General features: G+C 43.0%; 3 protein-coding genes and 1 long non-coding RNA gene across 8 annotated transcripts in view; 1 reads left to right on the forward strand and 3 right to left on the reverse strand.

The window, feature by feature from the left end:
- The window catches only part of cblb (Cbl proto-oncogene B, E3 ubiquitin protein ligase), a 222,107-nt gene extending 216,612 nt beyond the window's left edge, over positions 1–5,495 (reverse strand). Inside the window, exons 1-3 of one of the 3 annotated variants that reach the window (XR_006769591.1) lie at positions 5,136–5,494; positions 3,821–3,998; positions 3,224–3,474 (exon numbers count right to left, since the gene is read on the reverse strand). Coding sequence is in view for 1 of the 3 variants with exons in the window: in XM_045716809.1 (XP_045572765.1) it covers positions 3,224–3,474; positions 3,821–3,988 (419 nt within the window). In the remaining 2 variants the exon portion in view is untranslated. Of the gene's footprint in view, positions 1–3,223; positions 3,475–3,820; positions 3,999–5,135 lie in introns of all 3 variants that reach the window. The other 2 variants (XR_006769592.1, XM_045716809.1) reach the window with 2 other exon arrangements.
- A 25,469-nt stretch (positions 5,496–30,964) lies between these two features.
- Positions 30,965–33,879, reverse strand: LOC123742574 (uncharacterized). Its single transcript, XR_006769731.1, has 2 exons — positions 32,662–33,879; positions 30,965–32,275 (listed from the first exon to the last, which is right to left on the reverse strand). It is a non-coding gene; the product is annotated as an uncharacterized lncRNA (long non-coding RNA).
- Positions 33,880–46,785: 12,906 nt separating this feature from the next.
- Positions 46,786–180,399, forward strand: cfap54 (cilia and flagella associated 54). 2 transcript variants are annotated; one of them, XM_014195735.2, is made up of 67 exons: positions 46,788–47,003; positions 47,378–47,483; positions 47,739–47,882; positions 48,057–48,225; positions 48,451–48,509; positions 48,593–48,850; positions 50,939–51,040; positions 54,135–54,327; positions 55,838–55,936; positions 60,382–60,497; positions 60,769–60,886; positions 60,993–61,081; positions 61,179–61,316; positions 65,579–65,729; positions 66,121–66,320; positions 80,390–80,555; positions 80,772–80,867; positions 81,326–81,447; positions 81,784–81,972; positions 82,288–82,380; positions 83,827–84,012; positions 84,271–84,395; positions 84,554–84,701; positions 84,953–85,108; positions 85,364–85,486; positions 88,424–88,549; positions 96,972–97,104; positions 97,283–97,378; positions 98,127–98,253; positions 104,340–104,439; positions 104,549–104,643; positions 104,823–105,023; positions 105,396–105,568; positions 105,777–105,979; positions 106,232–106,441; positions 113,194–113,387; positions 113,965–114,100; positions 114,352–114,475; positions 116,731–116,886; positions 123,936–124,142; positions 124,981–125,068; positions 125,203–125,379; positions 128,904–128,970; positions 129,163–129,348; positions 129,541–129,627; positions 129,726–129,845; positions 129,937–129,990; positions 139,372–139,516; positions 143,213–143,409; positions 143,797–143,954; positions 144,037–144,166; positions 144,502–144,667; positions 148,608–148,768; positions 162,543–162,689; positions 162,951–163,077; positions 163,224–163,400; positions 163,516–163,624; positions 163,727–163,853; positions 163,970–164,071; positions 164,163–164,289; positions 164,557–164,709; positions 164,818–164,987; positions 165,228–165,353; positions 165,512–165,618; positions 165,928–166,090; positions 178,821–178,904; positions 179,528–180,399. In XM_014195735.2, the coding sequence occupies exons 1-67, from the start codon at positions 46,855–46,857 to the stop codon at positions 179,645–179,647; spliced, it is 9,351 nt and encodes a 3,116-aa protein (XP_014051210.2). In that variant the 5' UTR covers positions 46,788–46,854; the 3' UTR covers positions 179,648–180,399. The 2 variants fall into 2 exon arrangements, with proteins under 2 accessions (XP_014051211.2, XP_014051210.2); XM_014195736.2 differs by lacking the exons at positions 178,821–178,904; positions 179,528–180,399 and having other exon boundaries at positions 46,786–47,003; positions 165,512–165,622.
- Positions 180,400–204,980: 24,581 nt separating this feature from the next.
- LOC106602830 (protein NipSnap homolog 2) lies at positions 204,981–226,176 on the reverse strand. Of its 2 annotated transcripts, XM_045716810.1 has the most exons (11): positions 225,899–226,045; positions 216,523–216,760; positions 211,225–211,364; positions 211,012–211,057; positions 210,762–210,856; positions 210,371–210,441; positions 209,988–210,128; positions 209,875–209,906; positions 209,192–209,286; positions 205,592–205,675; positions 204,981–205,469 (listed from the first exon to the last, which is right to left on the reverse strand). In XM_045716810.1, the coding sequence occupies exons 2-11, from the start codon at positions 216,735–216,737 to the stop codon at positions 205,405–205,407; spliced, it is 984 nt and encodes a 327-aa protein (XP_045572766.1). In that variant the 5' UTR covers positions 216,738–216,760; positions 225,899–226,045; the 3' UTR covers positions 204,981–205,404. The 2 variants fall into 2 exon arrangements, with proteins under 2 accessions (XP_045572766.1, XP_014051212.1); XM_014195737.2 differs by lacking the exon at positions 216,523–216,760 and having other exon boundaries at positions 225,899–226,176.
- Between the last annotated feature and the right edge of the window lie 22,598 nt (positions 226,177–248,774).

A 248,774-nucleotide genomic window follows, 5' to 3' on the forward strand; every position in this document is an offset into this window, starting at 1 on the left:
TTGCACACATGGGGAACATTTTTAGTAGTCTTTTTTAAACACATTTCATGCAATTCTATGTCATTTTACACAACTGGAGACCTTGGCAGAATCATATTTAATATCCCACATCGAAATGACAGACAACTTTGACACTAAGAAACTGAGATCAATGAAAACGACCTCGTCTTGAATCCATCAATAGCCCAGGCATAGGTGTGTGGAGACACATTGTAGGCTACAATATGAGGAGGAAATTATAGTCCTAAAAAAGCTTTCCAGTGATGCGCAGGTCACTCGCTGGTGATGGCCGATGCACTCGTAACAAAAGCCTCTCTCTCTCTACTGTTTTACTTTGTAAAACAATATTTGGAAGTTGATCAAATATTTTGATAGCCTACAGCACACTGATTAGAGTCTTCCCTTTTATCAGGAGCCATTTGCTTTCCAACCTTAGTTTTCCCGCGATTGTACTTGAAATATTGCGAAAGGCCTGTTTTGTCTGCATACAGATTTGCCGCCCAGTGGAATGGAACACTGGTGTTACAATTGCAAAGCAGAATTTGCGTGGCTCAACCAGTTGGAATGTTGTCAAGGAGGGCGGTCACGTGTGTTGCGAAACATAGGATCACTGGTTTGAGCCCAGTATGGGACAGTTAGCAGCACACTGACCCTGATACAAAATAATTGCTCCTGGTTTTTCCCCCAAAAAATTTAAAGACTATCAGGGTTGATATGATCAATAAAATCACACAGTTTGTATTCTTCCGCAAGACATTATATTGATACAAGTCTATTTGATGTAGAGACTGGTTGAAGGCATCGTAAAAGCCACTTGTTTTCTCAGTATTATCAATTGTGGTGTCACAAGGGGGGGGGTCTGACCAAAGATGGCCGCCTGCTGTGCTACAGGTCACCTGACCTAGTTATGGGCTAAGTTGGCAGCGTCTGTGCAGCACTGAGAGCTTGGCACCAGGACACTAGCATGGCCTGCTGAAGGCTCTCCACAGCTCAATTACCTTTAGTGTTCGAGTCAAGTGTTGATGATTAAGTCATTTTATAGCCAGACAGAGCTAGGCCTTTTTATTGGAAGTTTGATAATGTAAACTATATATACAAAAGTATGTGGACACCCCTTCAAATTAGTGGATTCGGCTATTTCAGCCACACCCGAGTACACAGCCATGCAATCTCCATAGACAAACAATGACAGTGGAATGGCCTTACTGAAAAGCTCAGTGACTTTCAACGTGGCACCGTCATAGGATGCAACCTTTCCAACAAGTCAGTTTGTCAAACTTCTGCCGTGCTGGAGCTGCCCCGGTCAACTGTAAATGCTGTTATTGTGAAGTGGAAACATCTAGGAGCAACAATGGCTCAGCCACGAAGTGGTAGGCCACACAAGCTCACAGAACCGGACCACCGAGTGCTGAAGCACGTAGAGCGTAAAAATCGTCTGTCCTTGGTTGCAACACTCACTACCGAGTTCCAATCTGCCTCTGGAAGCAATGTCAGCACAATAACTGTTTCAAGGGCTGAGCAACCACACCCAAGCCTAAGATCACCATGCGCAATGCCAAGCGTCGGCTGGAGTGATGAGTCACGCTTCAACATCTGGCAGTCCAACGGACTAATTTGTGTTTGGCGGATGCCAGGAGAACTCTACCTGCCCCAATGCGTAGTGCCAACTATAAAGTTTGGTGGAGGAGGAATAAATGGTCTGGGGCTGTTTTTCATGATTCGGGCCCCTTAGTTCCAGTGAAGGGAAATCTTAATGCTACAGTATTCAATGAAATTCTATATGCTGTGTTTCCAACTTTGTGGCAACAGTTTGGGGAAGGCCCTTTCCTGTTTCAGCATGACAATGCCCCCATGCACAAAGCGAGGTCCATACAGTTTGTCGAGATCGGTGTGGAAGAACTGGCCTGCACAGAGCCCTGACCTCAACCCCATTGAACACCTTTGGGATGAATAGGAAGGCCAACTGCGAGCCAGGCCTAATCGCCCAACATCAGCGCCCGACCTCACTAATGCTCTTGTGGCTGAATGGAAGCAAGTCCCCGCAGCAGTGTTCCAACATTTATTTTATTTATTTAACCTTTATTTAACTAGGCAAGTCAGTTAAGAACAAATTCTTATTGACATTGACGGCCTACCAAAAGGCAAAAAGGCCTCTTGTGGGGACGGGGGCTGGGATTTAAAAAAATATATATACATCACGACAAGAGAGACAACACAACACTACATAAAGAGAGACCTAAGACATCTCGTGGAAAGTCTTCCCATAAGAGGCTGTTAATAGCAGCAAAGGGGTACCAACTCCATATTAATGCCCATGATTTTGGAATTAGTTCGACGAGCGGGTGTCCACACACTTTTGATCATGTAGTGTATTTCTATGTTTTTAATTTAAAGCCTTTATTTTTACTGAAACCTGCCTCATGAGCATGGTGGTGGCTGTATCATGTTATGGGTATGCTTGTCATCGACAAGGACTATGGAGTTTTTTTATGATAAAAATAAATGGAATAGAGCTAAGCACAGGGAAAGTCCTAGAGGAAAACCTGATTCAGTCTGCTCTCCAACAGACACTGGGAGACAAATGTACCACTCAGCAGGACAATAACCTAAAACACAAGGCCAAATATAAACTGGAATTGCTTACCAAGACCTAATTGAATGTTCCTGAGTGGCCTAGTTACAGTTTTGAGTCAAATCAGCTTAGAAAATCTATGGCAAGACTTGAAAATGGCTGTCTAGCAATGATCAACAACCAAGTTGACAGAACTTTAAGAATTTTTGAAAGAATAATGTGCAAATATTGTACAATCCAGGTATGCAAAGCTCTTATAGACTTACCCAGAAAGACTCACAGCTGTAATCGCTGCCAAAGGTGATTCTAACATGTATTGACTCAGGAGGTTGAATACTTATCTAATCAAGATACTGTATATTTGTGTTTTATTTTTTTTTAAATAAATGTTAGAATTTCTTAGACTTTGATATTAGAGTATTGTGTAGATCGTTGACAAAAAATACAATTAAATCCATTCTAATCCCACCTTGTAACACAACAAAATGTGGAAAAAGTCAAGGTGTGTAAATACTTGTGAAGGCTCTGTATTTACATCATGTGCGCCTGCCTCAAGTGATGGAAACAACACCAATAGCAACATAGGATATTCACCAAACAGAGGCAAGGTAAACTTATACTCAAAACACACGTAGACCTTCTTTTCCTTACCTGTCCTGGGACTGCTCCTCATACATCCTCTCCTTGCCTTCTTTGAAAAGCCGGATAGCCCTTTTCGATTTCTTCATTAGGCTTTCAATGTAGACCTTAAAGTAATCATTCTCGCTGAGCTGAGTCAGTCTCTGGCTCTCCTCATATTTGCACTGTATTAGCCGCAGATGCTGGTATGTGTCGGGTAAGATATCCAAGATGTATGGGGGGCTGTTTTTCAGCTGTAGTCTAGGGTTCTGACAGAGACGAACCTGCAGAGAGAAGTTTGTAATACCATGAGTTATTAGGAGGATAGTTCAGACATGTTAAATATGTTTGTTGCATTCTGCCTATAACTACTGAGCTACAATTGCAATTTCTTTTGACTCAAGTTCATTCAATATATTAAATCTTAACTAAAATAACAACATTGTATTTTGACCAATGCTTAAAACCTAATGATTTAACAACCCCTAATTTGCCTGCACACATAGGCAATTTAGGTTTACGTTATTGAAACTGGAAAGCATTCAATCAAATAGGGAGGAAAATTCAGTCTACTGCAGGTATAAGCTCATTAGAAGCATAAATTATGCAATTGAATTGAAACAAACGTACCACTTTGTCCATAAGTTTCCAAGTTTTTTCAACTGTTCGGCGGTCAGCAGCAGCTTGTTTTGGTGGTCCGACTGCATCCTGAATGGCATCAATAATCCCTAAAATCCGACCTTTGCGTTGGTTTGGTCCGCGTCCACCTGGGTTATGGCCACTTAGAGCAGTTGCCATTGTCTATACACTGAGATAAATACAAATAATCTTAGGGTCTACAAGATGGTAACACTTTACTGCAGGTATTACGCATTATGATGTGGTTATAATCCTGTGTCTTGATACATAGATACATTACATATCATGAACCTTATTATAATTGGCTCATACTGCTTATAACAAATGATAAAGAATGGTTTTAAGAAAAGTGTTACCGCCTTGCAAGATGCCACCAATGCAAACGTACAACGAAAGTCAACCATGCATATTATAAGGTCAAGTAGGCTATGCATTAGTCTATGTGTAGTAGCCAAAGCTATTGTATAATCTCTGTCACAAAGTGGCATGCCTGACTAATGACATCCTGCTGAAAACTTCAATTTAATGCCGGCTCCTTAACTTGAAAAACAAAAACAGCAGCCCTGCCACTTGATTTGTCATAAAGCTGAGGGATAGAGCTGAAGAAATGTAAGCGATCTCAAATTCATAGATGGCTGTGAATGCAAGGACTGGCAGTCCATGAGGTAAACATGAACGTTTCAACCAGATTCTGAAACTACCCTCTGGGCACAGACGTCAATTCAACTTCTTTTCCACGTTGGTTCAACGTAATTTAATTGAAATGACGTTGAAACAACGTTGATTCAGCCAGTGTGAGTTAGTTTTTATTTTTTCTAAGCCATAATATTTTGCGTTATGATGGGCTGAACTAAGACCATGGGGAACGTATAATGGTGGGGTTAAACAGTTGAGCTAAAACCATCGAGCATTAACTAGTATGCTATTCAATAATCAAAATGGGTATATCATTAGGCTAATTTAAATGATCAAAAACGGCACAAGAGTAGGCCTACATTTTAAATCGTCAGCATATAGAAAGTGTAGACGGGTCTATTACACGAAATGAAAGTAGGCTAGCTCCCAATTCCGACAAAAGTGTGGCGACTGTCTTTATCATATGCAACCAATTCATGAGCGCATTTGACGTTCACAAATGCATAGCCTGTATCAAACTTTAACACTACAAAAGAGTCCTGTGCGGCTATTATAAATACAAATAGGCAACATAAGACAATGGTTTCCTAAAGCGTAGTGCTATGACTTGTATTGATGATCGTGATAATAATGTTTTTAAAAACTACAGAAAAATAAATGATTGACTTACTGCGCACCACGCAGGAGAATGTCGACGGAATGATCCTGTTTCGAGGCTTGTGGAATAAACAACCCGACTGAAATGACAAATGGAGAGGAAATGTACGTGGAAACGACCACAGATCGCGTGTGACGTTCATTGGTTATCAATCATCCCACTTTTTGCTTTTACAAAATCAATGTTTATAGATCAAATCAAATTTTCCCGAACTGAAGGGGCCAGTTGGCTCTACGTGGAAACGTAAAATGGTTGTGAGCGACATAAATGATTATAAGTCCCACTGCCCTGATATCCAGTAGGAGCTGTAACACTTAGCTGGATGTTACATCCAGTATAGCATCCAACTCACGAGTTACAACATTCAGCATCCGGCTCAGAGTTACATCCAGCTCAGAGTTACATACAACATCCAGCATCTGTCATATATTTACATCCAGCATCTGGCTGAGAGTTACATCCACCATTCTGCTGAGAGTTATATCCAGCATCCGGCTAAGACTTACATCCAGAATCCAGCTGAGAATTACATCCAGCATCCGGCTCAGACTTGCATCTAACATCTGGGATCTGGCACAAAGTTACATCCAGCATCTGGCATCCAGCTCAGAATTACATTCAGTATCCGGCACAAAGTGACATCCAGCTTCCAACGTCTGGCTCAGAGTTACATCCAGCATCTGGCACAGAGTTACATCCAGCATCTGGCACAGAGTTACATCCAGCATCTGGCACAGAGTTACATCCAGCATCCGGCACAGAGTTACATCCAGCATCCGGCACAGAGTTAGATCCAGCATCCGGCACAGAGTTACATCCAGCATCCGGCACAGAGTTACATCCAGCATCCGGCACAGAGTTACATCCAGCATCCGGCACAGAGTTACATCCAGCATCCGGCTGAGAGTTACATCCAGCATCTGGCACAGAGTTACATTCAGCATCCGGCTGAGAGTTACATCCAGCATCTGGCACAGAGTTACATTCAGCATCCGGTTGAGAGTTACATCCAGCATCCGGCACAGAGTTACATCCAGCATCCAGCACAGAGTTACATCCAGCATCTGGCACATAGTTACATCCAGCATCCGGCACAGAGTTACATCCAGCATCCGGAACAGAGTTACATCCAGCATCCGGCACAGAGTTACATCCAGCATCCGGCACAGAGTTACATCCAGCATCCGGCACAGAGTTACATCCAGCATCCGGCACAGAGTTACATCCAGCATCCGGCACAGAGTTACATCCAGCATCCGGCACAGAGTTACATCCAGCATCCGGCTAAGAGTTACATCCAACATCTGGCTGAGAGTTACATCCAACATCTGGCACAGAGTTACATTCAGCATCCGGCACAGAGTTACATCAAGCATCCGGCTGAGAGTTACATCTAGCATCCGGCTGAGAGTTACATCCAGCATCTGGCTGAGAGTTACATCCAGCATCTGGCATCCAGCTCAGACTTACATCCAGCATCCTGCTGAGAGTTACATCCAGCATCCGGCTGAGAGTTGCATCCAGCATCCGGCACAGAGTTACATTCAGCATCCGGCACAGAGTTATATCCAGCATCCGGCTGAGAGTTACATCTAGCATACGGCACAGAGTTACATCCAGCATCCAGCTGAGAGTTACATCCAGCATCCGGCACAGAGTTACATTCAGCACCCGGCACAGAGTTACACCCAGCATCCGGCTGAGAGTTACATCCAGCATCCGGCTGAGAGTTACATCCAGCATCCGGCACAGAGTTACTCCAGCATCCGGCTCAGCGTTACATCCAATATCCAGCTCAGAGTTACATCCAGCATCCGGCATACAGCTCAGACTTACATCCAGCATCCGGCACAGAGTTACATCCAGCATCCGGCACAGAGTTACATCCAGCATCCGGCTGAGAGTTACATCCGGCATCCAGCTCAGACTTACATCCAGCATCTGGCACAGAGTTACTCCAGCATCCGGCTGAGAGTTACGTCCAATATCCAGCTCAGAGTTACATCCAGCATCCGGCATCCAGCTCCGACTTACATCCGGCACAGAGTTACTCCAGCATCCAGCTCAGCAATTACGTTCAATATCCAGCTCAGAGTTACATCCAGTATCCGGCTCAGCGTTACATCCACCACCCGGTACAGAGTTTGTTAGCAGCTCAGAATTACATCCAGCATCCGGCTGAGAGTTACATCCATCATCCGGCTCCCAGATACATGCCACCTCAGCACAGCTCTACCAGACCAGGCCCGTCTCAGCACAGCTCAACAAGATCCGGCCCGCCTCAGCACAGCTCAACCAGACCCGGTTCACAACAGCACAGCTCAACCAGACCCAGCCAATCACAGCACAGCCAGACCCGGCCCATCACAGCACATCTCTATCCGACATGGCCCATCACAGCACAGCTCAACCAGACCCGGCCCACCTCAACACAGTTCTACCAGACCCGGGCCATCACAGCACAGCTCTACCCGACCAGGCACACCTCAACTCAGCCCAGCTCTACACAGCACTACCCTAGAGTCTGGCAAAACAATGTTGAGTGTAGTGCAACGCATGATGCAGTCCACACCATGTATCATTCACATCATCAGCCTACATATGCTGAGAGTTCGGAGCTTCGCCAGCCACACTGCCCTTCACACCAACCTCCTCAATTCCCCCCACAACCTCCTTCCCAGGCTAGTTTTGGTTACCCTCCCTACTCCCATCCCCAGGACAGGCCTGGGACACCCCTGCCCCCATGGTAGCCCCAACCCTGCAACTGAAGCCACACCAAGACCTCCTGTGCACAGCCTCACGGTCCGATGAGGGGGAGCTCTGAGGATCTGAACCTGAGGTAGAAGAGGGAGACAGAACAGAGGACGAAGGGGCAAGTACCTCCGGATCTGATCTTGAATTGGAAGCCCCCAGGGAAGAAGGCGCCGGAACCTCTGGGTCCAGGGTGGCAAAACTGTTTCTAGTCTGTGTCCGGTCCATGCTTACCCTCATTGCCAGAGGTCGATGTTTTCAACTTCCACGGTGAGTGACATATCTCCATGGCTGGTTGGTAGGGTTAAGAACAGGAACATCCACCAAGTCATCCAGGAGCATCCTATTAACTCCATTCTCCTGGGAAGGGGGAGACCCCTTTGGGGAGGGATCCCTGCAGAATACCGGCCAGTCGGCTGTGGAGAGCCGACATGGCGGCGACACTTCCACCAGTCCAGAGCGGTGTCCGGCTACTGGGGTAGAAGAGAAAGAAAAAGTAGGCGGGCGTGGATTCCCAGTAGCTTGTTTAAGTTCACAACATTTTGCTAAGAATAGCCACTTTGCCCCGTTAGTCCTCTGCAAGCAAACAGTTGCTACATTGAAAGTCTGGGCAGTCCACATTGTCCTGGAATAAAGCAAAATAAACACAGCTCCTGCAGCATTGAATACACTTGTTAGTATCCTCCATTTGAGACTACAGGCTAGCTAGGCTAGCTAAGCTTGCTGGGCTTCCGTGTCTCCTTGACAGGGAATTCTCAACTTGTCTGAGAGAGAATTACACAGCTATCAAAAACTTCAGGCCAAGGTAAGCCTACACCAAACACACAATTAATTTGAATTTTTGTCAAATTCACGATGTGAAAAATGAATGGTGGTGTAGAGTATTGTATCTCAGGCAAGTAAAACACATTTCGTCAATAATACACTCACATTTGAGGGCGTATCTGTCAGGCAAGAAAACTGAAACTGACGGAGGATAATCAGAATGTATTGTGTCAATGTAAAACTTGCACAAGATAATTCACAGAATTGTCAATTTAAAGAAATGTAGCCAATTTATGAATTACTACAATTAGCTAACATTAGATAGTTAATCCAGAGATTCTTTCCTTTGTGTTGATTCGGCAGTCTCGTCCAGATCATCATGGCATTTGTAGTTTTTTATGATAGCCACATTATTAGCAGCTAATTTGCATTTCATTTTTGATGAGTAAATACAGGTATATTGATAAAAGTCAGCTTGTCCTAGAGAGATTTACACGGCTATCAAAACGTCATGCCAGGGTAAGCCTACACAAAACACGGCCCTTATTTAAAGTCTTTCTAAAATCCCCTATGGGAAAAACGATTGGAACCATTTCCTTGTTTGACCATTAGGTTTTATGGGTATTGTGACTGATACTGTGATTGTATATCTGGGCATCTGGATAGATGAAAAGCTGTCTTTTAAAAAGTATATTGATGAGTTAGTTAATAAACTGAAAATAAAAATGGGCTTATTCTATAGAAATAGGTTCTGCCTCTCACTAAATAGTAGAAAGAAGATTATTCAGTCGATGTTCCTATTGGGTGCTAGACTGTGGCGACATCATCTATGAAAGCAGCTGCAACTTCATTAAAGCCGTTAGATGCAGTTTATCATAATACTCATCACTTCATTCTCTACCAGAAAGTTAGTTGGCCCTCTGATGTCACATAGGTTGATACATTGCTATGTTTTCATTTATAAAAGCTCTTTTACAAAAAGGTCCCACTGTACGTAACATCATTACTAAACTTTAGACAACTCTGGAAATTCCTTTGGTCTCTACTGAGTTAGGAAAATCAGGTTTTAGTTTTCTTGCACCTTATTTGTGAAACAATCTTCAAATGTTCTTACATGTGCTGTTCTGGTGCCTCTACGGCAATTCAGAAAGGTGATTGAGGACCTTATTACTGATGAATGTGATGTTCTGGTGCCTCTACGGCAATTCAAAAAGCTGATTGAGACCTTATTACTGATTAATGTGATGTTCTGGTGCCTCTACGGCAATTCAAAAAGAGGATTGAGACCTTATTACTGATTAATGTGATGTTCTGGTGTCTCTACGGCAATTCAAAAAGCTGATTGAGACCTTATTACTGATTAATGTGATGTTCTGGTGTCTCTACAGCAATTCAAAAAGCTGATTGAGACCTTATTACTGATTAATGTGATGTTCTGGTGCCTCTACGGCAATTCAGAAAGAGGGTGAGACCTTATTGCTGATTAATGTGTTTTTATGACTGTTTTTCTTTCTGCTTGCATTTTGTAATCATTTTTGTATGTATTTTCTGTAATTCAGGGCTCATCTGTAAAAGAGACCATGATCACTGTATGGCTCCCTGATAAAATAAAGGTTAATTAAACATCCAGCATCCAGCTCATACCACACTTCAAAATAACAGTGCCCGATATGTCACGCTAAAATAAAATATAAAACTGATTTAACAATAAGAGTCATGCATTTCCCATTTCAAAATAAGAGTCCGTCAATTTGTCACGCTAAAATAAAAGTCCTACGATTTCAGATTTCAAAGTAAGAGTCCCTCAGTTGGTCATGCAAAAAGAAATCCTCCAATTTCCCATTTCAAAATAAGAGTCCGTCAAATTGTCACGCTAAAATTAAAGCCCTACGATTTCAGATTTCAAAGTAAGAGTCCCTCACTTGGTCATGCAAAAATAAATCCTCCAATTTCCTATTTCAAAATAAGAGCCTCGATTGAGGCTGCTGGTTCACAATCATCTCAGTCATCGTACCTTGATTTATCATGCCAAAATAAAATGCTGGCATTTTACGATTTCAAAATAAGAGTGTCAATTTCATGACAAAATAAGTAGTGCATCTACAATTTCAAAATAAGAGTCCCACGATTTATCATGTGTTTTTTTTAATGTAGATTTAATTTAATTTAAATAGTAATATAAAACCCCAGGGGAATGTCAGAAAATGTGTGGTCAAGGCACAGATATACATTAAACACAATGTCATGCTGTTAACCCAACCTATTGTTTGTTAGCCCAACTTATGTAAGGCTGCGTTTTCAATGCATTCAGCTACTTTTATTTTATTTCACCTTTATTTAACCAGGTAGGCCGGTTGAGAACAAGTTCTCATTTACAACTGCGACCTGGCCAAGATAGAGCAAAGCAGTTCGACAAAAACAACACAGAGTTATACAAACAAACGTACAGTCAATAACACAATAGAAAAAAAATAGAAAAATCTATGTACAGTGTGTGCAAATGTAGAAGAGTAGGGAGGTAAGCAATAAATAGACCATAGAGGCAAAATATTTACAATTTAGCATAAAAACCTCTGGGGTTTTGAAGAGCAACCAGGCATCCTCTTCTGACGGGATGAGGTCAATATTCTTCCAGGATACCCGGGCCAGATTGATTAGAAAGGCTTGCTCGCTGAAGTGTTTTAGGGAGCGTTTGACAGTGATGAGGGGTGGTCATTTGACCACGGACCCATTACGCACGCAGGCAATGAGGCAGTGATCGCTGAGATCCTGGTTGAAGACAGCCGAGGTGTATTTAGAGGGCAAGTTGGTCAGGATGATATCTAAGAGGGTGCCCGTGGTTACGGATTTAGGGTTGTACCTGGTAGGTTCCTTGATAATTTGTGTGAGATTGAGGGCATCTAGCTTAGATTGTAGGATGGCCGGGGTGTTTAAGCATGTCCCAGTTTAGGTCACCTAACAGTACGATCTCTGAAGATAGATGGTGTCCAGAGCACAGCTGGGGGCTGAAGAGGGTCTATAACAAGTGGCAACGGTGAGAGACTTGTTTCTGGAAAGGTGGAGTTTTTTAAAGTAGAAGCTCGAATTGTTTGGGCACAGACCTGGATAGTATGACAGAACTCTGCAGGCTATCTCTGCAGTAGATTGCAACTCTGCCCCCTTTGGCAGTTCTATCTTGTCGGAAAATTTTATAGTTAGGGATGGAAATGTCAGGATATTTGGTGGCCTTCCTAAGCCAGGATTCAGACACAGCTAGGACATCCGGTTTGGCGGAGTGTGCTAAAGCAGTGAATACAACAAACTTAGGGAGGAGGCTTCTAATGTTAACATGCATGAAACCAAGGCTTTTACGGTTACAGAAGTCAACAAATGAGAGCGTCTGGGGAATGGGAGTGATGTTGGGGACTGCAGGGCTTGGGTTAACCTCTACATCACCAGAGGAACAGAGGAGGAGTAGGATAAAGGTACGGCTAAAGGCTATAAGAACTGGTCGTCTAGTGCGTTCGGAACAGAGTGTAAAAGGAGCAGATTTCTGGGCGCGGAAGAATAGATTCAAGGCATAATGTACAGACAAGGGTATGGTAGGATGTGAGTACAGTGGAGGTAAACCTAGGCATTGAGTGACTATGAGAGAGATTTTGTCTCTAGAGGCACCCTTTAAGCCAGGTGAGGTCACCGCATGTGTGGGGTGTGGAACAAAAGGGCTAGCTAAGGCATATTGAGCAGGGCTCGAGGCTCTACAGTGAAATAAGACAAAAATCACTAACCAAAACAGCAATAGACAAGGCATATTGACATTAGGGAGAGGCATGTGTAGCCGAGTGATCATAGGGTCTAGTGAGTAGCTAGGCGAGCTGGAGACACGGCGATTCAGACAGCTAGCAGGCCGGGGCTAGCAGGCTAGCAGATGGGCCTCATGGGGACGTCGCAACGGAAGAGCCTGTTGAAACCCCCTTGGATAGTTACGTCGGCAGACAAGTCGTGATGGATCGGCGGGGCTCCGTGTCAGCAGCAAAGGGTCCAGGCCAATTGGCAAAAGAGGTAGTGAAGCCCAGGAATTGTCTGATGGATCTCTTAGGCTAGCCGGGATATGGGCCTAGCTCGAGGATAGCTCCAGGCTAATTGGAGCTTGCTTCGGGACAGAGACGTTAGCCAGGAGTAGCCACTCGGATAGCAGCTTGCTAGCTGCGATGATCCAGTGTAAAGGTTCAGAGCTTGCGGTAGGAATCCGGAGATGTGGTAGAGAAAAAGCAGTCCGATATGCTCTGGGTTGATATCGCGCTGTGCAGACTGGCAGGAATTGACCGGGCTGAGGATGGCCGATGTCCGAGTTAACGGTGATGACCGCTAGCAGTGGCTAACTGACTACTAGCTAGTTAGCTGGCTAGCTTCTGATGGGGGTTCCGGTTCTAAAGTATAAAAAATAGCAGATCCATACCACATTGGGTGAGGCGGGTTGCAGGAGAGTATGTTCAGTCCGTAGATGGAAATTGAGATTAAAAATATAAAAAATATATACGGAGAAAAACGATATATACACGGGACGGGACAAGACAAACAAAACAGACGTTCGACTGCTACGCCATCTTGGACTTCCAAAAAGCTACAAGTGTTTGTGCCAAACAAGAATAACCTAGAGACAGCAGTGAGGATTTATAAAATCATATCAGGAAAGGGTAACAAAACATGTAGTCAATGTGTAATTAACCATTAGTTTATGATGAAAGTTTCAATCAAACAATCACTTTATTCACTGTTTTTAGTCTGTCTTGTAAGGGATAGTGTTGTGGTGTTTTCCGTTTGATTAACAACCTGTCAACTGACAGCCTCTTATGTAATTGTGCCATTTTAAGCATTTGGGTCAGGCAGGATCCTTCACAGCAGTGTGTGTTGTGGTGGCTAATTTCTGCATTACCAAATGAGGAGAGTTAAAGACACCAGTCCAAGTTAACTACATCTTTAATACTTAAGATACTTTTGCAAAAGCCTCTTTGACCTTCAATAATGCACTCTCTCGAATTAACCATTGAATAAGGTGATTACACAATGGCTGCAGAGATATTTTATAGCAAAGATACACCCCCTTCAACGTACATTGACAAACCACAGATACATAGAATGGGTCACAAAGGTTAAGTTTTGTATGACAGATATCCATAAAACACAGCAGGCAGTAACTGCTATGTCAACAGTGTTCATTATATTGACCGGTGTCTGGTCTCCCTAGAACCGTCCCTCCCTGGTACGGTATAGAACAAAACCATTAGCTCATGTCCTCTGGAATGCTTTTTAGGCGTTCTTATCAAAATACACCATAAATCTCCTTCGTCAGTGCTATCTCATAGTGGCCCATCCTCGGTAAAACACCTCTTGTTCCCACTCCTGGACAAGCTCACTGAGAGGGGAGTGACCTGCGCACAGACATTGTGGAGACAAATAATTGGTTCCCCATTAATCACGCCATCCCTTCACATGGTTTAAGAATAGGTAAAGACACATTTCCATGAAGACAAGTCTGACCTCTCCCCTCTCTGAGCCCCAAGTGACTGCGCCCCAGCTAAGGGAAACGTGCAACTGAAACATTACAGAGTCCAAAGGACACTTTCAAATGACAAGTATCTCACATAAGCATATTATACTAATACATCATCTTAATTATCTATGTTACCCAACTAATTCTGATTCATCCACGACAGTGTCTTTTCCTGTCAGTGTGGAGACAGTTGTAGACACAACATGGACCATAGCTGCAGCCACCTCTTCCAGTTCAGCTTGAATTAGTGGTGTGTGGCATTCATACAGCTCACCCATGCAAAGGAGTAATAGGTGTCTGTGCTGATGGGTGTCTGTGCTGTGGTATTGGGCAAGGTTTTAGTGTTCAACATAGGCACCCTTCAGCTCACCACTTAATAACAGTCAACCTTCAAATTATAACTACATCACCACTCCCGAGTATATTACTCGCTAATGTCCAGTCCCTAGATAACAAGGTCGACAAATTCAGGGCAAGGGTTGCTTTCCAGACAGACATCAGGGATTGTAACATACTCTGTTTCACGGAAACGTGGCTCTCTCGGGATATGCTGTCGGAGTCGGTACAGCCACCTGGCTTCTCAGGGCGTCGCGCCGACAGGAATAAACATCTACCTGGGAAGAAGAAGAGTGGTGTGTATGTTACATGATTAACGACTCATGGTGTAATTGTAACAACATACAGGAACTCAAGTCCTTTTGTTCACCTGACCTAGAATTCTTCACAATCAAATGCCGACCGTGTTATCTCCCAAGAGAATTCTCTTCGGTTATTGTCACAGCCGTGTATATCCCCCCTCAAGGCGATACCACGACGGCCATCAAGGAACTTCACTGGACTTTATGCACACTGGAAAACATATATGCTGAGGCTGCATTTATTGTAGCTGGGGATTTTAACCTCTCTCGGGTATGTGGGGACGAAATCGTCCCACCTAGTCAACAGCCAGTGGAATCGAGTGGCGCGAAATACAAAAACCTTAAAAATGCTATAACTTCAATTTCTCAAACATATGACTATTTTACACCATTTTAGTGACAAGACTCTCGTTAATATAACCACATTGTCCGATTTCAAAAAGGCTTTACAGCGAAAGCAAAATATTAGATTATGTCAGGAGAGTACCCAGCCAGAAATAATCACACAGTCATTTTTCAAGCTAGCATATATGTCACAAAAACCAAAACCACAGCTAAATGCAGCACTAACCTTTGACGATATTCATCAGATGACACTCCTAGGACATTATGTTATACAATACATGCATATTTTGTTCAATCAAGTTCATATTTATATCAAAAAACAGCTTTTTACATTAGCATGTGACGTTCAGAACTAGCAAACACACCGCAAACTTCCGGTGAATTTACTAAATTACTCTTGATAATCGTTTACAAAATACATAACAATTATTTAAAGAATTATAGATAATGAACTCCTTTATGCAATCGCAGTGTCAGATTTTAAAATAGCTTTTCGGCAAAAGCACATTTTGCAATATTCTGAGTAGATAGCTCGGCCATCAAGGCTAGCTAAACAGACACTCGCCAACATCGAGGCTCAGTAAACTCAGAATTACTAGTAGAAAAATTGGATTACCTTTGCTGTTCTTCGTCAGAATGCACTCCCAGGACTTCTACTTCTACCACAAATGTTGTTTTGGTTCAAAATAATCCATAGTTATGTTCAAATATCCTCCGTTTTGTTCGTGCGTTCAGGTCCATATCCGAAGGGTGACGCGCGGACGCATGTCGTGACAAAAAAATTCAAAATATTCCGTTACCGTACTTAGAAGCATGTCAAACGCTGTTTAAAATCAATTTTTATGCTATTTTTCTCGTAAAATAGCGATAATATTCCAACCGGGCGACGTTGTTTTCGTTCAAAGGCTGAAAGAAAAACATGGCCAATTCTCGGCGCCGCGCATCTCCTGTCTCTGAGCCACCAGCCTGACCATTCACAAACAGCGCTCCTGTACCTAGCCCAGAGACAGCAGAGATCTCATTCCACTTTCTGGCGCCTTCAGAGAGCCTATGGGAGCCTTACAAATTGTCACGTTACAGCAGAGATCCCGTATTTTCGACAGAGATGCCACAGAAGCACAAGAAATGGTCAGAGAGGGCACTTCCTGTATGGAATCTTCTCAGGTTTTGGCCTGCCATATGAGTTCTGTTATACTCACAGACACCATTCAAACAGTTTTATAAACTTTAGAGTGTTTTCTATCCAAATCTAACAATTATATGCATATTCTCGTTTCTGGAAAAGAGTAGTAACCAGTTTAAATCGGGTATGTTTTTTATCCGGCCGTGCAAATGCTGCCCCCTACCCTAGAGAGGTTAACAAAGCAAATCTGAGAACAAAGCTACCTAAATTCTATCAGCATATCGGCTGTAGCACTCACACTGGAAAAACACTGGATCATTGCTACTCTAACTTCCACGATGCTTACAAGGCCCTCCCCCACCACCTTTCGGCAAATCTGACCCTGACTCCACTTTGCTCCTCCCTTCCTATAGGCAGAAACTCAAACAGGAAGTACCCGTGCTAAGGACTATTCAACACTGGTCTGACCAATCGGAATCCACGCTTCAAGATTGTTTTGATCACGCGGACTGGGATATGTTCTGGGTAGCCTCAGAGAATAGTATCAACGTATACGCTGATTCGGTGAGTGAGTTTATAAGGAAGTGTATAGGAGATGTTGTACACACTGTGACTATTAAAACCTACCCTAACCAGAAACAGTGGATAGATGGCGGCATTCACGCAAAACTGAAAGCCTGAACTACCACATTTAACCATGGAAAGGTGACTGGCAATATGTGTAACGCCCTGGCCATAGAGAGGGTTTTTTTGTTCTCTATTTTGGTTAGGCCAGGGTGTTACATGGGTGGGCGTTCTATGTTTATTTTTCTATGTTGGTGTGTTTCTTTGGTTTGGCCGTGTGTGGCTCTCAATCAGGAACAGCTGTAGATTGTTGTTGCTGATTGAGAGTCATACATAGGCAGCCTGTTTTTCCTTTGGGGTTGTGGGTGATTATTTTCTGTCTAGGTTTGTGTTAATCCTGACATGACTGTTTGGCTGTCGTTTCTTTTCGTGTTTTGTTTGTAGTGTTCATTCGTTTATTAAAATCCTTTATGAGGAACACATCCTCCGGTGCACCTTGGTCTCATTACGACGACGGTCGTTACAATATGGCCGAATATAAACCGTGTAGTTACTCCCTCCACAAGGCAATCAAACAAGCGAAATGTCAGTATAGAGGCAAAGTGGAGTTGCAATTCAACGGCTCAGACACGAGACGTATATGTGGCAGGGTCTACAGACTTTCAAGGACTACAAAAGGAAAACCAACCACGTCACGGACACCGACATCTTGCTTCCAGAACAACTAAAAACCTTCTTTGCCCGCTTTGAGGATAATACAGTGCCACCGATGCGGCCCGCTACCAAGGACTGTGGGCTCTCCTTCTCTGTGGCCGATGTGAGTAAGATATTTAAACGTGTTAACCCTCGCAAGGCTGCCAGCCCAGACGGTATCCATAGCCAAGTCTTCAGAGCACGCGCAGACCAGCTGGCTGGTGTGTTTACAGACATATTCAATCTCTCCCTATCCCAGTCTGCTGTCTCCACATGCTTCAAGATGGCCACCATTGTTCCTGTACCCGAGAAAGCAAAGGTAACTGAACTAAATGACCATCGCCCTGTAGCACTCACTTCTGTCATCATGAATTGCTTTGAGAGACTAGTCAAGGATCCTATCACCTCCACCTTACCTGTCACCCTAGACCCACTACAATTTGCTTACCGCCCAAATAGGTCCACAGACGATGCAATCGCCATCACGCTGCCCTATCCTATCTGGACATGAGGAATACCTATGTAAGAATGCTGTTCATTGACTATAGCTCAGCATTCAACGCCATAGTACCCTCCAAACTCATCATTAAGCTTGAGGCCCTGGGTCTCAACCCCACCCTGTGCATTTGGGTCCTGGACTTCCTGACGGGCCGACTCCCAGGTGGTGATAGTAGAAAACAACATTTCCACTTCGCTGATCCTCAACACTGGGGACCCACAAGGGTGCGTGCTCAGCCCCCACCTATGACTGCGTGGCCATGCATGCCTCCAACTCATCAAGTTTGCAGACGACACAACAGTAGTAGGCTTGATTACCAACAAGGATAAGACAGGGAGGTGGTGAGGGCTCTCGGAGTGTGGTGTCAGGAAAATAACCTCTCACTCAACATCAACAAAACAAAGGAGGTGATCGTGGACTAGGAAACAGCAGAGGGAGCACCCCCTATCCACATCGACGGGACAGCAGTGGAGAAGGTGGAAAGTTCCTCAGCTTACACATCACTGACAAACTGAAATGGTCTACCCACACAGACAGTGTGGTGAAGAAGGCGCAACAACGCCTCTTCAACCTCAGGAGGCTGAATAAATTTGTCTTGTCACCTAAAAACCTAAAACTTTTACAGATGCACAATTGAGAGCATCCTGTCATCCTGTATCACCGCCTGATACGGCAACTGCACCGCCCACAATTGCAGGGCTCTTGAAATTATTGGCCACTTTAATAAATGGAACACTAGTCACTTTAATAAGGTTGAGAGGGGGTCAAATACAGGTGCGACCACGGCCGTTGTGGAATGGGTAAGGGTTGTAACTTACCTCTGGGCAGGTGTCTAGGAGCCTTGCACTGGGCGCACACTGAGCAGGAGGAAACATAAACCCTCACGTCCTTAGCTAAAGTGGGCCACCAGTACCTCCCACTAAGACAGCTCCCGGTCCCACACATAATAGTTTTGCTCCGCCGGGCTGAGCTTCTTAGAGAAGAAGGCATAGGGGCGGAGCTTCGGTGGCATACCCGAGCGCTGAGAGAGAACAGCTCCTATCCCAGCCTCGGACGCGTCCACCTCCACTATGAATGCCAAAGAGGGATCCGGATGGGCCAACACAGGAGCCGAGGAAAACAGAGCCTTCAGGTGCCTAAAAGCCCTGTCCGCCCCAGCCGACCACTGCAAGCGCACCGGGCCCCCCTTCAGCAGTGAGGTAATGGGAGCAGCTACCTGAACAAAACCCCAGATAAACCGCCGGTAGTAGTTGGCAAACCCTAAGAATCGCTGCACCTCCTTCACCGTGGTGGGAGTCGGCCAATTACGCAGGGCTGCAATGCGGTCACTCTCCATCTCCACACCTGACGTGGAAAGGCGATACCCTAAGAAGGAGACGGACTGTTGAAAGAACAGGCATTTCTCAGCCTTGACGTACAGGTCATGCTCCAACAGGCGACCAAGCACTCTGCGCACCAGGGACACATGCTCGGCACGTGTAGCGGAGTATATCAGAATGTCATCGATATACAACACTACATCCTGCCCGTGCAGGTCCCTGAAAACCTCGTCTACAGAGGAAGGAAGACTGATGGAGCATTCTTCAACCCGTACGGCATGACGAGGTACTCATAATGCCCTGAGGTGGTACTAAATGCCGTCTTCCACTCGTCTCCCTCTCGGATACGCACCAGGTTGTACGCACTCCTGAGATCCAGTTTAGTGAAGAAGCGTGCCCCGTGCATTGACTCAATCGCCGTGGCGATCAGAGGTAGCGGGTAACTGTACCCCACCATGATTTGATTGAGACCTCGATAATCAATGCACGGATGCAGACCTCCATCCTTCTTCTTCACAAAAAAGAAACTCGAGGAGACGGGTGAAGTAGAGGACCGAATGTACCCCTGACGCAGGGATTCGGAGACATATGTCTCCATTGCCACCGTCTCCGCTTGCAACAGGGGATGCACGTGACTCCTGGGAAGTGTAGTGTCTACCATGAGATTTATCGCACAATCCCCCTGTCGATGGGGTGGTAATTGAGTCGCCTTCTTTTTACAGAAGGCGAGAGACAAATCGGCATATTCGGGGGGAATGCGCACGGTGGAGACCTGGTCTGGGCTTTCCACCGTAGTAGCACCAACGGAAACCCCTAAACACCTACCTGAGCACTCTCGCAACCACCCCGTGAGAGCACTCTGTGGCCAAGAAAAGGTGGGGTTATGACAAGTTAACCAGGGTAGGCACAGCACCACGGGATACACAGGAGAGTCAATAAGGAAAATACTAATATTTTCCGTGTGACCCCCCTGCGTCACCATACTCAAAGGAGCGGTGGCCTCCCTGATAAACCCTGACCCTAATGGTCGACTATCTAAGGCGTGAACGGGGAAAGGCACATCCACGGGTACAATGGGGGTCCCTAAACTATGAGCAAACGCTTTTATCAATGAAATTCCCAGTCGCGCCTGAATCTACTAGCGCCTTATGCTGGGAACGCGGGGAAAATTCAGGAAAAGTGACAGACTTAAATATATATGCAACAGAGGGCTCTGGGTGAGAATGGTGCCAGCTCACCTGGTGTGACACCAGAGCGCCCTGCCTGCTGCCTCGATTCCCAGAGGAACCAACCCGGCACCGACCAGCAGTGTGACCTCTGCGGCCACAGATGGTGCATGAGCGGGAATCCCCTCCGGTCTCCCTGCGCAACGCCCCTCCCAGCTCCATGGGTATTGGAGAGGGGGTGCGGGAGGATGGAACCACTAGACCCCAATCTGGCCGCCCGCGAGCAGCCAGCAGGTTGTCCAGCCGGATGGACAGATCCACCAGCTGGTCGAAGGTGAGGGTGGTGTCTCTGCAGGCCAGCTCCCGACGGACGTCCTCACGCAGACTGCAGCGGTAATGGTCGATCAGCGCCCTGCGGTTCCATCCCGCGCCGGCTGCCAGGGTCCTAAACTCCAGGGCAAACTCCTGGACGCTCCTCGTCTCCTGCCTCAGATGGTAGAGGCACCCACCCACCGCTCTACCCTCGGGTGGGTGGTCGAAGACTGCCCGAAAACGACGTGTGAACTTCTCAAAATGGTCCAACACTGCATCTCCCTCTCCACACACGGCGCTGGCCCACTCCAGGGCTCTCCCGGTGAGGCACGAGACGAGGGCGAAACCCTTCTCACGGTCCGATGGAGCTGGGTGGACCGTGGCCAGATAAAGGTTTTATAGGAGGAGGAAACACTGGCAGTTGGCAGCACTTCCGTCGTACACCTGTAGCATGGAGAGACGGATCCCACTGGGTTCAGGCGGAAAAGGGGTGCTCAGGATAGACCCTGGTTGGGCTGGTGGAGGCACTGGAAGAACTCCCTGTCTCTCCCAGCGGTCCATATTCCGGACAACGCGATCCATGGCGGCGCACAGATGGTGAAGCTTCTCCGCATGCTCCTGGACGCGCTCCTCCACATCCATGTCCGGGGTACCTTCTCCTGCTGACTTAATATTTGGGTCAGTGATTCTGTCACGTCATGTGTGTAGGTGACAGGGAAGTCAGGCGCAGGAGAAACAAACGAGGTGTAACTGGAGTAGTTTAATAAAGTTAAAACAAACTCGAAAACCAAAGTACATAATAAAATAAACATGGGTACAATAACCCGTCGCGCACCAATCCAACAACACGAGCACATAACAACAAACAATTTCTGACAAGGACATGATGGGAAACAGAGGGTTAAATACAAAACATGTAATGAAATGGATTGGAACCAGGTGTGTAGGAAGACAAGACAAAACCAATGGAAAATTAAAAATGGATCATGATGGCTAGAAGACCGGCGACGTCGACCGTCGAGCACCGAGGGGCATCGAACAAGGAGGGGCATTGACTTCGGCAGTTCTGCCAATTGAGGCTTTCCTCAATTGGCAGAACCAGCCTGCGTGTAGCTGGTTTGAAAATTATTTAACGGACAGAATGCAGTGTGTATTTACTGATGTTCAATAAGGTTTTCTGGACAAAACAAAGTGATTGATACTTGGTCCAGTTCTTTTTTTTTTTTTTTTTTTTACATAAACCAATATTGTTAATCTGTAAAAAAAAAAAGATGACAGTTGTGTATGCTACTGTCCCCACGGCTGATCAGGCTAGTTCAGAGCTCTAATCTGCCCTTATTGCCTTGAGAAAAGCCTTTGATGAACTGAAATTGGTACTTACTGTAGATAAAACCAAGCATACGTTATTTTCCAAATCATGTAAAAATCTATCTGATGATTAGTGCATACAGTTGAAGTCGGAAGTTTACATACACTTAGGTTGGAGTCATTAAAACTCATTTTTCAACCACTCCACAAATTTCTTGTTAACAAACTATAGTTTTGGCAAATCGGTTAGGACATCTACTTTGTGCATGACACAAGTCATTTTTCCAACAACTGTTTACAGACAGATTATTTCACTTAGAATTCACTGTATCACACTTCCAGTGGGTCAGAAGTTTACATACACTAAGTTGACTGTGCCTTTAAACAGCTTGGAAAATTCCAGAAAATGATATCATGGCTTTAGAAGCTTCTGATAGGCAAATTGACATAATTTGAGTCAATTGGAGGTGTACCTGTGGATGTATTTCCAGGCCTACCTTCAAACTCAGTGCCTCTTTGCTTGACATCATGGGAAAATCAAAAGAAATCAGCCAAGACCTCAGAAAAAGTATTGTAGACCTCCACAAGTCTGGTTCATCCTTGGGAGCAATTTCCAAACGCCTGAAGGTACCACGTTCATCTGTACAAACAATAGTACGCAAGTTTAAACACCATGGGACCACGCAGCCATCATACCGCTCAGGAAGGAGTGTCACGTCCTGACCAGTAAAAGGGGTTGTTTGTTATTGTAGTTTGGTCAGGGCGTGGCAGGGGGTGTTTGTTTTATGTGTTTCGTTGTTTTTTGGTTAATGTTCTATGATAGTATATTTCTATGTTCTTTCAAGTCTTTCTATTTCTATGTTTAGTTTTTGGGTTGACCTTCAATTGGAGGCAGCTGTTCCTCGTTGCCTCTAATTGAAGGTCCTATTTAGTAGGGGTGTTTTTTCATGGGTTTTTGTGGGTAGTTGTTCCGTAAGTGTAGCTGTGTGCCTCACAGGACTGTTTCTTCTTCATCGTTGTTTTTGTTGAAGTGATTTGTTTTGGTTTTCGTCATTAATAAAAGAAGATGAGTTTACACATTCCCGCTGCGCTTTGGTCCCATCTTTACGACGAGCGTGACAAGGAGATGCGTTCTGTCTCCTAGAGATGAACGTACATTGGTGCGAAAAGTGCAAATCAGTCCAAAAACAACAGCAAAGGACCTTGTGAAGATGCTGGAGGAAACAGGTAAAAAAGTATCTATATCCACAGTAAAATGAGTCCTATATCGACATAACCTGAAAGGCTGCTCAGCAAGGAAGAGGCCACTGCTCCAAAACCGCTATTAAAAACGCCAGACTACGGTTTGCAACTGCACATGGGGACAAAGATTGTACTCTTTGGAGAAATGTCCCATGATCTGATGAAACAAAAATAGAACTGTTTGGCCATAATGACCATTGTTATGTTTGGAGGAAAAATGGGGAAGCTTGCAAGCCGAAGAACACCATCCCAACCATGCAGCATCGTGTTGTGGGGTGCATTTCTGCAAGAGGCACTTGTGCACTTCACAAAATAGATGGCATCATGAGGAATAAAAATTATGTGGATATATTGAAGCAACATCTCAAGACATCAGGGCCTTCCAAATGGACAATGACCCCAGGCATACTTCCAAAGTTGTGGCAAAATGGCTTAAGGACAACAAAGTCAAGGTATTGGAGTGGCCATCACAAAGACCTGACCTCAATCCTATAGAACATTTGTGGGCTTCCTGTGCTTGGCCCTCCTATGTTGAACATAATAAATGGCTCTCTATCCACCGGATGTGTACCAAGCTCACTAAAAGTGGCAGTAATAAAGCCTCTCTTGAAAAAGCCGAATCTTGACCCAGAAATTATAAAAAACTATCGGCCTATATGGAATCTTCCATTCCTCTCAAAAAATTTTGAAAAAGCTGTTGCACAGCAACTCACTGCCTTCCTGAAGACAAACAATGTATACGAAACGCTTCAGTCTGGTTTTAGACCCCATCATAGCACTGAGACTGCACTTGTGAAGGTGGTAAATTACCTTTTAATGACGTCAGACCGAGGTTCTGCATCTGTCCTCGTGCTCCTAGATCTTAGTGCCGCTTTTGATACCATCGATCACCACATTCTTTTGGAGAGATTGGAAACCCAAATTGGTCTACATGGACAAGTTCTGGCCTGGTTTAGATCTTATCTGTCGGAAAGATATCAGTTTGTCTCTGTGAATGGTTTGTCCTCTGACAAATCAATTGTAAATTTCGGTGTTCCTCAAGGTTCCGTTTTAGGACCACTATTGTTTTCACCCAAAATTTTACCTCTTGGGGATGTCATTCGAAAACAATAATGTTAAATTTCACTGCTATGCGGACGACACACAGCTGTACATTTCAATGAAACATGGTGAAGCCCCAAAATTGCCCTCGCTAGAAGCCTGTGTTTCAGACATAAAGAAGTGGCTGGCTGCAAACGTTCTACTTTTAAACTCGGACAAAACAGAGATGCTTGTTCTAGGTCCCAAGAAACAAAGAGATCTTCTGTTGAATCTGACAATGAATCTGGATGGTTGTACAGTCGTCTCAAATAAAACTGTGAAGGACCTCTGCGTTACTCTGGACCCTGATCTCTCTTTTGAAGAACATATCAAGACTGTTTCAAGGACAGCTTTTTTCCATCTACGTAACATTGCAAAAATCAGAAACTTTCTGTCCAAAAATGACGCAGAAAAATTAATCCATGCTTTTGTTACTTCTAGGCTGGACTACTGCAATGCTCTACTTTCCGGCTATCCGGATAAAGCACTAAACAAACTTCAGTTAGTGCTAAATACGGCTGCTAGAATCCTGACTAGAACCAAAACATTTGATCATATTACTCCAGTGCTAGCCTCCCTACACTGGCTTCCTGTTAAGGCAAGGGCTGATTTCAAGGTTTTACTGCTAACCTACAAAGCATTACATGGGCTTGCTCCTACCTATCTTTCCGATTTGGTCCTGCCGTACATACCTACACGTACGCTACGGTCACAAGACGCAGGCCTCCTAATTGTCCCTAGAATTTCTAAGCAAACGGCTGGAGGTAGGGCTTTCTCCTATAGAGCTCAATTTTTATGGAATGGTCTGCCTACCCATGTGAGAGACGCAGACTCAGTCTCAACCTTTAAGTCTTTACTGAAGACTTATCTCTTCAGTAGGTCCTATGATTAAGTATAGTCTGGCCCAGGAGTGTGAAGGTGAACGGAAAGGCTGGAGCAACGAACCGCCCTTGCTGTCTCTGCCTTGCCGGTTCCCCTCTTTCCACTGGGATTCTCTGCCTCTAACCCTATTACAGGGGCTGAGTCACTGGCTTACTGGTGTTCTTCCATGCCGTCCATGGGAGGGGTGCGTCCCTTGAGTGGGTTGAGTCACTGACGTGGTCTTCCTGTCTGGGTTGGCGCCCCCCCTTGGGTTGTGCCATGGCGGAGATCGTTGTGGGCTATACTCGGCCTTGTCTTAGGACGGTAAGTTGGTGGTTGGAGACATCCCTCTAGTGGTGTGGGGGCTGTGCTTTGGCAAAGTGGGTGGGGTTATATCCTGCCTGTTTGGCCCTGTCCGGGGGTATCATCGGATGGGGCCACAGTGTCTTCTGATCCCTCCTGTCTCAGCCTCCAGTATTTATGCTGCAGTAGTTTGTGTCGGGGGGCTAGGGTCAGTCTGTTACATCTGGAGTATTTCTCTTGTCTTATCCGGTGTTAATAAATATGCTCTCTCTAATTATCTCTTTCTCTCGGAGGACCTGAGCCCTAGGACCATGCCTCAGGACTACCTGGCATGATGACTCCTTGCTGTCCCCAGTGTACCTGGCCGTGCTGCTGCTCCAGTTTCAACTGTTCTGCCTGCGGCTATGGAACCCTGACCTGTTCACCGGACGTGCTTGTTGCACCCTCGACAACTACTATGATTATTATTATTTGACCATGCTGGTCATTTATGAACATTTGAACATCTAGGTCATGTGCTGTTATAATCTCCACCCTGCACAGCCAGAAGAGGACTGGCCACCCCTCATAGCCTGGTTCCTCTCTAGGTTTCTTCCTAGGTTTTTGGCCTTTCTAGGGAGTTTTTCCTAGGGAGTTTTTCCTAGCCACCGTGCTTCTTTCACATGCATTGCTTGCTGTTTGGGGTTTTAGGCTGGGTTTCTGTACAGCACTTTGAGATATCAGCTGATGTACGAAGGGCTATATAAATACATTTGATTTGATTTTGATTTGGGCAGAACTGAAAAGGTGTGTGTGAGCAAGGAGGCCTGCAAACCTGACTCAGTTACACCAGCTCTGTCAGGAGAAATGGGCCAGAATTCACCCAACTTATTGTGGGAAGCTTGTGGAAGGCTACCCGAAATGTTTGACGCAAGTTAAACAATTTAAAGGCAATGCTACCAAATACTAATTGAGTGTATGTAAACTTCTGACCCACTGGGAATGTGATGAAAGAAATAAAAGCTGAAATAAATAATTCTCTCTACTATTATTCTGACATTTCACATTCTTAAAATAAAGTGGTGATCCTAACTGACCTAAGACAGGGAATTTTTACAAGGATTAAATGTCAGGAATTGTGAAAAATGTATTTGAATAACTAATTGTATTGGCTAAGGTGTATGGAAACTTCCGACTTCAACTGTACATTGTATAAAGGATATCCTAACATGCATTCCAAATACAGATTTTTATTTACATTTTTAATTTTAGCAATTTGACATCAAAGTTTAGAAAAATGTTAGATTTCACACAGCAGCACATGGAGTAATAAACGTGATGAATACAATATCAAATGCATGTTTTGGAATAAACAGAATACAAAACAGAATGCATGTTTTGGAATATTATTTATTCTGTACAGTCTTCCTTCTTTTCACTCTGTCAATTAGGTTAGTATTGTGGAGTAACTACAATGTTGTTAATCCATCCTCAGTATTCTCCTATCACAGTCATTAAACTAAGTAACTCAGCGTTTCCCAAACGCGGTCCTGGGGACCCCAAGGGGCGCATTTTTTTTTGTTTCACTAAAATGGATATTCAATGTCTGCTTTTTTTAATCTACCAATAGGTGCCCTTCTTTGTGAGGCATTGGAAAACCTCCTTGGTCTTTGTGGTTGTAAGGGCTGTCTTCAGGAATGGACCAAAATGCGGCGGAGTTAGGGTTCGTCATATTTAATGTCACGAACACTATGCATTTACAAAAACAACAAAAACTGACAGCCAACACAGTCCTGTCAGGTGCAACCACATTGACAAGCACACTAAACAAGAAACAATTACCCACAAAACCCAAAGGAAAAACATGCTCCTTATGTGTGACTCCCAATCAACCACAACCCTCTACAGCTGTGCAATAAAAAACACACGCTCCCTTCTGCCACGTCCTGACCCAACTACACCCTCTACTGGTCAGGACGTGACAGTGGTTTAATCTGTGTTTGAAATTCACTTCTCAACTGTGGGATCTTACAGATAACTGTATGTGTGGGGTACAGAGATGAGTTAGTCATAAAAAAATTATGTTAAACACTATTATTCAGACATTTTTACTCCTGAACTTTTTTAGGCTTGCCATAACAGGAGGTTGAATACTTATTGACTCAAGACATTTTAGCTTTTCATTTTTTAAATTAATTACTAAAAATGTAGAGAAACATAATTCCACTTTGACATCATGGGGTATTGTGTTTAGGCCGGTGACAAAAAAAAATCTCAATTTAATTCATTTAATATTCAGGCTGTAATACAACAAACAACATTTGGAAAAAGTAAATTGGTGTGAATACTTTCTGAAGGCACTATGAGAAGGGGAAACACAAATAGAATATGACGTCCATCTAAACTGCTGAAGGAAATTATTGTCCAAAAACTAAGTGGCACTGACCCAACAATGATAAAGAGTGAATATGCACAGTGTGCACACTCATCGGGGATATGGCCGATGGCTCTCAACTGGTGCCAATAAGATATACTGTTATTCACTGAATTAAGATGAGCATTTTGATTACTAAAAGACATATAGTCTTTTCACGATTGTATTTTGAAATATTGCGATATGCCTGGCTAGGCCTCTACTTTTCACTGAAAATCTATTTGGTATTTGCAGTGCTCGCTGCCTTTCCCTTTGACTGTAGGCAATGTGATTTAAAACAACCCACAACTTATTTTAAAGCTAATGATCCTCTGTGGCCAAGTCATGCTTTAGTAACCTTAAACGATTTGATTTATTTCTGTATTGACAGATTAGGCTATATCATTTTGGCAATTTAATTCAATGTACTTTAGGGAAAGCCTCCCCCTATGACCCCAACCCTGCTGTATTCAATAAGGTAGGTAGGTATGTAGTATACCTGGCTCTGTAGCTGGCTGACTGACGGACAGGTTGATCACCAGCTGTGTGACGTCCTCCAGTTGGCCCTGCCACAACTGGATAGACTCTGTCTGTCTCTGGTCCTATAGGGAGACAGTTAACTAATGAGCTGGCCAATCACAAACTCTCTCACAAGCCACATTGGCAATCATCGCTTGCCTTCAATTGTGAGTGATTAACATCCCACCAGAGCCTTTCATAAGACAGCCTTGACATTCTTACTGTATTATTCAAAATGTAAAAACTATGTCAAACTGGTCTGAGACTCCATCATAAGATAGGCTACGTTGTATGTATGTAACATCCACTCCTCACTTGCTCCTCTGCTATCCTCGACGTGTTCTATAGTTTGATGGTTATGTTGAAATCCATCTGCATCTCTTTCATTTGCCTTTGGTACCTTCAATTCAATAACCAAAAGACAAAATATCACCATCTAAACATTCATCTGACTGTGTTCAAATTGCTGGGTGGCCATGGGGAAGATGGGAAGCTGCTGCGACAGGGTGGTGGTGGTTCCTGGGGCTGGGAGTGCCTCTGGCTCCCTCTCTTGGCTAGTGCAGTTCCTCTGAACGGAACATTGGTGGAGGTGATACTTCTGAAGGGAGGCTGAGCAGGATCAAGAAATGGAAGAAAGGCCACAGTAGTCAAGGCTTTCTTGGGAAATGGTCCATCTCTCTCCCTTCCTTTTCCTCCTCCAGCACGGTAACTATGGACTGGACCTTCCTCCTACTTATCCTCCTCTATAGTAGTGACTACCTGCTCCTGTGGTGGAAGGTTTCGTCTGGGTTCCTCTGTGGTGAGGGTGTCTGGAGTAGGGGTTTCTGCTTTGGGGGCTTGTGTGTTAGTGATATACACATGATAAGACACACACATACACATGGATGTTGTATTATAAATATGTGATAGTGGAGTAGTGGCCTGAGGGAACACACTAAATGTATTGGGTAAAGTGTTATGAAATGTAATGTAATATTTTTTATTGTATATAACTGCCCCAGGAAGAGTAGGGATCCTTGGGGAAAATGGGGATCCTTAATAAATACAAATATTAGGGTCTTCTGATACCTCACGCTGCTCCACCTCTACAGTGTCATGATTAAGTAATAAAGTAGACAAATAATTTGCCTTCATTATGCATAGCTGAGGAACGCTCAACTCCGTTCTCTTATACACTATATCTACAAAAGTTTGTGGACACCCCTTCAAATTTGTGGATTTGTTGCTGACAGGTGTATAAAGTTGAGCACACAGCCATGCAAGAAGAGCTCAGTGACTTTCAAAGTGGCACCGTCATAGGATGCCATCTTTCCAACCAGCCAGTTCGTTAGCCAGTTTCAACTGTTCTGCCTGCAGCTATGGAACCCTGACCTGTTCACCGGACGTGCTACCTGTCCCAGACCTGTTGTCCCAGACCTGCTGGAACCCTGACCTATTCACCGGACGTGCTACCTGTCCCAGACCTGCTGTTTTCAACTCTCTAGAGACAGCAGGAGCGGTAGAGATACTCTCAAAGATCGGCTATGAAAAAGCCAACTGACACTTACTCTTGTGTTACTGACTTGTTGCACCCTCGACAACTACTATGATTATTATAATATCCACCCTGCACAGCCAGAAGAGGACTGGCCACCCCTCATAGCCTGGTTCCTCTCTAGGTTTCTTCCTAGGTTTTGGCCTTTCTAGGGAGTTTTTCATAGCCACCATGCTTCTACACCTGCATTGCTTGCTGTTTGGGGTTTTTGGCTGGGTTTCTGTACAGCACTTTGTGATATCAGCTGATGTAAGAAGGGCTATATAAATACATTTGATTTGATTTGATTTGATTCTGGGTTTGGCGGATTCCAGGAGAACACTACCTGCCCCAATGCATAGTGCCAACTGTAAAGTTTGGTGGAGAGGAATAATGGTCTGGGGCTGTTTTTCATGGTTCGGGCTAGGCCCTTTTAGTTCCAGTGAAGGGAAATATTAAGGCTTCAGCATGAAATTACATTCTAGACGATTCTGTACTTCCAACTTTGTTGCAACAGTTTGGGGAAGGCATTTTCCTTTTTCAGCATGATATTGTCTCTGTGCACAAAGCGAGGTCCGTACAGAAATGGTTTGTCGAGATCGGTGTGGAAGAACTAGACTGGCCTGCTCAGAGCCCTGACCTTAACTCCATCTAACACCTTTGGGATGAATTGGAACGCCACTGAGAGCCAGGCCAAATCAGCCAACATCAGTTCCCAACCTTACTAATGCTCGTGGCTGAATTGAAGCAAGTCCCCGCAGCAATGTTCCAACATCTAGTGGAAAGCCTTCCCAGAAGAGTGGAGGCTGTTATAGCAGCAAAGGGGAGACCAACTCCATATTAATGCCCATGATTTTGGAATGGTCTTGCAATGACCTGGCTAGATCATAAAGGAACAATTGTCCAGACAGAGGATTGAGTTAACGAATTTACGGTTTATTAACCCAACTTCACACAGGCTACTGTTTGGCTGTAGCCCACGCCAAATAAATTAAGGATGCCCTATAAAACAACCGTGACCTTCTCTTGTGAAGGCCAGACATAAGTGAGAGAACAATGGCTAAACTTGGTCTTAACCTCCAATGCTCCATCCCCCTGCCCAACCCCCCTCCACGCCACTCCGCCAACCACCAGGATGCCCGGCATCAGAACATTCCAGGCATTCCCGTGATTGGCAGATATCAGGTTGATTGGCATGCCGGACCCCGTGAACACTGGGTACTGGTAAGTACAACACAACCAACTAATAGCCTAACACATAACACACAGCTGTTGTGCGGGTCGCTACAATATGTTCAAAGAGCAGGTGTCCATATACTTTTGGTCATTTAGTGTACCTCGATGTAAACAGTTGCAGCAATTAGATCGCCCAGCATGAATCGCTAACAAATTAAACATTATAGAAATTAACATTAGCATCCAGCCTGCAGAACATTAGCGCAACAAAGGCACAGCCAATTTCACATGGCACATTCAAGTTTCAAATGTCAAAGTGTAAGCATAACGTTTTCTACAAATCATTTCGTGCAAACACAGCCACTGAAATGTCTTCACATCGATGAACTACTACAGCATTCAATCAAATGAAACGTCCTCCAAAGTCCCTTCAGAACAAAAACAATGGCCATTTATATACCAAGGCTAAGGGTTGTTCTACACGACACAACGCGGAGTGCCTGCATACAGCCCTTATGCTTCGAACACACCGACTGTGTTGTTGCGTTTCGATACACCAGAAGTACATTCATTGCCAATGGAACGCTGCGTTTGCCTTGCAGCATCTTCTCATAAAGAGAGAGAGGGCAGGGCACTGGAGATCTGAGGGACAGAGAGGAGTGGAGAAGAGGTGTGTGTAGCCATAACACAGCTAAACAAACAAATGGCCCCTGGACGTCATGGACCAGTCGATGGAACATAACTTCACAAACAGTTTCAACACTTTTAAATGAAAGAAATATATTGACCTTTAGTCTTGTAAGAGACCAACAAGAGCATCTGAATTCTCCGGTGTATGAGTTTCAATTCTGTCAATTCAGAAATCTATGTAACACTAATAATGAATGCTATCCTAAGACTTTATAAACAAATTACTTTATGAATTGACTGAATTTAAATGGAACTGATGTGTGTGAAAAGAAAGGTACAATGAAGGAGGTCAAAACAACAACCAGACAACTCCTCTTCTCTGTCCTTCCTGTGAGCTGATCGGCTAAATTGATTCCATTTCTGAAAGGGAAGAGAAAAACAACATATACAAGCTTAACATGATATGACACCATAAAAGGTGAGATTTATGTTAACTAAATACTGCTTGTGTAGTTAAAGGCATAAATATAGGAACAGTGTGGTAAAGTTGGTAATACTCGCTGTTTACTCATGGAATTTGTATTTCAGATCAAAAGATTTATGTGACAGGCAAATATTTAGACAGCAAACTGTTGTTTTAGGATATTTTCTAACCCAGAAACAACAGCTATACATTTGCCTCATATTAATACTTTGATCTGAAATACCAATTAGCCTACATGACTATACTGTAAAAATGACCTACTTTACTTCACTGTTGCAACACTTATGACACTACCTGTGATGTGGAGAAGAAAAAAACGTACCCTTGAACTCGGCTTCGAAAAGCAGCTGATACATTTTAACCTTGACTGCTGCTTTTCTTTGCTCAGGCAGCCTCTTCAGTTTTGGCACCAGGCTCATGGCAAAGAGGGTCTCTTCATCCTCCTTCCTGTGAGCATCAAGTTGGGCTGCATCCCTCTCAACGGCTTGGAGGAGCCTCTGCTGAAAGTGGATCTGGGGGCTGGTACCTCCGATGACGCCTGGTGTGACGTTGTTCCTCTTCGTTTCTCTCTCTGTTTGTCTCCACGGCCACATCTTGTTCAACGAGGTCCTCAGTGGTCACTTCTGTGAGGTTCATAATAATCTCAGGTGGTCCTAGATCCAGAGGTGCTTCCTCCATTTCATCGTCTTCCATGGCTGCACCGGTGGTGGTCATACTCGTGGATGATGTAGACGTTGTAGAGGGTCTTGCTGCACCGGTGGTGGCGGTGGTCTCACTTGTAGGTGACATTGAGGGTCTTGATGCACCAGTGGGGACAACACTTGTGAATGACGTAGTAGAGGGTCTGGCTGTAAAATTGCCACTTGTTGCTCTAGGCACAATAAATGGATCCAGAAAAGAAAGAATGTGGCAGAAGCTCCAAGGCTGCTGGCCTGAAGCTGCTGACCCAGACCTCTTCTCTTTCTCTGCCCTTCTCTCTCTCTGATACCTGTCCCTGAGTCCTCTCCACTTCCTCCTACAGTCTTCTTCTACATAGACATGAACATGATAAGCAGAACCAATACCTAGCATACCTATAGTTATTCGATAGCTATCATGGACATGTCACCTACTGTACACATTGACATACACACACAGTTATCTGACCAAATTATCAGGGGTACAGTAGTATCTACCATTTCTATTACTATTTATGACATACACACTCACACTCTTTCAAACATGATTATTTGGTAAAGTTATCAGGGGTAGTAACTAGCATAATTTATTTGACTTTCTTTCACACACACACACACACACACCTCATTGGCTAGGTTAGCAAGCTAGGTTAGCTAGCTAGCTAACTAGCCACATCTAGCACATGCTCACTACTAAACTGACCTGGCAATCCTACTATCGTGAACACTTGTCTCCAAGCAGCATTTTTTGTGTTTATGTCCCTGTAGCTGTCAGCAGTTGTGTCAAAAAGACACGGTTTTGAGGATACTGCGAAAATGATTCTCTCCTCCATGTGTCCAACAGCATGCGACCATCTGCAAAAGGTACCTGCATCAGTATAGTTGCCTAGCTGCGCAAAATGTTATGTAGCAGTGATGCAAATGACGCAGTGTGTGGGTTCGAAGCATTAGCCGTGGTACATAGGCCATATACAACTAATCCCCAAAGTGCCTTATTGCTTTTATAAACCGGTTGCCAACACAGTAAGGCAAAAAACTACACATTTATATTGAAAATGTTGCTTTAATAAATACATTCACAATAACTACATACTGCCAGAAAAAGTTGTCCGGACGAAAGTCTCAATGCTAAACTGTTTGCTATGCAACATGACCACAGGCTAGATAGCGAGCTTACATAAAATGTATGCAAAAACCGAGCATTAGCGCCCCTTGTAGAATGACTAACACATGACAATTATTTATTAACGTTGATCTGAATGTTGCCATTTATTGTGCACAATGTTTGTGTTCCATATTTGTTGGCTCCACGCTACTGTAAATGGATGATGGTGTCACGTCCTGACCAGTAGAAGGGGTTATTTGTTATTGTAGTTTGGTCAGGACGTGGCAGGGGGTATTTGTTTTATGTGGTTCGGGGTGGTTGTGTGTTTAGTAGGGTGTTTGATTTATTATTCTGGGTTTTGGGCACTGGTCTATGTTAATGTATTTCTATGTTTAGTCTAGTTCTTTGTATTTCTATGTTTAGTTAATTGGGGATTGGACTCTCAATTGGAGGCAGGTGTTTTCTAGTTGCCTCTGATTGAGGGTCCTATATATAGGTATGTGTTTGTTTTAGTGTTTTGTGGGAGATTGTGCTGGGTATAGCTTTGTTGCCTTACCGGCCTGTTATTAGTCGTTGTGTACGTGTTTATTTTGGTTTACCTTCTTTTTCCGTTTAAATAAAAAGAAGATGAGTGCACATTTCCCCACTGCGTCTTGGTCCGCTTTACCCTACGACAACCGTGACAGACGGAGGTAGTTGTTTGTGTACATCTGTGACAAGACAGCTATTTTTCAGGATTTTGGCAGCATTGTTGCGAGGGTGTTCACTCCCATCGGCTCTTGACTTGTGTGTACCTTGAAAGAAAAAAACAACGTTAGCTAATAGTTAGGACTACAAAACGACCGGTTATATTGTCAGGGTACATTTAGAATGATTTAACTAGCTAACTAACAGTTACATACCATACGTATCCATTCACTGGTGGGCAGCTTTGTCGCACCCCTCTTCCTCAACTTTTTAATTACGCCGACAGACACATTGTTGCGCGTTGTGAATTCGGTGTACTGTATATTCCATGCCAGACTGAGAGGGGGTCATTGATATGTCGGTTCAAACCAGCTCTGAATCCAGCGGCAGTTTAGCTGCTAATCCCATATTTTTCGCCATTCATGTTTCTCACTAAACCATAAAAGTCCCATAGAATGACTTTCAGCTCCATTTTGGTTGTATTCACAAACTCACAATGTATCCCTTTTCCGGTGCACCTGTCAGTGAAGCAGGTAAGTGCCCACTTTGTTTGTTTCACTGTGACAGCTGTGACCTGTCATTCAGGGTAGGTGGGGCAGAGCTCTACCTGTTTTGAGGCCCACCTTTTTAGCTAACTGTTTTGCATGTTATTCTGACATTAACCTGTTTGGGATAGGGGGCAGTATTTTCACGGCCGGATAAAAAAACGTACCCCGATTTAATCTGGTTACTACTCCTGCCCAGAAACTAGAATATGCATATAATTAGAAGATTTGGATAGAAAACACCCTAACGTTTCTAAAACTGTTTGAATGGTGTCTGTGAGTATAACAGAACTCATATGGCAAAAAAATGTATGAAATTGTATGAAATGTATGCATTCACTACTGTAAGTCGCTCTGGATAAGAGCGTCTGCTAAATGACTAAAATGTAAATGTAAATGTCAAAACCTGAGAAGATTCCATACAGGACTACCCTGTCTGACAATTTGTTGTCCTTCTGTAGCATCTCTATCAAAAATACAGCATCTGTGCTGTAACGTGACATTTTCTAAGGCTTCCATTGGCTCTCAGAAGGCGCCAGAAAGTGTAATGGGGTGTCTGCTGTCTCTGGGCGAAGAACAGCAGGAGAATTTGTTAGTGGTCAGCTTGGGAACAGTGAGACTGAGAGGCGCGTTCACGAGAATTCTCCATTTTTTTTCTTTCAGCCTTTGAATGAATACAACATCGCCCGGTTGGAATATTATCGCTATTTTACGTGAAAAATAGCATACAAATTGATTTTAAACAGCGTTTGACATGCTTCGAAGAACGGTAATGGAATATTTTGATTTTTTTTTTTGTCAAGAAATGCGCTTGCATTTCTGAACCTGAACGCACGAACAAAACGGAGCTATTTGAATATAACTATGGATTATTTGGAACCAAAACAACATTTGTTGTTGAAGTAGAAGTCCTGGGAGTGCATTCTGACGAAGAACAGCAAAGGTAATCCAATTTTTGTAATAGTAATTCTGAGTTTAGTGAGCACCAAACTTGGTGGGTGTCAAATTAGCTAGCCTGTGATGGCCAAGCTATCTACTCTTGCAAAATGTGCTTTCGCCGAAAAGCTATTTTAAAATCTGACACCGCGATTGCATAAAGGAGTTCTGTATCTATAATTCTTAAAATAATTGTTATGTTTTTTGTGAACGTTTATCATGAGTAATATAGTAAATTCACCGGAAGTTTGCGGTGGGTATGCTAGTTCTGAACATCACATGCTAATGTAAAAAGTTGGTTTTTGATATAAATATGAACTTGATTGAACAAAACATGCATGTATTGTATAACATAATGTCCTAGGAGTGTCATCTGATGAAGATCATCAAAGGTTAGTGCTGCATTTAGCTGTGGTTTTGGTTTTTGTGACATATATGCTTGCTTTGAAAATGGCTGTGTGATTATTTTTGGCTGGGTACTCTCCTGACATAATCTAATGTTTTGCTTTCGCTGTAAAGCCTTTTTGAAATCGGACAATGTGGTTAGATTAACGAGAGTCTTGTCTTTAAAATGGTCTAAAATAGTCATATGTTTGAGAAATTGAAGTTATAATATTTTTGAGGTATTTGTATTTCGCGCCACGCTCTACCATTGGATATTGGTGAGGCGTTCCGCTGTCCCTAAAAGGTGTAATACCTGTCACATATCAGTTTTCAAAAAAAATTGAAAAAAAAAAAAGTTAATAAAGCCACATATAAACTTGGTCTCTTTTTTGCTTTCTTGAGTAAGGCAGCTCCAAAATGTAGGTGTTTCAACCTAGTTCAGTGCTTTTTGTGGAGGGGCAGCCAGCGGAAAATACAGAGCGAAGAGGTTGGTAATGTTCTCTAGTTGCGCCGTGATTGGCTCAGTGTTCTGTCTCATGGGGACACTACATCACCACAAAATCTAAGTACCCATCCAAGTAGGCTCAAGGTTATTGGCCACAGATAAAATTACTTCAAATTACATTATATCTACAGTAGCTTTGATTGGGCTGATCATGTCAACCTCATACTTTAAAAATCTTAGCTAGCAAGCTAGCAGTCATCATCATGAATCAAGTCGCCAATCTACTGGCAAATGCTTTTTAATTCTTGTCATACGAAGAGAAATAATGAAGAGAAATTATAGACAAAACATATCGGTGCTCATCGGCCATTGGACATAACCATTACACAAGTTGGAAATCGCAAATTCAACAATGAGTGGTATGGAAGGAATTAGTGACCAACTGCAAGCATTGCAAAGCAATCACTAGCCTGCTATTTAGTGGAGTGGGTATGTGGTTCCAAGTCTGGGTTTAAGGGTCTCTGTTCCAAGCTTTAAAGGATAAACATTCAACATTGGCCATGCTGTCCATCCAGCATGACTTCTGCTGGCTCAAAACAACTGGAATCTGACTTCAGTGAGTTCAAGACAACATGGAACTCGGGGGGGGGGCTCTGACCGGAAAAATACTTTTTGAACGGTCATCCAACTCGGATTTGCAAGTCTGGAACTCTGGCCTCTTTCAAGAGCTCCGACCTAAAGATCACTAACGTCATCATGATTCAACCTTATTTTTTCAGAGTTCCCAGTTGTCTTGAAAGCACCATAAATCCAGAGGATGCCAGGCCCCCGACAAACTCATAGTGGCCTTCCCGGCACAGGACGACATCATGACAGGTATGTGAGCAGTTACGGAAGAAGCTGTTTCTTTACTTAATTCTTCTAATAACAAAAACGGGGATAGTGTTCCATCCACCATTCTTTTCCTTAATGCTGAAGATGGTTTCAATACATTTTCAACATAATTCACAACTGGTTTTAAATTAAATTCTAATGTAATAAATAAAATCTAATTGTATTGGTCACATACACATGGTTAACAGATGTTATTGCGAGTGTAGCAAAATGCTTGTGCTTCTAGTTCAGACAGTGCAGCAACATATGACAAGTAATATCTAACAATTCCACAACAAATACCTAATGGAATAAGGAATGGAATGGAAAAATAATGTATAAATATATGGATGAGCAATGACAGAGTGGCATAGGCTAAGATGCAATAGATAGTATAGAATACAGTATATACATACGAGATGAGTTATGCAAGATATGTAAGTATCGTTACCTGTATAAAAGACACCGGGGAGCCAGAAATCTTTCTGATTGAAAGGGGGTCAAATACTTTTTTCCCTCATTAAAATGCAATTTAGAAAAATTTTGACATGCGTTTTTCTGGATTTTTTTGTTGTTATTCTGTCTCTCACTGTTCAAATAAACCTACCATTAAAATTATAGACTGATAATTTCTTTGTCAGTGGGCAAACGTACAAAATCAGCAGGGGATCAAATACTTTTTTCCCTCACTGTACGCCATCAAATCAAACTTTATTTTCCACATGCGCCGAATACAGCAAGTGTAGAGAGAACAGTCTATGACTTGGGTGGCTGGAGTCTCTTGACAGTTTTATGGGCTTTCCTCTGCCATCCCATCTGATTTGCACTTAGTGGGACTATCATTTGTTTTTCAACAGAACAATGACCCAAAACACACCTCCAGGCTGTGTAAAGGCTATTTGACCAAGAAGGAGATTGATAGAGTGCTGCATCAAATGACCTGGCCTCCACAATCACTCGACCTCAACCCAATTCAGATGGTTTGCGATGAGTTAGACCGCAGACTGAAGGAAAAACAGCCAACAAGTGCTCAGCATATGTGGGAACTCCTTCAAGATCGTTGGAAAGGCATTCCTCATGAAGCTGGTTGAGAGGATGCCAAGAGTGTTCAAAGCTGTCATCATGGCAAAAAGTGACTACTTTGAAGAATCTGAAACATATTTTGATTTGTTTTACACTTTTTTGGTTATTACATGATTCCATGTCTTATTTCATCAACCAAATGTATTTATGAAGCCCTTCTTACATCATCAGATGTCACAAAGTGCTATACAGAAACCCAGCCTAAAACAAACCCCAAACAACAAGTAATGCAGATGTAGAAGCACGGTGACTAGGAAAAACTCCCTAGAAAGGCCAGAACCTAGGAAGAAACCTAGAGAGGAACCAGGCTCTGAGGGGTGGCCAGTCCTCTTCTGGCTGTGCCGGGTGTAGATTATAATGGCCAAGATGTTCAAACGTTCATAGATGATCAGCAGGGTCAAATAATAATAATCACAATGGTTGTAGAGGTTGCAACAGGTCAGCACTTGAGTAAATGTCAGTTGGCTTTTCATAGCCGATCATTCAAAGCTATTGACAGCAGGTGCCGTAGAGCGAGAGAGAGAAGAAAACAGCAGGTCCGGGACAAGGTAGCACGTCTTTTGGGTGGGGCAGAAAACAGTTTTCAACCAGCGATTGAATTGTGAGACTATGGGCCAGAGACAATTACTCGATGCCGACACATCTTTCTAGCTGATTTACACGCTGAAGCTATGTTGAGCTTGGTGACCTCTGACTGTTTCATCCTAACATCGTTGGTTCCGACGTGGATAACAATATCCCTATACTTGCCAATTTTAGCCTTAGCCAGCACCATCTTCAGATTAGTCTTAACGTCGGTAGCCCTGCCCCCTGGTAAACAGTGTATGATCGCTGGATGATTCTTTTTAAGTCTAATACTACGGGTAATGGAGTCACCAATGACTAGGGTTTTCAATTTGTGAGAGCTAATGGTGAGAGGCTTCGGCGTCTCAGACCCCGTAACGGGTGGAGGAGAGACCAGAGAAGGCTTGGACTCTGACTTGTTGCTTAATGGGGAAAACTGGTTGAAAGTTTCTGTCGGCTGAATGAGAGACACCGGTTGTGCATTCCTACAGCATTTTCTTCCAGAAGCCATGAGAACATTGTCTGGCTGCGGGGACTGTGCGAGGGGATTTATACATTTACATTACATTACATTACATTTAAGTCATTTAGCAGACGCTCTTATCCAGAGCGACTTATCAATTGGTGCATTCACCTTATGATATCCAGTGGAACAACCACTTTACAATAGTGCATCTAAATCTTTTAAGGGGGGGTTAGAAGGATTACTTTATCCTATCCTAGGTATTCCTTAAAGAGGTGGGGTTTCAGGTGTCTCCGGAAGGTGGTGATTGACTCTGCTGTCCTGGCGTCGTGAGGGAGCATGTTCCACCATTGGGGTGCCAGAGCAGCGAACAGTTTTGACTGGGCTGAGCGGGAACTGTGCTTCCTCAGAGGTAGGGGGGCCAGCAGGCCAGAGGTGGATGAACGCAGTGCCCTTGTTTGGGTGTAGGGCCTGATCAGAGCCTGAAGGTATGGAGGTGCCGTTCCCTTCACAGCTCCGTAGGCAATCACCATGGTCTTGTAGCAGATGCGAGCTTCAACTGGAAGCCAGTGGAGAGAGCGGAGGAGCGGGGTGACGTGAGAGAACTTGGGAAGGTTGAACACCAGACGGGCTGCGGCGTTCTGGATGAGTTGTAGGGGTTTAATGGCACAGGCAGGGAGCCCAGCCAACAGCGAGTTGCAGTAATCCAGACGGGAGATGACAAGTGCCTGGATTAGGACCTGCGCCGCATCCTGTGTGAGGCAGGGTCGTACTCTGCGAATGTTGTAGAGCATGAACCTACAGGATCGGGTCACCGCCTTGATGTTAGTGGAGAACGACAGGGTGTTGTCCAGGATCACGCCAAGGTTCTTAGCACTCTGGGAGGAGGGGACAAGGGAGTTGTCAACCGTGATGGCGAGATCATGGAACGGGCAGTCCTTCCCCGGGAGGAAGAGCAGCTCCGTCTTGCCGAGGTTCAGCTTGAGCTGGTGATCCGTCATCCACACTGATATGTCTGACAGACATGCAGAGATGCGATTCGCCGCCTGGTTATCAGAAGGGGGAAAGGAGAAGATTAATTGTGTGTCGTCTGCATAGCAATGATAGGAGAGACCATGTGAGGATATGACAGAGCCAAGTGACTTGGTGTATAGCGAGAATAGGAGAGGGCCTAGAACAGAGCCCTGGGGGACACCAGTGGTGAGCGCGCATGGTGCGGAGACAGATTCTCGCCACGCCACCTGGTAGGAGCGACCTGTCAGGTAGGACGCAATCCAAGCGTGGGCCGCGCCGGAGATGCCCAACTTGGAGAGGGTGGAGAGGAGGATCTGATGGTTCACAGTATCAAAGGCAGCAGAAAGGTCTAGAAGGATGAGAGCAGAGGAGAGAGAGTTAGCTTTAGCAGTGCGGAGAGCCTCCGTGACACAGAGAAGAGCAGTCTCAGTTGAATGCCCAGTCTTGAAACCTGACTGATTAGGATCAAGAAGGTCATTCTGAGAGAGATAGCAGGAGAGCTGGCCAAGGACGGCACGTTCAAGAGTTTTGGAGAGAAAAGAAAGAAGGGATACTGGTCTGTAGTTGTTGACATCGGAGGGATCGAGTGTAGGTTTTTTCAGAAGGGGTGCAACTCTCGCTCTCTTGAAGACGGAAGGGACGTAGTTATACTACTATCTGTACTTATTGGTGTGTCACAACTTCTGCCGAAGTCGATGCCCCTCCTTGTTCGGGGGTACATTCGGTCCTCTACTTCACCCGTCTCCTTGAGTTTCTTTTTTGTGAAGAAGAAGGATGGAGGTCTGCATCCGTGCATTGATTAAGGGTTGAAGAATGCTCCATCAGTCTTCCAATCCTTTGTAGACGAGATTTTCAGGGACCTGCGTGGGCAGGGTGTAGTGGTGTATATCGATGACATTCTGATATACTCCGCTACACGCGCCGAGCATGTGTCCCTGGTGCGCAGAGTGCTTGGTCGCCTGTTGGAGCATGACTTGTACATCAAGGCTGAGAAATGCCTGTTCTTTCAAAAGTCCGTCTCCTTCTTAGGGTATCGCCTTTCCACGTCAGGAGTGGAGATGGAGAGTGACCGCATTGCAGCTGTGCGTAATTGGCCGACTCCCACCACGGTGAAGGAGGTGCAGCGATTCTTAGGGTTTGCCAACTACTACCGGCGGTTTATCCAGGGTTTTGTTCAGGTAGCTGCTCCCATTACCTCACTGCTGAAGGGGGGCCCGGTACGCTTGCAGTGGTCGGCTGGGGCGGACGGGGCTTTTAGGCACCTGAAGGCTCTGTTTACCTCGGCTCCTGTGTTGGCCCATCCGGATCCCTCTTTGGCGTTCATAGTGGAGGTGGACGCGTCCGAGGCTGGGATAGGAGCTGTGCTCTCTCAGCGCTCGGGTATGCCACCGAAGCTCCGCCCCTGTGCCTTCTCTAAGAAGCTCAGCTCGGCGGAGCGAAACTATATTGTGGGGGACCGGGAGCTGTTGGCTGTCGTCAGGGCTTTGAAGGCGTGGAAACATTGGCTTAAGGGGGCTAAACACCCCTTTCTCATCTGGACTGACCACTGCAATCTGGAGTACATCCGGGAGGCGAGGAGACTGAATCCTCGCTAGGCAAGGTGGGCCATGTTTTTCACCCGTTTTGTGTTTACCCTCTCTTTCAGACCAGGCTCCCAGAACGTTAAGGCAGATGCACTGTCCCGGCTGTATGACACAGAGGAGTGGTCCATGGATCCCACTACCCCTCTTGTTTGGTGGCGCCGGTAGTGTGGGAGCTGGACACGGACATTGAGCGGGCGTCACGTTCAGAGCCCATTCCCCCTCAGTGTCCAGCTGGGTGTCTGTACGTTCCGTCTGCTGTCCGTGACCGGTTGATCTATTGGGCCCACACGTCACCCTCCTCTGGTCATCCTGGGATCGGTCGGACGGTGCGCTGTCTTAGTGGGAGGTACTGGTGGCCCACTTTAAGACGTGAGGGTTTATGTTTCCTCCTGCTCAGTGTGCGCCCAGTGCAAGGCTCCTAGACACCTGCCCAGAGGTAAGTTACAACCCTTACCCGTTCCACAACGGCCGTGGTCGCTCCTGTTGGTGGATTTCCTAACCGATCTTCCACCTTGGCAGGGTAACACCACGATCCTGGTCTTTGTGGATCGTTTTTCTAAGTCCTGTCGTCTCCTCCCTTTGCCCGGTCTCCCTACGGCCCTACAAACTGCAGAGGCTCTGTTTACATACGTCTTCCGGCACTACGGGGTGCCTGAGGATATAGTATCTGATTGGGGTCCCCAGTACACGTCAAGGGTCTGGAAGGCGTTCATGGAATGTCTGGGGGTCTCGGTCAGCCTTACCTCAGGTTTTCACCCCGAGAGTAACGGGCACGTGGAGAGAGTTAACCAGGATGTGGGTAGGTTTCTGAGGTCCTATTGCCAGGACCGGCCGGGGGAGTGGGCGGCGTTCGTGCCCTGGGCAGAAAGGGCCCAGAACTCGCTCCGCCACTCCTCCACTAACCTCTCTCCCTTTCAGTGTGTGTTGGGGTATCAGCCGGTTCTGGCCACTTGGCATCAGAGTCAGACCGAGGCTCCTGCGGTGGATGACTGGTTCCGGCGTGCGGAGGAAACATGGGACCCCGCCCACGTCCACCTTCAGCGCGCCGTACTGTGCCAGAAAGTTAGCGCAGACCATCACCGCAGTGAGGCCCTGGTGTTCGCACCGGGGAACAGGGTCTGGCTCTTGACCCGAATCCTGCCCCTCCGCCTGCCCTGCCGGAAGCTGGGTCCGCGGTTTGTGGGGCCATTTAAAGTCCTGAGGAGAGTGAACCAGGTATGTTATAGGTTACAGCTTCCCCCCGATTACTGCATTAACCCCTTGTTCCATGTGTCTCTCCTCGGGCCGGTGGTGGCTGGCCCACTCCAGGAGGCTGAAGTGCGGGAGGTTCCTCCGCCCCCTCTGGACATCGAGGGGGCCCCGGCGTACTCCGTTCGATCCATCCTGGATTCGAGATGTCGGGCGAGGGGCCTTCAGTACCTCGTGGACTGGGAGGGGTACGGTCCGGAGAAGAGATGCTGGGTTCCGGTGGAGGACGTGTTAGATCCTTCCCTGCTGCGAGAGTTCCACCATCTCCATCCGGATCACAATGGAGCCACGCGTCGGGGGGGGGGGGGGTACTGTTACGACTTCTACCGCAAAGTCGATGCCCCTCCTTGTTCGGGCGGTGCTCGGCGTCGCCGGTCTTCTAGCTATCATTGATCCATTTTTCATTTTCCATTGGTTTTGTCTTGTCTTCCTACACACCTGGTTCCAATCCCATTCATTACATGTTGTGTATTTAACCCTCTGTTTCCCCTCATTTCCTTGTCAGAGATTGTTTGTTGTTATGTGCTTGTGTTGTTGGATTGGTGCGCGATGGGTTATTGTACCCATGTTTATTTTATGTACTTTGGTTTTGGAGTTTGTTTTAACTTTATTAAACTACTCCAGTTACACCAAGTTTTTTTCTCCTGCGCCTGACTTCCCTGCCACCTGCACACACGACGTGACATGGCACAGACACTGTTTCATCCTTTCCTACACTTAAATTACCCTTGCCTAACGATTGCGTCTGAAGCTGGGCTTGCAGCACAGCTATTCTCACCACAAGGCGATCATTCTCCTGTATTTTATGAGTACAGCTACTGAAATTAGAAGGCATAATGTTAATGTTACTACTTAGCTTCAGCTGGTGGAGGTTATGTAGAACAATGTCCAGAATGATTTTTTTAAAAATATAAAACCGTAAAGTTGGCAACAAACCTCACATAAACACGTCCACAAGTTGTGACCATGTCACGCCTGCTCTTCCTCTCCTGTGCCAGACTACCTATCATTACGCACACCTGCGCCTCATTGGACCCACCTGAACTCTATCTTATTTGATTGCCTCCCCTTTATCTGTCACGGCTGTTTGAAGGAGCGGACCAAAATGCAGCGTGTTCGTAGTTCCACATATTTATTCAAACGTGAAACTGAATGCAATATACTTGAAAACACCAAAACAACAAACCGTGACGCAGAGAGGAAAACACACTACTCAAAAGATAATAACACACAAACAACAATGAGAAAAAACCCTACTTAAATATGATCTCTAATCAGAGGCAATGAGGATCAGCTGCCTCCAATTAGAGATCAACCCCAAACAATCCCAACATAGAAATAGGCCAACTAGAACTTAAACATAGAAATAGAAAACATAGAACAACCCAAAACACCCCCTGTCACGCCCTGCCCTACTCTACTATAGAAAATTACATCTTACTAGGGTCAGGACGTGACATTATCTGTCTGTTTGTTCCCTGTGTCAGCATTGATGTTACTTTGTCCCCTCCAGACACTGTTCCTGTCCTGTTTCATGTCCATTATTTATTAAATGTTCTTCCTGTCTCCAGTATCGAGCCTCACAAAATAAATATTGCAGTCAGTGTAATATAAATGCAGTTCAGCAATTACTGTGTCCAAAATACCACAGTCGAGTGCAGTTGCTGCAGTTTCAAAATTGCTATCTTTTTTTTGTAAGGGTAAACAAAGCAATTATCCCCAGTGATTTTACACACGCACTGCTACTGGACATGGTACATGTCTTCTGTTTTTTAAGCCCATAACCATGCGTGTGAGGTGAATACTTTTGTTTCAAAGTAGATTTAATAGTTTTGATGTCTTCACTATTTTTCTACAATGTAAAAAATAAAGAAACCCTTGAATGAGTAAGTGTGTCTAAACTTTTGACTGGTATTGTAGCTAGATGTAGAAGGCCTAATGTAACTAGCCAATGTTTCCACAGGTGGACTCCACTCAAGTTGTAGAAACATCTCAAAGATGATCAATGGGAACAGGATGCACCTGAGCTCAATTTCGAGTCTCATAGCAAAGGGTGTGAATACTTATGTAAATAAGGTATTTCTGCTTTTTATTTGTAATAAATCAGCAAAAACGCCTGTTTTTGCTTTGTCATTATGGGGTATTGTGTGTGTGGACTGATGAGGAAAAAAACGATTGAATCAATTTTAGAATAAGGCTGTAACGTAACAAAATGTGCAAAAAACAAAGGGTCTGAATACTTTCCGAATGCACTGTATATCACGGTAGCAAGGCATATGAACTAACAGGGAATATCCTCACGAAAAAAGATAGAGTGTAGTATAACAACAGTTCAGCAATTTCTGCGTCCAAAATACCACAGTCGTGTGCAGTTACTGCACTTTTACTGCAGTTTCAAAATTGCAATCTTTTTTTTGTAAGGGTAGAACAAACAAAGCAATTATCCCCAGTGATTTTACCCAGCACTGCTGCTGGACATGGTCCATGTGTCTTCTTTTTTTCAATCCCTTTCTACGTGTTTGGTAGTCGGTTTAAGCATAAACTGTGTCCATAGTCTCGCCCCTTCGCCAACCACCATTGATTGAGAAACACTCTTCACACCACTTCGATACCGATGCGACTTTTCCGTAGGTTGGGGTAATTCATGTAGCAGGTCAAGGGTAGGCAACGGGTTAGGGTTAGCGAAAATGCAGTAACCTGCTACGAAAATCACTTCGTATCGAAGTGGCGTGAAAAGTGTCCCATCTTTGATTAGGCCATGAAATTGGGATGGTCGGTTTTTGGCGTCCATCAGATGGCGCCAAATCCACAGAAAATGAGGGTCGCTACCATGACAACCACTATAGCCTATAGCACGGTGCCGTTTGTTGTTGGATTTGAATCAGTGAAGCAACTTTGGTCGACCAAAATGGAACCACTGCCAGCTTCATTTTACGGGAACATGTATAAAAGAAACCCAGTAATATCAGCGTTTGATGGAGACATAAAAAACTTTATGTCATTTATGAAACGAATTAGTACTTTGCCAACCTACGACCACAACTCCTACGCAAGAGGGTGAGACATTTCCTGGCTATATCCAAATCAAGTGTCACATTAGCTAACGGCTATCTTATTATTGTTTGAAAACTAGGCCTAACGTTAGCTAGCTAGCAGTAACTTCAGTTTACGTGCAAGCTAGCAGCCTGATGTGTGAATTTCTCCAGCCAGAAGAGGACTGGCCACACCTCAGAGCCTGGTTCCTCTCTAGGTTTCTTCCTAGGTTCTGGCCATTCTAGGGAGTTTTTCCTAGTCACCGTGCTTCTACACCTGCATTGCTTGCTGTTTGGGGTTTTAGGCTGGGTTTCTGTACAGCACTTTGAGACATCAGCTGATGTAAGAATGGCTTTAGAAATACATTTGATTTGATTTTTTCCCTCCAATGTATGTAGTGCCAAAACTCTGTTTGAAATATGGAACAAGTACAAACCTCGACTACCAACCAACTACTATGAAGAACACATGCTGCAAATGGCAGATTTTCTTTTTGGCATCAAGGTTAGTTTGTATTCCTTTCTTCCCTCTCTCTCTCTCTCTCTCTCTCACACACACACACACACACACACGCACACACACGCACACACACACACACACACACACACACACACACACACACACACACACACACACACACACACACACACAGAGCTACATGTATTTGATTTGACCACAAGGATTCCCCGCCACACCTAATCCGTTGTATTACTTTCTTCTCTGTTAGTTCAAGCTCAGTTTTTTTTCCTCTCTCTCCAGTTATACAGGCTTGGTCTATGGCAGGGCTACTGTCGCTACCTGCAGCAGTTCAGCACTGTGACCATAGAGGACATTAGGGATGTTGACCACTTCAGGACCTCCTTCTTCCCCAAGGGGTTCGACACAGACCAAGCCAAGCTGACGGTGAGGACAGTGTGTGTGTTTGTGTCTGTGGATCTGTGTTCAGAATGAAACAAAGCCGACAAGAACACACCTCGCACAATGGGCTTGCCGTTTATGTTGTATTTTTGTGACTGTCTCTACCCTCCACCTCTCTGTGTGTCTTACCTGTGTCCCTGTGGCCTGTGTGGCTGTTAGTTCCGGGCTCTGCAGGGCTGCTGCCTATGTGCCTTCCAGCTGGAGAGGGAAAGAGGGAGCCAGCCCACCCAGAAGGGGGTCCAGAGACTCCTCAGCATCCTGGGGTTTGTCAGGATCATGATGCAGGCCGTGCATCCCCATGAACATCTCTGCTGGCTTCTTTACAATGGTACAGTAATACAGTAGCAATTACAGTGGTATAAGCAGTATGTTGGCTGAATCAATGTCTGAAGTTGTAGTTGTTGTCAGTTGTAGTTCAGTGTTGTCTGTCTGTCTGTCTGTCTGTCTGTCTGTCTGTCTGTCTGTCTGTCTGTCTGTCTGTCTGTCTGTCTGTCTGTCTGTCTGTCTGTCTGTCTGTCTGTCTGTCTGTCTGTCTGTCTGTCTCTCTCTTCAGGTTCACTCCATATCTACAACATCTGTAGATACCTGATGTCCATGGGCCGCGCTGCACAGGTACACAATCTAACAATTACATTTATTTCCATGGTGCATGTGATTGTTGGTAAATGCGTATGTTGTCCCTTCCTCCCCTCCAGGCTGTGGAGTTCCTTCTGTGGGCCTGTATCTGTCTGGAGACCTCCATCCCCCGGATGACTGCCAGGTTCTTGGCGTGGAGGGCAACTCTGTACTGTGCTGTGTGCCAGTGCTACTACGACAGCCAAGCCAATGTTCAGGCAGAGGTGTTTGCACGACGAGCCCTGGGTAAAGTTAGTGAGCTGGGCAAGCTGGAAGAGATGAGTGGTCTACCTGCTACCACTGAGACTCAGAGAGCATACAAAGTGGCCACCATTAAGGTATGGGACAGGTTGATTCAAAACATTGCAAGATTTGTGCAGTGTCTACTTACAAACTAATGGGGAAATTTTACCTCATGGCCTTAATAGCAAAGACACACATAAACTATGCCATGAAGACCAGATAAACAGGATTAAATAAAATGACTAGTACCCAGGCATGAATTACAATAATTTACAGTGCATTCGGAAATGTTTCAGACCTCTTGACTTTTTCCACATTTTGTTAAGTTACAGCCTTATTCTAAAATTGATTAAAATAAAACATTGTCCTCATCATTCTACACACAATACCCCACATTTTTGCAAATGTGTTACAAATAAAAAACTTGAATATCACATTTACATAAGGATTCAGACCCTTTACTCAGTACTTTGTTGAAGGACCTTTGGCAGTGATTACAGCCTCGAGTCTTCTTAGGTATGACGCTACAAGCTTGGTACACCTATTTTTGGGGAGTTTCTACCATTCTTCTCTGCAGATCCTCTCAGGCTCTATCAGGTTGGATGGGGAGCGTCGCTGCACAGCTATTTTCAGGTCTCCAGAGATGTTAGATCGGGTTCAAGTCTGGGCTCTGGCTGGGCCACTCAAGGACATTCAGAGACTTGTCCCAAAGCCACTCCTGTGCTGTCATTGCTGTGTGCTTAGGGTCATTGTCCTGTTGGAAGGTGAACCTTTGCCCCAGTCTGAGGTCCTGAGCGCTCTGGAGCAGGTTTTCATCAAGGATCTCTCTGTACTTTGTTCCGTTCATCTTTTTCTCAACCCTCACTAGTCTCCCAGTACCTTCCACTGAAAAACATCCCTGCAGCATGAAGCTGCCACCACCATGCTTCAGCGTAGGGATTGAGCCTGCCAGGCGTCCTCCAGACGTGATGCTTGGCATTCAGGCCAAAGAGTTCAATCTTGGTTTCATCAGACCAGAGAATCTTGTTTCTCATGGTCTGAGAGTCCTTTAGGTGCCTTTTGGCAAACTCCAAGCGGGCTGTCATGCACCTTTTTTCTGAGGAGTGGATTCCGTCTGGCCACTCTACCATAAAAGCTTGATTGGTAGAGTGCTGCAGAGATGGTTGTTCTTCTGGAAGGTTCTCCCATCTCCACAGAGGAACTCTGGAGCTCTGTCAGAGTGACCATCTGGTTCTTGGTCTCCTCCCCAACCCTTCTCCCCCGATTGCTCAGTTTGGCCGGCCGACCAGCTCTAGGAAGAGTCTTGGTGGTTCAAAACTTCTTCCATTTAAGAATGATGGAGGCCACTGTGTTCTTGGGGACCTTCAATGCTGCAGAAGTGTTTTTGGTACCCTTCCCTAGATCTGTGCCTCGACACAATCCTGTCTTGGAGCTCTATGGACAAGTCTTTCGACCTCATGGCTTGTTTCTTGCTCTGACATGCACTGTCAACTGTGGGACCTTATATAGACAGGTGTGTGCCTTTCCAAATCATGTCCAATCAATTGAATTTACCACAAGTGGAGTCCAGTCAAGGATGATCAATGGAAACAGGATGCACCTGAGCTCAATTTCGAGTTTCATAGCAAAGGGTGTGAATACTTATGTAAATAAGGTATTTCTGTTTTTTATTTGTAATACATTTGCAATCATTTCTATAAACCTGTTTTCGATTTGTCATTATGGGGTATTATGTGTAGATTGATGAGTAAAACAAATATTTTAATCCATTTTAGAATAAGGCTGTAACTTAACAAAATATGGAAAATGTCAAGGGGTCTGAATATTTTCCGAATGCACTGTATACTCTGAAACTGGTATGTATCGGCATGTACTGACATAGGTTCTTATTGCTATCTGTTGTCTCTGCACCCGTGTGAACTGAAGCAGAGACTGTGTTGGGTGTTAAGGCGTCCGCATGCTTCCCAGCCGAAGCGGTCTAGAAGAGTTTGTGCATATATTATGACGACATTTTGTGACGTTTTGTTCGTTTCGGACTTCGGCAATGTTCCCTCTAAACTGCCGCGCAGACTGCCTTACAGAGGAAATATGAGCCTGCGCAGAATAAGTCAAAGGGTCTGAATACTTTCCAAATGCACTGGACTATAACCACTTGAATGGTATTTTATTCTACTCACCTACAGCTAGCTACCATGGTGTTTAAACGGTCGGTGTATGAACCCAGGAGGAAACCTAAAGGTCTCTTCAGACACAAGCAGAAGAGTAACCTCGAGGAGATTCAGAGCGTAAGCACTGCTATTGTATCAATCCTTCAAAATCCTGCTTTATCCAGGTATTGTGAAAACAGCCTAGTACTCCAATTCTGACTGATGTATTTCTCTCTCTCTCTCTCAGTTCAATTTCAGTGGGCTTTATTGGCATGGGAAACACATGCTACATTGCCAAAGCAAGTGAAATAGATAATAAACAAAAGTGAAATAAACAATAAAAAATGAACAGTAAACATTACACTCACAAACTAGTATCTATATAGAGTGTTGTAATGATGTGCAAATAGTTAAAGTACAACAGGGAAAATAAATAAACATAACTATAGGTTGTATTTACAATGGTGTTTGTTCTTCACTGGTTGCCCTTTTCTTGTGGCAACAGGTCACAAATCTTGCTGCTGTGATGGCACACTGTGGTGTTTCACCCAATAGATATGGGAGTTTATCAAAATTGGATTTGTTTTCAAATTCTTTGTGGATCTGTATAATCTGAGGGAAATATGTGTATCTAATATGGTCATACATTTGGCAGGTTAGGAAGTGCAGCTCAGTTTCCACATAATTTTGGGGGCAGTGTGCACATAGCATGTCTTCTCTTGAGAGCCAGGTCTGCCTTCGGCGGCCTTTCTCAATAGCAAGGCTATGCTCACTGAGTCTGTACATTAATTAATTAATTTTGGGTCAGTCACGGTGGTCAGGTATTCTGCCACTGTGTACTCTCTGTTTAGGGCCAGATAGCATTCTTTGTCTAGACTCTTACATAGATGGGACGCTTCACGGCAAACTGGAACCACTTTAACTATTTAAAAAAAAAAATATTTCACCTTTATTTAACCAGGTAGGCTAGTTGAGAACAAGTTCTCATTTACAACTGCAACCTGGCCAAGAATAAAGCAAAGCAGTTCGACACATACAACAACACAGAGTTACACAAGGACTAAACAAACATACAGTCAATAATACAGTAGGAAAAAGTCTATATACAGTGTGTGCAAATGAGGTAAGATAAGGGAGGTAAGCCAACAAATAGGCCATGGTGGCGAAGTAATTACAATATACCAATTAAACACTGGAGTGATTGATGTGCAGAAGATGAATGTGCAAGTAGAGATACTGGGGTGCAAAGGAGCAAGATAAATAAATAAATACAGTATGGGGATGAGGAAGTTGGATGGGCTATTTACAGATGGGCTATGTACAGGTGCAGTGATCTGTGTACTAAGTAAGACGTCCTGTGTCTTTTCTGTTTTGTTTGTAGCTAGCTACAGCTTGTTTGGCCTGTTGTGTCAAGCCACTCCGGTTCACAATCCCCTGTGTGCAGAAAGTAGTCCATCCCAACTTTTTCCCACTGATCTTTGTCGATAGAACCTGCTAAATTCAGGGCAGCAATGTTGTTGAGAGCAGTAGCAACATTTTTGCAGTTCTTCATGGTTAACGTTATATATTTTCAAAAAAGCTGTGGTAGCAAGGATTATTTACACATACTGAGCGGCTCATGTTATAGATAGAAGCGAGCTACATGGCAGACCAATCTGAACTCATCTCTCAGCATGTCCAGCCCATCCATTATCTCAGCTAATCATGTCTAGCAGGAATGTTCATGTCTTTTTCTGTGGCTAAACCAACTAGGCTCGTAATTTAACAATTGTATTTGTATTTACAGATGGCATAACATTTTGTTATTAAGGCACATGAAAGTTCACATCTTCCAGAAGGCATTTCTGACAAAAATTGCATTTTGATGAAGATTTTCTTTTTCTCATTCAAATCACTTTCCTGTGAAGTAGAGACATATGACATACGCCTAGCTTCTTGAAACGGTTCACATATAATTCCTTCTCGCATATATCAATGCTCTCTCCTCCTTTCACCATTTCCCTTCGCTTGTGAACTTCAGTGCACAAGACATCAGCTGTCTGTGACCAGCCGAAAAAACCTTTCCAAGCCAAACCTTCATATACTAACCGCTTCACACAGCCTACATCGTTGTCACGTCATAGTCAACATAGCTACTAGAACTAACACATTAGTAAACCCGCTACAATCATGCGGTACAGTGTAGTGAGCAGCAATCAGTTTAGCAGTTACACCGCCGGTGGCAATAAATTAATAAAACCAAAAGCTTACCTTGACTTGGAAGAGTTCCGGTGTTGGATAGCCATAGACAGCTAGCTAACATAGCGTCATTCTCTGTTTGAGCCCGGTGTTTGAGTAGGCTAAACTAGCTAGCTGCATTTGACACTAGCTAAGTAAGTGGAAGTGAAAGTGAAAAAAATGTACTACGAAAAATTATTTCTCTCTCTTGCTTCTCTAATTTTGGAAGAAATTCATTTGTATAAAACTTTTCAACTATTGTCTTTCTCTTGGAGTCAACTACTCTGCACATTGTATGCTAGCTAGCTGTAGCTTAAACTGACATGTAAACATGTCAGTTTATGCTGCAAGAGCTCTGATAGGTTGTAGGACGTCCTCCGGAAGTTGTCATAATTACTGTGTAAGTCTATGGAAGGGGATGAGAACCAAGAACCTCCTAGGCTTTGTATCCAATTTGTAAGTCTCTCTGGATAAGAGCGTCTGCTAAATGACTTAAATGTAAATGTAAATGTATTGAAGTCAATGTACCTGGAGGAGGATAGAAGCTAGCTGTCCTCCAGCTACACCATGGTTCTACCTTACAGAGTGCTGTTGAGGCTACTGTAGACCTTCAATGTAAAACAGTGTGTTTTAATCAATTATTTGGTGAAGTGAATATATTTAGTATAGATTTATCAATTTTTTAATTTAAAAAAAAATGTTTCACTATTTCTATTTAGGGCAAGATAACGTTCCAATTTGCTCCATTTTTTGGTTGATTCTTTCCAGTGTGTCAAATAGTTATCTCTTTGCTTTCTTTGCTTTGGTTGGGTCTAATTGTGTTGCTGTCCTGGCGCTCTTTGGGGTGTGTTTGTGGTGGAATGTGTGGGCATCACTTCCTTTTAGGTGGTTATAGAAGTTAACAGCTATTTTCTGGATTTTGACAACTATAGCCCTTACCTCTCTCTCTCTCTGGCTTTCTCTTTCTCGCTCTCTTTTTCTCTCTCTATCTCCCCCTTCCCTCTCTCCTCTCTAGATGCCGTGGCCTCGAACCCCTACAGAGCGAGTGTTGATGGAGCTGTTTGAGGGGAACGCTGCCCAGTTCCTGGCGATAGTGGAAGCGCTGTGGGACACCTCCCGCCGCCCACTACAGACAGGCATGCCTGAGGAGCCAGAGATACAAGAGGTCTCCCTGGAACTCATGTCTGCAGGCATCAGTATACTGTCTGGTTAGTATTGTACTTACATTACATTCGGCAAGTATTCAGACCACTTGACGTTTTCCACATTTTGTTATGTTACAGCTTTATTCCAAAATGGATTAAATAAAAAAATATCCTCATCAATCAAAGCGATAACAGTTTTTTTTATATTTTAGCAAATGTATATATATATATATATATAAAAAAAAAACATAAATAACTTATTTACATTAGTATTCAGACCCTTTGCTATGAGACTTGAAATTAAGCTCAGGTGCATCCTGTTTCCATTGATCATCCTTGAGATGTTTCTACAACTTCATTGGAGTCCACTTGTGGTAAATTCAATTGATTGGACATGATTTAGAAAGGCACACACCTGTCTGTATAAGGTTCCACAGTTGACAGTGCATGTCAGAGCAAAAACCAAGCCATGAGGTCGAAGGAATTGTCCATAGAGCTCCGAGGGAGGATTGTGTTGAGGCATAGATCTGGGGAAGGGTACCAAACATGTTTTGCAGCATTGAAGGTCCTCAGGAACACAGTGGCCTCCATCATTTTTAAATGGAAGAAGTCTGGAACCACCAAACTGAGCAATCGCAGGAAAAGGGCCTTTGTCAGGGAGGTGACCAAGAACCCGATGTTCACTCTGACAGAGCTCAAGAGTTCCTCTTGGAGATGGGAGAACCTTCCAGAAGAACAACCATCTCTGCAGCACTCCACCAATCAGGCCTTTATGGTAGAGTGGTCAGACGGAAGCCACTCCTCAGAAAAGGCACATGACAGCCCACTTGTAGTTTGCCAAAAGGCACCTAAAGACTCTGAGACCATGACAAACAAGATTCTCTGGTCTGATGAAACCAATATTGAACTCTTTGGCCTGAATTCCAAGCATCACATCTGGAGGAAACCTGGCACCATCCCTACGGTGAAGCATGGTATTGGCAGCATCATGCTGTTGGGATGTTTATCAGCGGCAGGGACTGGGAGACTAGTCAGGATTGAGGCAAAGGATGAACGGAGCGAAGTACAGAGAGATCCTTGATGAAAACCTGCTCCATAGCATTCAGGTCCTCAGACTGGGGCAAAGGTTCACCTTCCACAGCCATGACAACGAAGGAGTGGCTTCGTGACAAGTCTCTCAATGTCCTTGAGTGGCCCAGCCAGAACCCATAACTTTAACCCGATTAAACATCTCTGGAAAGACCTGAAAATAGCTGTGCAGCGATGCTCCCCATCCATTTGTTTTTTGCTTTGTCATTATGGGTTATTGTGTGTAGGTTGAGTGGAATAAGGCTGTAACGTAATAAAAAGTTAAGGGGTCTGAATACTTTCCGAATGCACTGTATATAACCGTTATCTCGGTTAGTATCGTTGAGATTTAGAATCTATTTTGCATGATAGATCCTTTAGCCCACACACTCATAGGCTAGCTTCATTAGACTACACTTCAGTAGTCTCACAGTGGCTGTTCGACAAGACTACCATTGATTGGACTGATTGAGATTGATGCTGTTTCCCTTCATTGTATGTTTAGGAATTGGAGGGTCCGCTGAGCGAGCCAGGGATGAGAGTCTCCCCACCTGTTTAAATGCAGTGACAGCCAAATTTACTCTGATGGACATGGCGGCTGCTGGTGAGAACTTTGGAGTACTGTCTTTCAATATTAGCTAGTATGGTGCTGAAGATGAAGTTTACCCTAAAACCAAAATTGGCCACTTTTCCTAATGTTACACTGTCTGTTGGTATAAAACAACATGATCAGTCCACCCCTTCAAGCTATCGCCTAGTAATTTGAAGTATGCCCATCAAGCTTGTTTGTGTCTGAACAGGTAGCGAAACCCCAAGTTGGTTCATCAATAAACAAATTACATTGATAAAGTTCACAAAATGATTATCCAACCCTGTGGTATTCTCAAGTATACAACAAGGAAACAGGCCAATATTTGAAGTTTATTTTCAAAATAATTTTTTACCCTTTTTCATCATATCCAATTGGTAGTTACAGTCTTGTCTCATCGCTGCAACTCCTGTACGGACTCGGGAGAGGCGAAGGTCGAGAGACGTGTGTCCTCTGAAACACGACCCAGCCAAGCCACACTGCTTCTTGACACAATGCCTGCTTAACCAACCGCACCAATGTGTCAGAGGAAACACTGTACACCTGGCAACCGTGTCAGCATGCGTGCGCCCGGCCCGCCACAGAAGTCGCTAGAGCACGATGGGACAAGGACATTCCGTCCGGCCAAACCCTCCCCTAATCTGGACGAAGCTGGGCCAATTGTGCGCCGCCCCGTGGGTCTCTGTCGGCTTTGACAGAGCCTGGACTCAAACCAGGATCTATAGTGGCACAGCTAGCACTGTGATGCAGTGCCTTAGACCACTGCGCTTGGGAGGCCGAAACAGGCCAATTTAAAAACGATTTAATTATATTGAGCAATTGAACTTGTGATTAGTGTGATTGCGAAACAACACACTACTATTTGTCATACTTCAATTGCTTATTATTGTTATTATTCACACCGCTACTCGTACAGCTTTTATGCAAAATATACCATTTTAACTTTATAACGTGCAGAGAGGTTTAACTTGAGTTGCTTACATTTATGTTTTTGATACTCATCATACTTTTTGAAATATAATCAGTTGAATATTCTAATTTTAACATGGAGGTCTACGGTGATCAAAAGATGCAACTACGACTGACCACAACCACACAACTACTGACCTCAAGTACTGACCACTACGACTGACCACAACCACACAACTACTGACCACAACTACTGACCAGATCTACTGACCACACAACTACTGACCACAACTGCTGACCACAAGCACACAGCTACTGACCAGCTCTACTGACCACACAACTACTGACCACAAGCACACAACTACTGACCAGATCTACTGACCACACAACTACTGACCACAACTACTGACCACAAGCACACAACTACTGACCAGATCTACTGACCACACAACTACTGACCACAACTACTGACCACAAGCACACAACTACTGACCAGATCTACTGACCTACGCAACTACTGACCACAAGCACACAACTACTGACCAGATCTACTGACCTACGCAACTACTGACCACAACTACTGACCACAAGCACACAACTACTGATCACAACTACTGACCACAAAACTGCTGACCACACAACTACTGACCACAAGCACACAACTACTGACCAGATCTACTGACCACACAACTACTGACCACAACTACTGACCACAAGCACACAACTACTGACCAGATCTACTGACCTACGCAACTACTGACCACAAGCACACAACTACTGACCAGATCTACTGACCTACGCAACTACTGACCACAAGCACACAACTACTGATCACAACTACTGACCACAAAACTGCTGACCACACAACTACTGACCACAACTACACAACTTCTGACCACATCCACACAACTGCTGATCACAACTACTGACCACAAAACAGCTGACCACACAACTACTGACCACAACTACACAACTTCTGACCACATCCACACAACTACTGATCACAACTACTGACCACAAAACTGCTGACCACACAACTACTGACCACAACTACACAACTTCTGACCACATCCACACAACTGCTGATCACAACTACTGACCACAACTACTGACCACAACCACACAACTACTGACCACATCCACACAACTGCTGATCACAACTACTGACCACAACCACACAACTACTGACCACAGCCACAGAACAACTTTGAGTAAAGCCAGTGTGTCTATGTATGCAGATGACTCAGCACTTTACACATCAGCGAGTGAAATTACTGCAACACTTAAGAAAGTGCTGCAGTCAGTTTCCGAATGGGTGGCAAGAAATAAGTTGGTCCCTAATATTTCACAAACTAAAAGCAACACATTGTTCACTAAACACTAAACCTCAACTAAATCTTGTAGTGAATACTGTGGAAATATAGTTGAGGTGACTAAACTTGGAGTAATCCTGGGTCATGGTCAAAACATGTTGATGCAACAGTAGCTAAGATGAGATGTCTGTCCATCATAATTCGCTGCTCTGCCTTCTTAACAGCACTATCAACAAGGCAGGTCCTACAGGCCCTTGTTTTGTCACAGCTGGACTACTCTCCAGTCATGTGGTCAGGTGCCACAAAGAGGACGTACCTTAACTACTGACCACAACCACACAACTACTGACCATAACCAATGACCACAACCACACAACTACTGACCACAACTACGGACCGCAACTACTCACCACATCCATACTGTAGGTCCCAAAGAACCTGCAAAACAACCATACAACTACTGACCACAACTACTGACAACAACTTCTAACCACAACTACTGACCACAACTACTGCCAACTTCTAACCACAACTACTGACCACAAGCACACAACTGCTGACCACAAGAACTGCTGACCACAAGAACTGCTGACCACAATAACTGCTGACCACAACTACTCGCAAACAAACTGCTAACCACAAAATCTACTAACCACAAGAACTGACCACAACTACTCACCACAATATATACTGACCACAAATACTGACAACAGCTACTGATCACAACTTCTGACCACAATCACACAACAACTACTGACCACACAACTACTGACCATAATACTACTGAACCACACAACTACTGACCACAACTGGGCTACTGACCACACAACTACTTTCTTATGTCTCTAGGTCTTTTAACACAAACTAACTAGCTAGCATGCCATCTTTCAATCGAATCTAGAAATATAGCTAGATTACTAGCAAGAAAAAACTATGTTTTCACTGTGGGACAATGTAAAAACACCATTTCACCCGGTGCTGTCTAAATCCACCTTTTTAGACTGCCACACTCAAGGCTCCATGGCTTAATGGTAATTACAATGGCTTCCACTCTTACATACCAGGGTTCAAATCCTACTGGCCTTCCAATTCATCCCAAAGGTGGGGTTGAGGTCAGGACTTAACTGTGCAAGCCAGTTATGTTCTTCCACACCATTCTCAACAAACCATTTCTGTATGGACCTTGCTTTGTACACGGGGGCATTGTCATGCTGAAACAGGAAGGGCCTTCCCTAAACTGGTGTCACAAAGTTGTAAGCACAGAATTGTCTAGACTGTAATTGTATGCTGTAGCGTTAAGATTTCCCTTCACTGGAACTAAGGGGGCTAGCCTGAACCATGAAAAACAGCCCCAGACCATTATTCCTCCTCCACAAAACTTTACAGTTGGCACTATGCATTCAGGCAGGTAGCATTCTCCTGGCATCTGCCAAACCCAGATTTGTTCGTCGGACTACCAGATAGTGAATTGTGATTCATCACTCCAGAGAACGCATTTCCGCTGCTCCAGAGTCCAATGGCGGCGAGCTTTACACCACTCCAGCCGACACTTGGCATTACGCATGGTGATCTTAGGCTTGTGTGTGGCTGCTCGGCCATGGAAACCCATTTCATGAAGCTCCCGATGAACAGTTCTTGTGCTGACGTTGCGTCCAGAGGCAGTTTTGAACTCAGTAGTGAGTGTTGCAACCGAGGACAGACTATTTTTACGTGTTTCAGCACGTTCTGTCCCGTTCTGTGAGCTTGTGTGGCCTACCACTTTGCGGCTGAGCCGTTGTTGCTCCTAGACGTTTCCACTTCACAATATCAGCACTTACAGTTGACCGGGGCAGCTCTAGCAGGGCAGAAGTTTGACGAACTGACTTGCTGGAAAGGTGGCATCCTATGACAGTGCCACATTGAAAGTAACTGAGCTCTTCAGTACAGGCCGGGGGAGAGAGAGGGGGTAGCCACGCTACTACAGCAGTCACAGTGCGGTGAACTTAAAACTACTAGGAATTGAAGGCAATTTCCACCTAAATGTGGCTTCTAGCAAGATATCTAAAATATGTGAATGTTGTCAATAATGACATTTGGTGATGGTATTAGTGGGTTAATTTGAATACATATGAAAAAATGATTTAATACTGGATAGATGTTTTTTACTAACTGTAACTTGTCTTAATGGATACCAGAACTTCCTGGAAAAAAGTGACGATGTTGTTGAGAGGACTATCCTGCTTTGCTTTGTACCCCCAGGGGAGAACAAGGTGTCGTTGGATGCAGCGGTGAAGTTTGTCAAGCTGCTGTTTCGATATGAGCAGTGGGACATGTTCTGTATCCTCTCTGACACACTGCAGCACACCCTACTGCCTGTAAGTCACAACACACCTCTACTGGGACTGGTTTCATCCAATTATGTCGTATCAGTTTCATACACAGTTGACTAACTAAGCCATACGTGTTCTGGATCTAGATCTATGAGATCAGCATATACTGTGTTAAAACATTTGGGTCAGAAGAATCATTGTGTCCAGATAAATATGGTCCTACTGTAGCAACTACTGTAATGCTTGTGAAGTGAGAATTCCTAGATTCCAGTTATAATACACAGTTATAATGCACGACTTGTGCGTGTGCGGACAGAGAATGGAGGGGAGGTCTTTCAGGAAGTCAGAGCTGGAGCTGAGGTTGCTGGACTCCATGGAGCGCCTCATGTCTACACAGAAGATCAGACTCAACACCAAGGACGACACTGTGTCTGGTACTGTAGCTGTCGATACTTCTGTCAATTAGCTGTACAACTATTGAAATGGCATATAACAAAAGAGTGCTGGACAGTGATTTAAGATGTTGTGGTGTCTCCACAGAGAAGGACAGGCATCTGGGAGTGGTTATGAGTGAGGAGTTTGTTGGTCTGGTGCAGGCCTTATACAGCTGTGTCTGTGGTTCAGCTCAGGTTAGACAGTGCTCTGTAGAATCCTATAGTATCTATCTATTCCATATTCAATCAGTGACTGCTTACTGAATACCTGTCTGTATCCTTCATCTGTCAGGACGTGCAACCTGACAGAGACCTGGTGATGGACATAGTGCTGTACCTTTGGTCTAAATGTAAGATCATTTTCCAGAGAGCCCAGGTTCGACACTGGGACCCTATACACTTCCTGGGCAAGATGGAGAACCTGGAAAAGGTACAGTAGCTCTACACCAGGTATTCCCAAACTTGGGTATGTACAGGCAATGCCGTCTGGGGTACGCCAAATAAAAAAGTGATTCACATTTAAAAAAAAAAATAATAATTAAAAAAATAATAATTTCAAGCAATACGTTTATATTTTCCAACAGGGCTATACATTTGGGGGAGGTTTTTTTCTCACCTGAGTAGCCTCGTTTCACTGCCAAAATAAAATTAAACCATCTAATGTTGAGCGAAATAACAGCACAATGTCAAATACAGGTAGCCTAGTCAAATAATTAACATCCAATCACATTAACCGTTACTCTCTCACGGGAATTCCACTATGTAGCCAAATGTAGCTGCTGCTCATTCCGTTTGCTTGAAAATGTATAAATTGTTTAAAAAATGTAAGGCCCGCGTCCATAGAGTCACATACCAGCTCTAGTAGTACTGATACTACCAGCGGTACTACACTTGCACCTGTTGACAACACAAGTTGTTCTGCTTCCACGAGCACATCCAATGCTAGCATCAGTAATTTTACATTTGTTGTTAGCTCAGCTAGCATGGACACTGACAGTTGTGAATCTGATGCTGCCGAAGAGCTACTGCCCCCTTACCCGGGAAAGCCCCGAACAACAGACAGGGACGTTGGACCATCGACGAGGCGCAAATATGATGAGAACTACATTGATTTGGGGTTCACTTATATTGGGAGTTGTGCCTTTCCTCAGCCACAGTGTGTTATAAAGTACTATCTCACAACTCGATGAAACCTTCACTCTTGCGCAGACATTAGAAACAAAACATGCCAATTTGAAGAATAAGCCACAGATGTTTTGAGCGAGAATTAAGATGACTTTAGAGTAGTAAGACATGTATAAAAGCAACAGATACCATTAATAAGAAGGGGCTAGAAGTGTCTTATATGGTGAGCTACCGAGTGGCTAGGACAGGCAAGCCCCATACTATTGTGGAGGAGTTCATTCTTCCTGCTGCTGCGGATATGGCTGGGACAATGCTGGGTGAAAAGGCAAAAAAAACTATACAGACAATGCCTTCATCAAACAACACTGTTTCACGACGCATCAGTGACATGGCAGGAGATGTTTTGAAACAATTATTGCTTCGCATACAAGCCAGTGAATTCTATGTGTTACAGCTGGATAAATCAACAGACGTGGCGGACCTGGCACAGCTCCTGGTATATGTCCGTTACGTTTATGGGGGGTCAGTTAAGGAAGACATCCTCTTCTGCAAACCACTGGAAACCAGGACAACAGGAGAGGATATTTTTTAAGTACTGGACAGCTTTGTGACATCAAATGGACTTTAGTGGTCAAGATGTGTTGGTATCTGTACTGATGGCACAAAAGCCATGACAGGGAGACATAGTGGAGTGTTAACACGTGTGCAAGCAGTTGCTCCCAACGCCACTTGGGTACAATGCAGCATCCACTGAGAGGCTCTTGCTGCCAAAGGAATGGCTGACAGCTTGAAAGATGTTTTGGACACTACAGTGAAAATGGTTAACTTTGTTAACCTCTTACATCTAGACATTTTGCTAGCGGAACACCTGCTCCAATATCCAATGATAGGCGTGGCGCGAATTACAAATTCCTCAAAAATACAACAACTTCCATTTTTCAAACATATTACTATTTTACAGCATTTTAAAGACAAGACTCTCCTTTATCTAACCACACTGTCCGATTTCAAAAAGGCTTTACAGCGAAAGCAAAACATTAGATTATGTCAGCAGAGTACCCAGCCAGAAATAATCAGACACCCATTTTTCAAGCTAGCATATAATGTCACAAAAAACAAAACCACAGCTAAATGCAGCACTAACCTTTGATGATCTTCATCAGATGACACACCTAGGACATTATGTTATACAATACATGCATGTTTTGTTCAATCAAGTTCATATTTATATCAAAAACCAGCTTTTTACATTAGCATGTGACGTTCAGAACTAGCATACCCCCCGCAAACCTCCGGTGAATTTACTAAATTACTCACGATAAACGTTCACAAAAAACATAACAATTATTTTAAGAATTATAGATACAGAACTCCTTTGTGCAATCGAGGTGTCCGATTTTAAAATAGCTTTTCGGTGAAAGCACATTTTGCAATATTCTGAGTAGATAGCCCAGCCATCACGGCTAGCTATTTAGACACCCACCAAGTTTAGCCCTGACCAAACTCCGATTTACTATTAGAAAAGTTTGATTACCTTTGGTGTTCTTCGTCAGAATGCACTCCCAGGACTGCTACTTCAATAACAAATGTTGGTTTGGTTCAAAATAATCCATTGTTATATCCAAATAGCGGCGTTTTGTTCGTGCGTTCAAGACACTATCCGAAGTGTAAATAAGGGTCACGAGCACGACGCATTTCGTGACAAAAAATATCTAAATATTCCATTACCGTACTTCGAAGCATGCCAACCGCTGTTTAAAATCAATTTTTATGCCATTTTTCTCGTAAAAAAGCGATAATATTCCGACCGGGAAAGCGTGTATACGTACAAAGAGAGAGAAAATAAAAGCATGGGATCCCCTCGTGCACGAGCCTGAGTTTCATAGTACTGTGACCGGCCACTATCCAAATGCGCTGCTTTTTTTCAGCCAGAGCCTGCAAAGCCACGATTCAGCTTTTTGCCGCCTTCTGAGAGCCCATGGGAGCCGTGGGAAGTGTCACGTAACAGCAGAGATCCCCTGTATTGGATAGAGATAATCAAGAAGGCCAAGAAATTGTCAGACAGGGCACTTCCTGCATGGAATCTTCTCAGGTTTTGGCATGCCAAATGAGTTCTGTTATACTCACAGACACCATTCAAACAGTTTTAGAAACTTTGGAGTGTTTTCTATCCAAAGCTAATAATTATATGCATATTCTAGTTTCTGGGCAGGAGTAATAATCAGATTAAATCGGGTACGTTTTTTATCCGGCCGTGAAAATACTGCCCCCTAGCCATAACAGGTTAAAGCAAGGCCCCTGAACTCTCGTGTATTTTCTGCACTATGCAATGATCTGCGCAGCGACCATGTAATGCTTTTATAACATACTGAAGCGCTGGTTATCAAGGGGCAAAGTATTGACCATTTTTTTTTTTTTTGTTAGCTTAAAGTTTTCTTTACTGACCATCGTTTTCACTTGTCTGACCGCTTGCATGATGACGAGTTTCTCACACAACTTGTCTATCTGGGTGATGTTTTTTCTCGCCTGAATATTCTGAATCTAGGATTACAGGGACTCTCTGCAACTATATTCAATGTGCGGGACAAAATGATTAAGAAGTTGGAGCTCTTCTCTGTCTACATTAACAAGGACAACACACAGGTCTTTCCGTCATTATGATTTTTTGTGTGCAAATGAACTCAAGCTTACGGACAATGTCAAATGTGATATAGCGAAACACCTGAGTGATTTGGGTGCGGAATTACGCAGGTACTTTTCCGAAACGGATGACACAAACAACTGGATTCGTTATCCCTTTCATGCCCTGACACCAGTCCACTTACCAATATCTGAACAAGAGAACCTCATCGAAATTGCAACTAGCGGCTCTGTGAAAATTGAATTTAATCAGAAGCCACTGCCATATTTCTGGATTGGGCTGTGCTCAGAGTATCCTGCCTTGGCAAATCGCGCTGTTAAGACACTGATGCCATTTGCAACCACGTACCTATGTGAGAGTGGATTCTCGGCCCTCACTAGCATGAAAACTAAATAGAGGCACCGACTGTGTGAAAAATGATTTAAGACTTAGACTCTCTCCAATACAACCCAACATTTCAGAGTTATGTGCATCCTTTCCAGAACACTCTTCTCATTAAGCTGTGGTGAGTTATTCACAATTTTCGATGAACAAATATAGTTTTATATGTAAGATGGCTAAATAAAGAGCAAAATTATTGATTATTATTATATGTGCCCTGGTCTTATAAGAGCTCTTTTTCACTTCCCAGGAGCCGGGTTGTGACAAACTCACACTCATTCTAATGTTTAATAAATGTATCGTATAGTGTATGTGTGGCAGCCTTACAATGATGGCAAAAAACAACATTTGAGAGTGCGCTGACCCTGGTGCTAGAGGGTGTACGCCGCTGGAGTTTGAATGTTTGAAGGGGTACGGGACTATAAAAAAGTTTGGGAACCACTGCTCTACACAAATCAATCTCTGCAAATATGTATTGTACATGATAGCTACTTATTTCATGTGTTATACTCTCTCTCTCTCTCTCTCTCTCTCTCTCTGTGTAGTGGGTGTGGACCCTGTCTGTGCTCAGTGAGGTGGCTCATGTGTGTGAGCTGGCTGACTCGGATCCCATGGTGATAGCTGAGATGACCATCAGGCTGGCCATGGTGCTGGAGAGCACTGCTGACTCCACTGTCCATTCAGGCAGGAAGACAGGTAGTTAACTGTTACTACCACCACTACCACACTGAGGCTCACACTGATACCCTATTTCAGAACCCTTGACTTTTCCACATTTTGTTATGTTACAGTCTTATTATAAAATTGATTAAATAAAAAAACATCCTCAGCAATCTATACACAATATAGTGTGTAGATTGATGAGGGGAAAAAACAATTTCATCCATTTTAGAATGAGGCTGTAATGTAACAAAATGTGGAAAAGGTCAAGGAGTCTGAAGACTTTCTGAAGGCACTGTATGATCAAAAGAAGTGCACTATATTGAAATAATTGTCTCATTCCAGATTTTCCCTGACTCTTCTCCAATGTCAGTGTACTTAGGTCCATTGATCTGCAGTGATGTATTTTTCCCATGTTGTCCCACAGCCTCAAGCGAAGACGACAGCGTGGAGTCGACACCCACAGAGAAAAACACAGACACTTTGTCAATGTTCAAGAAGTCGACAGCGGAGCAGCTGCAGTCAGTGTGGAACGTGGTAGAGAGAGGTCTGGAGGGAGTGATCAGAGGCTGGACCAGACTACTGCCCTGTGATGGATCAGCCATCTCTGACATGGTCTTCATGCAGGTAAGACCTCACCTTAACACCTAATGTTATCTCCTCTCCTGCACAGCAAAAAAAGTACATACTTACAGAGTCTTAAAAAGTCTTAAATTCATTCATCTGATTTAAAGGCCTTAATAAGTCTTAAAATGTTCAATTTTAAAAGGTCTTACAAAATGCGACGGAGATGACTACAGTGTATTACCGTTATACTGTGCCGCTGCTTAATTGTTGCCACCACGGCAACAAAAGACAAACAATTGATCATCAAATAATACGCAAGGCAAACTTTCAAGATGTGCACGTCATGTTCGTGTGTGTCGGGCCGTTGCCAGAGGAGAGAGCGAGAGAGCTGGGACGATAAACCAAAACGACACCGATCATTGCCCTCCTCTTACTGAAACAATTTTGGTTATGGGGGGTGGCTTATGGTAGAGAAATTGACATTCAATTCACTGACAACAGCTGTAGTGGACATTCTTGCAGTCAACATGCTAATTGCAAGCTCCTTCAACTTGAGACATCTGTGACATTGTGTGACAAAACTGCATATTTTAGAGTGGCCTTTTATTGTCCCCAGCACAAGGTGCACCTGTGTACTGATGATGCTGTTTAATCAGCTTCTTGATATGCCACACCTGTCAGGTGGATGGATTATATTGGCAAGAATAAATGCTCACTAACAGGGATGTAAACAGAGTTTTGCACAGAACTTGAGAAAAATAAGCTTTTTGTGCGTATGGATAATTTCTGGGATGTTTTATTTCAGCTCTTGAAACATGGGATCAACACTTTACATGTTGCGTTTATATTTTTGTTAAGTATACACTACCGGTCAAAGTTTTAGAACGCCTACTCTTTCAAGGGTTTTTCTTTATTTGATTAAGACATCAAAACTATGAAATAACACATATGGAATCATGTGGTAACCAAAAAGTGTTAAACAAATCAAAATATATTTAATATTTGAGATTTTTCAAATAGCCACCCTTTGCCTTGATGACAGCTTTACACACTCTTGGCATTCTCTCAACCAGCTCAACCAAGTTGTATCTTCATGTCTGTAACTTCGCTCTCACTCCACTGTAAGCCCTCAGCTCTTCACGCTTGACCTCCCATTGACCAAGGCCTCCTGCCAAACTGACAGCAAGTTACTCCAGGAGTAGACATGTTTATGGTGTCGTGACGTTGTTACCATTAATGCGATGGCGGCTATTCATCGAATAATTACATACCACGCTCAGTTATTAAGCGATTAAATTAATCATAACAATTAATTAAGCAGTAATCTAGGGCACCACGGGAAAAGTTTATTTAACGAGTTACCGGGTCCGGGATTAACTCAAAAATATCTGAATATCTCGATATACTATCCGTCATCCATTAATCATTTGCTCCTATTTCAGTCTCATTCTGAACGTTGTAATATCCTATAAATCTGCACAAACCCAAGTCTCCATGATGAATCAGCTTACACAAATTGGCTTGATTATTTATTTACTAACTAATGAAAGAATCACACAGAAATCCATAAACACACAAACAGAATAGATTATACGTTGATTACTAACAATGTAATGAAAAATCCCTAGTGGACAAACCCAATATGATGGCTGGGTACACAATGAAAAGGGGTTGGGAAAGAAAGAGTGGAAGAAGGAGAGACAAAGGAATTCAACTATCGTACAGACAGTTGAATAATACCCTCATCGTAAGTGTGGATATTTAGCACCCTAACAACCGCTCATTCGGATTTAGAAGCGCAATGTACATATACTGCTCAAAAAAATAAAGGGAACACTTAACCTCTCTCGGGTATGTGGGACGAAATCGTCCTACCTAGTCAACAGCCAGTGGAATCGAGTGGCGCGATATTCAAAAACCTTAAAAATGCTATAACTTCAATTTCTCAAACATATGACTATTTTACACCATTTTAAAGACAAGACTCTCGTTAATCTAACCACATTGTCCGATTTCAAAAAGGCTTTACAATGAAAGCAAAACATTAGATTATGTCAGGAGAGTATCCAGCCAGAAATAATCACACACCCATTTTTCAAGCTAGCATATAATGTCACAAAAACCAAAACCACAGCTAAATGCAGCACTAACCTTTGATGATCTTCATCAGATGACACTCCTAGGACATTATGTTATACAATACATGCATGTTTTGTTCAATCAAGTTCATATTTATATCAAAAACCAGCTTTTTACATTAGCATGTGACGTTCAGAACTAGCAAACATACTGAAAACTTCCGGTGAATTTACTAAATTACTCACGATAAACGTTCACAAAAAACAGAACAATTATTTTAAGAATTATAGATACAGAACTCCTCTATGCACTCGATATGTCCGATTTTAAAATAGCTTTTTGGTGAAAGCACATTTTGCAATATTCTAAGTACATAGCCCAGCCATCACGGGCTAGCTATTTAGACACCCGGCAAGTTTAGCACTCACCAATATCAGATTTACTATTATAAAAGTTTGATTACCTTTTGTTGTCTTCGTCAGAATGCACTCCCAGGACTGCTACTTCAATAACAAATGTTGGTTTGGTCCAAAATAATCCATCGTTATATCCGAATAGCGGCGTTTTGTTCGTGCGTCCCAGACACTATCTGAAATGGTAAATCAGGGTCGCGTGCATGGCGCAATTCGTGACCAAAAAAATCTAAATATTCCATTACCGTACTTCGAAGCATGTCAACCGCTGTTTAAAATCCATTTTTATGCCATTTTTCTCGTAAAAAAGCGATAATATTCCGACCGGGAATGTCCATTTAGCTAAACAGAGGAAAGAAAACACAGCTTTCGGTCGACGCGGGCACGAGCCTGAGTCTCACAGTACTGTAACCAGCCACTACCCAAACGCGCTACTTTTTTTCAGCCAGAGCCTGCAAAGCCACGATTCAGCTTTTTGCCGCCTTCTGAGAACCTATGGCAGCCGTAGGAAGTGTCACGGGACAGCTAAGATCCTCACTCTTCAATAAACAGAGACAAGAAGAACGACACCTTGTCAGACAGGCCACTTCCTGCATGAAATCTTCTCAGGTTTTTGCCTGCCATATAAGTTCTGTTATACTCACAGACACCATTCAAACAGTTTTAGAAACTTTAGGGTGTTTTCTATCCAAAGCCAATAATTATATGCATATTCTAGTTACTGGGCAGGAGTAGTAACCAGATTAAATCGGGTACGTTTTTTATCCAGCCGTGTCAATACTGCCCCCTATCCCCAACAGGTTAAAGCCTTGAGTCTTATTGGTTGTGAAGCTACAAGGTTGGCACACCTATATTTGGGGAGTTTCTCCCATTCTTTTCTGCAGATCCTCTCAAGCTCTGTCAGTCAGGTTGGATGGGGAGCATTGCTGCACACTATTTTCATGTTCGATCGGGTTCAAGTCCGGGCTCTGGCTGGGCCACTCAAGGACATTCAGAGACTTGTCCTGAAGCCACTCCTGCTTTGTCTTGGCTGTGTGCTTAGGGTTGTTGTCCTGTTGGAAGGTGAACCTTTACCCCATTCTGATGTCCTGAGCGCTCTGGAGCAGGTTTTCATCAAGGATCTCTGTATTTTGCTCCGTTCATCTTTCCCTCGATCCTGACTAGTCTCCCAGTCCCTGCCGCTGAAAAACATCCCCACAGCAAGATTCTGCCACCACCATGCTTCACCGTAGGGATGGTGCCAGGTTTCCTCCAGATGTGACGCTTGGCATTCAGGCCAAAGAGTTCAATCTTGGTTTCATCAGACCAGAGAATTGTTTCTCATGGTCTGAGAGTCCTTTAGGTGCTTTTTGGCAAACTCCAAGCGGGCTGTCATATGCCTTTTACTGAGGATTGGCTTCCTTCTGGTCACTCTACCATAAAGGCCTGATTGGTGGTGTGCTGCTGTTACGGGTGTGTAAGGGAGGCGAAGTCGGGTGCAGGAGAGTAGCGTGTAGTAACAGGCGCACTTTTATTCCGTTACAAAGCGACAGCACAGAATACAATAAACGTGCCCAAAACATGGAACATGAACAAAAATCAGGCTCGTGGTAAATACCCACATAAAATACAACAATTTCACACAAAGACATGGAGGGGAACAGAGGACTAAATGCATGCAGTGTGATTAGGGAATGAAAACCAGGTGTGTATGGAACAAGACAAAACAAATGGAAATATGAAAAATGGATCTGAGATGGCTAGAAAGCCGGTGACGTCGAACGCCGCCCGCACAAGGAGAGGAGCCGACTTCGGCAGAAGTCGTGACAGCTGCAGATATTGTTTTCCATCTAGAAGGTTCTCCAATCACCACATAGGAACTCTGGAGCTCTGTCAGAGTGACCATTGGGTTCTTGGTCACCTCCCTGACCAAGGCCCTTCTCCCCCGATTGCTCAGTTTGGCTGGGCGGCGAGCTCTAGGAAGGGTCTTGGTGGTTCCAAACTTCTTCTATTTAAGAAGGATGGAGGCCACTGTGTTCTTGGGGACCTTCAATGCTGCAGACATTTTTTGGTACCCTTCCCCAGATCTGTGCCTTGACACAATCTTGTCTTGGATCTTTACGGACAATTCCTTTGACTTGATGTCTTGGTTTTTGCTCTGACATTTGCTGTCAACTGTGGGACCTTATATTGACAGGTGTGCGCTCTTACTCTACTACCACATATCTACAACACAAAATCCATGCGTGTATGTTATCGTGTGTTTGTATGCATGTTTGTGTTGCTTCACAGTCCCCGCTGTTCTTTAAGGTATATTTTTTTCTTTTTTCAATCTAATTTTACTGCTTTATGTTTTAGAATAAGGCTGTAATGTAACACAATGTGGAAAAAGTCAAGGGGTTTGAATACTTTCCGAATGCACTGTATATACAGAAAAAATATTCATGGCTGACACTGACATGGAGTGCTCCATGTTCCAGCTGGTAGCAGACCTCAACCTGGATGCAGGGAAATGTCCGGCAGGAATCCTGCCTTAGAGTATGGTTGTATCTATCTCCACCAGGCTCCTAGAAATCAGATGACAAACCTATTTAGTCAATTGAAGTCATGCCAGCCACAGGTTTTTTACAGGAGCGTTTTCATATCTTTTTTTTTTTCAGCACTTCACTTACACCTCAGTCAACTAACTGTGGTCTAAATTGAACAAAGACTTTCACACAGTTCATTCCCCTGGGACAGAAATCACCCATGTCTGTATTTTGAATGAACTTCCGAAGTTTACAAGTTTACAATTCTGCATGACAGAGAATAATATCATGTGTGGATCTACTTCTATCTAACCTTGTGAATAAACTCCAAGAACAAGTTGCAATTTAGCTAGCTAGCTAGCTTGCTAATGGCATTTATCAACATTATCAGATGGTTAACTAGCAAATATTCATTTTTTTCCCCTTTCACATCTAAAGCTGACTGATGATGCTAGCCAGTTGATAGTAAAGCTAGGATGAATGTCAGAGGCGAGCTAGCTAGCTAGCTGGCTTTGCGAGTATCTCCCTACTGGAGGTAGAGGTGAATGAGCTTTGTGGTGAGGTGACAGTTCTGAGGCAGGATAAGGAGGAGCTGAGAGAGAAACCGGCAACGGTCGAGAGCATCATGAGGCGAGAGGTAGCTGACATCAGGCAGGAGCCACAAAGGGAGTTGTCAGCAGTCATATAATTTCTACAACACAGAGGTCAGTAACCAGACCCAGTACAACTCCTTCCACACCAGCACTTTTCCCTCATCAGATGGGTCTGACCAGACCTCCCTAAGATCCTCACATCCCAGCCCCAGATCACCAGCGCCAGCGCAGCCATGCTGGGATCCTCAGGAGAAAGGAAGACAACGAAAGGCCAACTGTGGTCCCCATCCCACTCTATCACTCCAGACACCACTCCAGAACATCACTCCAGACACCACAGCTCACAACAGCAGCACCCAGGCAAATCACCCTATGGTCTTCATTTTATGTGAGTCCAATGGGAAATCTTTTAGAGAGAAACTGCAATTCCCTGTCATGTCAGTCAGAAAGCTATGGTGCCGAAGTGCCTTGAAAAGTCTGTCAAGCAACACATTATATGGTACCAAACATATAATGATTCACACAGGTACAAAGTATTTTATGACAATGAGAGAACATATAGCTCCTACAATTCAGCAAGTTGCAGCCAGAGCTGCTGAGAGATTTCATAACACCAAAATGACTGATACCATGTAGAGATGTGTCCTTCCACATTATTCAGAGCAACAACGCTGAGCTGGCTAGAGGCTGTTTTCTCTTGGACGATGTTTACCTAGCAAACCACCCCCAGCTGATGTACAACCTAGTACATTTGAACAAACAGGGTATCAAGGGGTTTGCTAGGAAACTGAAAGAAACTGCTCTGGGACAAAGCAAAAGCCAAAACAAGACCACGACCACCAGTCCCCACCCAGAGAGACCAGCACCACCCTACACCACTGGGCCACAACCAGAGAGGCCAGCTCGACCCTACACCACCAGGCCACAACCAGAGAGGCAACTTGACCCTACACCACCAGGCCACAACCAGAGAGGCCAGCTTGACCCTACACCACCAGGCCCCATCCAGAGAGGCCAGCTCGACCCTACACCACTGGGCCACAACCAGAGAGGCCAGCTCGACCCTACACCACCAGGCCACAACCAGAGAGGCCAGCTTGACCCTACACCACCAGGCCACAACCAGAGAGGCCAGCTTGACCCTACACCACCAGGCCCCATCCAGAGAGGCCAGCTCGACCCTACACCACCAAGCCACAACCAGAGACGCCAGCTCGACCCTACACCACCAGGCCCCATCCAGAGAGGCCAGCTCGACCCTACACCACCGGGCCACAACCAGAGAGGCCAGCTCTACCCTACACCACCAGGCCACAACCAGAGAGGCCAGCTCGACCCTACACCTTCAGGCCCCATCCAGAGAGGCCAGCTCGACCGTACACCGCCAGGCCCCAGCCAGGGAGGCCAGCTCGACCCTACACCGCCAGACCCCAGCCAGAGAGGCCAGCTCGACCCTACACCACCAGGCCCCATCCAGAGAGGCCAGCTTGACCCTACACCACCAGGCCCCATCCAGAGAGGCCAGCTCCAACCTGCACCATCCGTCCCCTTCTAGGGCACACTGCAACCCCCATGCTAACAGGACAGCACCCCAATCAGAACAGACCAACAGTCCAGCAAGACAGCTTTGCAGAAGTTGCACGAAGAATAGAGAACCCTGCTGCAGCCGAGCTAAACCATATTAGACATCTGATGAACATCATCTGCTCAAAAATCCATTAATTAATTATTAGTTATTATCAGAAATATAATTATTAGAAATACAACCTATGATCATTATGAGTTCAGTTGTATATAAGATACACAGGAAAGGGTTAAAGTTAGCTCATATAAATATACTATATATATGTAGCCACAAAGATAAAATTAATCTGATTAGTAATTTGCTAATCTTAGATAATATGAATATATTAGCCATTTCTGAGACTCACTGACAGCACCTTTCATGATACAGCAGTGGGAATACAAGGATACAACATCTATAGAAAAGACAGGAATGTCTACGGGGGAGTTGTTGCTGTATATATTCTGAGCCATATTCCTGTAAAACTCAGAGAGGATAGAAGTGCTGTGGTTGCAGGTTCCCCTGCCTCCTCTGAAGCCTCTTCTTTTCGGGTGCTGCTATAGGCCACCAAGTGCTAACAGTCAGTATCTGGAGAATATGTGTGTGATGTTAGATAAGGTCTGTGATGCTAACAGTCAGTATCTGGAGAATATGTGTGTGATGTTAGATAAGGTCTGTGATGCTAACAGTCAGTATCTGGAGAATATGTGTGTGATGTTAGATAAGGTCTGTGATGCTAACAGTCATTATCTGGAGAATATGTGTGTGATGTTAGATAAGGTCTGTGATGCTAACAGTCAGTATCTGGAGAATATGTGTGTGATGTTAGATAAGGTCTGTGATGCTAACAGTCAGTATCTGGAGAATATGTGTGTGATGTTAGATAAGGTCTGTGATGCTAACAGTCAGTATCTGGAGAATATGTGTGTGATGTTAGATAAGGTCTGTGATGCTAACAGATAAATGTATTTTCTTGGTGACCTGAACATTGACTGGTTATTATCTAGTTTTCCTCTCAAGAGGAAGCGTTTTACTGTTACTAATGCTTGTAACATGACTCAGGTTATCACTCAGCCAACTAGAGTGTATACTAATAGTGTTGGATCTGTGACATCCACTTGTATACATCATACACTACATGACCAAAAGTATGTTGACACCTGCTTGTCGAACATCTCATTCCAATATCATGTCCATTAATATGGAGTTGGTCCCCCCTTTGCTGCTATAACAGCCTCTACTCTTCTGGGAAGGCTTTCCACTAGATGTTGGATCATTGTTGTGGGGACTTGCTTCCATTCAGCCACAAGAGCATAAGTGAGGTCGAGCACAGAATCATCTAGAATGTCATTGTATGCTTGTAGTGTCAAGATTTCCCTTTCCTGGAAATAAGGGGCCTAGCCTGAACCATGAAAAACAGCCCCAGATCATTATTCCTCCTCCACCAAAATGTGCAGTTGGCACTATGCATTCAAGCAGGTAGCGTTCTCCTGGCATCCGCCTCCTGGCATCGGACTGCCAGATGGTGAAGCGTGATTCATCACCCCAGAGAACGCATTTCCACTGCTCCAGAGTCCAGCTTTAACCCACTCCAGCCGATGCTTGGCATTGCGCATGGTGATCGTAGGTTTGTGTGCGTCTGCTCGGCCGTGGAAACCTATTTACAGTGGCAAGAAAAAGTATGTGAACCCTTTGGATTTATCTGGATTTCTGCATGAATTGGTCATCAAATTTGATTTGATCTTCATCTAAGTCACAACAATTGACAAACATAGTGTGCTTAAACTAATAACACACAAATGATTGTATTTTTCTTGTCTATATTGAATACATCATTTAAAAATTCACAGTGTAGGTTGGAAAAAGTATGTGAACCCCTGGGCTAATGACTTCTCCAAAAGCTAATTGGAGTCAGGAGTCAGCTAACCTGGAGTCCAATCAATGAGACGAGATTGGAGATGTTGGTTAGAGCTGCCTTTCCCAATAAAAAACACACACAATTTGAGTTTGCTATTCATAACAAGCATTGCCTGATGTGAACCATGCCTCGAGCAAAAGAGATCTCAGAAGACCTAAGATGAACAAATGTTGACTTGCATAAAGCTGGAAAGGGTTACAAAAGTATCTCTAAAAGCCTTGATGTTCATCAGTCCACGGAAAGACAAATTGTCTATAAATGGATAAAGTTCAGCACTGTTGCTACTCTCCCTAGAAGTGGCCGTCCTGCAAAGATGACTGCAAGAACACAGCGCAGAATGCTCAATGAGGTTAAGAAGAATCCTAGAGTGTCAGCTAAAGACTTACAGAAATCTCTGTAACATGCTAGCATCTCCATTGACGAATAAACAATACGTAAAACAATAGAATGGTGTTCATGGGAGGACACCACGGAAGAAGCCACTGCTGTCCTAAAAAACATTGCTGCATGTCTGAAGTTCGCTAAAGAGTACCTGGATGTTCCACAGCGCTACTGGCAAAATATTCTGTGGACAGATAAAACTAAAGTTCAGATGTTTGGAAGGAACACACAACACTGTGTGGAGAAAAAAAGCCCAGCACACCAACATCAAAACCTCATCCTAACTGTAAAGTATGGTGAAGGGAGCATCATGGTTTGGGGCTGCTTTGCTGCCTCAGGGCCTGGACAGCTTGCTGTCACCGTAAAATGAATTCCCAAGTTTATCAAGACATTTTGCAGGAGAATATAGGCTATCTGTCCGCCAATTGAAGCTCAACAGAAGGTGGGTGATGCAGCAGGACAACAACCCAAAACACAGAAGTAAATCAACAACAGAATGGCTTCAACAGAAGAAAATACGCCTTCTGGAGTGGCCCAGTCAGAGTCCTGACCTGAACCCGGTTTGAGATGATGTGGCATGACCTCGAGAGCAGTTCACACCAGACATCTCACGAATATTGCTGTGCAGTTTTGTAAAGAGGAATGGTCCAAAATTCCTCCTGACAATTGTGCAGGTCTGATCCGTAACTACAGAAAATGCTTGGTTAAGGTTATTGATGCCAATGGAGGATCAACCAGTTATTAAGTCCAAGGGTTCACATATACTTTTTCCACCTTGCACTGTGAATGTTTACACAGTGTGTTCAATAAAGACATGAAAATGTAGAATTGTGACCTAGATGAAGATCAGATCAAATTTTATGACCAATTTATGCAGAAATCCAGGTATTTCCAAAGGGTTCACATAATTTTTCTTGCCACTGTAATTTAGCTCCCGACGAACAGTTCTTGTGCTGACGTTTCTTCCAAAGGCAGTTTGGAACTTGGTAGTGAGTGTTGTAACCAAGGACAGATGATTTTTACATGCTTCAGCACTCAGCAGTCCCATTCTGTGAGCTTGTGTGGCCTACCACTTCGTAGCTGAGCCGTTGTTGCTCCTAGACGTTTCCACTTCACAATAACAGCACTTACAGTTGACCAGGGAAGCTTTAGCGGGACAGAAATTTGACAAACTGACTTGTCGGAAAGGTGGCATCTTATCCCCGAGTGGTGCAGCGGTCTAAGGCACTGCATCTCAGTGCTAGAGGCGTCACTACAGACACCCTGGTTTGTATCCAGGCTGTATCACAACCGGCTGTGATCGGGAGTCCCATAGGGTGGTGCACAGTTGGCCCAGCTTCGTTCGGGTTTGGCCGGTGTAGGCCGTCATTGTAAATAAGAATTTGTTCTTAAATTAAAAAATGACGGTGCCATGTTGAAAGTCACTGAGCTCTTCAGTAAGGCCATTCTACTGGCAATGCTTGTCTGTGGAGATTGCATGACTGTTCACTCGATTTTATACACCTGTCAGCAACAGGTGTGGCTGAAATAGCTGAATCCACTAATTTGAAGGGGTGTCCACATACTTTTGTGTATATAAAATGTATTTGCCTTACCCTTACCCTCATCCCTCTCAGTTTTTCAATTCATCATCTATCCATGGGGATTTGGCCGTTTTAACAGTCAGTTTCTTTATGGGTTCATGCCTGTCAGTAACCGGAAGAAGCAATTTCATTAATGTTTCAAGTGCAGCTTCAGGATATTCTACAGCAGACCAACAAGTATTTTTCACATTTTCAATATAGGAATCATTGCAATACCTCTAACATCTCTGGAGAGACCTGAAAATAGCTGTGCAGTGACGCTCCCCATCCAACCTGACAGAGCTTGAGAGGAATGGGAGAAACGTCTTAAATACTTGTCTGCCAAGCTTGTAGCGTCATACCCAAGAACACTCGAGCATGTAATCGCTGCCAAAGGCGCTTCAACAAAGTACTGAATAAAAGGTCTGAATTCTTATGTAAATCTGATACCTCAATTTATAATGCATTTTCAAAAAAATATGAAATATCTGTGAAACAACACATGGAATCATGTAGTAACCAAAAAAAGTGTTAAACAAATCAAAATATATTTTATATTCTTCAAATAGCTGTCCTTTGCCTTGATAAAAATATTTTTTTACGTTCAAACGACTCTCCTGTAAGGTCGTGACTTGCGACATACGCCTAGTTTACTGAATCGGGTCACATATGCTGAGCACTTGTTGGCTGCTTTTCCTTCACTCTGCTGTCAAACTCATCCCAAACCATCTCAATTGGGTCGAGGTTGGGTGATTGTGGAGGCCAGGTCATCTGATGCAGTACTCCATCACTCTCTTTCTTGGTCAAATAGCCCTTACACAGCCTGGAGGTGTGTTGGGTCATTGTCCAGTTGAAAAACAAATGATAGTCCCACTAATCGCAAACCAGATGGGATGGCGTATCGCTGCAGAATGTTGTAGTAGCCATGCTGGTTAAGTGTGCCTTGAATTCTAAATCAATTCTAAAATCACAGACAGTGTCAACCAGCAAAGCACAGCCACACCATCACACCACCTCCTCCATGCTTCACGGTGGGAACCACACATGCGGAGATCATCCGTTCACCTACTTTGCATCTCACAAAGACACTAATGAACTTATCCTCTGCAGCAGAGGTAACTCTGGGTCTTCCTTTCCTGTGGCGGTCCTCTTGAGAGCCAGTTTCATCATAGTTCTTGATGGTTTTTGCGACTGCACTCTAAGAAATTTTCAAAGTTCTTTACATTTTCCAGATTGACTGACCTTCATGTCTTAATGTAATGATGGACTGGCATTTCTCTACTTATTTGAGCTGTTCTTGCCATAATATGGACTCTGTCTTTTTCCAAATAGGGCTATCTTCTGTATACCACCCCTACCTTGTCACAACACAACACAAGTGATTGGCTCAAACGCATTAAGGAGGACAGAAATTCCACTAATTAACTTTTAACAAGGCACAGTTGTTAATTGAAATGCATTCCAGGTTACTACCTCATGAAGGTGGTTGAGAGAATGCCAAGAGTTTGCAAAGATGTATTTTGAAGAATCTAAAATATATTTTGTTTTGTTTAATAGTTTTTTGGTTGCTAAATGATTCCATATGTGTTATTTCATAGATTTGATGTATTCACTATTATTCTACAATGTAGAAAATAGTAAAAATAAAGAAAAACCCTTGAATGAGTAGGTGTTCCAAACTTTTTACTGGTACTGTATATATATATATTTTCTGTAAATACATTTTTTTTGTTGTTTTACCGTTGTAGCATGGCCAAAATTTGGGTGACTAAATCAATGGAGGCCAGAGAAAAAAAGTGGTCAAAAATAAGGAAGATGGAACAGCTTTGACGTCAGCTAGGCTGGGTTGTGTGCGAGAATGAAGGCTACCTGACAGGCTCACTTTCCCATTGAACTTGTCATCTTTCTTCTCGAATCCGCAGGACATAAAATAATATTGAAGTAAGATAGATATTGATTTTCAGACATGACATGTAGTGTTTTCATATTTTAGTAAACACTGAGTATACAAAACATTAAGGACACCTGCTATTTCCATGACAGAGACTGACCAGGTGAAAGCTATGATCCCTTATTGATGTCACTTGTTAAATCCACTTCAATCAGTGTAGATGAAGGGTAGGAGACAGGTTAAAGGATTTTTCAGCATTGACCATTGTGACATGGATTGTGTATGCCATTCAGAGGGTGAATGAGCAAGACAAAAGATTTACAGTAAGTGCCCTTTGAACGGGGTATGGTAGTAGGTGCCAGGCACACTGGTTTGTGTCAAGAACAGCAATGCTGCTGGGTTTTTTCACGCTCAACAGTTTCCTGTGTGCATTAAGAATGGTCCACCACCCAAAGGACATCCAGCCAACTTGACACAACTATGGGAAGCATTGGAGTCAACTTGGGCCAGCATCTCTGGAATGCTTTCGACACCTTGTAGAGTCCATTCCCCCGACGAATTGAGGCGGTTCTGAGGGCAATAGGGGGAAAGGGGGGGTTGCAACTTAATATTAGGAACATACTCAGTGTATGCGCTTCTTATTCATCCGAAATTCCTGTTATTTTTCAAAGATTTCTCACAAAAACAAGCTTATCTCTGTAAAATGTCAAAGGAGCACTGAGCTTACCGCAAGCTTTTTATTTTCAAAGCCTTTTACATTTAATTCAGCTTGTGTCATTCTAATTTACCTTTTTACAACCATCGGAAACAGCTATGAAGACGACCACCACAACATGTCAAATCCTCAAAAGTTGCGGCGAGAAAGATGCACCGCTCTGTCAACAGAGCTCGGTGCTTATTATCGGATGTATTGGGTTACGAAATCTAACTTTTTTGATATACTCTTAATGAAATGTTAGAGAAACCCTGAACAATTTAGAACATGAATAATCACATTTGTCTTGGTACAATATATGTTATATATTTAATCACTAAAGCACGTTTTCACCCACTGGGTGGACACCCTACTACCTGATAGTAATGATGATAATGTATTATTGCATTGCTAGACTAGTGCTTTTCACTAGGTGCTTTGCATTGTGCAAGACTCTACACAACCAGCTCCGAGGTGACAGCTATTTTGGCCCAGGTCTCTCACCACACATCATTCTCTATTTACAGAAGTTTGCTGGGCCGGCCATGCATTCCCCTGCAGGTGGAGGAGAGGGAGAGAGGGTGAAGAGTCCCTCCCCGTCTCGCTCTCTCTCTCTGGTCCCCATGGACCTGCATCTGGAACTGCTGTCTGTCCAGCATAGAGTCTCCCTCAAGCTGCTCAACACCTGCCCAGGTATGTCAGCAAGGCCTCCAGACAGATAGACCTCCACCATCCCAGAATGCTTTTCTTTCCCAAGACATTATCCTCTATTTCATCATCATTGAAACGTACACAAAACCAAACCTGTATCCCTCTCTTCTTAAGAGTTATTGTTGTGCTCATCATCTCAAATCTGCCATCCTCACTTCCCCTCGACCTCTGTATGTTGTGTTGTGTACCTTCCCTTAGCTGAGCTGCAGCAGCATGCTGGTGACAGTAGGAGATCTATGAGGCCCCCTGGTGGTGTGGAGATACCTGAGACCATGGCTAACAGAGCCAGAGGAGGTGAGACAGAGCACTGACCCATGGCCCTGCACTCCATACTTTACATGGCTGCATGAGGTTCTCAGCTTTGACACAAGCAGTTGTGTATTTCAAGCTGATATTGTGCTTAAGTTTGACTACTTCATGAATTAGTATTTAGGTAATGCATTAGTTATTTTACATTTACATTTTAGTCGTTTAGCAGACGCTCTTATCCAGAGCGACTTACAGTAGTGAATGCATACATTTCATTTCAAGCATTTCTTTTTTTTTTTTTTACAATTTTGTACTGGCCCCCCGTGGGAATCGAACCCACAACCCTGGCGTTGCACACACCATGCTGGCGTTGCAAACACCATGCTCTACCAACTGAGCCACAGGGACGACTATGTGTCATAATCATAATGTGTTATAGATATTATAGATATTGCCAATTATTGTGATAATGAATGTGTGGTCCCTAAAACCTCTGTTTACAGAGTCAGTGCTTCTGGGGCGGATCAGAAAGAATAAGATCTCCATAGCTCTGTTCCTGGTCCAGAAGGCTCTGCTGTCCCACAGGAAGGACCAGAACAGCAGCGCCACCAAGAGACTGCTAGAGGTAAAGACACAGAAAATGACATTGAAAATGTCAATTGAATATCATGTTGATTTTGATTTGATTTGATTTATTAGGATCCCCATTAGCCGATGCCAATGGCGACAGCTAGCCTTACTGTTGATATGACACATTATGATTGGAGACACATAATATCACAAATGCCATTCTATAAAAATGCTTCGCTTGTCCGTCATGTTGATATGTACATTACAAGAGAATGACTAATGCCTTTAATTGGTATACACAATAAATAGCTAGTTCTGCTAGCCTTACTTGAGGTTTGCCCACCATTGAGGTTTTCACCCATTCCTTGTATTCTCCCTGTGTTGGTCACAGGAGGCTGTTGTCCTGATAGAGAAGGCAGAGGTGGAGGAGAGGAAGCTGTTCAGCTCCTCTGGTCTGTCGGAGAGGAAGCAGAGAGGAGGAGAGGAGGAGAGAAACACTAGACCTCCTCCTCCTATCCTCCTGTCCCGTACCTACCACTCCATGACCTTCACCCCTGCACCCTACGCCCTGGAGGAACAGGTGATAGGACGTCTACACTAAGCAGACACTCCTGTCTGGAGCAATCATTGTGTAGCCTACAGCATGAGGATGGTGATCATTATGATTGGGATCATGAGGATCATATCCAGAGCAACTGTCACTCTAAGTACAGTCTGAAGTAGGGGCAGTAATGTTCTCATGCTACTCTCATACTGTATCTGGGAGGAATGACATACTGTATGTCTTTGTGGGTGCAATTTTAGGGATTCATATGATAGTGTTTTACTATAATGATAGTATGGTAGATCATATTATATAGACAGTAGCATGTTGTCTCTCCACGGTGTGGTGCAGGTGTGCTGGTACCATATCTATGCACGTGAGGCTGAGGGAATCAACCTGAAAGTCAGACTAGGAGACAGCAACCTGGTGGGCACTGGAGACAAGGTAAGTTACTCTACATAATGTCTACTGACACCTACACAGCAAGTTCTCACCTTGTCTGCTGCCCTCTTCAGGTACACATTTTATATTGCCATAGGTATGTCTTACAGTTCTGTTGCTTTTCAATGCAGCCCCACCAATGTTCCCACAATTTGTTTTTAGTACTGGCCAAATTTCAGGTCTGCTGAGTGCAAACTTGAACGTTGTAAAGATTCTTGCCGCATGTTTACTGTGAACACTGAGGCTGTACCTGCTTTAAGTTAGTTTTAACAGTGGCCAAGTAGCCTACTGTGGCTATTTGATCATAATGTTGGCCTACCAGAGTGGCCTACCATCAAAAACTATGCTACAGTAGCAGCAAATGTGTGGTGTTCAATGTAGGCCTACATTCCAAGAGACTTTTGAAGAAAAAAAACATGCAGGACTTGACATTAACCTGTTTATCCACTTGTCCTTTAGGCAAAGAGGTGACTGAAAATGTTTTGTTGTTTGATGAAAGAAACCACCTTACAAAATGTAATTAATTATTATTCCCATTATTACAGATAATCAGACAAATGATGCTGCAATCTGCCTATTGGCTACATAGCCGTCTCAAAATACAACACTGCCCCTTTAAGACATAAAAAAAACTCTTCACCTGACTTGCTTTTCAAAGATGTCTAGAAATGCACACATTTTGTGCTCTTGTAGGAAGCAACCACTCCCCCATTGTTGACTAGAAATGAGCTATAACTGGGCTAATAACTCACTAACTAGCAAAGAATATGAACAAGTGTGCACAGGTGGCTACATACAGCTCTCACTTTGATCTCAAAACAACCGCTTCTACTCATGACTGCTCATGCTGTAAACACAGTCCAGTTCAAAGTGAATGGCAGATCCATATATGGCAATATGGCTATTTGCATATTATGGCCCACCGGTCTGTGTAGATTAAGGCCTGAGTCGTGCCTGTCAATGCAATAGAATCCTACTCCAAATAGAATCCTACTCCAAATAGAATCCTACTCCAAATAGAATCCTACTCCAGTGCGCTTTGCCTACAAGAAAATCTCTCGCACTGAGTTTAGAATACTACATCTTGCATAGTTCGTTTTGCTTCAATATATTACATTGAAAGTGGCTAATATTGCGTTGGTTCGAGCACAATTCCCACAGTAAAGGGAAACGTTGATAGTGTTAACTAAAGGGAAAACTCTAGAAAGTTGAGTGAAGTTCAATCTCGTGCTTCTCTACGTAGGCAGATATTTCTTCTGTGCAGCAGTCCAAGGGGAGCTGCGCGCCCACGTGCAGCTTAGAGGGAAAATTGGCCACCACTAATTATTCCCAAGACATCTGTACTCATGGTTGGCCTAGCTAGATTCATAGAAATAGAATGAATAGATTTTCATTCTATTTCAATGGCTAGATTTTTCATAAACTCTTTGTCCCTGTGTTTCTGCCCAGGTTCCTGCATCAGGGGAGCGACTGCTACAAGTGGACTGCTTGGAGCCGAACCAGAAGTATGTGTTTGCTGTAGCAGCCTACGACGCCGGGGGTAAACTGGTGGGAAATGCCATTGGAGAGACGACCAGGCCGCTGCTAGCCTCCCTGCCTCTGCCACTGCCCACCACCTGGGCACACCTGGCACAGGTACTGAGGAAGGAATCATAACTCGAGATACACACTCACACCTCAAAGATTTATCATGTAACATGATATTCAAATCCTGTAGCTGTGTTTGTCAATCAAAGACTAGAGAGAAAGTTTGGGTTATAGCTACACACACATCTCACGTTAGGATTCGGCCCTATATAAGGTCACCGATTTATTGAGTGTGTGTGGGTTACTCTGTGTATAATCTGGTGACTGTAGGACCCTCTCTCCCTATCTGTGGTGTGTCCCATGCAGGCAGCGTACCATACAGGGCAACACGCTCTAGCCAAGAGAGCCTGCAGTGAACTGTGGAGCCACTTCAACCAGCCTAAAGGTCTTCAAGAGCCAGGGGCCACTTTAGAGGGGCTAGCTGAGACCAAGTGAGGACAACACACTCTGACTGAGGATATGTGTTTGTTTGAGATACTTATTCCCTCACATTTCTTTCTGTCATGGCTCTTGTTAATCTATCCCCTCTTTCACTCGATTTCCCTCTCCTTTTCTTATTCTCCCCCCCCCTCTCCCCCCTCCTCTGCAGGCTGCGTTTGGAGACTCTGCAGCGCTCCTCTCCTCTCCTCCTCCACCTCTTCCTCTCCTCCATCCTTATGCAGACAGAGATCCACATCCAGGAGGGTGCGCTGTTCTGTGACACCCTCAGTGATGGGGGACCACTCATTTGGGGACAGGTAAGTACACTAAGGCACTGTTTCCTAAATGGATGGCTCCTTTATGGTCATGGCTGAGAACATTTGTTTATTTTACTTGGTGTGTCATAAGAAAAAGGGAAAGTCCAAGAGTCCCTGCGTGGGAATCACATGTGGTGTTTGGATTTTTCAGAATGTAATATATTTGACTCTGAGTGAGAACCAAGCATGACAGTGATAGATGTTAGAGAGGGTGGTATGATGGCAGCTGTGTTTACTTTTACCCCCTCCAGGAGGCCAGGTTGGCAGAGTGTGAGCGGATGCTGGTGGCCATAGACCTGGCTCTCTGGCTCAATGACAGCAGCGCTGCCCTGCAGGCCGTGGTGGGGTGTTATGGCCTGCTGGCCCCGCTCATGTTTCACCAGATCCCAGCAGAGCCTGTTGTACAGGTAAGGTACAATAAACCTACTGCGCTCCTGATTGACTCTTGGCTCTGAATGACTCACTGTTTCCTGGACCCAGATTAAGCCTATTGGTGTACGTCTAAGCACCTTCGATGTAGATTCTCCATTTAGCATGCTTTTTAGTTGTTTTTGGAAAAATGTTGCCTATTGTTTGTAAATTATTGCTTTACTATTATGATTATCACATTGCTGTGCTGATCTTGTAAATGTGGGTGTAAACAGTATGTATGTCTCTTCCAGGTGCTGATGAAGTGCCTGGTGGTGCTGACAGAGATCTCAGGAGTTGTAAAACAGAAACGCCCAGCCATCACCTCAGAGTCTCTTCTGCACATGATAGCCTGTATAACATATTATGTTGCCAAGGTAAACATGTGTTTGTGTGTGTTAGTTAATTAATAGGCTACACCAACAAAATAATATGGTGACTTTGAGAGAACTTTGAGTTTATAATATTTTCCAGAGAATCTACACATTTTCCTTCCCGAGAAAAGCCAAGAAATTACTGGGCATACTGGTATTCCCGTTCAAACCGAAAGTGCTATTTAAAAGCATATATTACCAGTGAAAAAAAACACTGAAATGATTATACCACTGTAAATGGAGAAATTAACACATTCATCTAAAGTTTTCTTGTTGTATTTGTTGCAATTTAATAAACTCAAAGTTCTCTCAAAGTCACCATATTATTTTGTTGGTGTAGCCTATTAATTAATGTAGACCTATGAAGCACTGTTGGCCAACTGGTAAAATATTATGCAGTCTAGTGAAAATGACAATTGTTTTAATCTACCTTTGACTGAAAGATGTCACTTGTTGGCCCTTTTCTATCTGCTTGCACCTGGCTCCAGCAAAGCTGTCATCAAGTCAAAGGGTGGCTATTTGAAGAATCTCAAATATAAAATATGTTTTGATTTGTTTAACCCTTTTTTGGTTACTACATGATTCCATATGTGTTATTTCATAGTTTTGATGTCTTCACTGTTATTCTACAATGTAGAAAATAGTTAAAAAAATTATTTAAAAATAAAAACGTTGAATGAGTAGGTGTTCTAAAACGTTTGACCTGTAGTGTAAATAGTGAAGAGAACAGGTCCCAAAATTGACCCCTGTGGTACACCTTTATGTACTTCAAGAAATTCAGAGTTAACCCCATCAGTCACGATAGCCTGAGTTCTGTCACTAAGAAACCATAAACAGGTGTCCGAGCTCAGGCCTATTCAGGACAACTTATTCATTAAAATAGCATGATAAACAGTATCAAAAGCTTTTGACAGGTCCAAACAAAGCAGCACATTTCATTTTCGTGTCTAAAGCTTTGACAATATCATTAACAACTAAAGTGGTTGCTGTAACAGTGCTATGCCCAGGACTGAACCCTGGTTGGTTTACATTCAAAATACATTTCTATGATTAAAAAAGAGCAAAGTTGTACATTTACCTAGTATTCTAGAATCTTAGTTAGACAAGGAAGACTTCAAATGGGGTGATAAGTATTAAGATCACTACTATCCTAGAGCTGATTTCTATACTTTTGGAATATTTCCTGATAACAATGTAAAGTAAAAAAGGGTGTTATTGAGCCAACAATGATAGGTTCTGCACACTTAAGCAGACCAGGATCCAATTAGTCGGCCCCTGTAGATGTATTGTTGTCTATTGCTAGCAAAGCATCCAGGACTTATTTTTCTGTAAATAGCCTAAAAAAAATATATATATATTTGATCATTCTGAAAGTTTCCCCTATCAGCATCCAGCCCAATATCATTGTGAATAGGCTTAGAAGTTATTTGAAAGAGAGATAGCCCGCTGAAATGAAATGGTGATTAAAGGCATCAATGATGGCATTCTTTCTTTAATGAGGCCAGTGTCTGAATGAATTTGTTGTGTCAGAGAGGAGGAAGTAGGACCCTTCAGGAATTTGACAGCTTTCCAGACTTTAGCCGGGTTCCCATTACAATCTGAAAGAGTGGTTAATCAGATTTTGCATTTCTGATTTGTCTTACACAATGATTCCTCAGTTGCTTAAAAGCTTGCCGGTCCAAGCCTAAGCCTTGACCCAAGCATCATCTCTTTTCTGAATGACTTCTGATAATTCCGGAGTGTACCAGACATTCCATCTACCTTTAACCCTTTATTTTTTGAAGGGAGAACGATTATCCACAATAGTATTGAAGATATCTGCAAAGAGGCTCAAAGCTAAATCAGATTCAGGGATAGCTGAAATACAATCAAGGTCACTAAAATAAAGATAATGTAAAAAAAAAAAAAAAAAGTTTTTTAAATGCCTGTTCCCTGAAGTTTTTAGTCAAGGTCACTATAATATAGATAATGTAAAAAAAAAAAGCCTGTTCACTGAAGTTTTTAAAGTTCCTCTTTGTGATGAAACAAGGCTTAGATTTTTGTAAATAGATTTTTGTATCTCTAACACAAACAACTGGGAAATGGTCACTAATATATTGGGCGAAGACACCAGTAGAAACATATTGTCACGACTTCCGCCGAAGTCGGTTCCCCTCCTTGTTCGGGCAGCGTTCAACGGTCGACGTCACCGGCTTTCTAGCCTTCGCCGATCCACTTTTCATTTTCCATTTGTTTTGTCTTTATCTTACACACCTGGTTTCAATCCCCCAATTACTTGTTCATTATTTAACCCTCTGTTCCCCCATGTTTATTTGTGAGTAATTGTTTATTGTATTGCGGTCTGTATTGTGTGGCCTTGTATTTACGACGTGTATTGTGATATATTTTGAGTAAAATTGTTTTCTTTACTCTTATCTGCTGTCCTGCGCCTGACTCATCTCTCCAGCTACACACAGACGCTTTACACATATTTCTCTGGTGTATTCATGAAACGCTCACTAAGCTTTACAGGAATATGATTGACCATGCAGATAGCACAGATGGCTGTAGATAAGCCAGATTTAGACATTTCATATCATTTAACAGTGCCATTTCACGTCACATTGTTTTTAGAAATTATTTATTATATTTTACTGGTTTCTCTCACTTATTTATCTCTGGAATCGAGAATGGGTTTGGGCAGGAAATCTCTGGAAATCTCGGTAACCCAGATCCCGCTATTAAACCCTAGTGCGTGTATGTGTGTGAAAAAGAGGAAGAGCTGAAGAAGATTTTGCGCAGCCACCCGAAATGTTTGTAAGGATACGGCTGTGTGTCCCGTTTTGGGCCTTTGAGCTATATACCAACCAAAGAGGGAGAGCTGGAAAAGGTTTTAACACAGTGTGTGTGTGAGTTCCATTCATCTAGATCTATTAAGACCAGTCTTCTACTAACCCATAGGCCCTTCGCACCCTGGAGAAGCACCGTTTGGCAGCAAGAGTGATCGAACAGGGAAAGAAACTCCTCCATGATATCCTGGAGACCGTGCAGGGACCCAGTAAGCCCCTTCCAGTGGAGCCAGACGGGGTATGTACTGCACTGTAACCTATACTGCCTTTTAATCAATTACTCATCAAAGCACACCTCCATTTACAGCCCAAGCAGGGCATAAAATTAACACCTGCCAAATGCCGGTAGCTTTTGGTATTGGTGGGTAAGAATGTCTATTTCACCAGCCACGTTGGCGGGTGGTCAATTTGCAGGGCTCTACATTGTGAGCATTACATTCGCATTTGCTAATAAAAATAGAGTCAGAAGTCAAGTATGAGCACGTGCGAGTTGCGATTTATAGCAAAAAGCTGGAGTAGCTGTTTTCAATCTATTTCTGCAGTTTTGTTTCATAGAAATAAGTATCCTATATCCCACCTCACGCAGCATCAATGACTGGCTGGTGAGCTGTGAGTGAAGTGCTGATAGATACATTTTTTGGAGGCGCTGCGCACAGGCATAAAAGTTGGTATAATTTACTTGAAAGCCTACAAAGTGAGACTTTGTCCTCGTGTTTCTTGGCTATTTACATTGTTTTGTTCACAAGCTCGGTTGTTTTTCAATGTTAGTTGTAGTTGGCTTCAACTGCTTGCAAAGAGACGTGGTCTACTACTAGTCAGTTGTCAGATTCAAAATCTCACATAGACATGTGACAAGGCTTGAGTGGCCCCATTACTATGGTAACATCCCACTCTTAAGCCCCTGTTACACACAGCAATAGTGTGTTTGTCTGTTAATTGCCATGTTGTCTAAATGAAGCAGAGGATTCAAAGCATCACTACAGAAAAAAAACCTATACTTGGAAACTCATCAAATAGCCTCACGTTGTACAGTACCAGTTAAAAGTTTTTACACCTACTCATTCAAGGGTTTTTCTTTATTTGTACTATTTTCTACATCTGTCAACTATGAAATAACACATATGGAATCATGTAGTAACCAAAAAAGTGTTAAACAAATCAAAATATATCTTATATTTGAGATTCTTCAAAGTACCCACATTTTGCCTTGATGACAGCTTTGCACACTCTTGGTATTCACACCCTCTTAAGCTTTAGCCCCACCCATCTCCTTGCGTTCAGAGCGCACACTTGAGGCTCTGGCCGATGATTTGTTTACCTCTGGATATCATGAAAACGGCCTAACAAGCTCTGCTGGGAACAATTTCATTATGCTTTTTTGCAGACGTTTACTGACACCGGCCATATTCAACGGGTGTTGTACACTTTAGCTTACGACATGTAGCTAGCTAGCTAGGTAAACAATTAACCTAGCTAGGTAAACAACATGTAAGATCACACACATCACGCCACCTAATGTTAGCTAGGGAGCCAGCCAGCTAACGCTAGCTAACAGTACACTTTAGCTTGAAATGAAACAACTTTCTGTCAAAATTAGAAACGTGTAATATCTGAAAATGTAGCTTGCTAGACTATCTTACCCGTACAGTTGAAGTCGGAAGTTTACATACACCTTAGCAAAATACATTTAAACTCAGTTTTTCACAATTCCTGACATTTAATCCTAGTAAAAATTCCCTGTCTTAGGTCAGTTAGGATCACCACTTTATTTTAAGAATGTGAAATGTCAGAATAATAATAGAGAGAATGATTTATTTCAGGTTTTATTTCTTTCATCACATTCCCAGTGGGTCAGAAGTTTACATACACTCATTTAGTATTTGGTAGTATTTGAATTTTGGCCCATTCCTCTGACAGAGCTGGTGTAACTGAGTTAGGTTTACAGTCCTCCTTACTCGCACACTCTTTTTCAGTTCTGCCCATACATTTTCTGTAGGATTGAGTTCAGGGCGTTCTGATGGCCACTCCAATACCTGGACTCTGTTGTCCTTAAGCCATTTTACCACAACTTTGGAAGTGCGCCTGGGGTCATTGTCCATTTGGAAGACCCATTTGCGACCAAGCTTGAACTTTTTCTATGTTTAAGTTCTAGTTTTTCTATTTCTATGTTGTTTTTTTGGGTTGATCTCCAATTGGAGGCAGCTCGTCCTCATTGTCTCTAATTGGAGATCATATTTAAGTAGGGGTTTTTCTTCCTGGGTTTTGTGGGTTATTATATTTTGAGTAGTGTTTGTTTCTCTCTGCGTCACGGTTTGTTGTTTTGTCATTTTCAGTTATTTGTGTATTGCAAAGTTTCACGGATTTAATCAAATGTGGAACTACAACCACGCTGCACTTTGGTCCGCTCTTGTCGACAGCCGTGACACAATTGTACTATTGTGTACAGTGGTTCTACCCTTTAAAAGTTGCATCATACTGCAGCACACCTTGCGGGCTGCTGCAGAATTCTATGGCATGTTATTTAATTGTCAGCCATTGTTATCATTAATGCTAGTTAGTGCTAGTTTGACCACCGAAGGGCATCTTAGAGAAGCATTTGATAGCCTTCAATATTGGCTGTACTAGAGAATTTAAAACCTTTTTTGTACTAGAGAATTTAAAACCAGAGTATATGGGATTGATTTTAAGAAAGTCAGCTTAATTAATTTGATTCATATTATGGTGTTTCTATTCCCCAAAAATTAAAAAAATTAAACCCTCAGGGTTTCCGTTAGAATGGAAAGCAAAATATGGCGGTGTACAATGTGACGGTCGGGAATAGGCTACAATACTACAGTACATTTCCACACCCTAATTGTAGTCTAACCAATACCCAAACGGAGATTCAGTGAAAATAAAAATCTCATTGATTTATCAAGACCAGTCCCCATGCTTGTCTCAGAGCAGCGTGAAACGGTGCTGAAATAGTTGACCAAAGCGGGTAGGCTATTGCTTCAAATCCTATTGCTTCTAACTTTAATATGCTTTTAAATAAATAAGACCTACACCACTTTTAACAGGACATTACTCAACACTAGTGAGACTCATGTTGCCTACGGTAGGCCTACAGTATATCGTATAATATTTTTTTCAATGACTTGACTCTCAGCCAATTAGAGGATTAGAGGATTCTAAATTACTATCTAAGGGGCATTTTTGGTTAGAGCAAATCTGATCTGTGAGAATATCTAAGGGGCTTTTATATACACTACAGTTCAAAAGTTTGGGGTCACTTAGAAATGTCCTTGTTTTTGAAAGAAAAGCTAATTTTTGGTCGATTACAGGCTCAAAATGGCCAGAAACAAAGACCTTTCTTCTGAAACTCATCAGTCTATTCTTGTTCTGAGAAATGAAGGCTATTCCATGCGAGAAATTGCCAAGAAACTGAAGATCTCGTACAACGCTGTGTACTACTCCCTTCACAGAACAGCGCAAACTGTCTTTAACCAGAATAGAAAGAGGAGTGGGAGGCCCCGGTGCACAACTGAGCAAGAGGACAAGTATATTAGAGTGTCTGGTTTGAGAAACAGATGCCACACAAGTCCTCAACTGGCAGCTTCATTAAATAGTACCCGCAAAACACCAGTCTTAACGTCAACAGTGAAGAGGCGACTCCGGGATGCTGGCCTTCTAGGCAGAGTTCCTCTGTTCAGTGTCTGTTCTTTTGCCCAACTTAATCTTTGCTTTTTATTGGCCAGTCTAAGAGATGGCCTTTTCTTTGCAACTCTGCCTAGGCCAGTTTGTTCTGTGAAGGGAGTAGTACACACGTTGTACGAGATCTTCAGTTTTTTGGCAATTTCTCGCATGGAATAGCCTTCATTTTTCAGAACAAGAATAGACCGATGAGTTTCAGAAGAAAGTTATTTGTTTCTAGCCATTTTGAGCCTGTAATCGAACCCTCAAATGCTGATGCTCCAGATACTCAACTAGTCTTAAGAAGGCCCGTTTTATTTTGATTTTTAATTAGAACAACAGTTTTCAACTGTGCTAACATAATTGCAAAAGGGTTTTCTAATGATCAATTAGCCTTTTAAAATGATCAACTTGGATTAGCTAACACAATGTACCATTGGAACACAGGAGTGATGGTTGCTGATAAATGGGCCTCTGTACACCTATGTAGATATTCCATAAAAAATATGCCGTTTCTAACTACAATAGTCATTTACAACATTAACAATGTCTACACTGTATTTCTGATCAATTTGATGTCATTTGAATGGACAAAAAATATGCTTTTCTTTCAAAAACAAGGACATTTCTAAGTGACCCCAAACTTTTGAATGGTAGTGTAATTCAAAATTAATTAATAATAATAGTAATCGCTTTGTTTAAAAAATAATTATATTTTGGAGATTATTTAGTTTTCAAATAACCTAAAGTGAGCGAGAAAAAGGCCATTCTTGAACATGAGGTGAGACATTCTTACTAATTTGTAAATAAAGCCAGTTTGTTATTTTTAGAGGGAGAGAAACCAAAAGCCCACTGTCACCTCATGGGTCTCCCGGTTGCGGCCGGCACGGGTGTCGAACCATCATCTGTAGCAACACAGTTTGCACTGCGATGCAGTGTCTTGGACCACTGCACCACTCGGGAGGCCCCATCCACAAAGTTGTTCATACTGATCAATTACCTTGCACAAAGTATCTATTGTCCTGCTAATAGCCCATAATGGAGCTGTACAACGTGACCGGTCGGGAGTAGGCTACAGTACTACAGTAAGAGCAAAATAATCCTAACATTTCCACACCCTAATTGTAGTCTAACCAATATAATTATTTATTTATGTTTTTAGAGGGAGAGAAAGCAAAAGTCTCATGGGTCTCCCGGTCACGGCCGGCACAAGTATTGAACCAGCAGCTGTAGCAACGCAGTGATGCAGTGTCTTAGACCTTTGCGCCACTCGGGCTCTGTACAATGTGACCGGTCGGGAGTAGGCTATACAGTACTACAGTAAGAGCAAAATAATCCTAACATTCAACGCTAATTGTATTCTAAGTTTCTCTTAGAATAAAAACCTTAGTGTAACAACAGTTTTAGTAATTAATACTGACGAGTAGTAACAAATTAAATAAGTGTATTTTTCCCGGTGTGCGTGTGCAGAACAGAGGAATAGCAATTCTAACACTATTGTTCTAAGTTCAATCACCTTCTTCATTCTCATCATTCAGTTCATTGAAATTCAATTTTGAAGTTGTGCACAATGATCAGTTTCTATTTGGTTTATGTCGCCCATTCATTGTCAGTTAGAGACACAGTAGCGCCTTGGGACCCAAAAGCATAATCAGTGCTCTAACTCCCCCTTGCGCTGGTCTGGAGCAAAGAAGTAATGACGCAGGGTACCGTACTAAACTACAAATTACCTCTAAGTCCCGCAGCATAATTCTGAACTTTTAGTTGAGCAACCACTGTATGTTTTCTCGCATTATTTGTAACTTACTTTGTACATAATGTTTCTGCCACCATGTCTTATGAACGAAAAGGGCTTCTAGATATCAGTACAGCGATCACTCACTTACTGGAGGAATACTTTTTCTTCATCGAGTCGGACGGGAAGGATTTACCTCAGAGGCCCGACAAGGCCCTCTTCCCCGTCATTCGCAGGAGAAAGAAATGGCGGTATCGAGGACGAAGGTCCGGGTGCCTTGTAAGGATCCTTCGCCGAGAGGGTACTCTACCTTTACCATCGGTCCTATTCGCCAACGTAAAATCAATCAATAATAAAATAGACGAACTATGATCACGTATTTCCTACCAACGGGACATTAAAAACTGTAATATCTTATATTTCACTGAGTCGTGGCTGAACGACGACATGAATAATGTACAGCTGGCGGGTTTTAAGCTTATTCGGCAGGATAGAACAGCAGCCTCTGGTAAGACAAGGGGTGGCGGTCTGTGTATATTTGTAAACAACAGCTGGTGCATGAAATCTAAGGAAGTCTCAAGGTTTTGCTTGCCTGAGGTAGAGTATCTCATGATAAGCTGTAGACCACACTATTTACCAAGAGAGTTTTCATCTGTATTTTTCGTAGCTGTTTATATACCACCACAAACCGATGCTGGCACTAAAACCACACTCAATGAGCTGTATACGGCCATAAGCAAGCAGGAAAACGCTCATCCAGAGGTGGCGCTCCTAGTGTCCGGGGACTTTAATGCAGGGAAACTCAAATCAGCTTTACCTAATTTCTACCAGTAGGTTAAATTTGCAACCAGAGGGGGAAAAAAACTCTAGACCACCTTTACGCCACACACAGAGACACGTACAAAGCTCTTTCTTGCCCTCCATTTAGCAAATTTGACCATAATTCTATCCTCCTGATTCTCCTGATTCTTGCTTACAAGCAAAAACTAAAGCAGGAAGCACCAGTGACTCGGTCAATAAGAAAGTGGTCAGATGAAGCAGATGCTAAGCTACTTTTTGCTAGCTGTTTTGCTAGCACAGACTGGAATATGTTCCGGGATTCTTCCGATGGCATTGAGGAGTACACCACATTAGTCACTGGCTTCATCAATAAGTGCATCGATGACATCGTCCCCACAGTGACTGTACGTACATACAACCAGAAGCCATGGATTACAGGCAACATCCTCACTGAGCTAAAGGGTAGAGCTGCCACTTTCGAGGAGCGGGACTCTAACCCGGAAGCTTATAAGAAATCACGCTATGCCTTCCGACGAACCATCAAACAGGCAAAGTGTCAGTACAGGACTAAGATTGAATCGTACTACACTGTCTCCGATGCTCGTCGAATGTGGCAGGGCTTGCAAACTATTACAGACTGCAAAGGGAAGCACAGCCATGAGCTTCCCAGTGACATGAGCCTACCAGACAAGCTACATTCTTCTATGCTCACTTCGAGGCAAGTAACACTTAAAGCATGCATGAGAGCATCAGCTGTTCCAGACGATTGTGTGATCACGCTCTCCGTAGCCGATGTGGGTAAGATCTTTAAACAGGTCAACATTCACAAGGCCACTGGGCCAGATGGATTTCTAGGACGTGTACTCCAAGCAAGTGTCTTCACTGACATTTTCAACCTGTCCCTAATGGAGTCTGTAATACCAACATGTTTCAAGCAGACCACCATAGTCCCTGTTCCCAAGAACACTAAGGTAACCTGCCTAAATGACTACAGACCCGTAGCACTCACATCTGTAGCCATGAAGTGCTTTGAAAGGCTGGTCATGGCTCACATCAACACCTTTATCCCAGAAACCCTACACCCAATTTGCATACCGCCCCAACAGATCCACAGATGATGCGGCCTCTTGCACTCAACACTGCTCTTTCCCATTGACTACAGCTCAGCGTTTAACATCACAGTGCCCTCAAAGCTCATCACTAAGCTTGGGACTAAACACCTCCCTCTGCAAATGGATCCTGGACTTCCTGACGGGCCGCCCCCAGGTGGTCAGGGTAGGTAACAACACATCCACCACACTGATCCTCAACACAGGGGCCCCTCAGGGGTGCGTGCTCATTCCCCTCCTGTACTCCCTGTTCACTCATGACTGCATGGTCAGGCACTACTCCAACACCATTATCAAGTTTGCTGAAGACAAAACAGTGGTAGGCCTGATCACCAACAACGATGAGACAGCCTATAGGGAGGTCAGAGACCTGGCCGTGTGGTGCCAGGACAACAACCTCTCCCTCAACGTGAACAAGACAAAGGAGATGATTGTGGACTACAGGAAAAGGATGACCGAGCACGCCCCCATTCTCATCGACGGGACTGCAGTGGAGCAGGTTGAGAGCTTCAAGTTCCTTGGTGTCCACATCACCAACAAACTAACATGGTCCAAACACACTACGACCGTCGTGAAGAGGGCACGAGCATCCTGACTGGTTGCATCAATGCCTGGTATGGCAACTGCTCGTTCTCCGACCGCAAGGCACTACAGAGGGTAGTGCGTACGGCCCAGTACATCACTGCGGCCAAGCTTCCTGCCATCCAGGACTTCTATACCAGGCGGTGTCAGAGGAAGGCCCTAAAAATTGTCGAAGACTCCAGTCACCCTAGTCATGGACTGTTCTCTCTGCTACCGCACGGTAAGCGGTACCGGAGTGCTAAGTCTAGGTCCAAAAGGCTTCTTAACTGCTTCTACCCTCAAGCTATAAGACTCCTGAACAGCTAATCAAAGGGCTATCCAGACTATTTGCATTGCCCCCCCCCCCCCCTTTTACGCTGCTGTTACTCTCTGTTTATTATCTATGCATAGTACCAGTTTAACTCTACCTACATGTACATATCACCTCAGTTACCTCGATTAACCAGTGCCCCCATACATTGACTCTGTACCGGTACACCCTGTATGTAGCCTCGCTATTGTTATTTTACTGCTGCTGTTTAATTATGTGTTACTTTTATTTTTAAAAAGTATCTATTTTTTACTTAATTAACACTTTTTTCTCTGTTTGAGCTGTATCAGCAGCTCTCGCATTACATCTATTGGTATGAATAGGCTAAAATGCATTACTTCACAAAGGGATTTTTTTTCTTCTCCCTGACAATTTTCCAGCAGCATTTTAATTTATCAGCTTTTTTGTGGGGGGGGCAAAAGCCGGCTAATGGAAACCCTGGTGTGTGTGTGCGTATGACCGGATTGAGAAGTTGCTGAAGAAGGCAGGCAGCATCCAGGGAGAGGAGGAGCAGAATGAACAGATGAAGGCTCTGGAGGGCAGTGCCATGAAGAACAAGAGGACTGGAACCTTCATGCAGCATGACAGCTCAGCCTGTGGCAGAGGTATGAGATGCTACAGGCCTCTGCTGTACTGTCCTGTACTAACTGTCCTGTTTGTAACATTGTAGACATTAAAACAAATTCCTATCAACTGTTGTTGATTGGCAATATTCTATTATATATGTATCATTGAATATTGATTGATTGTATTATATTCTCTTCTATTCTACACTATTCTTAGCGGTGGCCCATGCTCATGAACTGACTGGACAGGAGGACCCCATTCTGCTGTACCCCATCGTCACCAACAGCCCTCTGAAGGCTGCTTTCAAAGATTGTACGTATTTATTAACCCTATCTCTGTCTTCCCTAGGTGTTTACTGTATGTAAAGTGCCTTCAGAAAGTATTCACACCCCTTGACTTTTTCTAGATTTTATATGCTTGTCATCAGCAAGGACAAGGGAGTTTTTTAGGGTAAAAAGAAACGGAATAGAGCTAAGCACAGGCAAATCCTAGAGGAAAACCTGGTTCAGTCTGCTTTCCAACAGACACTGGGAGACAAATTCACCTTTCAGCAGGACAATAACCTAAAACTCAAGGCCAAATATACACTGGAGTTGTTTACCAAGACGACATTGAATGTTCCTGAGTGGCCTAGTTACAGTTTTGACTGAAATCGGCTTGAAAATCTATGGCAAGACTTGAAAATGATCTGTCTAGCAATGGTCAACACGCAATTTGACAAAGATGACATTTTTTCAATAATAGTGCAAATATTGTACAATCCAAGGTGTGCAAAGCTCTTAGAGACTTACCCAGAAATAATCACAGCTGTAATCGCTGCCAAAGGTGGTTCTAACATGTATTGACTCAGGGATATGAATAGTTACGTAAATTTGATGTTTCTATATTTTATTTTCAATAAATGTGTAAAACATGTTTTCACTTTGTGAGAAAATATATATATAGGCTGTAACACAACAAAATATTGAATAAGTCAAGGGGTATGAATACTTTCTGAAGGCACTTTGTGTATGTGTCTGTCTGTACTGTATGATCAATGTGTATTTGGCGTGTGTTTCAGTGATGAAGTTCAAGCGCAAGCCGTGCTTCATGGAGTTTGCTGTGCTGCTGCTCCAGAGGACCATGCAGGCAGACCATCTAGAGCTGGTTCTGCAGTGGGGACACGACATATTTGGCTGGCTTAGCAGGTACTGTATAGTACCGCACTGTAAGTACTATTATCACATTTTAGTTAATACCTATGTCATATAAAGTCCCCTGTTTAGTGGACCTGCTTGGTTCTGACAGACATTTTGGCTTATAAATCGATCTGTGGACACGGTAGGATTCACACGGACACAGGAGTATGTCTCTTCTGCCTGTGTGTAGCAGGATGTGAAATCTGACACCACTTGAAGCTGGGCTGTCCCTCCTATCATTTCATTTGCTCTTCCGACTGTCCATCAACTCCTGACTGAACTCTAACTAACAATTAACGCAGCATGAGAGAGTGGTTTCGTCATTGTAATACATTCAGAGATCAATTTATTGCCAGTAATCTAAAATAATTAATATATTTTATACAAAAAAACACTTTCTGTTTGCCATAGACAGACAGTATTAACATGAGATGAAAGGTGACTTCCTAGTTTAGATATATTTTCTGTAACACTGACATGCTGACCAAACCGCTCGCGTGCCTGCGTACGCCATAATGCACATGTTGATTTTGTACCCCCACACCAGACACAATCAGGACACATATCACAACAAACCAATTATATTAATTTGGGGACAGGTCGAAAAGCATTAAACATTTATGGCAATTTAGCTAGCTAGTCCTGGGATATAAACATTTAGTTGTTATTTTACCTGAAATGCACAATGTCCTCTACTCCGACAATTAATGCACAGGTAAAACGGTAAACCGAATTCTTTTCTCGTCATCTCTCCTCCTTCCTCAGGCTTCTTTTTTACTTCTTTGGACTTTATATGGAGGTTGGCAACCAACTTTACGGTTCATTACTGACTGGAGTGTGGACGTCAGTTCATCTTTCAATCACCCACGTGGGTATGTGCTCCTAAAAACCAAAGAGGAGATTTCAGAGGCAGGACTTGCAGCGCGTTGAGTGTCACAAATACGACTTTCCCGAAGCGGATCCTCTGTTTGGCCCACCACCCAGGACAATGGATCGGACAACGGCGCCGCAGAAGGGGCAGACGGAGCGGTCTTCTGGTCAGGCTCCGTAGACGGGCGCACCGCTCCCGAGCATACTACTCGCCAATGTCCAGTCTCTTGACAACAAGGTAGACGAAATCCGAGCAAGGGTTGCCTTCCAGAGAGACATCAGAGACTGTAACGTTCTTTGTTTCACGGAAACATGGCTCACTCGAGACACGCTATCGGAGTCGGTACAGCCACCTGGTTTCTTCACGCATCGCACCGACAGAAACAAGCATCTCCATGTAAGAAGAAGGGCGGGGGTGTATGCCTTATGATTAACGAGACGTGGTGTGATCATAACAACATACAGGAACTCAAGTCCTTTTGTTCACCTGACTTAGAATTCCTCAAAATCAAATGCTTTTCTGGATTTTTTGGTTGTTATTCTGTCTCTCACTGTTCAAATAAACCTACCATTAAAATTATAGACTGATCATTTCTTTGTCAGTGGGCAAACGTACAAAATCAGCAGGGGATCAAATACTTTTTTCCCTCACTGTAGCTGGGGATTTTAACAAGGCTAATCTGAAAACAAGGCTCCCCAAATTTTATTAGCATATCGATTGCGCGACCCGGGCTGGCAAAACCCTGGATCATTGTTATTCAAACTTCCGCGACGCATATAAGGCCCTCCCCCGCCCTCCTTTCGGAAAAGCTGACCACGACTCCATTTTTTTGCTCCCAGCCTATAGACATAAACTTAATCAGGAAGCACCTGTGCTCAGGTCTGTTCAACGCTGGTCCGACCAATCGGATTCCATGCTTCAAGATTGCTTCGATCACGTGGACTGGGATTTGTTCCGTCGAACAACAACATTGATGAATACGCTGATTCGGTGAGCGAGTTTATTAGCAAGTGCATCGGTGATGTTGTACCCACAGCGTCTATTAAAACATTCCCCAACCAGAAACCGTGGATTGATGGCAGCATTCGCGCAAAACTGAAGGCGCGAACCACTGCTTTTATTTAGGGCAAGGTGACCGGAATCATGACCGAATACAAACAGTGTAGCTATTCCCTCCGCAAGACAATCAAACAAGCTAAGCGTCAATGTAGAGACAAAGTAGAGTTGCAATTCAATGGCTCAGACACGAGAGGTATGTGGCAGGGTCTACAGTCAATCATGGACTACAAAAGAAAAACCAGCCCCGTTGCGGACCACGATGTCTTGCTCCCAGACAAACTAAACAACTTCTTTGCTCGCTTTGAGGACAAATACAGTGCCACTGACACGGCCCGCTACCAGAACCTGCGGGCTTTCCTTCATTGTAGCCAACGTGATTAAAACATTTAAACGTGTTAACCCTCACAAGGCTGCAGGCCCAGACGGCATCCCCAGCCGCGTCCTCAGAGCATGCGCAGACCAGCTCGCTGGTGTGTTTACGGACATATTCAATCAATCCTTATCCCAGTCTGCTGTTCCCACATGCTTCAAGAGAGCCACCATTGTTCCTGTTCCCAAGAAAGCTAAGGTAACTGAGCTAAATGACTACCGCCCCGTAGCACTCACTTCCATCATCATGAAGTGCTTTGAGAGACTAGTCAAGCACCATATCACCTCCACCCTACCTGACACCCTAGACCCACTCCAATTTGCTTACCACCCCAATTGGTCCAGAGACGACGCAATCGCCATCGCACTGCGCACTGCCCTAACCCATCTGGACAAGAGGAATACCTATGTAAGAATGCTGTTCATTGACTACTGCTCAGCATTTAACACCATATTACCCTCCAAACACGTCATTAAGCTCGAGACCCTGGGTCTCGACCCCGCCCTGTGCAACTGGGTCCTGGACTTTCTGACGGGCCGCCCCCAGGTGGTGAGGGTAGGTAACAACATCTCCACCCAGTTGATCCTCAACACTGGGGCCCCACAAGGGTGCATTCTCAGCCCTCTCCTGTACTCCCTTTTCACCCATGACTGCGTGGCCATGCACGCCTCCAACTCAATCATCAAGTTTACAGATGACACTACAGTGGTAGGCTTGATTACCAACAATGACAAGACGGCCCACAGGGAGGATAAATCAAATCAAATCAAATTTATTTATATAGCCCTTCGTACATCAGCTGATATCTCAAAGTGCTGTACAGAAACCCAGCCTAAAACCCCAAACAGCAAGCAATGCATGTGAAAGAAGCACGGTGGCTAGGAAAAACTCCCTAGGAAAAACTCCCTAGAAAGGCCAAAAACCTAGGAAGAAACCTAGAGAGGAACCAGGCTATGAGGGGTGGCCAGTCCTCTTCTGGCTGTGCCGGGTGGATATTATAACAGAACATGGTCAAAATGTTAAAATGTTCATAAATGACCAGCATGGTCAAATAATAATAATCATAGTAGTTGTCGAGGGTGCAACAAGCACGTCCGGTAAACAGGTCAGGGTTCCATAGCCGCAGACAGAACAGTTGAAACTGGAGCAGCAGCACGGCCAGGTGGACTGGGGACAGCTAGGAGTCATCATGCCAGGTAGTCCTGAGGCATGGTCCTAGGGCTCAGGTCCTCCGAGAGAAAGAAACAAAGACAGAAAGAGAGAATTAGAGAGAGCATATTTAAATTCACACAGGACACCGGATAAGACAAGAGAAATACTCCAGATGTAACAGACTGACCCTAGCCCCCCGACACATAAACTACTGCAGCATAAATACTGGAGGCTGAGACAGGAGGGATCAGGAGACACTGTGGCACCATCCGATGAAACCCCCGGACAGGGCCAAACAGGCAGGATATAACCCCACCCACTTTGCCAAAGCACAGCCCCCACACCACTAGAGGGATGTCTCCAACCACCAATGGATAGCCCCCTATCCACATCGACGGGACCCACCCACACAGACAGCGTGGTGAAGAAGGCGCAGCAGCGCCTCTTCAACCTCAGGATGCTGAAAAAATTTGGCTTGTCACCAAAATCACTCACAAACTTTTACAGATGCACAATCGAGGGCATCCTGTCGGGCTGTATCACCGCCTGGTACTGCAACAGCTCCGCCCACAACCGTAAGGCTCTACAGAGGGTAGTGAGGTCTGCACAACGCATCACCGGGGGAAAACTACCTGCCCTCCAGGACACCTATACCACCCGATGTCACAGGATGGCCAAAAAGATCATCAAGGACAACAACCATCCGAGCCACTGCCTGTTCACCCCGCTATCATCCAGAAGGCAAGGTCAGTACAGGTGCATCAAAGCGGGGACCGAGAGACTGAAAAACAGCTTCTATCTCAAGGCCATCAGACTGTTAAACAGCCATCACTAACATTGAGTGGCTGCTGCCAACATACTAACTCAACTCCAGCCACTTTAATAATGGAAAAATTGGATGTAATAAATGTATCACTAGCCACTTTAAACAATGCCACTTTACATAATGTTTACATACCCCACATTATTCATCTCATATGTATATTCTGTACTCTATACCATCCACTGCATCTTGCCTATGCCGTTCGGCCATCACTCATTCATATATTTTTATGTACATATTCTTATTCATTCCTTTACACTTGTATGTATAAGGTAGTTGTTGTGAAATTGTTAGGTTAGATTATTTGTTAGATATTACTGCATGGTTGGAACTAGAAGCACAAGCATTTCGCTACACTCGCATTAACATCTGCTAACCATGTGTATGTGACAAATACAATTTGATTTGATTTGAAATAGAACCAAGTTCTATTTTAGCGGCTGGCCACGCATATGAGCAGTGTGGGTGCAATGATTCAATAACATGTATGCGTAAATATATTTTGCAACGCTCGCACACGGGACGTGTCCGGTCTGGTCAGCATGTAAATATACAAATATGTATTTTACAGTTATAAGGAAGGTGAAATCTTATAGTTAGTCAATTTATAAATTGATTATACTATATTTATAAAAAATATAAGTAATTTCAAACCTTATTCATACAGTTTTGTTGAATAGGAAATACATCATATTAAACATTTAATATTTTCATTATATTTCTGCTATGTACTTGAGCTCAAAAGTGACTACACTTCAGCAATGTGTAACTATTTTTACCAGAAAGGTGAGATTTTAACCTTTCTTGGAGTATGCAGCATTACTAGTTATTATTTATTTGTATTTGTACTTATTAAGGATCCCCATTAGCTGCTGGAAAGGCAGCAGCTTCTCTTCCTGGGGTCCAAACACAAGGCATTTACATTACATATACAGTACCAGTCAAAAGTTTTTGACACACCTACTCATTGCAGGGTTTTTCTTTATTTTTACTATTTTCTACCGACTTGTTAGATTTTTGTGACTGCACTTGAAGAAACTTTCAAAGTTCTTCAAATTTTCCGGATTGACTAACCTTCATGTCTTAAAGTAATGATGGACTGTCGTTTCTCTTTGCTTATTTGAGCTGTTCTTGCCATAATATGGACTTCTTCTGTATACCACCCCTACCTTGTCATGCCAAGAGTGTAAAGCTGTCATCAAGGCAAAGGGTGGCTACTTTGGAGAATCTCAAATATAAAACATATTTTGATTTGTTTAACACTTTTTTGGTTACTACATGATTCCATATGTGTTATGTCTTCACTATTATTCTACAATGTAAAAAATAGTAAAAATTAAGAAAAACCGTTGAATGAGTAGGTGTGTCCAACTTTTGACTGGTACTGTAAAACAAAAGATAAAACAGTACAAATGTTAAAACAGTACATCATCTAACATTATTAAGCCACTAGATATCTACAATACAACAATATTACAGTGTAGGTGTGTGTAGAGTGCGTGTGCTAGCGCTTGTGTGCGTTTGAGTGTGTCTGTACCTTTGTGTGTGTCTCTTCTCAGTCCCCACTTTATGGCCCTCTCATGATAAATAATTACTTTTGGGGATTACGTAGATGGCATTTAATAGGTTAAAGAATGATGTAGCTTATGAAAAGGCCTGTTGTGTCCTTGAGACAGTGCCGGTACAGTATGTTGTTGTTGTTTTAGGGCTCTGAGTCATATATACCAAGTGACAGACCAGGACAAACACTGGTGGGGTCAGACTCAGAACCCAACTAACTGTATGTGATGTGATGTGGTGTGTGTGTGTGTGTGTGACAGGAGGGATGAGGGACTGACAGGGCCTAAGAAGGGCCCAGGGGACAGATCAACCTCAGGGAAAGAACTGAAGAAGTTCTCCTCCTCCATCATGGAGTACAAGGTGAGCTCAGCTAAAATCTTTCCCTTCCCTTTTCTTTTCTGTCCCTGCCATGAAGCTATTGCAGAAGTATAATTAAATAAGTCTGACAGCCATTTGTTGTCCCCTTTAGAAGAATAAAGCTAGTACATTCTCGAGTGACAAGAAGAGGAAAGAGTTTCTCCAGAAGAAACAACTGACTGCTCTGAAAGCACAGAACACAGAGAGGTGGGTACAGTACTTTTACAGCAACTGTAAAACTCTCTTTGTGCTACTCTCTTTGTGCTTATGACTAATTACTGTTAAACTTTTACCCCAATTGCATGAGTGTGTGCGGATGTGGGCTTATGCAAGTGTACATGTGTGTCCTTACCTGCATGTATGCTCCACTCACATCTGTGTGTCAGGGAGTGTAAGGCGGTGGACACCATGCTGAACCAGCTAGCCCCCCTGGTGCGCCGTCACCAGCGTCGGAGGCGTCTGAGACAGGTGTGTTCTGAGGAGTGGCTGTGGAGGTGTCACCTCAACCTTAGCATCGCCAGGGCTCACCTGGGACTACTGAGAAGGAGCCTGGAGAACCACCAGGGCCTTGGGGCCCTACAACACAGGTAAATATAGACACAAACACACGCATGCATACATACACATATACACACACACATACAGATCACTGTTTCCCACATATACATACTGTACCCTTGTCACGCTATCATTCCCTCCAGATTGTACTGTGCTGGCTCAGATGTTTTCTTTTCACAATCACTGTCCTTTCCAGCACGATTCTCTAAGAGTGTAGCTAAAAGTGAGCTGAGCTAGCCCTATAACGTATCTGGTGCCAGCTCACTTTCAAGCGAGCATAGGAGAATAGTTAGCTACATTTCTGTGTTTTATTGATTGTACATATATGAACATTATTTTTGTGTACATTTTACATTTTAGAACAAAGACAATAGACCATGATGACATTTTTGTTCTTGTAGCTACAGCCAGCTGCCTCCGTTGTTGTTCTCCCTGGCCCACTCTGGTACTCTGGTGAGGTGGAGGAACATGCATCAGCACATCGGAGTCCCTGACCTGATTCCCCCGCCCCCCAAAGCCACGCCCCAGCCCTGCCTCAGAGCCATCCTCCACAAGGCCAAGGAGAGCGGACAGGGTAAGGAAATAACTAACTAAACTAGCTAACTATCCTCAACACTCTTTCTCTCCCTGTCTCTCTTTTTTTTATCTTTTGCTGTCTATATCTCTCTCACTCTCTCTCTCCCTATCTCTCTTTTTTTTTGACCCATCACCAGAGGGGGCAGACATCAGAGGACAAGAACATTCTTCCTATCTTTTACTCTTTCTCTCTCTCCACCCTTCAGCTGCCACCACCACCAGTGGAGAGGACTTCAACACGACAGAGAGCAGTGAGCAGGACAGTGAGCAGGACTCTCCCCGTACCCAGCCGGCTGTGGACTCGGACTATAGTGAGCCCTCAGTGATGACCACCTCCCCGACCAGACGCACCGCCACTCAGCTGCTAGAGTCACTCAACAAGGCTGCCCTGCACCTCCGCAGAGCCATGGTACCTGATATACACACACAAACAGACACGGATGCATATACACACAAACACATACAAACAGGCAACAAAAATTAAATATGCATGCACTGTATGTATGCATACATGCGCCCACACACACTCCAAAATGTAAACCGTAACGTCAGTACAAACAATATCTGTATTTATGTTGAGAGTGTAATGTGTTTGGCAATGACCTGTATATTGGTATGTTTATGTATGGTATTTATGAAGGGTGTGTGTGTGTGTAAACAGGTACTTGCCCATCGTGGGGGCCACTGGACAACGTTGCAGTGTGTGTGTCGGACACTATGGGACCAGGGCTGTACCATCACTCTACTAGTAGACAGGGGTGCATCCATGGAGCCCCCCATCCCTTTAACATTGGACCAGCTCTACACTGTCCTCACCCCTTTGTTTGAGCTGGCTACAGACCTCGTCATGAACATGATGGAGACGATGCAGGTCTCACTTTATCACTTTTCTCTTACAGTCACATGCTTTTGAGCTTGATTATTGCTCAACTCATAAATATACTCATTTGTCTACACAACTTCACCAAGCAGTTGATATTGCTAAAGCAACATCAAAGTAATGTATAAACTAATGTACAGTGGGGTCCGAAATTATTGACACCCTTGATAAAGAAAAGCAAAAATGACTGTATATAATAAATAATTCAAATACTGAGCTACACTGAGTACAAAACATATTTACAACACCTGCTGGTTCCATGACATAGACTGAGCAGGTGAATCCAGGTGAAAGCGATGATCGCTTATTGATGTCAGTCAATATTAGGAAGGTGTTCCTAATGTTTGGTATACTCAGTGTTTATTGTATGCAAAAAAAAAGGACATTATATTATTTCATGCTATTGCTCAGAGATATAACTTTTGTTTACCAGGTAATATATACTGAACAAAAATATAATCGCACATACAACAATTTAAAGGATTTTACTGATTTACAGTTATATATAAGGAAATCAGTCTATTTAAATACATTAGTTAGGCCCTAATCTATGGATTTCACATAACTGGGAATACAGATATGCATCTGTTGGTCACAGATACCTTAAAAAGGTAGGGACGTGGATCAGAAAACCAGTCAGTATCTGGTGTGACAACCATTTGTCTCATTCAGTGCGACACATCTCCTTCTCATAGAGTTGATCAGGCTGTTGATTGTGGCCTGTGGAATGTTGTCCCACTCCTCTTCGAAGTTACTGGGTATTGGGAACTGGAACATGCTGTCATACATGTTTATCCAGAACGTCACAAACATGCTCAATGGGTGACATGTCTGGTGAGTATGCAGGCCATGGAAGAACTGTGACATTTTCAGCTTCCAGGAATTGTGTACAGATCCTTGCAACATGGGGCTGTGCATTATCATGCTGAAACATGAAGTAATGGTGTCGGATGAATGGCACGACAATGGGCTTCAGGATCTCGTCATGGTATCTCTGTGCATTCAAATTGCCTTCGATAAAATGCAATTGTGTTCGTTGTCTGTAGTTTATGCCTGCTTATACCATAACCCCACTGTCACCATGGGGCACTCAGCAAACAGCTCACCCACACGACGCAATACACGTACGTGGTGTGCGGTTGTGAGGCCGGTTGGACGTACTGCCAAATTCTCTAAAACGACATTGGATGCGACTTATGGTAGAGAAATTAACGTAACATTTTCTGACAACAGCTCTGGTGGAAATTCCTGCAGTCAGCATGCCAATTGCACGCTCCCTCAAAACTTGAGACATCTGTGGCAGGCATTGTGATGTGTGACAAAACTGCACATTTTAGTGTGGCCTTTTATTTTCCCCAGCACAGATGCACCTGTGTAATGATCATGCTGTTTAATCAGCTTCTTGATATGGCTTCGTGATTATTGCAGCTCAATGGGGGTAACTTTTGTTGACAATTTTGGAAGCAAAACATGAGGATGGGATCCACCCAAATCATTTGGGTTCCTGGATCCTTTCACAGCATTATAAGGCTGCAATTATGTGTCTATGAACCAGATTTATGCTGTTATCACTGAGGCAGTGTGCCCTAGTAGTCCACTGTGTGCAGCTCACCCTGCACTAACATAAATAACAGGAGAATATCTACTTCTGCTAAGCTTCCCAGTAAAGCAATGAAAACAAGCAAGCATTCCAGAAAACTGCTCAAAATAGTTAACATATCTAGCTTAAGAAACAAGGTTCATGAAATTAATAACTTGCTAGTAACAGATGACATTTATATTCTGACTATCTCTGAAACTCACTTAGACAATACCTTTGATGATACAGTGGTAGTAATACAATGTTATAACATTTACAGATAAGACAGAAATGTCAATGGTGAAGGTGTTGCTGTTTATATTCAGAACCACATTCCTGTAAAGATTAGAGAGGATCTCATGTTAAATAGTGTTGGAAGTAATGTGGCTACAGGTTCATCTGCCTCACCTAAAGCCCATTCTTGTGGGAAGCTGCTATAGACCACCAAGTGGTAAGTCAGTATCTGGATAATATGTGTGAAATGCTTGATAATGTATGTGATATCAACAGAGAGGTATATTTTCTGGGTGATTTAAATATTTACTGGCTTTCATCATGTTGCCCACTGAAGAAAAAACGTCAAACTGTAACCAGTGCCTCTGCAACCTGGTTCAGGTTATCATTCAACCTACCAGGGTAGTTACAAACAGCACAGGAATGAAATCAACATGTATTGATCACATCTTTACTAAATGTGTGCTTGAAAGCAGTATCCAGATCCATCGGATGTAGTGATCACAATATAATAGCCATATCTAGGAAAACCAAAGTTCCAAAGGTTGGGCCTAATATAGTGTATAAGAGGTTAAACAAGAAGTTTTGTAGTGATTCCTATGTTGTTGATGTAAAGAATATTTGTTGGTCCGTGGTGTGCAATGAGAAGCAAACAGACGTTGCACTTGACACAATTTATGAAATTGCTTATTCCAGTTACTAATAAGCACGCACCCATTAAGAAAATGACTGTAAAAACTGTTAAATCCCCATGGATTGATGAGGAATTGACAAATTGTATGGTTGAGAGGGATGAGGCAAAAGGAATGGCAAGTAAGTCTGGCTATACAACCGATTGGCAAACGTACTGCATATTGAAAGATAATGTGACTAAACTGAATAAAAAGAAGAAGAAACTATACTATGAAACACACATAAATGACAAAGAATGATAGTAAAAAGCTTTGGAGCACCTTTAATTACATTTTCAGCTCCATAATTCATTGAATCAGATGGCTCATTCGTTACAAAACCCACTGATATTGCCAACTACTTTAATAATTTTTTCATTGGCAAGATTAGCAAACTTAGGCATGACATGACAGCAGCAAACGCTAACACGACACATACAAGTATATCTGACCAAATTATTATTGACAAGAATTGTAATTTTGAATTCCGCTTGTGGAGGAGGTGAAAAAATGATTGTCTATCAACAATGACAAGCCACCAGGGTCTGACAACTTGGATGGAAAATTACTGAGGATAATAGCAGACGACATTGTCACTCCTATTTGCCATATCTTCAATGTAAGCCTACTAGAAAGTGTGTGCCCTCAGGCCTGGAGGGAAGCAAAAGTCATTCCTCTACCTAAGAATAGTAAAGCCCCCTTTACTGGCTCAAATAGCTGACCAATCAGCCTGTTACCAACCCTTAGTAAACTTTTAGAAAAATTGTGTCTGACCAGATACAGTGCTAGTTTACAGTAAACAAATTGACAACAGACTTTCAGCATGCTTATAGGAAAGGACGTTCAACGAGCACAGCACTTACACAAATGACTGAGAGAAATTGATGATAAAAAGATTGGGGGGGCTGTTTTGTTAGACTTCAGTGCAGCTTTTGACATTATCGATCATAGTCTGCTGCTGGAAAAACGTAAACTACCGTTCAAAAGTTTGGGGCCATTTAGACATTCCCTTGTTTTTGAAAGAAAAGCATATTTTTTGTCCATTAAAATAACATAAAATTGATCAGAAATACAGTGTAGACGTTGCTAATGTTGTAAATTAATATTGTAGCTGGAAACTGCTGATTTATAATGGAATATCTACATAGGCGTACAGAGGCCCATTATCAGCAACCATCACTCCTGTGTTCCAATGGCACGTTGTGTTAGCTAATCATTTTATCATTTTAAAAGGCAAATGTATCATTAGCAAACACTTTTGCAATTATGTTACCACAGCTGAAAACTGTGTGGTCAAAAACAAGGAAATTTCTAAGTGATCCCGAACTTTTGAACGGTAGTGTACATCAAATCAAATCAAATGTATTTATATAGCCCTTCGTACATCAGCTGATATCTCAAAGTGCTGTACAGAAACCCAGCCTAAAACCCCAAACAGCAAGCAATGCATGTGAAAGAAGCACGGTGGCTAGGAAAAACTCCCTAGGAAAAACTCCCTAGAAAGGCCAAAAACCTAGGAAGAAACCTAGAGAGGAACCAGGCTATGAGGGGTGGCCAGTCCTCTTCTGGCTGTGCAGGGTGGATATTATAACAGAACATGGTCAAGATGTTAAAATGTTCATAAATGACCAGCATGGTCAAATAATAATAATCATAGTAGTTGTCGAGGGTGCAACAAGCACGTCCGGTGAACAGGTCAGGGTTCCATAGCCGCAGGCAGAACAGTTGAAACTGGAGCAGCAGCACGGCCAGGTGGACTGGGGACAGCAAGGAGTCATCATGCCAGGTAGTCCTGAGGCATGGTCCTAGGGCTCAGGTCCTCCGAGAGAAAGAGAGAAAGAGAGAATTAGAGAGAGCATATTTAAATTCACACAGGACACCGGATAAGACAAGAGAAATACTCCAGATGTAACAGACTGACCCTAGCCCCTCGACACATAAACTACTGCAGCATAAATACTGGAGGCTGAGACAGGAGGGATCAGAAGACACTGTGGCCCCATCCGATGATACCCCCGGACAGGGCCAAACAGGCAGGATATAACCCCACCCACTTTGCCAAAGCACAGCCCCCACACCACTAGAGGGATGTCTCCAACCACCAACTTACCGTCCTAAGACAAGGCCGAGTATAGCCCACAACGATCTCCGCCATGGCACAACCCAAGGGGGGGCGCCAACCCAGACAGGAAGACCACGTCAGTGACTCAACCCACTCAAGTGACGCACCCCTCCCATGGACGGCATGGAAGAACACCAGTAAGCCAGTGACTGAGCCCCTGTAAAAGGGTTAGAGGCAGAGAATCCCAGTGGAAAGAGGGGAACCGGCAAGGCAGAGACAGCAAGGGCGGTTCGTTGCTCCAGCCTTTCCGTTCACCTTCACACTCCTGGGCCAGACTATACTTAATCATAGGACCTACTGAAGAGATAAGTCTTCAGTAAAGACTTAAAGGTTGAGACTAAGTCTGCGTCTCTCACATTGGTAGGCAGACCATTCCATAAAAATGGAGCTCTATAGGAGAAAGCCCTACCTCCAGCCGTTTGCTTAGAAATTCTAGGGACAATTAGGAGGCCTGCGTCTTGTGACCGTAGCGTACGTGTAGGTATGTACGGCAGGACCAAATCGGAAAGATAGGTAGGAGCAAGCCCATGTAATGCTTTGTAGGTTAGCAGTAAAACCTTGAAATCAGCCCTTGCCTTAACAGGAAGCCAGTGTAGGGAGGCTAGCACTGGAGTAATATGATCAAATGTTTTGGTTCTAGTCAGGATTCTAGCAGCCGTATTTAGCACTAACTGAAGTTTGTTTAGTGCTTTATCCGGGTAGCCGGAAAGTAGAGCATTGCAGTAGTCCAGCCTAGAAGTAACAAAAGCATGGATTAATTTTTCTGCGTCATTTTTGGACAGAAAGTTTCTGATTTTTGCAATGTTACGTAGATGGAAAAAAGCTGTCCTTGAAACAGTCTTGATATGTTCTTCAAAAGAGAGATCAGGGTCCAGAGTAACGCCGAGGTCCTTCACAGTTTTATTTGAGACGACTGTACAACCATCCAGATTAATTGTCAGATTCAACAGAAGATCTCTTTGTTTCTTGGGACCTAGAACAAGCATCTCTGTTTTGTCCGAGTTTAAAAGTAGAAAGTTTGCAGCCATCCACTTCTTTATGTCTGAAACACAGGCTTCTAGTGAGGGCAATTTTGGGGCTTCACCATGTTTCATTGAAATGTACAGCTGTGTGTCATCCGCATAGCAGTGAAATTTAACATTATGTTTTCGAATGACATCCCCAAGAGGTAAAATATATAGTGAAAACAATAGTGGTCCTAAAACGGAACCTTGAGGAACACCGAAATTTACAATTGATTTGTCAGAGGACAAACCATTCACAGAGACAAACTGATATCTTTCCGACAGATAAGATCTAAACCAGGCCAGAACTTGTCCATGTAGACCAATTTGGGTTTCCAATCTCTCCAAAAGAATGTGGTGATCCATGGTATCACATGATAACATACACACTATACACACACGTACACATGGATTTTGTGTTGTAGATATGTGGTAGTGGAGTATGGGCCTGAGGGCACACACTTCGTGTGTTGTGAATTCTGTATAACTGCCTTAATTTTGCCGGACCCCAGGAAGAGTAGCTAATGGGGATCCATAATATATACAAATACAAATATGGATGGATTATCTTGACAAAGGAGAAATGCTCACTAACAGGAATGTATACAAATTTGTGCACAAAATTTGAGAGAAATTATCTTTTTGTCCATATGGAAAATGTCTGGAATATTTTATTTCAGCTCATGAAAAATGGGACCGACACTTTACATGTTGCATTCATATTTTTTGTTCAGTAAATATATATTTTTCAAAAACATAGGGGTCAAAATTATTGAAATTGATCATTTTGACCTCTACCTCTTTGAGAGAAAAAAAAGATTACTCGTTAAACAAAATATCTTTCTTTGAGCAATTGTATTAGTATGAAATAATATAATGTCCCCATTTTTTTTCCATAAAATATAGCTCAGTATTTGAATTATGTATTTTATTCAGTCATTTTGTCTCATCAAGAGGGTCAATAATTTCAGGCCCCACTATATGTACGTATGTACAGTACATTGAAACACCCTTCATGTTTTATACAAATATCTTTAACTTGAGTCAAAAATATAATTAAATAGTTGACACCACTATTATACCATGTGAATAATTGTACTTTTGTGTGTCTGTTTCCCTCCATCCGTCCTTAGCTCTGGCAGGTGTTTGAATTGGAGGATGAGGAGATGGAGGCCAGCATGCATTTCTCCGCCCCTCTGGATGACGGTACCCTGGTGGACCTGAGATGGATCAGGAGCCTCATCCTTCACACCCTTGAGCTGCTCTACCTCGAGGCTCGCTGGGAGACTCTGGCTCACCTCGCCCTGCTCTTCAACTCACACACACGGTAGGTAACATCCCTCACACACACACACACACTCTCTCTCTCTCTTGCTCTCTCTCTCTTGCTCTCTCTCTTTCTCACACTCTCTCTTTCTCACACCCTCTCTCTTGCTCTCTGGCTCTCTTGCTCGCTCTCTCGCTCTCTCTCTTTCTCGCTCTCTCTCTTGCTCTCCATACACACACACACACACAAACACACACACACACACACTATCTCTCTCTCTCTTGCTCTCTCTCTTGCTCTCCAAACACACACACACACACACACGCACACACGCACGCACGCACGCACGCACGCACGCACGCACGCACGCACGCACGCACGCACGCACACACACACACACACACACACACACACACACACACACACACACACACACACACACACACACACACACACACACACACACACACACACTATCTCTCTCTCTTGCTCTCTCTCTTGCTCTCCATACACACACACAGTTGACCCTGCTCTTCAACTCACACACATGATAGGTAGTTTCCATCCTGCCACAGGGAGGTGTGCGTGCCTGCCTGCCTGCCAGTACTGTCTCTGTCCTATATGTTGTGCATCCCAGAGAGCGCTACACCCACATGATCACTCCTATCCTGGTCCACGCTCAGAGGAGACTGCTAGAGAGGATCAGCTACTTCGGAGGACCTCCGGTCCCTCAGCCACACTTCATCAAAACGCAGAACCTCACTGGAGAGAAGGTTAGAGGGAATAGACACAAGCTTTTACCACCCAATGAACAGGGGGTCATACTTGATCTCAATGTCAGGACACTAATCCATTCCTAAGGCTTAGTGTGGACTAGAGGATAACTCTGCTTCTATGGGGTATGGTTTATAATGAATATTGTAGGGACAGAATTGAGACTACTGCTGTGTGTTAGGATGCTGTTTGTGTGTGAAGAGTGGGTGTACAGTGTGTGTGTTGAACAGTCTCTACCCCTGCGTGTCAGATCACCAATAAGAACTATGCAGGGAGACAGCTGCTGAATTGCTGGACTCCCCCTGCTGTGCCTGCCCCCAGACGAGGGTGCAACACTCCCACCAACCCAAACGCTGAGCTCCTTGAACTCTCTGGTACGGGAATCCAGTAGCAGTTGGAAATCAGTCAGTCAATCAATTAATCATATTTTATTGCTATAAGTCGATAAGCCTAGCACTTTTATTGATATAGGCCAACCTTATTATGCTATTTATTCCAGGGCTTGACATTAACTTTTTTATCAACTTGTCCTTTGGACAAGTAGGACAGATTTTTTTTACTTGTCGAAAAGTTCAAGTCACTTGTCCCTCCAAAAATGTAAATAGTTTTTAACACCATTTCTACGTCATTGTATAATGCAAGGAACCAATTTACAAAATAAAATGCATTAGTAGGCGACACTGCCTATTGGCTTCTGATGCATATTCAAGGAGATGTGGGTAGCTGCATCCCAATATGGTGACAGAGATTGGGTAGTGGGTGTGTCGAAAGGAAATTAGTGGGCGTGTTGAAAGGAAAGTAGTGGGCGTGTTGAAAGGAAAGTAGTGGGCGTAGTGGGCGTGTTGAAAGGAAAGTAGTGGGCGTGTTGAAAGGAAAGTAGTGGGCGTAGTGGGCGTGTTGAAAGGAAAGTAGTGGGCGTGTTGAAAGGAAAGTAGTGGGCGTGTTGAAAGGGAGTAGTGGGTTTGTTGAAAGGAAAGTAGTGGGCGTGTTGAAAGGAAAGTAGTGGGCGTGTTGAAAGGAAAGTAGTGGGCGTGTTGAAAGGAAAGTAGTGGGCGTGTTGAAAGGTAAGTAGTGAGCGTGTTGAAAGGAAAGTAGTGGGCGTGTCGAAAGAAAAGTAGTGGGCGTGTCGAAAGGAAAGTAGTGGGCGTGTCGAAAGGAAAGTAGTGGGCGTGTCGAAAGAAAAGTAGTGGGCGTGTCGAAAGGAAAGTAGTGGGCGTGTCGAAAGGAAAGTAGTATGTCCAAAAATCTCCGTCTTGTTAGCACATGATCTAAGCCCGCCGGACTTCACTTCATGAACGAGGGGAAAAAATATATTTACGTTCGTTCAAACATGTCAAACGTTGTATAGCATAAATCATTAGGGCCTTTTTTAACCAGAACATGAATAATATTCAAGGTGGACGAATGCATTCTCTTTTATAACGTATTGGAACGAGGGTACCCAACATGAACTCGCGCGCCAGGTGTCTAATGGGACATCATCGTTCCATGGCTCTTGTTCGGTCAGATCTCCCTCCAGAAGACTCAAAACACTTTGTAAAGGCTGGTGACATCTAGTGGAAGCAATAGGAAGTGCCAAAATATTCCTCAGCCCCTGTGTTTTTCAATGGCATAGGTTTAAAGGTAATACAACACATCAGATATCCACTTCCTGTCAGAATCTGTCTCAGGGTTTTGCCTGCCAAATGAGTTCTGTTATACTCACAGACACCATTCAAACCGTTTTAGAAACTTTAGGGTGTTTTCTATCCATATATAATAAGTATATGCATATTGTAGTTACTGGGTAGGATTAGTAACCAGATTAAATCGGGTACATTTTTTTATCCAGCCGTGCAAATACTGCCCCCTAGCCCTAACAGGTTAAGCTCAACAATGTGCAAATGGCTGTAGGCTACGTAGGAATGTTCCAAAATGCAATTAGCGGAAAACGCCTTTCTCAAAAGTTTGAGCAGTTTCATGTAACAGAGATGAAAATATCCAATAGAAATTAAAGAGGTGAGATCTAACTAGCATCTAGCATGGGTTACTTACAGTGCCTATGGAAAGTATTCAGACCGATTGACTTTATCCACATTTTGTTAAATTACAGCCTTATTCTAAAATGGATAAATAACATTAAATGTAGTTTACAAAACAATGCTGACCGCCTCCGCTCAGATTTAAGGTGGGTGATGAACGGTGCACAAATGGCATGGTCCTTCACTCTCCGGGCTATATTTATGTCATTAAGAGTCTCGTTAAAGTTTGGCTACATTTTCTGGATGTCAGCATTGGTTTGGCTGTAGCGAAAATATGTATTGTATATCACCTACACTTTGAGATGTAGGCTTTTTTACTTACAGTATGTACATGAAAAACAGATAGAATAAATAGAATATTATTCCAATGTTTGCCTTTCAATTATTTGAGTAATTGTTTGATTTTGAGATTTTTTTTCTATATTCTTCTTGGCCAACAATTTTTAATTTTTTTTACTTCTCCCAGACAAGAGGACAAGCGTTAATGTCGAGCCCTACATTCAACCATTAATTCTTTTAATAAATCATCAGTCATTCTTGTCTGTGGGTATATTGATGTGTCGCCGAAGTCATATTGCGGTGTGTGTGTGTGTTTTGGTCTGTTGTAGAGGTGCGCCGGGCCATGTGTGTGGTGTGTGTTCCTCTGGATGTGGAGGATACACTGTGTTGTTTCAGGGAGGCCCTGGAGAAGGGCCATCACACTCTGCAGAACTTCCAACACAGCCGCACACTGCTACTACTGCTGCTGGCACACACACAGCCCTGTGAGTACATCCTTTCTATCTCACTTTGCTGTGTGTTTGTGACTCTGGCCTTTAATCAATCACATTTGCTCATCTCCTGCGTCCTTCTCGCCTCCTTTTAAAAAAGGTCAAAGTTAATCGAGGAGAGTCAGCGAGTGAACATGGATTGAAATGAGACGGTCCTTCTCCACTTGCGCATGTTTTTAAACGTGTGCATATTTTTTTCCTTTATCAAAACAAAATCTGATTCAAAAGGGGTGTTGCAGATTTAGAAAATATTCCGCTGTAGGATACACATGAATATCCTCGATGAAAGGTGGCTATCGAGGAGGGGAGGACACTCTTCCGTTTGCCTACTAGCGAATTGACACACTCCTCGACCACTCAACCACTTATCCGGGTTTCCCGGTCACAAGAGAGAGGACGGAGGACTGTCTTTTTCCTAAATGAGATAACCCCTGTCTGTTGCTGAGTGGCGGGAGGAGGAGAAAGAAAGAGACAGCAGCAACCAAGCCGACTCGCATTAGTTACTAACTTTTAGCTGCCAAAGCTATGTTTTTTATCATCCAATCTGATTACATAGTACCTGTTTTGACTGCATCAAACCGAGAAGAGAAGACAGTTAAGCTAGCTAGGTAGCTTGGTTGGCTAATCAAATCTACATAGGCTGCGCTTTCCCCCGTCCTGCACAATAACAACAGCAGCTCTAATCAATGTATTAAGGAACAGCCTACCTCTTGGCCCTTGGTCGTTGAAACATATCCTTCTCATTTAACTTTTAATTCCGTCATTTTAATTGCATCTTCCATTGATCTCCTAAGTTGATTGCCACAACAGACACAGAGCCAGAGGCTAGTGATGGCTTGTGATTAGCCGACAAAAACAAAAAGCTACACGCCCCACTCGTGAAAAACACGCGCCTCTCTCGGGTTCGTGTGGACCCGTGAAGACCCCTACTGTGTATACTTCTTCAACTATAACCATATTAAATTTCCATGAATTAACATAGGTTTGAATGAGAACCATAGGAATACAGAGGTAGCTATTCAAAATGGTCCTGCTCCTTGGCCAATTAAGCTACAAGGCTAACTTATGAACATTCAGGCTATCCTAACTTCAAATTCTTTAAAATGTTTATCAACTATATCTACACTGAGTGTACTCAAAACATTAAGGACACCTGCTCTTTCCATGAAGGGGAGGAGACAGGTTAAAGAAGGATTTTTAAGCCTTGAGACAATTGTGACCGACCGTCTCGATTCGATCTTATGTAGCAACATTTGAAATTGTGTTTTTTACATTGGATAAAGTAAAGACTCTGAGCTACAAAATGGTATATCATACAGTACACTACATTTGAGGAAAAATGGGAAAGTAATTCTGCTTTGAAAGTTGATAAACTTGTAACCCCACTTTTGAGAAAATTGACTTTTTGGTACACCTTAGCCCCACCCTTCTCTTTAAGGATTCACATGTGAGGCCTTGTGCTAAACAGTGAGTATGGTAGTGAGTGTACTAAACAACCAAAGATTTCAAGACTAAAGGCTGGTTTATAATATGTCTATCGACATGTCTGTATAGACATTAGCACATTAGAGGCTGCTGCCCTATATACATATACTTGAAATCACTGGCCACTTTAATAAATGGAACACTAGTCACTTTAATAATGTTTACATATTTTGCATTACTCATCTCATATGTTTATACTGTATTCTATTCTACTGTATCTTAGTCTATGCTGCTCTGACATTGCTTATCCATATATTTTTACATTCTTAATTCTATTGCTTTACTTTAGATTGTGTGCATTGTTAGTTATTACTTGTTAGATATTACTGCACTCTTGGAGCTAGAAACACAAGCATTTTGCTACACCCGCAATAACATCTGCTAAAGACGTGTATGTGACCAATATGATTTGATTTGATTACAGTTGTCTCAGTGACATCATAAACATTCTATGGTTGTTCGACATCAAACTTGTCGAGAAAGTACCTATGAACACAAAAGCGACAGGCTGTATGACATCAGCAGCCAATAAACCCATCCATTTAAAAATTAATTTAGTATATGTCAATCTAGCAAACCAGGCAACTAAAAGCAACTTTCTAAACAATGTTTTGGTTAGTTTCTAGCTTATTAGTTCAAATAATGATCATATAGCTGACAACGTCTTAAATTTTCCACATTTTTATTCATTATTACAGAAAAATAAACTCACAACAAGCATTATTTACAAGTTAATGGCGAGCTAATTACAGAAAATCGCTTACGGTCGTGAATGTGACAAAATAAAAGCAGGGCCTTCAACTGGAGAATTTTTGAACTTGGCCTAACGTTATATCCTAATTTGACTTTGGTGCAGGTCATGTTGTTCTTCACATTACTGTCTCTGGTAAACACACACTATATCAAATAATGTACATTTGTCACATGTACAGGATACAGAAGGTGTAAACGATACAGTGAAATGGTTACTTGGATAGTGGAGTCTTTTATTTAGACATGTAGCTAGCTAGCTAAAGAATGAAACACAATCCCAACTCCTAACGTTACAACCCTGCATGAATCTAACTAGGTTCATTGTTAGCTAGCTAGCTAACATTAGACTATATCTAGCAATGCAAATGGATTTCAGATATGAATAATATTACTACACAGATCATACACGTATCGTTAGCTTGCGAGCCAGCCAGCCAGCTAATGTTAGCTAGCTAGCTAACGGTATGCTTTAACTTGCAATGAATTCGACTTTGTGACCAAATTAGAACTGTATAATATCTGAAAATGTTGCTAGCTAGACTCTCTTACCCGTATACTATATATATACACTGCTCAAAAAAATAAAGGGAACACTTAAACAAGTCAATCACACTTCTGTGAAATCAAACTGTCCACTTAGGAAGCAACACTGATTGACAATACATTTCACATGCTGTTGTGCAAATGGAATAGACAACAGGTGGAAATTATAGGCAATTAGCAAGACACCCCCAGTAAAGGAGTGGTTCTGCAGGTGGGGACCACAGACCACTTCTCAGTTCCTATGCTTCCTGGCTGATGTTTTGGTCACTTTTGAATGCTGGCGGTGCTTTCACTCTAGTGGTAGCATGAGACGGAGTCTACAACCCACACAAGTGGCTCAGGTAGTGCAGCTCATCTAGGATGGCACATCAATGCGAGCTGTGGCAAGAAGGTTTGCTGTGTCTGTCAGCGAAGTGTCCAGAGCATGGAGGCGCTACCAGGAGACAGGCCAGTACATCAGGAGACGTGGAGGAGGCCGTAGGAGGGCAACAACCCAGCAGCAGGACCGCTACCTCCGCCTTTGTGCAAGGAGGAGCAGGAGAAGCAGTGCCAGAGCCCTGCAAAATGACCTCCAGCAGGCCACAAATGTGCATGTGTCTGCTGAAACGGTCAGAAACAGACTCCATGAGGGTGGTATGAGGGCCCGACGTCCACAGGTGGGGGTTGTGCTTACATCCCAACACCGTGCAGGACGTTTGGCATTTGCCAGAGAACACCAAGATTGGCAAATTCGCCACTGGCGCCCTGTGCTCTTCACAGATGAAAGCAGGTTCACACTGAGCACGTGACAGAGTCTGGAGACGCCGTGGAAAATGTTCTGCTGCCTGCAACATCCTCCAGCATGACCGGTTTGGCGGTGGGTCAGTCATGGTGTGGGGTGGCATTTCTTTGGGGGGCCGCACAGCCCTCCATGTGCTCGCCAGAGGTAGCCTGACTGCCATTAGGTACCGAGATGAGATCCTCAGACCCCTTGTGAGACCATATGCTGGTGCGGTTGGCCCTGGGTTCCTCCTAATGCAAGACAATGCTAGACCTCATGTGGCTGGAGTGTGTCAGCAGTTCCTGCAAGAGGAAGGCATTGATGCTATGGACTGGCCCGCCCGTTCCCCAGACCTGAATCCAATTGAGCACATCTGGGACATCATGTCTCGCTCCATCCACCAACGCCACGTTGCACCACAGACTGCCCAGGAGTTGGCGGATGCTTTAGTCCAGGTCTGGGAGGAGATCCCTCAGGAGACCATCCGCCACCTCATCAGGAGCATGCCCAGGCGTTGTAGGGAGGTCATACAGGCACGTGGAGGCAAACACACACTACTGAGACTCATTTTGACTTGTTTTAAGGACATTACATCAAAGTTGGATCAGCCTGTAGTGTGGTTTTCCACTTTAATTTTGAGTGTGACTCCAAATCCAGACCTCCATGGGTTAATAAATTGGATTTCCATTGATTATTTTTTGTGTGATTTTGTTGTCAGCACATTCAACTATGTAAAGAAAAAAGTATTTAATAAGATGATTTCTTTCATTCAGATCTAGGATGTGTTGTTTAAGTGTTCCCTTTATTTTTTTGAGCAGTATATTTCTGTACAGCACTTTGAGATATCAGCAGATGTAAGAAGGGCTTTATAAATAAATTTGATTTGATACATGGATGAATGCTTCTCCCTCTCTGTCACAGATGCCATGGTTGCCCTTAGTTTGAAGATGTAATCCGGAGACAGGTGTTTTATACAACTGCCTTCTGTGTTCTCTTTTCCACTCCCTCCGCATTTGCAATCAAACGCCTGAATTTTCTCCATCTCCTTAGCTATCATATTCTGCTTCCACCAATTTCAAAACTCGGTCATCTTCGTGATATATATATTTTTTAAAGAATGACCTACACCTACTGAGTCTTATGTTATAGAAGGAAGCGTGCTACATGGCAGACCAATCTGAACTCGTCACTCTGCATGTCCAGCCCATCCATTATCTCAGCCAATCATGGCTAGCAGGAAGGTTCATATAGCTTTTTCCATTGCTAAACCATCTAGGCACGTGACTTAACCATTTTATTTGTATTTACAGATGGCATACCAGTTTGTTATTAAGGTACATCAGCGTTCGCATGTTCCAGGAGGCATTCCTGCTAAAAATGCCTCTCCTGTGAAAAAGTGACGCACGACATAAGCCTAGTTTCCTGAAACGAGTCACCATTAAGACATGGATTGTGTACAGTGCATTTGGAAAGTATTAAGACACCTTCCCTTTTTTCACATTTTGTTATGTTACAGCCTTATTGCTCCAGAGCGCTCACGACCTTATTTCCCTCATCAATCTACACACAATACCCCACAATGACGAAGCGAAAACAGGTTTTTAGAATTAAACAACAGAAATACCTTATTTATATAAGTATTCAGATCCTTTGCTATAAGACTAGAAATTTAGCTCAGGTGCATCCTGTTTCCATTGATCATCCTTGAGATGTTTCTACAACTTGATTGGAGTACACCTGTGATAAATTCAATTGATTGGACATGATTTGGAAAGGCACACACCTGTCTAAATAAGGTCCCACAGTTGACAGTGCATGTCAGAGCAAAAACCAAGCCATGAGGTCGAAGGAATTGTCCATAGAGCTCCGAGACAGAATTGTGTTGAGATCTTCAATGCTGAATATTACTTCAGCATTGAAGGTCCTCAAGATCACAGTGGCCTTCATCATTCTTAAATGGAACAGGTTTGGAACCACAAAGACTCTTCCTAACAGCTGGCCGCCCGGCCAAACTGAGGAATAGGGGAGAAGGGAATGGTCAGGGAGAACTGACCAAGAGTTCCTCTGTGGGGATGGGAGAACCTTCCAGAAGGACAACCATCTCTGCAGCACTCCACCAATCAGGACTTTATGGTAGAGTGGCCGGACAGAAGCCACTCCTCAGAAAAGGCACATGAGAGCCCGCTTGGAGTTTGCCAAAAGGCCCATGAGAAAAAAGATTCTCTGGTCTGATGAAACCAAGATTGAACTCTTTGGCCTGAATGCCAAGCATCACGTCTGGAGGAAAGCTGGCACCATCCCTACGGTGAAGCATGGTGGTGGCAGCATCAAGCTGTGGGGATGTTTTTCAGCGGCAGGGACTGGGAGACCAGTCAGGATCGAGGAAAAGATGAATGGAGCAAAGTACAGAGAGATCCTTGATGAAGGATCAGGACCTCTGACTGGGGTGAAGGTTCACCTTCCAACAGGACAATGACCCTAAGCACACAGCCAAGACAACGCAGGAGTGGCTTTGGGACAAGTCTCAATGTCTTTCAGTGGCCCAGCCAGAGGCCGAAATTGAACCTGATCGAACATCTCTGGAAAGACCTGAAAATAGCTGTGCAGCAACACTCCCCATCCAACCTGACAGAGCTTGAGAGGATCTGCAGAGAGGAATGGGAGAAACTCGCCAAATACAGGTGTGCCAAGCTTTGTAGCGTCATACCCAAGAAGACTCGATGCTGTAATTGCTGTCTAAGGTGCCTCAACAAAGTACTGAGTAAAGGGTCTGAATACTTATGTAAATGTGATATTTCAGTGTTTTATTTTTAATACATTTGCAAAAAAATCTAAAAACCTGTTTTTGCTTTGTCATTATGGGGTACTGTGTGTAGATTGATGAGGTTAAAAAACTATTTAATCCATTTTAGAATAAGGCTGTAACATAACAAAATGTGGACAAAGTTAAGGGGTCTGAATTCTTTCCGAATGCACTGTCTGTGTGCCATTCAGAGGGTGAATGGGCAAGACAAAAGATTTAAGAGCCTTGGAACGGTGTATGGTAGTAGGTGCCAGGCGTACCGGTTTGTGTCAAGAACTGCAATGTTGCTGGGTTTTTCATGCTCAACAGATTCCTGTGTGTATCAATAATGGTCCACCACCCAATGGACATCCAGCCAACTTGACACAACTGTGGGAAGCATTGGAGTCAACATGGGCCAACATCCCTGTGGAACGCTTTTGATTCTTTGTAGAGTCCATGCCCCAACTAATTGAGGCTGTTATGAGGGCTAAAGGGCATGCAACTCAGTATTAGGAAGGTGTTCCTAATGCTTTGTACACTCAGTCTATTGACATTAGCATAAATTATATGAAATGTTCTCATCTTAGCAAAGCCTAATGAAGACAATATACAGTTGTGAATGCTACACTATTTTTGTGGAAATGTATTTGTCTTAACTGATTTCACTGCATGCTTGATACTATGCCTATGAAACTGACATCTGTGTCTCTTTGCCAGTGTTTGAGGTTCCATTCTGTAAGGAGAACAGTAGCAAGGCTCAGGGTCATGGCAGGGTGGACTTTAACGTGACGGTGTGCACTGCCCCGGCCATCGGCCCTCCAGACCTGACCACTGAGGACTACAGCACCCTGAGTTCTATCTACGGCTGCCCTCTGTCCCCCAACCAGATACACACCGTCATCAACTCCTATAGCAACTCCATACGTAAGAGACATTTCCCATATAACACTTAAAAAAAAATGTTTTACACATTTTCCTGATATCCAATTGGTAGTTTACGACCTTGTCTCATCGCTGCAACTCCCCAACGGGCTCGAAGGTCGAGATATGCGTCCTCCGAAACATGACCCACCACTCCGCGCTGCTTCTTAACACACTGCTCGCTTAACCCATAAGTCAGCCGTACAAATGTGTCGGAGGAAACACTGTTCAATTGACGACCGAAGTCAGCTTGCAGGCGCCCGACCCGCCATGAGTTGCTAGAGCGCGTTGAGCCAAGGAAGCCCCCCGGCCAAACCCTCCCCTAACCCGGATGTAGAGCATGGTGTTTGCAACGCCAGGGTTGTGGGTTCGATTCCCACGGGGGGCCAGCACAGAAAAAAATGTATGAAATTGTATGAAATGTATGCATTCACTACTGTAAGTCGCTCTGGATAAGAGCGTCTGCTAAATGACTAAAATGTAAATTGTAAATGACGCTAGGCCGATTGTGCGGCGCCCTATGAGCTTTCTGGTCATGGGATCGAACCCAGGCTGTAGTGGCACCTTAGCTGCGATGCAGTGCCTTAGACTGCTGCACCACTAACATTGTTTTTTTTAAAGCTACAGTCACACTGTTACTCTTCACCACTCTATTGCTGGTCACTAGTCTACCTGTTAGCTTCACAATACCAGTAATTGTCGTCAGACCCATATTCCACTTGTATCTGCAAATAAATGGTTTTGATTGATCCTTCTGATTGTGCTGGATATTTGTTTCTGGGTGTGTTTTTTAATTAAAGATGAGGGACACTGGACTTTTTTTTTTTGTACTTCAATCTAGAGTATCTTCAGGCCAACAACCATGACTCTCTCAGGGTACAGGCTCTACATGACCTGGGAAACCTGCACTATTATAATGGAAACAGAAGGTAAGATATGACCGTACTCATAATGTACAGCACTATTTGTATTGTGTTTAATTTGTATGTCTACATGATTATATACAAAATTGTTGAATACCAACGTTTTTTCTTATTCTGTGTGATTCTGCTTATAACCCAAGGGCAGCTCATTCCTACTGGAGCAAGGCAGTGGACTGTGCCCTGCAGAGCTCTGGGGTGCTAGACTCATGGGACGGGGTGTCGTGGGGTACAAGTTCCATCCAATACCAACCCACCCTGAAGCAGGCTGGAGTCTGGGGCTGTCTGCAGGGAGCTTTACTGACCGCTAAGATCGCACAGTGAGTCTCTGTGTAAAGTCTGTACCAACTTTAGTAGCTAACACAAGCATACAGTATACAGTGCATTCGGAAATTATTCAGACCCCTTGACCTTTTCCACATTTTGTTACATTACATTCTTATTCTAAAATCGATTAAATGAATAAAAATACTCATCAATCAACACACAAAATAAAAAACATCAATACCTTATTTGTGTAAGTATTCAGACCCTTTGCTATGAGACTCGAAATTGAGCTCAGGTGCATCCTGTTTCAATTGATCCTCCTTGAGATGTTTCTACAACTTGATTGGAGTCGACCTGTGGTAAATTCAATTGATTGGATATGATTTGGAAAGGCACACATCTGTCTTTATAAGGTCCCACAGGTGACCAAGAACCAGATGATCACTCTGACAGAGCTCCAGAGTTCCTCTGTAGAGATGGGAGAACCTTCCAGAAGGACAACCATCTCTGCAGCACTCACCAAACAGGCCTTTATGGTAATGGCCAGACGGAAGCCACTCCTCAGTAAAAGGCACATGACTCTCAGACCATGAGAAACAAGATTCTCTGGCCTGATGAAACCAAGATTAAACTCTTTGGCCTGAATGCCAAGCGTCACATCTAGAGGAAACCAGGCACCGCACATCACCTGGCCAACACCATCCCTACGGTGAAGCATGGTGGTGGCAGCATCATGCTGTTGGCATGTTTTTCAGCGGCAGGGACTGGGTGACTAGTCCGGATTGAGGGAAAGATGAACAGAGCAAAGTACAGAGAGATCCTTGATGAAAACCTGCTCCAAAGCGCTCAGGACCTCAGACTGGGGTGAAGGTTCACCTTCCAACAGGACAACGACCCTAAGCACACAGCCAAGACAACGCAGGAGTGGCATCGGGACAAGTCTCAATGTCCTTGAGTGGCCCGGACTTGAACCCGATCTAACATCTCTGGAGAGACCTGAAAATAGCTGTGCAGCAACGCTCCCCATCCAGCCTGACAGAGCCTGAGAGGATCTGCAGAGAAGAATGGGTGATACTTGCCAAATACAGGTGCGGCAAGATTTGTAGTGTCATACCCAAGAAGACTCGATGCTGTAATTGCTGCCTAAGGTGCTTCAACAAAGTACTGAGTAAAGGGTCTGAATACTTATGTAAATGTGATATTTCAGTGTTTTATTTTTAATACATTTGCAAAAAAATCTAAAAACCTATTTTTGCTTTGTCATTATGGGGTACTGTGTGTAGATTGATGAGGGTAAAAAACTATTTAATCCATTTTAGAATAAGGCTGTAACATAACAAAATGTGGACAAAGTTAAGGGGTCTGAATTCTTTCCGAATGCACTGTCTGTGTGCCATTCAGAGGGTGAAATGGCAAGACAAAAGATTTAAGAGCCTTGGTACGGTGTATGGTAGTAGGTGCCAGGCACACCGGTTTGTGTCAAGAACTGCAATGTTGCTGGGTTTTTCATGCTCAACAGATTCCTGTGTGTATCAAAAATGGTCATGGGAGAAACTCCCCAAATACAGGTGTACCAAGTAGAGGTCAACCGATTAATCGGAATGGCCGATTAATTAAGGCCGATTTCAAGTTTTCATAACAATCGGTCATCGCCATTTTTGGATACCGATTGTAGCCGATTACATTGCAATCCACAAGGAGACTGTGTGGCAGGCTGACTACCTGTTATGCGAGTGCAGCAAGAAACCAAGGTAAGTTGCTAGCTAGCATTAAACTTATCTTATAAAAAACAATCAATCTTAACATAATCGCTAGTTAACTACACATGGTTGATGATATAGTTTATCTAGCTTGTCCTGCGTTGCATATAATCGATGCGGTGCCAAACGGGTGATTTAACAAGCTCATTCGTGAAAAAAGCACTGTTGTTGCACCAATGTGTACCTAACCATAAACATCAATGCCTTTATTAAAATCAATGCAGAAGTATATATTTTTAAACCTGCATATTTAGTTAATATTGCCTGCTAATATACATTTCTTTTAACTAGGGAAATTGTGTCCCTTCTCTTGCGTTCCGAGCAAGCAGAGTCAGGTTATGTGCAGCAGTTTGGGCCGCCTGGCTCGTTGCGAAAAGTGTGAAGACCATAACAAAGACCGTAATTAATTTGCCAGAATTGTACATAATTATGACATAACATTGAAGGTTGTGCAATGTAACAGCAAGATTTAGACTTAGGGATGCCACCCGTTAGATAAAATACGGAACGGTTCCGAATTTCACTGAAAGAATAACGTTTTTTATTCAAAATGATAGTTTCCGGATTTGACCATATTAATGACCTAAGGCTCGTATTTCTGTGTGTTATTATGTTATAATTAAGTCTATGATTTGATATTTGATAGAGCAGTCTGACCGAGCGTTGGTAGGCAGCAGCAGGCTCGTAAGCATTCATTCAAACAGCACTTTCCTGCATTTCCCAGCAGCTCTTCGCTGTGCTTCAAGCATTGAGCTGTTTATGACTTCAAGCCTATCAACTCTCGAGATTAGGCTGGTGTAACCGATGTGAAATGGCTAGCTAGTTAGCGGGGTGCGCGCTAATAGCGTTTCAATCGGTGATGTCACTCGCTCTGAGACCTTGAAGTAGTTGTTCCCCTTGGGTAACGATGCTTCGAGGGTGGTTGTTGTCGATGTGTCCCTGGTTCGGGGCGAGGAGTGGGACGGAAGCTATACTGTTACTTGCAATACTATAGTGCCTATAAGAACATCCAATAGTCAAAGGTATATGAAATACAAATGGTATAGAGAGAAATAATCCTATAATTCCTATAATAATTACAACCTAAAACTTCTTACCTGGGAATATTGAAGACTCATGTTAAAAGGAACCACCAGCTTTCTTCATATGTTCTCATGTTCTGAGCAAGGCACTTAAACGTTAGCTTTCTTACATGGCACATATTGCACTTTTACTTTCTTCTCAACACTTTGTTTTTGCATTATTTAAACCAAATTGAACATGTTTCATTATTTATTTGAGGCTAAATTGATTTTATTTATGTATTATATTAAGTTAAAATAAGTGTTCATTCAGTATTGTTGTAATTGTCATTATTACAAATAAAAAATATATATAAATCGGCCGATTAATCGGCATCGGCTTTTTGGTCCTCCAATAATCGGTACCGGTATCGACGTTGAAAAATCATAATCGGTCGACCTCTAGTACCAAGCTTGTAGCGTCATACCCAAGAAGACTGTCATCGCTGCTAAATGTGCTTCAACAAAGTACTGAGTAAAGGGTCTGAATACGTACTTGTGGTATTTCAGTTTTCTTTTTTTTTTATAAACTGTTTTTTCTTTGTCATAATGTGGTATTGTGTGTAGATTGATGAGGGGAGAAAAACAATTGAATCAATTTTCAAATGAGGCTGTAACGTGGAAAAAGTCAAGTCTGAATACTTTGCGAATGCACTGTATGTTCACTGAAATAATAAATAATCCGTTGATCAATACAGTCACTTTCACAAATGTGTTGTAGTGATGTCACTGACCTCATTGTGTTTTGACCAACAGGTATGCGTTGACCTCTAATATCAGTCAGCGCACAAAATGCTGCCTCCTATCTGCCCAGCTTTTCAAGGTATTGTCTGTGTCTGACATGTTGTGTTTGTACTAGCACATCTTGTTCATCTAATAAACTTGGTCAATACCATGATTAGTTGAATTAGATTGGTGCTTGGCTGAAACAAACGTCTGCTCACCCTGTATGTCTCCTGGACCAGGGTGACCACCTGTGTAGTTAATCATGTCCTGTGTGTGTCTCTTCCACCAGTGTCTCCTGCGGGCCTCCCTGCCCCACCCTCAGAGTGACCTGCAGTACTCATCCTATACTGTAGGAGAGGAGCTGGTTCCTGGTCTGGACCTGTTCTCTGAACCTGACCGAGGACACCTGGGAACCACTGTGTCCAGCCTGGCCTTCCTCTGCCACTGGCTCTACACCTCAGGACACCATCTCACAGTACATACGCAGACTGCATCTGAAATGTCGCCATATTCCCTATTTAGTGCACTACTTTTTGGCCAAAGTCCGATGTGGCAATGTATTCTTCTTTTTCATTTTGAATTAACCAAGCATCTGACCAGGGAGTTTAGTAGGCGTCTCAAGAAAGTTAGCTATTGGTTTCAATGCCTCTGTGTTCTGCTATTACAGGCCCTGCCTATGCTTGCTCTCTATCTGCATTTTGTGGGGACTGTGTGCCGAGACCCACACCTCACCATTAAAGGAAGGATACTGAAGGTTGGTATGAATATCTCAGTTACATGTGATTCCACTGTATCTACAGTGTATGTGTGTGTGTGTGCCCATTAGGATATATGTATTTCTACTGTGTGCAGGTGAAGGTGCTGACAGAGCTGGGGCAGTACTGTCAGGCCATGAAGGAGACATCCCAGATTACTCAGGGAGAGGAGATCCCACTGCCTCACGGATGTTACAGCGGCATGGAGAAACATGCGGTACTACTGACACACACACACATTCTCACACAGTTAATACAGCATATTCTTTGAACAGAATTTGTATATGATTGATTTTATTCATCTGCAGACAATCAGAAAGTTCTTCACCAACAAGTCACTCATGGACTCTGCAAACATACAGGTATTTAAGGTTGTAATAACACTTTAAAAAAAAACAGTTTTCATTGTATGGCTCTAACAGCGTGTGTGACTGTATCTGTGCCCTGTGTCCTGTACTGTGTGTAACCTTAGTGTATCTAATGGTAGTGAGTATATCTGATGGTAGTGTGTAGTAATATCCTGTTAAAACCCCCTAGAGTCGATGTCCGTGACCCCTGTGGAAATCTAATTAGCATCATTTAACAAATCCCCATAAAAATATGTCAGTTTAAGCTAGAGATATCCGCCAATGTCGCGCATATGCGTTGAAAGGTGACAGAGTTAGAGCGATGTTTGTCAGACCATGAGGCATCCCGAAAACCGGTCTTCTCACATAATTGTCTGTAGCTTCCGAATGGTTTGGCCTACAAACAATGACCCTCTATGTTTCCATATGTTTCCATCCATGAGACTCTCACGACGTAACAAAGTTGACAGGTATGCGTAAAGATGGGCAGCCTGGCGCCCTCAAGCACCAGGGAGGGGGAGCGGGAGCAGGCGTGACAGTACCCCCCCTAGGGGTGCCACTCGGCGTCCCACGTGGGCGAGCCCAACGGGCCGGCTGAGGCATGGGAGCCCGACGGGCCTGCTGAGGCGTGACGTGGGGTGGGAGCCCGACGAGCCAGCTGAGGCGTGGGAGCCCGACGAGCCGGCTGAGGCATGATGTGGGGTGGGAGCCTACAGAGTCAACCGAGGCATGGAAACTTCTCGAGCCAGCTAAGGCGTGGAAGCCCGACGAGCCAGCTGAGGCACCCGGACCCGACATCAAAAAACAAAAACTCCTTGATGCTTCACATTGTGGTGTCAGCATTCTGTAAGTACAGACGCTGGGAGATGAGAAGCAAGTACAGGGAGCGAACATTTAATAAACAACGGACATGAAACAGGACAAGGACTGCGTCTGGACAGGGGAAAAATAACGACATCAATGCTGACACGGGTATGGAACAAACAGATATAGGGAAGGCAATCAAAACGTGAAGGAGCACAGGTGAGTCCAATGAAGCGCTGATGCGCGTAACGCAGGTGACATGTGTGCGTAATGATGGGCATCCTGGCGCCCTCGAGCGCCAGGGAGGGGGAGTGGGAGCAGGCGTAACAATAACTAACATTCAAGACTATTTGAAATAGACCTAGCTTACTAGGTACAAAGGAGTGTTTTGTGTGTGTGTGTACAGTCGTGGCCAAAAGGTTTGAGAATGACACAAATATAATTTTTCAAAGTCTGCTGCCTCAGTTTGTATGATGGCAATTTGTATATACTCCAGAATGTTATGAAGAGTGATCAGATTAATTGCAATTAATAGCAAAGTCCCTCTTTGCCATGCAAATGAACTGAATCCCCAAAAAACATTTCCACTGCATTTCAACCCTGCCACAAAAGGACCAGCTGACATCATGTCAGTGATTCTCTCGTTAATTAACACAGGTGTGATTGTTGAAGAGGACTAGGCTGTAGATCACTCTGTCATGCTGATTGAGTTCGAATAACAGACTGGAAGCTTCAAAAAGAGGGTGGTGCTTGGAATCATTGTTCTTCCTCTGTCAATTATGGTTATCAATTATAGAAACACGTGCCGTCATCATTGCTTTGCTCAAAAAGGGCTTCACAGGCAAGGATATTGCTGCCAGTAAGATTGCACCTAAATCAACCATTTATCGGATCATCAAGAACTTCAAGGAGAGCGGTTCAATAAATGAGCAGATGATGATGTGCAAGTAGAGATACTGGTGTGCAAAAGAGCAGAAAAGTAAATAAAAACAATATGGGAATGAGGTAGGTAGATTGGGTGGGCTATTTACAGATGGACTATGTACCGCTGCAGTGATCGGTTAGGTGCTCAGATAGCTGAAGTTTAAAGTTAGTGAGGGAAATATAAGTCTCCAGCTTCAGCGGTTTTTGCAATTCGTTCCAGTCACTGGCAGCAGAGAACTGTAAGGAAAAGCGGCCAAATGAGGTGTTGGCTTTGGGGATGACCAGTGAGATATACCTGCTGGAGCACGTGCTACGGGTGGGTGTTGTTATTGTGACCAGTGAGCTGAGATAAGGCGGAGCTTTACCTAGCATAGACTTATAGATGACCTGGAGCCAGTGGGTCTGGCGACGAATATGTATCGAGGGCCAGCCGACTAGAGCATACAGGTCGCAGTGGTGGGTGGTATAAGGGGCTTTGGTAACAAAACGGATGGCACTGTGATAGACTGCATCCAGTTTGCTGAGTCGAGTATTGGAAGCTATTTTGTAGATGACATCGCTGAAGTCGAGGATCAGTAGGATAGTCAGTTTTACTAGGGTAAGTTTGGTGGCGTGAGTGAAGGAGGCTTTGTTGCAAAATAGAATGCCGATTCTAGATTTGATTTCGGATTGGAGATGTTTAATATGAGTCTGGAAGGAGAGTTTAGTCTAGCCAGATACCTAGGGATTTGTAGTTGTCCACATATTCTAGGTCAGAACCGTCCAGGGTAGTGATGCTAGTCGGGCGGGCGGGTGCGGGCAGCGAACGGTTGAAAAGCATTTGGTTTTACTAGCGTTTAACTTCTCAGGGCTGCGTGGGACGCTACCTTCCCACCCACGGTTCACACTATTCAACAGCCAGTGAAAAATCAGAGCGCCAAATTCAAAATGTCATAATTCAAAGTTCTCAAACATGCAACTATTTTACACCATTTTAAAGATAAACCTCTCCTTCATCCAACCACATTGTCCAATTTCAAAAAGGCTTTACGGCGAAAGCATAAAGTTAGATTATGTTAGGACAGTGCCAACACAAGAAAAACCACACAGCCATTTTCCAAGCAGGAGAGGGATCACAAAAACCATAAATACAGCTAAAATTAAGCACTAACCTTTGACGATCTTCATCAGATGACACTCCTAGGACTCAATGTTACACAATACATGTATGTTTTGTTCGATAAAGTTCATATTTATATCCATAAACCCCATTTTACATTGGCGCATGATGTTCAGAAAATATTTTTCCTCAAACTCCTGGTGAATCAGCACAACAATTTACAAAAATACCCATCATAAACGTTGATAAAATATTAAACTGTTATTCAAAGAATTATAGATAAACATCTCCTGAATGCAACCGCTGTGACAGATTTTTAAAAAAAATCACGGGGAAAGCACACTTTGCAGTAATCTGAGTACGGCGCTCAGAAAAATACAACAGGCAATACAGATACCCGCCATTTTGGAGTCATCTAAAATCATAAATAGCATTATAAATATTCACTTACCTTTGATGATCTTCATCAGAAGGCACTTCCAGGAATCCCAGGTCCACAATAAATGTTGTTTTGTTCGATAAAGTCCATCATTTATGTCCAAATACCTCGTTGTTGGCGCGTTCAGTAAACTACTCCAAATGTAGGAAGCACGCCCAAAATTTCACGACGAAAAGTCAAAAAAATTATATTTACGTTCGTTGAAACATGTCAAACGTTGTATAGCATCAATCTTTAGGGCCTTTTTAACATAAAACTTCAATAATATTCCAACCGGACGATTCCAATGTCTTGAAAAACGTTATGGAACACAGCTACCTCATCATGTGAATGCGCGCTACAAAACTCATGTCATTTTCTGAGTCACCAACTTCCCGGCCTTCTTGTTCGCTCTGTGTTCACCGCAAAAGCCTGAAACTAGGTTCTAAAGACATCTAGTGGAAACAAAATGAACCCTAAGTCACTGTGTGTTAGATGGGCAATGACTTGAAAAGACTACAAGCATCAGATTTCCCACTTCCTGGTTGGATTTTTCTCAGGTTTTTGCCTGCCATATGAGTCCTGTTATACTCACAGACATCATTCAAACAGTTTTAGAAACTTCAGAGTGTTTTCTATCCAAATCTACTAATAATATGCAAATATTTGACTCTGGGCCCGAGTATTAGGCAGTTTACTCTGGGCACGTTTTTAATCCGAAATCGAAAATACTGCCCCCTATACCTTGACAGGTTAAGAGCAGTTAGAGGCCACGGAAGGAGTGTCGTGTGGCATTGAAGCTCGTTTTGAGGTTAGTTAACCTCTCTAGGCTAGGCGGGACGAATTCGTCCCACCTACGTAACAGCCACTGCCAGCCTGTGGCGCGATTTTCAAAACCTTAAAAATCCTATTACTTCAATTTCTCAAACATATGACTATTTTACAGCCATTTAAAGACAAGACTCTCGTTAATCTAACCACACTGTCCGATTTCAAAAAGGCTTTACAACGAAAGCAAAACATTAGATTATGTCAGCAGAGTACCAAGCCAGAAATAATCAGACACCCATTTTTCAAGCCAGCATATAATGTCACCAAAACCCAGAAGACAGCTAAATGCAGCACTCACCTTTGATGATCTTCATCAGATGACAACCCTAGGACATTATGTTATACAATACATGCATGTTTTGTTCAATCAATCATATTTATATCAAAAACCAGCTTTTTACATTAGCATGTGACGTTCAGAACTAGCATACCCCCCGCAAACTTCCGGGGAATTCGCTAACATTTTACTAAATTACTCACGATAAACGTTCACAAAAAGCATAACAATTATTTTAAGAATTATAGATACAGACCTCCTCTATGCACTCGATATGTCCGATTTTAAAATAGCTTTTTGGTGAAAGCACATTTTGCAATATTCTAAGTACATAGCCCAGGCTTCACGGGCTCGCTATTTAGACACCCGGCAAGTTTAGCACTCACCATAATCATATTTACTATTATAAAAGTTTGATTACCTTTTGTTGTCTTCGTCAGAATGCACACCCAGGACTGCTACTTCAATAACAAATGTTGGTTTGGTCCAAAATAATCCATCGTTATATCCGAATAGCGGCGTTTTGTTCGTGCGTTCCAGACACTATCCGAAATAGTAAAGAAGTGTCGCGCGCATGGCGCAATTCGTGACAATAAAATTCTAAATATTCCATTACCGTACTTCGAAGCATGTCAACCGCTGTTTAAAATCAATTTTTACGACATTTTTCTCGTAGAAAAGCGATAATATTCCGACAGGGAATCTCCTTTTCGGCAAACAGAGGAAAAAATCCCAAAGGCGGGGGCGGTCGGGTCACGCGCCTAAGCCCAGTGTCCCTTGATCGGCCACTTGAGAAAGGCGATAATGTGTTTCAGCCTGGGGCTGGAATGACGACATTCTGTTTTTTCCCGGGCTCTGAGCGCCTATGGACGACGTGGGAAGTGTCACGTTAGAGCAGAGATCCTTAGTAAATGATAGAGATGGAAAAGAAGTTCAAGAAATGGTCAGACAGGCCACTTCCTGTAAAGGAATCTCTCAGGTTTTGACCTGCCATTTGAGTTCTGTTATACTCACAGACACCATTCAAACAGTTTTAGAAAATTTAGGGTGTTTTCTATATGCATATTCTAGTTACTGGGTAGGAGTGGTAACCAGATTAAATCGGGTATGTTTTTTATCCAGCCGTGTCAATACTGCCCCCTAGCCCTAACAGGTTAACCTCTCTAGGGTAGGTGGGACGAAATCGTCCCGCACTATTCAACAGCCAGTGACACATCAGAGCGCCAAATTTAAAACCACAAAATGTCATAATTCAAAGTTCTCAAACACAGGACTATTTTACACCATTTGAAAGACAAGACTCTTGTTAATCTAACCACATTGTCCGATCTCAAAAAGGCTTTACAGCGAAAGCAAAACATTAGATTATGTTAGGAGAGTACATAGCCAGAAATAACCACAAAGCCATTTTTCAAGCAAGCATATATGTCACAAAAACCAAAAACACAGCTAAATGCAGCACTGACCTTTGATGATCTTCATCAGATGACACTCCAAGGACATTATGTTATACAATACATGCATGTTTTGTTCAATCAAGTTCATATTTATATAAAAAAACAGCTTTTTACATTAGCGTGTGATGTTCAGAACTAGCAACTAGCATACACACCGCAAACTTCCGGTGAATTTACTTAATTACTCAGCATAAAACGTTCACAAAAAACATAACAATTATTTTAAGAATTATAGATACAGAACTCCTTTATGCAATCACGGTGTCAGATTTTAAAATAGCTTTTCGGCGAAAGCACATTTTGCAATATTCTGAGTAGATAGCCCGGCCATCACGGCTAGCTAATTTGACACCCACCAAGTTTGGCCCTCACCAAACTCAGATTTACTATAAGAAAAATTGGATTACCTTTGCTGTTCTTCGTCAGAATGCACTCCCAGGACTTCTACTTCAACAACAAATGTTGTTTTGGTTCGAAATAATCCATAGTTAAGTTGAAATAGCTCCGTTTTGTTCGTGCATTCAGGTCACAATCCAAAGGGTGACGCGCGAGCGCATTTCGTGACAATTATTTTTTTTAAATATTCCATTACCGTACTTCGAAGCATGTCAAACGCTGTTTAAAATCAATTTTTATGCGATTTTTCTCGTAAAATAGCGATAATATTCCAACCGGCCGACGTTGTATTCATTCAAAGACTGAAAGAACAAAATGGAGAATTCATATGAACGCGCATCTCCAGTGTCACTGTCCTCAGCCTGACCAGTAACAAATAGAGCTGCTGTACTTAGCCCAGAGACTGCAGACATCTCATTACACTTTCTGGCACCTTCTGAGAGCCAATGGAAGCCTTAGAAAATGTCACGTTACAGCACAGATGCTGTATTTTCGATAGAGAGGCTAAAGAAAGACAATAAATTGTCAGACAGGGCACTTCCTGTATGGAATCTTCTCAGGTGTTGGCCTGCCATATGAGTTCTGTTATATTCACAGACACCATTCAAACTGTTTTAGAAACTTTAGAGTGTTTTCTATCCAAATCTACTAATTATATGCATATTCTCGTTTCTGGGCAAGAGTAGTAACCAGTTTAAATCGGGTACGTTTTTTTATCCGGCCGTGCAAATACTGCCCCCTAGCCCCAACAGGCTAAACAACAGTATACAAGGCATATTGACATTTGAGAGAGACATAAAGCGAGGGATAAAGCAATTACAGGTGTTGATTGGGAGAGCTAGGTAAGACAACAACGGGTAAGACAACAACAGCGAATCAACTAAGACAACAACAGGTAAAATGGCGATGAATGGGCAGAGAGGGTCGGTTAACTACACACGGCCTGATTTCGAGGCAGATAAACAAAACATTTTTACAAAATGGAGTACCGTGATAAATGAACAGTCCAGCAGGCATCAGCTATGTAGCCATATAAGCAAGCTAAATCTGAAGTTGTCAATGAATTAGCCAATGCAACCTGTGTTGCGCTTACTACAGATGGATGGACCTCCAGGGCTATAGAGAGCTACTTAGTGACAGCCCCTCACATTACCCCGGAGTGGGAGATGAGAAGTACCGTGCTACAGACCCACCCTCTTTATGAGAGTCACACAAGTCCACATCTTTTTCTCTTTGTAAGAAAACATTATAGCATAGGCCAATACAATGTCTGAGCCATGTTTACAAATTGATTTCACACGCATATTGCACTTAATTTTTGTGTTGATGAGTAATCATGTGTTTTAATGTAAGAAAATAGTGTTGGTATTCCTGTTTTATTTTTTATCCTCTCATCAGGCATTATATGACTCAGGAATACCAACACTTTGTATTTTCTTAAATAAACAAAAAATAATTACAGTAACTGTTGGCATTTCATTTTCCTGCTGTACTGAAACTGGATCGAACGGTGACCCCAAAACCGCAATACGTACCGAACAGTGGGTTTGGTGAACCATTACACCCCATTACACATTTTTGTATCTGCAAAAAACAGTCCACTGGCACTCAGCCAAGGATCATGGACTGTGAATATAATGAAGGCCTACCTGACCCCTGGTATATTTAGCCCCAGTCTCCCCTATGCATTCATCGCCAATGGTCAGCACTAACGCACATAAACCATGCCGCTGCTAAAAACTCTGGTTCTAAAATGATGCAGTTCACACATTTTGGGGATTTGAGATTTAACAATAGAAAGCCCTGTGACCCTACTCTTTTAACAGTGGCCATCAAAACTGATTTCACAAGGTGTGTTTCACTGCGATTGCATTAAGAATGTTGTACAGTGACTGGGCATGCATGTTTCTCTCCCTGTGCGGGATATTATTTTCTCACACAGAATGCGACAAGCTGGCCAATTGAATAGGTAAACTATTCTACTATGGGGTTGCTGTTGCTTTCTCATATTGTTGGCTGAGGAAAAGTAAATGTGTAAAAAAATCTTTCATTAGATAATTCAAAATTCGCAAAATCAAAGGTACCGTGTCTCTGCTCCGCCTGGCTCTCATTTGGATCATAGGAGCCGCATCTCAGCCCCGGCCCAATTTAACCCCTGATGGTAGTGTATGTATCTGATGGTAGTGTGTGTGTGTATCTGACTGTAGTGTATGTTTGACTGTGTGGGGGAATTATTGTAATCAAAAGGAGAGTCTCTTAGATTACTTCAAAACCATCAAATGTTATTATTTAATTACTGCAGTAATGGAGCTGGTCGGTAATCACCCCTGGAGGTGATCACTGAGAACTCAACCAGCTGGTTTGTGCCACAGCATTTTATATCACCCCTGGAGGTGATCACTGAGAACTCAATCAGCTGGTTTGAGCCAAAGCATTTTATCACCCCTGGAGGTGATCACTGAGAACTCAACCAGCTGGTTTGTGCCACAGCATTTTATATCACCCCTGGAGGTGATCACTGAGAACTCAACCAGCTGGTTTGAGCCACAGCATTTTATATCACCCCTGGAGGTGATCACTGAGAACTCAACCAGCTGGTTTGAGCCACAGCATTTTATATCACCCCTGGAGGTGATCACTGAGAACTCAACCAACTGGTTTGAGCCACAGCATTTTATATCACCCCTGGAGGTGATCACTGAGAACTCAACCAGCTGGTTTGTGCCACAGCATTTTATATCACCCCTGGAGGTGATCACTGAGAACTCAACCAGCTGGTTGGAGCCACAGAATTTTATAGTAAAGTCCATCCTCCTTCAGTCTACATGACACACAACAGATGTGTGGAATGGGTCACAAGGTTAAGATTTGTATGAAAGATACTTATAATTCACAGCAAACAGTATCTGCTGTAAAAACTGTTCTCATTGTGTAGAGACCAGGGTCTGTCCCTGGAGTCATGTCTCCCTGGTACCATATAGAACAGAAACATTAACTCATGCTTTGGAATGCGGTATCACCCAAAGACATGGTAAATCTTAGAGGCCCATCCTCAGTAGAACACACACAGATGAGCGTTCTAACAACCCCTTGTTCTGTTGAATAAAACAACCATTTGATGCAATTACAGCATTATAACATAATCTTGCAATTTTGCTCTCACAATTGTTTATCTGTATCCTATATTCAGGCCCTGGAGGACTTAGTGAACCATCGTCTGGGCACAGAGGCCAGTGTTCTGTATGGCTCCAGACTGAGCAGGCGTCTCACCCTGGCCAGAGTACAGCTCATACTGGCCCTCAGCTCCACCATACACTCCCTGCCTGAACCTCAAGGTAACAATACAGTACTCTAACAGATGTTTTTTCCTCCAGATTAATTTTTTTAACCTTCGTTTAAGCAGGGAGTACAGTATGCTAAGACCACAGTCTCTTTTGAAGATTAGCCCTGCATGAACACATCAATAAACAACAATTACACTATACCTATCTATATACAGTGAACAGAAATATAATTGCAACAATTTCTAAGATTTTACTGAGTTACAGTTCGTATAAGGAAATCAGTCAATTGAAATAATTTCATTAGGCCCTTATCTATGGATTTCACATGACTGGGAATACAGCTGTTGGAATACATCTGTTGGTCACAGAGACCTTTAACCTGTTAGGGCTAGGGGGCAGTATTGACACGGCCGGATAAAAAACGTACCCGATTTAATCTGGTTACTACTCGTGCCCAGTAACTAGAATATGCATATAATTATTGGCTTTGGATAGAAAACACCCTAAAGTTTCTAAAACTGTTTGAATGGTGTCTGTGAGTATAACAGAACTCATATGGCAGGCAAAAACCTGAGAAGATTCCTTACAGGAAGTGCCCTCTCTGACAAGATCTTGTTCTTCTTGGCTCTGTTTATTGAAAACTGAGGATCTTTGCTGTAACGTGACACTTCCTACGGCTCCCATAGGCTCTCAGAACCTGGGAAAAAGCTGAATGATATCGAGGCAGCCCCTGGCTGAAAAACATTAGCGCGTTTGGATAGTGGCCGGTCAGAGTACTATGAGACTCAGGCTCGTGCACGAGGGGATCCCATGCTTTTATTTTCTCTCTCTTTGAACGTAAACACGCTTTCCCGGTCGGAATACTATCGCTTTTTTACGAGAAAAATGGCATAAAAATTGATTTTAAACAGCGGTTGACATGCTTCGAAGTACGGTAATGGAATATTTAGAAATGTTTTGTCACGAAATGTGTCGTGCACGTGACCCTTATTTACACTTCGGATAGTGTCTTGAGCGCACAAACAAAACGCCGCTATTTGGATATAACAATGGATTATTTTGAACCAAACCAACATTTGTTATTGAAGTAGCAGTCCTGGGAGTGCATTCTGACGAAGAACAGCAAAGGTAATAACATTTTTCTTATAGTAAATCTGACTTTGGTGATCGCTAAACTTGCTGGGTGTCTAAATAGCTAGCCCTGTGATGCCGGGCTATCTACTCAGAATATTGCAAAATGTGCTTTCACCGAAAAGCTATTTTAAAATCGGACATAGCGAGTGCATAGAGGAGTTCTGTATCTATAATTCTTAAAATAATTGTTATATTTTTTGTGAACGTTTATCGTGAGTAATTTAGTAAATTCACCGGAAGTTTGTGCGGGGTATGCTAGTTCTGAACGTCACATGCTAATGTAAAAAGCTGGTTTTTGATATAAATATGAACTTGATTGAACAAAACATGCATGTATTGTATAACATAATGTCCTAGGTGTGTCATCTGATGAAGATCATCAAAGGTTAGTGCTGCATTTAGCTGTGGTTTGGGTTTATGTGACATTATATGCTAGCTTGAAAAATGGGTGTCTGATTATTTCTGGCTGGGTACTCTGCTGACATAATCTAATGTTTTGCTTTCGTTGTAAAGCCTTTTTGAAATCGGACAGTGTGGTTAGATTAACGAGAGTCTTGTCTTTAAAATGGTGTAAAATAGTCATATGTTTGAGAAATTGAAGTAATAGCATTTCTAAGGTATTTGAATATCGCGCCACGGGATTACACTGGCTGAAATCGTCCCACTGGCCCTAGAGAAGTTAAAAATAAATACATTAAAAAAAAGTAGGGGCATGGATCAGAAAACCAGTTAGTATCTGGTGTGACCACCATTTTCCTCATTCAGTGCGACATCTCCTTTGCATAGAGTTGATCAGGCTGTTGATTGTGACCTGTTGAATGTTGTCCCACCCCTCTTCAATGGCTGTGTGAAGTTGCTGGATATTTTCGGGAACTGGAACACGCTGTCGTACACATCGATCCAGAGCATCCCAAACGTGCTTAATGGGTGATATGTCTGGTGAGTATACAGGCCATGGAAGAACTGAGACATTTTCAGCTTCCCGGAATTGTGTACAGATCCTTGTGACATGGGGCCGTGCATTATCATGCTGAAACATGAAGTGAGGACGGCAGATGAATGGCACGACCATGGGCATCAGGATCTCATCACGGTATCTCTGTGCATTCAAATTGCCATCATTAAATGCAATAGTATTTGTTGCTTATGCCTGCCAATACCATAACCCCACCGCCACCATAGGGCACTCTTTTCACAAAGTTAACATCAGCAAACCGCTCGCCCACACAACGCCATACATGCTATCTGCCCGATACAGTTGAAACTGAGATTAATCTGTGAAGAGCACACTTCTCCAGTGTGCCAGTGGCCATCAAAGGTGAGCATTTACCCACTGAAGTCGGTTACGATACCGAACTGCAGTCAGGTCAAGACCCTGGTGAGGACGACGAGCACGCAGCTGAGACAGTTTCTGACAGTTTGTGCAGAAATTCTTCGGTTGTGCAAACCCACAGTTTCATCAGCTGTCCGGGTGGCTGGTCTCAGACGATCCCACAGGTGAAGAAGCCGGATGAAGAGGTCCTGGGCTGGCGTGGTTACACGTGGTCTGCGGTTGTGAGGCCGGTTGGACGTACAGCCAAATTCTCTAAAACAACATTGGAGACGGCTTATGGTAGGGAAATTAACATTAAATTCTCTGGCAACAGATCTGGTGGACATTCCTGCAGTCAGCATGCCAATTGCACGCTCCCTCAAAACTTGAGACATCTGTTGCATTGTTGTGTGCACATTTTAGTGTGGCCTTTTATTGTCCCCAGCACAAGGTGTAATGATCATGCTGTTTAATAAGCTTCTTGATATGCCACACCTGTCAGGTGGATGGATTATCTTGTCAAAGGAGAACTGTTCACTAACAGGGATGTAAACAAATTTGTGCGCAAAACTTGAGAAATTAGTTTTTTTTGGGGGTGGAACATTTCAGTGACCTTTTAGTTCAGCTCATTAAACATGGTACCAACACTTTACATGTTGAGTTTATATTTTAGTTCAGTGTAGTTACAAATCAATTACACAATACTGATAAATCAGGAGTTCAGAAAATCTATCCACTTAACTCTTTCATCAGTATATTTTCATTAGAATGAACTTGTGGACATTTCCCCCTTATGTTTGTTTGTGTAACGGCTCTCGTATAGAGGGGACCAAGGCGCAGCGTGTTGAGTGCTCATAATTACTGTTTATTAAACTCAGAACACTAAAGAAAATAACAAAGAGAAAACGATCAGCTCGCAGTTCTCAGGTACTGAAGACTACACAGAACACAACTAAACAGAATACAACTGCCCACAAACACACTACAAAAAAACCCAACATAAATATGATCTCCAATTAGAGACCATCCCAAAAACCTCCAACATAGAAATAGAATACTAGAACAAAACATAGAAATAGAAAACATAGACAAACACCCCCTGTCACGCCCTGACCTACTCTACTATAGAAAATGACATCTTACTAGGGTCAGGACGTGACAGTTTCTGTCTATCTTGTTCACATCCCACTGCTAGTCAGGGACATGAAGGAGATTCAAGACTTTTGACTAACACTTCTGAACAGCTATGGCAGGGGGATGCACAGTAGGACTGTACAATATTGTTTGTTGATATTCTCCAGATATCTCAGATGGGGCGGTGCATTGCAGTGTTGTGAGGAGGACATCCAGTACCCCAGGTATCCCTAACTCTCCCTCCGGAGACAGGGATAGTGACAGTGACAAATCACACAGTGGCTCCCCCACAAGGAAGACCAGGGAGCCCAAAGGACTGCACCTTGACCCCCAGAAAGACAAGCTCACCCTCAGCAAATTCAAGGTGTGTGTCTCTTTGTAGAGTGTACATTAGGTGAAATAGAAAGTCATTAGGTGACATTTGTTTAGCACTTTCACCTTTTTGTATTCTTCCGAGGATGGATTAATTGAAGTATATATTTGCATCTCGGCCTTCTTGGATTTTTCCTTTTCATAGTTTGAGAACCTTTTGCACTCTACATTACGTGACACCCACCAAACCATGCACTAGTCATGTTTTTTAAAGTCATTTTTAAATGTTTTACTCTTAAGAATCGCATATCTGATTGATTGAGCCTGAAGTTACTGTGGAAAAGAGCATCTGTTAAAATGCTAAAATATAACTTGCATTTTCTGTCTGTGTGGAGACCCTGTGTCTACCTCCAGCCCTAACCTCTCTCCTCTCCTGTAGGCGTTACTGCTGAGAGAGGTGTGTCGTCTCCTGAGCCCCCAGCTGCAGCTCTGTCTTTCCTCTCAGCTCCACTCTGACCCTGAGGAACTGGAGCTGGCTATAGACACCTACCTGCTACTGTCTAACCTCTACCTGCAGCAAGGCAAAACCGCTTACAGGTGAGGTAAAGGACTGTATCCTGTGTATAAATGTGTTTGTATTCACCCATCTATCAAAATTCTGTCTGTTTATTCTTTGCAGTGCTGATATGGCAGTGTCTGCTATGAGTCTGCTCCAGAACTCTCCCATCATTCTGAGGGGAAGCCCCGCCCCTGTCCACAGACCCCTCTCCTCCTCCCTCAGAAGACAGTCCAGACCTAAGAGTGAACAGGTACCTACAATCACCTCGTATTTACCTCTCTTAACTGTACCATAAAATGCTTTTTGCATAGCTAGAGTTTTCAGAATTGTCTTCTGACCAACAAAAAGAAAGTGATTTTGTTTTATGTCATGACTCAAAAGGAAACATTTGGGAAATTCGGTTCCTTATATTCCCCCTGCCACTCAGAACCAGCCAAGACCTAGAGGTGTGTGTGTGTGTGTGTGTGTGTGTGTGTGTGTGTGTGTGTGTGTGTGTGTGTGTGTGTGTGTGTGTGTGTGTGTGTGTGTGTGTGTGTGTGTGTGTGTGTGTGTGTGTGTGTGTGTGTGTGTGAATACCCTCCCCAGGGCGGTATGAGGGAGGCAGAGCACCATGCCCCCAGTCCACAGCCAGGTGACTGTCCCCAGGCAGTAGAGGCCAGAGAGAGGATGGAACGGGCTCTGTGGCTCCACTGTAGACTGGCTGTGGTACGCAGTCTGGTCGCACACATCCCTGGCACTGCCATCTACCCAGGTAATTGTGTGTATGTGTTGATATTAACGCTTGTCCTCTTCAGGGCAAGTAAAAAAAAAAAATGTCCGAATGGACAAGTGAAAAAAATCACGCAAAAATCGCAATATCAAATAATTAGGATACACCGATCAGAATTGGATCAGAGTGTCCTCCGAATACGATGTGTTAATTATTGTGGGCGTGCATTGACGGGCACAAGCGGTCTTTCAATCATGCAGTCGCGAGATTTGTTTTTGAGATCAAAGCCAGCTTAGCTGCGTGTGGACATTTGTTGATATTCATTGCTAGTTAGTGAGTTATTTGTCCAGTTATAGCACATTTGTGGTCAGCAATGACAATCCTGGAAAATCACCTGCGTGTGTGCCAGTGGGTGTTGTCAGAGGAGAGAGAGAGAGAGCGAGAGACATTGTGCAGCAGATAAAATTATGATATAGCCTAGCCAATTCAAAACATATTGTGTAGTTTGGCTGGTTAACTATTTAGCGAGTAGCATGTATTAATGTCATGTCTGATGTCGTAAAATAACTTTCCACCGGCACTCGTGTACAACCGCAAATGGCCAACACGCAGTTGATACGGGTGTTCGAGTACAACCGCAAATGGCCAACACGCAGTTGATACGGGTGTTCGAGTACAACCGCAAATGGCCAACACGCAGTTGATACGGGTGTTCGAGTACAACCGCAAATGGCCAACTGCATGTTGATACGGTTGTTCGAGTACAACCGCAAATGGCCAACACGCAGTTGATACGGGTGTTCGAGTACAACCGCAAATGGCCAACACGCAGTTGATACGGGTGTTCGAGTACAACCGCAAATGGCCAACACGCAGCTGATACGGGTGCGCAGTTGATTTTTGTATTTTTTTTTATTTCACCTTTATTTAACCAGGTAGGCAAGTTGAGAACAAGTTCTCATTTACAACCGCGACCTGGCCAAGATAAAGCAAAGCAGTTCGACACATACAACAACACAGAGTTACATATGGAGTAAACAAACATACAGTCAATAATACAGTAGAAAAACAAGTCTATATACAATGTGAGCAAATTATGTGAGATAAGGGAGGTAAAGGCAATAAATAGGCTATTTATATATGGGCTATGTACAGGTGCAGTGATCTGTGAGCTGCTCTGACAGCTGGTGCTTAAAGCTAGTGAGGGAGATGTGTCGTTCCAGTCATTGGCAGCAGAGAACTGGAAGGAGAGGCAGCCAAAGGAGGAATTGGGTTTGGGGGTGACCAGTGAGATATACCTGCTGGAGCGCGTGCTACGGGTCGGTTCAGCTATGGTGACCAGCGAGCAGAGATAAAGCGGGACTTTACCTAGCAGGGTCTTGTAGATGACCTGGAGCCAGTGGGTTTGGCGACGAATATGAAGCGAGGGCCAGCCAACGAGAGCGTACAGGTCGCAGTGGTGGGTAGTATATGGGGCTTTGGTGACAAAATGGATGGCACTGTGATAGACTGCATCCAATTTGTTGAGTAGGGTGTTGGAGGCTATTTTGTAAATGACATCGCCAAAGTCGAGGATCGGTAAGATGGTCAGTTTTATGAGGGTATGTTTGGCGGCATGAGTGAAGGATGCTTTGTTGCGAAATAGGAAGCCAATTCTAGATTTAACTTTGGATTGGAGATGTTTGATGTGAGCCTGGAAGGAGAGTTTACAGTCTAACCAGACACCTAGGTATTTGTATTGATGAAGCCAATGCTGCATACTCCGGATTTAAAACCGTCTCTCAAGTGCTCAAAATTGTCTAGGATTCTCCGTTATTCAATACTGGCCATGTAATTCTGACAGAGTTAAAATAATATTATTAGAATAGCCTAATTGACAAGTAGCCAAACTCCCATGCTGTCATCATCTTCCCTGAACACTGAATATTTTAGCCTTAAAAATAGATCAATATCTTAGTTAGCTACCTCGCCCACTGTGGCCATTTAATCCCTGATTCATTGAATGAGGGAATTATTTTATAAAAACACAAGTATTTGGTTGTAATTGTAATGTTGCAGGGTGGCCAACCATCCTCCAGGAGAGCTACTGGGTGTGCAGGCTTTTGATCCAGTCCTGCTCAAACACACATTGTAAAAAATGAGCTGCTCAACAGCACCTTGATAAGCTGACTGGTGTGTTTGAGCAGGGTTGGGTCAAAAGCCTGGACACCCAGTAGCTCTTCAGATGGAGAGTCTATTTCCTATTACTGCAGTATTTGACTTTGTGGGGAGTGTCTTTCTCAAGGCCACAACGGCAGGAGATATATTGCATGGTACCAGGGACCAGCAGCCTTCCATTGCCAATACCAGTGATAATAATGAATGTTATTTTGTGAAGTGGTTTCTTGCATCATACAACACCTCTTTGGCCCATTGTGTTAGACCATTTTTTGGAGGGAGGGGGGGACAAGTGACTTGAGCTTTCAGGCAAGTAAAAAAATCAGTCCTACTTGTCCAAAGGACAAGTGGCTAAAAAAGTTAATGTCAAGCCCTGCACCTCATATCGACTTACACTCCAACTCTTTGTTTTATTCTATTGTTGCTCTGTATGTGTATTGTACATTTTCCCCTAGATACAGTGCATTTTGAAAGTGTTCACTTTTTCCACATTTTGTTACATTACAGCTTTATTCTAAAATAGATTACATCATTTTTCCCCCTCATTAACCCCTCATTTTTCCCCTCATCACACAATACCCCATAATGACAAAGCAAAAACAAATGTTTATATTAAAAATATAAAAAACATATTTATATAAGTATTCAGACCATTTGCTATGAGTCTCGAAATTGAGCTCAGGTGCATCCTGTTTCCATTGATCATCCTTGAGATGTTTTTACAACTTGGAGTCCACTGTGGTAAATTCAATTGATTAGACATGATTTGGAAAGGCACACACACACACCTGTCTATATAAGGTCCCACAGTTGACAGTGCATGTCAGACCAAAAACCAACCCATGAGGTCAAAGGAATTGTCTGTAGAGCTCCGAGACAGGATTGTGTCGAGGCACAGATCTGGGGAAGGGTACCAAAACATTTATGCAGCATTGAAGGTCCACAAGAACACAGTGGCCTCCATCATTCTTAAATGGAAGAAGTTTGGAACCACCAAGACTCTTCCTAGATCTGGCCAAACTGAGCAATCGGGGGAAGAAGGGCCTTGGTCAGGGAGGTGACCAAGAACCAGATGGTCACTCTGATAGAGCTCCAGAGTTCCTCTGTGGAGATGGGAGAACCTTCCAGAAGAACAACCATCTCTGCAGCACTCCACCAATCAGGGCTTTATGGTAGAGTGGCCAGACGGAAACCATTCCTCAGAAAAAGGCACATGACAACCCGCTTGGAGTTGCCAAAAGGCCCCTAAAGGACTCTCAGACCATGAGAAACAATTTTCTCTGGTCTAATGAAACCAAGATTGAACTCTTTGGCCTGAATGGCAAGCGTCACGTCTGGAGGAAACCTGGCACCATCCCTACAGTGAAGCATGGTGGTGCAGCGACGCTCCTTATCCAACCTGACAGAGCTTGAGAGGATCAACAGAGAAGAATCGGAGAAACTCCCCAAATACAGGCGTGCCAAGCTTGTAGCGTCATACCCAAGAAGATGTGTCAAGCTTGTAGCGTCATACCCAAGAAAACTCGAGGCTGTAATCGCTACCAAAGGTGCTTCAACAAAGCACTGAATAAAGGGTCTGAATACTTCAGTTTTGTAGTTTTATAAATTTGCAAACATTTCTACAAACCAGTTTTTGCTTTGTCATTATGGGGTATTGTGTATAGGTTGATGAGGGGGGAAAAATGACGTAAACAAAATGTGGAAAAAGTCTGGGGTCTGAAAACTTTCCGCTATGCCTGTATGTATTTTACAAAAGGCGGGACAGGTTACATTTAGGTATGTGCGTGTCTTACACTATCCTGTGTGTATGTGTACACGTACGTAGGTATGGATAGCAGTGTGGAGGCCACCAACCTGTTGAAGGAGGGTCTACAGGAGGCTGAGGTGTGGGGAGATCCAGACACCAGAGCCCTGTTTCTCCTCCAAGGGGCTAGACTAGACACACACAGAGGACTGCCCCGCGAGAACAGCACCTCACTGCTACAGGTAGCTAACAACCACACTCTCACATTACAATAGTGCTGTCACGATACCAGAATTGGACTAGGTAATACCAGGTTTAGTATCACAATACTCAATGCCAAAATGATACTCGATACCACAGCAAAAAAAGAGGATAATTATTTGGTAGAAATATCCATATTTACAATGAGTGTATTATTCAACTGTATGTACGATAGTTGAATTCCTTTGTCTCTTCTTCTCCCGCTCTTCGCCCCCCCTTTATTGTCTAACAAGCCGTCATATCATGTTAGTCCAATAGGGACGTATCATTGTCTAACAAGCCGTCATATCGGGTTAGTCCAATAGGGTCGTATCATTGCATTATGTTAACTGTCAATACTATACAGTCGTGGCCAAAAGGTTTGAGAATGACACAAATATACATTTTCACAGTCTGCTGCCTCAGTTTGTATGATGGCAATTTGCATATACTCCAGAATGTTATGAAGAGTGATCAGATGAATTGCAATTAATTGCAAAGTCCCTCTTTGCCATGCAAATGAACTGAATTCCCCCCCCCAAAAAAATTCCACTGCATTTCAGCCCTGCCACAAAAGGACCAGCTGACATCATGTCAGTGATTCTCTCGTTAACACAGGTGTGAGTGTTGACGAGGACTAGGCTGGAGATTACTGTCATGCTGATTGAGTTCGAATAACAGACTGGAAGCTTCAAAAGGAGGGTGGTGCTTGGAATCATTGTTCTTCCTCTGTCAATCATGGTTACCTGCAAGGAAACACGTGCCGTCATCATTGCTTTGCACAAAAGGGCTTCACAGGTAAGGATATTGCTGCCAGTAAGATTGCACCTAAATCAACCATTTATCAGATCATCAACAACTTCAAGGAGAGCGGTTCAATTGTTGTGAAGAAGGCTTCAGGGCGCCCAAGAAAGTCCAGCAAGCGCCAGGACCGTCTCCTAAAGTTGATTCAGCTGCAGGATCGGGGCACCACCAGTACAAAGCTTGCTCAGGAATGGCAGCAGGCAGGTGTGAGTGTATCTGCACGCACACTGAGGCAAAGACTTTTGGAGGATGGCCTGGTGTCAAGAAGGGCAGCAACGAAGCCACTTCTCTCGAGGAAAAACATCAGGGACAGACTGATATTCTGCAAAAGGTACAGGGATTGGACTGCTGAGGACTGGGGTAAAGTCATTTTCTCTGATATATCCCCTTTCCGATTGTTTGGGGCATCCGGAAAAAGGCTTGTTCGGAGAAGACAAGGTGAGCGCTACCATCAGTCCTGTGTCATGCCAACAGTAAAGCATCCTGAGACCATTCATGTGTGGGGTTACTTCTCAGCCAAGGGAGTGGGCTCACTCACAATTTTGCCTAAGAACACAGCCATGAATAAAGAATGGTACCAACACATCCTCCGAGAGCAACTTCTCCCAACCATCCAGGAACAGTTTTTGTAAAAAAGCCTTTGACACTTATGAAATGCTTGTAATTATACTTCAGTATTCCATAGTAACATCTGACCAAAATATCTAAAGACACTGAAGCAGCAAACTTTGTGAAAATTAATATTTGTGTCATTCTCAGAACCTTTGGCCACGACAGTACTATGTGTGTGTTTATGTATTTCTGTGTGATTATTTAGTTAGTAAATAATGATTCCAATTTGTGTATCGCTGATTCATCATGGAGACTAGGGTTTGTGCAGATTTATAGGATACCATGACGTTCAGAATGAGACTGAGGTAATAATGATAATTAATGGATGGAAGTCAACAACGTACAGAATGAGACTGATGAGGTAAATTATAATTGATGGATGGAAGTCAATGCTGTTCAGAATGAGACTGATGAGGTAAATCATAATTAATGGATGGACGTCAACAACGTTCAGAATTAGACTGATGAGGTAAATCATAATTAATGGATGGAAGTCAATGACGTTCAGAATGAGACTGATGAGGTAATAATGATAATTAATGGATGGAAGTCAATGATGTTCAGAATTAGACTGATGAGGTAATAATGATAATTAATGGATGGAAGTCAATGATGTTCAGAATGAGACTGATGAGGTAATAATGATAATTCATGGATGGAAGTCAATGATGTTCAGAATGAGACTGATGAGGTAATAATGATAATTAATGGATGGATGTCAACAACGTTCAGAATGAGTGATGTAAATCATAATTAATGGAGGGACGTCAACAACGTGCAGAATTAGACTGATGATGTAAATCATAATGGATGGAAGTCAATGATGTTCAGAATGAGACTGATGACGTAATAATGATAATGGATGGATGACTAAGATGATAACGATATATTTATATCTGTAGAGTTAATTCGGGAAACGGTAACTAATTAAACAAACTTATTCCGTGGTGCCCCAAGATTGTTAATGCATTAATTGTTACATGAGTAATTTAATAGCGTAATAATTTGATGTGGTATGTAATTATTTGATACAATAATCGTCATCACATCAATGGTACTAACGTCACGACACCATCCTCCTTGACAACATACCAACAGTTTGAGCTACCCAAAAGGTACCAATTGGATGGCTCTATCCTTGACATTTCAAGCTAGCTTGTGGAGCAGGTTAGTTTTGAAGGATTGGTTCCCATTGAAGCCGAAAGGTACATTCTTAATTAACTCTGTTACGTTTGTATGTGATCATGTATTAGTATATGTCTGTCATTCCTCTCGTGAACCCCCTGCTCTCGGCACAACTCCTTAATGTCGACTCTCTCTCTCTTACAACATGGTACTGTAATTGTACTCCTTAGTTTTGCATTCATCATTCTTCAGTGAGACGAGGTGGTGGTACTGGGGTGTTGTCTTGAGTCTCATTCATCTGAGGCAGGCCTCTCCAGAGGAACACTGAGGGGCGAGAGAGGGATAGATGGGAAGGAGAGAAAATTGACATGGTCTTATCTGGAAGGCATACCAGTATGGTTGGAAATGGGGTGCTTGTAGAGGCAAATAATACATTACTAAACCTAGAAATATATTGAGGAGCTGAGGGGAGGATACTCCCGTGTACATGGAAAGGAAGCCATAGGTGGAGTTGACTCCGTACATCTCCTAGTTGGCATCCCAGCCATTAGACTAACACCAGCCATTAGACTAACAAAGTTATACAAGGGAATGTGTGTGTTTATTTATTTATTTTTCACCTTTATTTAACCAGGTAGGCAAGTTGAGAACAAGTTCTCATTTACAATTGCGACCTGGCCAAGATAAAGCAAAGCAGTTTGACAACAACACAGTTACACATGGAGTAAAACAAACACACAGTCAATAATACAGTAGAAAAATATGTCTATATACAATGTGAGCAAATGAGGTGAGATAAGGGAGGTAAAGGCAAAAAAAGGCCATGGTGGCAAAGTAAATACAATATAGCAAGTAAAACACTGGAATGGTAGATTTGTAGTGGAAGAAAGTACAAAGTAGAAATATAAATAATGGGGTGCAAAGGAGCAAAATAAATAAAATAAATAAATACAGTAGGGGAAGAGGTAGTTGTTTGGGCTAAATTATAGATGGGCTATGTACAGGTGCAGTGATCTGTGAGCTGCTCTGACAGCTGGTGCTTAAAGCTAGTGAGGGAGATAAGTGTTTCCAGTTTCAGAGATTTTTGTAGTTCGTTCCAGTCATTGGCAGCAGAGAACTGGAAGGAGAGACGGCCAAAGGAGGAATTGGCTTTGGGGGTGACCAGTGAGATATACCTGCTGGAGCGCGTGCTACAGGTGGGTGCTGCTATGGTGACCAGTGAGCGGAGATAAGGGGGGACTTTACCTAGCAGGGTCTTGTAGATGACCTGGAGCCAGTGGGTTTGGCGACGATTATGAAGCGAAGGCCAGCCAACGAGAGCGTACAGGTCGCAGTGGTGGGTAGTATATGGGGCTTTGGTGACAAAACGGATGGCACTGTGATAGACTGCATCCAGTTTGTTGAGTAGGGTATTGGAGGCTATTTTGTACATGACATCGCCGAAGTCGAGGATCGGTAGGATGGTCAGTTTTATGAGGGTATGTTTAGCAGCATGAGTGAAGGATGCTTTGTTGTGAAATAGGAAGCCAATTCTATATTGAACTTTGGATTGGAGATGTTTGATGTGAGTCTGGAAGGAGAGTTTACAGTCTAACCAGACACCTAGGTATTTGTAGTTGTCCACATATTCTAAGTCAGAACCGTCCAGAGTAGTGATGCTGGACAGGGGGGCAGGTGCAGGCAGCGATCGGTTGAAGAGCATGCATTTAGTTTTACTTGTATTTAGGAGCAGTTGGAGGCCACGGAAGGAGAGTTGTATGGCATTGAAGCTCGTCTGGAGAGTTGTTAACACAGTGTCCAAAGAAGGGCCAGAAGTATACAGAATGGTGTCGTCTGCATAGAGGTGGATCAGAGAATCACCAGCAGCGAGAGCAACATCATTGATGTATACAGAGAGAAGAGTCGGCCCGAGAATTGAACCCTGTGGCACCCCCATAGAGACTGCCAGAGGTCCGGACAACAGGCCCTCGGATTTGACACACTGAGCTCTATCAGAGAAGTAGTTGGTGAACCAGGCGATGCTATTGAGTCTGCCGATGAGGATGTGGTGATTGACAGAGTCGAAAGCTTTGGCCAGGTCAATGAATACGGCAGCACAGTATTGTTTCTTATAGATGGCGGTTACGATATCGTTTAGGACCTTGAGCGTGACTGAGGTGCACCCATGACCAGCTCTGAAACCAGATTGCATAGCGGAGAAGGTGCGGTGGGATTCGAAATGGTCGGTAATCTGTTTGTTGACTTGGCTTTCGAAGACCTTAGAAAGGCAGGGTAGGATGGATATAGGTCTGTAGCAATTTGGGTAAAGAGTGTCCCCTCCTTTGAAGAGGGGGATGACAGCAGATGCTTTCCAATCTATGGGAATCTCAGACAACATGAAAAAGAGGTTGAACAGGCTAGTAATAGGGGTTGCAATAATTTCGGCAGATAATTTAAGAAAGAAAGGGTCCAGATTGTCTAGCCCGGCTGATTTGTAGGGGTCCAGATTTTGCAACTCTTTCAGAACAGCTGAATGGATTTGGGAGAAGGAGAAATGGGGAAGGCTTGGGCGAGTTGCTGTGGGGGGTGCAGTGCTGTTGACTGCAGTAGGGGTAGCCAGGCGGAAAGCATGGCCAGCCGTAGAAAAATGCTTATTGAAATTCTCAATTATAGTGGGTTTATGGGTGGTGACAGAGTTTCCTATCCTCAGTGCAGTGGGCAGTTGGGAGGAGGTCTTATTCTCCATGGACTTTACAATGTCCCAGAACTATTTTGAATTTGTGTTGCAGGAAGCAAATTTCTGCTTGAAAAAGCTAGCCTTGGCTTTTCTAACTGCCCGTGTATATTGGTTTCTAACTTCCCTGAAAAGTTGCATATCACGGGGGCTGTTCGATGCTAATGCAGAACGCCACAGGATGTTTTTGTGTTGGTTAAGGGCAGTCAGGTCTGGGGAGAACCAAGGGCTATATCTGTTCCTGGTTCTAAATTTTTTGAATGGGGCATGCTTATTTAAGATGGTGAGGAAGGCATTTTTTTAAAATAACCAGGCATCCTCTACTGACGGGATGAGGTCAATATCCTTCCAGGATACCCCGGCCAGGTCGATTAGAAAGGCCTGCTCGCTGAAGTGTTTTAGGGAGCGTTTGACAGTGATGAGTGGAGGTCGTTTGACCGCGGACCCATTACGGACGCAGGCAATGAGGCAGTGATCGCTGAGATCTTGGTTGAAAACAGCAGAGGTGTATTTAGAGGGCAAGTTGGTTAGGATGATATCTATGAGGGTGCCAGTCTTTACGGCTTTGGGGTGGTACCTGGTGGGTTCATTAATAATTTGTGTGAGATTGAGGGCATCAAGCTTGGATTGTAGGATGGCTGGGGTGTTAAGCATGTCCCAGTTTAGGTCACCTAGTAGCACGAGCTCAGAAGATATATGGGGGGCAGTCAGTTCACATATGGTGTCCAGAGCACAGCTGGGGGCCGAGGGTGGTCTATAGCAGGCGGCAACGGTTTTTAGAGAGATGGATTTTTAAAAGTAGAAGTTCAAATTGTTTGGGAACAGACCTGGATAGTAGGACAGAACTCTGCAGGCTATCTCTACAATAGATTGCAACACCACCCCCTTTGGCCGTTCTATCTTGTCTAAAAACGTTGTAGTTAGGGATGAAGATTTCAGAGTTTTTGGTGGACTTCCTAAGCCAGGATTCAGACACGGCTAGGACATCCGGGTTGGCAGACTGTGCTAAAGCAGTGAATAAAACAAACTTAGGGAGGAGGCTTCTAATGTTAACATGCATGAAACCAAGGCTATTACGGTTACAGAAGTCATCAAAAGAGAGCACCTGGGGAATAGGAGTGGAGCTAGGCACTGCAGGGCCTGGATTCACCTCAACATCACCAGATGAACAGAGAAGGATGAGGATAAGGGTACGGCTAAAAGCTATAAGAATTGGTCGTCTGTGACGTCCGGAATAGAGAGAAAAAGAATCAGGTTTCTGGGGTCGATAAAATAGCTTCAAGGTATAATGTACAGATAAAGGTATGGTAGGATGTGAATACAGTGGAGGTAAACCTAGGCATTTAGTGATGATGAGAGAGATAATTTCTCTAGAAACATCGTTGAAACCAGAAGATGTCATAGCATGTGTGGGTGGAGGAACTGAGAGGTTGGATAAGGTATAATGAGCAGGGCTAGAGGCTCTATAGTGAAATAAGCCAATAAACACTAACCAGAACAGCAATGGACAAGGCATATTGACATTAAGGAGAGGCATGCTTAGCCGAGTGATCAAAGGGTCCAGTGAGAATTAGATAGCTAGCCAAGCCATAGGTAGCAAGCTAGTAGAAGATGGAGGGAGGTCTGTTTTTAGCCACCTCGTGCGTTTCCGTCAGTAGATTAGTGGGGTTCCGTGTGGTAGGGGGGACCGGTCCAATTGGCAAAATAGTTATATTTATAGTGGCCCAAGAAAGTTGTCCGATAGACCTATTCAGACAGCAGCCGATAAGATAGCTAACAAATTAGCGGGCCGCAGATGGGCTTTCAGGTTACGTCGCAACGGAAGGGCCAGTTGGATAACTCCCTCGGGCAGATAACGTCGGTAGTCCAGTCGTGAAGGCCCGATGGGGCTCCGCATCGGCAGTAAAAACGGGTCCGGATAGGTGGTTGTAGCCCAGGAGAGGCTGAAGGAACTCTTCAGCTGGCTAGCTCCGGAATAATTTATGTTAGCTCCAGGACCGACGTTTGCCAATAGTCACTCAGGTAGCAGCTAGCTCGCTGCAAGATCCAGGTGTAAATGTCCAGAGCCTGCGGTAGAAATCCGGGGATATGGAGAGAGAATAGGTCCGGTATGCTCTGGTCTGAGTCGCGCTGTACAAAAACTGGCGATAGCTTTTCGAGCTAAAGGATAGCTGAGGACTGCTAACCGTGGCTAGCTGAACTCAAACGTTAGCCTCTGGCTAGCTTCTGTTGTGCATTTCAGATTTGAGTTAAATAATCCTTTTTTTTTTTTATTGGTGAGGCGGGTTGCAGGAGAGTGTTTTGAGGTTGACTTTAAAAAAAAATACATGTAAAAAGATATGCGAAGAAAGTATGTAAATATATATATATACACGGGACACGACAGGAGGAGAACAAAGAACGTCTGAACTGAACTGCTACGCCATCCTTAACTGCTACGCCATCGTGTCACCAGAGTGGTATACTACTCAGGCTTTTATAAAGCTAGCCAACTTCATTTAGCTTCACATTCCAGGTCAGGCTTCATCCTTACTACAACAGTGGATATTGCTTGCTCGCCCGCCTGCCGCTAACTCTAGCAGCTAGTAACTGCGTGTGCATGTCGCACATGTCTAGCCGAATGCCAAACTTTACATTGAGAATGCTGAAACTGTCACGCCCTGATCTGTTGCATCTGTTCCTGTGATTGTCTTCACCCCCTCCAAGTGTCGCTTATTTTCCCTTAGTGTATTTATCCCTGTGTTTCCTGTCTCTCTGTGCCAGTTTGTCTTGTATGTTAGTCAAGTCAACCAGTGTGTTTTTCCCGTTCTCCTTTTGCTATTCTTTTTTTGATAGCCTTCCCGGTTTTGACCCCTGCCTGACTCTGACTTTCCCACCTGCTTGATCATCCTGCCTGCCCTGACCTTGATTCTGCCTGCCCTTTGGTACCTTTTGCTTTTGACCCTTTTGCCTGTCCATGACCATTCTCTTGCCTTACGCTATTGGATGAATAAATATTGTTATCATTTGTAACCACCTGGTGTCCTACCTGGCTGACCGGGGTGTCAACAGTGGAAATCTGCGATGAGGGCCGGGTCCAAAATGTCTTTAGCAGGGACCCAGATCCTCTCCTTCGGGCCAGAACCCTCTCAGTCAACCAGGTACTGGAAACCCTTGCCCCATGGTCGAACCTTCAGGAGGCGTCTCACCGTATACGCTGCCTGGCCACTGATAACCCAGAGGGGAAGGGATGGGCCTGGAGACAGAAGACAAAGGACAGTGAGACACAGGCTTAATCCTAGACACATGGAAGGTAGGGTGTATACGGAGGGTACAGGGTAACACAAGAAGGACAGCAGTGGAACTCAGGACTCTGGGAAAAGGACCAATGAACCGGGGAGACAGCTTGCAGGACAGCCATACCCTCTGCCCAATGCGGTAGCGGGAGCTGGAGTCCAGCGACGTTCTGCTTTTCGACGATACCTGGAGTTGGTCTTGAGAATAGCCGCCCTGGCTCTTCTCCAGGTACGTCGACAGCGGCAGACAAACATCTGGGCCGAGGGTATGCTGACCTCCTGCTCTTGTTCAGGGAAGAGTGGAGGCTGATACCCCATGGAGCACTCAAAAGGGGAGAGTCCCGTGGCAGAACTGGGAAGAGTGTTCCAGGCATACTCCACCCAGACCAGTTGACAGCTCCAGGTAGTGGGGTTGGTTGAGACCAGGCACCTTAAGGTGGTCTCCAGGTCTTGGTTGGCTCGCTCCGACTGACCATTAGTTTGGGGATGGAATCCGGATGACAGGCTGGCCGACGACCCAATAAGGGTGCAGAATGCCTTCCAGAGCTGAGACGAGAACCCCGATCGGAAACCATGTCTACCGGGAGTCCATGGATCCGGAAGACATGCTTCACCATAAGCTGGGCCGTCTCCTTAGCAGAATGTAGTTTGGGGAGAGGGATGAAATGGGCGGCCTTGGAGAACTAGTCAACTACCGTCAGAATGATTGTCTTGCCATCAGACGGAGGGAGCCCAGTGACAAAGTCCAGAGATATGAGACCAGGGACGATGAGGAACCGGTAGTGGCTGCAGGAGGCCAGAAGGAGCTTGCCGTGGAGACTTGTTTTGAGCACACACAGTGCATGCGGTGACGAAGGCAGAGATGTCAGGGACCATTGTGGGCCACCAAAAACGTTGCCGAAGGAAGGCTAGTGTATGACGGGACCCTGGATGACAGGTCAACCTGGAGGAATGAGCCCATTCCAGGACCCGGGACTTGACAGGGTTAGGGACAAACAGCCTGTTAGCCAGGCCCCCTTCAGGTCCAGGCTGGGAGCATGCGCCTCGCGAACCAGGTTCTCAATACCCCAATCCACAGTGGCATGAGGTAGGGAGAATGGTTTCGGAAGTCGAGAGTGTGGCAGAGGAACTGTATAGGCGGGAGAGAGCATCAGGCTTCACATTTTTAGACCCTGGACGGTAGGAAATGGTAAAGTTGAATCTGGTAAACAGGAGGGCCCACCGGACCTGCCTTGAGTTGAGGCGCTTGGCTGAACGGAGATTTTCCAGGTTTTTATGGTCGGTCCAGACCAGGAATGGCTGTTCTGCTCCTTCCAGCCAGTGCCTCCACTCCTCCAATGCCATCCTCACCACCAGGAGTTCTCGGTTGCCAACATCGTAGTTCCTCCCAGCAGGATTGAGACGATGGGACAGGAAAGCACAGGGATGAAGCTTCTGGTCCTGGACAGATCGCTGGGACAGGATGGCACCCACTCCTACATCCGAAGCATCCACTTCCACCACAAATTGATGCAAGGGGTTCGGATGGATGAGGATGGGTGCTGTTGTGAACCGATGCTTCAGGTCCACAAAGGCTTTGTCGACAGCTGGAGACCATTTGAGCAGTACCTTGGGGGAGGTGAGTGCCAAGAGGGGGGCCGCCAGAGTGCTGTAATCTCGAATGAAATGGCGGTAGAAGTTAGCAAAACCAAGAAACTGTTCCAACTGCACCCTGGACGTTGGTTGAGGCCAATCCACCACTGCTTTCACCTTTCCAGGATCCATCTAAACATTGCCCTCAGCAATGAAATATCCCTGAAAGGTGATAGAAGAGTGGTGGAACTCACACTTCTCGGCTTTCACAAACAATTGGTTCTCCAGGAGGCGCTGAAGGACCTGTCTGACATGAAGAACATGTTCTTGGGTAGATCGGGGGAAAACTAACAGGATGACGTCCAGGTAGACGAACACAAACCGGTTTAGCATGTCCCGAAGCACGTCATTGACTAAAGCTTGGAAGACAGCGGGGCGGTTGGTGAGTCCAAATGGCATTACCTGGTACTCATAATGTTCACTGGCTGTGTTGAAGGCTGTCTTCCACTCATCCCCCTCACGTATCCGAACCAGGTGGTTGGCATTCTGAAGGTCCAACTTGGAAAACATGGTAGCCCCCTGGAGAGGTTCAAACGCCGAGGAGAGGAGAGGAGAGGTAGGGGGTAACGATTTTTGACAGTGATATCATTAAGTCCCTTGTAGTCAATGCACGGGCGCAGGGTCTTGTCCTTCTTCTCCACAAAGAAAACCACTGCGCCGGCAGGAGATGCAGACGGACAGACGTGCCCAGTCGACAGAGACTCTTCTATGTACTCCTCCATAGCAAAGATCTCTGGTCGGTACAGAGAGTACAACCGACCCTGAGGTGATGTATTGCCTGGGAGAAGATCAATGGCACAATCATAAGGACGGTGCGGGGGAAGGGAAGTAGCACGTGCCTTGCTAAACACTTCCAGGAGGTCATGGTATTCTGTGGGGATAGCAGACATCCACAGTCTTGCCAACCTCCTGAGGAAGACGACTAGGGGAAGGCTGTGCTGCTTGAAGGCAGTGGGAATGGCAAAATTGGCTCCACCCAGGATGGAGCTTGTGGTCCAGTCAATCACAGGATTGTGCTTTTGGAGCCAGGAAAATCCCAAAACAACCGGAACATGGGGAGATGCGATGAGGAGGAGCTGTATTGTCTCACTGTAGTTACCAGAAACCCGGAACTGAACGGGCACAGTACTATGGGTGACTTCCTCTATAGAGCGGCCGTCCAGTGCCCTAGCATCCATGGACACAGAGAGAGGCTGAGTGGGAATTCCAAGCTCCGAAGCTATCGTGGCATCCATAAGACATTCATCAGCCCCAGAGTCAATGAGCACTCGGAGAGACTTAGATTGGTCTCCCCACAGCACAAGAGCAAAAAGGGGTGTGCAGGTAATGGGAATTAGGGAACTCCCAGTCTGACTCACCACAGTACTGGTACCCACTAGAGACAAAGGTTTCCTAATAGGGCAGGTTGCAATAAAATGTCCTGCCCCTCCACATTACAGACAACAGTTATTATTCATCCTCCGTGAGCGCTCCCAAACTGATAGCCTAGTTCTTCCCAACTGCATATGTTCAGGAGTATCCAACTCACCCGTCGTAGATTCACGAGAGAGCTCGGGTGATTTCGACTCCTCTCGGAAGAGCTGCCTTCGGAAACTTCCGGATTCCATAGGAGGTGAACGTGCGTGCCCTAGACCAGACCTCTCACTCTTGCATTCCCTTAGGCGTCCATCAATTTTAATGGTTAAGGCGATAAGAGAGTCGAGGTCCACCGGCAGTTCCCGAGCAGCTAGCTCATCCTTTACCTCCTCAGATAATCCGTGCAGAAAAGTATCGAAAAGAGATTCTGGATTCCAGGCGCTCTCGGCGGCCAACGTGCGAAAGTCCACCGCGAAGTCTGCCACACTACAGGAGTTGACGTAAGTCAAGCAGTTTGCTGGCCGCCTTTCTCCTGGATACCGGAGACTCAAACTTTTCTCACCTCTGCCATGAATTCCTCCAAATGAACGCAAATGGCAGATTGTTGTTCCCAAACTGCTGTAGCCCAGGAGAGTGCCCTTCCCGACATTAGCGTAATTATAAACGCAATCTTCGAACGGTCTGAAGAAAACGAAGAAGGCTGTAGCTCAAAAATAAGTGAGCACTGAGAAAGAAACCCCCGGCAGGTACCAGGATTCCCCAGATATCGCTCTGGAGAAGGTAAGCGGGGTTCATGGGGAGTCGGGATAGGCTGTACAAACTCACCACAGATAGGGAAAAAATTACTGGGTGATTGGGGTTTTTCAGAAGTGGCAGACAGTCTGAGCTAACTCCCTGATTTGCTCCATAATAGCCTTTAACCCATGGTTGTGGCGTTCCGTCAGGGAACTGAGCCCTTCCAAAAGGCCATGTAGCAACTCCTGATGTCTCCCAATGGTGGCTCCCTGCAGGGAAGAACGACAGATTTATTTTTTACCTGTCAGCTCGGGGATTCGATCCAGCAACCTTTCGGTTACTGGCCCAACTTTTAACAGCTCATAAGTACCATAATCCTCTTCAAATTTGAGAATCAAATGTAATTAAAGTATTCCATTGCAATGCAGAGACTCGCAAGCTGGCTATAACTATGGATATATATGCATGAATTAAGCATCTATTCACATGGTAATGAAGTCAGATTGATAAATGTAGTTTATTATTCAACATAATTTCTACACATTAGAATATCCCATTGGGCTAATCATTACCTAGATACCAAACTCAAAAAATTATCTTGTTACTAGTTAACGTATTGATGACTTTAATGTCCCCAAAAACTTCCAATAGTGAATATAAAGTAGGCCTACCTGTTACAATTGACCTGTGTTACATTTAGCCCCGGTCTCCCCTATGCAGCCATGTCGAATTGCGGATCGCTAATGCAATAATCTATGCTTATACAGCTCATTTTTTGGAGTTGAGATATACATGAGGTAGCAATGGAAAGCTGCGATCCCATGACTTTTTAACAAAAGCCATCAAAACTGCATTCAAAAGTGTTTTTCCCGCGATTGCATTGAGCAGTCAAAGCACAACATTTTCTTATCAGAATGCATGGCTGTTACACTCGCAACTTGATTGCGCCTCGAGAGGAATATGTATTTCTCGCATGGAACGCACAACGACAAGCTGACTAAGTAAATAGTTAAACTATTCTACTATGGGGTTGTCTGATTTTGCTGTTCGTTACTCGTTTTGTTGGCAGAGGCGCTATAACTCTCTCTGTCTTCTCTCGAACTCCTTGCTTTTCAAAAGTGTTTCGCACTGTGTCAGCTGACTTCCCATTGTCTACTATAGGAAACCTAGCCTACCACTACGAACATTCAGTAGTAAGCTTGAGAAAATTCAGACAAATTACTAGACACACGTGGTCCTCTCAATCTCTGTACGACGAGAGACACGATAGAAGTACCGAAATGAATTAACAAAAATGTTAGTACTGAACCATTTTTCATGTTGTAGTATCAGAAGCTCTGGTATACCGTGCAACACTACATTACAATTGATCAAGTCTGTATAATATTGGTTAGTCTGTAATAATCTTTCTATAATTCCCAATCACTCAATCACTTACAGTACATATTTATACTCACATTCTTTACTAGTGTATACGCTAATCTACACATACAAGTAGACTTATGAATGTGTCGTGTACTATAGGAGGCAGTGAATCTTCTGTCGGGTCACTCCTGTCTGCCTCCTGGCTCCAGTGTAACGTTGGCCCAGGCCACTCTACTGCTCAGTGATCTGAGAGGGACAGGCAGTCAGGCCCTACACCTGCTCACACAGAAACTACTACAGCAACAGGTCTGTCAGACATAGTCCCTCCAACATCTTTCTCCTCTCACGACTCCAACCACAGTCTTATTTTCTTAACTCTCCTGTCTCTTTTTTCTGTACCACAACAGGCTAGATTCAAAGTATGGTTAACAAATAAGTCCTCATCTCTCCTCTCCACCACTGTTGTTCATTATTCCTTTACATTGTTCCTTGATTAACATAACTTATTGCCTGTATTACAGTCGGAACACTGATTTGTCTTAATGTGTGTGTATTGTCTCTTCTCAGCTGTGTGTGTTGGGGGAGAGTGTGTCATTGGGAGAGAGAGGCAGAGTAATCCTCCCTCCAGCCCCTGGTCTCTCTAACATCTACCTCCCACATCTCCCACTACTGGCCAAGGCCACCATGCGCCTGGGTATGATTCATACTGTACCATAGTTCTCAAAAGTTTCTACCCAGTAACTGTAATGCACATAGGTCCACATACAGGTAGGTTTGAAATTTTCAAGTACCAATCTTATGAACAACCACTTAATCAGTGTCTCTATCTGTTCTGAACAGGTCACTGCTTGGCTGTACAGGCCATGACCAGCGCCCCTTCCTCCAGCCTGTCGACCCCCAGCCCCTCCAGCCATCCCTGGCAGTGTGCTCAGGAGGTGCTGCAGTCAGCCCTGCTCGTTTCCCAGGCATGTGCTACCAGAGACAGACAGCTGGAGGCTGATATCCTCTACTGCAAGGGTAAAACATTTATTTCCAACCTTATTCAATCATGAGATGAAATATGTATGTGTGCATCTACTCATTGAATGTCAGAGTGACCTTGTTATTTAGATTATTTTTGGTGTGTCTCCAGGGATGGTGGAGCGCTGTCTGATGTCTCTCAGTGACTTCCAGCCTCAGACAGTTGCTCTGACACTACTGGAGAGCATCAATATCTCTCTGTCCCAGAGTCACAATCTACAGTAAGTCGTCTACACTAGTGTGAATGATCATCTTTGAGAGTAGTGTACGGACCTCCTCAAACACCAGGGTGCTTGTTTGACTAAAGCATGTGTGTGTGTCAGGCTGATCCGTAAGTGTTATCTGGAGATGGCGTTAGTGTACTTGCACCAGTGGGAGCAGAGCAGCCCAGCACCTCAGGACCAGCAGAACCCCGTCCCACCTTCACCACCTAAAAATGCCATACTGAAGGTACCCGTCTGTGTCATGAGACATTCAATTGTGGTTCCGCGGGGCAGTATTTTTCTTTGGAGAGGACTGTGTGTGTGTGTATGCCTACATCATGGCGTGTGTTTGTCTTTTTTCAGAATCCAGGTTGGAAGCGTATCAGGACAACTCTGAACAGAGGCCTGACTCCAGGGGAGGCCTACTTATTGCTCTACTGGGTCTCTGTCCGAGCTGCTACTAAGGTAAATAGACTGAACACACACACACACACACACACACACACACACACACACACACACAAAACACACTTCTAATGTTGTGTGTGTTCCTCAGGCGTCTGAAGCCATGTCCACATGTAGCCAGCTGTGTGGTAGTACCGGAGCTAAAGGAGGACACCTGCCTCTCATCTCCCTCAAGCTCCTGCCTGAATTTGCCTCCAACGACCTGCTCAACCCCTGTGGTAAACAAACATCCCCACTACAACCATTCTGTCCTTTAGCCAGGGCTACATCTTGTCTTACAATAACAGCCATTATAAAAGTGGCTATAATAGTGTGGTTCGTGCCCATGTTCGTGTTAGATTGTGATCTACATTGTTAGCGGTTCTGTAATGTTCTCTCCTCTTTATGAGGAAAGGAGATATCATGTCTTTTCTTTATGGAAATCGTAACAGTGCTGGTTACCATATTTGTAATGTCTGTCTGTGTGTGTGTTGTGTGACTACCAGGAGGGATAGACGTGATGGTGAGGACTGTCTCCAGCTCGTCTCCAGAGCTTGATCCTGGGCTGAGCAGCAGGAATCGCTCACAGCTCACATGGGTCCACCTGTCCCGCTACTACAAACACCTGTTCAACCTGCAGCACATCGCCATGCGCCCAGGTACACTACCCCAGTGTCACAGTAAATAATTTTGTTAACTGACGTTCAGAGATGTTGATCTGCGTGTGTGTATGCGTGCATGCTTGCCTACGTGGGTGTGTGTTCCAGTGGTGCCCCAGTGTGTGGAGGGCCTGGTGTCCCAGTCAGAAGACAGTAGTCTGGCGCTGAGGTTGGTTCAGCTCCAGACCTTCTTCTGTTCCCACATGGTGGGCTACAGAGAGTCCTGCTGCGCCCCTGAACCCCCCACTGAAATCATCATGCAGCCACAGATTATACAGGTACACACAATGGGCTGAATCCTGAAGAGATGCATGCATATACTGTGGCTTGTATTGGGATGTTTATTCAAGTTAGGATTCAGCCCTGGCTAGTAATGTATGTAGACAGTCCAATAACCATTTATCCAGGATTTTCAGTCTTCACCTTGAATCTGAAGGCTGCCTTCTGGGGTTGTCCACAGTTGAGGTGTGAATTGAATGCTGCTGTATGTTGATGTTGTTTGTGTGTTTGTGTTAAAGATGTGTCCTACGGTGAGAGGCACTATGGGAGCTCAGATGTACCCCTGGTCCTTTGCTGACAGGAAGCAGCTGTGTATCCAGTGGCACCGGCCTGCTCTCAGCCCCACCCAAGAAGACACGGATACGGTACAATACACAACACACACAGACACTCATCAACCATAAAATGAGCTAGCCTGGTCTCAGACCTGTTTTGTGCTATCTTACCAACTCCTTGTCACTTATTGTCATGTCAAACAGGTTGTCTTTGACAGTGTTTCTCCTTTTGTCTCTGTGTTTGTCAGGTTATGCTGCTGTTTGGGCTAAACAAAGTGCCACTCTCGGCCATGAGGGCCACAGCCTGCACTGTCATAGAGCTGCAGTGTGGACAGAAACTCATCAGCATGGCGAAGTAGGTAACTGCTTTCTGTGTACAGCAGCCTAGGTGCTAGGGGGGAGATGGAGCTATCACCATATTGTAGCGTCTAACGAGTGGCTAATATGGTTCGTTTAGGAGCTGGAAGTTGATATGGACCTGGCCACATCTGTATCTATTCCCTCTGTAATAATTCTTACTGTATCTCTTCCAGAACCCTTTTGTCTTATCTACTTTAGTTGAATTGACCAACCGTATTTAACTAAATGAAATGAATGTTATATGGTAACTAAATGTAATGTAACCTCTGTGACCACCAGCACCACCCCATGTGTTCTCCTCTAGACTGTGTGCAGTCCATGCTCAGCTGGCCTCAGCTTGTGTTGGGGGTAACGTCTCCTCTCCGCCTGCTGCCAGTAGCGCCCCCTCCTCCCCCAGCCCCAAGATGGAGAGGCAACGCCGCACCAAGATCCCAGACAAGGCTGCTACCTCCAGCCCTCACATACAGGTCTGTGTGCTACTGGTAACGGCTCTGACAGGCCTTGTACTCCACTGTTAACATGTGTGAATGTGATGGAAAAAACACTCAAATGTCAGATATCTTACTACCCTGAACAAAAACAAACGCAATAAATTCATTACGCCCTAATCTATGGATTTCACATGACTGGGAACATAGATATGCATCTGTTGGTCACAGATACCTTAAAAAAAAGTCAGGGGCGTGGATCAGAGAACCAGTCAGTATCTGGTGTGACCACCATTTGCGTCATGCAGTACGATACATCTTCTTCACATAGAGTTGATCAGGCTGTTGATTGTGACCTGTGGAATGTTGTCCCACTCCTCTTCAATGGCTGTGTGAAGTTGCTGGATATTTTCGGGAACTGGAACACGCTGTCATACACATCGATCCAGAGTATCCCAAACATGCTCAATAGTTTACATGTATGATGAGTGTGCAGGCCATGGAAGAACGGACATTTTCAGCTTCCAGGAATTGTGTACAGATCCTTGCGACATGGGGCCTTGCATTATCATGCTGAAACATGCGGTGATGAATGGCACGACAATGGTCCTCAGGATATCGTCACGGTATGTATCTCTGCATTCAAATTGCTGTTGATAAATGCAATGCTGTTCGTTGCCCGTAGCTTATGCCTGCCCATACCATAACCCCGCCACCATGGGGCACTCTAATCAACGTTGATCACACGATGATCTGCCATCTGCCCAGTACAGTTGAAACCGAGATTCATCCATGAAGAGCACACTTCTCCAGCGTGACAGTGGCCATCGAAGGTGAACATTTTCCCACTGAAGTTGGTTACGACACCAAACTGCAGTCAGGTAAAGAACCTGATGAGGACGGTGAGCACGCAGATGAGCTTTCCTGAGACGGTTTCTGACAGTTTGGGCAGAAATTTTTCAGTTGTGCAAACCCAGAGTTTCATCAGCGTTCTGGGTGGCTGGTCTCAGACGACCGGATGTGGAGGTCCTGGGCTGGCGTGGTTACACGTGGTCTGCGGTTGTGAGGCCGGTTGGATATACTGCCAAATTATATAAAACAACGTTGGAGGTGGTAGAGAAATTAACATTCAATTCTCTGCCAACAGCTCTGGTGGACATTCTTTCAGCCAGCATGCCAATTGCACGCTCCCTCAAAACTTGAGACATTTGTGGCATTGTGTTGCGTGACAAAACTGCACATTATAAAGTGGCATTTTATTGTCCCCAGCACAAGGTGCACCTGTGTAATGATCATGCTGTTTAATCAGCTTCTTGATATGCCACACCTGACAGGTGGATGGATTATCTTGGCAAAGGAGAAATGCTCACTAACAGGGATGTAAACACATTTGAGAGAAATACTGGAAGCTTTCTTTGTGTGTATGGAACATCTCAGGGATCTTTTATTTCAGCTCATTAAACATGGGACCAACCATTTACATGTTGAGTTTATATTGTTATTCAGTGTAGAAAGTAACTCAAGTAAAAGTTAGTCACCCAGTAGGTTACTACTTGAGTAAAAGTAATGGTTTTGAATGTACAGTGGTCGATAAGTACTCAATTGTCATACTTGATTGAGTAAAAGGTAAATATTACAGTGCATTCGGTATGATGCTACAAGCTTGGAACACCTGAATTTGGAGAGTTTCTCCCATTTTTCTTTGCATTCTTTCAAGCTCTGTCAGGTTGGATGGAGAGCTTTGCTGCACAGCTATTTTCAGGTCTCTTCAGAGATTTTCGATCGAGATCAAGTCTGGGCTTTGGCTGGGCCACTCAAGGACATTGAGACTTGTCCTGAAGCCACTCCTGTTGTCTTGGCTGTGTGCTTAGGGTTGTTGTCCTGTTGGAAGGTGAACCTTCACCCCAGTCTGAGGTCCTGAGCACTCTGGAGCCGGTTTTCATCAAGTATCTCTCTCTGCTTTGTTCCGTTCATCTATCCCTCGATCCTAACTCGTCTCCCAGTCCCTGCCACTGAAAAACATCCCCACAGCATGATGCTGCCACCACCGTGCTTCACCGTAGGGATGGTGCCAGGTTTCCTCCAGAGGTGACGCTTGGCATTCAGGCCAAAAAGTTCAATCTGAGTTTCATCAGACCAGAGAATCTTGTTTCTCATGGTCTGAGAGTCCTTTAGGTGCCTTTTGGCAAACTCCAAGCGGGCTGTCATGTGCCTTTTTCTGAGGAGTGGTTTCCGTCTGGCCACTCTACCATAAAGCCCTGATTGGTGGAGTGCTGCAGAGATGGTTGTCCTACTGGAAGGTTCTCCCGTCTCCAGAGGAACTCTGGAGCTCTGTCAGAGTGACCATGGGTTCTTGGTCACCTCCCTGACCAAGGCCCTTCTCCCCCATTGCTCTGTTTGGCTGGGCGGCCAGATCTAGGAAGAGTCTTGGTGGTTCCAAACTTCTTCCATTTAAGAATGATGGAGGCCACTGTGTTCTTGGACCTTCAATGCTGCATAAATATTTTGGTACCCATCCCCAGATCTGTGCCTCGACACAATCCTGACTCAGAGTGCTACAGACAATTCCGTCGACCTCATTGCTTGGTTTTTGCTCTGACATGCACTGTCAACTGTTGGACCTTCGAAAGATAGCTGTGTGCCTTTCCAAATCATGTTTAGAATTTAGAATCTAAACATGATTCCAAATCATGTTTAGAATCATCAATAGAATTCTCCAATCAAGTTGTAGACACATCTGAAGGATGATCAATTTACATTTGACATTTTTAGTCATTTAGCAGACGCTCTTATCCAGAGCGACTTACAGTAGTGAATGCATACATTTCATTTCATGCATTTTTTTATTTATTTATCTTTTTTTGTACTGGCCCCCCGTGGGAATCAAACCCACAACCCTGGCGTTGCACACACCATGCTGGCGTTGCAAACACCATGCTCTACCAACTGAGCCACAGGGAAATGGAAACAGGATGCACCTGAGCTCAATTTCAAGTCTCAATAGCAAAGGGTCTGAATACTTACAGTTGAAGTCGGAAGTTTACATACACCTTAGCCAAATACATTTAAACTCAGTTTTTCACAATTCCTGACATTTAATCCTAATAAATATTCCCTGTTTTAGGTCAGTTAGGATCACCACTTTATTTTAAGAATGTGAAATGTCAGAATAATAGTAGAGAGAATGATTTATTTCAACTTTTTATTTATTTCATCACATTCCCAGTGGGTCAGAAGTTTACATACACTCAATTAGTATTTGGTAGCATTGCCTTTAAATTGTTTAACCTCTATGGGCTCGGGGGCACGTCACCATCCCACACATATTCAACAGCCAGTGGAAGAGCGTGGCGCGAAATACAAAACCTCAAAAATGCTATAATTTAAATTTTTCAAACATACGACTATTTTACACCATTTTAAAGACAAGACTCTCGTTAATCTAACCACATTGTCCGATTTCAAAAAGGCTTTACAGTGAAAGCAAAACATTAGATTATATTAGGAGAGTACATAGCCACAAATAATCACACAGCCATTTTCCAAGCAAGCATATATGTCACATAAACCCACAACACAGCTAAATGAAGCACTAACCTTTGATGATCTTCATCAGATGACAGTCCTAGGACATTATGTTATACAATACATGCATGTTTTGTTCAATCAAGTTCATATTTATATCCAAAAACAGCTTTTTACATTGGCATGTGATGTTCAGAACATGCATTCCCACCCAAAATCTCCGGTGAATTTACTAAATTACTCACCATAAACGTTGACAAAATACATAAATTATTTTAAGAATTATAGATACAGAACTCCTTTATGCAATCGCCATGTCAGATTTTAAAATAGCTTTTCGGCGAAAGCACATTTTACAATATTCTGAGTACATAGCTCAGCCATCACGGCTAGCTATTTTGACACCCGCCAACTACGGGGCTCACTAAACTCAGAATTACTATTAGAAAAATGGTATTACCTTTGCTGATCTTCGTCAGAATGCACTCCCAGGACTGCTACTCCCACAAGAAATGTTGTTTTTGTTCCAAATAATCCATAGTTATGTCCAAATACTTCCATTTTGTTTGTGCGTTCAGGTCACTATCCAAAGGGTAACGCGTGAGCGCATTTCGAGAATTTTTTTTTCTAAATGTTCCTTTACCGTACTTCGAAGCATGTCAAACGCTGTTTAAAATCAATTTTTATGGTATTTTTCTCGTAAAATAGCGATAATATTCCAACCGGACAATAGTGTATTCATTCAAAGAGGCAAAGAAAAAACAGCATGGTCGCAGGACCGCGCATATCCACTCTCTTTGTCAACAGGCAGACCACTGACAAACTGAGCTACCATACTCTGCCCAGAGACAGGAGACGCCTCAATTCGCTTTCCGAAGGCTTTAGAGAGCCAATGGAAGCCTTAGAAAGTGCAACGTAACCCCAGAGATACTGTAGTTTCGAAAGGGACTAGAAAGAAAAACTACAAATTGTCAGACAGGCCACTTCCTGCTTGGAATTTTCTCAGGTTTTTGCCTGCTATATGAGTTCTGTTATACTCAGACACCATTCAAACAGTTTTAGAAACTTCAGAGTGTTTTCTATCCAAATCTACTAATAATATGCATATTCTCGTTTCTGGGAAAGAATAGTAACCAGTTTAAATCAGGTACGTTTTTTTATCCGGCCGTGAAAATACTGCCCCCTAGCCCAGACTGGTTAACTTGGGTGAAACGTTTCGGGTAGCCTTCCACAAGCTTTCCACAATAAGTTGGGTGAGTTTTGGCCTATTCCTCCTGACAGAGCTGGTGTAACTGAGTTCTGCCCACAGATTTTCTATGGGATTGAGGTCAGGGCTTTGTGATGGCCACTCCAATACCTTGACTTTGTTGTTCATAAGCCATTTTGCCACAACTTTGGAAGTATGCTTGAGGTCATTGTCCATTTGGAAGACCCATTCGCGACCAAGCTTTAACTTCCTTACTGATGTCTAGAGATGTTGCTTCAATATATCCACATACTTTTCCCGCCTCATGATGCCATCTATTTTGTGAAGTGCACCAGGCCCTCCTGCAGCAAAGCACCCCCACAACATGATGCTGCCACCCCTTTGCTTCATGGTTGGGATGGTGTTCTTCGACTTGCAAGCCTCCCCCTTTTTCCTCCAAACATAACGATGGTCATTATGGCCAAACAGTTTTGTTTCATCAGACCAGAGAACATTTCTCCAAAAAGTATGATCTTGGTCCCCATAGTCTGGATTTTGGCGGTTTTGGAGCAGTGACTTCTTCCTTGCTGAGCGGCCTTTCAGGTTATGTCGATATAGGAGTTGTTTTACTGTGGATATAGATACTTTTGTACCTGTTTCCTCCAGCATCTTCACAAGGTCCTTTGCTGTTCTGGGATTGATTTGCACTTTTCGCACCATAGTACGTTCATCTCTAGGAGACAGAACGCGTCTCCTTCCTGAGTGGTATGACAGCTGCGTGGTCCCATGGTGTTTATACTTGCGAGCTATTGTTTGTACAGATGAACGTGGTACCTTCAGGCGTTTGGAAATTGCTCCCAAGGATGAACCAGACTTGTGGAGGTCTACACATTTTTTTTCCTGAGGTCTTGGCTGATTTCTTTTGATTTTCCCATGATGTCAAGCAAAGAGGCAATGAGTTTGAAGGTAGGCCTTGAAATACATCCACAGGTACACCTCCAATTGACTCAAATGATGTCAATTAGCCTGTCAGAAGCTTCTAAAGCCATGACATCATTTTCTGGAATTTTCGAAGCTGTTTAAAGGCACAGTCAACTTACTGTATGTAAACTTCTGACCCACTGGAATTGTGATACAGTGAATTATAAGTAAAATAATCTGTCTGTAAACAATTGTTGGAAAAATTACTTGTGTCATGCACAAAATAGATGTCCTAACTAGAGGTCGACCGATTAATCGGAATGGCCGATTTAATTAGGGCCGATTTCAAAACAATCGGTAATCGGTATTTTTGGCCACCGATTTGCCGTTTTTTTATATATATATATATATATATATATATATATATATATATATATATATATATATATATATATATATATATATATATATATATATATATATATATATATTTTACACCTTTATTTAACTAGGCAAGTCAGATTAAGAACACATTCTTATTTTCAATGATGGCCTAGGAACGGGGGTTAACTGCCTTGTTCAGGGGGGATTCGGGGATTTGTTTTTTGCAACCTTCTGGTTACTAGTCCAACGTTCTAACCACCTGCCTTACATTGCACTCCACGAGGAGCCTGCATGGCAGGCTGACTACCTGTTACGCGAGGGCAGCAAGAAGCCAAGGTAAGTTGCTAGCTAGCATTAAACTTATCTTATAAAAAACTGTCAATCTTAACATAATCACTAGTTAACTACACATGGCTGATGATATTACTAGTTTATCTAACGTGTCCTGCGTTGCATATAATCGATGCGGTGCCTGTTAATTTCTCACCGAATCACAGCCTACTTCGACAAACGGGTGATGATTTAACAAGCGCACTGTCGTTGCACCAATGTACCTAACCATAAACATCAATGCCTTTCTTTAAAATCAATACACAAGTATATATTTTTAAACCTGCATATTTAGTTAATATTGCCTGCTAACATGAAATTGTGTCACTTCTCTTGCGTTCATTGCCTGGCTTGTTGCGAACTAATTTGCCAGAATTTTACGTATTTATGACATACCATTGAAGGTTGTGCAATGTAACAGAAATATTTAGACTTAGCGATGCCACCCGGTAGATAAAATACGGACCGGTTCCGTATTTCACTGAAAGAAAATAAAGTTTTGTTTTTGAGATGATAGTTTCCGGATTCGACCATATTAATGACCTTAGGCTCATATTTCTGTGTGTTTATTATATTATAATTAAGTCTATGATTTGATAGAGCAGTCTGACTGAGCGGTGGTAGGCACCAGCAGGCTTGTAAGCATTCATTCAAACAGCACTTTCGTGCGTTTTGCCAGCAGCTCTTCGCAATGCATTGCGCTGTTTATGACTTCAAGCCTGTCAACTCCCAAGATTAGGCTGGTGTAACCGATGTGAAATGGCTAGCTAATTAGCGGGTGCGCGCTAATAGCGTTTCAAACATCACTCGCTCTGAGACTTGGAGTAGTTGTTCCCCTTGCTCTGCATGGGTAACGCTGCTTCGAGGGTGGCTGTTGTCGATGTGTTCCTGGTTCGAGCCCAGGTAGGAGTGAGGAGAGGGACGGAAGCTATACTGTTACACTGGCAATACTAAAGTGCCTATAAGAACATCCAATAGTCAAAGGTATATGAAATACAAATCGTATAGAGAGAAATAGTCCTATAATTCCTATAATAACTACAACCTAAAACTTCTTACCTGGGAATATTGAAGACTAATGTTAAAAGGAACCACCAGCTTTCCCATGTTCTGAGCAAGGCACTTAAACGTTAGCTTTCTTACATGGTGTCACGGCCGTCGTAATGATTAGACCAAAATGCAGCGGGTACGTGAATGCTCATTATCTTTTTTATTAAAATAAATGAACACTGAACAAAAAGAACGACGAAAACAGTCTTGTCAGGCACACAGCTAAATAAGAAACAACTACCCACCAAAATCCCATAGAAAAACACCCCTCTTAATTAGGACCTTCAATTAGAAGCAACTAGGAGCAGCTGCTTCCAATTGAAGGTCAACCCAACAAACACTACATAGAAATAGACATACTAGAACTAACATAGAAATAGACTAACAAGAACATAACCCAACAAACCCGAAACACTCTAAACAAATACCCCTCTTAAATAAGAACATATCCAACAAAAAAACGAAACACTCTAAACAAACACACCCCTGCCACGTCCTGACCAAACTACAATAACAAATAACCCCTTATACTGGTCAGGACGTGACACATGGCACATATTGCACTTTTACTTTCTTCTCCAACACTTTTGTTTTTGCATTATTTAAACCAAATTGAACATGTTTCATTATTTATTTGAGACTAAATTGATTTTATTTAAGTATTATATTAAGTTAACCTCTTGGGGCTAGGTGGGACGCTAGCGTGCCACCCGTGGTGCACTCCATCAACAGCAGGTGCATTTCAAGAGCGGCAAATTTGAATCCAAATAAATGTCAAAATTCAAATTTTTCAAAAATACAACTATGTTACACCATTTGAAAGATAAACATCTCCTTAATCTAACCACGTTTTACGATTTCAAAAAGGTTTTACGGCGAAAGCATAAATTTAGAGTATGTTAGGACAGTACATTTACAAGAGTTGTGTGTAATGTTTTGTCAAGTCAAAGACAGGGTCACCAAAACCATAAAACCAGCTAAAATGATACACTAACCTTTTACAATCTCCATCAGATGACACTCCTAGGACATTATGTTAGACAATGCATGCATTTTTAGTTCTATCAAGTTGATATTTATATCCAAAAACAGCGTTTTACTATGGCATTGATGTTGAGGAAATCGTTTCCCTCCAATAACCGGCAGTCAAGTCAGCGTCACAAATTAAATAATTAAAATTAGAAAACATTGGTAAAATATTATATTGTCATTTAAAGAATTATAGATTTACATCTTTTGAACGCAATCAACTTGCCAGATTTAAAAATAACCTTACTGGGAAATCACACTTTGCAATAATCTGAGCACTGTGCCCAGAAAAATACGCGTTGCGATACAGACTAGACGTCATGTTGGGGAGATCTAAAATCGAAAATACTATGTAAATAATCCATTACCTTTGATTCTCTTCATCAGATGTCACTTCCAGGTATCACAGGTCCATAACGAATGTAGTTTTGTTCAAAAAAGCTCATCATTTATGTCCAAAAATCTCCGTCTCGTTAGCACATGATGTAAGCCAGCCGGACTTCTCGTCATGAACGAGGGGAAAAAATATATTTCCGTTCGTTCAAACATGTCAAACGTTGTATAGCATAAATCATTAGGGCCTTTTTTAACCAGAACATGAATAATATTCAAGGTGGACGAATGCATAGTCTTTTATAACGTATTGGAACGAGGGTACCCAACATGAAGTAGCGCGCCAGGTGTCTAATGGGACATCACCGTTCCATGGCTCTTGTTCGGTCAGATCTCCCTCCAGAAGACTCAAAACACTTTGTAAAGGCTGGTGACATCTAGTGGAAGCAATAGGAAGTGCCAAAATATTCCTAAACCCCTGTGTTTTTCAATGGGATAGGTTTAAAGTCAATACAACACATCAGGTATCCACTTCCTGTCAGAAAATGTCTCAGGGTTTTGCCTGCCAAATGAGTTCTGTTATACTCACAGACACCATTCAAACAGTTTTGGAAACTTTAGAGTGTTTTCTATCCATATATAATAAGTATATGCATATTCTAGTTACTGGGTAGGATTAGTAACCAGATTAAATCGGGTACATTTTTTTTATCCAGACGTGCAAATGCTGCCCCCTAGACCCAACAGGTTAAAATAAGTGTTCATTCAGTATTGTTGTAATTGTCATTATTACAAATAAGTAACAAAAAAATCGGCCGATTAATTGGTAGCAGATTTTTTTGGTCCTCCAATAATCGGTATCGATATCGGCGGTGAAAAATCATAATCGGTCGACCTCTAGTCCTAACCGACTTGCCAAAACTATAAGTTTGTTAACAAGGAATTTGTGGAGTGGTTGGAAAACGAGTTTTAATGACTCCAACCTAAGGTATTTCTGTTTTTATTTTGAACAAATTTGCTAAAATGTCTAAACCTGTTTTCGCTTTGTGATTATGGGGTATTGTGTGTGTGGATTGATGAGGGGGGACTATTTAATCAATTTTGGAATAAGGCTGTAACGTAACAAAATGTGGAAAAAGTTGAGGGATCTGAATACTTTCCGAATGCACTGTATATGTTGTGCGTAAAGGCTCTCCAGAACAGTTTTTTTTTATGATTCATACGTACTTTCCTAACCCTAAAATTTGCCTAAATAATCTACAAGAGTATTTTTTATCTACCAATTGGTGTTAAAACTATATTTGGATTGATTTCTTTCAGGGATCGATATTTTCTGGACCTGTTCTCTCATTGTATTCTCGTCTGTCGACAGATTTCTAATTAAAGGTACACCGTATTTAAAGTGATGGTTTAAGATAAATACACTAAAAACCCTATTTAATGAAAACTCCACAAGAAAATCTGTTGGCCAGCAATGGGAGGATTTTCAGCAGTTGAATGACATTTATTCAGTGTGCGCAAGGGAAACACGCCTGCAAAGCCTGTTACTTACCTTCAGAAGGTAAATCTTAATACCAACTGCTGAGAAGTGCGTAGGAAAGGCATCAATTCCTAAATTGGAATCAGGCACAATATGCATCATATTTTTGCAATTTGTCATGCATGTGAACTCAAGATAGTGTATTTTTATTGGTACATTGCTGACATCATCATGCCCTGTGTATATAAACGTAAATCAATCAGTAGTCTAGCCCCTCTTGAGTTTCTTGAAAGAGCAGCCAAGGAAGTGAGAGAAGGTAAGACTCCGTTCGAGCAGCAGCAAGGGATGAAAAAATGTACTGAATATAACTAAAGAGCTACATTGACAAAAAATGTAAATGATGTACCTGTGCGAAAGAGAGGCTATGGTGGTGTAGCAGAGGAATACAAGGTCTGATGACATGGAGTCTGAGCTTGATAAAGAGAGGCTATGGTAGTGTAGCAGAGGACCACAAGGTCTGATGACATGGAGTCTGAGCTTGATAAAGAGAGGCTATGGTAGTGTAGCAGAGGAATACAAGGTCTGATGACATGGGAGTCTGAGCTTGATAAAGAGAGGCTATGGTAGTGTAGCAGAGGACCACAAGGTCTTGTCTGATGACATGGAGTCTGAGCTTGATATTTTCTGAATGTCACGCGCCGATGTAAAATGCTGTTTTTATATATAAATATGAACTTTATCGAACAAAAAATGCATGTATTGTGTAACATGATGTCCTAGGAGTGTCATCTGATGAAGATTCTCAAAGGTTAGTGCTGCATTTAGCTGTGTTTTGGGTATTTGTGATGCATGCTAGTTGCTTTGAAAATGGCAGTGTGATTTTTTTTGGCAGGGTACTCTCCTAACATAATCTAATGTTTTGCTTTTGCTGTAAAGCCTTTTTGAAATCGGACAACGTGGCTCGATTCAGGAGAGGTGTATCTATAAAATGGTGTAAAATAGTCATATGTTTGAGAAATTGAAGTTATAGCATATATATATATATATATATATATATATATATATATATATATATATATATATATATATATATATATAATAGCAGGTATTTGTATTTCGCGCGACGCGATTCCACTGGCTGTTAACTAGGGTGGGACGCGTTCCCCGACAGGTTTAGAAGGAAAGAAAATCCACAAATTAACTTTTAACAAGGCACACCTTGTTAATTGAAATGCATTCTAGGTGACAACCTCATGAAGCTGGTTGAGAGAATGCCAAAGTGTGCAAAGCTGTCATCAAGGCAAAGGGTGGCTACTTTGAAGAATCTCAGATATAACATATGTTATATATATTTTATTATTCCATATGTGTTATTTCATAGTTTTGATGTCTTCACTATTATTCTACAATGAAAAACCCTGGAATGAGTAGGTGTGTCGAAACCTTTGACTGGTACTGTATGTAGAAAGAAAGAATACTATATTTCCCTGATGCTGAATGTAAAAAACGGCTCAACATACCCCACTCTCCCCTTCTTCAAAGTATTTTTACTTAGTTACTTTACGCCACTGCACGTTAATGCAATGGGGACAGGGATTTTCCGACCACACACTTCTGGATACACTTTCTGAAAAGAATAGTAAAAAAGGTCTCAAATGGATTTGAATTGTCAACAGCAGTGTTTCATTTGAGCCGGATACTGACGCAACAGGATCCGGCACCTCTCCGTTTTGGACTGTTTTGTTCCGGAACCTATGAGGCTGGATCCGTTACTTCTCGTGGCATGAAAAATAATTAACTTTTTGCAATGTAAACATTTAAATAAAAGCGAATAAAAATCATTCAAAAAAACGTGATGTGAAAAAGTAGACCTTCAGCCCAGGCCTAATATTCTAAGAGTTGATTTGGATTGGGCAAGCCCGGATTTATGGTTTGCGCAACATTGTAATCTATGTTTGAGACCAACGCATGGCCGTGGCTGTGTGAGAAGCACGCCAGTATCTCTCACATAACTAGAATGAGATTCACTTTCTATGATCTCTCGTCTGCTCTGCTCTCTGTTTCCACACACCTAGGCCTAGGCTATTGATCGTTTCAAGATAAGGTCGTTTTGGTCACTGTCAAAGTAGCCTGCCGTTTCGATAATTTGTGTGGTATTAAAAAATATTCTGCTAAAGTCTCCAGTCATCTAAAATTACGTAGAATTGCATGAAATGCGTTTATAGAAGGCTAACATTTTCCCAGACCCTAGGCTACTAGAAATGTTCCTCATGTGTGCAACTTCTGTAAGTGCCTCTACTCTACTGCTCTATACCACTACGCAAATGTGATGATATGCATGCAATGCTTTATTATAAATTTTTTTTTTTTCATGCATTCCAGTACCTCAGTACTCCCCAGGTCACCCCCCTCTAGTGCTCACTTTTGTTCCGTTACCTCCCCATTTACAAATTAAGCACTGGTCAAACGTGCATGTAAGTGAATCTACCTGTAAATGAGTACATGTTTTGTGTGTTGGTTGGTTGTTTCAGATGCTACAGGAGCAGACCAGGTGCTGCTGTGCTGCTATAAAGGACTTACTGCAGCCTGGTTCAGAGGCAGCTGTTCTCACTGAGGTAGGCTAAACACACCACACACTGATTCAACACCCCCCAAAGTTCACATACCGGTAAAGGGTTAACTTGTTTAGTGGAAATTACCACTAAGGACTCAGTCAAAGCTAAATGAAGAGATCTTTATTATTACAGCTGGAGAGGTTACAACAAACGTAATACTCAAAGTACAAGTCTGCAAGAAGCTCTGTAGGGATTCTCTCCCTTCAGCACTCTTTATACTCATGCACAAACTAGGCATCTCTGCTCTCAGGGTGCAATAGGCTGATCATGACCTTGCACACATAGTTTCTAAGCGTTGGGCCATAGTAAGAATGTGTTCCCTTGTTTCTGTCCTATCAGTCCCCTCCCTGAGAGCAGTCCCCGAACATCCTAACACAATAATCAGGGAACAGCACGCTACATGTAGTCACACATTTACAGAGACACAGAGGACACTAAACATGTCCATTACACTTACACAAACCTACAACGTACTGTACTGTAGATGTTTTACTATGGCTTGAATGTGTGAAACATTTGATCTTATGCCTCTTCCATGGCATTTTTGTTACCCGTTTACCCTGTTAAGTTTGTTAGACATGCAGATATTTCTTGTGAAATGATTCCCTCCCTCTGTGTGCCAGGTTCCGTTTGAGGCCAGCCTACATAGTCTGTGTGATCTGGAGCGCTGCTTCAACCCAGCCAGTGGAGCCATTGTGGAGGGAAACACACTGATAACATGGCTCATCTCCCTGCTCGTCTGATACCCTATCCGGTCTAAGGACCGGCACAGCACCATAGAAAAAGACAAACCCAATGACAGGAATCAAATGGCCAAGACCAAAGATAGCATATTGCACCTACCTAGCTAAGTGACTTCATCAGACTCTTTCACTCTGAAATAAATGAGCATAGATAAAGATGATTTTTGTCAAAACTAAATTCAAGCGCTTTTCATTTCTTATTCTTTATTAATGTATATGATTAAGCTCACAAATCAAATGTATATGAAAAGGCTCATGTGTTGTCATAAAATACAAATTGGACCTCTTAAAACAGCAGTGGTAATGTTTCCTATAACTCAGGTTTCCCCAACTGGCGGGCCGAATTTGGCTCGCAGGTGGTTTTATTTAGCCCCGCAAGTTTTCTGAGCAAAAACAAAAGAAGCTTATTTAAAAATACATGTTTTAGATTGGTGGACATAAAAGACTGTAAAAACACCAGAAATCAGCTCCTAGTGATTTTAATTAAAGAAATCTGTTCAAGTATTCCCATATATAATAGAGGGACGTGATCGTAAGCAAGGTTTGAAATTATTATATTTTAGCCAAGAATATCTGTTTGGGCTTCTTGCAGTCAATTTGCAGTCTACAAATTATTTGTAATTATATGTTCTGGCCCCCCGACCATCGCCTCTAGAAAATAAATCCGCTTGTTGCTCAATATAGTTGATTATCCCTGTTATAACTCCTCTGATTAAAGATCCCAAATAAAAATTGCCTTTGAATTACCAAAACATGACCCATAATATTTTTTACACTATTAAGATGCTCAGTATTGAAGAAACGGCAGCTTTTCTTTCATCTCTAACTGCCAGGAAGCCTGAATGAACAGGTTGAGTGGGCGAGGTGCTTATATTCATGAGCTCGCCTTGACTGACAGTTGTTGAAGCACCCTAGTGATCGTTGCCAGGTAACAAGGGAAACAATGGGCCACGTGTCATTCCGAGCCTAAATAGTATACCTCACCCCATTTTCTCTGCAAAATGCTCTCATGGTCAACAGAGTTGATCATGAACTGTTGGATATCAGACAAACAGCAGCAATACACAATTGCATTTATCAGACATTTATTTGATATTTTGCATAGGCAAAATATTGATCAACACTCATGAGAAATAAAGGTTAAAATCATGGCAAGACATCATTTGACAATAATATATATATATCCCCTGTTGGGGCTAGGGGGCAGTATTTTCACGGCTGGATAAAAAAACGTACCCGATTTCATCTGGTTACTAATCCTACCCAGTAACTAGAATATGCATATACTTATTATATATGGATAGAAAACACCCTAAAGTTTCTAAAACTGTTTGAATGGTGTCTGTGAGTATAACAGAACTCATTTGGCAGACAAAAACCCTGAGACATTTTCTGACAGGAAGTGGATACCTGATGTGTTGAATTACCTTTAAGCCTATGCCATTGAAACACACAGGGGTTGATTAATGTTTTGGCACTTCCTATTGCTTCCACTAGATGTCACAAGCCTTTACAAAGTGTTTTGAGTCTTTTACTGTGAGATCTGACCGAACAAGAGCCATGGAACGGTGATGGCCGATTAGACTCTGGCGCGTGAGTTCATGTTGGGTACCCTCGTTCCAATACGTTATAAAAGAGAATGCATTCGTCCACCTTGAATATTATTCATGTTCTGGTTAAAAAGGCCCTAATGATTTATGCTATACAACGTTTGACATGTTTGAACGAACGTAAATATATTTTTTCCCCTCGTTCATGAAGTGAAGTCCGGCGGGCTTAGATCATGTGCTAACAAGACGGAGATTTTTGGACATAAATGATGAGCTTTTTTGAACAAAACTACATTCGTTATGGACCTGTGATACCTGGAAGTGACATCTGATGAAGAGAATCAAAGGTAATGGATTATTTACATAGTATTTTCGATTTTAGATCTCCCCAACATGACGTCTAGTCTGTATCGCAACGCGTATTTTTCTGGGCGCAGTGCTCAGATTATTGCAAAGTGTGATTTCCCAGTAAGGTTATTTTTAAATCTGGCAAGTTGATTGCGTTCAAGAGATGTAAATCTATAATTCTTTAAATGACAATATAATATTTTACCAATGTTTTCTAATTTTAATTATTTAATTTGTTACGCTGACTTGACTGCCGGTTATTGGAGGGAAACGATTTCCTCAACATCAATGCCATAGTAAAACGCTGTTTTTGGATATAAATATGAACTTGATAGAACTAAAAATGCATGCATTGTCTAACATAATGTCCTAGGAGTGTCATCTGATGGAGATTGTAAAAGGTTAGTGCATCATTTTAGCTGGTTTTATGGTTTTGGTGACCCTGTCTTTGACTTGACAAAACATTACACACAACTCTTGTAAATGTACTGTCCTAACATACTCTAAATTTATGCTTTCGCCGTAAAACCTTTTTGAAATCGTAAAACGTGGTTAGATTAAGGAGATGTTTATCTTTCAAATGGTGTAAAATAGTTGTATATTTGAAAAATTTGAATTTTGACATTTATTTGGATTCAAATTTGCCGCTCTTGAAATGCACCTGCTGTTGATGGAGTGCACCACCGGTGGCACGCTAGCGTCCCACCTAGCCCCAAGAGGTTAAGGGCAGAGAAAGCTTGTTGGACACTAGGAAAGCTTTGTTGTAGAGCGTTTAACACAAAATCTGGGGAGGGGCCAGCTGAGTATGAGACTGTATCATCTGCATATAAATGGATGAGAGAGCTTCCTACTGTTTTAGCTATATTGTTGATGTAAATTGAGAAGAGTGTGGGGCCTAGGATCGAGCCCTGGGGTACTCCTTTGGTGAAAGGCAGTAGCTGAGACAGTAGATGTTCTGAATTTATACACTGCACTGCACTCTTTGAGAAAGGTAGTTAGCAAACCAGGCCAAAGACCGCTCAGAGACGTCAATACTCCTTAGCCGGCCCACAAGAATGGAATGGTCTACCGTATCAAAAGCTTTGGCCAAGTCAATAAAAATAGCAGCACAACATTGCTGAGAATCAAGGGAAATGGTGACATCTTTAAGGACCTTTAAGGTTGTAGTGACACATCTATAACCTGAGCGGAAACCAGATTGCATACCCGAGAGAATACTACAGACATCAAGAAAGCCAGTCAGTTGATTATTGACAAGTTCTTCCAACACTTTTGACAAACCGGGCAAAATAGAATTAGGCCTATTACAGTTAGGATCAGCTTGATCTCGCCCTTTAACCTCTATGGGCTAGGTGGGACGCTAGCGTGCCACCCGTGGTGCACTCCATCAACAGCAGGTGCATTTCAAGAGCGGCAAATTTGAATCCAAATAAATGTCAAAATTCAAATTTTTCAAACATACAACTATTTTACACCCTTTGAAAGATAAACATCTCCTTAATCTAACCACGTTTTACGATTTCAAAAAGGTTTTACGGTGAAAGTATAAATTTAGAGTATGTTAGGACAGTACATTTACAAGAGTTGTGTGTAATGTTTTGTCAAGTCAAAGACAGGGTCACCAAAACCATAAAACCAGCTAAAATGATGCACTAACCTTTTACAATCTCCATCAGATGACACTCCTAGGACATTATGTTAGACAATGCATGCATTTTTAGTTCTATCAAGTTCATATTTATATCCAAAAACAGCGTTTTACTATGGCATTGATGTTGAGGAAATCGTTTCCCTCCAATAACCGGCAGTCAAGTCAGCGTCACAAATTAAATAATTAAAATTAGAAAACATTGGTAAAATATTATATTGTCATTTAAAGAATTATAGATTTACATCTCTTGAACGCAATCAACTTGCCAGATTTAAAAATAACCTTACTGGGAAATCACACTTTGCAATAATCTGAGCACTGCGCCCAGAAAAATACGCGTTGCGATACAGACTAGACGTCATGTTGGGGAGATCTAAAATCGAAAATACTATGTAAATAATCCATTACCTTTGATTCTCTTCCTCAGATGTCACTTCCAGGTATCACAGGTCCATAACGAATGTAGTTTTGTTCAAAAAAGCTCATCATTTATGTCCAAAAATCTCCGTCTTGTTAGCACATGATCTAAGCCAGCCGGACTTCTCGTCATGAACGAGGGGAAAAAATATATTTACGTTCGTTCAAACATGTCAAACGTTGTATAGCATAAATCATTAGGGCCTTTTTTAACCAGAACATGAATAATATTCAAGGTGGACGAATGCATACTCTTTTATAACGTATTGGAACGAGGGTACCCAACATCAACTCGCGCGCCAGGTGTCTAATGGGACATCATCGTTCCATGGCTCTTGTTCGGTCAGATCTCCCTCCAGAAGACTCAAAACACTTTGTAAAGGCTGGTGACATCTAGTGGAAGCAATAGGAAGTGCCAAAATATTCCTCAGCCCCTGTGTTTTTCAATGGGATAGGTTTAAAGGTAATACAACACATCAGGTTTCCACTTCCTGTCAGAAAGTGTCTCAGGGTTTTGCCTGCCAAATGAGTTCTGTTATACTCACAGACACCATTCAAACAGTTTTAGAAACTTTAGAGTGTTTTCTATCCATATATAATAAGTATATGCATATTCTAGTTACTGGGTAGGATTAGTAACCAGATTAAATCGGGTACATTTTTTTATCCAGACGTGCAAATGCTGCCCCCTAGCCCTAACAGGTTAAATTAAGGATGAACGGTGGCTGCCCTCCAAGGAATGAGAACCTCCCCAGAAAGGAGAGACAGGTTAAAAAGGTCAGAGATAGGCTTGGCGATGATAGGGGCAGCAACCTTAAAGAAGAAAGGGTCTAAACCATCTGTTGTGACATTGCTATCGTTAATGTGATAACATGCTATTTATCGAATAATTAACTATGTGTGTTATTTTGTGATTCAATTAATCATGTAACAGTTAACCTCTCTGGGACATGTGGGACACACTAGTCAACAGCCAGTGAAATAGCAGGGCAGCAAATTCAAAACTACAAAAATCTCATAATTCAAATTTCTCAAACATAAAACTATTATATCCCATTTTAAAGATACACTTCTCGTTAATCCAACCACATTGTCCGATTTCAAAAAGGCTTTACGGCGAAAGCATAACATTAGATTATGTTAGGACAGCGCCGAGACAAGAAAAACCACTTTCCAAGCAAGGAGAGGCGTCACAAAAACCAGAAATACAGCTAAAATTAATCACTAACCTTTGATGATCTTCATCAGATGACACTCCCAGGACTCAATGTTACACAATACATGTATGTTTTGTTCGATAAAGTTCATATTTATATCCATAAACCCCATTTTACATTGGCGCGTGATGTTCAGAAATGTTTTGCCTCCCAAAACTTCCGGTGAATGAGCACATCAATCTACAAAAATACTCATCATAAACGTTGATAAAATTTACAACCGTTATTGAAAGAATTATAGATGCACTTCTCCTTAATGCAACCGCTGTGTCAGATTTCAAAATAGCTTTACGGCGAAAGCACATTGTTCAATATTCTGAGTACAGAGCTCAGCTATCAAAGCAAGCTATAGAGTTACCCGCCAAGTTCTGGAGTCAACAAAACTCAGAAATAGTATTCTAAATCTTCACTTACCGTTGCTGATCTTTGTCGGAATGCACTCCCAGGACTCCCACAAGAAATGTTTGTTTTGTTCGATAAACTCCATATTTATGTCCAAATACCTCAGTTTTGTTCGCACGTTCAGATCACTATTCCAAAGGCATAATGCGCGAGCGCAAAACCCGAGACGAAAAGTCAAAAAGTTCCATTACCGTTCGTAGAAACATGTCAAACGATGTTTACAATCAAACCTTAGGATCTTTTTAACATAAATCGTCGATAATATTCCAACCGGACAATAGCGTATTCATTACAGAGGAAAAAGAAGGAACGGCGCGCCTCTGTGACTGCGCAGTAAACAACTCATAGGTCTCAGGCTTGAGTCAGCTCTTATTCTCTCCCCAGTAACAGTAGAAACATGAAACAAGGTTTTAAAGACTGTTGACATCTAGTGGAAGCCTTAGGAAGTGCAAAATGACCCCACAGACACTGTAGTTTGGATAGGCAATCACTTGAAAAACTACAAACCACTTCCTGGTTGGATTTTTTCTCAGGTTTTTGCCTGCCATATGAGTTCTGTTATACTCACAGACATCATTCAAACAGTTTTAGAAACGTCAGTGTTTTCTATCCAAATCGACAAATAATATGCATATCCTACCTTCTGGGCCCGAGTAGCAGGCAGTTTAATTTGGGCACGTAACCAAGAAGTTAACTCAGTAACCTGGGGCACCATGGGAAAAGTTTGTTTGATGAGTTACCATTTCCCGAATTAACTCAAAGAATATATCAGAATCTCGATCATAGCAGTCCCTCATTTCCTCATATCAGTCTCATTCTGAACGTCGCAAAGTCCTTTAAATCTGCACAATCCCGGGTCTCACTAATCATTCTGCATCACACAAATTGAGCTGATTATTTATTTACTAACAAGCTAAATGATAACATAAGATACACACACACACACACACACACACACATTCTAGGTTATTGACTAGAACTTAATACAATGACAACAGGTTTCTAGCGGACCAACACAATATGACATGTGTTACACAAGATGGAGATTTAAAGCAAGAAAGAGAAAGAGAAAAGCAACACTTGGATACATTTGTAAACTATGCTTAGTTTTTACCCTAACACCTTGCACTGAACTGCTGCTTTTATGGGTAAGAATTGTAATTCCTGTATTTACGTGTTTAAGGTCTCCGTTGGGTATCTCTTCGCCTTGTTCTTTCGATGGCTATCTCCTTTGTTATCAAGTGTAAGTCTCTGATTGTCCACAAGATGTCACAATGTCCTTTCTCTTAGTTGTCAATTTCCTTGCACTCGTTCTGTGAGCGTGGTCTTCTGAGGAGGCTAATCAGCCATGTTGACGCTCCCAGCGTGGGTAGGAGGGCCGTGTTGACAACCTGTGACTTGAAGAAAATAACCGGGTGGTCCTGTTTGAATTCACCTTCTTAGATACAGTACTCAACCATAGCGTTGATTGTTAAGAGGTTTCCTTTGTCTTCAACCTTGTGTTGCATTTGCAGGGTCGGGACTAGTCGTGGACCTTGGCTGCAGCGCGTGGTCCTCTAGTCTAATATGTTAATTCTTAACCCACATGTTTTATACACTCGGGTAAGAAGGGGCGTTTCCATCTTTATGACACGCTCTCTGGGTTCCCTGGGGTGTAACTAGTTACGAGGCAAGGTATTAGAATGTACTATGATTTCGTTTAGACGACTAAAATCACAGTCTTATCGTCACCAAAACATTCTCTTTCATCTGGATATTTTCTACACAACATAAAGTATGTAAATGTCAAGTACACATTATGAAAACTCTTCAAGTTGCAATGTTTTTATTATAACATCCTCCTTTATCTTTTAATATCATAATTTTCATATTCCATTCATTGTTATTCCCACCCATTCAGATGATGAAATATATTGTCCCAGAGTCAATTTATTTGATGTTCTGTAGTTTTGGCCTGTAAACTCTACATAACGCACACAGACATTCCGATCTCTCACATTAGAGAACAGTGAGTTGGTCTGCTGCCTTATAATTTACGATGGGCGTGAGGTCATAAAACCCCCCCACATCCATACCTCTCCCCCTCTGTGGGAGGGAGAGATATCTCTTTAGAACTGTGATCCACTGTAACCTGATCCTCACAGGTCAGTCATGACACATCTGACCCAGATTGGTCAAGTTTCAGTAGCTCCTTTAGCACCTCGGACTCAGTGATCACCTGCAGGGAGAAACTTTGTAGCGAGGCAGGGGAAAAAGAGGGAGGAGCATCAGGGATAGTCACATTAGAAGCTGTGGGAGATAAGGAAATGTTGGACGGACAAGGAGGCATTGGCAGAGTCAAATAGGAATCCTGACTCAATGAAGTGGTAATTAAAGAGCTCAGCATTGTGCTCTTTGCCAGTAACAACCACATCAACAACATTAAGGGACATGGGCAGCTGTGAGGAGGAGGGTTTATTCTCCAGGTCTTTAACTGTTTTCCAGAACTTCTTGGGGTTAAGCCCACAGAGAGAGAACTGCTCCTTAAAGTAACTAACTTTGGCCTTCCGGATAGCCTGAGCGCACTTATTTCTAATTTGCCTGAACGAGAGCCAGTCAGCCTGAGTATGCGTATGCCAAGCAATTTGCCAAATGGAATTCTTGAGGTGGAGTAACTCTGCCAGATCACGGTCGAACCAGGGGCTGAACCTGTTTTTAATTCTCATTTTCTGGCCTCCCGAGTGGTGCAGTGGTCTAAGGCATTGTATCGCAGTGCTAGCTGTGTCACTAGAGATCCTGGTTTGAGTCCAGGCTCTGTCGCAGACGTCCGTGACCGGGAGACCCATGGGGCAGCGCACAATTGGCCCAGCGTCGTCCAGGTTAGGGGAGGGTTTGGCCGGCAGGAATGTTCTTGTCCCATCGCGCACTAGCGACTCCTGGGGCGGGCGGGGCACAATGCATGCTGACACAGTCGCCAGGTGTACGATGTTTCCTCCGACACATTGGTGCGACTGGCTTCCGGGGTTAAGCGGGCATTGTGTCAAGAAGCAGTGCAACTTGGCTGGGTTGTGTTTCGGAGGACGCATGGTTCTCGACCTTCGCCTCTCCTGAGTCCGTACGAGAGTTGCAGCGATGGGACAAGACTGTAACTACCAATTGGATACCACGAAATTGGGGAGAAAAAGGGGTAAAAAGCTGTGCGTATTTCTTAACGAAACCACTGAAAATATAAAGAAATAAGGTACAAGCATCTTCGACCGAGGGGATCAAGCTTATTCTATACCAATTTACAGAGGCCAGGTCATGAAGGAAGGCTGGCTCATTAAAGTTTTTAGCATGCGTCTATGACAAATCAGTACAGGTTGTTTCACTGAGCAGCCATTATGAACACAGGCTGTAAAATATCAGACTGATATCTATCATGATTATTTGTAAGGATTCCATCAAGGAGAGTAGACTTTTCTGGGTCAGATCTTGTGGGATTGGTCATAATCTAAAGAAAGATATAGGGAGTCACATTGCTTTAGGACTTGGTCAGGAAGTTTAAGCATGTCCCAGGTTAGGTCACCTAGCAGGACAAATTCAGACTTAGTGTCAGGGGCCAGGAGAGAGCTTAGGGCATTTAGGGTACCGGCGGGTGCTGATGATGGCCAATAACGCCCAGCAACAGTCAACAAAGAGTTATTTGAAGTTTAATATGTAACACCAGAAAATACAATTGTTTGGGGACAGGCTTGGTGGAGACAACCGAGCACTGAAGGTGTTCCTTGGTAAAGATTGCCACTCCACCACCTTTGGAAGATATGTCTTGCCGAAAGAGGTTATAACCAGAAAGATTAACATCAGTGTTCAAAACACTCTTTCTTAACCACGTCTCAGTAATGACCAACACATCTGGATTGGAGCTGTGAACCCACACATTCAATTGATCAATTTGATGTAATAAGCTTCTAATGTTAACGTGCAGAAAACACAGGCTTTTACGAGAGCAGAAATCAGCGAAGCAGATATCAGAGCACAAATCAGTATTGGGGCTAGCAACAGTAGATAGGCTGTGGTGTACTTGCACATTTCCAGATATAATCAGCAGTAATACAATCAGGACATGACAGAGGACAGGGATCAATCTGGTTTCAGAGCTGGTCACAGGTGCACCTCAGCCACTCTCAAGGTCCTAAACGATATCATAACCGCCATCGATAAGAGACATTACTGTGCAGCCGTATTCATCGACCTGGCCAAGGCTTTTGACTCTGTCAATCACCACATTCTTATCGGCAGACTCAACAGCCTTGGTTTCTCAAATGATTGCCTCGCCTGTTTCACTAACTACTTCTCTGATAGAGTTCAGTGTGTCAAATCGGAGGGCCTGTTGTCCGGACCTCCGACAGTCTCTATGGGGGTGCCACAGGGTTAAATTCTCGGGCCGACTCTTCTCTGTATACATCAATGATGTCGCTCTTGCTGCTGGTGATTCTCTGATCCACCTCTACGCAGACGACACTGTCATGACGTTGCCCTTTCTCTGGGTACAGAGAACACAGTTGAACCCCCTCCCTTTGCCCTCTGGGTTTTCTATGCACCATCCCCCTACCTACCTCCCCCCACCCAGGCTGTGGTGAGAGGGGTCGTAAAATTCCAAAGGAGAATGTGCAGCCTCATGGCCCAGTTTTGAGACAGAGAGGGGTTTCATAGAGAGACAAAGGAATTCTTCCAACTCACAGAATTGGGGAACCGAACAACATTTATGTTCTGGAGAAGGTATAAAAGATCGGTGAAGAATCCAGCTACGAACTGGTCCGCTTGGTACAATTTTGTGATACTCATTAGAGACAATATTGCCATATTACCATACTAAGGTTTATATAATAGCCTCAGCTATGGGACTTGCATCTAAATGGTTGTATACAATGATTTAATAAGATTAAAGCTATTTGGAATATGTTGAGAGGCTATGTACTGATGTTAACCTCTATGGGCTAGGTGGGACGCTAGCGTGCCACCCGTGGTGCACTCCATCAACAGCAGGTGCATTTCAAGAGCGGCAAATTTGAATCCAAATAAATGTCAAAATTCAAATTTTTCAAAAATACAACTATTTTACACCATTTGAAAGATAAACATCTCCTTAATCTAACCACGTTTTACGATTTCAAAAAGGTTTTACGGCGAAAGCATAAATTTAGAGTATGTTAGGACAGTACATTTACAAGAGTTGTGTGTAATGTTTTGGCAAGTCAAAGACAGGGTCACCAAAACCATAAAACCAGCTAAAATGATGCACTAACCTTTTACAATCTCCATCAGATGACACTCCTAGGACATTATGTTAGACAATGCATGCATTTTTAGTTCTATCAAGTTCATATTTATATCCAAAAACAGCGTTTTACTATGGCATTGATGTTGAGGAAATCGTTTCCCTCCAATAACCGGCAGTCAAGTCAGCGTCACAAATTAAATAATTAAAATTAGAAAACATTGGTAAAATATTATATTGTCATTTAAAGAATTATAGATTTACATCTCTTGAACGCAATCAACTTGCCAGATTTAAAAATAACCTTACTGGGAAATCACACTTTGCAATAATCTGAGCACTGCGCCCAGAAAAATACGCGTTGCGATACAGACTAGACGTCATGTTGGGGAGATCTAAAATCGAAAATACTATGTAAATAATCCATTACCTTTGATTCTCTTCATCAGATGTCACTTCCAGGTATCACAGGTCCATAACGAATGTAGTTTTGTTCAAAAAAGCTCATCATTTATGTCCAAAAATCTCCGTCTTGTTAGCACATGATCTAAGCCAGCCGGACTTCTCGTCATGAACGAGGGGAAAAAATATATTTACGTTCGTTCAAACATGTCAAACGTTGTATAGCATAAATCATTAGGGCCTTTTTTAACCAGAACATGAATAATATTCAAGGTGGACGAATGCATACTCTTTTATAACGTATTGGAACGAGGGTACCCAACATGAACTCGCGCGCCAGGTGTCTAATGGGACATCATCGTTCCATGGCTCTTGTTCGGTCAGATCTCCCTCCAGAAGACTCAAAACACTTTGTAAAGGCTGGTGACATCTAGTGGAAGCAATAGGAAGTGCCAAAATATTCCTCAGCCCCTGTGTTTTTCAATGGGATAGGTTTAAAGTCAATACAACACATCAGGTATCCACTTCCTGTCAGAAAATGTCTCAGGGTTTTGCCTGCCAAATGAGTTCTGTTATACTCACAGACACCATTCAAACAGTTTTAGAAACTTTAGAGTGTTTTCTATCCATATATAATAAGTATATGCATATTCTAGTTACTGGGTAGGATTAGTAACCAGATTAAATCGGGTACATTTTTTTTATCCAGACGTGCAAATGCTGCCCCCTAGCCCTAACAGGTTAATGTGATAGAATTGTATTTCTGTTCAAAGCTCAGTCATCGGCACGCCCCCAGGGACACAGACAGGACAAGGCGTCATGTGACAGTTTTTCTACATTCAGTATATAAGCCCACCCAGGGTTACTTTCTGCAGACCAGCTTACCTCAGAAGAGAGAGCCAAGGTTTGACCTCTACTGAAGTTTAACCATACCACGTGGTTAAACTTTTAGACTATCGATACCGACAGAATAATAACAAGTCTTTGATATTAACCTGTTGGGGCTAGGGGGCAGTATTGACACGGCTGGATAAAAAACGTACCCGATTTAATCTGGTTACTACTCCTGCCCAGTAACTAGAATATGCATATCATTATTGGTTTGGATAGAAAACACCCTAAAGTTTCTAAAACTGTTTGAATGGTGTCTGTGAGTATAACAGAACTCATATGGCAGGCAAAAACCTGAGAAGATTTCATGCAGGAAGTGGCCTGTCTGACAAGGTGTCGTTCTTCTTGTCTCTGTTTATTGAAGAGTGAGGATCTTAGCTGTCCCGTGACACTTCCTACAGCTGCCATAGGTTCTCAGAAGGCGGCAAAAAGCTGAATCTTGGCTTTGCAGGCTCTGGCTGAAACAAAGTAGCGCGTTTGGGTAGTGGCTGGTTACAGTACTGTGAGACTCAGGCTCGTGCCCGCGTCGACCGAAAGCTGTGTTTTCTTTCCTCTGTTTAGCTAAATGGACATTCCCGGTCGGAATATTATCGCTTTTTTACGAGAAAAATGGCATAAAAATTGATTTTAAACAGCGGTTGACATGCTTCGAAGTACGGTAATGGAATATTTAGATTTTTTTTGTCACGAATTGCGCCATGCGCACGACCCTGATTTACCATTTCAGATAGTGTCTGGGACGCACGAACAAAACGCCGCTATTTGGATATAACGATGGATTATTTTGGACCAAACCAACATTTGTTATTGAAGTAGCAGTCCTGGGAGTGCATTCTGACGAAGACAACAAAAGGTAATCAAACTTTTATAATAGTAAATCTGATATTGGTGAGTGCTAAACTTGCCGGGTGTCTAAATAGCTAGCCCGTGATGCCTGGGCTATGTACTTAGAATATTGCAAAATGTGCTTTCACCAAAAAGCTATTTTAAAATCGGACATATCGAGTGCATAGAGGAGTTCTGTATCTATAATTCTTAAAATAATTGTTATGCTTTTTGTGAACGTTTATCGTGAGTAATTTTGTAAATTGTTAGCGAATTCCCCGGAAGTTTGCGGGGGGTTCTGAACGTCACATGCTAATGTAAAAAGCTGGTTTTTGATATAAATATGAACTTGATTGAACAAAACATGCATGTATTGTATAACATAATGTCCTAGGGTTGTCATCTGATGAAGATCATCAAAGGTTAGTGCTGCATTTAGCTGTCTTCTGGGTTTTTGTGACATTATATGCTAGCTTGAAAAATGGGTGTCTGATTATTTCTGGCTTGGTACTCTGCTGACATAATCTAATGTTTTGCTTTCGTTGTAAAGCCTTTTTGAAATCGGACAGTGTGGTTAGATTAACGAGAGTCTTGTCTTTAAATAGCTGTAAAATAGTCATATGTTTGAGAAATTGAAGTAATAGCATTTCAAAGGTTTTGAAAATCGCGCCACAGGATTCAACTGGCTGTTGCGTAGGTGGGACGATTTCGTCCCGCCTTGCCCAGAGAGGTTAATTAATAGTCTGCAGCTAGAAATTTGATATCATCGAACGCGAAGACCGACAAAACATCCATTCTATAACGACATTAATGAATGTCGCTTTGAAAGATCCATTCTAACCGAGAGAGAGAGAACGCGGATAAAAACTCTCCAACAGGACAAAAACTCTCCAACAAGGATCCCGACGACACACTGAGCGTAAATATATATTGATTGCAATTGTTCCCGAATGAGTGAGCGTTCATGTGCAAAGGTTTAGCATATCAATTGTTAATATTGATCAACTCTGTAGGGTCTTCTCAGCTGACCCCCCTTGTTTGTTTAGCAAGCCGCCATGCCGGTTTAGCCCACTAGGGCACATTACTCTACCAATTCTTTGTGACGATAACTACTATTTGTATGCTTTCTGTGAATGACTTTGTTTAGTAAATAAATGATTTTAAGACAGTTGATGTATGGATGACTTAGTGAAGACTGGGTTCGTGCAGATACAACAATTTACGACGTTTGGAATGAGAGTGACGAGGTAAAGAATACACCATTTAAACCAGAAGATAATCGGTCAGATACTATAATATAATATATAATGTTATAATATAGGAAAGTTATATTAGGAAAATTATAACTTTGTAATCTGAATATTTTCCTTGGTGCCCCGATCTCCTAGTTAATTACAGTTAAACGATTAATCAGTTTAATCGCGTGATAATAATTACAGGGAGTTATTTTGATAAACATGTCTTCAGTTTAATGGTGCCCAAAGACACGACAACACCATTTGGTATACCTCTGGCCTTTCTTTGGACACTGTGTTAACCTCTTACATCTAGACGTTCCGCTAGCGGAACACCTGCTCCAATATCCAATGATGGGCGTGGCGCGAAATACAAACTCCTCTAAAATCCGAAAACTTCAATTTTTCAAACATATGACTATTTCACAGCATTTTAAAGACAAGACTCTCCTTTATCTAACCACACTGTCCGATTTCAAAAAGGCTTTACAGCGAAAGCAAAACATTAGATTATGTCAGCAGAGTACCCAGCCAGAAATAATCAGACACCCATTTTTCAAGCTAGCATATAATGTCACAAAAAACAAAACCACAGCTAAATGCAGCACTAACCTTTGATGATCTTCATCAGATGACACACCTAGGACATTATGTTATACAATACATGCATGTTTTGTTCAATCAAGTTCATATTTATATCAAAAACCAGCTTTTAACATTAGCATGTGACGTTCAGAACTAGCATACCCCCCGCAAACCTCCGGTGAATTTACTAAATTACTCACGATAAACGTTCACAAAAAACATAACAATTATTTTAAGAATTATAGATACAGAACTCCTTTGTGCAATCGAGGTGTCCGATTTTAAAATAGCTTTTCGGTGAAAGCACATTTTGCAATATTCTGAGTACATAGCCCGGCATCACAGGGCTAGCTATTTAGACACCCAGCAAGTTTAGCCTTCACCAAAGTCAGATTTGTTATTAGAAAAATGTTATTACCTTTGCTGTCTTCGTCAGAATGCACTCCCAGGACTGCTACTTCAATAACAAATGTTGGTTTGGTTCAAAATAATCCATCGTTATATCCAAATAGCGGCGTTTTGTTCGTGCGTTCAAGACACTATCCGAAGTGTAAATAAGGGTCACGAGCATGGCGCAATTCGTGACAAAAGATTTCTAAATATTCCATTACCGTACTTCGAAGCATGTCAACCGCTGTTTAAAATCAATTTTTATGCCATTTTTCTCGTAAAAAAGCGATAATATTCCGACCGGGAATCTGCGTTTAGGTAAACAGACAAAAGAAAACAAAGCATGGGGTCGACGCGGGCACGAGCCTGAGTCTCACAGTACTGTAACCAGCCACTACCCAAACGCGCTACTTTTTTTCAGCCAGAGCCTGCAAAGCCACGATTCAGCTTTTTGCCGCCTTCTGAGAGCCCATGGGAGCCGTAGGAAGTGTCACGTAACAGAAGAGATCCTGTGTAATGGATAGAGATAATCAAGAAGGGCAAGAAATTGTCAGACAGGGCACTTCCTGCATGGAATCTTCTCAGGTTTTGGCCTGCCAAATGAGTTCTGTTATACTCACAGACACCATTCAAACAGTTTGAGAAACTTTGGAGTGTTTTCTATCCAAAGCTAATAATTATATGCATATTCTAGTTTCTGGGCAGGAGTAATAATCAGATTAAATCGGGTACGTTTTTTATCCGGCTGTGAAAATACTGCCCCCTAGCCATAACAGGTTAACTAACCTCCAGACGAGCTTCAATGCCATACAACTCTCCTTTCGTGGCATCCAACTGCTCTTAAATGCAAGTAAAACTAAATGCATGCTCTTCAACCGATCGCTGCCCGCACCTGCCCGCCCGTCCAGCATCACTACTCTGGACGGTTCTGACTTAGAATATATGGACAACTACAAATACCTAGGTGTCTGGTTAGACTGTAAACGCTCCTTCCAGACTCACATTAAGCATCTCCAATCCAAAATGAAATCTAGAATCGGCTTTCTATTTCGCAAAACAAAGCATCCTTCACTCATGCTGCCAAACATATCCTCGTAAAACTGACCATCCTACCGATCCTCGACTTTGGCGATGTCATTTATAAAATAGCCTCCAACACTCTACTCAACAAATTGGATGCAGTCTATCACAGTGCCATCCATTTTGTCACCATAGCCCCTTATACTGCCCACCACTGCGACCTGTACGCTCTCGTTGGCTGGCCCTCGCTTCATACTCGCCGCCAAACTCACTGGCTCCAAGTCATCTACAAGTCTCTGCTAGGTAAAGCCCCGCCTTATCTCAGCTCACTGGACACCATAGCAGCACCCAACCTGTAGCACGTGCTCCAGCAGGTATATCTCACTGGTCACCCTCAAAGCCAATTGTTCCTTTGGCCTCCTTTCCTTCCAGTTCTCTGCTGCCAATGACTGGAATGAACTGCAAAAATCACTGAAGCTGGAGACTCATATCTCCCTCACTAGCTTTAAGCACCAGCTGTCAGAGCAGTTCACCTGTACATAGCCCATTCTGTAAATAGCCCATCCAACTACCTCATCCCCATACTGTATTTATGTATTTATCTAGCTCCTTTGCACTCCAGTATCTACTTGCGCATTCATCTGCTGCACATCTACCATTCCCGTGTTTAATTGCTATATTGTTATTACTTCACCATCATGGCCTATTTATTGCCTTACCTCTCTTATCCTACCTCATTTGCACACACTGTATATATACTTTTTCTACTGTATTATTGACTATGTTTGTTTATTCCATGTGTAACTAACTCTGTGTTGTTGTATGTGTCGAACTGCTTTGCTTTATCTTGGCCAGGTCGCAGTTGTAAATGAGAACTTGTTCTCAACTAGCTTACCTGGTTAAATAAAGGTGAAATAAAAATAAATAAAAAGGGAGAGCTCTGCAGTGTTGATTTATAACTCAAAAGCGGCTCTTGAGCTTGTGCACACTGATTTGGCTGGCCCTATTGAGCCAGAGGCGAAAGATGGGTTCAGATATACTCTAGCATTTACGGATGATTATTCAGGGGCAGTTTTTGTGTATTTCCTAAAAGCAAAGAGTGATACTGGAAAAGCTACTGAGACGTTTATTGCTGATGTGGCCCCTTATGGGAAAATAAAGTGTGTCAGGTCAGATGATGGCACAGAGTTCACAGCCAAAGAGTTCCAGTCACTGCTCAGTAAGAACGCCATAAGACATGAAACTTCAGCCCCTTACTCACCCCATCAAAATGGGACCGCTGAGAGAAATTGGAGAACACTGTTCGAAATGGCAAGATGCATGCTACTTGAAAGCAACCTACCAAAGAACTTGTGGACATATGCTGTAATGACTGCTGCAGTAATTCGCAATAGGTGTTACAATAAGCGTGTAGGACAGACTCCACACTACATGTTTACTGGGAGAAAGCCTGATCTTTCAAAGATGAAAGAATTTGGATCTGTTTGCTATGCATATAGACAGAACAAGAAAAAGTTAGACTCAAGATGTGAAAAGGGTATTTTTGTCGGGTATGATAAAAATAGTCCAGCATACCTAGTCTACTACCCAGACACTGGGAAAGTTCTTAAAAACAGATTAGTCAAGTATGTTACAAAAAGTGTAGTCGAACACCAAACTCAGACAGATTTGGAAATCAGTGATGATCTTCATGGGGAGAGATTTGAAAACCCCATGCCGAAAGCCAAGATGGCAGATCAAAACTCAGAAGAGACACAAGATGTGCAAATTGAGACTTCAGATGGTCAGAGTCCACGCTATCCAGACAGAGCGAGGAAGAAACCCCAGTACTTAAAAGACTATGAGTGTAAAGTGAAATGTGATGACCAGATACCACCTAGTGTTGACTACTGCAACAGAGTAATGTGCAATGCACCACAAACCTTCAAAGAAGCAATGATTTCACCAAAATCAGAGATTTGGGCTACTGCTATGAAGGAGGAGATGGATTCCCTTAGGGAAAATGATACATTCACATTAACCACACTGCCAGAGGGTAAAAATGCAGTGGGGGGCAGGTGGGTCTATGCGGTCAAAAACAATTCAGATGAGACTGAGACATACAAGGCAAGATATGTTGCAAAGGGGTATAGTCAAGTGGCAGGAATAGACTATAAGGAGACTTTTTCTCCAACTGCAAATATGACATCAGTACGCTGTTTGATGCAGCTAGCAGCTCAGTATGACTTAGAGTTACATCAGATGGATGTCAAAAAAGCATATCTACATGCTCCTATTGACTGTGAAGTGTACATGGAGCAACCAGAGGGTTTTGAAGTCAGGTCAGATACAGGTGAGCAACTAGTCTGCAAACTGAACAAGTCACTGTACGGCCTGAAACAGTCAGGAAGGAACTGGAACAAAATGTTGCATGATCACCTTAGTGAAAATGGTTTGGCTGATTCAGCCTTAGAAGCCTATCGCTTGGGTCTCCAAATTTCATCCACACAAATGATGTGCACACAATGAAAATTCAGAATAACGGCACAGCTATTTATATCCTATTTCACTGTGGAAAAGGGGCTGCAATATATGTCATGTTGATATGATTTTCAGTTTGCTTCCATATGGCTGGTTTCACATTAATCTCCAGGGATCATAAGGAAAAATCATCTGAAACAATTGCTATGTGTATTCACAATCCCCTTCCCCAGACGGATTACTCATTTACCTAGCTCTTATCAATGTATAAATGACAGTGCATGGAGAACGCTGTTATTTCTATCGAAAAACAAGAAAGTAGATAATTGTTCCACTTGGAACGGGCAGGTTTGCTTGACCTTATTCATGGTTTCCTCACGCGTAAAGATAGTGGCATTATGTATCTGTAGACACATCTCTGCCACACCTTCAATTATTCGAGCTCCACCTCAAACAAATAGTGGGTGAATAGAATGCTCTTCTCATGCTTAAATTCATGGTCAGAATATGCATAGTCAAGAGAGAAGAGTGCATAAAAAGGGAATTACTTTCCATTTACGCACGCTTAACTCAGGTCGGAATCGGAGCACAGGATACAACAGCTGTAAAACAGTACAGGTAAATTCTTATTTTGAGAGCTCTTTCCAACAATGCAGTGATAATAATAGAGGTAATAATAGAAAATCGAATTACAAAAAATCTGTATAAATACAAACCACACAAGAACTACGATGAGAGTTAAATAAACACGAAAATGCAAGTATATACTGTACAGGTCCGTGCCAGTACCTTATTCAATGTGCAAGGATACTGGAGTGGTTGAGGTGGGTTTATACATAAAAAGTTACTGGTAGTAGGATATACATAGGATATACATCGCCATTGGTGTTCAGGCCTACCACCGTCGTGTCGTCAGCAAACTTGTCGATGGGTGCATAGTCGTGCGTAAAAAGGGAGTACAGGAGGGGGCTGAGCACACACCCCTGGGGGCCCCACGTGCTGAGGGACATCGTCGCGAAGCTGTTGTTGCATTCTCTCACCACCTGAGGTCGGCCTGTCAGGAAGTCCAGGATCCAGTTGCAGAAGCCGTGTGTCATGTTCTCCCCAATGTTATAAGCAGGTAAAATGGTCCCACCAAATAAAAACTTGAGTCACTTCCCTCGCCCTCACTCTGGTCTCACTCTCAGTTGTAACATTGAGCTGTAAGTGCAGTATGTGTGGATACAATGTTAAAATCAGAGCTTCAGATTCAGCTGTACGAATCAGTCTTCTTGTTTGATAGTACATCTGTGTTACGCTACATACCCAACGAAACAAGAAGGTTCCAGACATTTGTGGTAAACAGTCTGTCATCAGAGGTTTATCTAATACAATGGTGTTGTGAGCTCCAAAGTCAATCCAGCAGATGATGCTTCACGTGGCAGAATCTGGAGTTGAACCCATCCCTTCTGATGACCCTGAGGTAAAGAAAGACATCCCAGTGATGTTGAATTATTAAAAAGAAAATGACTAAACATATTCTTGGATTCCTCTCTTTTATTGGTTGGTATGTGTGTAAAGGACATCACACTTAGCGAGTATGACTTCATCCCAATTCGGCCAATACCTAGCGCAAACTCTGGACCTCTGCCTTGCTAGCACACGTGACCGCCCACCTGAAGAGTCTTACCAGTCTGCACCATGCGAACAAGCTAGCTATTTGCTGGAGCAAGTTGGGACACTTCATGCTGAGGAGTAAGTTTCACACATCCCCATGTACTACACATGTTGGAATTAACCCCAGGACACTAGTAAGTGGCATCAATAACTTTTCTGGTATTTGCCACTTCATTACCAATGACTGATCAAATAAAGCTCCTCAAATGTACATTATGTACTCCCATTAAATCGCAGCGATGTTGTTCAGACACTTTCCCATGTTGGTAGGGGTATTGTAAATAGTAATTTTGTGCCTGTTCATTTAATTTCCATTTGTATGGTAGCTCTGTTAGCTCCCTTGAGAAGCCCACTGTTGTTAGCTCCACCTATGCTTTTAATAGTTTTAGATCGAGCTATAGTTCTGCTACATGTGCTCATAAGCATAGAAGTATTGTCAATAGTAATCTTGTACACATTTACCTGAATTCTACTATAAGGTCTGCAACTAATCCAATCAGGAAGACTTTTGTGGCTAGCTCATCAAGTTCTATTGACTCGTGTCACCATGTAAGGGGTGAGTAACCGGTGGCAGGGAAGTCAGACGCAGGAGAGCAGAACTTGGTAATAGCAGTTATTAGCAAAACCAACGGCATAAAAATAACAAGATATAGGTAGAAAACCTGTCGGGCACCAATCAACACATGCACAAGCACTTACAATAAACAATCCCACATAAAGACATGGGGGGAACAGAGGGTTAAATACACAACAACTGATTGATTTGGGGATTTGAAACCAGGTGTGAGGAAAAACAAGACAAAACACATGGAAAATGAAAAGTGGATCAATGATGGCTAGAAGACCGCCGAGCGCCGCCCGAACAAGGAGAGGACCCGACTTCGGCGGAAGTCGTGACACACCAGGAATACTCCTGCTGTTTTGAAATCAAGCAGGGCTTGGAATGTTACATAAAAACTGGACTTTCTGGATGTCTGGGTGCATGACACTAGGCCAGACGTTTGGGTTATCTCAGAGACCTGGCTGAATAATTTGATTATGGATAAAAACATTGCAATTACAGACTACAACACTTTCAGAGATGATAGAATAAGAAAAGAGGGGGAGGGGTGTCTATTTATGTAAGATCTTCTCTTATGGCATCATGCTCTCTTAGCATCTCTGTCCACAAAATATGTGAGCTGTTGGTTATAAAAGTGCCCATAAGCCAAAATATGCATATATTTATTGCTGCGGTCTACCGCCTCGGCGGAGGCTGTTGATATTATTTCTGATTAGTTGAAACCCTTTCTGGTATCTGACCTGGTTCTGTTAGATTTGCTTACACATGCCACAGATCAGTTTAACAATCCCTGTCTTGAGTTCAATTTGACAGCTGATAATGAAACCCTCTCGGATTAATGTAAAAATAAGTATTTGGCCAGTGGTGTTTTGCAAATTATATCAGCGACCACTGCCCTATAGCTTGCATTAGAGATACAACATTGAAGAACTCTGATCCTTGTATAATTGTGAAGAGAAACTCTTTAAAAAATCTCACCCATGAGCTTTTTTCTACGGGCTTGCATACCAGACCCTGTTTTGGCACATTTTTTCTCATCCATTTTTACCTCTGGCTGATAAACATGCCCCTTTCAAGTGACTCAGAGTCAAAAACCGAAATAACCCATGGTACTCTCCTGTACTCAGACCTCTAGATAAGAAATCAAGCCTGGGCCAAGGCTAGACAAACTAGCTCGTTAGCTGATTGGCAGCTATTTAGGAAATTGACAAGTGGGTGCACTGCCTCGGTTAAACAGTCTTAATCAAACTACATCCAGGCTCTGTTAGTGATCCCACTAAATTCTGGAAAATTCACTGAAGCGGGGTAATTCATCTACTTCCCTGCCTAAGCAAGTAGTTTTAGACTCCTGTATGATTACTGGAAAAGTTCAGATTTGTGATGCTTTTAATCATCATTTTATCTCAGCTGCATTCTATGTGAAAGAAATGGTGGTTATACTGGTCTTGGCCAATCAGTCGACTGTTCTTCCCAATTAAAGCCTCCAGTTGCCTCGATGGATGATCAGTCAACCTCCCGCCACATGGGAAAAGGTAGGCAGGGTTTGTCTTTTTGGCAACTCACAGAAACAGAAGTTTTTGCTGCCTTATTAGCTATTGACACCAAGAAGTCATTAGGGGCTGACAATTTGATCCAAACAGCTCCGTTATTTTCTCTCTGTAAATAGTATTCTTAATGTTAATCAATCCGGATTCAGACCTAAACATAGCACCACTACGGCTACCATGCTTGTTGTAAATAATATTGCAAATGCCTTAGATTATAGGAATAATTGTGCTGCCATGTTTGTAGACTTGTCAAAAGCTTTTGATACTGTACTGTAGACTGTCATTCTGTTGAATAAGCTGTCCTCGATAGGGTTGGGTACTGATTATTGCCGACGGTTTCATAATTATTTCAATGACAGAACTCAGGCCATAAAGGTAGACGGTGTTAAATAAAGGGGTGCCCCAAGGTTTGATACTTGGCCCACTACTGTTTACAATCTAAATAAATAACATTAATGCTGTAAAAAAATGCATAAATTAAATTGAATGCAGATAGTGTTATATTCCATTGCTCCATTGGTTGGCCTTTTCACATTTGAAGTCAGTTTAAGCACTGCAGAGGTCAACATTGGATTCTTTCTCTCTCGGAGGAACTGAGCCCTAGGACCATGCCTCAGGACTACCTGGCCTGATGACTCCTTGCTGTCCCCAGTCCACCTGGCCGTGCTGCTGCTCCAGTTTCAACTGTTCTGCCTGCAGCTATGGAACCCTGACCTGTTCAGCGGACGTGCTACCTGTCCCAGACCTGCTGTTTTCAACTCTCTAGAGACAGCAAGAGAGGTAGAGATACTCAATGATCGGCTATGAAAAACCAACTGACATTTACTCCTGAGGTGCTGACCTGTTGCACCCTCGACAACCACTGTGATTATTATTATTTGACCCTGCTGGTCATCTATGAACATTTGAACATCTTGGCCATGTTCTGTTATAATCTCCACCCGGCATAGCCAGAAGAGCAGTTTTACGACTTTACAACCACTTCGTAAATTCCTTGCAGAGACTCTTGTCTCCCTGACCATGCAGTATGGGAGAGAGTGTCACAACAAAACAAAGGAACTCTACCGCCAAATTCTACTACATCCCAGAATTTGAGAATTACACATTCTCCAAAATAGGAATATTGTTCAAACGGTCTGTGGAGAAGCCAGCTACGACCCGGTCAGTTTTGTTTCATGTTTGTGACCTCATGAAAGACAATACAGCCACATTACCCTAACTCTGTTTATACAGGTTCCTCAGTTATGAGGCTTGCATCTAATTCTTGTATAAAAATGAATGAGTAAAGATGAAACTATTTGCAAAATTATGTAATGTGATGTTAACTTTTAAAATGAGAGAATTGGCCTTCCATGTAAAGTTTAACTAAGTCAGCAGCCACACCCAAGTGAATAGACATTGGTTGGAAATGATGAACCAACCCTTTTCCACTGAAAAGCCTCCGTGACAAAAAGTCACCTCAGTTCCAAGTTTAAAAAGGGCCAAGTCTAATTTCAACTCTACAGGCCAGAAATGTGAGAGCTTGCGCCATACGTGAAATGGCATGAACTCTGAACTATTGATCACTCAAGAAGTTTACAGTTTAACTTCTTGAGTGATCAAGAAAGGTAGCAAATCTAGTAAGAACATTGACTGACACAGAAAACCACATCTCACTCGACAAAAGATTATACAAAGGACAATGGCGACCTCGACTGGGCAAACCAGAGCATCACACCACCAGCTCAATGTTATGTATTGTTTAATTAGTTAGAAAATCAATAATTGAGCCAATATGTGTATGGATGATTCATGGTAAAGGCTGGGTTCGTGCAGATATCCAAGAATTTTACAACATTCAGATGAGACTGATAGAAGGTAAAGAATAATTAATGATTGACTGCTATTGATAAAGATCTTCAGAGCTTTAAGAGTGGATTCGGGAGACAGCTGCTCTGTATAAACTAACTCTTCCATGGTGCACCAGGTTATTAACGAGTTAATTGTTGCATGGTTTAATTCAATCACATAATCAAACATTAGGTAATCAATTTGATAAAATAGCTTGTCATCACATTAAAGAAGTCAGAGACACGACACTTACTACAAATATCTTGGCATCTGTCTTGATGAGAAGCTGTCATTTAAAAAAACATGTCACTGAGCTGGTGCAGAAGTAAAATATATTTTTTTAAAGAAACAAAGCATGTCTGACTTCCATTAATAGTAAGGAAATTGTCCATGCCACTTGTCTATTTTAGATTATGGGGATATTATAGATGCCGTTTTCCATTGTGCCCTTAGGTTTATTACTTGGGTTACAGAACTCAAAAAGAGTGGACTGGACCTCTTTATATGTAAGAGAGCAGTATTTTCTTGTGTTTATCTACAAAGCACTCCTGTATCTATCATCATTAACTCAATTTAGACTTACAAATTGCCAAACCCGGTCTCAGGCTTGGATAACACCTTTGGTCAGTTCACAGTAATGATTGGAGGGAGGCTTATGTTAAGTCTGTTTTTCTTAATAGGTTTTGTAATTGTACATGTTTGATGCATTTATGCAGGACTCATCTGTAAGAGACCCAAGCCTCAGTATGACTTTCCTGTCAAAATGAAGGTTATATTTCTCTTTTTATAATACTTAAATAAATTAATATTATGGTTTAAGGCAGGGCTCTCCAACAATGTTCCTGGAGCGCTACCCTCCTGTAAATTTCCACTCCAACCCAAGTTGTAACTAATCTGCTTCAGCTTATCAACCAGCTAATTATTAAAATCAGGTGCGCTAGATTATGGTTGGCACGAAAACCTACAGGACTTTAGCTCTCCAGGAAGAGGGTTGTAGAGCCCTGGTTTAAGGTCTGTTTTGTTAAGTTATTTACCAAGACCACAGCTTTATTCCTCTCCCATTTGAATGAAGATCTGCATAGCAAAGAGTTTGAGAGAGACTTATCTTTCATCAGAAGTTTAATTCAATATGTACAACTACTCTTAATAAAGCACTGGATTTCACATGTAATACATTGAGAAACCATTCCTATCCCGTCCCCCTGTCTAGCAGTATGGGAGAGTCACAGTCCAGCTAGTCATTTACAATTAATGATGATAAAATTTCCAAGTCTGGTTAGAGCCCTACTATCTACATTCTGTACGCATGTCATTTTGACCGTTTTTAACCGAAATAAGACATTTGATGCCGACACAGGAAAGACAAGAAAAAAAGATATCATAGTGAAAGCAGAAGTGTCAAGCATGTTGATGTCATTGCCGAAACTCCTGGAAGTACAGTGAGAGCACACTGTTGGTCAGTTACGTTGTCTACATATCAGTGTGGTGGTGGGCTTGGTAGTCGAGATCTCCCCTGGGTGCTGGCAGGGGTTACTTCAGAGGGGAGGTCTTCATGGGGATCATTATTCTGGACTCCATGTGCTGGATCAGCGGAACTGACAGAGGAGTGGAATGAAGAGGGTCACTTAAACATATTACACTTTCAGCGCTTCATATATATTTCACTCGAGGAATGGACAGAGAGCGAGTGAGATACACAGAAAAAGAGCCAACTGACCTGTGTAATAGACAACCTCATCCCAGCCTTCATGTTGCCAAGCTGCGTTCCTGGTGTCTTCTCTCGACTGGAGGTCTTTGTAGGCTAGAAACAGACAATACACAGAAAGCATTCATATCAAAGTCACTAAAAAAAATGTCCATGCTGTATAGTTGATTCATTATTTTGTTGATACTGTATTTTGTTGAGTACGTACAGTATATGTACAACTCAACAAAATACAGCAAATTCAAAACGAGACACCAGAGTGAAACTATAATAACTGAGTTGGTACAAAATGTGTCCCATGTAAATTTCCATGTCACCCAGTGTTAGTTAATTCTGGTCCTGGGGACCCAAAGGGGTGGACATCATAGTTTTTGCTCTAGTACTACACACCCGATTCCACTTATTAAAAAGTATTGATGATGAATTGATTATTTGAATAAGGTATGGCAAAAAAAGTTAAGACAAAAAATATAGAAAGTGCACCCCTTTGGGACCCCAGGATTATGAAACCCTGCCCTAAATTAGGGTTCGTACTGACAGTGGCAAGTCAAAGACTTAAGTTACATTTATGTGAGGAAAACGGCACGTGAACGGCTCCCAGAATGGCAGGAGCAGGCTGCCGCCATCGCGGGCGCCCCGTGAATGAGGCGATTGGCAAAAAAATCTCGAGTTTGTTGCAGAGAAAAAGTCAATGTAGAACTAGCGTCAGATGCAGCGTTGCGTCTTCCCCCCTTCATGTGGCTCTTCTGGGCCGATTCACCCATGCTCGCAATGTCAAAGTGTGACGCATTTTTTGTACCTCACACGGTGTGGGTTGGTTGAGTCCAGTGATGTAGTGGTAAAAAAAAGTGGGTAAACTATACTGAACAAAAATATAAAAAGTGTTGGACCCATGTTTCATGAGCTGAAATAAAAGATCCCAGAAATGTTCCATACACACAAGGTAGGTTGGAATCTACAGTTTCCCGGCATTTGGCAGTGCCTAATCAGTCAGTTCTGTACCTGTCTGAGTGGCAGTGTGGGTGGAATGAGCAAGTCTGCCCAGCAACCACAGCGTGAAATATGTGGGGGGGAATAAATACATTAAAATCGGTAGTCTGCCTGGAAAATAATTAGCAAGACCAATACATTTTTATAAAATGTTCCTCTCATTTTAATTCAAGTACTTTTAAAGTACCAACTTGAGAATATGTCTTATTTTCAAGGTATTCCAGTACTTGAATTTCAGTGACAAATTCAAGTACTTCAAGCAACTCACTAAATAAACTGTAGAGGTGATAGAGAGGGGTCATCTGAAGGCCATACAACTGTTAAATAGCCATCTCTAGCACAGACAGTCTTTATACACAGTCTTGAAATAATTGGCCACTTTAATAAATGGAACACTAGTCACTTTAATAATGTTTACATATCTTGCATTACTCATCTCATATGTATATACTGTATCTCAGTCTGTGTATTCTATTCTACTGTATCAGTCTATGTATTACTCATCTCATATGTATATGCTGTATTCTATCCTATTCTACTGTATCAGTCTATGTATTATCCATCCCATATATATATACACACTGTATTCTATTCCACTGTATCTTAGTCTGTATTACTCATATGTATATACTATATTATATCCTACTGTATCTTAGTCTATGTATTACTCATCTCATATGCATATACTGTATCTTAATCTATGTATTACTCATCTCAGATGTATATACTGCATCCTATACTATTCTACTGTATCTTAGTCTATGCTGCTCTGACATTGCTCGTCCAAATATTTATATATTCCATTCCTTCACTTAGATTTGTGTGTATTGGGTATATGTTGTGTAATTGTTAGATGTATTGGGTATATGTTGTGTAATTGTTAGATGTTACTGCACTGTCGGAACTAGAAACACAAACATTTTGCTACACCCGCAATAACATCTGTTAAACACGTGTATGTGACCAATAACATTTGATTACAGAAGATAGCCCTATTTGGTAAAAGACCAAGTCCATATTATGGCAAGAACAGCTCAAATAAGCAAAGAGAAACGACAGTCCATCATTACTTTAAGACATGGTTAGTCAATATGGAAAATGTCAAGAACTTTGAAAGTGTATTTTATCCTGTTGGGGGTAGGGGGCAGTATTGACACGGCCGGATAAAAAACGTACCCGATTTAATCTGGTTACTACTCCTGCCCAGTAACTAGAATATGCATATAATTATTGGCTTTGGATAGAAAACACCCTAAAGTTTCTAAAACTGTTTGAATGGTGTCTGTGAGTATAACAGAACTCATATGGCAGGCAAAAACCTGAGAAGATTCCTTACAGAAGTGCCCTCTGATAAGATCTTGTTCTTCTTGTCTCTGTTTATTGAAGACTGAGGATCTTTGCTGTAACGTGACACTTCCTACGGCTCCCATAGGCTCTCAGAGCCCGGGAAAAAGCTGAATGATATCGAGGCAGCCCCAGGCTGAAACACATTTGCGCGTTTGGCAAGTGGCCGATCAGAGGACAATGGGCTTAGGCGCGTGCACGAGTCGACCCCGTGCTTTATTTTCTTTCGTCTTTTTACCTAAACGCAGATTCCCGGTCGGAATATTAATGCTTTTTTACGAGAAAAATGGCATAAAAATTGATTTTAAACAGCGGTTGACATGCTTCGAAGTACGGTAATGGAATATTTAGACATTTTTTGTCACGAAATGCGCCATGCTCGTCACGCTTCTTTACCATTCGGATAGTGTCTTGAACGCACGAACAAAACGCCGCTATTTGGATATAACAATGGATTATTTGGGACCAAACCAACATTTGTTATTGAAGTAGAAGTCCTGGGAGTGCATTCTGACGAAGAACACCAAAGGTAATAACATTTTTCTTATAGTAAATCAGACTTTGGTGAGTGCTAAACTTGCTGGGTGTCTAAATAGCTAGCCCTGTGATGCCGGGCTATCTACTGAGAATATTGCAAAATGTGCTTTCACCGAAAAGCTATTTTAAAATCGGACATATCGAGTGCATAGAGGAGTTCTGCATCTATAATTCTTAAAATAATTGTTATGCTTTTTGTGAACGTTTATCGTGAGTAATTTAGTAAATTTTTTGTAAATTCACCGGAAGTTAGCTAGTTCTGAACGTCACATGCTAATGTAAAAAGCTGGTTTTTGATATAAATATGAACTTGATTGAACAAAACATGCATGTATTGTATAACATAATGTCCTAGGTGTGTCATCTGATGAAGATCATCAAAGGTTAGTGCTGCATTTAGCGGTCTTCTGGGTTTTTGTGACATTATATGCTAGCTTGAAAAATGGGTGTCTGATTATTTCTGGCTGGGTACTCTGCTGACAATCTAATGTTTTGCTTTCGTTGTAAAGCCTTTTTGAAATCGGACAGTGTGGTTAGATTAACGAGAGTCTTGTCTTTAAAATGGTGTAAAATAGTCATATGTTTGAGAAATTGAAGTAATAGCATTTCTAAGGTATTTGAATAACGCGCCACAGGATTCCACTGGCTGTTACGTAGGTGGGACGATTTCGTCCCGCCGACCCTAGAGAGGTTATGTGACCAATAAAATTTGATTTGATCCTTGTGGTTGTCTCGTCTTACCCCAGAGGTGATGTACCATGTAGAGGCTGCCGATCTGCGAGAAGAACCCTCCCACAGCCTCACTGTTCTGCTGCCGGAACTCTATGGCCCGAGCCCTGCAGTACACACGGAACACACGCTGATGCCACATGACACACAGCAACCAATCAAGCAGCCTTATGACAGCAGTTGTTCATCCAGTGCTTTATTAAATAACTACAACAGAGCACAGAGAGAATACGGATACCTTCTGCTGAACACACTACAGATTTTTTTAAACGTCAAAAAAATTAAACGATTTCACCATTGAGTTATCGATTTCATGTTTCGATCAATGCAATGTTCCAATCATCCAATTTCCTGCATCGCTGTTCAGTCCCCCATGTATAAGGATTTGACATTGTTGTTCTGTCATTTCAATTCTGTCAAACAGTGGTTTGAATAGACAAATTACAGCAGCCATATTCTACTTATAGTCGCCATATCGAATAATTGTATTTCACATAACAATCCCTTGTCCATTTTCAGTCATGCTCAAGACGTCATGAAACGGAAGTGCAGATCAGAGGTACCGAACAGGTGTATCAACTACATGATAGAAGGAACCAAGTGACGTTGTCTCTATCAGTGTCTAAGAAAAGTGACAAATTAAAAAGGAGGATATTTATGCAAATCCTACAGAAAAATAAGAAAAACTGCCTTACCAGTAGTTTCCCCACTCAATCATAGTTCCAGGCTGAAAGAAGAGAGGAGGATTAGACAGAGAGACAGAGAGAGAGAGAGAGAGAGAGAGAGAGAGAGAGAGAGTCAGTCTAACCCTGAGTTGGTATGAGCGGAGCTCATAGATGTTGGGTCCTGGGCGGGGGTTGGGCTCGTTCCAGAAGCTGAACTCCAGGAGCAGCTGGTTACGACGAGACAGCAACATCTTCCCCCGCTCATTCCTGTACTCCATGAACTCCTACAAAACCACAAGTAGTGGTTCAAGAACTGGAAAGGAAATGCACTCCCAAATGTGGTAGGAGGCATATGCAGGTTTGTTGTAATGCATACCTAACATGATTCAAAAGATGAAATTCCTACAGAATGCTTCTTTCAAAGTAATAAGTAGACTAAGGTATTGCAAGTACTACGCAGGAATTTCTTACTTTTCATTATAGAAACCCTACATAGCGACATTTGTGAGCCAACTTTCCTACTAACCTTATTCTGCCGGAGTTTGTTCATGACCTCTGTCAGGGCTGGGTAGCCTCCCCGATATCGCCACAGGTGAACTGCAACACAGAGAGAGGAGGGAAAGGGGATACCTAGTCAGTTGTACAACTGAATGCCTTCAGCTGAAATGTGTCTTCTGCATTTAACCCAACCCCTCTGAATCAGAGAGGTGCGGGGGACTGCCTTAATCGACATCCACGTCTTTGGCGCCTGGGGAACAGTGGTTAACTGTCTTGTTCAGGGGCAGAACTACAGATTTTTACCTTGTCAACTCAGGGATTCGATCCAGCAACCTTTCAGTTACTAGCCCAATGCTATAACCACTAGGCTACCAGGTGAGAGTGTGTGTGTGTGTGCATGTATATGAGTGTGTCCTTACCTGCCTGGTCCTGCTCTCCATACCATGTGTTCCAGGTGCCAATCAGCTCACAGGGGTAGTGAGAGTCAGCGTTGATGGAGGGCAGCACCTCCTCACTGAGGACACGCATAACAAAACAAAAATTAAATAATCATTCAGAATCTTGGTGACGCTGTACTAATCTTTTTACACACATCTTCGAAAGCATTTACTCTCCATTGTCTAACAATGCTGCTGTTTGAGTGTTTGATTGGAGGTAGGTGTACATTACCAAAGTTTGTTGTAAGCATCAAGGCACTCGGGCTTGACATTGTGAACTGTAAGAGAAGAGAAAGAGGTAATCCAGCATGTAACAGAGTGCGACAGTGGCCTGGGGAAAAAGTCTGACACCTTTTAATCTATGTTTAAAAAAAACACGAGGCCATTGTAATGTAGACTCACAGGCGTCACAACCAAACCCTTGAGTGTGTGTGAGAGAACCTACACTGTATTTTGTAGAGGTTGGTGTCTTCCTTCTTAGCCAGTAGTTGAGAGTGGGCATCCTTTCTGGGGTCGACCTTCCTGACGAACAGAGACTTGAACCAGCTGTCCTCACGGTTCCTATTGGTGGACGCTGATAGACTCCTGGACAAGACGTGAGACAGCATTAGGACACCATCATTTATTTTTATTTAACCTTTACTTATCCAGGATGGTCTCACTAAGAAATTATTTTATATATATCTAAAAAAAATAAAGGGATGTTGACAACAAAATCACAAACATAATCAATGGAAATCCAATTTATCAACCCATGGAGGTCTGGATTTGGAGTCACACTCAAAATTAAAGTGGAAAACCACACTACGGGCTGATCCAACTGATGTAATGTCCTTAAAACAAGTCAAAATGAGGCTCAGTAGTGTGTGTGGCCTCCACGTGCCTATATGACCACAACGCCTGGGCATGCTCCTGATGAGGTGGCAGATGGTCTCCTGAGGGATCTCCTCCCAGACCTGGACTAAAGCATCCGCCAACTCCTGGACAGTCTGTGGTGCAACGTGGCGTTGGTGGATGGAGCGAGACATGATGTCCCAGATGTGCTCAATTGGACTCAGGTCTGGGGAACGGGCGGGCCAGTCCATAGCATCAATGCCTTCCTCTTGCAGGAACTGCTGACACACTCCAGCCACACGAGGTCTAGTATTGTCTTGCATTATGAGGAAACCAGTGCCAACCGCACCAGCATATTGTCTCACAAGGGGTCTGAGGATCTCATCTCGGTACCTAATGGCAGTCAGGCTACCTCTGGCGAGCACATGGAGGGCTGTGCGGCCCCCCAAAGAAATGCCACCCCACACCATTTAAAAAAAAATGTTTTATTTCACCTTTATTTAACCAGGTAGACAAGTTGAGAACAAGTTCTCATTTACAATTGCGACCTGGCCAAGATAAAGCAGTTCGACAACATACAACAACACAGGGAGTAAAACAAATATACAGTCAATAATACAGTAGAAAAATAAGTCTATGTACGATGTGCGCAAATGAATGGAGATAAGGGAGGTATAAGCAAAAAAGTCCATGGTGGCAAAGTAAATACAATATAGCAAGTAAAACACTGGAATAGATTTGTAGTAGAAGAAAGTGCAAAGTAGAAATAGAGATAATGGGGTGCAAAATAAAGTAAATACAGTAGGGGAAGGGGTAGTTGTTTGGGCTAAATTATAGATGGGCTATGTACAGGTGCAGTGATCTGTGAGCTGCTCTGACAGCTGGTGCTTAAAGCTAGTGAGGAAGATAAGCGTTTCCAGTTTCAGAGATTTTTGTAGTTCGTTCCAGTCATTGGCAGCAGAGAACTGGAAAGAGAGACAGCCAAAGGAGGAATTGGCTTTGGGGGTGACCAGAGAGATATACCTGCTGGAGCGCATGCTACGGGTGGGTGTTGTTATGGTGACCAGTGAGCTGAGATGAGGCGGGACTTTACCTACCAAAGACTTATAGATGACCTGGAGCCAGTGGGTCTGGCGACGAATATGTAGCGAGGGCCAGCCAACAAGTGCATATAAATCGCGGTGGGTGGTATATGGGGTGGCAAAACGGATGGCACTGCATCCATTTTGCTGAGTAGAGTGTTGGAGGCTATTTTGTAAATTACATTGCCGAAGTCGAGGATCGGTAGGATAGTCAGTTTTACGAGGGTATGTTTGGCAGCGTGAGTGAAGGAGGCTTTGTTGCGAAATAGGAAGCTGATTCTAGATTTAATTTCGGATTGGAGATGCTTAATAGGAGTCTGGAAGGAGAGTTTACAGTCTAACCAGACACCTAGGTATTTGTAGTTGTCCACATATTTCAAGTCAGAACCGGCCAGAGTAGTGATGTTAGTTGGGAGGGCGAGGACGGCGATCGGTTGAAGAGCATGCATTTAGTTTTACTAGCGTTTAATTAAGAGCAGTTGGAAGCCACGGAAGGAGAGTTGTATGGCATTGAAGCTCGTTTGGAGGTTAGTTAACACAGTGTCCAACGAAGGGCCAGATATGGTGTTGTCTGCGTAGAGGTGGATCAAGGAATCACCCACAGCAAAAGCGACATCATTAATATAGACAGAGAAAAAGAGTCGGCCCAAGAATTTAACCCTGTGGCACCCCCATAGAGACTGCCAGAGGTCCGGACAACAGGCCCTCCGATTTGACACACTGAACTCGATCTGAGAAGTAGTTGGTGAACCAGGCGAGGCAGTCATTTGAGAAACCAAGGCTCTTGAGTCTGCCGATAAGAATGTGGTGATTGACAGAGTCGAAAGCCTTGGCCAAGTCGATGAAGACGGCTGCACAAATCTCCCTCTCTTCCTCCCTCCCCTAATCAGCTAAATCCCCACCTCCCTACAAAAGACAACGAGCTAAGTCATCTAACCATGGGTCTTGCAGATTGATGATTGAATGCAAGTGCTATACAGCTTTAGGATGATACTTTACACAGTGCATTTGGAAAGTATTCCGACCCCTTGACTTTCCGCATTTTGTTACGTCACAGCCCTGTTATAAAATGTATTAAAATTGTTTTCCCCTCAATCCACACACAATACCCCATAATGAAAGAAAAAACAGATTTTCCATCTATTTTGATTTGTTTAACACTTTTTTGGTTACTACATGATTCCATGTGTTTTATTTCATAGCTTTGATGTCTTCACTATTATTCTACAATGTAGAAAATAGTAAAAAATAAATAAAAACCTTGGAACGAGTAGGTGTCTCCAAACTTATGACTGATACTGTGTGTGTAATTAAAATTATATATATATATATATATATATATATATATATATATACACACACACACAGTACCAGTCAAAAGTTTGGATGCACCTACTCATTCAAGGGTTTCTTTATTTGGCTAGTCAATATTATCCCAGAACTGTGCAAAAATAGGTGAAGCTCCTACATGGGATGAAACATTCACCGTAGTCTCTGAATAGGGTAGCTGCAAATCTGGAAAAAGTCAGTTTCACCATATGGCGGAAAGTAGTAGACGCCATTTTGGAAAAGGTCAGTCGATATCCACACAAATAAAGAGGTTAGCGAGGTCTAGGGAATATATAAAGGAATAGATCTAAGCACAGGCAAAATCCTAGAGGGAAACCTGGTTCAGTCTGCTTTCCAACAGACAAATCCACCTTTCAGCAGGACAATAGCCTAAAAACGCAAGGTCCAAATATACACAAGTCACTTACCAAGACGAGACTGAATGTTCCAGTGGCCTAGTTACAGTTTTGGCTTAAATTGACTTGAAAATCTATGACAAGACTTGAAAATGGCTGTCTAGCAATGATCAACGACAAAATTAACAGAGCTTGCAGAATTAAAATAATTTTTTTTAAAAAAGGGAAAATATTGTACAATCCAGGTTTGCAAAGTTCTTAGAGACTTAACCAGAAAGACTCACAGCTGTAATCGCTAAGGTGATTCTAACGTGTATTGACTCAGGGGGTTGAATACTTATCTAATCAATAAATAAATTAAGTAAATATATGTGTGTTTTATTTTCCATTTAAATCCATTTTAATCCCACTTTGTAAGTACAAAATGAGAAAAAAGTCAAGGGGTGTGAAGACTTTCTAAAGGCACTATAGATGGGTTGGCTGACAATGTCACGAAAAATGAGACAAACATGTTGATGGGGCTGGAAGCTGTTATCATTCTGAACAGTCAGATAGCTACTGTAGCAACAAGTACAAGAAGCTTCCATGTGGGGAATTGTAGGTGGCTCGTTTTATCTGGTTCTTAATACCATCTCTTGTTTTGAGGTGTTTTGATTGATTTCATGTCAATGCTAATATGGCTCAAATTTGCTAGCTAGATAACCAACAACTGTAAAGATGTATTTCAGAGACCACAAGTGCTCATTGTGCAAATGTATACATGGTTTTCAATAAACATTGAGACCAAATATAGTTTCACATGCCAACACAGTTTTGCCCCAAAGTTGTGCATGCGTCGGTTTTGTTGCTCAACAACCAACCAACTAATCTACAAGTAGTCTGCGTCATTCTCCGGAGGTGGCACCTAAACAAGCATTTCCACTCTAGAATGATCGAAATAGGCTCGGCAACTTTGTCTGGGGGGGGGGTCCTTTAATTATTTTCTATCACACCAATTTACCCAATGCGGACAGTTTGTGTTACATTACACAGGCTCACATGTTCACCACATAAAATTGAGTGGAATTAAACATCCTTTTTGCTTCAGATTAACTTCTTTGGGATAGGGGGAGGTATTTGACGTCCGAATGAAAAGCGCGCCCAAAGTAAACTGCCTGCTACTCAGGCCCAGAAGCTAGGATATGCATATAATGCCTGGCGCTTTTATAATTGGGCGAAATCATCCAATTGCAGTTCCTAGGGCTTCCACTAGATGTCAGTCTTTAGAAAAAGTTTCAGGCTGGTTTTTGGAAAAATGAGGGAGACGTAGTTTTTCTAGTGGCTCCCATTTTGGCAGTAGTGTTTCCAAGCGCATGGCCGAGACAGCACGTTCTTTTTGTTTATCTCCGGTAAAGACAATAACGATTCTCCGTCTTAAATTGTATTGTTTATTTGCGTATTAGGGTGCCTAAGGATTGATTATAAACGTTGATTGACTTGTTTGGATAAGTTTATTGGTAACGTTTGGGATTCATTTTGTATGCATTTTGAAGGAAGGAAACCGAGTGGATTATTGACTGAAGCGTGCCAGCGAAACTGAGTTTTTCTGGATATAAAGAAGGAATTTATCAAACAAAAAGGACCATTTGGTGTTCTGTAGGATTTGTTGCTTTCAAATCGTTTGTACAAATGTTTAGGTTTGACAAAACCTCTAAGGCTCAAGTTGCAACCACTGTTTTCTACACAGCGATGTCCACAAAACGTTTTAGGTTAAACTGAGGAACCTGCGATTGACACATCACGTCCCTGCAAGATGCCTTCTATGTCCCAGTCTATGAAGTCAAATATATTTCGAAACACATTGTGAACACTGTGCAAGGAACATGTTCCAAAGGCAATTAGCCCTCTGTCTGTGGCTTCTGGAAGGACAGATGTGATAAACATTTGGTCAATCCATCAAAATTTGTAGGAGGTGAGACATGTTAAGTTTCTGTCAACTCTGAAGTGAGAAAGACAGTCCTTAGCTGTGCCATGTCCCATGAAGGAGGAGTTCAGGTAGTGTGGGGTAACCTTGTTGGTTGTGGGGTCTAAAACCTTCATGGACATCCATTTGCTTGAGCTGAAGTTGTTTGTTCAGCGATTCATCAAAAAGCAGCAATTTACCCTCGTTCTCCTGCAACTTGTCCAGCAGGTGGTGCCGAAAGTAAGGTGCATGTAGGCCATCTTCTCCCCATAGGCATTTGACTTGACAATAGCAATGTCTGGAAACAAAGGGGAAAATTGTGGCATTGTCCTCTGCACTTTTGCAGAAGTGGGAGACGAAACTCTTCATTGTCCATAGGATCTCTGCGCGCCATGAATCCTTGTTTCAGACCCATGAAGAGGTCTCAGGTGGAGGACTCTGAAAGGAAGAAAACAAATAGCAATTATTAACTTGGTGTTACCGTGGTGTGTCGTTCTTTCTGAAAAGACATCCACAACACCTTAGAAAACAATCAAATTCAGCTCATGTTAGGTTGTATATGTAATGGACTATCCCTTTACACTGAGTGTACAAAACATTAAGGACACCTACACTTCCCATGACAAACTGACCAGGTGAAAACTATGGTCCCTTATTGAAGTAATTTGTTCAATCCATTTCAAATTAGTGTTGAAGGGGAGAAGACAGATTAAAGAAGGACTTTTAAGCCTTGAGACAATTGAAAAATGAAGTGTGTGTCAGTCATTCAGAGGGTGAATGGGCAAGACAAAATATTTAAGTGCCTTTGAACGGGGTATGGTGGTACAACTCAATTTTAGGAAGGTGTCCTTAATTTTTTGTACACAGTGTATATCCAACTACCTCCTACATTTAATCTTCAACCTTTAAACCCATAGCCTATGCTACATATTGCATGTATTTTCACATCCCCTTCATGCATGTAGCTATATTATCATTGAACAGACATACATATATAGTACAATAGTAATTAAAACCATGGTTTCATGATATGTTTAGTAAATGTCTAACATTATAGTTTGCCATTAGGTGAAGCTGTAAAACTACTTTCAACAACAATGGTGCTGAATGATGATGCCTAGTTTATAACTTAGCAGATCTTGCCTGGCTTTCGTGGGAAATGTTACTGTTCTGTAACCAAAAATTAACAGTGGTCGAGTCTGCAAGATAGCTAGCTGGCTAAATGTTAGCAACCTGACTACTCAATGTTAGTTAGCTAGCTAGCTATTTTAGCCAAGTTGGCTAACGTTTGCTGGCTAGCATCATTTCATCCAAATCATTCAACACACTCACTATCCCAGATCACCTGCCCTGTAGGGAAAGATAAAAGTGATAGTTTTCTAACAAATATTTTAATGTCAGCTCCCTTAGCTAAGAGAACTAACTATCTAGCTAACTAACAAGCTTAAGTTGGTAAACTCTGGTTTGCTTACGTTAGCTAGTAGTTCATTCTAATTCATGCTCGAAATGTTTCTTGACCGGTTGGTTTGGTTGTGCTGAAGCTCTGGAGGTTGTTGGAGAAAAAGTCACAACGTAGAACTGGCGCCAGTCCGGGCTGCAGCTTTGCCTTTCCCCCTTCATGTGGCTCTTCAGGGCCAATTCACCCATGCTTAAAACATCAAAGTCTGACATTTTTTTTGCACCTTGCACAGTGTGGGTTGGTTGAGTCTGGAAAACCCATTCATAAACATCAATTTCATGCCAGGCAGAATTGAATCTACATTTTCCTGGCATTTTAGGTGTCGATGTGACGCTTGGCGGTGCCTCAGTTCTGTGCCTGTCTGAGTGGCAGTGTGGGTGGAATGAGCGAGCTCGCTTGGCAAACCGAGCACGAAACACGAGTGAGAAAAAATATTTCCAGGCAGTTTTTTTTTCTCAAAGTAACACATTGTATAATTATCTGTTCTCTCATTTTAAATCAAAATACTAACTTGAGAAAATGTCTGTTTCAAGGTATTAAAGTACTTGTATTTGAGTGCTAAATTCAAGTACCTCAAGCCCCTTGTGCGAACTCTGCGCAAACCAATACACCGATTTGAGAGTCAAACTATCACCTAATTAACAGCCAACCATTGTCAGCGTTGATATCCAATGCCGGGTCGTGATTTGTTGAAGTTACATAACAAAGCAACTGATTTGTTTCTGCCCCGTTTCAGAAGCCTCAGAATCTCCAGCCAATATTCTCGAATTTAGATGACTGTCTTAAACTCTTCCTAACCAGTGATGTAAATATTATTTTCAGATATCAGAAATATAAAATTGAACTTTCAACATTAATTTCCAATGGTGTTCTACTTACATCTGCTAAAAACTGCTGAATGAGTCCAAAAACATGCTGTGATAGATTTATGATACCAGAAATCACCAAAAGTGGTTTGCCTTTACTTGGATACATGGAAAACACATTGGAACATACCCTGTTAATGAATCTATAGAAGTGGCCTAGTTAGTGTTGGGACATTGTTTAAAGCCACTACAGTAACGTTAGCCCATATCCACAAAGTTGACTGTCTGACAACTTCATAGAGGAAGTACAGTACACAATATCACAGATCGAACAAGGAGCCAGATGTTTCACCAGATATATAAATCTGAAGCATTTGGTTGGAAATTCCATACCCCACCAATTATGGTGAGGAGAGGACGCCCAGTGGCCGGCAGTGGGAGTGTATGTAATGAGATGGAACTGGGCCCACATTCTGCTGATTTTCTCACAGAAGAAAAGCCTGATCTCAATACAGTTGTAACATACAGAGTGCACAAAGTTTTGTAGACAAGACCATTGGCCAAAGAAAAACCACAAAAAAAATGGTATTGTTTACAGGGAGTGCAGGGCGAATTGAGTTATTGCACACGGGTACTTTCCCTAATGGAAATATATGCTAGAACATGCCAATAGGATCCTGCTAGCTCGTGCTTGGCTCTGTCAACCTCCGTGCTTGTCCTGACCACTATGCTTCCATTGAAAACGACACAGATGAACTCTTTGGTTAAATATATTTGTTAATGTCATTGAACATAGTTATGAACACATGTGCAACTAACAAAACAGTATTCATGTATTTATGACCAGTGTTGGAGTACGCTTTAGATTACTCAGATTACTTTGTGGTAACAACTTAACACGTTTACTTTTTTGTAAATCTCAGTTACTTTTCCAAATAAGCAAATTGTTCATTTTAAATACATTTTACATTTTAGTCATTTAGCAGACGCTCTTATCCAGAGCGACTTACAGTAGTGAATGCATACATTTCATAATTTTTTTTCTTTTTTTTTTTTCCCCTCTTCCCGTACTGACCGTATAGACTGACGAGTTTCAGAAGAAAGTTATTTGTTTCTGGCCATTTTGAGCATGTAAATCGAACCCACAAATGCTGATGCTCCAGATACGGTCAGTTTTATTGCTTCTTTAATGAGAATAACAGTTTTCAGCTGTGCTAACATAATTGCAAAAGGGGTTTCTAATGATCAATTAGCTTTTTAAAATGATAAACTTGGATTAGCTAGCACAACGTGCAGTTGGAACGCAGGAGCGATGGCTGCTGATAATGGGCCTCTGTACGCCTATGTAGATATTCCACTAAAAGACCCCCTTCACGTTACAGCCTTATTCTAAAGTGGATTAATATATATACACACACATACATACACACAATACCCCATAATGACAAAGCAAAAGCAGGTTTTTAGAAATGTTTGCAAATGTATTACAAATACAAAACTGAGAATACACATTTACTTAAGTATTCAGACCCTACTTGGTATTTTATTAGGATCCCCATTAGCTGTTGCGCAAGGTCCACACCAAACATGACATAATACAGAACATTATTAGACAAGAACAGCTCAAGGACATAACTACATTAATTTAAAAATGGCACACGTAGCCTACATATGAATACATACACTAACAACTTAGGTCAAATAGGGGAGAGGCGTTGTGCCGTGAGGTGATGCTTTATCTGTTTTTTGAAACCAGGTTTGCTGTTCATTTGAGCAATATGGAAGGGAGTTCCATTCAATTTCACACTCCAAAACCTTCTCACTGCGCTAGCCCACTCGACCTGTGTTGACTGACAGTTGGTCCAATCAGAGGGCAGTGTGTGTGTTTCACGAGCCAATCAGTTGTTTGCAATTGTGATACTGTCTGTGGCTGAGTGAGAGTAGCCTAATCCACGGAGACTCTTTGCCACAAAATGAGTGACAAAACAGGACAGATCATTTCAAGTCGTCAGTCTCAAATCAAAGTTGAGTCCAGAGTCTCCAAGTCGAAGTCAAGTCTCAAGTTATTTTATACCAAGTCAGGCTGCGGTCCAAACAATTAAAAGACACCCTCGTCCACTTACCCTCATCTTATGCCCTTGGGGGAATCCCCACCGCCATCTTGGAGGGTGGTCCAAATGATTAGCCAAGCAAGGGAAGATTGCAACGTAAGCTCCTCAGCCCTCGTTTTTAGTCGGCTTTGCAAGTGTACAATTATGTTCACTCCGGGGCCTGAAACTCCCCATAATTCAATTCAATTGTACATCCGCTAAGAAAAGTCCATGAAAACTTATCAAATGGAGAAGTCAACATACAAGTGTAAGTAAAAACAAATGTTTTTGTTTGGTTATCTTTTGGAAAATGTAGAAATAAAAAACATTTTCCTTCTTCAGAAGTCCCAGCTAGGCAGGCTAAAGTTTGATAGCTAGCAAATGAATTAGCTAACTTACAGTAGGTATATATTAATAATGATATATTAAATATAAGTAGACATGCACTCATAATTGACTGTAGGGCTTATAAAGCACCCACAAGCTACCGGTGGCTGAAAACAATCGCGGGATGAACGAGTGACGACTTTCCAGCCAAAGGTGGTCCATTTAAAAATCATTCCTGGGGGGGCTCAAGATGGCGACATGAGAGTGTAACATTTCTAGCTGAGGAACAATTTTAGGGTTTTCTCACAAAGTTGATCGTTTTAGGCTGCAGTTGCAATTAGTTGGAATTAGTTTTTTCACAAAAAAATGATAACTAACCATACAATGTAGCTTTTTTGAATAATTTTGTAATTAATCAAACCAGTGAAATATATTTGATGATTTCCAACAAACAAGCTAGCTATCGAAAAGTTTCAGCGTGTGTAGTTAAGTTACCCTGCTAACGTCTTCATAGCTAGTAGCATGGAATCAGGACATGACCAAACTGTTGCTGAGATAATGGATGTGGAAACTTCCAAGGAGAAAAGAGGCATTGTTGAAACTCACTCATATGCTTGCAGTGTAAAAAAGGGGGGTGAATGTGATTCATACCCGAATACCCCAACCAAGGAGCAACTTCCAAAGAAGCTGAGAAGTGAACCATCAATGAGCCAGCTACAGGACAACATCGTCCGCAACCTCACGGCTAAAATCAAAGAGAGCGCAGATGACATCACGAATTTGGTGAAAAAGAACACTATCAGTATTGTTAACCTGAAGAAAGCGATTGATTTCAATGCTGAGGAAGTAAAAACCATTTTACCAATCTACGGTACAATGTTATTTGCAATTGTGTGCGTAATATATATATATATATATATATATATATATATATACAATTTAGGTCAACCACTTGCGTGGTGCAAAGGACTGTTTTTATTTGCAACTAGTAAGAACTTTTCTTTTTGTGAGAACCTGATTCATGTGAACATATACAAGTTTAATATTCTTCATATAGTCACTGTGATAGTAAATGTCCATTTCTGTTTTTTCTATTAATGCCAGGGGAATCCATAATATTTTGAAAAGGAAATCTTTATTTTTGTATTGTAAGAGTGCCAACTTTTATTTAATTCAAGAAACTCATGCCTGTTCCACAGATACTGCGTTTTGGAAGTGTCAGTGGGGGAATGATATTTGGTACAAATCGGTCAGCAGGTGTCGCTATTTTAAAAGGCAACTTTAAGGGTGATATTGAGTCATCAGGGAGATGGATTATACTATTGGTAGATGTCAACCACATTCAATTCATTGTTGTAAATACTTATGCTTCCAATAACAAGTCAAGTAACTTTTATTTAGAGACAGTGAGAGGAAAATAAGTAAAATTATGTCTAAATTTCCATTGGACAAAGTAATATGGGGTAGAGATTTTAATACAGTATTACATGATAGTCTAGATAGATGGCCTCCTAAGGATAGCAATTCTGTTTGTGAGATAAGGAATATATGTCTAAGTTATATGTTCTATATATTTGGAGACATAAGAACCCAGATAAGACTTTGTTTACATGGAGTACCAAAGATTTATTTGTACAATCTCATATTGATTTCTGAAGATATGGCTGACAATACAGTCTCGATTGAACCATCGATTTTAACAGACCACAAAGGGATCTCAAAGATAAATATGCATGGTTTGTCAACAAAAAAAATTGTAAAGGTTACTGGAAAATGAACAAGACTTTACTAGATAATTAAGTATTTAAGAAGGATGTAGCAGGAATTATTGATAAATACTGGAATTGTGCCTGTAATCAGGAATTACTGGAGCTATCATCATTACAAATGCAGTTAGACTATCTATGAGGATACAGATCAAGACAAAAATGAATGGAAGAGGGAAAGAAAAATACAAAATATTTCTTTAATTTAGAAAAAAGGGCAGGCGAAAAGAATTCCATATGTAAAGTAATAATTAATAATACTCCCAATGAAAATCCAAAAGAAATCTCTCAGCATGTTGCCCAGTTTTATCAGAATCTGTATACATCAGCCCAGCCAACTTCCAATATGGATCTTTTCTTAGACAATGTAGCAAACATTGCTAAGAAGATAATGATTTCAGGAATTTTTGTGATGATTTATCTGATATTGAGATAGAAGACTGTATTAAAAGCCTTAAGGACAATAGGTCCCCTGGAAATTATGGTTTAATAAGCGAGTTTTATAAAGCATTCAATGATAAATTGATTCCTTTCATTCTTGCTATGTTTCAAGAATCAACAGAAAAAGGGGAGTTATCGGCTTCCTTAAAGCAAGGTGTAATTAAACCTAATAAGGATAGTCTTTATATAGACAACTGGAGACCCATTAGCCTGTTGAATAACGATGGGAAATTATTTGCCCTTGTATTTGCTAAGAGGTTGAAACAAGGCTTGCATCCTATAATTGATGAAGAACAATCTGGTTTTATGCATGGTCGACACATTAGTAATAATATCAGGTTGATCTTAGATATGATTGACTATAATGACATCCTTGATGATAGTTTTCTTATGTTTGTTGATTTTTTATAAAGCTTTTGACACTGTAGAACATGAGTTTATGTTCAAAGCAATACGTTTTTGGGGGTTTGGTGACTTTTTTTGGGGAAAGCAGTCCAAACTTTATATAGTGGCTGTACTAGCTCTGTAAAATTAGCTCACGGGACATCCCAAAGATTTGATATTGGCTGTGGCATTAGTTCATTTTTATTTGTTACTCAAATGGATGGCTCTTCATATCAAGAAAGGGAATTTTCAAGGTGTTTCAGCTTAAATTCATTGCCAAGTGCTATGTCAACTGGCTGATGATACAACCATATTTTTAAAGACAGGAATGAGGTTTCTAAAAGGAGTTTCCTGTATTGAAGACTTTTCCTTCGTTTTCGGGTTTGACAATTAATATCAATAAGTCAGTCTTATTTCCACTCAAGGATTGTGTTTTACAGGAAGTATATGGTATCCCAGTTAAAGATAAGGTTACTTATCTTGGAATTTTTATATGCAAGGATGAAAAAAAAAGTGAATTAAACTTACCCCATTATTGAGAAAACAGAAGAAATTGAACCTCTGGTTGCTGAGAGATATTTGGTTACACAGTTGGGTTTTATTGTCCAAAGCTGAAGGGTTTGATATTGTAAGGGTATAAAACACTTTCCCCTCACAGATACTTTCTATGGAACAACAAAGATATGCGATTTAAAAATAAGTCTCTTTTTTTGTAACTGGTTGGAGAATACAATTATTTTGGTTGGTCAGTTACTGAATGAGGAAATATTGTATCAGTAAAAAGGTAAAGGAAGTTTCATTTAAATTGTTAGATAGAATTTATCCTGTGAAACATGTTTTGGAAAGATCCAAGCTGAATATTGACTATAAATGTGATTTCTGCGGAATGGAGAAGGAGACCATTTTGCATTTGTTTTTTGCCTGTATTTATAGTACAATTTTTTGGATTGACATACAGAATTTTGCTACAAAAAAAAAATAAAATAAAAAATAAGACTGGTTCTACTATATAGTTTTGATATGATTTATTTCAGAAATTCTGACATAGATAAAGATGAGTATATTTAATTCAACTGCTAATATAAGGTACATTTCATATTCACAAATGCAAATGGTCTAACTCAAAACGTTACTTTTTTCACTTTATAAATGAATTTAAACAATATGGCACTACTTTAACTAAAATGCAAAACAAAAAGGTAATTAAAACTTGTATTATTAATGAATATGATTTGTTTGTTTAGGATTCTTGGCAATGTAAATAGTTTGTATGTATGCTTGTTTGCATGTGACTATTCCTCTTTTGCTTGTTGATATTTGTTAATTAAAAAATAAAATAATAATAATTCATTCCTCCCTCCCTCGCCCTGCAAGTGGTATACTCCTCAGATGTCATGAGACGTCATCAGAAGTGTCCACTTAATTTGAGGGGATAAGGTGCGTCTTTTAAGTGTTTGGACCAGAGCCTCAAGTCATCAAACGTGCGAGTCTAAGTCATGTGACTCGAGTCCACACCTATGGTACTAAGTAGACAAGTCATTCTAAGGTAGTGTGCACCCTCTACTTGGCATTTTCAGAGGGTTTTCTGTTTTTGGTAACGCAAAGTAATGACGACTAACGTTACTTTCAATGCCAGTAACGTAAACTAGTGAGTTGCTTTTAAAAGTAACGTTCCCCAACACTTTTTATGACCTTGAAAGAGATGTTAATTGAACTTCCCTTGTATCCTACAAATGTACTAATACGCAGCCAACTAACCTGCAGTGCAATTCCACGGGCAAATGTTCTGCAAATTGCTATCATGTGCACTGATTTGCAACGATAGGACAAGTATTATATATAAACTGTGCAAAACACATTTAAAAGTGTCGATACGTTGCAAGTTATTTGCAATAGTTTTGTAGAAATGTCCTACCAAGTCATGAACAACCTTTAAGTGTTAAGCTCCTACCTTAGCCTTTTAGTTAACTGGCTTTCCTTCGCATTCCAACGTCATTCAGGTGTAATCATTACGCCAATTCTGTTGCAAAACTTTTTGCAACAGAAGCTGCTTCCTCCAAACGGAAAACGTTTTGCAACGAAAACGAGAGTTTCTATTGGGTAAATTAAGGTAGGTCCCTCCTGTTTCGTTCCGTTTGCTTCCGTTTAATTCTTAAAATGTAAACAGTTTCCGTTAAAGTTAGATAGCTAGCTAACAAAGTTAGCACTATAGCACTGGATTAGTGGGAAGTGTAAAGAGTTGTTAACGATCAAATACATATTCTCTTTCAAACTTACTTTTCTCATAGAAATATCCAACTAACCTGATTGTAAGTATGACTTGTCCGTTCCTCTGGACTCCGTTTCTCGTCTGTTTTAGGCCGTTGCCCACCTTCTGAAGGACTCGGTTCGCCATCTTTCTCTGGCTTGATTGAATACTTGCTATAACCGGAAGACTTCTTCTTCTTCTTCGGTGGTGTTTATCGGCGGTGGCATCCAACGTTATGGTGCATTACCGTCACCTACTGTACTGGAGTGTGGGCCGGCGACAGGGAGAAACTAAATCCTACTTGCCAGCCCTGTTGCTCTTAAAAAATATAACACAATATTTGAGACTATATCTAATAACGTTCTACTCAATATACTCTTTGAACTAATTTCCTGTATCCCCTTCTCCCTCATACTAGATCTAAGCCTCTCTCTTTCCCTATGGTTCTGCCCACACTAGCAATTCATGCTCCACGGTCTCTGTTTCCTGGCAATAATCACTCTTTCCTGTTGGATGCTTTCTTATCACATTTCCTGATTTTCACACCACATTCCTGCACTGCAAATGCTGACCCAGTACGTCCTGTCCTTGGATCTTTTGAACCATCTGTGTAAATGGGGTGGCAGGTAGCCTAACGGTTAGCGTGTTGGGCCAGTAACCGAAAGGTTGCTAGATCGGATCCCCGAGCTGACATGGTAAAAATCTGTTGTTCTGCCCCTGAACAAGGTAGTTAACCCACTGTTCCTAGGCTGTCATTGAAAATAAGAATTTGTTCTTAATTGACTTGCCTAGTTAAATAAAGGACACATTTAAAAAATGGCCACAAAATCCTGATGCACAGTATCCAGACATCTCTTGAACTAATCAGATGGATCAACACCCTAGCCATGGTGGATTTACAGGAATAGCTACCGTTGGTATTACCCACCCACCCAAAGTTTGTGTTCTGTCTTCGTTCATGTTTCCAGCATGCCTGTAAATGAGACACTCCATGTCCCTGTTGGTTGACCCAATAATGAATTGCCAGCTGCTGTCTTCTAATCTGCAATGGCGTATCCCCCATCTCCACCTGTAGTGCAGCCACTGGGGATGTCCGAAACACCCCACTACATATTCTGAGTCCTTGCCCCTGTATGACATCTAGCCTTTCCAATGATGTCCGGGCTGCAGAACCATACACTATACTTCCATAGTGTATAACAGATTGGATCAATGCAACATACATGGTCCTCAATGAGGCACGCCCAGCCCCCCCACTCCTTCCCCGTCAGACAGCACATGACATTTAGCATCTTCTTACATTTTCCCACTACTCTCTCGATGTGTTCTGCCCAGGTCAGTCTAGTGTCAACGTTTACCCCAAGGAACCTGAAGGAACCCACCATCTCCAAGTTTCTCCCATATAACCTCAAGCATACCTCATCTCCCACCTTCCTCCTGGTAAAGAACACTGTCTGAGTTTTATCTACAGAGAACCCAAATCCCCACATTAATGCCCACCGCTCTACCTCATCAATTGCTTCCTGTACCTTCCTGACTATGTATGGCAGATTTCTTCCTCTCTTCCATAAGGCCCCATCACCTGCAAATAACAACCTCCCAATATCCGGCTGTACCTAAGAGTAAACATCATTAATCACGATTGAGAACAACATAGGACTAATCAAACTCCCCTGTGGTATAGTGACTTTCCCACCCTCACCTAGACAGACCTTCCAAACAGGAAATCCTTTATCCAGTTGTACGTTCTTCCTCCTACCCCCACAATATCAAGCTTGATTAACAACCCCTCCTTCCACATCATATCATATACGCATTCTCCACATAAAAAAAAACAGCTACAACAGTCTCCTTGTTCACCTGAGCCTTCCTGACCTCTGCTTCTAAGCAGAGCACTGGGTCCATTGTTCCCTTTTCCTTCCTGAACATACTCTGATGTGGCGATACTAGCCCCCTGCTCTCCAGGAAGTAAGTTAGCCTCTCCGTAATCGTACGTTACATAATCTTACATACATGTGATGTTAAAACCTCTCTGGGCTAGGCGTGACGAATTCGTCCCACCTACGTAACAGCCACTTTAAGCCTGTGGCGCGATTTTCAAAACCATAAAAATCCTATTACTTCAATTTCTCAAACATATGACTATTTTACAGCTATTTAAAGACAAGACTCTCGTTAATCTAACCACACTGTCCAATTTCAAAAAGGCTTTACAACGAAAGCAAAACATTAGATTATGTCAGCAGAGTACCAAGCCAGAAATAATCAGACACCCATTTTTCAAGCCAGCATATAATGTCACCAAAACCCAGAAGACAGCTAAATGCAGCACTCACCTTTGATGATCTTCATCAGATGACAACCCTAGGACATTATGTTATACAATACATGCATGTTTTGTTCAATCAAGTTCATATTTATATCAAAAACCAGCTTTTTACATTAGCATGTGACGTTCAGAACTAGCATACTTCCGGGGAATTCGCTAACATTTTACTAAATTACTCACGATAAACGTTCACAAAAAGCATAACAATTATTTTAAGAATTATAGATACAGACCTCCTCTATGCACTCGATATGTCCGATTTTAAAATAGCTTTTTGGTGAAAGCACATTTTGCAATATTCTAAGTACATAGCCCAGGCATCACGGGCTAGCTATTTAGACACCCGGCAAGTTTAGCACTCACCATAATCATATTTACTATTATAAAAGTTTGATTACCTTTTGTTGTCTTCGTCAGAATGCACTCCCAGGACTGCTACTTCAATAACAAATGTTGGTTTGGTCCAAAATAATCCATCGTTATATCCGAATAGCGGCGTTTTGTTCGTGCGTTCCAGACACTATCCGAAATGGTAAAGAAGGGTCGCGCGCATGGCGCAATTCGTGACAAAAAAAATCTAAATATTCCATTACCGTACTTCGAAGCATGTCAACCGCTGTTTAAAATCAATTTTTACGCCATTTTTCTCGTAGAAAAGCAATAATATTCCGACAGGGAATCTCCTTTTCGGGAAACAGAGGAAAAAATCACAAAGGCGGGGGCGGTCGGGTCACGCGCATAAGCCCAGAGTCCCTTGATCGGCCACTTGAGAAAGGCGATAATGTGTTTCAGCCTGGGGCTGGGATGACGACATTCTGTTTTTTCCCGGGCTCTGAGCGCCTATGGAAGACGTGGGAAGTGTCACGTTAGAGCAGAGATCCTTAGTAAAAGATAGAGATGGAAAAGAAGTTCAAGAAATGGTCAGACAGGCCACTTCCTGTAAAGGAATCTCTCAGGTTTTGACCTGCCATTTGAGTTCTGTTATACTCACAGACACCATTCAAACAGTTTTAGAAACTTTAGGGTGTTTTCTATCCATATGTAATAAGTATATGCATATTCTAGTTACTGGGTAGGAGTGGTAACCAGATTAAATCGGGTATGTTTTTTATCCAGCCGTGTCAATACTGCCCCCTAGCCCTAACAGGTTATTTGGCCGATAGCTTGTTGGCCTCTTTGGGTCCTTCCCTGGCTTCCGGATTGGTACCACTACTGCCTCCTTTCAACTGCCAGGTAGTTTCTCCTCCTCCTACACACTGTTGTACAACACCAAAACCTTATCCAGTGCCTTATCACCTAGATGGGCCAACATAACATAGCACACTGCATCTTTACCCTCTTTACCTCTAGCATGGTAAATGGTGATTTCAGCACATAATTTACATCCTTCCTCCTATCCAGCACTCCAGGATGCTCCTCTCTTGTTCTCTCTCTCCCCCTCTGCCCCTCCTCCTCAGATGTTGGAAGTCATGCATCCTTTTCAGTACTCTAAATGCCATGTTCCTAATCCTTGCCATTTCCCCACATTCCTGCGTCCACCATGGGACTGCTTTACTCCTTCTCCTCCCTGAACTCTTAGGTATAGCCTCAGTAGCTGCCCCCACTAATGCTGTTCTCACCCAGTTATTCATACTATCCACATCCCCTCTCATATCCACCCAAAAAGAGGAAGAGATGAAGCGAGAGGGACAACCCGTTCTTATGCTGCGTTCATGTGGTAGTCGGAACTAGGAAACTCTGAAATGTTCAAGTTGCTAAGTGGTATACACGTGCCGTGTTCAACGAATCAGCAAGTCGGACATTTCCGAGTTTCCTAATCCGACTAGCATGTGAAAGTGCCATTATTATACCTCAGCGGGGATAACTGGGGCCAAAATCTATCTTCTCCAGCTGGTGGCGTTTTTAAAAAAAAAATTCCGCTCACCAAGCAGTTTGTTTTTGTATGGAGGTCAATGAGTTTCGAATTTGGTTAACAAAAATGTAATGGTTTATTTGCTACAGGTGGCTTATTTGATCGAATAGAAGTTTCGTAATACTTAGGTTGTTAACCTGTTAGGGCTAGGGGACAGTATTGACACAGCCGGATTAAAAACGTACCCGATTTAATCTGGTTACTACTCCTGCCCAGTAACTAGAATATGCATATAATTATTGGCTTTGGATAGAAAACACCTTAAAGTTTATAAAACTGTTTGAATGGTGTCTGTGAGTATAACAGAACTCATATGGCAGGCCAAAACCTGAGAAGATTTCAAGCAGGAAGTGGCCTGTCTGAGAAGTAGTGTTTCATCTTGGCTCTTTTTATTGAAGACTCAGGATCTGTGCAATAACGTGACACTTCCTACGTCTTCCATAGGCTCTCAGAGCCCGGGAAAAAGCTGAACGATATCGAGGCAGGCTCTGGCTGAAACACATTATCGCTTTTGGCAAGTGGCCACTCAGAGTACTATGGGCTTAGGCGCGTGCCCGCGTCGACCGAATGCTTTCTTTTCCTTTGTCTGTTTACCTAAACGCAGATTCCCGGTCGGAATATTATCGCTTTTTTATGAGAAAAATTGCATAAAAATAGATTTTAAACAGCGGTTGACATGCTTCGAAGTACGGTAATGGAATATTTAGAATTTTTTTGTCACGAATTGCGCCATGCTCGCCACCCTTATTTACCCTTTAGGATAGTGTCTTGAACGCACAAACAAAACGCCGTTATTTGGATATAACGATGGATTATTTTGGACCAAACCAACATTTGTTATTGAAGTAGAAGTCCTGGGAGTGCATTCTGACGAAGACAACAAAGGTAATAACATTTTTCTTATAGTAAATCTGACTTTGATGAGTGCTAAACTTGCTGGTTGTCTAAATAGCTAGCCCTGTGATGCCGGGCTATCTACTGAGAATATTGCAAAATGTGCTTTCACCGAAAAGTTATTTTAAAATCGGACATATCGAGTGCATAGAGGAGTTCTGTATCTATAATTCTTAAAATAATTGTTATGCTTTTTGTGAACGTTTATCGTGAGTAATTTTGTAAATTCACCGGCAGTGTTCGGTGGGAATGCTAGTCACATGCTAGTCACATGCTAATGTAAAAAGCTGTTTTTTGATATAAATATGAACTTGATTGAACAAAACATGCATGTATTGTATAACATAATGTCCTAGGGTTGTCATCTGATGAAGATCATCAAAGGTTAGTGCTACATTTAGCTGTGGTTTGGGTTTATGTGACCTTATATGCTAGCTTGAAAAATGGGTGTGTGATTATTTCTGGCTGGGTACACTGCTGACATAATCTAATGTTTTGCTTTCGTTGTAAAGCCTTTTTGAAATCGGACAGTGTGGTTAGATTAACGAGAGTCTTATCTTTAAAATGGTGTAAAATAGTCATATTTTTGAAAAATTGAAGTAATGGCATTTCTAAGGTATTTGAATAACGCGCCACAGGATTCAACTGGCTGTTGAGTAGCGTCCCACCTAGCCCATAGAGGTTAATTAGTCACAAATTACCACAGCCACAGTCATAAGGCCCGCCTACTCGACCAATCAGATGAGAGAGTGTGATGACACCTATGCTGGTTTACGGTTCCCAGGCAACGACCAATCCGATGATGTATGAAAACAATTGCAGCCTACCTGTGTTGATTTCGATCACTGGCATATAGCGTAGGCAGGCTAAGGCTGGAAAACTCAAGGACCCAGATTTCAAGAGAGGATACTGTTTATGTAGAAAACGAGACTTGGTTGTTTATAAACAACCCAGGTTTTTTAGCTGCAACAGTGGTTCCCAACCACGGGTAATGTCGTGGAAATATTCGCTCAATCATATTTCGCAGATACTGGAACTTGTGAATAGACTTTATTACAAAGTAACACGCCGAGCTGGCCCATAGACCAACTGCCAGACTCAGTCTCAATCCACTCCTTTTATACAGTTTCATGCTTATACAAGTTTCATAGTTCCTCCACTTTATGCTAATAACCATATCACCTCGGCTTTACTCCACCATTGTTTTCAAATCTAAGTTCTTTCTTCTAGGCGGGGTTTCCCCTCCCCTCTAGTTCCTTGGATCAATTATATTGGTGGCGCGCCTATACATTATTTCCAGAAAATAATAAGTACAGATTACTATCGGCAATTATAAGATTGCTACATGCCATTATTGGACTATAATATTACTACAGGCCAGTATAGGATTAAGTACAGATAACTATAGGCCATTATAGAATTATACCAAAAAGTACACTTAATCCCAGGATTACACATAGTGCCTTTGCTTTCTCCCTTTAGTGCTATTTAGCATTTTAACCTGTTATGGCTAGGGGGCAGTATTTTCACGGCCGGATAAAAAACGTACCCGATTTAATCTGATTATTACTCCTGCCCAGAAACTAGAATATGCATATAATTATTAGCTTTGGATAGAAAACACTCCAAAGTTTCTAAAACTGTTATGAATGGTGTCTGTGAGTATAACAGAACTCATTTGGCAGGCCAAAACCTGAGAAGATTCTGTACAGGAAGTACCCTGTCTGACCATTTCTTGGCCTTCTTGATTATCTCTATCCAATACAGGGGATCTCTGGCATGACGTGACACTTCCTACGGCTCCCATGGGCTCTCAGAAGGCGGCAAAAAGCTGAATCGTGGCTTTGCAGGCTCTGGCTGAAAAACATTAGCGCGTTTGGATAGTGGCCGGTCACAGTACTCTGAGACTCAGGCTCGTGCACGAGTCGACTCCATGTTTTTATTCTTTCGTCTTTGAACGAAAACCACCAATATGATGATAATGTCCATCTCTTTCTTTCCATCCCTTTGAGCACCACTTACAATACCCTCTTTAAGGGCTCTGTTGGTGCCAATGTGCTCCTACATTCGGTTGAAACCTGTGATCAGGATTAGGATCCTCATTATCCTTCACATAGTCCGCAACTGAATATATGTCAGGAAGTCTCTAACAATTGTTGTTGTTCTTGATAGGTACGACAAGCCCATCCTCCCCCTGGAGCTACTCCCCATAGGCATTCAGGATTTCCAAATGGACAGTCCTCCTTTAGTATTGCATGTTTTTCCTATTTTGTCAGTGTATTGTCCTGGAGCTCCAGGGACAGGGTACACCTCCTCAGGTAGGGTGGTAATGACTGTCTGCACAGTCATCTGTTTTACAGTCATTTTCTTCTGCTTCCCTCCATAGTTGTTCTTTTACCAGATCCCTGTTACGGGGACCATGAGAGGGCAGAGAAGTCGATGGCGGGGAAGTCAACCTCCTCTATTTCTTGTTGTTTCTCCATCCCCTTGGTCAGTGCCCCGTCTGGGGTATCTGCCAGAATAGGTATGCCATCAGGAGCAACATGTATGTCACTCTTCCCCATCCCTTGACTCTCTGGATCTTCAGGACTCTCTGGATCTTTAGTGGGAGTTGTACCTTGCTCTTCTTCTCATTCTGTTTCCTTCCTCCAGGCTCCTGCCTAGTGTATCAGCATCCTCTGCTTCCTCATGGCTCGATGGTCGCTCACCTGTTCCCTTCCGGAACTCTGGTGCAGTGGTTTAGATGGTACCACGTAGTGCTTCCTTCCACCTGGATGGCTGTTGGTGTCGCTAGGACCACCTTGTAGGGACCCTCTAGCCTTGGCTCGTTCCACTTCCTCCGGAACACTCGGATGTAGACCCGGTACCCTGGGATCACCGAACGGGGAACCTCTGGTCCTGGTTCAGGTTTGACCTTCTTTCCGGGAGGTTTTCAAACTCAGAGACTTATGGCCTCTGTTCTATGATTACACCATACACAATCTTATTTCCATCTCTCATCACACAACATAATGACATTCCAGCTGAAGCTGGTGACTTCCTTCACTTCAGCTGAGCTGCTTTTAGTTTCTCCACTTTCTCCTTCTGGTTCCTAAGAAAGTGATAAGCTATGCATAATTATATATGCATGAAAACCAAAGTCTGAGACCATGACAATTCCCACTCTTTCTTCACCTGACTCTATGCCTCCAGGATACTTTTCTGCTGGATTCCACAAAAATTAAAGCCCTAAAAAGCCTCCTCATGCTTTCGCCCAGTCTTCCCCTTTTCCGGCCCCTGGTTTCGAGAGGTGTTCCCAAGCCATGTCCTTTTCACTTTCATCTCCTCCATTGCCACCTGATAGGCACGTCACCTGATAGTCAAGTGCGTATCCTTAATCAAAGTTACATCGCACTGTATACGCTTTCACATCGGTGTCTTCAAAATGTTGTTTAGAGTACAATTACCCCAACATCTATCCTCTTTCTTATGATGCATTAACTAATAAAACAGCTAACCCAACCCAACTATGATGTTAAAGTAGCTCCCAGACCCAACCCATCTGCATGTCTACAGTGGAATCTAGTCTCTCTCGCTCTCTTTTGCTCCGCTTCCTCTGTCATGGTGTCTTCAAGCTCACCCATTATGCAGCTGGACCTCACTTCTCGTGAGAACTATGCACCCACCGAGAAGAGACATTACGATCTTTACCGCTGCAGGTACTGTAAGGAGTAATGTGTGTGGAACAGACCAACGCTGTCCCAACACCCCCTCCCCCTGCTACAGATACATTTGCACATATATATCATACCATCTAACCCATAACACACTAGTTATTACTCCTAATGCACTTCTACAGTTATAAACATACTAAAACATTCTCAAATCAATTAGTCAATATACATCAGTCCCTCCTCTGGACCAATAATCACTCTTATTATATGGGCACAAGGCGAGACCAAAATGCAGACACAGGAGGCAGATGGTAGAGCTCTGATGCAGTTGAAGTCGGAAGTTTGCATACACCTTAGCCAAATACATTTAAACTCAGTTTCTCACAATTTCTGACATTTAATCCTAGTAAACATTCCCCGGCTTAGGTCAGTTAGGATCACCACTTTATTTTAAGAATGTGAAATGTCAGAATAATAGTAGAGAGAATGATTTATTTCAGCTTTTATTTCTTTCATCACATTCCCAGTGGGTCAGAAGTTTACATACACTCAAATAGTATTTGGTAGCATTGCCTTTAAATTGTTTAACTTGGGTCAAACGTTTTGGGTAGCCTTCCACAAACTTCCCACAATAAGTTGGTTGAATTTTTGCCCATTCCTCTTGACAGAGCTGGTGTAACTGAGTCAGATTTGTTGGCCTCCTTGCTCGCACACGCTTTTTCAGTTCTGCCCAGAAATTTTCTATAGGATTGAGGTCAGGGCTTTGCGATGGCCACTCCAATACCTTGACTAAGTTGTCCTTAAAGCCATTTTGCCACAACTTTGGAAGTACGCTTGTGGTCATTGTCCATTTGGAAGACCCATTTGCGACCAAGCTTTAACTTCCTGACTGATGTCTTGAGATGTTGCTTCAATATATCCACATAATTTTCCTGCATCATGATGCCATCTATTTTGTGAAGTGCACCAGTCCCTCCTGCAGCAAAGCACCCCCACAACATGATGCTGCCACCCCCGTGCTTCACAGTTGGGATGGTGTTCTTCGGCTTGCAAGCCTCCCTCTTTTTCCTCCAAACATAACAATGGTCATTATGGCCAAACAGTTCTATTTTTGTTTCATCAGACCAGAGGACATTTCTCCAAAAACTATGACCGTTGTCCCCATGTGCTGTTGCAAACCAGAGTCTGGCTTTTTTATGGCGGTTTTGGAGCAGTGGCTTCTTCCTTGCTGAGCGGCCTTTCAGGTTATGTCGATATAGGACTCGTTTTACTGTGGATATAGATACTTTTGTACCCGTTTCTTCCAGAATCTTCACAAGGTCCTTTGCTGTTGTTCTGGGATTTATTTGCACTTTTCGCACCAAAGTACGTTCATCTCTAGGAGACAGAACACGTCTCCTTCCTGAGTGGTATGACGGCTGCGTGGTCCCATGGTGTTTATACTTGCGTACAATTGTTTGTACAGATGAACGTGGTACCTTCAGGCATTTGGAAATTGCTCCCGAGGTTGAACCAGACTTGTGGAGGTCTACAATTATTTTTCTTCTGAGGTCTTGGCTGATTTCTTTTGATTCTCCCATGATGTCAAGCAAAGAGGCACTGAGTTTGAAGGTAGGCCTTGAAATACATCCACAGGTACACATCCAATTGACTCAAATTATGTCATTTAGCCTATCAGAAGCTTCTAAAGCCATGACATCATTTTCTGGAATTTTCCAAGCTGTTTAAAGGCACAGTCAACTTAGTGTATGTAAACTTCTGACCCACTGGAATTGTGAAAATGTGAATTATAACTGAAATAGTCTGTCTGTAAACAATTGTTGGAAAAATGACTTGTGTCATGCAGAAAGTCGATGTCCTAACCGACTTGCCAAAACAATAGTTTGTTAACAAGAAATTTGTGGAGTGTTTGAAAAACGAGTTTTAATGACTCCAACCTAAGTGTATGTAAACTTCCAACTTCAACTGTATTTCTTGCACCTAAATCAACCATTTATCGGATCATCAAGAACTTCAAGGAGAGTGGTTAAATTGTTGTGAAGAAGGCTTCAGGGCGCCCAAGAAAGTCCAGCAAGCGCCCAGACCGTCTCCTAAAGTTGATTCAGCTGCGGGATCGGGGCACCACCAGTACAGAGCTTGCTCAGGAAAGGCAGCAGGCAGGTGTGAGTGCATCTGCACGCACAGTGAGGCGAAGACTTTTGGAGGATGGCCTGGTGTCAAGAAGGGCAGCAAAGAAGCCACTTCTCTCCAGAAAAAACATCAGGGACAAATTGATTTTCTGCATCAGGTACAGGGATTGGACTGCTGAGGACTGGGGTAAAGTCCTTTTCTCTGATGATTCCCTTTTCCGATTGTTTGGGGCATCTGGAAAAAAGCTTGTCCGGAGAAGACAAGGTGAGCGCTACCATCAGTCCTGTGTCATGCCAACACTAAAGCATCCTGAGACCATTCATGTGTGGGGTTGCTTCTCTGCCAAGGGAGTGGGCTCACTCACAATTTTGCCTAAGAACACAGCCATGAATAAAGAATGGTACCAACACATCCTCCGAGAGCAACTTCTCCCAACCATCCAGGAACAGTTTGGTGACAAACAATGCCTTTTCCAGCATGATGGAGCACCTTGACATAAGGCAAAAGTGATAATTAAGTGGCTCGGGGAACAAAACATCGATATTTTGGGTCCATGGCCAGGAAACTCCCCAGACCTTAATCTCATTGAGAACTTGTGGTCAATCCTCAAGAGGCGGGTGGACAAACAAAAACACACAAATTCTGACAAACTCCAAGCATTGATTATGCAAGAATGGGCTGCCATCAGTCAGGATGTGGCCCAGAAGTTAATTGACAGCATGCCAGGGCGGATTGCAGAGCTCTTGAAAAAGAAGGGTCAACACTGAAAATATTGACTCTTTGCATCAACTTCATGTAATTGTCAATAAAAGCCTTTGACACTTGTGAAATGCTTGTAATTATACTTCAGTATTCCATAGTAACATCTGACAAAAATATCTAAAGACACTGAAGCAGCAAACTTTGTGAAAATTAATATTTGTGTCATTCTCAAAACTTTTTGCCACGACTATATGTTAATGAATGAGTGGCTCTCTACGGAAAAGTGTTTAGTTGACGCTTCATTTCAGTCCAGACAGAGTCAGCTGCTCTATCTTCTCTCTCAGCCTGAACATTTCGGCAAGGTAGAACAGCTGCCTCCTGTAAGACAAAGGGTGGCGGTCTGTGTCTATTTGTAAATAACAGCTGGTGTCGGCTCTCCACAGCCAACTGGCCGGTGCTCAGCAGGGTTCCATCCCCGAAGGGATCTCCCCCTTCCCTGGAGAACGGAGCTGTTCTCGACCCAACCAACCACTCATGGAGATACGTCACTCGCGGTGGAAGTTGAAGACAGTGTTCTCTGGCAACAGGAGTCTCCTTGTAGATGTTGAGCCCAGACCTGACACAGACCAGAAACAGCTTTGCTGCCCTGGATGCAGAGGTCCAGTGCCTTCTTCCTTGGGGGCTTCCCATTCGAGATCGGATCCGGAGGTCCCTGCGTCTTCGTCCTCGGCTCTGTCTCCCTCTCCAGTGGCTTCTACCTCGGGTTCAGATCCTCGGAGCTCCAACCCTCATGAGACCGTGAGGCTGCCTGAGAGACTGGCCCATTTAACATCGCCAGCTGTCATCATAGGCAGCTCTATGGTGAGAGACATCTCGGTTCCCAAGGCAAAAACCCTGTGCTACGCAGCAGCACTAGTACAGTATATCGAAAGGCTGCTTCCGACAGTTCTACGACAGATGCTGGGAGCTGACAACGTCGTAGTCCATGTGGGGACAAACGACATCAGGAGGGCTAGCTCGGAACATCTGAAAATTGATTTTAAGGAACTGATTTTAGCATTAAAAGACTCCAAAAAACGGCCAATTATTTCAGGTCCAGTAACATTGTTGGCCTGCAGGTGTGAAAGATTCAGCAGGCTACTGGCCTTACCCATCTGGCTAAAATATTACTGCTCTGCTGGAGTCACTTTAATAGATAACTTTGACACCTTCTGGAAACAGAAGATACTCTACAGGAATGACGGAGTCCTTCCAAATCATCTTGGTTCCTGGAGTCTGTCCCCGCATTTCAAGGCTGTGTTGAAACAATGACTTATCAATGACCCAAGACCAGCTCAGCTAATCCCTACGATTGTTACAATGAGTCATAATAATGCTGCATTAAATGTACATTATTGTCACGGCTGTCTGAAGAATGGGACCAAAGTGCAGCGTGTGTATCGTTCCACATTTTATTATAACTGTGAAACTATGCAAGACATACTAATGAACAAAACAACGAACCGTGACGAAGAGGTGCAACATACACTTACTCAAAATAATCTCCCACAAAACCTAGTGGGAAAACCAACAACTTAAATATGATCCCCAATTAGAGACAACGATGACCAGCTGCCTCTAATTGGAGATCACCCCCCCAAAAAACAACATAGAAATACAGAAACTAGACAAAACCCCCAACATAGAAAAAATAAACTAGAACCAACATAGAAATAAATAAACTAGACAAAACCCCCTGTCACGCCCTGACCTACTCTACCATAGAAAATAAAAGCTTTCTATGGTCAGAACGTGACAGTACCCCACCCCCCCAAAGGTGCGGACTCCGAACACAAAAACCTAAACACAAGAAAAACAGGGAGGGTTAGGGTGGGTGTCTAATGTTGGTGGCGGCTCTGGTGCAGGACGAAGAACCTTCTCATCCCGCGGATCCTCCTGCATCGGAGGTGGTTCTGGGGCAGGATGAAGAACCCTCTCATCCTGCTTATCCCCCAGCATAGGAGGTGGCTCCGGTTCGGGGCGTAGCCCCCACTCCGCCAGCTGATCCCTCCGCTTTTGTGTCACCGGCACGTGGATCATCACTGGAGGCTCCGGATTGTGGGCCGTCTCAGGAGGCTCCGGACTGTGGGCCGTCTCAGGAGGTTCCGGACTGTGGGCCGTCTCAGGAGGTTCCGGACTGTGGGCCGTCTCAGGAGGTTCCGGACTGTGGGCCGTCTCAGGAGGTTCCGGACTGTGGGCCGTCTCAGGAGGTTCCAGACTGGGAACTGTTGCCGGAAGCTCTGGACTGGGAACTGTTGCCGGAAGCTCTGGACTGGGAATTGTCGCCGGAAGCTCTGGACTGGGAATTGTCGCCGTAAGCTCTGGACTGGGAATTGTCGCCGTAAGCTCTGGACTGGGAACTGTCGTCGGAAGCTCTGGACTGGGAACTGTCGCCGGAAGCCTGATGCGTGGGGCTGGCACAGGTGGCGTCAGACTGGTAACACGCACCTCAGGGCGAGTGTGGGGAGCAGGAACAGGACACCCCGGACTGGACAGGCGCACTGGAGGCCTGATGCGTGGGGCTAGCACAGGTGGCACCAGACTGGTAACACGCACCTCAGGGCGAGTGCGGTGAGCAGGAACAGCACACCCCGGACTGGGCAGGCGCACTGGAGGCCTCATGCGTGGGGCTAGCACAGGTGGCGCCAGACTGGTAACACACACCTCAGGGCGAGTGCGGGGAGCAGGAACAGGACACACCGGACTGGAGAGACTCACTGAAGGCCTAGTGCGTGGAGCCGGGACAGGTGGCCCCAGACTGGTGACACGCACTTCCGGGCGAGTGCGAGGAGCAGGCACAGGGCGTACTGGGCTGTGAATGCACACTGGAGACACTGTGCGTATCATCGCAAAACATGGTGCCTGACAGGTCACCCGCTCCCCACGGTGAGTATCGGAGAGTTGGCACAGGACGTACTGGGCTGTGAATGCGCACTGGAGACATGGTGCGTATAGCCGACCTCATTTGTAATGGAACTTTAACACACTTCTTGGGATGAGTACGGGGAGCTGACTCAGGTGGCATCTGACGGCTAACATGCTCCTCAGGGAAAATGCCGTACATACTATGCCAAACCAACAGCCCCCTCCACTATCTCACAGTACTCCTCGCTCAGTCTCTCCCAATATACCTCTTCGCTCTCAGACTCACCCCTCGGCTTCGCCGACCAACCCGTGTGCCCCCCCCCCAAAAAAATCTTGGGGCTGCCTCTCGTGCTTCCGTCGTTGCCGTGCTAGTTCCTCGTATCGTTGCCGCTCTGCTCTCGCTGCTTTAATCTCCTCCTTCGGACGGCGATACTCCCCGGCCTGCTTCCAGGGTCCTTTCCCGTCCAGGATTTCCTCCCATGTCCATTTGTCCTGACCACGCTGCTTGGTCCTTTGGTGGTGGGAGATTCTGTCACGGCTGTCTGAAGAATGGGACCAAAGTGCAGCGTGTGTATCGTTCCACATTTTATTATAACTGTGAAACTATGCAAGACATACAAATAAACTAATGAACAAAACAACAAACCGTGACGAAGAGGTGCAACATACACTTACTCAAAATAATCTCCCACAAAACCTAGTGGGAAAACCAACAACTTAAATATGATCCCCAATTAGAGACAACGATGACCAGCTACCTCTAACTGGAGATCATCCCAAAAAACAACAACATAGAAATACAAAAACTAGAACCCCACATAGAAATACAGAAACTAGACAAAACCCCCAACATAGAAAAAAGAAACTAGAACCAACATAGAAATAAATAAACTAGACAAAACCCCCTGTCACGCCCTGACCTACTCTACCATAGAAAATAAAAGCTTTCTATGGTCAGAACGTGACAATTATCCTAGGGGCATTGGCAGACACAATGTAAGTAACTGAATTTATGTCCCCCTAATTGCCCTGAATACCTTTGTTAATCCTACAGCTATTGGATGCAGTAATCATGAGCCGATGAACCAGAGTTACCCTGTTAGCACTGAGGTGGTGTGCCCTTTGTGCAGCTCACCCTGCACTATCAAGTCTACTTCTGATAGGCTTCCCAGTAAAGCATTAAAAACAATCAAGCAACACAGAAAAGTGATAAAAAATAGCCCATTTTAACATATGCAACCTATCAACAAGGTCCATGAAGTCAATAACAGATGACATTCATATTCTAACTATCTCTGAAACTCCCTTAGATAATACCTTTGATGATACAGTGGTAGCAATACATGGTTATAACATTTACTGAAATGCCAATGGGGGCGGTGTTGCGGTCTATATGAAGAACCACATTCCTGTAAAGCTTAGAGTGGATATTATGTTAAATACTGTTGAAGTAATATGGCTACAGGTTCATCTGACTCACCTAAAGCCCATACTTGTGGGAATCTGCTGTAGACCAACAAGTGCTAACAGTCAGTATCTGGATAATATGTGTGAAATGCTTGTAATGTATGTGATATCAACAGAGAAGTATATTTTCTGGGTGATTTAAATATTGACTGGCTCTCATCAAGCTGCCCACTCAAGAAAAAACGTCAAACTGTAACCAGTGCCTGAAACCTGGTTCAGGTTGTCAGTCAACCTACCAGGGTATTTACAAACAGCACAGGAATGAAATCATCAACATGTATTTATCACATCTTTACTAATGCTGCCTAAATGTGCTTTAAAGCAGTATCCAAATTGATATGATGTAGTGATCACAAAATAATAGCCATGTCTAGGAAAATCAAAGATCCAAAGGCTGGGCCTAATATAGTGTATAAGAGGGCATACAATAAGTTTTGTAGTGATTCATATGTTGGCGATGTAAATAATATTTGCTGGTCTGTGTGTCAGGCGGTGGTTAACTGGTGCAGTGAATCAGGCGCACGAGAGCAGAAATGAGTGTACAAGGTATTTAATTCCACGACAGCACCAGTATACAGACAATACTCAAAGTGCGGAGAAATACCGGTCACTCGAAAATAACGGGCGTAAATACATAACCGGGCAAACATAACCAGCCGACAAGTACCGCCATGAACAATCAATAAACACGCACACTAACGTGGGAAACAGAGGGTTAAATAATGAATGCAATTGGGGGATAGAAACCAGGTGTGTAGAAACAAAGACAAAACAAATGGAAAATGAAAAGTGGATCGGCGATGGCTAAAAGACCGGTGACGTCGACCGCCGAACGCCACCCGAACAAAGAGAGGGACCGACTTCGGTGGAAGTCGTGACAGTACCCCCCCTTGACGCGTGGCTCCAGCAGCGCACCGACACCGGCCTCGGGGATGACCCGGAGGACGAGGCGCAGGGCGATCTGGATGGAGACGATCGAACTCTTGCAGCATCGAAGGCTCCAATACGTCCTCCACCGGCACCCAGCATCTCTCCTCCGGACCGTACCCCTCCCACTCCATGAGTTACTGAAGGCCCCTCGCCCGACAAATCGAGTCCAGTATGGCTCGAACTGCATACGCCGGGGCCCCCTCGATGTCCAGAGGGGGCGGAGGAACCTCCGCACCTCAGACTCCGTGTCATACATCTGGGACAGTGCGTCTGCCTTAGCATTCTGGGAACCTGGTGTGTAGGACAGGTTGAAGACAAAACGGGTAAAGAACATGGCCCACCTTGCCTGGCGAGGGTTCAGTCTCCTCGCCGCCCGGATGTACTGCAGATTGCGGTGGTCAGTCCAGATGAGAAAAGGGTGTTTAGCCCCCTCAAGCCAATGTCTCCACGCCTTCAAAGCCTTGACGACAGCCAACAGCTCCCGGTCCCCCATGTCACAGTTTCACTCCGCCGGGCTGAGCTTCTTCGAAAAGAAGGCACAGGGGCGGAGCTTTGGTGGCGTACCCAAGTGCTGAGAGAGCGCGGCTCCTATCCCAGCCTCGGACGCATCCACCTCCACTATGAACGCCAAAGAGGGATACGGATGAGCCAGCACGGGAGCAGAGGTAAACAGAGCCCTCAGGTGACCAAAAGCCCTGTCCGCCTCAACCGACCACTGCAAACGTACCGGTCCCCCGTTCAGCAGTGAGGAATTGGGAGCCACTACCTGACCAAAGCCCCGGATAAACCTCCAGTAGTAGTTGGCAAACCCTAGAAACCGCTGCACTTCCTTTACCGTGGTGGGAGTCGGCCAATTACGCACGGCTGAAATGCGGTCACTCTCCATCTCCACCCCTGAAGTGGAAATGTGGTACCCTAGGAAGGAGTCGGACTGTTTAAAGAACAGACATTTCTCAGCCTTGACGTACAGGTCATGCACCAACAGTCGATCAAGCACCCTGCGCACCAGGGACACATGCTCGGCGCGTGTAGCGGAGTATATCAGAATGTCATCAATATACACCACTACACCCTGCCCGTGCAGGTCCCTGAAAATCTCATCTACAAATGCCTGGAAGACTGATGGAGCATTCATCAACCCGTACGGCATGAGGAGGTACTCATAGTGCCCTGAGGTGGTACTAAAAGCCGTCTTCCACTCGGGGGTTGATCTATGTTATTCTATTTCAATGTTTAAATATCTAGTTTTTCAGTTTCTATGTTGGAATTGTTTGGGGTTGGTCTCTAATTGGAGGCAGCTGAAAATCATTGCCTCTGATTAGAGACCATATTTATGTAGGGGTTTTCTCATTGTGTTTTGTGGGTGGTTTATTTCTGTTAAGTATATCTTACCTGACAGAACTGTTTAGCTGTTGCACTTTGGTTTTTGATTCAGTGTTCAGTTCAATAAATTCATGATGAGCACTAACCACGCTGCGCCTTGGTCTACTCCCTGCAACGGCCATTACAGATCCCTAAACTATGGGCAAATGATCTGTCAATAAAATTCCTAGCTGCGCCTGAATCTACGAGCGCCTTATGCTGGGAATGCGGGGAAAACTCAGGAAAATGAATAAACAGAAACACGTGAGCAACAGAGGGCTCTGGGTGAGCCTGGTGCCGACTCATCTGGGGTGACGCGAGAGTCCCCTGCCTGCTGCCTCGACTCCTAGAGGAACCTCCCCTGCACCGACCGGCAGTGTGCCCTCTGCAGCCACAGATTGTGCATGGAACGGCCCCTCCTCCGGTCGCCCTAACATCAGCACCTCCCAGCTCCATGGGCGTCGGAGCGGTGGTGCTGGGGGATGGAATCGACAGACCCCGATCTGGACGTCCGCGGGTAGTCAGCAGGTTATTCAACCGGATGGACAGGTCCACCAGCTGGTCAAAGGTGAGATTGGTGTCCTCGCGCAAACTACAACTGTAGTGATCGATCAGGGCCCTATCGTTCCATCCCGCGCCGGGGGCCAGGGTCCGAAAGTCCAATGTGAACTCCTGTGCGCTCCTCGTCCCCTGCCTCAGGTGGATGAGACGTTCACCCGCTGCTCTACCCTCAGGCGGGTGGTCGAATACTGCCCGGAAGCGGCGGGTGAACTCGTATTGGTCCAGCACTGCTTCTCCTTCCCCCCATACGGCATTGGCCCACTCCAGGGCTTTCCCTGAGAGACAGGAGACGAGGGCGGACACGCTCTAACGGCCCGAAGGAGCCGGGTGGATGGTTGCCAGGTAGAGCTCCAGCTGGAGTAGGAACCCCTGACATCCGGCAGCTGTCCCATCATACTCGGAAGAGCAAGCCGAATCCCACTGGGACCGGGTGAAGGAAGGGTGAGTGGTGGTGCCTGTGGTGGTGCTGGTGGAGGCACTGAAGGAACTCCTCTTCTCTCCCAACGATCCATAGTTTGCAGGACGCGATCCATGGCGGTGCCGAGATGCTGTAACATGGCAGCATATTGCTGGACGTGATCCTCAACCCCTAATACCGGGGCACCTGCTCCTGCTGACTCCATTTTACGGTGAGTGTTTCTGTTAACTGGTGCAGTGAATCAGGCGCAGGAGAGCAGAAATGAGTGTACAAGGTATTTAATTCCATGACAGCACCAGTCTACAGACAATACTCAGTGCGGAGAAATACCGGTCACTCGTAAATACATAACCCGGCAAACATAACCAGCCGACAAGTACCGCCATGAACAATTAATAAACACGCACACTAACGGCCAGATGAAAAACATACCCAAATTAAACTGGTTACTACTCTGGCCCAGAAACAATAATATGCATATTATTAGTAGATTTCGATAGAAAACACTCTGAAGTTTCTAAAACTGTTCGAATGGTGTCTGTGAGTATAACAGAACTCATATGGCAGGCAAAAACCTGAAAAAAATTCAACGAGGAAGTGGGAGATCTGAGAAATGTAGTTCTTCTTTTGAATGCCTATCGAAACTACAGTGTCTGTGGGGTCACGTTGCACTTCCTAAGGCTTCCATTGGCTGTCAAAAGCCTTCAGAAAATGTTTTCATCCGTCTCCTGTACCTGGGCAGAGAAAAGGAGCTCAGTCAATGAGTGGACTGCCTGAGGACCAAGGGATTGAAGATGTGCGACCCCGCGAGCACACCGTTCCATCTTTTTCTTCTTGAATGAATATGCTATTGTCCGGTTGGAATATTATCGCAATTTTACGTAAAAAATACCATAAAGATTGATCGTAAATGATGTTTGACATGCTTCTAAGAACGGTGATGGAACATTTTGTGTCTCGAATTGCGCTCGCGCGTTATGCTTTTGGATAGTGACCTGAACGCATGAACAAAACGTATTTCAACATAAATATGGATTATTTTGAACAAAAACAACATTTCTTGTGGAAGTAGCAGTCCTGGGAGTGCATTCTGACAAAGATCAGCAAAGGTAAGATAATATTTATAATACTAATTCTGAGTTTAGTTGACCCCAGAAGTTGGCGGGTGTGTGTATAGCTTGCTTTGATGGCGAGCTATGTACTCAGAATATTGAAAAATGTGCTTTCGCCGAAAAGCTATTTTAAAATCTGACACAGCGGTTGCATGAAGGAGTACTGTATCTATAATTCTTAAAATAATTGTTCTGTATTTTGTCAACGTTTATGATGAGTATTTTTGTAAATTGATGTGCACATTCATCGGAAGTTTTGGTGGGAATACATTTTCTGAACATCACGCGCCAATGTAAAATGCTGTTTTTGGATATAAATATGAACTTTATCGAACAAAACATACATGTATTGTGTAACATGATGTTCTAGGAGTGTCATCTGATGAAGATCGTCAAAGGTTTGTGCTTCATTTCGCTGTGTTTTGGGTTTTTGTGACATATCTCCTTGCTTGGAAAATGGCTGTGTGGTTGTTTTTGTCTATGTACTCTCCTAACCTAATCTAATGTTTTGCTTTCGCTGTAAAGCCTTTTTGAAATCGGACAATGTGGTTACATTAAGGAGAAGTGTATCTTTAAAACCTCTTGGGGCTAGGTGGGACGCTAGCGTGCCACCCGTGGTGCACTCCATCAACAGCAGGTGCATTTCAAGAGCGGCAAATTTGAATCCAAATAAATGTCAAAATTCAAATTTTTCAAAAATACAACTATTTTACACCATTTGAAAGATAAACATCTCCTTAATCTAACCACGTTTTATGATTTCAAAAAGGTTTTACGGCGAAAGCATAAATTTAGAGTATGTTAGGACAGTACATTTACAAGAGTTGTGTGTAATGTTTTGTCAAGTCAAAGACAGGGTCACCAAAACCATAAAACCAGCTAAAATGATGCACTAACCTTTTACAATCTCCATCAGATGACACTCCTAGGACATTATGTTAGACAATGCATGCATTTTTAGTTCTATCAAGTTCATATTTATATCCAAAAACAGCGTTTTACTATGGCATTGATGTTGAGGAAATCGTTTCCCTCCAATAACCGGCAGTCAAGTCAGCGTCACAAATTAAATAATTAAAATTAGAAAACATTGGTAAAATATTATATTGTCATTTAAAGAATTATAGATTTACATCTCTTGAACTCAATCAACTTGCCAGATTTAAAAATAACCTTACTGGGAAATCACACTTTGCAATAATCTGAGCACTGCGCCCAGAAAAATACGCGTTGCGATACAGACTAGACGTCATGTTGGGGAGATCTAAAATCGAAAATACTATGTAAATAATCCATTACCTTTGATTCTCTTCATCAGATGTCACTTCCAGGTATCACAGGTCCATAACGAATGTAGTTTTGTTCAAAAAAGCTCATCATTTATGTCCAAAAATCTCTGTCTCGTTAGCACATGATGTAAGCCAGCCGGACTTGGAAAAAATATATTTCCGTTCGTTCAAACATGTCAAACGTTGTATAGCATAAATCATTAGGGCCTTTTTTAACCAGAACATGAATAATATTCAAGGTGGACGAATGCATACTCTTTTATAACGTATTGGAACGAGGGTACCCAACATGAACTCGCGCGCCAGGTGTCTAATGGGACATCATCGTTCCATGGCTCTTGTTCGGTCAGATCTCCCTCCAGAAGACTCAAAACACTTTGTAAAGGCTGGTGACATCTAGTGGAAGCAATAGGAAGTGCCAAAATATTCCTAAGCCCCTGTGTTTTTCAATGGGATAGGTTTAAAGTCAATACAACACATCAGGTATCCACTTCCTGTCAGAAAATGTCTCAGGGTTTTGCCTGCCAAATGAGTTCTGTTATACTCACAGACACCATTCAAACAGTTTTAGAAACTTTAGGGTGTTTTCTATCCATATATAATACGTATATGCATATTCTAGTTACTGGGTAGGATTAGTAACCAGATTAAATCGGGTACATTTTTAGACCCAACAGGTTAAAATGGTGTAAAATAGTTGTATGTTTGAGAAATTGAAATTATGATATTTTTGCTGTTTTGAATTTCGCGCCATGCTATTTTGTTAACCTGTTATGGCTAGGGGGCAGTATTTTCACGGCTGGATAAAAAACGTACCCGATTTAATCTGGTTACTACTCCTGCCCAGTAACTAGAATATGCATATAATTATTGGCTTTGGATAGAAAACACTCCAAAGTTTCTAAAACTGTTTGAATGGTGTCTGTGAGTATAACAGAACTCAAATGGCAGGTCAAAACCTGAGAGATTCCTTTACAGGAAGTGGCCTGTCTGACCATTTCTTGAACTTCTTTGCCATCTCATTCAATTACAAAGGCTCTCAGAGCCCGGGAAAAAACAGAATGTCGTCATCCCAGCCCCAGGCTGAAACACATTATCGCCTTTCTCAAGGGACTGTGGGCTTAGGCGCGTGCCCTGGCCGCCCCCGTCTTTGTGATTTTTCCTCTGTTTGCCGAAAAGGAGATTCCCGGTCGGAATATTATCGCTTTTTTACGAGATAAATTGCATAAAAATTGATTTTAAACAGCGGTTGACATGCTTCGAAGTAC

This window comes from Salmo salar, chromosome ssa04, assembly GCF_905237065.1.
Source record: "Salmo salar chromosome ssa04, Ssal_v3.1, whole genome shotgun sequence".
In the NCBI taxonomy this organism is placed as follows: domain Eukaryota; kingdom Metazoa; phylum Chordata; class Actinopteri; order Salmoniformes; family Salmonidae; genus Salmo; species Salmo salar.

Excerpts from the sequence above, each read along its gene's own strand:
- LOC106602830 (XM_045716810.1), bottom strand. The coding sequence starts at position 216,737 with ATGGGTCTGAAACAAGGATTCATGGCGCGCAGAGATCCTATGGACAAT. Across the intron at positions 211,365-216,522 it reads CAAGTTGCAGGAGAACGAGG|GAGTCTATCAGCGTCCACCA; the intron begins GTAAATTGCTGC and ends CGTCTTGTCCAG. Across the intron at positions 210,857-211,011 it reads GATGCTTACAACAAACTTTG|TGAGGAGGTGCTGCCCTCCA; the intron begins GTAATGTACACC and ends GCGTGTCCTCAG.
- cfap54 (XM_014195735.2), top strand. The coding sequence starts at position 46,855 with ATGGAACCACTGCCAGCTTCATTTTACGGGAACATGTATAAAAGAAAC. Across the intron at positions 97,379-98,126 it reads GAAGGCTGCTTTCAAAGATT|TGATGAAGTTCAAGCGCAAG; the intron begins GTACGTATTTAT and ends CGTGTGTTTCAG. Across the intron at positions 164,988-165,227 it reads TGCAGCCACAGATTATACAG|ATGTGTCCTACGGTGAGAGG; the intron begins GTACACACAATG and ends TTTGTGTTAAAG.